Below are 251,628 nucleotides of genomic sequence, written 5' to 3'. Positions count from 1 at the left end.
CTTCTCCATCATAATTGGGGACCTCAAAAGATCCCAAGGATGCACGTTAGCATTTGTGCACCCAGTACTTTAAGCCAAGCCCAACCTCTCCCACACAAACACAAGCTTTGCTTTGAACAAAGGAGAGTATTCTATGGACAATTGCTCATTATTCTACAAAGCTGCTGTCTCCTTCCTCTGGGGCTGAAGGGTATGTAATCATGGCCACCATACCTCAGTCTTTTCTTGGCACAGAGAGTGTCTGGATTAACTACACAGGAACACTGGGCCAGGTCCTACAGGAGCCTCTGTAATCTCTTTTTTTAAGATGAGAAGTAAGGCTTATTCAATCCACACTCACAACAGGAGCAAATCAGTGCTTGCTGACTGAAGGATTATGCAAATTAGGCAGCTATAGCAGGCAGCACAAAGGACAGGATGCTGGCTTGGTGATGACCTGAGTCCAGATCCAAAGGACCTCAAAAGGATGAGGTCATAGTATCTCGGGATTGCTGATGTCATTCTAGCCTTCCTCATGATCTCAGTTTACCTGGGTGCCAAGAAAGGGTGGTTGGGTGACCTCTAATAAGATAGACAGACAGACAGTCTGATACACACGTACACAGACACACACACACACACACACACACACACACACACACACACACACACACACACACACACACACATATTCTCTCTGAACTGAAACAATTTAGGGAATTAAATTTTAACTTCTCATTAAAATTCCAGTCTGTTAAAAAAAAAGCAAATTGGCAGAAATGATATATATTTTTTTAAAAAAATCCAGAACAAAAATTAAATCATTTTGTAAAATTAGAGCCTGATTCTGAGTGACACGTTAGTGATGGAACAAGGGTACTGAATAAATTGCATTAGCTCTGTCATTTCATAACAATAGGACACCGGAGGGTGATGTGCAATTTATCTTCCTGACACAGTGATAACTGCATACCAAAGGCAGTATTATATTGTGAAGGAGAAAAAAAGAGCTATCTTCCCCTTTCCTGTTTTAAAATATTAGACAATGACTTCTGAGAAGGAATTAATAGATTCTGAAACGGGGACTTATGGAGAAGCACAAATAACTGAGTTTTTAAAGTTAGTGTTTAGTTCTACAAAGCAGTAAGTGTGCTTAACTTAAAAAGACAATCAAATGGAATGGAAAAGACACACAAAGCAGCCACTGCCTTGGACTCCTGTCTGTAGGGCCACTCCCACGGGCTGAAGAGATGTCTCCATAGTCAAGAGCATGCACTGCTCCTCCCAAGGACCTGGGTTTGATTCCCGGCACCCACATGGCAGCCCACATCTGTCTGTAACTCCTGTCTGTAAGGCCGTTCCGGAGGAATTTGTTTCTGTTCTTTCTTTCTTCTAGCACCCCTGCTTATATTTACAAGTGATTTGCTTGTGCTGTTACACATTGGTTCATCAGTATTAGATGCTATCCAGTGTGCTAGCTTTGAAAGAGATTTTTGTAATATTTTATCTCCTTCTTTCATTAGCATTGGTCTCCATCTTTATCCATTTGTAATTAATGTTTTTCATAGGTAGCATTCATTGCCACTCGTTAAAATAGCATACTGCTACTGAATGAAGGGTTATATCTTAATTAAGAATAAAGTAACTAGCTAGCATTAAGTCCAAGTGTCTATAATGTAGCAATGAGTTGTGTGGTCTGAAGAAACTTAAGAAAGGGACTGCATTACTGTTTCTTTTGTTGGACAGGTTCTTGGTTCTCCAAAGCTTTTTTCTTATTTATAAATAATAAAAATATATAAATAGTAGAATATTTATAAATAATAAAATAATATTTTTATTATCGTTTACATTTTCCTTTGAGACAGAATCTCATCGTGTGGCTTGAGCTATCCCAGAACTCACTGTGTAGCCCAGGCTGGTGCTGAGCTCTGTATTCTGTATCCTCCCGTCTTAAACTTGAGTGTTGAGATTGTAGGTGCATGTCACCATGTCTGGAATTTTAATTTGCCAATTTTAAAATCTCTTTGGGCAGGTAGGGGGCATAGATTAGGTCATGGTGCCTGCTGTCACCCTAGAACCAATGACAGCAAGTTGTAAGATTAAAAAGGATAAAGGGAAACGTACCCATGTGGTACGTTTCAACACGATGGAATCAATTGTGTGGCTCACATTTCAGCAGCCTCATTCAGATTTTCAGGACACAAGAAGATAGTAGCTAGACACTCTGGCAAAATGTTGCATGCATGGCTTCTCATCTGAAGTTCTCCTACAAAACGTTCTGAACCTGGCCACCACCATCTGCATTTCTTTTTGTATTCTGGTTCTTGCTGCAGCCAGAGGAGCCCAGGAAGCCCTGCTTATATAGTACTACAGATACTTTAGCCCATAGCTTTAAACTCTTGCTCATACTTCCCCCCAAATCAGTTCCAAGGGCTGATGACCCACCTGGCTCAATTTCTCAGAGCCACAGCGGTGAGCCGCCGCCACCACTTCAGTACTGACTTTCTATATTCGTTACTTTTCTGGTCAGTGTGACAGCATACATGACAGAACTAATTTGAGGGGAGAGTTGTTTGTCTGGGGTCACAGCCTTGAGGGAGCATTGGCGTGGGAATCATGGCAGGAGGGACATGGCAAAGGGCACTCTCCATGGTGATGAACACAAGTGGGGAGGGAGAAAGATTTATTTTGTCCCATAGATTGAGGGGAGACAGTCCATTATGACAGAAATCCATGGTGGCAGGTGGCTTCATGGTGATGGGAGCATGTAGCCGCTGCATGCTTGCATCTTAGCAGACCAAGTTACCAAGCAGTTAAGCTGGAACTGGGGTCCGTGCTACCCTATAGGCCCATGAACAGAAATCCCTTCCTTTGAAAGGATGTTGTGGTTTGCAGGTGAAATGTGCCCTGCCCCGCCCAGGCTTGTGCATTTGAACATGGGTGTCCAGATGTTAGTGCCGATTCAGGCCTCTGGATTCTTTTGGAGGTAGGAAGCCTGCTGTACCACACATTATTGCTGCCATGCTGTTCTGTCTAACCACAAGGCTTGATCGCAATGACTCCACCTGACCATAAACTGAGCCCTATGAAGAGACAAGTCGATATCCATCTCTCCCTAGAACTGAAGCTATCTGCGGGAGCAAAGGGAAGCTGAGAGGGGCAAGAGGTTGAAGAGAGAAAGAGGAGATGAGGGAACACGTTGAGCAACAACATACGTTTATATGAGAATGTCTTTATGGAACACAGTACCATGTACAGTGAATATTCACAATGGAATCTTCAAAATGCATAAGCTATAAAAGGAAAAAAACATGTTATTAGAATTCATAAAATAAAAAAAGAATCTTTCCTTCCCTTAAAAAGCAATTTAAAGGACTCTCAGGTATTTGTCACAACTGCAAACCCCTGAGGAGCACAGCCGGCTCGGGGTGCTTCCAACACGCCTAGCGAGCACCGTATTTCACCGTGAGAGATGGAAGGCTTTTCCCAAGCCTGGAAACAGAGAGAGCAGCTGCTGCTACGTCTCATTTACTACTAATCAGTGAAGTAAGACCAAGAAAAAGAGGCTTACAGATCGAAAAGGTGGGAAGGTGCCCTCATCCAAGGCCAGGGTGGTAATGTATGTGGGAAATGGTTTCTTTACGTCAATCCCAAAGCTCACCTTGCTGGAAGTAAGTGAATTCGACTCAGCAAGGTCACAAGATACAGTGTTAACATCCACAAAAATCAATTCTATTTCTATGTGATACCAATAGACAGTTTGACGTAATTTTTTGAAGCCATTTATAGCAGGGTTGTACTGGCTAGGGTTTTGTCATCTTGGCACAAGTCAGTGTCATCTGGGAAGAGGCAACCTCAATTAGGAAAATACCTCCGCCATCAGACTGGCCTATAAGCAAGTCTGTGGAGTATTGTCTTGAATGGTGATTGAGGGAGAGCCCAGCCCATCTTGGTGGTCCTGGGTTGTATAAGCTTGAATAAGACATTAGGGGAAAGCCAGTAAGCAGTGTTCCTCTGTGGCCTCTCCTGTCCTGACTTCCTTCTATGATGGACCGGGGCTGGGACACCTGTGATGGCTGCTCTTGGCTGTCAGCTTTATGTCTAGAAAAAAATGGAAGCAACTGGGTACACCTATGTTGGAGATTGGTTCTAATGCTTTGTCTTAATTCCACTCCCAAAATCACACTGGAATTTTCATGTCCCGATGCTGAAGGTCCCTGTCACCAACTGCTTTTTGATTAATCAATAAAGAGCCATTGGTCAATGGCTAGAAAGGGTGAAAGAGGCAGAACTTTTTGATTCAGGGAACCAGAATCGCCATGACTGGGAAGCAGAAAAATCAGAATTAAAGGCCCAATGGCATGTAAGAATTTGGGAAAGTGGCCCCAAGGGCCACTTCCCTGATTGGGTCTGGTTTAGAAGAGATAAAATATAGATTTAGCAAGTATTTATTTAAGAATACTGAAGGGGAGTGTGTGCTAGCTGCAGGGAGGTTTGGAAGTGCCCAGTCATTGAGCTAATCAAGGCATATCAAAATATAAAGTGTGTGTGTGTGTGTGTGTGTGTTTCAATCATAAATACAACTCTTGGGTGTGTGCAGCTCTCACTTAACCCGCTCGCTGGGAGCTCAGAGCAGATTAACTATTCACTGCTACATACCTGGAAGGGACTATTCCTTAATTATACCATTTGAGGTGGGACAATCTAATCTGCATTTTCTGAGGTGGGAAGATTCAGCTTTGATTTGGACCACACCTCCTGGCAGCCTATATAAAGGACATGGATGAAGGAAGGTTTTGCTTCTGCCTGCCTGCCTGCCTGTTCTTGCTCTCACTGGCAAGACCATCCCTTCACTGCAGAGCCTACTTCTTTGGGATTTGGCTAATACTGAAGACTAGCTGAGACATCCAGCTTTGTGGACTGAACAACTACATTGATAGATGGCCATTTTGTGTGTGTGTATATACACACACACACACACATAATGTACTTGTGTTCATTCTATATATATTTTATACAGACATGTAAGCGTTTATTGGCCCTTTTCCTCCTCAAAATGCTTTTGGCCGTGGCCTTTTATCACAACCACAGAGAGTAAACCAGGCAAGGGTGAAGAAAATTCCACTGGAATCAAGTTAGTGAATGGTGTGTAATGCCTCCACTTGGGAAATTCCAGAAGGCCTAAACACTGGACATGTACCATGAGAATCAGAAGGGACCGTTCCAGAGAGGCTCCCGCGACAGGACATGCTACATGTGGCTGCCAGCTACTTTTTCTAAATTAAGAACTGGTATGCAAATTACTACACAATAATAATATAACAATGATAACAGCTGTCGCTTGTTAGTGTTGTGACTTCGATTTTTTTTTTTTTTTTTTTGGTTTTTCGAGACAGGGTTTCTCTGTATAGCCCTGGCTGTCCTAGAACTCACTTTGTAGACCAGGCTGGCCTGGAACTCAGAAATCTGCCTGCCTCTGCCTCCCGAGTGCTGGGATTAAAAGTTCTGCTCTTTGCTCTCCTCTGTTCCAAATGGCTTCTTGTTCCCAGCTCAGGGACAGACCCTTCTCGCATTCGCCAGTGTCTTCCAGTAATTTCCACAGTGCGGTGTCCTTAACAAATGTCCTTTACGTATCCCCAAGTAGTTGCTGGGTAAATCTGAAGGGAGAAGTGCTTCAATGACACATATCTCCAAGGAGAGGGTAAATGGACACATCTGGCAGATGAGGGCAGAATGGATGTTTAACGCGTACAGGCTGGCTTCCTGTTTACAAGAGGAAAACAGATTGTTGGGATGAACTAAGGCCACCAAAGTGCAATTTTGAAGGATTCCAAGAAACTTAAGATTATTGAGCATTTATTTATGCCCCGAATTATTTACTAACACAACAGCAAACATTTGGTCTGTAATTGGTCCATGAAGCTTTGGGTTTATTTATTTATTTATTTATTTATTTATTGACTAAATTAATTTTGTGGTACTAGGACTTTACAGGCTAGGCAGGTAATCAAGCTCTGAACTCTGCTTCTAGTTCTGAGGTAGCTCCTGTGACAGCCAAAATAAAGCTTTAAAGAGAGACCCAGATACCCAGGCTACTAGTGGTTTAGTTTTGTGTCTCCCCTCCCCCCCACCTCCTCTGTGGAAAATCAAAGAGGCCCCTACATGATAAGCACATACTACACCACTGACCTACATTCCCAGAGTGAACCTGCCATTTTAAATAGGTCCAACAGAGGACACGGTTTTGCCATCTATCCAAGGCTGGCCCTGAGTGTCCAACCTGTGTAGTTGCTCAGAGCCTTGCTCAGAGATGGGATGGGTTTGGTCTCATGTTATAGTGTTAATGTGTTGAAATTATTGATAATTTTGAAGGTGGGAATCTATATTTTCATTTTGCCCTAAGCTGCACAGATCCCTACGGAATTCATGGTCCCCTCTTTTTTGGAACCTCTCCTGCCCTGAGTTAATTCTGTTGGCTGGGAACAGCTGGAAAGTCCCATGCAAGTCTGGGAATTGTGGTTTTTTATCTTTTCAGCGTGAGAATGCCTTCTGTGACTTACCATGATTCCGACTAGGAAAGTGTAGAAGTTTCTAAGACTGTCTGTTCCTAAATTATTTGTCATAGAAGAAAACCATGATTTAGTGAAGTATATTCCTCTAGTTGCTGCATCTGTAACTGTCTTAGTTAGGGTTTTACTGCTGTGAACAGACACCATGACCAAGGCAACCTCTTATAAGGACAACATTCAATTGGGGCTAGCTTACAGCTTCAGAGAGTCAGTCAATTATCATCAAGGCAGGAACATGGCAGCAACCAGGCAGGCATAGTACAGGAGGAGCTGAGAGTTCTACATCTTCACCTGAAGGTTGCTAGCAGAATACTGGCTCCCAGGCAGCTAGGAAAAGGATATTAAAGCCCACACCCACAAGGCTACAGCCACAAGGCCACACCTACTCCAATAAGGCCACGCCTCCAAACAGTGCCACTCCCTGGGCCAAGCATATACAAAACATCACAGTAACCCTTGTATTACTTTCCAATTTCTTTTTCTATTGTAGCAAATAAAATTCAGGCAGAGAATAGGGAAATGCATGAAACCTAGGAAGTAGCACCTGGATAGCAGCAGGTAGGCCACGCCTCCTAATAGTGCCACTCCCTGGGCCAAGCATACACAAACCATTACAGGAGGTATCCCAACACCTAATTTCAAATTATACTGCAAAGCCATAGTGACAAGAACAGAATGGCATTGGTGTAAAACATAGATCTATAGTCCAATGCAAGAGAGTAGAGGTCCCAGGACCCAGAAGTAACCCTGTGCTTCTAAGGCCATTGGATACTGGACAAAAGTAGAAAAATGTATACTCAACAACTAGATAGTCTTCACCAATAAAAGTTGGGAGAATTCTGATGCCCACATGTAGAGGAATGAAACCAGACCCCTGTTTCTCACTCTTTACAAAAATCAGTTAATACAGACCAAAGACACAGACATAAGACTTAAAACTACTAGAAAAAAAAAAAAAACAAGGTCAACATTTCAAAGTAGAAGTCTAGGAAAGGAATTTTTGAATAAGGCTCCAACAACCCAAGAGGTAATATCAAGGATTGAGTTTTAGGACACTACTAACACCTTCTGCAACACAAAAGGAACAGCAAAGTGAAGAGGCACTGTAGAGAATGTTAGACAAATCTTTATTTATCAGTTGGTCACTGAACAGGGGATTAATATCCAGAACATATACAGAGCTTTACAGAAAACCTCAAGCAACAATGGAACGGATGACATAACCAATAGATGGGAAATTTCCCAAACAGAAGTTTCCTACGGTAGTGTGAATGAGATACCTCATAGGCTCATATGCTTAAATGCTTGGTCCCCAGTTAGTGGAACTGTTTGGAAAGGATTAGGAGACCTGGTATTCTCAAAGTGGGTGTGGCCTGTTTGTAGGAGATGTGTCACTGGGGATGCGCTTGAGGTTTCAAACGCCCATGGCAGGCCCAGTGTCTTTGTCTTTCTGCCTGCAGATGAGGATATAAAGCTCTTAGCTCCTGCTCTAGCACCATGCCTGTCTGCTTCCAGCCATGATGATAATGGACTAAGTCTCTAAAACGGTAAGCAAGTCCCCACTTAAGTGCTTTTTTAATATAAGTATTAAATTAGTCATGGTGTCTCTTGAAACAGTATCTAAGACACTCCCTAAAAAGTGAAGTACAAGTGGCCAGTATATCCCTGAAAATATATTCAACACATTTAGCCACCAGGGAAGTGCAAATCAAAACTATGCTGAGATTCCATTTTAGCTTGGGCAGAGTATCCATCATAACAAAATAAGAAATATAAATGGAAATGGTATAGGAATATATATATATATTATGCATTAATAAAACCCTGGAAATAGAACACTCATGTGATTTAATTACACCAATGTTGTCTATTCAACAGTAACCAACAATTAAGAAGTCTGCCTTCCTGTATTTATTGTAGTTCTATTCATAACAGCCAAGTTGTAGAGTCAGCCTAGGTGCCTACCAATAAATGAGCAGACAAAAAAAAGTATATTATGTATATACAATGAAGTTTTATTCAGCCACAGAGAAGATTAAAATCACATCTTTTGCAGAAAACTGGGTATTAAGTAAAACGAGCCGGATTCATAGAGACAAATAATCAAGTATCTTCTCTATATGAAGACTCTAGATTTTTAAAAAAATGTATGCCTATAATGCTAACACTTGGAGGGCTGAGCATGGCTGTGATTAGGTTAGGTAGATGAGGTGGGACTTGCCCACTGTGGGTAGCACTATTCCCTGTGCTAGGGTCCTAGAATGAATAAAGAGGGAAAGTGAAGTCTGATCACAAACTCAAGGCTAGCCAGAGCTGTACAGGGAGAATCCATCTAAATAAGTAAGTTAACAAACACATAAGTTACATAAGAATGAAGATGGAACTTTTTGAAAAAGGAAAAGGAGCCAGTTGGGGTTGGAAAGTGGAAAAAATTTTGCTGTATGTGATTAGCACTACTCATATTGTCTGGTGGTGGTGGCACGAGTTCCTTGCTACCCTCCCCAATGTTCTAGATCCCCTAATGAAAGACACATATGCAGCCTTATATTTAATATGCATTAATCAGATCAGTGGCTGGGCCACTCCCAAACTTCCATGTTGCTAATACTTCCCCTCCAATACTCCTGAGTTATTACTTACTAAAATCTATATTCCACCTTTGCTACCTTAGACCCAATAGGGGTGCCCCCGGGGCTAATCTTCCTTGGCTCTTACATGATTGGTACTCTGTCTTCTGAAGCTCTCAAGCCTGCATCTTATTCCTTTTCAGTCATGGTGATTCTTCTCTTGGTTCCCCTTTCCTGAAAATCCTAAAGTCCTGCCTCTCTCTCTGCCAGCCTCGGCTGCAGCTACTTTATTTACCAAGAAGAACCCAACAGGGACCCTCAGCATCTTACATAAGGGTTCTTGTGCAATTTTGGGAGCCCAAAGTACCATAATGCAGGCCTTAGACCAAATCCACAACAGGAAAAGTTAATGGAGAAAAACATGATCAAATTAAGTTACAAATACACATGAAAATGTTGCAATGAATCCCACTATTCTGAACAGCAAATACGTGCTATAATAAAAAGATAACCTGTAAGATTTTTACATTCTTACTTCATTTTTGGTACATCTCAGCTGTCAGGAAATATTTCCTTTTGTAAAGAATAAAAAAATCTGCCTTGTAGCAGCACACTTGAAGCAGGAGAACCAATGCCCCTCCTGGTGGTAAGTAACAGCTGCATCTCTCCGTGTAGCTTTTCAGATAACTGCAAGTAACTTTCTACCCACTACCCTTTACCCTGGGATGCTCTAACTTGGCTTGTTTATATTTTCATAGTTTTGCTTAGTATTCCTTTTCTCATTAATAATATATCTAACACAAAGCAAGGCAGGAGGTTATTTTGTTGACTCACAGATAAAGGGTACAGTCCATGATGGTGAGGAAGTCATTGAGGCAGCTGGCCACATTGCATCCACAGACAGAGAGCAGTGAAGGATGCTCTTCAGGCCCCCTTTCCCTGTTTATTCAGCCCAGGACTCGAGCCTATGGCATGATGCTACCCACAGTGGACAGATCTTCTTGCCTCACTAATCTAATCTAGATAAACCCTCACAGCCAGAGAGTGATTTTAACTCCATATAGTTGAACCCCAGTTGTCTTCATATTCTGCATTGTTTCATTTTCTATGCTCTATTGTAAGTTTGTCTGTGTCTCCTGTAACCATTGGAGTGAGCTTAAAAAAAATCTGGCAGTTGTTGCTGTTGGTGATGGTGGTGGTGGCTGTGGCAGCAGCAGCAGCACTAATCATTGTTGTGATGGTTTAGATAAAATTTCATGCAGTCTAAGCTAGCCTCATGTTCAACAATCAATTTCCAAAATCAGAAACAAACAAACAAACAAAAAACCTGGACAGAATTACAGTGGTGGGGGCAAGGGTGGCACAGGCTAAATACGGAAACCAAAGCTTTGGGCCACAATTGAAAAAAGCCATCTGGGTCTTGCTTAAGTAAGAGAATGTTTTCACCAGAAAGCAAAGAACCCCATTCCCTCTCAGTTGTGTTGGAAAAGTACAGAAAAGGGCTCTGATTGGCCAATTGGATCATTGCCTGTCCCTGGGTAAGAAAAAGAAATGTGCCCTTGGAGTACACAGCCGCAGGAGAGGAGCATCTACCTCCCAGAAGGAAAGAATGCTCTACAGACACAAATAAAAATGCCCAGCAGAGGGGCAGGTCAAACTTTGGAGAAAAATGAAGGGGACTATTGTAGAAAAGGAAAGAAAAGTGGAGATAGGTACATGATAACAGAGCTGACTGGACAGCAGTAATTCCAGGAGAAGTATAACCGCCTAAGAGGACAGTTCCCCATGGTCCCCTTCATCCAAAGGCAGACTACCCAAGACCCCCAACAGACACCTGACACTGTAGATGCTACCCAACCTTACACATACTGTCCCCCGCACAAGCCTACAGTTAAAGCTTGATCCATAAACCAAGCACAATCAACAACAATAAGCGATAAACAGGAACATGTGGTGGTGAAGGTGATCCAGCAACACCTTATTGACAAAGGAAGGATGCCCACCTGGGAGAGTAGAACAGCGCAGTGCAAGATGTCAGCGTGCCACACACAACGGCGTGCAATTCATAACCTATGAATTTTTTATTTCCGGAATTTTCCATTTAGTATTTCAGACAGGAGCAGATAACAAGAAACCAAAGCAGAAGAACGGGGCAGTGCTGAGGATAAGCAAAGGCTGTTGGTTCGTTTGGAATGTTAAAAAATATTTATCGTCTCTTGTGTATGGCTTTCTGTAGGATACACACAGTGTATGTGTGTACACACAGTGTATGTGCACATGTGTGTGCATGCAGATTATGTGCATGTGCCCATGTGCACACCTGTATATAGACTCACAGAGAACAGAGAGTATGCAAGGTGTCCTACTGGGTCATCTTCCCTGGCATGCCCTGGAGATGGGAGCTCTCACTGAACCTTGAGTTAGGCTGGCAGCTGCCCTGGCAACTCTCCTGTCCCTACTGGCCCCCAGCACTGTGGGTACAGACTCCTGTGCAGCTGTATTTCCACGGGCCCCGCGATCAGATCTTTACACCTGTGCAGATCCACATGCTAGGCAGTCTCTTCAGCTTGTGTTTTCCTTTCTTCTGAGGAAGACAATTGAGCAACAAGGAAACGTTAAGATGTTGAGTATGTTTTTAAATTGATACCTCCTAAGATGCTTAATAGTTTGTGGATAATTATTTAAATCTTGTTTGTTTCTTTATAGAGAGGGCCCTGATTGGTAACCCTTACTGGTCTGGAATTCATCATGAAGACCAAGCTAATCCCAAGCTAATCTCAAATCCACTCTGCTCCTGCTGCCTCAGACTCCTGAGTCCTGCGATTGCAGCCATGTGCCACCACATTCCTTAGTTTAGTCTATAATACAGTTGAAAGTCAGAATTCCTGATAGATGAACATATGCACGAGAACATATGTTCTGAAAATTAAAATAGAAAGCACTTTGACCATGGTGATAGTGTTAACTGTCAACTTGATAGAATCTAGAATCATGTGGGCAACAGGCCCCTGTTGACATCTCTGTAGTATAATCTTGATTGATGTGGGGAGGTCCACTAACTGTGGGTGGTGTCATTGCCTGGCTAGGATCCTGGACTGAGCAGTATTGTACATTCTTCATTCTCTGATTTCTGATTGTGAATCTGATGTGATCTGCTGGTACAAGCATTTACAGCCTGGATTTTGCCACCATGGTTACCGTATCTTTAAACTGTGAGCCACAGAAAGTCCTCCCTCCCTTGGGTTCCCTTTGCCAATGGTGTATCATGGGAATAGGTAAATAAACTAAGGCTATCAATCATACAATAGTGGAGATGAGCTGGCTGAGGCTGTTGAGTTTTTGAGCCTGGCTGGAAGGTCCTGTGTGTGTCTGGCCTTGGCAGCCAGACAACAGAGCAGGTACTGCAGGCAGGCATGTAAGATGTCTGTCTAATCCACTGTCTTCTTGAGCCCTGGGAAAACTCAAAGGAAGATATTCATTTGTCCAATTAGAGGTGGGCTTTCATTGCAAGCCACCTTAGTGCCCACAGGCCACAGGCAAGGAAACAGCAGCATCCAGGACCCAATATGGTGGCTAACTTGTCCACAGAAAGGCCGCAGGGAGAGTTGAATTTCCTTGTGGTTGGAATCTGTGAGGTTAACAGCCCAAATGTAACCACACCAGCTTGGAACAGAGTGCAGAGAAGTGACTGAGATGAAGTTAGCCTGTGTTGGATGCAGGCCAATCTACCTTGTAGGAAAATGTCCCTGCAAGGCTCTGATGCTTTCTGAGAGAGACTTGCCTCCCCTGTGTGTGTGAAAGGTCTGATTTCAGTCCACCAAACAAGCACAAACACCCTCCCCAACCCAAGCCCTCAAGCAATTGCTACCACTGGGCCTTCTGAGCCAAGGAAGATCAATAAGCCTGCCCAGCAAGCAAGTGCAACTTGGGGCCCTCTCAGGCTAGTGTGTTGTGTTCTATCAGAGGCCTTAAATGTTTACACAAAAGGGAAAGCTACTGTTAAACATTGAATCTTTTGCTATCTTACTTTCCAAAAATGAACCTTGGTGGGCATTTTTAAGAATCAATCAATAAATGTTTATCAGGCAGTGAATGACCTGCAAGGTGTTATAGCAAATGGTTGTAGGTTCCAGGATGCTGTAATCAAACTGTACATGGGAGAGTCTCCATCTTGTAACCAGTCTGCCTAAGTGTATTCGTGTAGTGAGCTTTGTCTTCTTGCAACAAGTGTAACAGGAGACCATGCTCTTTGACTAATGGTGATATGTGAGTGGAAAGTCATTTTATAAAATATTTCCTTTGGGCTGCACCTCCAGGGTCTGTGGTCCATTATTTTGATATTGCCAAGACTTGGTAAAAAAAAAAAAAGTAAGAAAAGCTTGAGGGCTGTAATTCCCTGGTTTAAGAAAAGGAGAGGGAGGAGATGGAGAAATGGAGAAATGGCTTAGTGGTTAAGAGTGCATCCTCCTTTTGCAGAGGACCTGAGTTCTGTTCCTAGAACCCATCTCTGGTGGCCCAGAACCACCTATAACTCCAGTTTCCAAGTGAGCTGATGCCATCTTCTGGCCTCTGCGTGCACTGCCTTCATGTGAACATATCCATATATCCACAGTTGGTGGTGGTAATTGAAATAAAAATAAATCTTTTGACAAAAAAAAAAAAAGAAAGAAAGAAAGAAAAGAAAAGAAGAAGAAAAAGAAAGAGAAAGATATAGTCTATTCACTTACAAGAAAAGTTATGTGTGACCATCTGGAGTAACGATTACAGCTTTAGCCATAAAAGTCTCAACTTGGAACGTCCGCAGAACACATCAACTGACAAAGGAATACCAGCCTGTGCTACATCCACCTAGTAGACTATTACCGGACCATGTGAAGGAGCGATATGGTGATAATCATTTTCCCGTGGAGGAGTGTTCAAACTGTATGCTGAGTGAAAGACACGACAGTTGAGAGGCCATCTAACTGAAGATTTCATTTTCAAGGAATATCTGTAAGAGGCAGGGATGAAGTGAATGAGCAGTGTCCCCCACGCTGAGGGTGAAGACAAGGAATGGAAATGTTCTAAAATTGGCTCGGGGTGTTACAAAATGCCATTCATGCCTTGCTCAGAGTCACTGACTTGTATACTTAAAGTGGAAAATTTTTTTTAGTAGTTAATTATACTTCAGTTATACTTTTAAAAGAAAGAAAGATGAATATGGATAAAATGCTCGCTGAACAACTGTGAGGACCTGGAATCAAATTCCCATAACCAAGTCAGAACCGGTAGTGTGCACATCTGTAATCCCGGCACTCCTGCAGAGAGTTGGGAAGCAGAGACGGGCAAACCCCTGGAGGCTTGCAGGTCCCATAGCCTGACTTAGTCAGTGGAAAAAGCCAGGAGCCCTGTCACAAACAGGGTGGAAGGCAAGGACCAATACTTTCGACTGTCCTCTGACATTGCCATGTGTGGTGTGGCTTGTGTGTGCGCACTTGCATTAACATTCATGTGTGCATGAATACACATAGAGAGATTAAATTATACATAAGAAAGTGTGCTATTAAGTAACCAAATTTAACTTGGGGTGAGTTGTGAACCAGTTGTAAAGTAAATAGAGTAAACAGAGAAGTTTTTGGTTTTGGTTTTGGTTTTTAAACCTATCCCTAAAATCAGAGACATGGCGGCAGGACCTTGGGAACCAGCACATAATCTATGCAGTGACAGACAGCTATAATTTGCAGAGTCTGATGGTCAAGACTGAGAATTCTGACCCCATTCCAGGCCCTTCTCCATACTTAAATCCCACTGAGGAGGTAGGATATAGAAAGAAGTATTTATTTTCCTCAGTAAGTACAAGAAATTAATACCTACCAAGTTAAAGTGCTTTTTCTTTTCTCAAAGTCTAAGCTGGTAGAAAAGAGAAAAGAATTTCCCTTATTATTCACACGGGCTTTCAAAAACCCCTTCAGATAAGTGTAGTCCTGACCCTCATCAGGACACTTCTCTTTGCAACAGTCAGAGACTGTTCCAGAAAACCACATCCAATCAAAATGTAGAGATGCCAATCGAAATAGAAAAATCTAGAATGTAACTCCTGCATATAAGACTTGGGGTCCTTACAGAAGAGAGGCCGAAAGATCATAATAGCTGGAGGATCTGGGAATTTGCTGGAGTAGTGTCAGAGGCCACACCTCCCAAAGCTGAACAAGGACAACAACCATAGACGCGCTGATAGGGATAGGGAAGAGGGTAATGGGGTCTGAGCACAACGAGCTGCAGGAAACTGGGAAATGCTGGGGATGGGAAAGACAGTCTCCCCTGGCAGGGGCACACCAACTGGTTATTCCATACCAAGGGATCAGCCCTGAGAATATCCATGTAAGTATCTTTATGGAGACTGAACAGATTGTACCTACGTATTTAGGAATAAATGTTTAAATATATGCATATACATATGTGTGTATGTAACAACTAATGAGAAAAAGAGGCTGTGGGCTTGAAAGAGAGGAAGGAGAGGGGATGAGATACGGTATGTAAGGGTTTTGAGGGGGAGGAGAATGGGAGACTGATGTCATTATGTAATCTCAAAGAATAGAAGAAAAATTGAAAACCTTACATGCACAACTTTTGTTTTGATTTTGAGTTTTTAGTGAGTCCTGTGTGTGGCTGGTGAGTGTTAGGCTGAGTAGCAGCCACAACCCACAGATTTTTTTAAAAAGCAGTTAAGAGACAGAGAGAAAGCCTTTCATGTGGGAGCATGCTGCTGTCTCTCACCTCCCTCCCTCAAATCCTTTTGATCCCAAATTGAGGACAAATAACACAGTCTGATGCTGTGTTTTCAAGGTTGCAGATATAAGGTGCTGACTTCCACACCTGCCCGGGTGCATGCCCATGTTTTAGAGTTCTGCTGTACAGGGTTGAAAGCCTGCTCTCTTTCCTTCCGGTTCCTATTCCCCTCTACAGCTGATGATGACAGCCTGTGGTTTTTCTTTTAGTGGATGTACCAATGACACTCTCTCAACTCCTTCCTTTTCTGGCCTTGCAGCGTCACCTCTGAAATGGAGAATGATTTCCCCCTTGCACTCTGAAAGGAAAATTCACGCAGTGAGACAGACCTACACACCACTGAGCGCCAGCAGCTGTGCCAGTGGGGCTGGAGAGATGGCCCAGCCGTAAGCACTGGCTGTCCATCCAGGAGACTTGAGTTCAATTCCCAGCTTCCAAAGGTGGCTTACAACTGCTTAGAACTCCAGTTTCAGGAGATCTGACACTTCCCCAGGAACACCTATACAATTAATATAAACATGTATACATTTACAAATACATATACATCATATGCATATACATATATACATATACATTCTATTCCAGGGGCAAAAGCAGGATTTGGAATCTGTAGCTATTGCTTTAAATAAACTGAATTGGAGATGAGCAGGCCGAGAGAATCCAGGAGTTGCTCAGTTGCTCAGTCCATGAGGTGATCTGCTGGAGTCCCGAAGAAGTTGATTTTAATACTGGGGGATGGAATGCCTCAGTAACAGGATGCCTCATTAAGAGGATACATGAATTTGCCTGCAATATTGAAGACAAGCAGACAAAGGGCTTTGGCATAGCAGGGAACTAGGTTGGCTAATACTCTGAGAAATGCTAGTTGACCTAGAAAAGACAAGCCTGAATTGTTAAAATCCACACCCATGGGCAGTACAGAAAGATGGAGAGATTGACCGGTCAGTGATTGCTGCTCTGAGGGGTGGACGGAAAGACCAAAACCAGACTGCCTCTCTGCGCCACAGGAAGAGCTTCTTTGGGATATCTGAAGACTAGGAGTGGGCTCAGTGGATCTATGTTGTGAGAACATGTGCCTTCCCTGAGTACAGAATAAGCTGTCTAGAGCCTAATGTGGAACCCAAACCCCTGCCTATTAGTCCCTATGGGAGGACTTCAGAGTGAAACCCATTGGAAAAGACAATGAGAAGTCACCAGTGTTGTCTTGTTAGGAGGACCAGTGGCTTAAGGAGCACCTGGCCGTTCCAGCAGGTTGGTTCTCAGGAGAAGAAGACAGATGCTTAGTTTGAAAACATTAGTTGCGGGGAAATGTGAATCAATTACAACCGTGCTTGTATTTCACATATTGTATTTAGGTGCTCTTTAGCCTTTTTGACTTTTGGATGTAAATATTCAGAGGATACCTATTGCAAACACTTGAACTCCATTGCTGGTGACTGTCCTAGATTCTGTAAAGACACTTAAACAATATTAGAAGGGTTTATACAGGTCAGTGAGCTTGCCTAAAGCATTAGGGAAAACACCACCTCTTACTTCAATAAAATAAATTGTGCTAGCCAACAGAGCCTCCTAGATTTGTCATATAAGTTAGCACTTTAAAAAGTATAACTCATAACAAGTAAGCCAGACAGTGAAATTCCCATGTTGGTCATACCTATAAATTAGCAGTTTTAAAACTATAACTCATAACAAGTAAGCCAGACAATCAAATCCCCATATCTGTCACCCCCTTTCTAATTATCACTAAAGCCTGACTTAGGCGGATGAAGCATGGTTCAGGAAGGAACAGTAAGTCTCAGACACTAACTATGATAACTAGAATGGAACTGGATACAACAGAACTGGATCTCTGAGATGGGCCAATGGCCTGAGGCTATTCCAGGTTTTCATACAGGATTATTGGGCAGGGGGGTCAGGAGAATTGAAGCAGTGCTAAAGGCAAAGGGAGGGGCCTTCTGCTGGGTAGTGATCGTATCGCAGAGGAAGAAACCTTAAGTAGAGCCACCCACCATCCATCGTTAAGTCCCGAAGGCTCAGGAAAGCAGAGACCAATAGTGAGTAAACAGAGGGAGCCTATTTCAGATGTAAAGGAAAGAAGTGGGCGATAAACACCAGGAAAGGAGAAAACGTTTACTTCAGAGTAGGGGGAAAGGACAAGAGAGCATTCTAAGGTGTGTCTTCTCTGTCTGTATGTATGCATGTTACCTAGGATGTTGTCATGCTTGTAGTTTGGGGGCCAGAGGAATGACTCAGCAGTTAAGAACTCATACTGCTTCTATAGGACCCAAGGTCATTCCCTGGAACCCAGAGTGAGCAGCTCGAAAGCAGCTCCAGCTCCAGGAGATCTGGCCCTTTTTTGGTCTCTGCAGGTACCTGCTCTCATGTGCACACACACCCCCCACCAACACACACACACACATACACACACACACACACAGACACACACACACACACAAGCATGCACGTGCATGCACCCACTCCCACACACACACAGACATACACATACATTTGGTTTTTTGAGACAGGGTTTCTGTGTCCCCCTGGCTGTCCTGAAACTTGCTCTGTAGTCCAGACTGGCCTTGAACTCACAGATCTGCTAGCCTTTGCCCTCCTGAGGGCTAGGATTAAAAGCATGCACCACCACCGCCCAGCTTTTTTGTTTTTGTTGTAACTTTTTCTTTTTTTACAAATAACTTTTCAATTGAAATTAATCTTTTTAAGTTGATGACAGATGGAAAAAAGATATTCGGTGATTGGAATGCTTTGGAAGAATTGTAAGCTTTCCCTCATTTTCCTACAATTAAACACTCTCCCCATCCCCACAAGAACAGAAATTGCCAACTAAGATATCCTATCCTAGGCTGCTTTGGGTAACAGCATCTTGACTTGACTTGATTTGGGTAAGGTTGCTGGAGCTTTGAAACTCTTGAGGACCCATGAGTTCCTGCATTATTTTGTTCCTGATTTGCTTCCTATCCCCTGAATCACACAGTCTTGGAATTGCATCTTGATAGGAGATTCTCAGTTTGGGGAAGACAGGTACAAATAACAAGGGTTTTTATCGTGGTAAAATAGCCTCAACAAAACGTTCTACTGAAACACTTCCCAACATGCCGTGAGCAGCAAGTTCGTCTACACCGCTGTGCAACCCGTTTCCAGAACTTGCCCGACTTTTGAAACAAACCCTATCAGTTTGACAATCGCCTCCTCCCCCACCCCCAGCCTCTAGCAAGGCACCCACCGCCATTCGGCTTTCTGTCTCCATGAACTTGACAACCTTTTATGTGACGCACATTAGGTGAAATCACCAAATCCCGAGGTTTTGTGACTTCGGCTTATTGCATTTACCATAACAACCATAAGGTTAATCCACTTGGTAGCTTGCCAATATAGTCCCTCCTTTTTTAAAAGTCAAATACTCCACTGTTTGTTATTTATTTAATTATACATCAATAGATATTTGGTATTGTTTCTACCTCTGCCTACTAGGAGGGACAGTACTATGGCTATGGGTGGACACATATTTCTCCAAGGCCTTGCCTTCAATACTTTTGGAACACATATCTTGAAATACGCATCTAGATTATATTGTAGTTAAAAACCAAAGTTGCTTTCTTTTTAAAACCCCATAAGAGTCCTCCTGATGGCTGTGAGGTATTGATCTATTTATGCTTCACTGTAGACCAGTTAGAGCTAAAGATCTCCCCTCCTTTAGTAAGGACGAGGGGAGGAGGGTATAAATGGGACTCTTTAAATTGAGAGTCCTAAAGAAAGGCAGAGACAACCCAGTAGTTCCTAGGCTTACAGTCAGATCCAATTCCCTCCCACAGAGCCCTAAGAAATGTGGTCCCCAGTATGTCTCAAACATCATCCCCCCCTACACACACACACACACACACACACACACACACACTGTCTTTTCCATCATTATGATGATTAATGTTGATTGTGAGTTTGACAGAATCTGGGGCCATCTAGCAGGCAAGCCACACTTGTGAGTGATTATTTAGATTAGGTGCCTATGAGGGATTATCTTCATCGGGTAATTGAGGTGGGAGGACCCACCCGGAAGGAGGCAGCGCTGCTTGCTTGCATGGCTCTTGGACTTTGAGCAAAGGAGAAAGCTAGCCGAGGGTGGACTTTAGACGTCACGTGACCACCTTCCTCAAACTTCTGCTGTCTGCTTCAGCCTTGAAGTGTAAACATCTTCTCCCCTAAGTGGCTTCTGTCAGGGTTTTGTTTTGCTTCTCACAACTGCAGAAGAAGAAGAAGAAGAAGAAGAAGAAGAAGAAGAAGAAGAAGAAGAAGAAGAAGAAGAAGAAGAAGAAGAAGAAGAAGAAGAAGAAGAAGAAGAAGAAGAAGAAGAAAACAATCCCTAGATGATGGACACCGACCTGTGTACAGCTCCTGAGATACAACCGAGGGGAACTGCTCACTGTTCCTTTGGCTGGATTAGCCTGCAAATCCATGACTTGCTTTTTGTCTCAGACTTCCAGCCACATGATACCTTATCAAAGACAGTTTGTCTAAACTCCACATAAACTAAAGTAAGCCACTCTCTTCTCATACACACATATTTAAATTTTTACCCTGATATGCCTTTTTTTTTTTTTAAGACAAGGTCTTGCTATATGTCTTGCTGGCTTGGAACTCAGCTATGTAGACCAAGCTGGCCTTGAACTCACCAAGGCCTGCCTCTCGGCTTCTGGAGTCCAGGTGTGGTGAGCCTTTGCATGGATGTGCACATATACCCATCAAGTAGAAATAAGTTGCATGAAGGCAAGAATTTATACAATTTCAGAACACATAAGACTGTCTAGAATACATGTCCAACATCTATCTGTTGAAAGAATGGACACCCCAACTAAAATTACATTTTTTTCTTTTTCTTTTCTTCTGTTCAAGCTAAGACTTTTTAGTGGGTAAGAAAAACTGGCCACCGAAAGACACAGAGACCTGTTGTGCAAAAGGTTGTAACCTGTCTTAGTTAGGGTTTCTGTTGCTGTGAAGAGACACCATGACCACGGCAAAAATTTTATAGAGGAAAACATTTAATTGGGGCTGGCTTATAGTTTCAGAGTTTCCGTCCATTATCACCATGGTGGGGAGCATGGCAGCGTGCAGGTAGGCATGGCACTGGGGAAGGAGCTGAGAGTTCCACATCCAACTCAGCAGGCAGAAGGGAAAAAGTGGCACATTGGGGGCTGACTTGAACATCTGAGACCTCAAAGCCTGCCCTTAGTGGCACACTTCCTCTAGCATGGCCACACCTCTTCATAGTGCCCCCCTGTGACCTCATGGGGGCCATTTTCTTTCAAAGCATCATATAACCCAAGCCCAGTGTTTCTCCCGAGCACACAGCACCATTGTCCAGATGCCTATATACACTTGCTCATGCCTCTTTTTTAATCCACACCCTCGCTGTACTAGAAAGTCTCATCATGCCAACCTCTAAGACATATATCGCTGTCCTTGCCTAGGCCTACCACTGGCAGCCACTATTCTCTTTGACTCTTAACTGGTCTCCTCTCTCTGTTCTCCCTCCCTCCATCCTTACCCAGTTTGCATATACCAGCCAGAGAGGGATTGAACAAGCTAGCCAACAGAAAACTGCTATTCTTTCTAAAAGTCCTTCAAGGGCTACACATGATCTGTGTTTTAGGCTCCAGCACTCTGGTCAATCCCTCCCCAATCCCTTTCAACTCCTCCTTTGTCAGTCTTGCCTTGCCCCTGTATTCTAGCCCTATTAGTGTGTATATAACATTTTAGGAGTCTGAGTTCATTCTGGCCTGAAACTTTCCTACCTGCTTGCCTCTTCCTCTCTTTGTAGACCACTCTTGGATTCCTGCCCAAATGCCACCTTATTATAAAGGCAGCTGTGGTGGTGTAAATGAGAATGGCCCTCATAGGCTTATAAGTCTGAATGCTTGGGGCTTCCCAATTGGTGGAAATGATTGAGAAGGATTAGGAGAGGTGGCCTTCGTAATGAAGAGCTTTTCCACCCGAACCCTGTTTCTGAAATAGTGACTCTGGAACGTGTTATTTATGAATAAATACCTAGGCCATATGCTTAAGTATGTTCCCTGACTAGCTCATAACTTACTTAACCTGTTTATTGTATTCTATGAGTGCCACACGGCTGATTACCTCTTCTCAGTTTCAAGCATTTGTCTCCTCAGAGTTTGGGGAAAGTCTCTTCCCCTGCCTGATTCTGTCCCAGAGTTCCTCTCTCCCTACTAGAACTCTCACCTCCTATTTTCTGCCTTAGCTAGTCAGCCATCAGCTTTTGTTAACAGATGATGCCTCCATACAGTACACGAGAGATTCTTTCTATAGCCTTGCTGAAGTAGGTGTGTCCTTGTTGGAGGAGTTGTGTCACTGGCCCTGTATTGTGAGGTTCAAAAGCCCATACCAGGCTTAGTCCCTCTCCTCCCTCTCCCTCTCCCTCTCCCTCTCCCTCTCCCTCCCCTCCCCCTCCCCCTCTCTCCTCACCCCTCTTTCTTTCTCTGTCTTTGTTTGTCTGTCTAAATCTTATGGATCAGATGTGAGCTCTCAGTTACTGCTCCAGTGTCATGCCAGCCGTCCATCCTTCTTTCTATATTTTTCTTTCCTTTCCTTCCTTTATATGTTTTTTATCAAAATTTAATTAATAGTCTGTCATTGGGCATTTTTCTTTTTATTAATTTTAAATGATGTCTCAAACAGCATCTACTAAGTGCCTCTTACTCTAGTATAGATATTTTCCTACAGTAGTCCCAGAGAGAGAATTGCAAGTGGAGATAACACATTTTCATGGCCTTCGGGGGTTGTCCTTAAGTCACATCTGTTTTCTCTTGTTTCCATCCACACTGCTATGCGTCTGGGCTTTGGTGTTATTCAGCACAGGTGAAGAAGCCAGGGGTCCCCACTGAACCCCACTCACAGTCACTCCTGTGCCACCTAGAATTCAGAGGTTCTCCTGGCAGTCTGTAGCATTCACCTCTCAATGGATACTTTCATACGGAATCCAGATGGAACCAGTCCCTTGACTATTAGCTAAGAGTCTGTTCTGGTTCAAGGTCTATTTGATTTTTAAACTTCTGGAAAATTGGATTTTCCCCAGGTTCATGTTTTATCCTCCGTAAGTGTCTTTGCTTACCCTAATCTCAGAATCCCCCTCCTCTCCCCCCTCAGGTATCATCCTCTTGCCATTTCTAATACAGCTTCACATGCAGGAGAGAATGGAATGGTGTGGTCCACATTACCCCACTGTGCACAAGCCAGCCTATGTCCTGAGCCAGATGGCCTCTGATGCATCTTCCTAGATAATGTGCCGTGTGGTGTCTCTGCTCTGAACAGACTCAGACCGTAGAGACATAGGACCAGACTTAAACTGGGGATGTGTGGAATCTTGTTTCTGGGAGGAAAAGTAGCTTTTGTCTAATAAAAGGAGGCAGGAGGGGTCCTGCTGCAAGATTTGGGTGTAGCCTTGTGGTGAGCAGTTTCTACAAGGCAACAGGAAGCAGCCTGCTGCCTGGTCCACAGGCTGGGTCCTCGCAAACCACATCCCTGGGTAGTATGTATACTTTTACCTGGATATACTTGCTGCTCGACCACCTCTCTGGGAACTACCACTAATCCAGAGCCCCCTGCCCTGAGTTTCCACATTGCAAGGGCTAATCTGGGTGTGCTAGGACACCACCTAGATACCACCGTTCATGTCTATCCCCGTGTCATTTTCTAGCCTACCGCCCTGTTTGTTTCTCCAGAATCTTCACAGAAAGATTAGCACATTATTTCCCTCCTTGCCTACTATCTGTTCCCATAATTAATCTGCGGACCCCTAAAGTGGTATTTATATCTCATTGTTTGTTGCTGTAGCCTAGTGTCATAGATATCACACATATTTATATATTTATAGACAGTAAGAATTAAGACAGACAGATTGATTGATAGACCAATGAGTGGAGAATTATTTGTGTATATGTAGACAATTCTATGTTTATCTTGGTATGGGTTGAGTATTTCTTATTCAAAACACTTCAAAGCCAGGCAGTGGTGGCGCATGCCTTTAATCCCCCACTCGGGAGGCAGAGGCAGGTGGATTTCTGAGTTCAAGGCCAGCCTGGTCTACAGAGTGAGTTCCAGGACAGCCAGGGCTACACAGAGAAACCCTGTCTCAAAAAGCCAACAAACCAAACCAAAACCAAAACCAAAATAACCCACTTAGGACCATCATATTTGATATTTTAGATTTTTTTACATAATGCAATTATTTGGGACACAAATCTAAACATAAAATTCATATGTAACTTTTACATATAGCCGGCAGGTAATTTTACATAATATTTTTAGTAATTTTTTTTTTTGCATGAGACTGATTTTCATGATGTATAATTTTCCACACACACACACTCACAGTCATTTTGGATCTTTAAAACTTTCAGATTTCGGCATTTTAGATTTCAGATATTTAGATTTCAGGCATTTGGGGTCACTCAACCTGTGCCACCGGCTGTTGAACCTGATCAGAATTTGGTGACAACAAAGGCTGGATAAAACTATGGCTATCTAAAGCTGTATGCCATCTCTCCTCCCCCACGGAGCCCATGCATCCAGCATCTCCAGGAAAGCACAGACTCAGCAGGGGCTTCGAAAGCCTATCTGTAGCAGCTCAGTTTCTGTCTTCTGGTCAGAAGGGAAAATCAAGTCAGATCACAGGATGAGCACAACATTGACAGACACAGTTAATTTATAGGGAAGTCACAATTGTACCGTAAAGATTTCCCCTAACCAGTGGCATCCCTGGATGAATGTGACATGACATCATTGTGTTTAACAATAACTCCCTGGACAGCATTTTCTGTGTGGTAAGGGTAGAACCAAAACAACGAGGCTCACCGTTTTATTCTGTGTAATCCCCACACAGAGCAGGTTTGCACTCCACGTGCCCTGTGCCTGAGAAATTTTCATGCAGCCCTCAATATGCAGGTGTACAAAATAGGTATGCAAATTAAACATTTGCCGATCATCATGCTAATAAATCATAAGGAGGAGTATTTTAAAACAACTCTTTGATATGAGTTTGTCCTTAAAATCAAAATAATAATGAGATGTATATGCTTGTTTGTTTACACACACAAGAAATGAAATCTTTGCTGAAGATTTGATGTTGGGGAAGCAGGGTATCGTCAGCCGACAGAGCTGATCAATACTGTGATATAATTAGTTATTGTCCGTGATGAGAACACCACTTTGAAAAATCCCTAGTACAAGACAGCAGAAGTATGTTTAGGGTCACTTCAGAAATTGTTAGAAACTCCATCGCAATCTTAAACCAAAGTTCGTTTCATAATTTCTCTTGTGAGATTCATGTCACCAATTTTTTTTTAAATACCAACCAATCTAACACAAAACCACCCAGAGATGTACCAACTTGACACACCTGAGGAATGATGATAGGAAAATATTAAAAAAAAATCTTTGTTTTTGGTAGTTAAGCCATTAGGTTTCTATGACAACAGAAAACCTGGCTTGTACAGTAAAAAACAAAAAGATGCCGTTCATAACAGAAAATAATCTTGGATTTGAGCTTAGGTGTTGAGGCATCGTTCTCTGGCGTATGCCATGTGAGGGCTGGTACAGTGCAGAATGAACAGGTTGTGTGAGAAACCAAAGCCACAACAACATCATGAGCTGGAACACAGTCAGTGTAACACCTGGGAACATTATATATTTGATTTTGATTCTTTTTTTTTTTTTTTTTTTTTTTTTTTTGTGCCGGAGCAAATAGAAACTTTTTACTGTTGCCAAGTTTTTATGACCACCCCTCTCAGTTCGGTTCTCTCCTATGGGGTAAAGGACTGACAGCTTAAGAAGAGGGGGTCTGTTGGATCGGCTCGTAAGAAGGAAAGCTCTCAGGAATTCCCATTGGGTTCTTCTTGGGAAACCCGCTGTGGGTTCTCAACCCAGAAGGGGGAGGCTAAGTGGGAAAGGGGAGCACGATGCCAAGATGATAGCTAGGGTCTTGGAAGACAGCTCTGGCTTCTGTTTTCCTTTCAAAGTTAGGGGACGCTCAGATGTTGAGAGAGGCAGATGGACTTAACCAAGAAATGAAGACATCAAATTCCTGACTGGATGAGGAAGCATGCCCATGGGGCAGTCACTTCCCTTGGGACTGTGGGAGAATGAGTACCTCTGTTGTAATGGTGATATCTCAGGGAAATTTTAGGCTAGGAGGTTTGCATCTTTTCCTCCACAGCCAGCAGTAATTGCTTCTTGCTTCTTTCTCTTCCTCTAATCCTTCAGTCTTATACTTCAATCAAACCTTGTTCTTTGGAGGCAAAAAAGTCAATGTTAGTCTGGCTATGGTGATGGATGCCTATAATCCCAGCACTCAAGAGGTTGAGGTGGGGGATCATTGCGAGTTAAAGGCTAGCTTAGGCTATTATGTAGTAGGCATTAGGCCAGTCGGTGGTGGATATCAAGATCCTGTCTCATAAAACAAAACAAAACAAAACAAAACAAAACAAAACAAAACAAAACCCCACAAAAACAAAATAATGAAAATGAGGAAAGGAAGGAAGGAAGGAAGGAAGGAAGGAAGGAAGGAAGGAAGGAAGGAAGGAAGGAAGGAAACATCTGTCCCAGCACAGACAGAACAAAAAGGACTTTGTGTCACCTCTCATACCCCAATTAATTTTCATTGTGCCTAGAGCCCCATGTGGACAGTTCTGAGACACACCACAGACTGAGTGGGGATGACCAATTAACACTGTCAATCATGGAGAAGGGATACCTAGTTAGCACTGTCAATCATAGGTAATGGTGAGAGCCGAGACAAAATGCCGCACCAAATATCTACCCTGTGAGGCAGAGTGAATACATTGAACTCCTACAGTACTTGCTTCAGGGTCGTTTGTAGCTTCAGTTTTATTTCTAATGTAGAACAGCGGGCTCCATTTTCTGGGCAAACAATTTCAGATGTCAACAGAACGAGAAAGATATTTCTTGGACTCAGAAGCTTCTGGGATCGAGGCCACTCAACAAACCAATACACTTCAGAGGCTCGGCTGCTAGCCTTAAGAGATCTGAACACGTCTTCCTCTTCTTTCTATCTTTTCCTTTTGTTTTGTTCTTTGAGTGTTTTTTTAAAACAGTGTTTTGCCAGGCATGGTGGCCCACACCTTTCATCCCAGCACTTGGGAGACAAAGGCAGGTGGATCTTTGGGAATTCAAGGCCAGCCTGATCTATACAGCGACACCCAGGACAGCCAGGGCTATACAGAGAGGCCCTGTCTCAAAAACCAACCAACCAACCCAACAAACAAATAAGTCTTGTTATATCCACTAGCATGGTCTGGAGCTCAGGACTTCGTGCCTCCCCTTCTCCGTGCGGGGATAACCAGTGTGCATTAGCATGCCCAGGACAAATGCGTTGTTTTCCCTTTATTAACAGATCCCGTGTTATGTTAGAAAGGTGAGACTTTTAAATGTGATCCTGCCCCCAGACAGCTAGTAAATAGTGGCACTGGAATTATACCTCAGCAATGGGAAACTTCAGGAGCTCTCTTACACCAAGGACGCTGGGCTGCATCCTCGGTGCCTCTTCTCCTTTCTCTCATCTGTGGGGCTGACAGTCAAGGCCACAGTGTAGCACATGCCAGGCAAGTGCTCATCACTGAGAAACACTCCCCAACCCATCTCTTCTTCTTTCTTTTGAGACAGAAGAACCTTTGACACAGAAGTCAAGAATGCAGGCACATGTCCTAAGACTCAGACAACTTCAGTTGCTGTTGTTATCAGCCCCTGAATCCAGTTGGTTTGTGAATCCATGTCTAGGCAGTTTATAAACCTGATTGAAACTGTATCCACAGCTCTTGTTTATATCAAAATCAGATTTAGGGATGATTGGTCAAGAAAGAGCTCTGGAAAGGAATAATTCTATATTAGGTTCCTGAAAGATCCAACAGGAGTGGGGGCGGGGGGAAGGCTCTGAGACTAGGAGACTGGGACTTTCATTTATAAGTGCATTTATTCTAGCTTTTCAGATGAGCTGAGTATGTAAATGTCTTTGAACCGGAGAAGCCATATAATGAAATCACTTTTTATTTCTTGAGAAAATTCTATTATGTTCTGTTTAAATGACCAAAATTCCAGGGGGCTTGTAGAGATTATTAAAGAGAAATTGGTCATTAAATGGAGGCTATCTTGTAGATGAATTTTAAAAATCAAGCTGTCAAGCCCCTTGCTGGAAAATGAAGGGGTTGTCATCGGATTGTCACAGAGGAATTCTAAGCAGCACAGTGTGGCTTCTTTTTAGCCTGTCCTTGTGGTTTTACCCCAGAACAGATTGGGGAACTGAGAGTGTAAGCAAATGCATGCAGCAAAAGTTATGTTGTGACTTGTGGGGGAACATTTTGTCCCTCTCAGGTGTGTCTTTAGCCACTGACTGGGGAGGCAGAAAGGCAAGTTGGTGAAGTAGGGTGCGATTGAGTCACCCACTTGAGAAATAATTTTTCATTTATTCTCTGAAAAAAATAATAACATATTTTAATCACATGCAACCCCCCACTACTCTGTCTAGCTCTCACAGGGACTTCATGTCTATAATTATCACTGTTGCTATTAACTAGAGTCCAGCTAGTTTATTTAGACCACTTGTGCATGGGCATAGAACCTGCTAGCAGCCACACTCCCAAAGAACAATGATTCTCCCTCCCCCACAGCTATAAACCACCAAGAACTCTTCCCATAACAGTGAGACCTTGGGACCTCCTTCTCCATACATACTGGGATTTTGATTGACTTGATTTTGTGTAAGTCGTGTGATTAATACAGAAGATGCATCTGTGGCTGAGCACTCACGGTCACTTGCTCTTAGGGTTTGACCAGGTATGACTTATCTGCATGAACCATTACCCTCTGACCAAGTTTGAGATCAGACAAATCTTTGAGTATAAATATAAATATGGAGAATATAGTTTGTCAACATGACCATTAGTGAAACACCAGGAAGTTTCTATCTGGTACCTATGAGTCTCTGAGTCATGTTTTTGTTGTTGTTTGCTGTTTCATTTTGTTTTGTTTTTGTTTTTGTCATGGCTTTACAGTACCCATACTAAATCCTTCCCTTTGGAGCAGATCTCAAATCCAATCAGCAAGCCTGTGGTTACCCTGATAGCCTTTATCCCACTAATACTCCAGTAGGCACATCTTTCCTGGCAGGTTGGTAAGGCTAAGATCACTGATGGGTTTCCTCCCTCAGCAGGCTGCATAGCATCTTCCAGCACCATGAAAGCTAGACATCTGGATGAGAACTTCCTTGTCAGTTTGAGATTCCACCCTTACTCATTTAAATCCAGATTGCAACATCTAGGTGGATCACCATCAACTACCATGGAGGGCAGAGAGTTCTGAAAGGATGATCGCCAACCTGTCCATGATGTCCATGATGATGCCAAACTCCTTTCCCAAACAGAATCTATACCAGACTCCGTAGATGTGAAAACAATTGAGTTGAAGAGTTTAGAAAACTGTTCTAGTAAGAGAGCTGTTTGTCAGTCTTCCAGTTGAAAAATGGCTTCAGGCTATACTCCATAGCCTGAGCACATGTCTCCAATTGATCAACTGGACAGGTCATTCCCCTGGAACCAGAACGATGGACATGCAGCCCAGCAGAATCTTCTTCAGGATCTGGTAAGTAGAACAGTCGCTGAAGAAAGACAGTTCTCTGTTTCTCTATTTCTTTAGGAGTGTCACAACCTGGGGATAACCAGTGATCATCCATGATGTCAGATGGAAACAAAAAACAAAACAAAACCCTCTTGTCAAACAAATAAAATTGGGAGTTTATGCAACCCAGAGGGACAGTTTTCTGTTACACTTTGAACATCTGGATCTGGCCAAGCCCCAAGTCAGTTAACTTCTTAGGCTTCTTGATGACTTGAGCCAGAAAATTCCCTTTATCACTGAAGTTAGTCTTAGTTTTAGTTTTTGTATCTGGAGGACTAATACAGAAGGAAGGGAATGGGAGAAACCAAACATCGTGCCTGTTCAGGATCTTGTGTATCTGAGAACCAGCTAAACACGGTTGGTCTGAATGCTGAGGCGTTCAGAGGACATCACTCGTGGCCATGCACTCCCTTGTTTCTAGCCTCCTATCATTCACCTCGGCTTTGTTAGCCTTCCATTAAACCTGCTTTCCTCAGCTTCGTCATTCAATCTTTTTATCTCTTGGAATCCACCAACATCTTCAGACAAATTATCCAACTTCAGGCTTCCGTTTTTCTCCTATACGTTAAGTGTCTCATTGTCAGTCTTCACATGACGTCAGAGTGGTTGTTTGTATACCCAGAATGCTTCTCTGCAGCTCCCGCAAAGGCCCTAGTGTCAGGCAGGATCTCTTGACCCTGCAGGACAGGAAACATTTTTAAGTATCTCTTCTAAGGACAGGGAAGGGATGGTTAAGTGAGAAATGTCTCACTTTGTACCACAGAGGCCTTCTGTTCTGTAACCAGCTACAGGCCTCAAAATCAAAGATTAATTCAGTCATGAAAGCATTTATCTGATCTAAATAAGAAATTCATATTCTCCATTATCGTGAATTTGACACCAGAGAACAGTAATTCTGACTCATTTTTAAAAGAAAACATTTATGCCTTCGCTGTCCTGAGTTATGGTCCAATCAAATGGACATAAATCTCTAAATTAACAGAGAATCAAGAGCTCCAGGCTTGCTTCTGTTTTCTGTCACTGAGGTGGGGCTGAGGGAAGAGACTGGCTTAGGAAATACCACTTCAGCCAGCCTTCCACTGTGCTCCAAAGACAGGGATGCTCCCGTGTAAGATGTAAGAAATAAAATATTTAGGAAAAGTTACTAAAAATAGCTTTTGCCCATTCGCTGACCTGATGCTAAAAATCAGAAACTAAAGCAGGCATGGACACAGGAAGATTGTCCAGTAGAACCTTCAGGAGAAAGTCAGAATGTAGTTTGAGAAGTGGCTAAGAATCAGTTTTTAATTGGGTAGGAAGGGATCAAATTGTGTATTTATACTTAAATATTACTTGTATATTACCTGACACTCGTGTAGCTCTTAATCATGTGCCAACAACTGTCCTAAGTCCTTTAAAACATTAGACCATTAAATTCGGGTGTAATTCAGTGTGTACTGTTATTTTAACAGTGCTTTGCTAATAGTAGCATCATCAAGCATGAGACGCTGGACCAAAGGGTAGCTAGGGGCACATTATATGCAAATGACATATCTGATAAGTATGGTTGCCCAAACACTGCAAAGAATCCGCAGATTCAATGATAAGATGTGAAGAGCCCAACTAATAAATGGACAAAGGAGCTGAACAGACACCTCGCCATCACTAATAGGCAGATGGCAGATACGCTTGAAAAGGCACCCGTGTTACTAGGAGGCTGTAAATTAAAACTAACAGCAGCCATGGCAGGTAACGCTTTTCAAGTGCTTGCGGTATTCACGCCGTATGAATCTCATTTAGCCTCAACGACACACATAACAAGCAGGTGCTATTGATGAATCAGCTAAACAACCTGTGTCTCCGTTGTATTCAGCTCAAGAATTTGTTCCTGGATGTTTATACTAAAACCCAAAGTCAAGACATCCTGATTAGTTATTATACATGTGTGAAGCTGACAAGAAACAAACAAATATGGGGGAGGGAGTTGAGAGCCTTGTTTCCAAATCAATTGCACCAATAAACCCAGGCAAATGTGAGCTCAGCACATCTCACGGCCTCCCATTCTGATCTTGAAGTCTGTTTTACCTTTGTTTCAATAAGACTTGATGCTTGGGGAATTGCAAGCTAGGATCATCACAGTTAACACAAGCATGTTGTAAACTAAAAAGAGGAATGTTACCTGGCATTAGCTGGAAGGACAAACTGTTCATTGCAAAGAAGCCATCAAAGCATGGGCAGATAGAACGCTAACAATTTCTAAATGATCAATAGCTGTTTGATGGTTAGAATACATGATCCTATAACAACATGCTTCCCTCCTGGAAGAACAACATCAGTCATCCTTGGATTTGTAAGAATGCCCTGGACCACCATTCTGTATTCTGTGCAAAGCAGTGCTTGTGCAGCATATGATGGGAATTATAGATACCAATCACAGTAGGGCCTGAATCGCAGTGGCAATACTTATCGCTTCCCTGTGACTTCTGAAGTCTGTAAGAACAAAAGACAAAAGAATCAATAGCAGGGACAAACTGTTCAGTTGATCCCAGTTACATGACTATTTTATGAAAAAGAAAAACCAAGACTTGAGGAGATTAAGTAACTTCCCAGGGCACAGAGTTAAAAGATTTGTGTCTCCATGTGTCTGAGCTTAAAAGCCTGTGCTCTGAATTACTGCACTCAAAATCTATTAATATTTAGTTACTTTCAATAATTCACTATTTCAATACAGCTTTAGTTTTACATTCTTACACAATTGAGAGAAAAAGCAAGTGTATCTAATACCTATGCATATTTAACAAGGGTATTACCCAGCTTACCTTTGCCTTACTTTCTTCTATTTCTCTCTCGGCCTCTGTGTCTCTCTATCTCTGTGTCTCTCTGCCCCAGTCTCTCTGTTTTTGCCTGTCTGCCACTGTCTGTCTTTGTCTGTCTCTGTCTGTCTGCCTGTCTGATTCTGTCTCTCTGTTTCTCTCTCTCTCTCTGCCTGTCTCTGTCTCTGTCTCTCTCTGTCTCTCTCTGTCTCTCTCTGTCTCTCTCTCTCTGTCTCTCTCTGTCTCTCTCTGTCTCTCTCTGTCTCTCTCTCTGTCTCTCTCTCTCTCTCTCTCTCTCACACACACACACACACACACACACACACACTACCATATAATCCCTAGACCTCCATTCTGAGGTAGGCTCACCAAAGTGACATATGTAAGCAATGTTGGTGCCCAGCCATGCTTCCTGTTTCTGGGCTTTTGCAAGCTCAGGTGACTGTTGTGTAGGAGTCACGTGTTTATTCAGAGCATCAGGTGCGGAGCAGGAAGTGGCGAGCATAGTGACCCAGTTCACAGTTCTCTTTAATTACTTCTAGAGCCCTTGACACTTAAATTAGGCTCAGTGCCTCCCCCTGCATGGAGTCCCATGCATCTCATCTTGACTAAAGCACACTACTGCAATGCTTGACGCATTTCTGCTTTTTCGGAAAACAGCCCATGAACTGCTTCTTGACTCTATAAAACAAACTTCTCTCCATTTGTTCTTCTGTACTGCCTTATAGGACAATCACTACATTCAAAAGCAGAAACATGAAAACCCACAACACAAGGCCCTTCTTGCACAAGAGCCTGACCCTCATCTTCAGAAAAGAAAGAAAGGGGAAATGAGTTCCTAGCAAGTGCTCAATATACTAGATGTAGTTTTAGACTTTGTTAAAATCCAAAATGACCAAACGTTGAACAATATTCTGAAATTTCAGCATGGCATTGCTAATACTTCTAGCTCCTACTTCTCCTGTCTTTCTGATTTGTCCCTTGGGCTTTCCTTGGCTAGACCGCAGCTTCATGTAATAGTATGCCTTTTGGTCTACTGTGATGGCACCTTAATGAGTATAATGAACCATTGTTTCTTAGACTGTCCTACCCCCTCATTAGTATTCCTCCAGGCTACAGGCTAAAGAGACCTGACTGACCTTGGATGATCAGAAGATGCACTGGAATGTGTCCAATTTGTATGCAGCCACTCGTCATCCTCCTTCTGTCACTGAATTTGTTGGGTATCAAGGCTGATGCTCACCATACAAGAGTAAGCTGTGGGATTAGATATGAAGAATGTCCTTGCTGAAGATGTTAGAGACACTGGAAGGTTACCGCAAGGACTAAAGAAAGATGCATCTGAGTTTGGACTGCTTGACTAACCTGTAACCAAGTGATAGGACACAGTGTGCGCTAATTCCTTTCCAAGACCCAATATAGCCTAGTGATTAATTGTGTATAGTTTGGAGTTAAACACACCTGGAAATGGGACTCAGTTCTATCACTCACTAGCTAGGAAATATTGAGCATGCTAGTTAACTTCTCTCCAGAGTTCTGATATGGATTAAGTAAGATTAATGGATACAAAATATGTGGTGTATGATACGACATAAGAAGCCCTCAGTAAATGCATGCCTCTACAGTTAGGCCTGAGTTCTGTTCATTTGATTCTTTCAAGCCTCATGTCTGTGAAATCTACACAGCTCCATTCTCCGGCAATGACTGACTCAGTTCCTGCCCATCCAGCCCCTGCACGAGTCCAACTCTACACAAGTTTGATAGTCACAACTCTGTCCTATGTCTGCTGAAAATGAGACTTTCAGCCTTATTCTAAGTAATACAATTTCCACAGGAAAAGAATCCAAGTCAGACTCTGTCATTAGGTGCAACTTAAGTAAAAGTAGATGGTGGCTTGGATGTTCACCTACATTCTTCAAGCCCAAGATCACATGTTCAAAGAGCTAGCTAACATCTTTGGGCTTGAGGGTCTCTTAGCATCATTTAGCCTGGGATCAATGCTGTGACATAGGCCAACCTAGTGTGCTGGCTAATCTTCTGCCAACTTAACACAAAAACTAGAGTTATTTTAAAGAGAAGAAACCTCAATTGAGAGTATGCCTCCATAAGATCTAACAGTAGGGCATTTTCTTAATTAGTGATTGAAAAGCGACGGCCCAGTCCACTGTGGGTAGTGCCATCTCTGGGCTGGTGGTCTTGGAATTTATAAGAGAACAGGCTGAGCAAGTTGGGGGAAGCAAGCTAGTAAGCAGTACAAATCCAGCCTCTGCATCAGCTCTTGCCTCCAAGTTCTTGCCCTGTTTGAGGTCCTATCCTGACTTCCTTTGGTAGTGAACAGCAATGTGAAAGTGTAAGGTGAATAAACCCTTTCCTCCCCAACTTGCATTTTGGCCATGATGTTTCATCACAGCAACAGAAACCCTAATTAAGAAAGTTGGTACCAGGAGTGTATTGATGTAACAGACCTGACCATGTTTGGGGAGGATTGTGGGTGGATTTTAGAACTTTAGGCTAGAAAAGTCATTGAGTGTTGCGAGCCCAGTGAGGTGTTCTTGAGGAGCATGGAAGATAAGAATGTTGAGAGCAATGCAAAAGATGGAGGCCTGACTTGTGAAGTTGCAGAGGGAACTTTAAAGACATTATCAGAGACATTTGCTATTTGAATTGAGATTCTGTCATTCTGGTCAGCTGGGGGCTGAAGGGTCAGCTGTGATTAACAAAAGACCAAGAGGATTGAAGTGAAACCTTTGGGTAACCAGGACAATTGATACTGCTCAGCTGGAGCTAAGAAATTAATGGTGATTAAGAAGAGACCAGTATCACTGAAAAGAAATCTTCTGAGAAGTGTTTCCTGAGAGCACAGAGAAGCTGTGCTCCAAAGATGGCCATGGATGTACCTTGTGTTGGCAGCCAAACTTGGTAATATGTAAGAGTCACTCAGGTGGTACTGGTTTTGAAGGCGTGAAAGGCCCATGGAGAGCAGCTGATGATTGGGTCTGTGAGAGGCTAGGAAAGGCCACTGGTGAAGGTGCAGCCTCAGTGGCAGATGAAGACTCAGGATTGAAGGGGTCATGGAGAGAAGTTGAGGTTTGGAACCAAAAAGGGAGTCTATGAAGAGCTATTGGTGGAAGTGCAGCTTAGTTGCAGCAAGGGAAACTAGCAGTTTTGGAGATCCCAGTATCATGACAACATTAAGGATAGCTGCAGCAGTGGAGTGGAGCCAGCCAGAGCCTAGAAGACAAGCTGTGTGTGCTGCAGAGGGCAGAGCTGGAGAAGTGGCCCAAACTCCTTGAGGGAGCCTAGAAGATCATGAGTGAGTACAAGATAATTGGACATTGTGTTGTTTATACTGTTGAGATTTGCTTGGCTCAGATAGACTATGTCCTGGTTCTTCCCTTTTGAAGAAGGTATTTAATTTAATTTTGATTTTTTTTACAGGAGCCCACAGCTAAAAGACTTTGAACTTCAGAAAAGAGAGTTTGAATATTTATATTTTAAAGAGACTGAAAATTAAATGTGTTAGAAATTGTAAAGATTGTGAGACTCTTATAGTTATTTTTGTTTTTAATGTGAGATCTTGGGAATGAATAGGAAAGGTGTGGCTGGATAGTGATTGTGTGTCAAGTTGACAAAGTTATGCTGGCTGGTCTTATGCCAACTTGACACATAAGCTAGAGTTGTCTTAAAGGAAGGAACCTCAGTTGAGAATATGCTACCTTCAACTTCCTTTTTTGATTATGGTGTTTCAGTGCAGCAGTATAAACCTTGACTAAAACACGCAGCATGGGGTCGAACTCCTATCTAATCAGAGGAGTATATGGGAATCTTATAGGTGCTTCTGGCTTCTGCTTAGGACCTTCAGGGAGTGGGAGGAGTTGGTGGGATGTGAGAGGATGCTGACAAAGGAAATGTGTAAATACCACATGTTTTAAAGATACGGAAACACAGAAGGCTTGGTTTTCAAAAGAGGAAATAATGTAATTTTCAGTAAGAAAGCTTCAGATGGTGCCAGAGAGAAGGCTCCATGGTTAAGAGTATGCATTGTCCTCTCAATGAACCAGATTTTGGTTCCTGCCACCCACATCAGATGACTCACAGCCACCTGTATCTCTAACTCCAGAAGATCCATCCTCTCTGGCTCCATGAACTTCAGCATTTATCTCTACAACAGACACACATATTAGAAAATAGCAACAAACAAACAAACAAACAATCGAAAAAACACAAAAACCAACAAAAACAAAAAAAACAAAACCTGACCCCTCTATGAAAAAGAAAGCATCAGGAAAGAATTATATCTTAAATAGTTATGTGTGTGTATGTATATATGTGCATATGTGCTTTTGTATGAATGTGTTTTAGATGGGCACATACATGTCTGTGCATGTAATGGAAAGCGGTAACCTCTAGTGTCTCCCTCGTTCATCTCTTACTTCGTGTTTTGAGACAGGGTCTCTTGCTGCATGTCCCTGGTGCTATAGGATAAGCATGAACTACCACACCCAGCTTTTGACACGGACCCACGTTTAGGCTCTCCAAGTGCTCTGGCAAGCACTTTACCAACTGGGCCATCTCCCCAGCCCCAGTTTAAGGTTTGAGTAATGCAAAAGCTGAATTCTCAGACTCCGAAGAAGGCAGCTTTGCTTTGTTAGTTCGGGATCCTACATACTTAAAACCTGCAAGTTTAAAGTCCAAGCCTGGTTTGTTTGTTTTGGTTTGGTTTTAGTTACTTAATTTGAACCTTTGATCTAACCCTCTCAATAATATCTCTGAGAAGCCTTAATTTAGCCTAGAAACGTATCTGCTCAGGAACAGGATAATGGAGAGCCCATTCGTTTTATTCTTTTATTTATTTTAAATTAATTTCTAGCCAAAACATAATTGAACACAGGGGAATACACAGATCTGAGGTATATAGTCCAATAAGTCAAATGGATATACTTGCATGTCCAGGAATAATCAGAAAGTAGAAATCTGGGTTGGTGAAAAGGCTAGGTGGATAGAGGTGCTTGTCACCGAGCCTGAAGAACTGCTTGATCTCCAAAACCCATATGGTTGGAGAGGCAACTCTTACAATTTGTCTTTGAACTTTTACATGCTTACAGTTCTGCTCCCATATACACACTAGATAGCTAGATATCATAGATACATTCATAGATAGATAGATAGGTAGATAGATGGATGGATGGATCACAGATAGATGGATCATACAATGATAACATTCTCTAGTTGGAGTACCCCTCCCTCCCTCTGACAGGCAGCTCCTATTCCCACTTTTCATTTCCATAGATAGGCACTGCATGTTGGATTTCACACAAATGAAGTAATGGTTTCTCTTGTGTGTCTAGCTTTAAAAAAAAAAGTAAACACTTAACATAGTGTCTCTGAGATTCACCCACGTCACGTTTTTAAATGATCTGTTGCTTCTGTGGTTGGACACTGTCTCTCTGTATGAAAAGTACCTCAATTTGTTTTCCCATTCTCCTCTTGTGAATGGACATTTGTCTTGTTTCCAAAGCTGAACGTTGAGAAAGGAGACTGTGGACAGTCTCATACAGACTTTTGGATTGACTATGATTTTATTTATCTTATAAATCCTGGCTCATGAAGTAGACTAATAATATTTATGTGAAAAATGCCGGTTTGGGCCTGGGGATGGTGGAATGCTTGCTTAATGCATTCACATTCACAAGCCCTGGGTTTGATCCCCAGCAGTGTATAAATCAGGCATGGTGGCACATGCCTGCGATCCCAAGTCATCCTTGGCTACAAAAGACCCTGTCTCAAACAAACAAACAAACAAACAAACCGAGCCAAGCCAAACCAAAACAAAACAGAAAGAAAGAAAGAAAGAAAGAAAGAAAGAAAGAAAGAAAGAAAAGCAGAAAATTTGAATGTTCCAAATGGCTGAACAATTATGTATTTTTTCACCAACACCGTATGAAGTCTCAGCTGCTCCACAGGTAGTCCAGCATTTGGCACTGGGAGTTTCTAGGTTCTATTGTTATCAGTCCAGTGGGTGTGTGGCAATAGTCACTGTGCTCTTAATTTGAATTTCCCTGATAACTGGCAATGCTGAGCACCATTTTCATGCGTGGATTGGCTGTGTCTCCCTTCTTGCCTGTGAGCTGTCTACTTGTTCCTTTTTCCTATCTAAAAAGTGCTTTGTTGTTTATTCAAACATTCTGTTTGTGAATATGTTGGCACAGTGGAGAACATTTTCAGCTTGGAATCAAACATGTAGGTGTTTGCATATTGACTCTGAATGTCTTCTTCATATGTGTGCAGTGTGTGTGTGTGTGTGTGTGTGTGTGTGTGTGTGTGTTTGTGCAGGCCAGAAGTCAATGTAGGATATTTTCTTTAGTCATTCTTTTTTTTTTTTTTTTTTTTTTGAGACTGTTTTCCACTTAATCCAGAGCTCACTTATTGGTTAGGCTGGCAGGCTGCTGACTGTCAGAGATCCACCTGTCTCTGCCTCTCCAGTTTTAGGATGTCAACATATCTGCCTGGACTCTCATGCTGCGGGTGATGATGGAATTGATAGCCTCATGCTTGACTGGCAAGCACTTTACTAACTGAGGTCTTCCCAGACCTGTCTGTGTCTCTTTTACAACAGTCCAACGTCTCCAATCTTTAACAGCTTTGTATGCACAGTAAAAACAATTCCTATCTCACAGGCTTGCTTTGAGAGTATTACACAGTGGTTCTCAACCTGTGGGTCTCACCCCTGTGGAGTCCAATGACCCTTTTCCAAGGGTCACATAAGGCCATCCTGCATATCAAATATTTAAATTATGATTCCAAACAGTAGCAAAATTACAGTTATAAAGTAGCAACAAGGATAATTGTATGGTTGGGCAGGTCACCACAACATGAGGAACTGTATTAAAGGGCCACAGCATTAGGAAGGTCAAAAACCACTGTTGTAAGAGATCATATGTGAAGCACCGAGCCCAATTCAAGTCTCAGCACATTGTAGACATTTCAAAGAATGTGTTAAAAAAGCAATGCATATTGTGAATGTTTAAATGTACAGTGGAGTTGCTTCTACCACTTCTGCTCTGGGTTAAATGTATCCAGTTCTTCAAGAGGGCCATCCATTCCTATTTTTAGATATTGTTGCCATCTTCCAAGTAAAACATTTAAAAATTAAGTAAGTCAAAGGCACTGACAAATCAGTCCAAGGGGTACAAGCTGGGGGCTGGGTCAGAGTGAAAGAGATACTTGGTGAGCCAGGCATTAAACATCCAAACCATCCTAGAAGAGGGGTTGGGTAGCTGGGGCTTAAATAGTAGTGGTGTCGCTCAGGGGTTTGAGACATGACAATTTACCACTGAGTATAGCAGTGTTTATGTGTGTGTTTTTTTAAAGACTTATTTATTATTATATCTAAGTACACTGTAGCTGTCTTCAGACACACCAGAAGAGGGCGTCAGATCTCATTACAGATGGTTGTAAGCCACCATGTGGTTGCTGGGATTTGAACTCGGGACCTTCAGAAGAGCAGTCAGTCACCACTGAGCCATCTCTCCAGCCCAGCAGTGTTTTTAAATAACAATCATTGTGACTTGCCCTGCTCACTCTTACTTCTTGATGATTTCCGAAGCAATCAATCAGTGACTGCTTTTCTGTGTCGTTCCCTACTTCTCACAGAAGAGAAGCTCTCTCTGACTTGTAGGCAAGTACAGGGCTACTCAGAGTTAGCCTCTGTCTCCCAAAAATCCCTTGCAGGTAAGTAGATGAGGACTAGCTTCTGACCATCAGGATGCGAGAGGAAGTGATGCATACACATTGCTTTGTGCCGCACTCCCTGTCCCCCTTGCTTCTGGCCACTATGGACCACAAGACAGTGCAGACAACCAGCATGGCAGAGCACTGGGGTAGAAGGAACCTGATTGCAGAGAGAATGATGTGGGAGGGAAAGAAAGAAACATACTCTGCGTAGAAACATTAGCAATATGTGGCTGAAGCTTTCTCCCAGATTATACAATGATCCTGAAAATCCTTTCCCCGCTACCCTAACCTCACCCTAGTTTTCCAATAGGATCGCTCCATGACACACATTGAAGTTGACCTAGATTAAGTTCGTCATGCCTGTTCTTGACAGATAAGGAAGCAACTGAGTTAGTTAGAATAGCCAGGGTTAATTGCTGTCTGAGACCCTTACTGAAACATCTGAACAGTAGCCACCTCACACTGGACCCTGCCACCCATGTGAATGTTGGACCCTGCCACCCATGTGAATGTTAATTAAACAGTTAATAGCAACAGGGCATCTGAAGCCCCAGCTCTGTCTTAGATATTTTCATCACACCTTACTTGAATGTGTTTTATCTGATGCAGAAAGAACATTCTAGAGTTGGCATGCAGTTGCAATTACAGCTTGTAGCAGGCTGCCAGAATCCTTAGCCCCAAGGAAGCAGAGTAGGTTAGAAGATAAGATGTAGCCAACTCACCCCTTTCCTCTCTCTCATTCTCTCTCTCCCATCCCCTTTTGTGGGTGTGTAGAAATGTGTATGTGAACACTTGGACGGGAATGTGTGTGCATTGGGATGTGAAAGATAGCCCAGTGCAGGGCAGCAGCAGGAATCATTCCTTGACAAGGAGACTGATGGCCAGGGAGCACGAGGGACCTGCTTGTCTCTGCCTCCTCAGCACAATGATTACAGAGACATGCTACCAGGCCAAGCTCTTGTATGGGTTCTGGGGATCAAATGTAGATCCTTATGTTTATAAGGTAGACTCATTGTTACCTACTGAGCTATTTTTCCAGCCTGATTTTTCTTTCATTGTGACAAGGTCTTATTCTAGACGGGCTAAGAGCTAACTGTATAGTCCAGGCTGGTCTCAAACTCATTATAATCTTTCTGCCTCTGCCTCTCGAGTGCAGGGACTACAGGCAGAAGCCAGCATGTCCAGTTTAGTTCCTATCTCTGAGACTAGAGGACTTGTGCTTGTGTGTATGGCCCTGCAAAGGGACAGTGTGTCTTCACTGCCATTTTGTCAGGTAGAATGCCTTGGATACTTCCGAATTTACTGAGAGCAGCTTTCTAACGCTCACCCGGCCAATTAGCTAGCCACTAATGAAGACCATTCTCTATATTGTTATGCCAATTGTGAAAAAAATCACTTGTATTGATTGAGATTAGGATACCCAAAGCACTTGTTATAGCTACTCGGGAGTGTGGCCTGTCTTATCCAGCTGACCACTGTGGAGGCATGAATTCTTTTCTTTGAGTAAATGGCTCCTTTAGGGTAAGGTTTGAACTAACACAGTGTTATCTGGTTGGCTGTGTTAAAGCATGCTACATCTGAGCATTAGAGAACTGAAGGCACAAAATTCCATCCCAGGAATGCACACTTTCTCATCTCTATTCCAGTTTCAGTGATGGTGGAAGCCTTTCCTTGTTCACAGTTGCTCTGCTGTCTGTGATCGACTGGTACATGCTTTTCTAGAAACGCCACTGTGCAGAACCCACCCTGAGGGCACACAATTAACATGTAAAGGCCCTCATTAGGAGTGCGTGTTCTCAGGTGTGATTAGCACTGAAGCATCTTGGACTGGAATCCATGCTAGACAAGCGAACATCAGCTATCCCAAACTAAACCTGAATCGTGGTAAATTAATTAGTATAAAGGATAGTAGAAATATTTTCTCCCATTGGTGAGACGTATTTTGTTTAAGAAGTGTGCTGCTTAAGTGGATTTACATGCATGGCCCACAATAATCCAGTTAGTTAGGGGGGTCAGAGGAATGGCTCAACAGTTGAGAGCACTGGCCACTTTCCTAGAAGACCAAGATTTGATTCCCAACACCCACATGGCAACTCGCAAACATCTGTAACTCCTGTTATAGGGAATCTAAAGCCCTCTTCTGGCCTCTTGAAGATATCAGAAATGGATGTGTCACACATACATATAGGCAAAGATGCCCATACATGTAAAGTTAGATAGATAGATAGATAGATAGATAGATAGATAGATAGATAGATAGATGGATGGATGGATGGATGGATGGATGGATGGATGGATGGATGGATAGATAGATGGATGGATGGATGGATGGATGGATGGATGGATAGATAGATAGATAGATAGGCAGGCCTGGCAGGCTCAGTCCTCCAGAGCATACTCACAGAGTAGAATGCTTATGGGTTGTATCCCCATGCTTAATAGGAAAGAATCCTGTCCTTGGAACAGTATTACATCTGTGTGTAACCCAGGTAGAAACAGGAAAAAGAGAGCAAGACCTGAGAGTTGGATCTGTCTCACCCAGGTTATGTGATCTCCATGCTTCTGTCTGTTTGCTGGTGTGTGTGTGTGATTAAAGAAAATGCTGGGAATTGAGCTTGTATGGCTTGTACCATTGAATTATACATCTCTGCACCATTAGTTTTTGCTTTTGTTTTAAACAATAACCCATTGCCTGGTATCGAGATAGAAGAAAACACAAACAAACCTGAATAAAAACCTGCCAACTGCTGAATGGCCACATTGACGTAACAACTATATCTAAGCTGAACTTTACAAACAATGGGTATTATTTGATGAACAAATCTTCTATGCCAGGCTTAGATTTAAACCTCAAGACATCTAATCTCACATAATCTTTTAAACCTGCAGAGGTAGGTAATTCATTTTCCAGATGAAGGAAATTAGGGTGCTGGGACGAGGCAGCTGGCCCAGAAGGAATTGGGATAAAATCCAGGTAAGCCACCTCCTGATGCCAGAACTCTCATACCCTATAATACCTTTGCCCATGCAGACTGGGTCCCTCTCAACCTCTTGTTCTGTTTTCAGTGAGGAAATGATCCTGGGGAGATGAAATCATAAGGAGGAAGAGAAGAGGGTGTGTGGATTAGATCTGATTGACATTAGTGGGCAAGGAGGAAAAAAATGAGGACACAGTGGGTGTCCCCCTGCTGGGAGTCTCACAAGGCAGATGGGGAGCAGGAACCACACACCGTGCTTGGCAGACTGTGAAGTGTTCCATGGCGTCATTATCACAGAATAGCAGCCTTTTCGAATTAAGAATAGTCCTAATTTGCACTTCGTTGGGTTTTTCATTTACATAATGTTAGAATGCAAAGAAAATTCATACACAAAACCCACTGCTAATTTAGCACTGAAGTTCTTGTTTAAATACACACACTGAAAAGGGATGCAGTTTTCACTTGCCCATCAATGGAGGAGGTTGGGCAGTTTGCTAGTCCGGGCGTGGCAGTCAAATCCCAAATGAGATTATATGTGCCTCTAAGCAGCTCTGTTGGTACGATCCAAACCCTAATCGCTGTTTCAATAATTTATTTGGCATGGAGGACTTAATGTCATTTATTTAAGGGCTCTGAGGAAATGTATTCTTTTCTGCAGGTCCTCATTAAGGGTGCTTGCAGCTTTGAGTCTAGTGGGAATGGTGGCTTTTAACAGGTGTTAATTCAGCTGATGACATCGTGTAAAATTGCCAGGGTGATGGACGTAGACATGGCAGATGTCTGATCAGTCTGCTATACCCTCTGCATGGATTAGATGCCAGGCAAACCCTGTGTTCTACCTGGGGGTGAACCAAGGGGGTATCATAGGAGGGACGGTTATACCTCTCGCAGTGGGCACGACCCTAGCTAATTGCTTTCATATAATCCCTCACCTCTTAAAAATTTTTTTCTCTTTCAGACACCAAAAAATAACTTCCTGTTTTCTCTTGAAGTACTCCAGTGTTCCCCCCCACCTGACTCCCTCCTGTGATATCTATATCTGTATCTGTACCTGTATCTGTACCTATACCATATCTATATCTACATCTACACCTACACCTACATCTATATCTATATCTGAAATCCCCAGACCAAGGTCTGTCCCATCAATGGCAGGTGTTGAACTCTGGGCTTTGCGCACTCAGGACAAGCACCATTTACCAATGAGATTCCACCTCAGCCCCTTGAATATCTTTTATTTGGACTTGACACCTCACGAAGTTTCTCAGGATGACCTTGAATTTGTACTCTAAGCTCTTAGAGCTCTAGAGCCTGGGAACATAGCTCCATTAGCTGAGAGCACTTACCCAGCATGCACCAGGCCTAATATTCAACACCTCAAGACTCACAGTAGAGCTCTTCCTGGTTTCACATATTTCTGTTGGTGTCTCTCTTTCTTCAAGTCCCTTGCAGATGGTGGCTGTATATTTGTGGGCATTTGTACCTTATCCTCACGTGGCAAACAATGTGTAGGACATACGTGGAAGTATCTTGCAGCAAAATCTTGACCAGGCTGACTCACTGGACTCGGGAAAGAGTCAATGGCAACTCCTTCTAGAAGGTCAAGAGGTTTCATGGTAACATGGACATCCTTGGATGCGTAATTGGAAGGGCTGAGGCGGCAGGATCTCAAGTTCAAAGCCACACTGCAAGTCTTTATCTCAAGAGCACTTACCCAGCCACCATCTGCAAGGGACTTGAAGAAAGAGAGAGACCAACAGAAATATGTGAAACCAGGAAGAGCTCTACTGTGAGTCTTGAGGTGTTGAGTATTAGGCCTGGTGCATGCTGGGTAAGAGATGTATGAAAATGTCAGAACAATCCCTGTCAATTAATTGAAAAAGTCATGCAAAAACAAAACAAAACAAAAACAAAAACAAAACAAACAAAACAAAACAAAAACAAAAACAACCAACCAAAAGACAGGAAAAAAAGTTGACTTTCTACCTGAGCCACTGAGCCAGAGGAGGCTGTGCAGTAGGACCAGAACTCACAGGCAGCTTTAGAAACCCCGCACTCCTCCTCCACACAGCTTGAGGGCTAGGAAACAAATTCCTCCTTAGTCATGTCTTCTAGAAAATGATAGAAAACAGGATTGGATAGATGAATCTCTCAGGATTGAACATGGGAACACAGATGAATCTATCTCTCAGGCTTGAACACAGGCCGAGTGAATGACTGAACATCATCACATCAGAAGGTGCCTCAGTTATCACACTGGAGGTGCCTGGTGAGGGAGACAGAGGTGACTTGGAGGATGAAACAGGGCTGAGGGCTGGGGAGCTGTGAGCCACTTACTGTCTCTTCTTTCTGCCTGGGAGGCTTAGAACAGATAGGTTTCTGGCGGTGCCTTACATTACTAGTGTGTGTGTGTGTGTGTGTGTGTGTGGCAGGGGAATGGTGGGGGGTGTATTCTGTAAGATGGGAAAGGGGCAGGAAATCCTACCATGGTCAGAATTTTCCTGGAATAGTGTTCTGGTTTTATATGGGGCTTTTCTGGAGGTGTCATGGCTGTCACCTGCTTAATACCCACAGGCAATTTTGCAAGGCTAATGACATGGAAATACTATTATAATGAAGCCGAGTACAGTTAGCTGGTTTGACTTGGTCTTGTGTCTTTACTGTTGAATATTCACATGACTCCTGGCTACAGTACAGCCCCATGGTGGCCTCAGCCCTCAGGTACTGTCCTCCTAGCCTGCAGTTTTCTCAGGGCCTATGTAGTGCCCCCTCCTGTTTGTGTCCTCTTTTTCTAGGACGTGAAACCCCAGTGCTTCCCTCTGTAAGGGGGCTGTCAGCCATGGCTGCAGACCTCAGATAGCATGTGAGTTAATAGCCCCATGTAGTTTTGAATCAGGTGTTCTTGTCTGTCAGGTTCTTAGTTTCTCAAATGCTACTGGCTACAACGTAGGCCTTGGCTCTGTTCAGAGAGTCACCGTGAGTTAAGACCCTCTTAATGATATGCAAATGTGAACCACTGCTATGCAAAGGTAAGTTACTGCTATTTCCAGAAGCATCTTGTCTTTACCAACTTAATGTATTCAAAGGTGAGAATCTAAGCTGCTGGCTGCGTTCTAAATGCCTCCGTATCCCAAACTCTGTCTGTTTCCTGGGCTTTGCTTTGTGTGTGTTGGCTTGTTCATTTAATTTGCTTGCTTGTTTTGATACAGGGTCTTTCTATGTAGTTCAGGCTTGCCTGTGAAGCAAAGGTGCTGGGATTACAGGTGTGTGTCATCATGGTCAGCAACACTGGTCACATCACTCAGCATCACTCCATCACCTCTGCTCTCCATTCATCTGCGTGGGTCTGTTGGAGATCCGAAAAGGAACCACTCAATATGGCGACCGCATGCTGAGCCCTTTGGGCTGCAGCACTGAAAAGGGCTCAGAAGCAGCCTGAGAAACAAAGGCTGGCTGACTTCTGCCCCCCCTCCCCCACCTCACCCCCACAGAAGCCTGAGAGGAGCTTTCAGTGAAGTTCCCTTATCTGACCAACGGAAGTTACTCAAGAAGAACCCAAGCCATAGCCTTTAACATCCTTACTGGCGTCTCACCAAACAGACGAACTCACAAGCATGGTTCATCAGCCTATTGTGCACATTCTGGGAAACCCTAGCTAGGGCTCTATTGCTGTGGAATAAGAAGACTTTCCTTTGCAGTCTGCTTCCTCTTTTACAAAACCTTGCCATCACCTCTCAGATTCTACAGGCCCCTAAGCTCAGAGGCGTGGGCTGTATAAGCGTCAAACCTGCCCCTTCCTTGGGTCTTGTATATTGTGTGGCTCTCATGGAGAGTGCACAGAGTAAGTCTGTGTATCTCTTTTGATAATTTGACTATTACCAGCTTATTTCTTGGTGGGCCTCTAGAGGGAGAGACACTAGTCACTTAGATGCAGAGAGAGTCTAGCCAGGGTCCAAGGAGTGATGGGGAGTATTTCCAAAGGTCCCCAGGTAAGAAAGAAATCAGAGTATGTTTTCAGGATTCTGCCCTTGCCTGCCCACTTTGTCTTCAGCTGTCATTGTTATTTTAAAGTTCCTCCTTTCCTGTCATCCTTTCTCCTCCCCCCTTTCTCTCACAGGGAGAGCCTATGTCTGGGTCTTGGGTGTTTTAAGTAAACACTCCACCTGTGAGTTATATCCATGTGAACGTCAGAAGACAACTTGTAGTTTGGTTGTTTGCCCCCACCATCTGGGTCCTAGAGATCAAACTCAGCTCATCCAGCTTGGCCGCAATCGCCTTTTCTGGCTGAGCCAGCTCGTGAGTAATTGGACTTGCTAAGTTTCGTAGGCTTATCTCAAACTCATGATCCTCTTGCCTTCAACGTCCCAGAAATGGGATTATAGACATTAATCTCGCAAGTGCTGGAGTATGGGTGTCTTCCACCATACTCAGCTTTTGCTAGGTGTTTCCTTTATTCATGTATGTATGTGTGGTATGTGCTATCATACATATGTGTGTTTGTATGTTTGTTTATGTGCATGGACACACGAAAGACACATTCATATGTGTGTGTGTGTGTGTGTGTGTGTATACATTCGTGCACAAGTGTGAAAGTGTGGCCCCCATATGGAGATCAGAGGACAACTTGTTGTAGATGTTGGTTCTCTTTCTCCACTACGTGGGTCCTGGGAATTGAACTCTGCTTACTGGGTTTGGCAACAAGCACCGCACCTTTCCCTGCTAAGCTGTCCATGTATAGATCCATGCATATTGATTTTTGTAGTGATGTTGTCCAGCATCATAGCAAGGCCGTGGGTAGGGCAGAGAGGGCTAGAATACATCTTCCCCTTGTCTATGGCCCTGGGGAGATGGAGGAAGTACAAGCTTTTTTACAACCCAGATCTGGTTTTGAAGTTAGGAAAACTACCCCGCTTGGATTGCACAACTCAGCTCTGACTCCTGTTCGGGGTGAACTTGCCCTGTGGCTCTTCCGCTCTCACCTCTCACGCTCTTGTAGGAGTCCCAAAGGTAGAGAATAATCTTACCGACCAGGGAACCCTCCTAACCCCTGCCCCAAAAGCATAAACAAAAGAGAAAAGAAAAAACAAACCCACCAAACCCATGTAGAAACTTGCCACAAGACCAGAACCATCATGCAGACCTCCAACGCTGCCTGCACAGTCCTTTGCTGTGGGGAGTGTCACAGTTTTTTTTTTTTTTTTTTACATACACGAGCTCACTTGCTTGGTACTCTGACTGTTAGCAGAGGTGGGGTAAGAACTAAGTCCTCTATTTTATAGGTGAGAAAACGGAAGCTCCAGGGAGGGCATTCAGCCAAGTCCCCATAGCTAGAATTGGGCCTTTGCCTTAAAAAAATTCAGTGTGCTTTCTTTCTCCTGTGCCCCATGGTTCTGCAGCCCACGGTCTCCCCGAGAGCCGACTATCCACCTAAGAATGGCTTAGAATGTAGATAATGATTAGAGAGGAAGGCATTCGAGGAGTAAATTAACCGTGTTCAAGCATTCTTGCCAGTTTTATAGCATTGAAATTACAAATCCAAATCAAAATGAGCAAGTAGCTGGTCCTGCCCTACTAATCCTTCCACGCAAATTGCCACCTGAAGCTGAAGCCAGCAGTTCACAGGGGCAGACCGCTTTGTCTTCCACACAACAACTAGAAGCCGCTTGGGGTTGTTTTCTGCTGAGAGCCTAACTCATCGAAGATGGTTCTCATTAAAGATAGCCTGACAAACAACCGATGATCAAATCTCATGCAGGGTGTTCTGACTGTAGGCTGTTCCTTTAGTCTTCTCCTGGGAGTCAAAGATGGCAGAGGTGCTGATGGTTCAGTGGCTGTGAGTTAGGTGGCTCAACAATCATCTGAGTTGGGGAGGGAAAGGGTTGTGGGAGGGTGGGAGGCTGCAGAACCTCAGCTGGGGCGGGTTGAGGGAGATGAAGGGATGCTGGCATTCTTTCACAGGTGATAGTCATATTTTGAGCTCATAGTTACAGAGGCTGGGAGGGAAGTCTGTGAGCATGGCGTTGGCACCTTCTCAGCTTCCAGCAAGAGCCGGATGCTGCTTCAGCTCATAGGAGGTCTAGCTGTTTTAGAGATAAAACAAGGAGGGCTCCTTGCTTTATGAGAACTGCTTTAGGCGGAGCTAAAGTTCAACTGCTCTACCCACTGTTCTTGGGAGAACAAACTTACTCCACTGAGAAAGGCCCGGTTCCTCTCAATAGCATAATCAACCCTTAAAGGCACCCACCACAATGGCAATACACTTCAACCCAGGGACAAACCCAGTTCAGATCATGACAGGTTCTGGCGGGTTGCCCAAAGCGGTATAGATTGGAGGGAGGGAGGAACGAAGGAACTAGATTAGGCTAACTAGACTGAAGTTGAATGGCAAGTAAACAAGAGACAGAACCAAGCTCCGGGCTTGCTGAAGTGGCAGAAAGGTGTGTGTGTGTGTGTGTGTGTGTGTGTGTGTGTGTGTGTGTGTGTGTGTGTGTGTGTGTGTGTGTGTGTGTGAGAGAGAGAGAGAGAGAGAGAGAGAGAGAGAGAGAGAGAGAGAGAGAGAGAGAGATCGAGAGAGATCACCTTCCCTTCTCTAAACCAATGGACGGCTTTGAGTCATCCCAATAACCAGGACTGGAGTCTGGAGAGACCTAGGATGAAATACAGGTTAATACTTAACTGCTCCCACCAGCTGGGGGAAAAATGTATAAAAGCGGTTACAATCTGGCTCTTGGAGCTGATTTTAAGGTGCATTGAAAGTGCACCCCGTCTTTGGGCATCTGATTCCTCCAGTACATGAGCAGTCTTTACAGCCTTTACAACTAATGGTGTTTGGTTGAAACACACATCTTAGCTCTGAGAGTGGCTCAATGCTGGAACATCTTAAGGGACCAAAGCAGGAGGCTGGTAGGGCCCTGGGCCATGCCTAGTGTAGTTGTCCAGGTGGAGCAAGTATAGCCTAGGTTTTACTGCTTCTGGGCAGGGTGTTTGTCTGCTATACTCTGCTGGACGCAGGGGCAGTTAGTTCAGCTTGATCAAAGGTAGTTTGAGCTGTAGCCATTTCAAGCGCATTTCTGGTAGTTGAAACCACGTAAGTTTCACAAACCAGCAGGTTCATCTTGACTTACTTTGTTGGTGTGCTAAGGGCCAGTTCTGTGGTTTGCTTTCCATTGGAGGTGAACATGAGGCCAAGGCCCAGGAAGGTGGTTGAGTGGCTGCACAAGGTGCAGAGACTGATGGCAGTTTGGGGCGACCAGGGTACCCCAGGAGCCCATGGAGTAGCTAACTCAACCCGGGGAAATAGAGCACGGCGCCCACGCAACTCTTCACTGCGGTAGGGAGGGCGAGGTGTGCGCGAAGGGGACCACGGTGCCCTCAGGCGGGCGCTCCCTGCCTTGACTTCCCCATCCCAGGGGGCGGGGCCGCAGTCGCAGCGAGCGGAGAAAGTGCGCGAAGGGGGACGCGCTGCGAGCTCACACGTGACGGCACGGCGCCGAGCGAGCGGGACCCGGCGGCGGCGGTGGCCGTGGCTGCGGTGGCGGGCGCAGCGGAGCGGCCCGGGCGGCTTGGAGCCCCGGGAGCGGCGCGCGCGGCCCCGGCCCTGGCCCCGCGCTGTCCCGGCGCGCGCTGCACATTCTCTCCTGGCGGCGGCGCCACCTGCGGGAGCGTTCGCCCGAACATGGCGACACGGAGCAGCAGGAGGGAGTCGAGACTCCCTTTCCTATTCGCCCTGGTCGCGCTGCTACCCCGCGGGGCTCTCGGCGGGGGCTGGACGCAGAGATTGCACGGTGGCCCGGCGCCCTTGCCCCAGGACCGGGGCTTCTTCGTGGTGCAGGGCGACCCGCGCGATCTCCGGCTAGGAACGCACGGGGATGCCCCGGGGGCGAGCCCGGCGGCCAGGAAGCCACTCAGGACCCGGCGGAGCGCTGCTCTGCAGCCCCAGCCTATCCAGGTGTATGGACAGGTGAGCACTTCTGCAAGCCACCTCCTTCCAGCCCCTTTCTCTCCCACCACTTCCTCACCCCCGCACCCATCCTTTGCAGTCGCTTCCCAGGTGCTGGCTCCGCTTGGGGACTTCCCGGCTGGCATGTTTGTTTCATTTCTTTTTCTTCTCCTTTCCCCCTGTACATCACATGAGTACAGCCGTCAGCACTCTGGTCGCATAGATCTTTTTTCTTTTTCCTCCTTTCTGTCGATTTTAGCAGATGTGTTCCAGGTAACTGGAAGGGTGCAGAGCCTCTCTTCCCTAGCCTGTATGCAGACAGACTAGGGTAGTTTCTGGCAGGATTTTGAGGGGTACAGCATAAATTTTACATCTGGATAAAAACGGGCATAACCCCCCTCCCTTCCACCCCAACTCCCGTACCATCCTTTGGCAGCGGGAGCGAGAATCCTGCAGTTGTAAAGCACTTAAGCAGAATTGCAGAGGAGGGCATGCCATGTTTATTCTCATGAACCCCAGTAAAGGTGGGCAACTCTCAAAGCGCTACGAATGCCCCTTGTGTACCCAGTAGACATATGTGTGCGTGTGAGCTCGTGAATATCTGCGTGTAAGGCTGGATTCTCTTCGTTGGGAGTACAGCACATCAATCCGTCCCCTTTCCATCCCAGCCCTTCAAGGTGATGGCTTTATTTTAGATAGAAACTATCTCTTATGACACTTGGGATTTGAGACTACTGCAAGAAATTTGCTGGGCTTAATATTCATTAAAGGATTTATTTCTATCCAGGCAATGGGTTTATTAGGTCATAAGTAACACACATTTCACTCATGGCCCCCACTGACTGCTGGGTTGCCAAGTTGAATTTGTCCCCCTTCGTATCAGCGCTGGTGGAATCAATTTGCCCGTATTATTGTCTACTCAGAGACTCCCAGTCCTTCAGTTAAGATTGACATCAGCAAAACTAGAAGGTCGGTGGGAGAGAAATGGTGGGCCTGATGGAGCTGACCAACACAACCATGTCCCAGAGCGACTGTTGCTTTCTAAAGTACAAATTAAGTGATTAGCTGGGGGTTCTGCCTTTCTTCACTGATTTTGGCTATAGCAAAGTCTTCCTTCAGGCCATACATAGAGTTAAGCAATCAACTCCTGGAGCCAGAAAGCGTCTCATAAAACATGCCACCCTATTGTGTCACCCTATTGTGTCACGTTTTGAGTGAAGAAACCCAAACTGTGACAGGTGCGATGACTGGTCCAAGGTCACGCAGGAAAGGGCTGTGAGCACTGTAGTTCTCTTGCCTGCATGGTCTCACTGACCTTTGGGTGCTGGGAGGTGGGGGGTCACCTTGTCTCTGCTCAGTGCTTCCTAAACATCTCCTTTCTAAAATAAAATGTATATATCGTTATGAAGACAGAGGGGCGGTTGTGTGTGGGTGGGAGTAGCTGACATCTGCCCACCACCAGACCACTTGCCCCTGGGCAGGAATGTATACCAGATGACCTGTAACTGCTTGATGGTGTATGTATGTGCGTGTGCGTCTGTGTGTACGTGGTGTGTGCAGCGCTTAGACTCCTGAAGCCCACCTGCCCTGTTTTGGGCCCAGATCCTTGTGCCCCCCTTTTCATCCCCATCTGAAACTTCCTTTTTGTAATTTGGAAGTCAGCAAGATTGCTCTTGGCAGGCATGGCAGCTTGGAATTGCCGAGGGTGGGTCTCTCCAGCTTGCTGAGCTCTGCTGTGCTCCTGAGAGGGTGGGCTGGGTGTGGGAGGAGTGAGTGTTCAGGTCCCCTCCAGCCTAGCTTTGGTGGACAGAGGCACCTTCTAGTCTCCGTGGCATCCATGCAGGTGCTCTTTATTTCCTCCTTCCTTAGGGTTTGCCCTGTGAAAATCTCCCAGGGATTTATAGCAAGCTAGAGACGAACTCTGTCCTCTTTGGGAGCCTCTCCAAACACTTCCCCCCCACCCCCCGCCCCCTGCGCTTTGCTTTCATGTCTTCAGGCCAGCCAGACTGGTTCCATTGAAGGATGCAGATCCAGCCAACAGTTGGACTCAGAATGAGGCATTCCCACACAACAGTGAGGATCCCTCCTGTACCCGTCCTCACTAGGGCTGCCTTCCTAGGCCCCCATTCCCTATTGCTACAGGTTAAGGAAAAAAATAGCATTACCCTTCCTTGTGGAGGAGTGGACTCAGACAGAAGGAAGACCTAACTTTATGGTATGGGATTTCTGCCACAAGCTCTAACCTGGTGCAGGCCCTTCGGACTACAGGCTCAGGAAGCAGTGACTGAATGGCTTAGGGGCTCTTCTCTGGGTCTCTGGGGTGATGTATGTCTATTTGGAATCACCTCTGTAGCTGAGGTGGCCATATGTGTACCTCGGTTTTTCCTGGGACATACCCAGGTATGAATAGTGCCTCCACCCCCTACCCCCCCAAATGCGGCTGTGTTATTAATCTGTATGCTTGTTTGAACTCTTACCCTGCACCAAGTTATATAAATTCCCTTCAATTCTTAAACCCACATAATTACAGTGGACAGTTGTCTGAAGGGGATATGTTTCTCAAAACACACACACACAAACAAGCAGCAAACAAAGAAAACAATTGAACTCGAGGTCATTGTAAACAAACAGGTGATAACCAGCAGACCTGTCACACTCAACCGGCCCTTACCCTACCGTGGGCTTATGTGGCTGAGGGAGGCTCTGGACCTGGAGTGATGGCTGGGGACAGGGAGACTTAGGTGCTCTGCAGTTTCTTGTCCTTGGGCCTTGGTGAGGGTAAGGGAGTAAGGGGACACTTGTCAGAGCTGGAAGCAGAAGCCAGGGAGGTGGTGAGAAGGTCACTAGCCTCAGGGGGGACAGAAGGAAGGCTTTGCCAGGGAAATTTTGGCAGAGAAAGGAGCCTGTTAACAGCATGTCACACTGGAGTGACCCTTCTTTTACCTTCCTCACTTTATGGAGTAAAGATTTTGTTATTTTGACTATATTCCTTCTCAGGATCTTTTTCTTAGAAAGATTTCCTAATACGAGGAGAGTGGTTCTGACATGATCACCCAGAAACACATTTGCAATAGTAGAGACCAACAGACCAGATTCTAAGGCTTTTCTACATAAGTTCAAATTTTACAAGGAAGGCCTATCCTTTAAAAGAGGTCAAATTAAAGGAGGAGGAAGCAATAGCTTTTAAATATATAATATATGTAATTATTATTGACAATAATCTCTAGTACATTTCTTGATAACTGTGCATATTATTAATGATTTAATAATGTATAAATATATTTAATTAATTTATATATTAAATTGTTTTGGTGGTGGTGGGGTCTCATTTAGCCGAAGTTGGCCTGAAACTGACCATGAAGCTCAGGCTAGCCTCTTAACTGGCGTTCCTCCTCTCTCTGCCTCCAGAGTACTGGGGTTAGAGGCGTGGATTGGCACGCGCAGTTTGTCCATGGTTCTTGCCACACTGATTTCTTTCCTGTTCTTTGTAATCACTCTTGCTTTGTGTTCTTCCCCTAAGGTCTTCTTCACCTCTTCTCTTTGCTTAGAGAACCCCCTTTCTGTTCTCCAAGCCTCCCGGGCCCTTAGTATTCCCAGCTCTGTGGGAACCGTTGTGTGCCTGGTTCCAGCCCTTACTGCCCTGGATTATAAGGAATGCCTGATCTCCCTGTGTGCTTCTTGTGTGTGTGTGTGGTGGAGGGGCAGGATTTGCTCCTCTGTGTCTCACTGTATGGGAGACCCTTGATAACCATCTGTGGACCAGTTTTCTACCTGGAAGAAGCGGTGTAGAGAGTGGGCAGCACAGTAAGTTATATAAAGTTATCTACGAGCAGGAGCAAGGGAAGGCCCACCAACTGACAAAAGGCTTTGGCTCACTCCGTGGTGCTGAAGCTGATGGGATGGCCCTTGGGAGTGTAGCCCTGGGTTTCCTGTGCTATCTGGGAGTTAATTCCAATAAAGACGTAGAATTCTATTTTTGCAGTGTTCTCCCTTTTAGGGCTCTCATATTGGTTTTTGCTAATGGTATTTTTAATTTGTGTGGGGGGGGGGAGGGGAGAGAGAGTTGGGGATCGGGGATCCTTTGGAATGAGGCATAAGGCCTAACAGGATTTACAGGTTTATTTTGCTTGCAACAAGCTCTCTGTTCATAATTCTTGCATTTTAGAGGACGGAGAGGATACAGTGTCCTGGTTTGAGACTAGAAACAAAGTGTCCATTACAGCACAAGGGCCTTGGACAAAAGGCCTCCTTTGGGGAAAGAATACTGTTTGGCTTTAGATCACTCTGCTGTTGATTCTTACACGATATACTTGCCTGGGAAAGAATTGGCCGGTTGATTCTGAAGTTAGGATGTCTGACCTGTGGGCTTCCAGATGAAGCCGAGAAGGCTACACGCTGGCGGTGCCAAGCTGAGTTTTGCGTAGGTGAAGACCTGGTTGCCCTCTTGGGTTGGTGAGGGATGTGACCTTGAAATCCCTCTCCTGGTTGCGCCTGGATCCCTTCTCTTGAGTTCTGGGCTGTGTCTGGCACGGTTTGGTTCATCGGTAGATTAGAGCCTGGAACAGTAGAGGCTTTGTGGTTGAAGGGATGGAAAAAAGGGGGCCCACGGAGAGACACTGAGAATTCAAAGGATGGGAGGAGAACTTACCCACTGAGCTTCCATAGTCTTCAGCAGATAATGCCTGCTAACAAAGCCATTGTGCTCTGAGGAAATGTGTGGAGGCCGGTGAATCCTTTTGCGGTCTCCTGTATCCCCTTCTCAGTTGGTAACACTTGTTGCCAGGTTATTGTTACGATTTCCTTACAGAAATCTAACGCACAACATATAAGTATGAATGCACACAAAATCGAGTTATCAGCAGCCTTTTATTGCCCATAGCCCTTGGTGTCATGAATAATGAGGTTAATTTAAACTCTAAATATATTTGTGGGGTGGTGACCATGGGTAGTCAGGATGTCACCTAGAGAGTCACATATAAAATAGATGACTACTCCTTTTCCAGGCCAGGTGTAAGAGTGCCCTCCCCTTTCCTCCCATAGGCCAGAAGGGCACTGTTGCAGAGCCCCCTCGGAGCTGGCAGAGGGTCCAGCAGCCCCTAGAGGAGTGGAACCCCACTTTGTGAGGACATCAGAATACAGGGAGCGTGTTAGCTTTGTGTCCCTTTTGACACTCTTTCCATTGTATTCCTGTAAGATGAAGTTAGTGCCTTGCTTAGTAAATTGCTTTGAGACCTGGATCCATGAGGCAGATCCTAACCGCACTGCATACCCAAGGCAAAGAGCAGCTGTTGGAGGAGCCTCGCATTGTTGACTGGAGTCTTCTTCCTTAGAGATTGCAGACGTGTTTGTGGTGTCCTTCTTATTCCAGGGCAGCCATAAGCAAGCAAGCCCTGTCCGGTCCATTGTAGAGAGATGCAGGGGTAGTACAGTATTCCAAAAGGCATGAAATAGCCAAGCTAATTTTATTTGCTTTTGCATATTTATTTAGTGTCTCTTTTAGAGCATCAGTTTACCTTCTTAATTAACATTTGCTCAGGTGAATATTAAGTGAGTCTGCATTCGTCGTGTTGCAGATAGGGGAAATGGTCATATAAATGTATTCCAGGAAAGCCAGTGAGTGTAGAATTTACAATATTTGACAATTATGGATAATTGATGATTGATTACACAGAACTGTTTTAAACCTGGGGTGCTATGTGGACCTTTATTTCATCCCTCCCTCCCCCAGGGTTAAATTTATGTGCTGGGAAGGAGAGTTCAGTCTCTTTTGGCTTGAACATTTGGGGGTTGGTCTTTCTCTGGGAATTGTCTGGGATTCCAGGGAGGAGGTGTTTTCTTTGTTAATGAGAACATGGCCTTCCTGTGCATTCTCCAGGTAGGTCAGGATCTGCTGGCAGATGGCATATTCAGTCCAACCACGTACATGCACAAATCAATTTCCCCCAGTTTAAAATGAGTCACAGTTAATTTCGACCTAATTTATTGGTTTATCGACTTGCGAACCTTAGGCCTTCGAAGAAGTGGCCTGGGTGGCCCTTGAGCATCAGAGCAGCTGATGATGCCAGAAAGCAGGACAATTGGGGTGGGCTGCTGCTCAGGGTCAAGCTGTGGGGTTTATCCTAGTTACTGGGAGATGCTGGGAGTTGAAATGGGTAGACAGTGATGCTCTGTGCATAGTAGTGTGGGTTCTGTGAGCATGGAACTTGGTAACAGTCATAACTACAATTGTGAAATAAAGAGTAATTACAAAATTCAGGTGTTTACTGGGTAATTGCGTGTGCGTGCGTGCGTGCGTGTGTGTGTGTGTGTGTGTGTGTATGTGTGTGTGTGTGTGTGTGTGCGTGTGGGTGTCTGAGGATTGAACCCGATGCCTGGTGCATGCTAAGCACATAAGAGATAGGCCCTTAGCCCTGAGCAACTGTTGAATATTATGGTGACTCCAAGCCTCATTATTGCTGTCAGCAGAGAGCTATCGGATCCTGTGTTGTCCTTGTATCCAATCTTCCGATGGAACATTACTGAATAGGCATGTCTGCTAGGCATATGTAGCTCCTGAACACTTGAACTACAGGGAGTGTAACCGAAGAGCTGAATTTCTTTTCGTGTAGTATTAATGAATTTAAAGCTTAGTAGCCACGTGGTGGCCCTGGCTGCTGCTGTCCTGCCTGCCAGCAGATCTCTGGTAAGTAGAATGAGGCCTAGCATCTGAGCTGTAGGTATCTCCCGTTTCACTGAGAGAGGCTAATCATAGACAGGGGAAGTAGAAGCAAGAGTTGAGCGCTGTGAACAAACCCTAGGTCTTGGAGGCTGCTGATGACTAGGGCGGGCTTCATGGGCCACTGTGAAGGATGAGTGGACACTGTGTTCATTGGGGGAGGGTTGCCTCTGCACAGTTGCCTCCTTCCATCAGGCCCTTGGAAGGCTGACCCTTCAGACAAGCTCTTTAAACCTGAGTGCCTCTTCTCTTGTGCTGTGCTCATGCTAACAGCCCAGGGCCACCCCAGCTGTGCAGAGGTGTGCGGAGGTGTGCGGAGGTGTGCGGATCCTGAGAGTCTTAGCAGGGAGCTGTTAGCGGTGAGGCAGCCTCTTTGTCCCCGTCCTCCACTTCCTGTACTCTTACTGACTTACCCCAGTGGACCTGGCTCTGTCTTCCATCCCTTCCACCCTTCAGGCTGGCACCAAGACAAACAATAGAGGTGTGTGGTCTCCATCACTGTACTGAAGCCCCCCTCCTTGCTGGCTGGCCCTTTAACTTAGCATGCCATTGCTGTTGCTGCCGCGGCTGCAGGCTCTTGGCTTGGAAAATCGGGACCCTTCAGGATGATTTATCTCCAGGCCCCTGAATTAGATTAAAAACACAGCTAGGAATTCTCAGAAAGGCAGGCTGATGTGATTATATCCCCAATCTGAGTGGCAGACGAGGGCAATAAAAAGACGTAGGATATCAAATGCGTTTTGTGCCATGTAGAGACCAATGTATGAGGCTACCCCTCCCTTAAAAAAAAAAATGAAAACAAAACCAAAACAAAATACCCAAAGAGGACTATAAGGGCTTTGTTTATTTTGAAAGAAGACTTATCTGTGGTCTGGGGAGCTTGTCCCTCACTGCTGACTAAAGGGAGGCCTGGGGAAGGTGGCTAGAGTCATTGTTATGTGGAGTAAGTGGGTAAGAGCCAATGAGCGTCATAGGACTCTAAATGTGCTTCATCTTTCATCCCCCCTTGTAAGCTGAGGGATGGTGTCCTGCTAACACACACACACACACACACACACACACACACACACACACACACACACACACACAGGAGAGAAGCAATATGTGCACATGCACACACACATACTATACACACATAAACATAAAACACAAACACACACAAACATACAGACATGTATACATGCATACACAATCTCACACATACAACAGACACACGAGAAACACATACATGCACATGCACACATATGTATATGCACACACATATACATAAAAACACACACACACAAAGCACACAGACATGTACACATACACACACAATTTCACACAAACAACACATGCACACTATCAGAAGCCACTTGGGAAAGAAATTGGCTCAGACTCTGTCATCCTGGATGCTTGTTGGGCCTGGACCCCATGGAACCTTGTTTGTCTATTTACTGAGATGTCCGTGGTAGTTGAAGCATGATAATCCTGAGACCTAGGAAGGTCAAAACTGACCTCCTGGATCCAGGACAAGGATCTTAGAAGAAGGGGCCCTTGATTCTAGGTAGTGGGGACAGAGTGGAACTAGGTAAGCTATCTGGAGGCTGAGACTGAAGGAATTTAAATATTTGAGACCTGTGCCCAATTAATTGAGTAACATGACACCATACCTAAAATTTACCTCATCTGTACATATTTAGTTCCTTGGAAGTCCCACACTGAGTAGTTATAAAAATATATCTTGCAGTTAACTGTGCGCGGGGTTTGCTGGAGCTGGCGAGGCGTGCCAGGGTGGAAATGACAGGGTTACTGTAGAGACCAAGCAGGAGAAGAAGTATTAGGTGTGCCGGGCGAAAGTTGGGGAGAGGTGAATAGGCTGTTAAAACAGAGTTAGAGAGTTAGGCAAGCAGAAGAGAGGTGTGGCCAGCTCCTGTCACCAGGTTGAGCCTCTGGTCGATCCCAGGCCATTTCCTGTTACTGAGAATTTAGTCTTCCTTGGCTTTGGGGGGCTGAAATGCCTGTACCTTCTGGATTAGTTGTCTCATTTGTGTTTCTTTCTCAGTATGGAAAGGCAGCTGGCAATGAGGTCTCAGCGTCTTCTGCTCTGGGAGGACAGGTTTAAATGCTATGCCTTTGGGGTGTGGGCCTTGGTAGGGAGTAGTGTCACCTCGGTAGTGACAATTTGGGACTTGGACTTTGGGCCTCCCCAGCTTTCTGAGCCTTGTTTTCAAGCATGAGCCAGGTTTCCTGAAAGTGTTAATTGTCACTAGTTGAAAAAGTTAGTGTAGTATGTGTTGTCTTATTATTTGACATATGCCATGTCTTACTCTTAGGTTCCAGGCCTAGTGATGCCGATGTTAAATTTGTATGTGGAGCTGTGCTGTAAAGAACGGCTGATTGGGGCAGAAAGCCATTGTGATGAGAAAATAAGTGACACTTTTGGATGTCAAGGTTTACGAAACACATCCATGGTTTATATCTTGTTTGCTTCTTGCAACAGCCCTGTGAGCTTGGAAAGAGTTCCTGCTCCTCTCCATTCCCAGATGGATATCCTGTAGCTCAGACAGAGAAGCGACTTTCCCCAGGTTAGACAGCTAATGAATTGTGGAGATGAAGACCCAAGCTGAGCTTCTGATTTGTTTCAAATTTATGTGACACCACTGTCTCATGCATAAAACATAGAGGATCCTCTTGGGTAGAGAATCACAGCTTGCTTTTTAGTTCCCATCCTGTCCCTTGTTCCCTTCCTTTCCTCCCCCTCCCTCCCTCTCTCCCTCCTTCCCTCCCTCTCTCCCTCCTTCCCTCCCTCTCTCCCTCCTTTCTTCCCTCTTTCCCTCCTTCCTTTCCCTTCCTCTTTCTTTCTTTCTTTCTTTCTTTCTTTCTTTCTTTCTTTCTTTCTTTCTTTCTTTCTTTCTTTCTTTTTTTCTTTCTTTCTTTCTTTCTTTCTTTCTTTCTTTCTTTCTTTTTCTTTCTTTCCCCTCTCTCTTTTCCTTCCTTCCTTCCTTCCTTCCTTCCTTCCTTCCTTCCTTCCTTCCTTCCTTCCTTCCTTCCTTCCTTCCTTCCTTCCTTCCTTCCTTCCTTCCCTGTGTAATCCTTCCCCTAAGCCCCAGAGTTCTCATATAATCCCCTCTTCTCCTAGGCTATTCTGGCTCTGCTCCTGTTTTTAACTTTTTCAAAGATGGTAGATTTTAGGGCTCTTCCAATCTGAGTCTTATTCTTCCCTAGGTTTGTGTGCCTCTCCTTCTGTCACAGCCTTCCACCCCTAACTGCTCCCTCTCCATCTTTGGTTTTATTAGCTCATCCAGGAAGTGCTATTGTCCTCTCCACGTGAAGTCACAGCCTCTGTTTGACAACTGGAGTTTAACCACTCATTAAATTTGTTACTTGGTGTTTCTTCCTCTACTAATTTGAGAGAAGCGAGGCAAGACAGAGAAGTCTGGTGCTTTCCTAACACCTAGCATAGCATCTGGATTACAGTAAATGCTCAATAAACATTTATTGAATGAGCGAAGTAAGCAGCTATTTATAGCAAAGCTGTGGGAGCCAAATAAGAGAGTTTGGGGAAAGTGGGTGGCCTGGAACCCTGCTGCGGGTAGTAGAAGTACCTTTGGGGGAAGTGGAAGCAGGGGAATTGATAGTTCAAGGTCAGCCTGAACTTCTCGGTAAGTTCCGGTGCAGCTTGGGTTACACAGCTAGACTCTTGTCTCTAAAGGAGTTCGTGCATGGCTTTGGGTTTTCTTGGGAAATCCTCACAGGAGGCAGGTGAGCCATGGCTTCTCTTGTACACTTTGGAGATGTTTTACTGTGTTTGCATGCCTAGCCCTGGAGATCCCAGATCCCATCTCAAGGCAGTCGGGAATGTTCCCTGTAAGTCTCAGAGCAGAGCCTCTCTAGTCAGTAGTTGTTAGATGTTCTTTTGAGTGTCCTTCTGATTCTGATATTTCCTTTATTATCTTACCCACAAGTAAAGGAAGGGAAGGTTTTCCCCTCCCCCCACCCCCCCCACCCCCAGGTTCATTGTCTGGTGACAGTGTTCACCTGGAGGGTGTGGCATATGGCAGTGAATGACAGTTAGGGGTGATCATGCAAGCCAGTGAGAATGTGGTTCTTGTTCTCCTGGTGTGGTAGAAAGAAAAGCCTTCCCTTCCTCCCTCTTCTCTTCCCCCTCAATGCATCTCTTTGTCTGTGAGAACCTCATAGCTCCGGTGAAGATGGTAGTGAAATGCCAGGTTTTAGTTCAAGGTCATTCTTTCGCTTCCTCGTCTATACAATGCGCAGGATGACTTTGTCAGCTAAGTGGTTAGTGAGTTCTGTGAGTACAGGTCGCATCTTGAGCCGACTCCAAGGTCAAGTGAGTGAGTGTGCTGACCCCACAGACAGGCCTGTCTTCAGGGAGCACTCAGATGCTGGAGTTCAGTTCTCCTGAGGTAGGAAGTCCAGGGAGTGTAATGAGCTTTCTAAATATAGTAGAGACTTGGTCTGGAAAGGGGACACTGGGAGCTGATTTGCATGCCTCACATTTAGGTCACCTGGTTGGAAAAAAACCTTGTTGTTGGACATGGGCAGTCCATCTTGGATTTTGGAGGTCCCTGTGGTATCAGGTACTTGGGGGTGCTGACTCACTCCTCAGAGTTGAAGGATAAGGGTGTTTATTTTATATCTCTGTTGATTTAAAACAACAACAACAACAACAACTACTACTACTACTACTACTATAACTACAACCACCACTTCTTTGTATTTCATAGCCAGTGAGGCAGAGAACCGAACCAGGCTGCCTTGTTTGTAACACCTCGAGGTCTGTTCTAGAAACAAGCATGCAGGAGGCATGATGTTGTCTAGCTGGGGGTGTCTAGGGCATCTTCAGCTCTGTGTTTGGCCAATGTGAAGGAGGTAATAGTAGAAGAAATGAGTGAAGAGAGGTGGGACCCACTCCAGGAAGGGGGTTCCCGTCTTCTCGAGTAAGGATCCAAGACCATAATGAGTTTGGTGGCTTTCTTGACAATCCCTCAGCCTGTCTTCAGACCTGCAACCCTGATTTCTCCCAGAAGTCCTTGGTATGCTTACAGAGGTAAGACATGATTAAAGACCCGCAGGGTACCTGGCATCCAGCAGACCTCAGTGTGCACTTCATGGCGGTGCGCAGCTCTTCCTTCATACGCTTAGCAATTTATTTCCTCCCTTCTATTTATAACAGCTCAGAGCCCAAGGAATGGACAGCAGAAGATTCTCTTCTGCCCTGCCGCCCCCCCCCAGCCTCCCAATAATAAGAATCAGATCTGCGTACCTCTAGGATACTCCTTCACATCCCTTGGGTCCCTAGGGCATGCAGGGGGATTGAGAGATGGCCAGAGCGGGTGGTAATGTTTGGTAAAGACTTTGAGCTATGCCAAGGAGTGGGTGATTGCTGAGAGCCTGCAGTAGCTAATATTCAGGAGCTGAGCCTGTAAGCCTGTGACTGTCGCTCTAGCTGGGGACAACAAGGTTGATGTGCATGCCGTGACTATGTAGATGCTGTTTACAGCGCTTTGAAGTATTGCTTTGGCCAGAGACCCTGTCCCCAGCCAGCCTCCATTATGACTCCTTTGAGCTGCATATTTTGGTAGTATCGGGCTCACTGTGAGCTGAAAGGAAATAAGTACTTCTTACAAGTAGGAGCTCCTAGGTATTGGATCTGCACTTGAGAAGTGTAGTGTTCTACCCGGGTCATAGAAATGCTTTTAAAATGAGGCGGCATTTACATAACAGCCATTGAGAATCCAGTGGCATTTGGAATGTCCGTGCATTGTGCATTGTGTATCTATTTTCTCTGTCTGCGTCCATGATGTTCTCTACCTCCTAAAGAAACCCAGTTCTTCCCTCCTCTCCTCCTCCTCAGCCTCCTGGCTGCCCCTCATCTGCTTTCTGTCCTTGTGGATTTCTCTGCCCAGGATATTTTATATAAACTGAGTCATACAGTATGTGACCTTTTGTGCCTGGCACATTGTAGTAAAGCAATGAGTTAGCATCACATAGAGTCTTCATTAACAACCATGCCAGCTCCCCGGCAAAGACCATGCTGATTTCTCTTTAGCCCACCAACACAGTGTTTTCTTCGCTTCTCACTACCTGGAAGCAAGAGAACAGACCAGACTCATCATCTCCCAAATGAGCTAGAGACTTTTATGTGTTTTCTAAATGCTCATTCATGGGTTACCTTCCGAGGGCCTCCGAATGGAGGAGTTTGCAGGGCTTCTGATCTTAGGCAGCAGATCTCTTGATCTCTGTTTTTTAACCAGGTGAATTCTGGGATACTGATCCTGGGCCCCATGGCTTCCAGGGTTTTGCTTATGGACCAGGCAACCTCTGATTTTGAAGCCAGAGTGAGTAACCTCTAGAGGTCTGAGCCTAAAGGAGTTACCTCCAGCGCTTTCATCCTAGACCAGGTGGCTTCTTGGGGTTCTCTTAAACCCCTCGCCTGTGAGCCTACCAGAGGTCTGACAGGCCTTTAGATTTAGTTTGTCATCTAAGATGGAGTTTTATTCAGAGATCCCTATAGCATGCAATCACATCCCCGCCCCCCCCCAAGCAGAGGCACTCGGCTCCTCCCTGTTGCCGTTACAGGCCCCAATTAATTGCATCTCATTTATCAGGCTCCGGCTATGCCCTGTGCGCCAGAGACAAGAGAAGGAAGGTTGTTCACAGCCCGGGGTTATGGTTATGACTGACTACACATCAAGGTTATGTTCCTGGAAAAGTCACACTCCCACCTTCTCCCGCCCACTGGCAGACCGGTGTCTCCTAGATCAGCCTGTGGAACTAAGTGGGAGAGGCTGGTGGAACCAGTCTGCAAGCCTGCAGCTGCTGTAGAGGGCAGGTGATCCGGAGAGCTGGCAGTGGAGCCGGGCAAAGGACCCAAACACACTAGAAATCACCAAGGGGATCAAGCCACAGGAATCTGTGCGTTCTCCATGCTGTGGGCTGCCCTGGGGGCTGTTGGCTTCTCGGTCACAGTCCCCTGGGGACTGCATCCTGCCTTTTCCTGTAGTTCGGCTATGGACAGGAGGAAAATAGACTGCATGTCATGATCTTAATAAAATTTATGGTGTGCTGACCTTCCTCTCCTGGCTCCCTTGACTGTCCTTGGGGTGCATCGATTCCTGCTACTGATTTGGGTCCTGTGCTTTGGGCGTGGGGGGATGGGCACCTGGGCTGCCTTGAAGATTAGTGGTGACTCACCAGGGAGGTATTCTCATGACTGGATATGCTTGACATCTCTGCCAAGGCAAGGAACTGAACTGTTTGTGTGAGTGCCTGGTGACCCTTGGACAAGCCTTTGCTTGTCAGGGAGCCTTCTCTTTCACCTTGCTGGGCTGCCCTTTTCCAGTCTGCTCTTAGGGATAAAGGGGACATCAGATAGAAAAGGCTTTAAAAAAAAAAGTTCCACTGAGTTTGCTCTTCCCCTCAGAGGCTCTCTTTATAAGAATACCCTGGAATATTTTGATGCCTCTCTTTTGTGCCCATTTTATCCCTCACCCCTTAGGATCAGTTAACGAAACCTATGCTCTCTGCTACAAAGACCCCAGCAAGTGTTGTCAGACCTCCTCCCCACTCTGATCCTGTAACACTTTGTAGCCTGTTCAACGTGTCCTCTGATTGTTAACCTGCCAGAGGGAGGGCTTCGCCCACTTTTGAGGATGGCCAGGTTGAGTACAGGTGGGCCTTTTTATCTCTGACCTCTGGTGAACTTCCGGTGATTCCCCTAGGTTCCTAACCCCTTTCTGAGTGTCATTTACATAGGTGTCTTGTTTGTTCCTAGGGTGCAGATGGTTTTGTAGGCGAGAGAGGGTTTTAGCCCGAGTGTCTGAGGTGTCTGTGTTGGTGGGCTTCTGATCCAGCAGTATTCCCAGTTTCTTCCTGGAAGCCTAGGTTGGAAGGGAGGGGAAGGGAAAGAAAGTAACAGTAAAGTTTGACTCTTGGGGGCAGGAGGAGGTGGGGGAGTCCCTTAGCTGGTTTTATTATTATTTTTTTTGAGTTAAATAATTTATTTGTTTTTGATTTGCATGTTTCTGTTGATGCTTGCCTGGACTTATCTACTGGTAATGAGATGTATACATATATATATATATTATCATCTCTTTTTATTTGAAGCCGTCTCTCTTCAGGTAGTTTTTAGTGTTTGGTTCTTGGATCAAATTAGATGCAGGTGCCTCAAATCCAAAGCAGGGCCTTTGCAGGTTAGTTAGCTTCTTGGTGGGGCTGGCTGCCAAGTTTGTGGCCCAGGTGTTTTTCTTCTCCCTTGTGACATCTGAGAGCACCCCTACGGAGTGGGTGGGGAGATACAAGGGTGGAGGAAGAAGGGAAAGGAAGAGGGTGGAGCTGTGAAGAGGGGCAGGTTTTCTGCCAGAGCTCTGCAGAAAGAAGTGTGGGCCCACTCAACTTGAACTTTTCCTTAGTTCTAGAGTGGTGCTAGGGCCGGGCAGGTGAGCTCTCTGGCTTCAGAGGCAGGCTCTGAGTCCCTAAAGCTCCGCCTCCAAGCCTGTGGGTTTGAGATGACTCAGGAGGCTGGCAGCAGACAAGGCTTATTTCAGACAACTCTGCAGGAGCTCTGGGTTTGGGGAGGCCTTGTTCAGCTTCTCAGTGATGCACCAGAGCTTGTCGGTGTCCCCACAGGTTGAGTAGAGCTCAAGTGTTCTGGAAAGTGAGTCATCTTGGAGCTGATGTCTGTCAGTGCATGGCAACTAAGTCGAGAACACGTGTGCTCAGAGTGGTAGCCACAGCCACAATAGGGAAAGGAGAAAAGGCCACACAGCTAGGCCCATGAGGCAAGATCGAGCTGAAGGAACAAAGGGCTCTTTATTCCCCTTATAGCCTTCCTCAGTTTCTACAGACAGACGCTGAAAGCTTTCTAGCGTCAGGATAGCTCTCAATTCTAATCAGTTCAGAGGGAGTGTTCCTGGATCAGCGGCAGGCCTATCAATCAGGAACCCAGGATCTTTCTACCCTGTTTCTCTGCTTGCATCTGGGCCATTAGGATCCGGAGTTGCCACCTGTGGATGGGGGAAGAAAACAGAATTGTGCATGGTCCAGGGTAGAGTGGTCCTATGGATCATCTCTTAAAGTCTTCTGTCTAGAACTCTGTTCCTGGGATACACCTTTGCTGTCTCAGGCTGGAGAAGAAGAGTCTATGGTGACTTCAGAAAGTATATCAAGAGAGTAGGTGGTCAAGCTGCGACATGGTGGCTTAGCCACAGAAATGGCTACCTAGTCCTTGGTTGGTTGGCTTATATATTCTTTTTTTAATTTTGCTGGTTTACAAAATTGCAAGTCTGGGGACTTCTGTTAGCAGTAATCTAAAAGGCTACTTTTGTTCAGATCTGAGAAAGGTTTCCTCATTTGAGACATTAAAAGGGAAATAAATGTGACACATTGTTATCTCTCTTAGCACTGAGGCAGGAGGATCATGATCACTAAGGCTACCTAATGAGACCCTGTCTTAAACAAATAACAAGGAAAAGTAGAGAGACTGCATAAGGCAGCCTTCCTTTCGCCTCTCATGCTTAGCTGACGTGGAGCAGTGATGTCTCCCTGCCACGAAACACTGGTTTAGCATGAAGCTCAAAAAGCATGTGACCTTTTGGCCTGTGAAATTTTGAAAAATACTTTAAGTTGTTTTTTAATTGGCATACCACTGGCCCGTGTTCCCGAGGTACAGTGTGAAGATGTTTCAGGGGGTGTGCGATAGAGATAACTGGTACATTCAGGGAACGGTTGGGGAACTAAGAGACAGACACCCCAGTCAGAGTCAGCGGGGAGACTACTTAAAATCTCCTTCATTTTTGAATACAATTAGCCGGGCGTGGTGGCTTGTTGCCAATGATAGCCATCCTACCATGCTGCAGACCATCTGGTTTTTCCTGCTGATGGGTGAGATGGCTCAGGAGGTAAAGGTGCTTGTGGCCAAGACAGATAACCTAAATTCAATTCCAGGAACCATGTGGTTGAAGGGAGAGGCCTGACTCCAAGGAAGTTGTCCTGTTCTCTGAGCTCCACACATGCTCTGTAGTGCGTTCATGCGTGTGTGTGCGTGTGCGCGTGTGTGTGTGTGTGTGTGTGTGTGTGCACGTGCTTGCTAAATATGTGTAAATGTAAATTTTAAAAAAGACCAGCTATTCCTTCCATTCATTGCCCATCCTTAACTAGCTAGCCCTCTCCCATCCCACGATTTCAAGCCTATGGAGAATTTCGTTTTGAACAAACAGGACATTTCAGTGATTCGTTTACAGTTTTACAGGTGCACATCACACACACAGAGTAAAGATCAGCGTAGCTGGGGACTGACGTCAACAACGATAAAACAAAGCAAGTAGTCCCTTGGGTAGTGCTATCCTGGGAAGATTTTCTGCAGTCTGGTTAAATGCACAGGGTCACCGATTACAAAAGGGGTTGGTGTTTCTTCCTGAGGAAGGTGCTAATGGTAGAACTTGCAGGGCAGTGAGAAGCGTCTGCCCTGACCCCCACACTTCCCATCTCAGAGTCTGAGTGACAGAGGAGGACTAAGAGACCTGATTTGGAATGTGTGTGGCTGTCGGTCACTGTGGGTCTTGATTTCCTTTTGGTCTCTTTCAGGTCAGTCTGAATGACTCCCACAATCAGATGGTGGTGCACTGGGCCGGAGAGAAAAGCAACGTGATCGTGGCATTAGCCCGAGACAGCCTGGCGTTGGCAAGGCCCAAGAGCAGTGATGTAAGTATCTGTGTGGCTCTGGGTCCTCCTGGTGACATGCCCTTTCTGATCTAATAGGTTGTCATGTCAGAAAAAAAAATAGTGGGTAGTTAGGGATGGATGGTAAGGACTATACATCAGTGAAGAGATATGGAAAGTAATGCGTGCATCCCTCGTGTACTGCACACAGAGTGGAGGCATCCAAGGAGATGTGTGCAGTGTAGGGTGACTTTGTGACGTCATAGGTAGTCTGCCTTGATAGGTCTAAAGCTCACAGGTGGTCTGCACTCATAGCTCCACTAAGTGCCAAAGAGCACTCTAGTGCTGAGTTGACTTGGAGCTGGTCCAGATCAAGTTAAACTGTTTTTGTTTTGTTTTTTTTCCATATGCCAACAAGATTGATGAGCTATTGACAGATGATGTCTGTTTCTTCTTTACTCATCATATACTATCCCTTTATCTGCATGTATATCCATGCTCTCTATATATCTCCTATGGATCTGTCTGTCAGTCATCTATCTTGTATCATCTATCTCTCTATCTTCTATCATCCTATCTATCTATCTATCTATCTATCTATCTATCTATCATCTATCAAGTTTGTTTGTTTGTTTTGTTACAGGGTCTCACTCTCTAGCATACTCCATAGCTTCTTTGGCTGTCTTGTGGCTGGCCTTGAACTTTGCAGTCCTCCAGCCTCAGCCTTTCTAGTGCTGGGTTGCTGAGCCGGAGCCACCATGTCTGCCTGACACAAATTCTCTTAATTTCTAATTTCCACTGTTTCTGTTGATGATGATGATGTTTTGGTTAGATGATTTGAAGAAATAAAAACAAGTTTACAAGCTGAGAAGCCTGCGCACGAGCCCCAGATCCAGGATGGGGCCAGAAAGCTACCTCCAAGGGTGTTTGTTTGTTTGTTTTTGTTTTTTTCTGAGACAGGGCCTCACTATGCAGCCCTGGTTAGTCTGCAGCTTTCTATGCAGACCAGGCTTGCCTTGGATAGGCCATTTCTGCACCTTTAAAAGGAGACACAGGCTCAAGAAACATTGTCTGTCTCTTGATTTCAGTGTGGTGTCTGGTGCTTGGTGAGTGGTAGAGAGAGAGGCATTAAGAAGCAGCAGAAACACTTCTCAGGGCCGTGCTGAAACAGGTCTTAGGATGTGGGAGCCATGCAGGTTACTGGCCCAGTACAGCCAGATCTGATTTTTCAGCACAAGGCCATATAGGTCATTGGTTTTATTCTCTGGTATTGAGGATGGAATCTAGGGGCTAGCACATGCTAGGCAACCTCTCTGCCACTGAGCTTTCAACCCCAGTCCAGAAGTCTTTTTTTTTTTTTTTTTTTTTTTTTTTTTGTGAAAAACTGCTAAGTCTTACCAGTAGGCAGATAAAGTATATTACCTAGGCCAAGTAAAAACGTAGGGTCAGAGCTGGTCTTTGTCTCCCAAGTCTACGGTCCAGGCTTCTCCTTGTGGGCAAAGCAATTGCTCTGCTTTTGGGTGGCTGTCTACCTTCTTCACAAGGGTGACCTTGTACATAGAACATGCTGTAGACCTTCCATTGTATGCATTCTGGCCAGAGCTTTCTATACTCTTGCTTTAAAGGTGCTTTTGTGATTCGTGGGTGTGCGTTTGGGGTCTGAGAGCTCCCTGTCTGTGTACCTGCTGTCTGGGTTGGGTGTATTCAGAGTTAGTCTCAGGATGTTTTCTAGAGAAGTTGATTAGGGTGGCCACAGTCAGGGATGCTTACAGAAGGGCTGCCTATCAGCTGCAGGCTGCCTAGAGAGCATTCTGAGCCATGGAGTGTGAGATAATGCAGATAATGGCTAGTCTGGGTGTTTTGCTCTTGACAAGGCTGGGCTTGTTTCGGGCAACAACTTAGACCAATTTATAAATAAATATGTTCAAGGTTTGCAAGCAGTAGCTGTGGTCACACGTGGGTGGCTGTGTATGAATGCCTGCTGGCTGGGGATGCTCTGTAGTTACCTGTGTATACATTTAGTCTAGTACCTCTTAATAGGAGCCTCTTCTAGGCACCAAAGCCAGCTCTATGCTATTCTATGTTGAGAAACCTTCAGGGTGTTTTATGCATGAAAAATAATCTCTTTCCTATAAACTATTTGTCTTTGTTTACCTATTTTAGCTGAACATATTTAAGCATTTTTTAATATTTTTGTTGGACATGCAAAGGGATTTAGGGCACAAATGAATTCACAACGGGTCATTCAACATGTCATTGGGGGAGTGGGGTGGAACATCATGAAAATGGAGGTCCTACCGTGGTCTTAGAATCACCAGAAAGACCCATTTTTTTGTGTGTGTGTGTGTGTGTGTGTGTGCCAAGCACTGAAAGGTCACATCTTAGACCCTCTCAGTCTTGAGTGAACCGGGAGTGTTTGACCACCCACATATCACTAGTCTGTCCAACTCAGCTCTTATTTTGTGGAAATGTTTATGTGTTTTGAAGAACTTATTGTCATTATTCTACAGTGACATATGAGAGAAGATTAAATGGAAAGGAAACTTAATGTCCAGAGTTAATAAGTAGAGATGGCAGAATGTTCTTCTGTCCGTGTACAAACTGCATTAAAGAGTTGGCTGCCAAAGCCGAAATGTTCGGATGTGAAAAGTTAGTGCAAAAATAAACGGTGACTCAGAGGCCGAGTCGGTGGCACTGGCAAGGGAGCATCCAAATGTTCCTTAAAGAGGACTGGAAGCATGGGTCAGAAAGGCCCCATCTGAGGGGATAGAGCTTGTGTGCAGGTAAGGCCTGCCTGAAGGGCCGAGAATGGCTGAGGTCAGGAGTACTCTGTATGTAAACAAGGCTGGGCCTGGACACTGGGATCCCAGATGGCTTACTTATAAGCAAAAGCCAAACCAAACCAAACCAAACCACCTGTCATCAGTAATCATTAGCTGAGGGTGGTCTCCTGCAAAGGTGATCTGTTCCTGCAATGAGCAGAAGAACTACAACATAGGATGCGCTTCAGCCGGCCTCTGCCCAGTTCTTTACTTTTGCTTTCTGGTGATGTGTTTCAGAAAGTACTTGTGTACTGCTGTACACAAGGTAATGATACTAGCACTCAAGGGGCTGCGACAGGGGGATTGTGAGTTCAAGCCTAACCTGGGCTACAGAATGAGTTCCTATTCAAAAAACAAATACAGTACCTCCCATTCCCAATAACAAACAATCAACCAACTACCAGCAGGCATAAGGGAGTACTCAGGTGCAATGTCATTGATCAAAATGCTACCTAGGGACACTATCCACCAGAGGGTCAGAATCAACCAAGATGCTATGAATAGTCAGACTCATTCTTCTTGTCCGTGGACCAGTGTGATATGATGATTGGTTTCTTCCTGGACCAACTGGGTGGCAGAACTCCCATCCTTGCTAATGGAACATAGAGCATCTGAAATCAGAATGCTTGGGCTGGAGTCCTGGCTCTGCCATTTATGATCTGACTTTGAGCCAAGCAATTTACATTATCCTCGTCTTACAGTTTTTGTTGTTGTTACTATGACAAAATACTTGAGACAATCTGTTTATAAGGAGAAAAGTTTATTTTGACTGACAGCTTTAGGGGTTCTAGTTCATGATCGTTGATCCCACTGTATTCAGTTCTCTGTGTGTACAGCCTAGTGCTACAGCTCAGTGTACGTAAAACAATTGCTTGGGGTGTCCAAGGTTGTGGGGTTGCTTTTCAGTACTGCAAAAACAAACAGCTCCCCTACTCCCAAGGGTTGGTGCCCTTGCTGGTTAGCTTTTTTTTTTTTTTTTTTTTTTCCTAAACTTGACACAAGCTAGAGTCATTTGGCAAGAGGGAACCTCAATTGAGAAGAAAATACCATTGGATCGGCCTGTAGGTTCCTCTGTGGGGCATTTTCTTGTTGAATAATTGATGTGGAAGAGCCCAGAACACTGTGAGTAGAGCCACCCTGGGCTAGGGAATCTGGATTGTATGAAAGGCATGCTGAGGGAGCCACGGGGAGCAAGCTAGGAAGCAGCATCCTCCATGGCCTCTGCGTCAGCTCCTGCCTCCAGGTTCTTGCTTTGAATTCCCGCTTTGGCTTGTCCGGACGGTGAGCTGTAACCTCTAGGTCAACCAGGCCCATTTTTCCCTAAGAAGAGCCCTGAGAAGGCTCTGTGTCTGCCCAAGAGAAGGTAAGAAGTTACAAGGATAGGCTAAAAATAGCTTGTTTGAATTGTTCCACCCGGACAAGGCAAGGCAGGTTGATGAGTGGCCCGGGATTGGCTTCAGGGCTAGGGTTGGTTCTTGTCAACTTCCTCTTAACCTCTATTAAGTGTAAGACTCTGGAGACAGTCCAGTTTGTTTGCAGGTGTCTTGAGGCAGATGTTTTTCCTCCATATGCCCCATGGCAGCCCCGTTGTTGATAATCTCAGGAAGTCTATGTGTTCTGCCTGCCTAGGTCTCTTCTCCCTTCTAGCTAGACTTCCTGACATTAGTATGGAGAAGGGGACCATCACCATGAGGGTAACTTGCAGAGAGAAAAGACTAGCAAGCAGGCTCGGAACCTCTAGAGACTGGCAAAGCCATGCCAGTTACTGCCAGCGTGACCCTGGGCTAGTCCTTTGCAGCTGTGGTGCTTAGATTTTATTATCTCAAAATGAAACAGTAACAGCAGATCGTCTGTGTGTCCGTGAATCGTCTGTGTGTCTGTGAGCTCTACCTCCGTGATTCTGCCACTTGTGAGCAGAAAAATGTGAGGGCAGAAGGTTATATCCGTTCTGAATACAGAGAGAGTCCTCCCCCTCCCTTGTCACTGTTAAAACAATGCAGTACAAACAATAAGTATCCATTCATGTATTATAAGATATATATTATCTGAATTATGGTAAGCTGTTTAGCGATGGTTTCAAGTATGTGGGAGAATCTGCGTAGGTTCTATGCTATTTTGTGTCAGAGACTTGTGTGTCACCAGATTTTAGTATCCATGGGGACTCTGGAACCAATCCACGGCAGATACCGAGAGCCATCTTCTCCATGACTCACCAATTAATCCGGTTCACTCTCCTTGTTCATTGATTCTGCACATTCATTTACTCATTCTTTGGTTTATAGGCATATTTGTTCATTACCTAAGTCTTTGTTGACTAAGCTGTGTACACCAGCTACCCCGAAGCTACACGGAGGCAGAGGCCAAATGTGTGGGAGGGAATATTACACACTGAAAAAAACCCCTGCTTTGATGTAAACACAGGACCCCATTTGCGCCTCTCACAGTGAATTATCACCTCACAGGATATTGGAGTCTGAAGGGGTCTTGCTCAGTTTCCTATTTAAGAAGCCATAAGTTTGCGTGGTATAGCTTCCCAACCTTTCATGCTCATTTTTGGCAAGCAGAATGCAAGAAGGTCCCACCTGGTCTCTTGATGATAACTCAGGTTATCTGTGAACTATCATCTACCTGCTAGCTGGCCCTGTGCCAGCACCGTCCTGCGAACACCCACGTAGAGGCAGAGACACCCTGCCTCCTTTCACCTTGCCACGTATTTATTAAACGGTAATGACCCCTTGTTTCCTGCGTCCAGCCTCGGGTCCTTAAATATATGTTCATGGCTTCATTAACAAGCAAGCATTCACGTGTTTACAGGCCCATCCTTGTCTGATGACCCTGTCTTTTGTGTCTCCCTGTGTCTGGCACCCAGCACTGGACTTGGCTCCTGTTAAACTCTCAAGGCTCATTTGTAGTTGAATCAAATGGGTGGGGATGACACTATAGTTTCTGGCTTGAGTCCAGCCAGTCTCTCCTTGGAAATTGCCTGCTGTTTTCCTTTCATGCCTCCCTCAATTACCTTTCCCATAAGTAATTGAAAAAAAAAATAACACTGTGATATTCATCTGTCAGGTTTGTTTTTCATCCCTTGATTATATTAGTATTTCATAGCTCACAGACAGTAAAGTCTAGGTTACAGATACCCCACAGCAGCCTGGGTGAGGCTCTCTCTCTCCTGGTTCTTTTTTTATGTTTTTCTTTTAGATTTATTTTTATTATTTATTTATGTATATGCCTATGTACGTGCAGGTACTAGAGGAGGCCAGAAGAGGACGTTAGATCCCTGGAGTCAGAGTTGCAAGTGCTTGGTTGTGAGCTTTCTGATGTGGGTGCTGGGAACGGAACGCCATTCCTTTGGAAGAGCAGCAAGTGCTCTTGGCCACTGTGCCATCTCTTCAGCCCCCGCCCTGTTGACTTCCTCTGCTGTTACCTGGGCAAGTCCCCGATCTCACAAACCTTATGGTGTTCTCTGGGCCATGACTTTGCAATTGCGCTCTCCAGGTAGGGTTGCTGTGCCGCTGACCCAAGCTCATCCCTGTGATGGGATCAGCATTGTCTCTGTGCACAGTGTGTAAATGACAGTTGTTCTGATGCTGTGTCTCTGTGGTTACTGTATTATTAGAAGCCAGGAGGCAGTGGAAAAGCAAGTCATTGGCAGTGTCCAGGATCTTGCTGCTTCTGCTGCTATGGTCTCCCATGCTACAAAGTTACAAAACACTGATGGGTGCTGATACGGATGGTGCATATGTGTATACGCTTGTGCTAGGGGGTATGCATTCTAGACAACGCTGTATCTCTGTGCCTCCCCCTCCAGCCCGCTGGCATTGTAACCTCTGTGCATGTTTTATCACTCAGCACCTCCTCCCTCTCCACTCATGGAGGCCGTTGATGGGTTTCTGTCTTCAGGAATGCCAACTTCCTGGCTGAAGGAGGAAGAATTCAATTGTCCTGATTACCTGTTGGGGACATGTCAACAGATGCAAAAGCAAATTTCTGAGACAGAGTGCATTCTGTCTACATCTGGACTGGAACACGTCACCTGGCAGGAGGAGGATGTCCTATTGACAGTGTTTGCCAACTGATCCTGGGACCTCTGTAGTGAGAGAACTGCGTGGTCCAGGAGCAGGCGTGGCTGTAGTGTTCTCATGCTTTCTATTGCCCGGCCCATCCTATCTTTGAGGACAGTTACAGAAGTCACATGCTTCTCCTTTGTAGGTCATGTGATGCTCATCAGAAGTTCGTGATATCAGGGCCTCCCCAGGGGACCATGCTCTTTCAGGATCAGGAGTAGAAGTGAGCAAGCATGTGGACATCAGTTAGAGGCTGCTCTGTTTAGCACTTCTCTGACTCGTGTTTTTTCTCTCCTTCGGTGTGTTCCAGGTGTATGTGTCTTACGACTATGGAAAATCATTCAGTAAGATTTCAGAGAAGCTGAACTTTGGCGTGGGCAACAACAGCGAAGCTGTGATCTCCCAGTTCTACCACAGCCCTGCTGACAACAAGAGGGTAAGGAGGCTCTGTTTTCGGAGCTGTGCATTCTGGGAAGATGGCTGCACTGAAGGGGACTGGGCCACGGAGCCCTTTACTGTCTTTGCAGCACAGATGGGTCACCAGCTACTGGTTTTCAGTCTGCTCTTGGGAGTTGGTGACAGAATACATTTCTCAAGGTGGATCTTTGCATAATCCGAGTGAGTACTTGGTCAGGCAGGATTTCTGGACAAACAAGGGCAGGTTCAACCACAGAAAGTCTGCCAACCAATAAATTGCCTGACTCACTGGTGGCTGGAGCGTTTCCTAGGTACACAGGGCGAATATGGGGCCTCCAAGAGTGGATGCTGAACTGTTTCTTTTGTTGGCTTTATCAACATGTGTCTGTCTCTCTCTCTCTCTCTCTCTCTCTCTCTCTCTCTCTGTGTGTTTGTGTTTTTTCTTTTCCCTCCTTGGAAACTTATATAGATACAGAAAAGAAACTCTAAGAAACAGGTATGGCTGTGTCCACACCTCATACCTTCCCCATTTAGCACGCTCAGTTACCTTCCTATTTTGGTCAGTAGCCCCAGGCATGCACTGGGAGAAAGCATTGACCTTACTCTGGGCCACAGGCAGATGGAGCTGGCAGAGTGTGAAGGGAACCTGACAGCCTACTAGGCTTTCCTGCTACTTGGTAACTCTTTGCTCTGGGAGTTATATTAGACCCCAGGTTTCTAGAGGTAGAGATTTCATGGCTTCTAGGAAATGTCCCAGGGTAGAAAACAACCTCCGCAGTAAAAGCTTCCTGAGGTGAAGGGAGCGGCTAGCTTCTGCCTGTCCAGAAGGACCCGCTGGGCCAAGGCCACAGAGTCCTTCCAAGGCCTCCATGTTGGTTTCTCAGGTTGCCTTGGGTCTTTTAGCAAAGGCTGCATTAAAAAGATTTAACAAGTCATGTGGTTGGTTGTCTGACCAATCAGAACAGACCTTCTCAGGAGGGAGCTGGGTCTGGGAGGGTCCTTTTAGTTGCTGGATTTGTGAAGATGTCCTGTCATTCTCCCCCTCCCAGTCCTCCCCGCTTCCTCCTCCCCACTTCCTGGGGGCCTGGCCAGCCCTGCTTTAGGAGGAAGTGCTTAAGATGTTTCCAGGCAGTGACTCCTTACCGGCACCGGTGTTACTGGTACCTGCTGGATAAATCAACAGTCCTGCCTGGTGACCTCAGGGTAATGGGCAGTTAGCTGTACACTTCCCAAGGGGAAAGCAAGGAGAAATTGGAGGAACTGACTCTGGTCTTCACTTCACCTCCCGCCCCTACCTTATGATGAGTCAGGCTGGTCTTGAGGGCCCTAGAGGTGGGGAGTGGCCACCTTATTATGGGATTGTAAGAGGTGAGATGCTGTATCCGGGATGCTAAGGGCCTGGCTGCTGCTTCTGGATGGTTCTCTGATTGTTACCAGAGTGTGCTTTCGTAATGATGATTGTCACTGCTAGGTCTCCACCCCAGCTCACAGCTTGGGCTAAAGTCCTGGCCCTGAAGCCTCCTTCCCCACACCCTGGACTCTCCCCTGCTTTAGTACCAGTATACCCTCTCCAGTTTAGGGTCCAAATGTAGGCAAGGTGACCTTCCTCCCCGTTTCTAATTAGACCACAGCTTGTAGACCACAAAGCTGAAGACAGGAAGGATGCTTTGTGTGCCCGTGAACTTCCTTAGAGCAGACAGAAGACCTGAGCTTTTGGAGCATCTGGTCTGCAGAAGGTGTAGAGCATCTGACATGATGGGCTAAGAGGGGAGCAGGGATACCTGAATGGTCACCATAAAGAGACTTTGGCATTGCACAGAGAGGTGGGGACAGTGTGTTTATAGCTCAGGTGCATGGTGCGCACCTACTTCCCCAGACAAAGCCGTCACACTCCCCAGATATCTCCGGAAGGACGTGATGACATTTACTGTACTGGTGGGGCTTCTTTTACCTTTGTCCCCTGCAAGGCAGATACTGCCCCCACCAGACACTTAAACCACTTCCTGAGAAAAGCCACACAGGGCTGGGTGCCTTGGTGTTAAGAGTACAGTGCTGGGCCCAGGCTATGTAAGGATGTTTAGTGGGGCTGGCAGTGTCTCATGTGGCTGCCAGCAGTAGCTATGGAAGGCCTGGACAGCAAGAAGCAACAATATGGAGGCGCTGTGGATTGGGAAAGAGGATCATCTGTGCCTTTGCCTGTACACAAAACATATATTCTGTTGCTGGCTAATTGGTCCTGTATGCTGCTCCCTGATCCGATGTTTAGGTCTGGCCATCTGGAAGCCCTCCTAGCCTTAGAGGCACCCACAGCCATGCAGGCAGTCACTCTCCATGGAGACATGGTTGGCTTTTACAGTCTAACCTTAGCAGGAATGCAGATGAATCCAGTCCTTATCCAGGCTGAGGGTGGATGTGGGGACATAGGAAACGGTTTGTTTGTCTTCTTTCCCTGCTTGCCTCCTCTGTGCTTCCAACTCACCATCATAACTGGGTTCCTGCATCAAAGCTGGAGAAAGTCCACTGTGTGGATAAATCTGTAACCTACTGTCTTCAGTTAGGGTTTCTATGGCAGCCATGAGACTCCATGACCAAAGCAACTTGGGGGAGAAAGGGTTTATCTTAGACACAGTTCCAAATAACAGATCATCATCAAAAACGGTAAGGGCAGGAACTCAAGTGGACCAGAAACCCGAAGGGAGGAGCTGATGCAGAGGCCATGGAGAGTGCTGCTTACTGACTTACTCCCATGGCTTGCTCAGCCAGTCTGCTTTCTAATAGAGCCCTGGACCACCATTCCAGAGATGGAACCACCCACAGTAGTCTGGGCTCTCCTCCATCAATCACTAAATAAGAACTGCCCTTCAGGCTTACCTGTGGCCTCAATTGAGACTCCCTCCTCTCTGATGATCCCAATTTGTGACAAGTTGACATCGAACTATCCAGTACTCTCACTTTATCTTTGCAGAAGTAGCTCTGGGAAGCTAAGAGATTGCAAACAGGCTGCTGAGGTTAGAGTAGGCAGAGATGCTTCTGAGATCTCAATTTAGGAAACAGTAGGTCAGGTCCGTTGGACAGTCCGTGTGGTTGGCCACCACAGACCCCACCAGCCAGGTGTTTAGAGACTTAAGACTCTTAAGGCCTCCTAAGACTTAAGGTAGAATATTCGGTTTGTGCCATGTGACATAGCATCAAGGTATACGAGATGCTGTGGGTGGCGAGTGAAGCCTGTTTCTAAGTGGAACGGGGATGATTTGAGGTGATACGGCCCTCTGGGATGCTGTGGATTAAGAATGGGGCTTAGTGTAGACATCTGAGGTCAGTAGTGGGAGCAGAGTTGGTAGGGGCCTACACGTAGGAGGAAGGCGTTGGTGAAGAGACTCCGGGAAGCTGGCTCATGGCATCGGTGCAGGACGCTCAGTATTGCCACCCTGTCTGCCATTTGGAAGTAGAAGGGATTGACTTTGACCTTGAGGACAGTGGGGAGCACCGAGAGAATCTCTGAGTCTGGGAGTGGTGGGCAGGAACCTTTTGGGAAGTGTGGCTCCTTCTAATATGTGTGGTGAATTAGAGCAGAAAGAGCAGAGAAAAGTCTGAAAAAAAATGAAGCATTAGTTCTCAGTGATGGGATTGGAAGGAGGAACCATGACACCTGGCTTTTTGTGTGGCTGCTGAGGATCCAGACTCAGTTCAACTTGAACAAGTACTGTGTTGACTGAGTCATCTTCCCATTCCCAGTCCTGAGAGGCCACCTCTTTAATGGCACCACCACTTAACGTTGCCTCTCCAAGGGTCAAGCTTCTAATCTGTAGACCTGTATAGGACCAACCACATCGGAACGGTAGCAAGCACTCAGTATCGAGTGTTAAAGGCAGGGTTGAGGCTGTGTGGAAGAATACTGCATTGGTAAAGGACATCATAAGACTCTAAGCATCCAAGCAGGGAGGTAGGGATGAGGAATCTGCAGAGAATCGAAGTCCAAGGTTGTCATGGGAGGGGCATGGGGGCTGCAGAGGGGTGGAGCAGAAGGTATAGGGGGATGAGTCTCAGGGGAAAGCTGAGGAACATTCGAGGGGAAGAGGTGCACGCGTGCGTTAAAGCCCACAGTGAAATGCTTTGAGGTCAGGGGATGCTGCTTCTGGTTCGGAGAGCACTAAAGATTGATGGGCTGTTTAAAACTGGGCTCTGCACCAGCTGGCTCTGACTCCGCTCCTGCGTCATCTCGGGCATTTAGCTGCCACGAGCTTCGGTGTTCTCGTTATTAGAAGGGGGGGGGGGTGTGACAGAATGACCCAAAACACTGAGTCACTGTGAATGAGGAACAGTCTAAACAAGACATAGCCTGGGAAACTTCTAGTTCCCTGCCTATCATGGAGCAAGTGTTCTTCACCAACAACCAAACCCACCAACCAACCAACCAAAGAGAAACAAACAAAAATTAGCTTATCATAATCAGTATGGTATTTTACACTCACAAATTGATATTGTAGGAAGGCATGACACAGATTTCTCTGGAGCAATCCTTTCTGATTGAGAGCACCACCTTCCTTCTCAAGGAGCCAGGATGGTTTGGGAGCAGGGAGGCAGGCTATTTTTAGGGAAGACATCCATGGCCACATTATAATGCTCTTGCTGGGCTCATAATTGTTTCTATTGCATTGAGTTTGCTTAGAGTAGTTCTTGCTTTCAAAACATTTACTACCTTTTTTTTTCTCAGATTTAATGAGGCTGCTGCCGAGTGTGAGATTTACATTAGATGCTGGGGAGGAAGTACAGGAGAGAGAACGCAGGAGGGACAGGCCAAGAAGAAGGAAGGAGGGACCTGGGGCAGGGCAGCTTCTGTGCAGGCTGCTGAGAGGGATGTGAAGATGGAAGCTCATGTGTCATGGAGGGAGATGTCCTTGGACTGATTCCCTTGCCTTGGTTGCCTTGTAGAATGTGAAGAACTGGTTGTGGGTGGCGCTGGGTCCCTTCTGCTCTGTCTCTGATTCATTGTCTGGTCCTTGGGGCCCCCGTTCTTGTTCTTCTGGGAGCACGCCCGTCCTTGCCACGCCCAGGTTCCTGTCTCAACTGAGCTTCCCTGGCTTCTTTCTTTCTTTTTCTTAGGCCTCTGAGCCTGTCATCAAACCTATATCCTAGTACCTAACTCCCTACTTTGTACCCAAAGTCACATTAACCCAGACCTGCAGTGCTCTTTCCTTGTAGAATTATACCTTCTGTGCTGGTGAATTTTGGTCAACTTGACACAAAACTAGAGTTGTTTGGTTAGAGGGAACCTCACCTGAGAATTTGCCTCTGTCAGACTGGCCTATAGTCAAGTCTGTGGGGGCATTTTCTTGATTATTAAGTTGATATGGAAGGGGTCCAGCTGACTATGAGTGCTGCTACACCTAGGCAGGTGGTCTTGGGTTGTCTAAGAAAGCAAACTGAACAGGCCATGGGGAGCAAGCCAGATAGCAGCTTTCTTCCATGGTTCCTGCTTCTGCTCTTGCTTGAGTTTCTACCCTAACTCTCCTCAGCAATGAGCTATGATTGGGCCATATAAGCCAAATAAATCCTTCCCCCACTAAGTTGGTTTTGGTCATTTTTTTTTTCCCCATGGCAACAGAAAACACACTAATTCCCACCCACTCTTCAGTGACTACCTCTTCTACATTGTAGCCTCTGATACTTGGGGCTGGACAGGTTCTCACAGTGGTCCATCTGTGTCACCGCTCACTTACCCTCCATCTGTGGCGAGCCGTGGGCATGTCCACCTCTCATGTAGGCTCTGCCACCTAGGAAAGGATTCTGGACCGTGACATGACGGCGGCACACCTAGCATATAGCTGATGGAATCTGCAGTCTTCACGTGTTAAATTATACAACCTTAGTCTGGTCTTCATGAAGTCTGGAGGTGGCAGCTGCCGCCATTCAAGTAGAACTTGTTTAAAGTCACTGACGTATGAAGAAGTAAAACAAGGCCATGGCCCCTGCTTCCCACAGCCAGTTTCAGCAGCGCAGTTGGCTCCTGGGGGTCATACAGTCACCTGGCGTAAGAGCAAAGAGGAGAACCACGTCTTAGATGTAGAGACCTTAATGGTTTTCCTGGAAAGGCATGATCTATGGTTGCTCAGAAGATGCATGGGGTGATGGCAGCCCCTATCCAGGTTCAGCTAATCTGATGGGCATCTGTGTTCTGGCTGCCAGTAGCCACCTTCTGACTGTAACCAAGTGGCTTGCCAGTGAGCAAGAGTAGCCAAGTTGGCCAAGTCAATGGGAAGGAATAAAAAAAAAAAAAAGTTTGCCAGCCTCATGACCTGGTTAAACAGGCTTCCTTTGTAGTCTTACCTGGCCTGTCTCTGCAATCCTTTCTATATGGGTGTCACATGAGGGATAGAGGTCAACTTCTGGTACTGGTCCACAGGCACTGCCCACCTTTTTTTTTTTTCTTTCTTTCTTTCTTAAAGATAGGTCCTAATATATGCAAGGTAGGAACCTTCTTCATGAGTTATCTCCCTGCCCTGCCCCCATCCTAACCAAGCCTGGTTTGATGCATCCAGCATCTTTTGGTTGCCAGGAGCTGTAGAGGAAGAAGGTGAAGCCCTGTTAGTGCCATGCCCACTCACCCAGGGTTACTTGGACATGGTTTGGGGACCTGTCAGGCGGCTCTGGTGTGCCAGACACTGCTCTGAGATTGCCTGTTCTGTCTTGCAGTACATCTTTGTGGATGCTTACGCCCAATACCTCTGGATCACATTTGACTTCTGCAGCACTATCCATGGCTTCTCCATCCCATTCCGGGCGGCTGATCTCCTCCTCCATAGCAAGGCCTCCAACCTCCTCTTGGGCTTTGACAGGTCTCACCCCAACAAGCAGGTAAGAACCTTCTGGAACACAGACTGACATGTGTGTGTGTGTGTGTGTGTGTGTGTGTGTGTATGTGCATTGTGTGTGTATGTGTGTGTGTGCATGTATGTGTGTATGTGCATTGTGTGTGTGTGTATGTGTGTGTATGTGCATGTGTGTGTGTATGTGTGTGTATGTATGTGTGTATGTGTGTGTATGTATGTGTGTATGTGCATTGTGTGTGTATGTGTGTGTGTTTGCATGTGTGTGTATGTGTGTATGTATGTATGTATGTGTGTATGTGTGTGTATGTTCATTGTGTGTATATGTGCATGTGTGTATGTATGTGTGTATGTATGTGTGTGTGTGTATGTGTGTGTGTGTGCATGTGCGTGTGTGTGTTCACGCATGTACACATGTGTTTCTTTTGAAATCCTCTGCTCTGCTTGGGTGGATTACATGTCCTTTTCATGACCTCACCTCCTCCCTCCTCTTCACTCAGGCTTAGCCTTCGTAGCTTCTATTTCACTTACCACAGCTAAGGAAAAGTATACTCCTCTTGGCACTCTCTCTCTCTATGTCCCTGCCAGCACCCAGCGCCCAACACTTGGCAGGTCCTGTGACTTCAGCCCTAGGCAGGCCTTCCTTGCTGTATATGCATCTTTGCAAGCCTGTGGGTAAGTTGAGGCCCAGACATTTGGTTAGAGAGAGTCACATGAGAAGTTTGGAGCCTGAGCTCTTTTGTGGCTTCTGGGCATACTCCTGTTTGACTTTTCTGTTCTGTGCTGCCTTGATTTGGTTTGACTTTTGACAAACTGGGATTGGACTCAGGCCCTCATGCCTCTCGCTCATCTTTATCTTGGCCCCACCTTAAGCACACAGCACTTGCATTTGAGGTTATTATAAACGTTAATAGCATATTAAACGCTAATAGTCTTCCTCTGTATTTGTGCGTGCCCATGAGTTCTAAAGCGAATGATGTCTATTTCCCATTGTGAATCAAGTTTCAAGGAAACTAACAGGGGACAGAGAGCCTGTGGGGGTTTCTGTCTCAAGGCTCCAATGTGTCTTGTTGCATAAACCTGTGAACTCTTCAGGTTCTGTATAAGTTCTGGCTGGGAAGGCTTGAATGCTTTTGCTCAGAAGAGCCTTGAAACAGTTCTTTTGCTCTGAGGTTGTTTAACCAAAACACAGATCTGTTTACCGTTGCAAGCCTTAGGGAGTAACCTAAGCTTAGGGGCAGGGTCAGTTTACCAGTGGAGGTGGACAATTGTTAGGTTTGGTCTCAGGCTTCTTAATCTTTTCTGCCAGGGACCATGGAAGCCTCTGGTGTCTATAGGTTGTGGGGATTTGATAAAGATGAGCTGGCTAAAGTCACCGGCTAAGTTCAGACATTCAGTTGATCTTTGTGCTCTGGGCTTAGCTAGTGCCCTCTGCAGTCAGCAGAAACGACCGAGGCATATTTACTTATTTAATGCTAGGTATGAGACCCAGGGCATCTTACATGGCAGGTGAGAATTCTGCCACCACCAAGCCATTCCCATAGCCTACAGATTGTATTTCAGTTCTCTTTTTAGTCTATGTTTCTTTTTTAGAGCATTTTATCATCTTAACTTTTTGTGCGTTCAGTTGACGGATATGGGTTACATTTATACGGTGCAATATCACCACTACCAAGCTCCAGAACTCTGTCTTGTAGATCTGAACCCCGTCTATGTTAAATCCATACTCCCTGCTGCCTCTCCTTCCCCCAGCCCCTGCTGGCCACCATAGTGCTTTCAGTCTCTGATCTTGGCTCCCTGGATCCCTCATAGAAGTGAAGCCATCTGATTTGTCTTTTTGTGTCTGGCTTACTTCACTTAGCACAGTGTTTTCAATGTCCTGGACTCCAGGGTGTGCCAGGATCACATTTCGTTTGCAAGGAGGGTCATAAACTGTTGTATGGATAGCCTGCATATCACTCCATCTGTACCCCAGTGGATACTTGCATTGTTCCCCCATTTCTTGCTTTGGTTTTTTGCAGTGCTAGGTAAGGAACCCCGGGCCTTACACATGCTAGGCAAGTCTCCTATTCTGACACCTCCTCACTCAAGCAGTGACACAACCCGTAAGTGGCAGGCAAGTTGTCCTCATTTTTCCTCCCAGCCGTTCTAGAAAACAGATCTGTCCTTCCTTCTGCTCCTGCTTGCTGTACTGTGCCTGAGAGCAGGTCTTCACAGCGCCCCGTGGAGGGCTAGGCTCCAGTTCGTGCTGGGGGCTATCATATGGTGGGGATATGCATCTCTTCTCATGTCATGACTGCTTCTTGTCATTTTGGTCTCTGCAGCTATGGAAGTCAGATGATTTTGGCCAGACCTGGATCATGATTCAGGAACACGTGAAGTCCTTCTCTTGGTAAGTTGTGCCACGAAACAAACAAGCAAACAAACAAACAAAACCCTTGGCTCCATCAACTTAGATTAGTTCATTGGCATGACTGGGACCAAAATATCTGACAGTAACAAGAGGATTATTTCAGCTCCTGGTATCAAAGGGTGACGGTTTGAGATGCTGAGGAAGGATAGGGGGTGGGGGTGGGGGTGGGGGGAGTCTGTGGCAGTGGGAGGGGCTGCATGAGACTGTTCACATCACATCAGACCTGGAGACAGGGTGAGGAAGGAACTAGGGACAGGGTATGACCTTAAGTCCTGACCTGGTGTACTGGCTAGTTTTGTGTCAACTTGACACAGGCTGGAGTTATCACAGAGAAAGGAGCTTCAGTTGGGGAAATGCCTCCATGAGATCCAGCTGTAAGGCATTTTCTCAATTAGTGATCAAGGGGGAAAGGCCCCTTGTGGGTGGTGCCATCTCTGGGCTGGTAGTCTTGGTTCTATAAGAGAGCAGGCTGAGCAAGCCAGGGGAAGCAAGCCGGTAAAGAACATCCCTTCATGGCTTGTGCGTCAGCTCCTGCTTTCTGACCTGCTTGAGTTCCAGTCCTGACTTCCTTGGTGATGAACAGCAGTATGGAAGTGTAAGCCAAATAAACTCTTTCCTCCCCAACTTGCTTCTTGGTCATGATGTTTGTGCAGGAATAGAAACCTTGACTAAGACACCTGGTCACCTTCTGCTAGCCAGGCCTTACCTCCTATAGGTTTGACAACTTCCAGCTGAGAACAGTGTTCAGAATAAGCAGACTTTAACTGTGCCAGTGGACAGTGGATGGGCTCTTTGCTCTCCTGTGAAGTGAGGGGCATTTGGATCAAGCAATATGCTGTTCTGACCTGAGAAGTAGAACTTGGAGCAAACTTACCAGGTGGGGGTGGGGAAGGGGATGCTTTGCAGTTGGTTAGACAACCTGGGGTAACCTTGAGACTCTTGCATGTCTTAGAGCCCCTACACTTGCATGTTCAGGGCATTATTATCGCACCAGGGATTTTTTTTCCATGGTATAAAAATCCAGACTTTGTTACATCTATTACATGGGTTGGTTTTGTTTTTTGTTTTTGTAATGCCAGCTAAACAAAATCTTTGGATACAGTTGTGGAGGAGAGTGTAGTTTATGACGTCAGAAAAGGCATTTGGTATACACGCCACACATTTTGGTGGAAGCATGAAAGTACCAGGCAACCCTGGCTCCTCTGATCCAGGCTGTGAGTGGCAAGGGGGAAGCAGGAAATAGCATGCTGTAGATGGTTGTAGCGAACAGGACTTCATGATGGGAGCTAGCTGGCTGGAAGCAGCTGTGTGTTACTGTGGTACTCGGGTGGGGAATACTGAATTTTATGTTTGGACAATGTGTTGTTTCGTGTTTGTGAAGAGAAATTGTGTAAGAATCTTTAGTACTGAGGGACAGACATATGGCTCAAGAGGTAAAGGTGCTTGCTGCCAAGACTTTTGACCTGAGTTCAATTCCCAGAAGCCATAGGTAGAAGAAGACTAACTCCTATAAGCTGTTCTCTGAGCTCTGTACAGTGCTTGCACTGTGGTCTGCATACTCATTCGCGAGTGTGCGCGCACGCACACACGCACACACAAACACACACACACACACACAAACACACATACACACACATACACATAAAGCAAAATTAAAGAATCTGCAATGTTTGAGGAAGGTATTTTGACTGAATTCTGAGTGCACTAGGTAACCACTGAAGGTTTTGAAGAGAGTGAAGCAGACAGAGTGTCTGTCAATGATTCCTGTGCCTAAGTATTGCTACCGCTTGTCACCGTGTAATGTGACCACAGTGGAATGCAAGATCTTGACCACAGCTATTTGCACATGTGCAGTGAGTGGGAACAGATTCTTGGGACTTGGTTATAAGGCAAGTGGGTCTGTCTTCTTTTGGTCATTCTGTTCCCATGAATAATAGAGAGAAAGCACAAACGAATGTCTCTGGAATTGACTCTTTAGCGTCCTTTTGCAGGGGTCCTTGTCACTTTGTCCAGAGCATCTAGGATCAGTTTTCTAGACATTGTTGTTAGATGTGGTGGAGCATACTTTTGATCCCAACCCTCAGGCAGCAAAGGAAGGTGGATCTTGGTGTGTTTGAAGCCATTCTGTCTGATCACACAGCCAGTTCCAGGACAGCCAGGGCTACGTAATAAGACCTTGTCTTAAGAAAGAAAGAGAGGGAAAACAAAACAAAACAAAAAAGGCAGAAAAGAATGGAAGACATTGTGATCGTTGATTCTACGTTTGTTTTAAGCTCCACACTTTCTCCATCTGGATATCTTGTGGGTTCAGTGACCCGTGTATGTGTGTATGTGGTGTGTGTTTGTGTACGTGTGGATAGACATGTTTGTCTCATGTATGTACACGTAAAAGGCTTGGAGTTGTCACCCATGTCTTCCGACATTACTCTCCACCGTGTCTGTTGAGAGAGGGTCTCTCTGTGAATCCAGAGCTCACTGGTCTGACTCTCCTAGCCAGCAAAGGCAGTCTTGCTCCAGGAAACCTTCTCTGCCTCCAACGTGCTGGGATTACAGGGCTTCCACACCTGCCTGTGTTTTTCTTTAGTTTGAGGGACCTGAATGCCTGTCCTTGTGCTTGCATGGTTAAGTGCTTTACCCACTGAGCCACCTCCCCAGCCCCTAAATGACCTTACTTGCCTACCCAGAACTGCCTGCTCAATTACGGCTTTACCTGAACGAAGCCACTGCTCTTGCTCATGAGTCTTAGCTGTCTCTCTGGGGTCACTCTTGTCCTCTGGCAGTTCATCCTCAGAACACAGGCAGAACAATCTTTTTGAACCAGTTTGGATCATGTTCTTTTTTTCTGAGCCTTTGTGTTATGTATGGCGTATAATGTTCACATGTCTGTGTGCACATGTGTGCAGATATGTATATACTTTCCCCTGTATTTTTAAGACAGGGTCTATCAATGAACCTAGAGCTCATTAATTTGACAAGACTGGCTAGCCAGAGTTTCCCAGCCCCCACCCCCTTAGCAGAAGCCTCCACATCCATGTCTTACATGGGTCTCATATAGCAAGCACCTTACCTGCTGCACCATCTCCCCAGCCCTCCTGTGAGCCTTTGCATGCATCATCATATCCCTAAGATGGAGTGTGCATGGACCACAGGGCACATGGCCTTTGCTCTTGTTCTTAGCTCTGGCTAGAATGTTCTTTCCTAGCTTGTCCTTCCTGCCCTCCCTTTGGGTTTATCGTTTATCAGTCCCCGAGACTTTTCCATCAGAGCTTACTTATTTACTTACATTTTATTAGCGGATGTTCTATGTTGCTATGGGAGAGATGTAGTTAGTAAAGTGATGCCCACAGCCAAGCAGATTATATGTCTGGTCACACCTGGCTGTCCTTTTGCGTGTAGCAAGAGCAGCTGCGATCCGTTCATTTAGCAAAAATCCCAAACACCAGCTATGATTGTGAGGTCCAGTCCTCTGTGTATTGGCTCTCTTGACTTCTTTCTCCTCCATGGCTTCTACTTTTATTTCCTCCTACTTTCCTCTCCCGTCTCCACCCCCATGTGAGTTTTTACATTTTTAAAAGGAAGTGAGAGCATACTACGCTTTTTCGTGTGTCTGGCCTGTTTGACTTAACATAATATCTTCTAGGTCTCTCCGCATCGTCACGCAGCAGCTTCATTTAAAGATGGACTAATATCCCACTGTGTCTATATGCCACAGTCTCTTCTTGCATTTCTCTGTCTGTTAATCAACACTTTAGCTATCTCAGCTCGAGAATCGTGCCGCAGTACACATGGGGGTGCGGACCTCAGGGGCAGTGAGTTCATTTCCGGTGGGGTTTATATCCAGACTGCACAGTCATATGGCAGTGCTACTTTTAATTTCTGCAGGTCCTCCCCAGGCTTGGGGACGTGCTCACGATGCGAGCCTCACACAGGTTCTGCCTTTCTCCCCACTCTCCCAACACCCCGGTCTACTGTCTTTTAAGTGATAGCTGTTTTTCTGTAGGGAACTTTCTGAAGATTCTACTTAGAATTACAAGTATTGCTCTGCTGGTTCAGCTACATGGTACCCTTTTTGTGTGTAATCCTTTATTTTGCTCTAGCATACAGTTGTATGGCTTATTAACTGTTTGCCTTCAATAGGGCGAAAGTATCGCAGGGATGAGATTTTGGTAGTCTCGTGCACTGCTGAGTCCCCAGGGAAATTGTAACTTGGGTAGACATTGCCAAATGTTCCATGGACATTGTCAAATTTACTTTCATCTTAGTAGAATAGAATAGCGTCTTTATCTACAGCTAAGGGCACAGTGTCTCATTTAGCTTTAATTTGCATTTTTCTCATTATGAATGAGTTTGAATGTCTTTGCTTAAGAACACTACCTGCCTCCTATAAGATAGGCCTCATGTAATACTGGATAGCTTTGAACTCTTTATGTATTTGGTAAGAATCATGAACTCCTAATCAAGCATGAATTTAAAAAAAATGTTCTTCTTAGCAAGTTCCATGACAACTATGATGGCTACACAGAGAAGTCCCATATAAATCAATCAATCAATCAATCCATCCATCCATCAATCAAATAAAAAGAACAAAACAAAATGTTCTTCTTTTGGGGCATTTCTGCTAATGTCTCTTGCCCCTTCTCTGATTATTACTCTTCTTATTGATTTCTGAGAACTCTTTATATATTGAGATTAGGCTCTTTAGGTATCATATGAGAGAGGTTATATATGTGCTTTTGTTTGTCAGTTATTATTTGACTTCTGAGATTTATATTTAGTTTTAGTCTACATTGACTATAGTGGATAAAGAGGATGTAGTTTCTGCCCGTGTTTATTTTGGCTGCTTGTTTGAACTGAATGTTTTCGAGTCGATATTATTCCCTTAGTAACTAAGGATGGTGAAGAAAGATGATAGCTAAGCATCTTCCAAGTCACAAGGACTTTGCTCTCAGAGCAGGCAGCTTCCCTGATCCCTTGGTTATTTTCCTTGGGCAGAGGCTGTGGGTATTTTAGGAAAATTATAACGATGCTGTCAGGAAAGAACTGCCTCCATCCAGGAGTCCCGTAAATTTCTCTTGCCTTCTGGGGAGAAATTGATTGAAAACAATTTTAGGTTTATATGCATGAGTGTTTTACCTGCATGTATATGTATGGATCCCAAGTGTGCCTGGTGCGTACAGAGTCAGAAGAGAGCATTGGATCACTGGAGTTAGATGGTTGTGAGCCACCACGTGTGTTCTGGGAACTGGACCCTGGTCCTCTCTGAGAGCAGCCAGAACTCTTAACCACGGAGCCATCTCTACCATCCCCAAATTTATCATTTTAATGAGCAGCATATTGAGAGGTCGAGCCAGCAGTGTAACCAAATGCAGGAGTATTTAGCTTAGGCCTTTGCTCTCTAACTTCTGCAGGCTCACAGGTGTGTTAAAGGGTTTGGCTCACTTTATTTCAGATCCTTGGAAGTCTAGTATTGAGATTTATGGTGGCTGGGGGGATTTCTTCATAAATGTCTTTCAACATAAGAAACAGTGCAAGCCGATCTTTCAAAGAATTAACACAGGTTTCATTCACCATGCTTGTCAGCCTTGGAACAACAGGCAAGGAGGAAGGGGCCGGGGCCGAGAAAGCTAGTAAATGTATGTGCAGATAGGATAGGGGAAGACCTGTAACAGGGCAGCCCATGCAAGGGTGTCCTGTGCAGCTTCCCTATGGGGCTATGGGTGAGGCAGTGGGGCCTCGTGTGAAACTATGCTTAGAAATAGCCAATGGATGGGATTTCTTTATGGAAGACAGAATGAAAAGTATCTAAGATCCAGAGAGAAGCAGGAGGCAAGGAGATGCCAGAGTATAGGAATCTGTAGGTTGAACCAACCCCAGAATTAGGATGTCCAAATATGGACGAGAGGAGAGAGCTGGGATTAGAGGTATAAGGCTTCTGTCTCTAGACCTTGGCTTCCTCTTTTGGCTAGAGCAAGGGATAATAGAAATGAGTTCATCTCAAAATATGTCAAGAAGGGTTCCTTCCTCTCTGCTTTTTAAAAATACCCACCAGCCTCCTTGTCATTTGCATATCCTCCAGGCTAGAGGAAGTACTTTAATCAGTACTTCTAATTGTGGAGAAGAGAACATGTCACCAGCCGCCCCCACACTAGCATCTGATCGGGAAGAATGGATTTCTCCCACGCTGGGACCAGGCTGCTGGCTTCTCTATCACTCTGCTCAGAGTCCAGATTGTAGGGCCAACATCAAGTCTTCTGCTAGTGTGAAATGAGACTCTCTCCTTTTATCTCTTGTCATCTTCTTGTGTGCGTGTTCACATGTGTGTATGTGTTCACATTTGTGTGTTCACATGTGTGTGCGTGTAGGCCAGAGGTTGATGTGCATCTTCCTCTATCTAATGTGTATCAGTCTCTATCTTATGTTTCTGGGATAGGGTCTTTGATTGAACTTGGCACTCACTGGCTAGACTCCGTTCCCATCTCCCCGGTGCTAGGATTGGAGGACACCACACACTGCCTGTCACACGGTACAACAGCCACTTGCTTTAATGGCTGTACCACGTCCCCGGTTCTATTTCTTCCTTTTAAAAGAATCTGTTTTCTTTGACGAACATGGCCTTGATGGTCCATCTCAGGAGGAATTGGAAATGACCCTCACCTCCAATATGCTAAGTGCCCCCAGGGTATTGTGGAACTGTGTACAGGCAGCTGCAGAAATGCCACCCTCAGCTCAGTGCCCAAGTCGTCTCCGCATGGCTACTCTGGAGTTCTTTCCTTGACTTCCCAGTTAGTTTTCCATTTGCTGGCTCACCAGCTTTGGCAGGTTTTGTGAGTGTGAGGAATCCTGGGCACATCAGTGGCCTTCCCAGGTTCTGGTTGGTGCTTTACTTGAGGGCACTAGCTTAGAGCTTCTCCACTGGACTTTGACCTTACTCCTAAGTTACAGTTGGGGTTGGTATGTATAGTAGTGGGCCAGGCATCGAATACAGTGAGCATCTCTTTAGCCAGGGATCCTGTTATCTCATTGTCCCCAGGCCATGTGACATGCCCACGGAGCTTGCCCAAAACCATGTGACTCGGTGGGTAAGAGGCCCCACTATAGCACAATGAGACTGACTCCAGAATTCACCCAGCCTCAGTACTTTCATCCCTTATGTTGAGTTAAAAACTCCCCCACAAAAGCCTTGCTAGTGCATGTTCCGAGTGAGTGAGTGGCTAACACTGGGAGGAGAAAGAGGAGCACTGGGAAGGATGCTTGGAGGACGGTGATTTGAACTTGGTCTCAGAGGAGAGGATTTAGGTGGGAGGATTGAGTTTGTACAAAGGGTGCCTCTACACAGAGGTATCCACCGAAGCATGAGGAGGACGAGGGTGCCTGCCCTCTCTGAAGGATGCCTTGCGTGACAGCTGAGCAGGTGCCTCGAGAGAGACGAGATGTACTGGTAAGACGACTCCAGATGGCATGGATTAGTGATGTCTGCAAGGAACAGGCAAGGAAACACCTGAAAGACAGGCCACTGGGCTCTGAGGGTTCTCATGTGGCCCGTGTGCTACTGTACCATCGAGTCTGTGGCACCTGGCAAAAATGCCTCTCCGGGCAAGGTTCCGAGCTTGGCACTAGGAACTTGCTTCTTGCCTCCAGGAGCCCGATGATGCTTATTTCTTCAGAGCCTCCCTACCTTTTGCCTTTTGCTTTTTCCGTTCTTTTGCAACAGGGCCAGAGATGGCTGCGCACAAATCCCAGGATGTCTTGGAAACAGCCACAGCAGAGTAAAACGCTTGATAAGTGGCAGATCCCCAATTTCTGTCCCTCACTAAGGAACAACCAAAGGCACATGCTTGAGGCAGAGTGCCATTTGTAGCTGGCACTACGCCGATCCTGCACGGTTGTCCTCCCAGGGAAATGTCTGTGCTTTAGTGATTAACTAGGAAATGGTAACAGTTGCTTCTTCTTTCCAGGGGAATCGACCCCTATGATCAGCCAAACGCTATCTACATTGAGCGACATGAACCCTTTGGGTTCTCCACAGTGCTCCGCAGTACAGACTTCTTCCAGTCCCGGGAAAACCAGGAAGTGATCCTGGAGGAAGTGAGAGACTTTCAGCTTCGCGACAAGTATATGTTTGCTACAAAGGTGGTGGTAAGTTGAGGACGCTCAGCAGTGCGCGGCTCCCGCACCCACCTGGACGAGTTTGTATGACGTCAGCTGGATGATAGACTTGCCGTAGCTTGGCTGAAGGATCCTGGTTGTCAGTGAACATACCTGAAGAAGGTAGAAGGCCAGAGTGGAGAAATTTAGAGCAGGCAATCAAAGTATCGATCAGGAAAAAAAAAATCTAGAAAGCTGCTTGTCTCCCTGTAGCCAAGCATCCCAGACAAAGACAGATCTCACTTTAGGTGTGTGTGGTTGAGTGTGTATGTGTTAGCATGTGTGTGTGGGCATTTGTGTGGTGTCAACAAAGGTTGACCTCAAGTGGTTTTGTTGTTGTTTGTTTTTGTTTGTTGGTTTTTTTCTCTCTCTCTCTCTCCACTGCAGTTCAGTTAGAGGCTTGCTGGTCAGTCAGCTCCAGGGAACCTTCCATCCCAGCTTCCCCAGAACCACTGTGTCTGGTTCCTCACCCCCAATGGGGCCTGGGGATTGAACTCAGGACCTCATGCTTGCCCAGTAAATGTCTCACCAACTGAGCTAGCTCCTCAGCTCCTAAAAACAACCTTCTTTGTACTCTCAGTAAAAAGAATATGGACAGGAGCCATGGTGCTTGAAGGCTCATGTTCCTTTAAATCCCACTACCTGGTTTCCTTCCCATTTAGACTCATCTCTCTGAGATTTCTGGACGCTTTCATTTACATGGCTCATAGGATGTGTTGTCACTCCCGAGTGGAAGCTAATATTCAAAGAAAAGGAGTAATTAAGCGTCCAGCTGTCAGTAAGTCGCTTAATGCTCAGCCTTGAGGAGGTTTTGATGTGCAAGAGCCAGATGCTGACACTGGAGGCCTCAAACCAGAGCAGGTTACCGAGCAGGACTCTGTGACCTCGTTCCAAGGGACTGAGCCTGCTCTGCCAAGGGCACCTTGGATCCTTGCTCCTGCTTACTGACCGTGGAAAGCCTCTGGTACTCGGGAGGTTGTCAATGCTTTCTGTCACTGTTAACTGAGGGACTGAAGCCGGGAAGAGTGTTTCTCTTCAGATTCTCGTTCATTGATTCCTACAGTTGGTAGCAGGTGGGCAGAGGCAGATCAGCCTCATTGATAGAATCCTAGGGTCCTCACAACCAGGGGAAGCAACGAGCGAGGAGGGCTGGAGAAAGAGTAGAGATGGCCAAAAGCTACAGACAGTCCCCAGGATGTACCTTGCAAAAATGTGTTTTCTTAGTTTATTAAAAGTTGCATTATATTTGTTTCTTATTTAGCACGCGCACGCGCGTGCGTGCGTGTGTGTGTGTGTGTGTGTGTGTGTGTGTGTGTGTGTGTGTGTGTGTGAGACTATGTGGTTATGTGTTCTATGGGGGCATGTATGTGGAGGTCAAAGGGCGGCCTGTGGGAGTTGGTTTTCTCCTTCAACCATTTCATCCTGGGGATGGAACTCCATGCATCAGACTTGGCCAAAAGCACCTCCACTCCTGAGTTACCTCACTGGCCCGCAAAATGTTTTGTCTTTAAAAGTCATTTAAAATTTTTTATTTATGTGTGTCTGCGTGTGGGTATGCATATGAGTGCTCCCCTGGAGCTAGAGCTCTGGGTAGTGGTGAGCTGCTGCCTGACATGGGTGCTGGGAATTGAACCTCTGTTCTCTGCAAGAGCCGTGTACACTCTTAATCTCAAGGTCATCTTTCCAGCCCCCAGAAATGATTTTTAAAACCACTGATTTGTGGCCATTTTTTTCTGATTATATTAACTCCTAGGTCATCCCTTTCTTGCTTTGTCTGCCTTTCTCATATACACCCGTACGTATGTGTGTGTGTATGTGTAAGTGTATACACATAAAATATACATACCCATATATGTGTATATACACACATGTATATAGACCTATACATGTGCATACATACATGCATGCATACACGCGTACATACATGCTTTCAGAGTAGCTCAGGAACATACCCTCCATCAGTTACCTTGGAAATGAGTAGAGTAATTGAGAGCAGGCAGAAGTGGAAACCAGGCCTTAGCTCTGATGCTTTGTGACCCAAATCGGATAACCCTGAGTCCTTTTTCAGCCTGCAATCTTATCTCTGGCTCCCCAGTGGCTATGGGCCTTTTTTCTTTGAAGTTGTTGGCTTGGAATTAATGCGCGCCTTTAAGTTTTCAGTTCTCACACACTTTGGTGATGCCCTGGCTTGCTCTTGCCTTTGCCTGAGTGGGGCCAGAAGCGGGTGGCTGTTGTTCCTTTTCTCAGCTGGATCTCATGTCCAACAGTTGAAGGTACAATAGCGGGGGCTGTCTGTCTGTCTGTCTGTTTGTCCCTCTGTGGTCTAGCAAGAGGCACAAAGGAGAACCTGTGGAGTTTCTATTACTTCTGGGGTCGTGTCTGCTTTGATGGTCACTGATGTTAGACCCAGTGGCAGGTATGAAGCAGAGTTGAACATATGCTGCCTTGGAACCACACAATTAAAAAAAAAAATCCAAATAACAAAAAACCCAGATAAGTACATTTTTTAAATTCTGGAAGGGTGTATGTATAGTCCTGCCAGGTTGATCACATTGAGAAGTGTAGGAGGTAGTGAAGCATGCTCTGCGACATAACCATAAAGGGTTAAATGGGAGAGAAGGTATGGGGACCCCCATCCTACCCATAGGCTGGGGACCTACCTGAGACACAGTATTTTATCACAGCAACAGGCAAGTGACTCCTTCAGATGCACGAATGTAGTAGGCCCATATGGTAAAAATGGAACCCAGGGCTTTCTACAGGCCAGGCAAGTCATTTACCTAAGTCATGACCTGCCTTTAAAAAAATTCTTTTCTGAGACAAGATCTCTATACATAGCCCAGGCTCATGGCAAACTTGTAATCCTCCTACCTCACTCTCCAAGTGTTGGGTGATAGGTGGGTCTGCTATTTGTCATGTCTGCTGAGCCATTATTTAATATTCTTTTGTTCTTTAACCGTATTTGTGGTACCTGATTTTGGTTTGCTGATTCTAATACTTGTACTTACCCTTGGATAGTTTACGCTGAGACTTCTTCTTTCTTGCCTTTGATTTTTCTTTGTGTGTTAAGGGGACACGGGAAGGAGGGGGAAGACAAAGATGGAAGTCAAGGCTTCATGTATGTTTGGCCAGCACTGTCCTACTGAGCCACATCTCACCATGTAGCCCAGCCTAGGTTTAGCCTTCCTGCCTTGGCCTGTGTAGTGGTGGATTGCAGGTGTGTACCACCATCCCCGGCTCATCGTCTGTTCTAGATTGATTTCTGTTATTGTGATAAAACCCTCCAACTAAAATCATCTTAGAGGAGACAGAAATGTATATTTGGCGCACACGTCCTAGATACAGCCAGTCCATCATGGAGGGAAGTTAGGGCTGGAACACTACTTGCTGGCTCACTTTTCACAGGCTCAGGCTTAGCTAAGCTTTCTTATAGAGCCTAGGGAATGGTACTGCCCACAGTGGGCTGGCCCCTCCTACATTAATTAACAATAAAGACAATTCTCCATAGATAGACACATAAGCTAGTGTAATTGAGGTAAATTCCTCAACCACTCACTGAAGGCTTTCAGATGACTCTAGGCTATGTCAAGTTGACAGCTACAGCTCACCAGTAGTAGATTTTGTTGAAAATGATATCGTTACTGTGATACTGTGGCTCTTGATACCTACCCCTGGGTCTATGTTGTTGTTCTGTGATGTGCTCTTTATTGCACATCTACAGAATTGTCTGTAATTTAGTTCAGCAGGCAGTCAGTGTTTGTTAGAATTTCCTTGGGTACTTTGAAGCAGCACATCTCTGCCCTTCCTAATTGGCTCTGGTGCAGGGTAAAAATCTCCTACTCTCTGCCTGGTAAGTTACAGAGTTGCCCTCACCCCCTATTTCTGCCTTCTGTGGGGCCCTCCAGGTTAGCTGGAGGTGAGACAGACTCTGTTTTGTTCTTTCTGGGGCGTACTCACAGCTCTTATGAGCTCTGCCTCAAAGATTCTTAGAAATCTTTCAGAGCTTTTCAAATGGTGCCTCTTAGGGCTATTTTCTTTCTGGGTTTTTCATGTTAAGCTTTTGTTAGGCCCAGCTGTGGGTGCTGCCTCTGGCAATCTCCACGTTAAAGTGCCAGTTATCAGTTGCTGTCCCCCAGGCACATTCTGACTGGCTATTGGACTCTGTGTGTGTGTGCACACGCGTGTGCACACACACTTGCGCTTGCCCAAGCATGTTCTTGGTCTTGGTCAGGGAAGATGAGCCCAGAGCCTGTACCTTTCCGATGAGGTGGGTGAAGTACTGGCAATTTTCTGACTGGACTTTGGGGAGGGAGGACCTGTTCTGTCCAGTAGCCCCTCAGCCATTATGGCTATGAGGTTTCCGAGGCTACCTCAGAGTTTGAGAGAGAGGGATAGGAGGGGGGCGAGGGAAAGTGCAGTGAAGTTCACCACGCACGCTCGCCGAGACCCAGACACCGATCTTCAATAAATGCTGCTTGGAGTTTTGCCAAACGTTTATGTAGTTCTCAGAAACCCGAAAATGTTGATTTTTGAGAGTGTTTTTTTTTTTTTCTTTTAGGGATGGAGTTTTAGAGCTCTTTACCTTGTCATTCTGGAAATGTTTTTAATTAATAGTAACTTCGTAAACTTTATTGTGGTCCTTTTCCAATCTATACAGAAGAACAGTTTATATTGATGTAAAGTCTTCATCACCCTCGTCTGTCCTCAGCATTTCTTACAGATGCCAGCCCCACTAGCTGTCTGCCTTTCCATTATTTAACCTATTTTCCTTAGGATAGTTTTTCACTTCTTAAAAATTATATATTTGTATTAACTTCATACATATATACAATGTATTTTGATAATATTCTTTCCCTGCTCCTCCCTCTAACTTTTTCTGGATCTCCCCACACCTCCACATTCCTTATAACTTCATCTCCTTTGTTATTTGTTTTGTTTCAACTTATTCTCTGAGTCCAATTTGCACTGCCCTGGGTGCCGGACCATCTCCTGGAACATGGCTGACCTACCAGGGACCACATTCTAAGAGAAAATCGACTCTCTCTCCCAGAAGCCATCACACCAACAGCTCCTCTGCTGCAGGTAGAGGCTCATGAGTGCCTCGCCCCCGCTCTGGAATGTCCACTGGCTTGACACGGTGCTTGGCTGGTGTAGGCAGTCATAGCTATGCGAGTTCATGAATTCTTTGTTCTTGTCATGTCCAGAAGGCATTGTTTTGCCCAGGTCCTCTTGGCTACTGGCTCTTAGAATCTTTCTGCCTCCTTTCTGCAACGTTCCCTGAACGTCAGGGAGGATGGATGTGGTATAGACATCCTGTTTATGGCTGATGCTCCTCTGATGCTTATCCTCTGCATTTTGAGCAATTGTGAGCTTCTGTGTTAACCACTGTCCTTGGTGCAAAACCACTTCTCTGATAAAGACTGACGGCGGCACTAATCTATGGGTGCAGAAGTATCTATTTGGAAGATACTTTTAATATTATGTCCATTTAGCAACATAATAGTAATAGGTTTGCCCTTGTGCCTGTGAGCTTTCCAGCTATGAGTTCTTGGTCAGGTTTACAGTTTCAGGCAAGTGCTTCCTATATGGTGCAGGTCTCTTAAGTCTAAATGGAAAGCCATTGGTTACTGCTATAACATTCATTCCACTATTGCACCTGTAGGTGTTTCTTGCCATGTTGACCATTTTCTGGATCACAGAGATCAGAGCCAGATGGGACTGTTGGTGACTTTTTCTCCTTAGCAGCTTTCATCCTTCCTCTGGGACTATGGAAGCTAGTCGTAGTTTACCTATGCTTTATTTATTTATTTATTTATTTATTTATTTATTTATTTATTTATTTTTCCTTACGTGAGATCTTGCTATGTTACCTAGGCTGGTCTCTAACTCCTAGGCTCAAGTGATTTTCTTCCCCCAGCCTCCCGAGTACCTGGGATGTGCCAATCTGATTAGTGTTGTTACTGGGACGAAAGACTGTAGGGAAAGAATTTAAAAGAGAAAGGTTGGTTTTGACACAGGACTTCGGAGCTTTCGGTGTGTAACCGTGGGGAGGGTGGGGCGGGGCGGGGTAGCTCACTTCACTTCATGATGCTCTGGAAAAGAGAAGCCTACACTCATGGCTTGCTCCTCTCCCTCTTTTTATTCCATCTGGGTCCCTAGCCAGCCTGGGGACAGTGCCTCCGTGTGTGTTCAGAGTAGGTCATCTCCCTTTTGTTAATTGTCTTTGGAAATGCCCCAGAGACACAGCCAGAGAGGCGCTTTCTTGATCCCTTAGATGTTTCTTAGTGCAATCAAGTTGAAAGAGATGGGTCATTGGGTGGGAGGAGAGGCCTGGGCCACTGTGCTGGGTTTCTGTGTTTTATGTCTGATGTCCCCTGCTGGGAACATCTGTGGTGATTGGCTAGAAGCTTTGTCATTGATCCAGAGGAGACTGCACCACTGCCAGCTCTTAGCTACTGTCCAGGTCACCCCACACCCTGGGAGGGCTCCTGCTGTCCACCCCTTCTAGCTGAGCCACTATGAGACTTGAAATTGAAGAGCTTATCACTGCATTCTTGGCCTTTGTAATTAAGAATATACCAATTCTCACTTCCCCCTTGGTGACTCATGACTTTTTTTTTGCTTTACTATCATCTCAGATATACACTGAAATCTACATCATTTGCTTATCAGAACCGAAAATGCAAAACTTAAAAAAAATTAACCTGTCCATAAAGTATCAAATCCTGTAGCATCCACCCAGATGAACACATTTAAACACTGCACACGTTTGTAGGTCTAGTCATGGACTCAGCCTGTCAGGATTTCAATGCAGAATGAAAGTCTTGCAAGCTGAGTATGGTGACTTATACCTGGAACCCTAGCACTTAGGAGGTACAGCAGGAGGATCAGTGGTTCAAGGCTATCTACCCCCAACCGGACAGTGTGTTCAAGGCCAGCCTGGGCTATATGAGATTCTGTCTCAGAAGGAAGAAATAATTCCTTTTCTAAAAACCTTAATTCTCTTCTTAGAGTGTAGCCTAGAAATGGTATGGTGCATATGTGAAGGAGGAGGCAGTGTATTCCCGTGCGTTTTATGAGAAAGCGCTTCTGGAAATCACCAGTGTGAAGTGGAAAGATGTCTGCAATACATGATTCATGAAGAAAGGCTAAACTGCTTTGGCCAGGTTTGCACTCAGTATTCATGAAGGAGTTGCTTTGGCCAGGTTTGCATGCAGTATTCACGAAGGAGTTGCTAGGTAGTTCCTCTCTTCTGACCCAGTTTGATTGCACGCATAAAATTGTCTTAGGCCACCGAGAATGCCACTAGAAAGTGACAGCCAGAATGGGCATTGTGTCTCTTTCTTGCGCTGCCTCAGGTAGACAAGCAAGCTGTGGCTATGGTAATGTTTGCATCTTTCCATTCCTGGAAATATCCTGTGGAGTTATTCTTAACATGCCCTCACTGGCCTTTGAGTCTCCACTCAGATAGGAAGACTACGGAAACCCAGCATGGCCAAAATGATATCACCGCCAGCTGATCTGGTACGCCCAAGTAGCTTCCCCCCAGACCAACATGATATCTTTCTTGTCATCTCATTAACCAGTGCTTGACTGTATGACTATACATGCTGAAGAGAAGATAAAGAATGGAGATCTTTACTCTGGATGGTCAGGGCCCTGTTGTTTAGGGATGAAGGGAGGCTCAGTGTTAGGGGAAGGCTCAGTGTTGTTTGTCACTGTATTGGGATGTTTGTGTGTGACTGTGCAGGTGCATAGAGCCTCTGCCAGTGGACACTCTGGAAGGTGGAATGGGGACAGGGTAGGGCAGTGGGAGCAGAACTCTTTATTTTATCATACACTGATTTGTACTGTTAAGTCTGCTCCACAGGGCTTACTAATAACAGTTAAAAAGTAAAAAGGCCAACTAATAAAACCCCACTGTTTATTAGGAAAAGCGACAGAGCCTGACAGTGTCCTGCACAGTAACTGGTGTGTCATGATCTAAAATATTGCTAAAATATTTCTTGATGGCCATAAAACAATACAATAACACTCTCACAATACCTCAGGGTTAACCTGAATTATTTTAGGTAAGGAATAATTCTCTCAGAAGCAGGGAAAGTATGCCTTTTGAGACTTTGAAGAAAGATTGATATATAGTGGTCTATAAATTTGTATTTATGGGATAAGAGTGGCATGCATATATATGTATATGTATACACACACACACAGATGTGGTATTTCTCTTTCTGAGTGAGGCTTATCTCCAGTTGTATACATTCTCCTACAAATGTCATGATTTAATTGTTCTGTCGGACTGAATAAAATTTATTATTTAAATATATTGCATTTTCTTCATCTGATCCTTTGCCTATGGAAACCTGGACTGGTTCCCTTTCTTAGCTATTGTGGTATAGACTTGGATGTGCAAGGACCTCTGCTGGGTCAGAGCAGGTTTGATGTCTAGTTTCGAGGAACCTCCAAGCTGACAGCAGTAGTTGGCTGCTCCGTTCACACTTCTCCGTCAGGTGGGCTCTTTCTCCACCACTGGGCGTCATCTATTTTCTCTATGAGAGCCATTTTGACTAGTGTGAAATGAAATCTCAAAGCAGTTTTAATTCTCATGTCTCTGATGGCTAACGATACAGGAACGCTTTTCAATTTATTTACTGACTGTTGTATTTCTGTTGAAACTTCCAGCTGACGTTGGGCCTTTGGTGTTACTGGAAATTGTCTTGTTTTGGGGAACAGAGTTTAAAGTAGTGAAAAAAACATAACATGCAATATGTGTATTTCGTGGGCATGTGTATTCATTGGTAGTCATGAAGATCTTTGTATGCACAGGACACCTTAACATCTTTATGACCCAGTGATATCTTAAAATATCTAATGCAACGTTAGATACTTAGCATTGTTGATTGCTCTGTTCTATCAGACTCTCTCTCTACACACACACACATACACACATACACATACATATATCCTACTTGATGGGAAATGTTTAGAGATTGGATCATGGAATTACCAAGCATTTTGCAGAGTCTTGCAAATTGAAGCCTTTTTGGGCTTTGTATAGTGTATGGCTGAGCTCACCTGTGCAGACTTAAAGCTGCAGGCTCTGCTCTGTTTGAACTCCATGGCCTTCTCCCTCCCCACCGCTCTTTTTCACACTCTGGTGGCCTCCACCACCCTCCCTGTGTCCAAGTTCCTCTGTCATACCATTGTCTCTCTTCCTTTGATACCCTCAGACTGTCTGTAGGAATTGTAGATCGAGTGTCCTGTACTAAACAGCTCAGCTCTGAGCAGATATTGTAAAAAGAGAAGAGGGACCGAGTCACAGACTGCTTTGTGTTTTCAGCAGAATCAGAGGGTTTGACCTGTTTTCTTTTCCTCATGTTTTGAGGGACTGTCATCTGGCACAGTTAATTTTCCTCTTCTCTTCCTTGGCAGCATCTTCCGGGCAGCCAGCAGCAGTCATCTGTCCAGCTCTGGGTCTCCTTTGGCCGGAAGCCTATGAGAGCAGCCCAGTTTGTCACAAAGCATCCTATTAATGTGAGTGAGGTCTGCTGGAAGCCGGGAAGGGGAGGATGCTTGTCTCCAAGCCTCATGGGAATGTCCTGCTGGTGTGAGCATTTTACATTCTCCCTGTGGGCACCCTCTAGAGAGGCCTCTGAAGAGACCTGTTATACTCTGGGCCTGTTGGTCTGCTGCTGTGCACTTCACTGTTGGAAGGGGAGCTGAATGGGAATCGTTTTTCTGCTTTAAGTGCAGTAAGATTGGCAGAAGGGTCAGTGCCCGTCACTGGCCTCGTATGCCAGTCCTCGGGCAAGGGGAGATTTGTGCATGGCATTTGCTTATTAACCACATGCTGTATTCCTTGCAGATGACTAAGGTTCCAGAAGGGGATGTATTTGGGTTCTGTTTTTGTAGAAACAGACAGGTTAGAAAGACCAAGAACAGAGTGGAGAAAGCATAACATAGCCAGTATTCAAATGAATTCAATATTAGTACATACCTCAAATGAATTCAGCATTAGTACATACTGACTGCTAAGAAGGCACAGTTGTGGATCACCAGGGTAGAGCCTGCAGCCAGGAGGTTGCCTTGGAAGGCTTTGGCATCAGCCAGCGGGTATGTAACAGGAATGATGATCAGGTCTGTTTAGTTTCTATGGGTTCTTTCAGTCTCCCAAGGGAAAAGAAGAGAAAATGAAATGCGTGCTAATCTATATTGTGCCTTGTGCTATAAAAGGTCTGTTGGGGGAGAAGAGGAGACATCATTACCAAAAAGAGGTTTCTAGGTCATTTATGGAGGTCAGAGGCCCATTCTTCTCTGGTGCTGTACCAGCAAGCTCTATGGGTAGACCAGTCATGGATACTTGGAAGGGAAAATCATTTCAGCTATGTCAGTTTGCAGGGGGAGGGGGGGGCTATCTGTGACTTTATACCCACTTTTATCACTGGGACACGTGAGGTCATTGCCTGCATGTGTGTATAAAAACCCCCAGGGATAATTGGGTTTTTAACTGTTTGTTTTCTGACTTTGTCTTCTGAAGGAATATTACATCGCTGATGCCGCCGAGGACCAGGTGTTCGTGTGTGTTAGCCACAGTAACAACAGCACTAACTTATACATCTCAGAGGCAGAGGGGCTGAAGTTCTCCCTCTCCTTGGAGAATGTGCTGTATTACAGCCCAGGAGGGGCCGGCAGTGACACTCTGGTGAGGTAAGGAAAACCCCCAGCCTCCAGCCTTGAGCCAATCAGGCCACCAGACTCTTCTTACCTTAGTGCTTTTCAAGATTAGTTGTCCATGGGGCCTTGCTTGAGGTGCTTTCGAAGTGTGTACCCCCTCCACCCCTGGATTGGGTGTCCTCAGATTACAATTGAATTGGTCTAGGGTTATGGCTCAGGTTGTCCCCCTCAGGGATTTTGTGTGTGGCCAAGGCTGAGCACTGCTGTTCTAGGTGACACTTAGGACCTCAGCTACTTAGTTAACCATTCCTTTGGGTTTTGTGGTATCTGAGCCAATGGGAAAAAACAGTTGAAAGATACCATCACTTCAGGGGACACAGGGGCCCTGCTTCCAAGTGACTGACAGACAGCCTCTGGTGGTGTGTGATAACAAAGTCCCCAGGGTCATTGTCCCTTTAACTGGTGATCACAAATGTAGGGCTGTTTGATGCTCATAGGACAGGTGCTCTTTGAGTGCTACCTTCTCTGAGGGCTGGGGAGCGGTTGAGCACTCTGGATTTAGTTTTCTGCATGCTTGGCATACGTGGAATCATGGGATGGTATGCAGCCCTCTGGATCTGGCTTCTGGCATGTGTGCAAGGTCCAACCTCATCGGGTGAGTATTAGCATCTCACTTCTTTCTGTGGATGAATAATAGAGTTTGCATGTTTTAATAAGTAAGATTCATGAGCCATTGTCCCTCAGGTGTTTCAGTGACTTTAATTTTCATTCTCCCACCCCACCCCACCACCTCGGAGACTCCCATGTCTATGGAGTGACTGATGAGGCTCAATGATGACTTCATCATTTTACTCATTTGTCATATATTCAGATAAGTTTCTCATGGTAGGAAAGAGTGGGATCCCCCACCCCCTAGAGAGGACCTCTAAGGAAGGGGTCCTCTGTTATGTGACCATACAGCTTTGTCACACCTGGAAACTGCCCTTTACATGTGACAGGTTCCTTCCGTGGTGCCTGAGACTGCAGTGCGTCATCCGGTTGAGATATTGAAAAGAGATTCGTGTTGACAGTGGTAGGCCAGCATCCTGTCGAGCTTTCTTCATATAGCCAGGCTTTATCTCAGGGCGACAAGGGTTCAGATGTGTTCAGTCCAATGAGCTGTTATCATTCGTGGGTTTGTCTCAGCCAAATGAGATGGGGTAAGGGAGAATTCTCAGATGCATCAGCAGGCTGGTTTAGAATAGATGGCTCTGGACGGAGAAGGGCAGTGTGATGCTGACAAATTGGCTCTTGTTTCCTTAAAGAAGAGGAGTGAGAACTCTTAACAGGGACTCACTCTCACTTTTGTGGGTTGTGCTTGAAGGAATCTCATGGGACGCCATAGCGAGTTGTATGACTCATGTAGGAACTAATGTGCTAACTAGGTGGCAGACCCGTAGGGACAGCTTTGGAGGGAACACTTGGCTCAGTCAGTGGTGGGGATAATTGCCAGTGTGTAGATGCACAGGGTATGGCTGAAGGGGAAGCCAGGTGAACTTTCTGGCAAGTTTTAGCCCATAGCGCCTGGGAAAGGAGGGGAGAAATGCTTTGGAGTGGGCTGGTAGAGATGATGAGAGAAAACAAACTCTCAGGAGAGAGTGCAGGCGTGAAGTCTGTTGTTTTAGTACAAGCCAAAGAGGGAAATGAAGGTGTGGCTGGACATCAGAGCAGAGCCTGGCAAAAGCTGGCAGGCAGTAAATGCTAAAGCCCCCAGAAGATAACAGGGAAAAGAACCAGGTCTTGAGAGAAAGCCAGGCCTCCCACATGGGCATAATAAGCAGGGAGCCTCAGGATGGTAGCTTCCGAAGGGAAGAGAGCTGAGGTGAGCGTACAGAAGGCCAGAGCCCATTAACCCATTCTCCAACAGAGACCCAAGGAATTCCACCCACATCAGAGGGTTTAGTCTACGCACCTGGGTTTGCGAGGTGTGGGGGGAGGGGCTTTTCTCATCCTGCCAACCAAGAACAGCTTCATTGGTACTACGTATTTCTTCCCTTTCCTGCGGTAGAGGTTGTGTGTGTCTCCCTATCTGAGGTGGTCCAACCATCACCCAGTTCAGGGGATTCCTACAGCATATGATGGGGACTTGGGAGCTTTACTGTACAGCCCATGGCTCAGAAACCCCGACCTAAAGGGCACATGTCCAGCTTAAAAAGCCACACATGAACCATGGTGACCGTTCGTCATACATGTTGTATTTCTAATGAGCATGCGATGTGAATGAAAAATTTCTTTCCAGTGGGCTTTGAGGGTAGCAAGTAAGACCTGGGCGGTCTTTACTGTCCTGTTAGCCAGAGCTGCCTCAGGCTTTATAGAGCTGTCCTCTCGCTGCCCGCACTGCTTCACTGCAGACCAGCAAGAGATGCTGTGAGGATTCCTGACAGGGAGCCCCGTGCTCAGTGCTTATGAATTGTATTTCTAGAGATCAGATGAGACTGTGAGCCTCAGCACTGTTACCTGTGTCTTACATACCTGGCTCAAGGCTTCCCACTTGTCCAGGCTTCTTGAAGGATTTGGACCAATAGTCAAAGTGAGGAGATGGATCTCGCTCTGTCAACTTCTTTAAGATGTCTTTTACATTCTAAGTGTCCTCTGAGGAGTTGTTGGCTGACTGAGCATCCTGGCCCTTTAAAAACAATCTCTCTCTCTTTCTCTCTCTCTCTCTCTCTCTCTCTCTCTCTCTCTCTCTCTCTCTCTCTCTCTCTCTCTCTGCAAGTTATTTAACTCTAAAAAATGATGTATGGTGAACCTTGTAAACATATAAGCGAAAGTAACAAGATATAAAAGGGTATTGCATGATTCAGTTCATACAGAAGAGCCAGATCAGGCAAATCTGTAGAGACAGAAAGCAGATCTGTGGTTACCAAGGCTTGGGAACTGAAAGAAAAGCAGACAGAGACAGTGCCTGCCAATAATGAAAATGTCCTGGAACTCTCACATTGCATAACAATGTGAGTGTACTTAGTGCCGTGATATTGTGTGCTTTAAGATGGTTCAATATTATGCTGCACACAATGCAAAAATGCCAAGTAAATGCCGATCCCGGGCTTGCACGATTGTTATTCTTTGCCTGCAGGTATTTTGCAAATGAGCCGTTTGCCGACTTTCACCGCGTGGAAGGCTTACAAGGAGTCTATATTGCCACCCTGATTAATGGTTCTATGAATGAGGAGAACATGAGGTCGGTCATCACCTTTGACAAAGGGGGAACCTGGGAATTTCTTCAGGCCCCAGCCTTCACAGGATATGGAGAGAAAATCAATTGTGAGGTACAGCTGCTTTCATCTTGTTTGGCTTTTTTTTTTTTTTCTTTTTTTTTTATACAAAACAGAGAGCTGTGGTCTGGTGCAGTTTTCTATATTCAATATTTACAGGAAGCATGCAAGATGATAGAATGTGCTTTTAATGACACATGGAACAAAATTCCATATGCATATCTGCCCTTACAGGTCCCCAGCTCCACACCAAGGCATGGTGGGGGCTGGGATTATCTCAGAGGGGTACCATGGGATATTCAAGATGTATCTTTTAGTTATTGGAGATTGAACCACATACAGACCCTGCTTGTTTGACTCGTGAGCTAGACCTTTAGCCTAATAGCTCATGTTTGTTTTGTTATGAGATGGACTCTTGCTACGTAGGCCAGGCTGGCTTAGCATTTGTTAAGCTGGTCTCAAACTTGCAGTCTTTCTGCATTAGCCTCCTAAGTGGCCAGAGTGCCAGGATTATGTCCTCTACTGTCACACTCAGCTTAATTTAAAAGTTTTGAAGGAAGCCCCGTGATACACAACATCTGTTAGACATCATGTTTATTGCTTGACGAATGAGCTTGAGTTAGCTCACGACTCTGACATGAGGACATAACGCGTGTCTTTTGAGGACATCACGTCTTCGGGAAGCTGGAGTTTTGTGAGCCAATTTGATGAAAAGCCCAGCGGGAAAATCGGGGAGCGGGGACGACAGAAAATAAGGGTGGAAGTGTCACCTAGGGTTCCAAAACTTGAGAGGTTGTGTTTTGCGTAGCAGGTGCGTGTGTTCCATTTGCAGGACTTGGGATTATTCAAACATGAAATGGACAGGTTTTCCCACCAGTTTTATGTATACAGCTGTTTCAAATGGATACTCTTTTAGTGGACACCACACACACACACACACACACACACACACACACACACACACACACACACACACTGTTTACATGTAACTCTAAAATGATACATGACGGTATTCTATTTTTTTCTCGTCTGGAACTGCTATAAAAAAATGACACCACCAATTTTATCTTAAACCTACAGTGTTGACGAATGAGCATAGTGTTCCCCATTTATGTGCCTAAAAAGCAGAGCATTTTAAACTGTGTTGCTTGGTCCCGCTAAGTGTTCTCATGAGTTGATTGTTGTACTCCCTGGTTGTCTTGTGTTTCTATTTCACCTGAGTGGGCAGAAAGAAACCAGAAGAAATTAGTGCTAATTTGGGGTGCATCCATAATTAGTCAATCACCTAATCTTTTGGACTTTTGAATTGTTTGTCCATGGTAAGCTATGTTGTCTCCCCTGCATTTCATAGCTGTATTTCTCCTCTTGGGAAAATTCTATTGGAGAGTCTTGCCCTAGAGCACACTTCCCTATGTTCCTTTCCTTTCCTTTCCTTTCCTTTCCTTTCCTTTCCTTTCCTTTCCTTTCCTTTCCTTTCCTTTCCTTTCCTTTCCTTTCCTTTCCTTTCCTTTCCTTTCCTTTCCTTTCCTTTCCTTTTTTCTCTCTTCTCCTCTTCTCCTCTTCTCCTCTTCTCCTCTTCTCCTCTTCTCCTCTTCTCCTCTTCTCCTCTTCTCCTCTTCTCCTCTTCTCCTCTTCTCCTCTCCTCCTCTCCTCCTCTCCTCCTCTCCTCTTCTCTTCTCTTCTCTTCTCTTCTCTTCTCTTCTCTTCTCTTCTCTTCTCTTCTCTTCTCTTTCTTTTTTCTTGGCCCATAGGTCTTGATTTACCACATGAAATCTAACTTTGGAAAGAAGCAGGCTATAAACAGACATGCATAAACACCTAGACATTCCAATTCCTCAGTATGTAGGCCCTCAGAAGCTTGGCCCATCTTGATCTGGATGTGGCTAGGCAGTGTTGAGCATGCCATGGGGCAGGGGACAAACTTGGTGGAAGAGAGCCAGCAGCAGTGCTATTTCTCCCACTGATGAGCTTGTCATTGTTGTCACTGTAGGCTCCCAATCGGCTTTCAGTTTCTACCTCTTAGCTTAGGTGGTGCAATGGTTGGGTCCCTCTCCCTTTTGCTGGGACCAAATAGCTAATAAGAATCATCTTTAGGAAGAAAGGATTTATTCATTGGTTCCAGACTTTGAGGGTACAGTCTGTCACAGCAGGAGAGGCTCAAGGTGGATGCTTAGTCTTGTTTTCCCTTTCTCCTTTTCATTCAGGTAGGGATCCCAGACCTTAGGATGGTGCTGCCACAGTCAGGGTAGCTCTTCCTTCTCAGCTTAGCCCCTCCGGAAGCTCCCTCACAGACCTACCCTGAGGTGTATCTTCCAGGCGATTCTGGATCCAATCAAATTGACCGTGAACATTAACCATCATAGGTGGTATGTTAGCTTTCTGTCATCATTACAAAGTGCCCGAGAAAATCAGTTTGTGAGGTAGAAAGACTGAATTTGGTCCACTGTTTTAGAGGTATCAGTAGTTTTTGTCTGAGCTTGCTTGACTCTGTTGCTTTGGGCCAGTGGCAAGGCTGAACATCATAGTAGAACAAGCTTGATTGATCATGGCAGACAGAAAATAGATAAAAGGAATCCAGAGAGGAAGAGGCCAGGGTTTCCATGTCCCCTTCAAAGGCACACCTAATGACAACTTCCTTGTACCAACCTCCTTAAGATTCTGCCACTTCCCAGAGGTACCAAAATCTTGTGACTAAATCTTTAGAATAGGACCCTTGGGGAATATTTCAATCTAAATCATGAGGTGAAAAAGACTACATAGTAATATATATGGTTGAAACATGATGGCCTAAGAATGCAGAAACACTTGATAGTCTAAGGATCCAGAAACACTTCTAAGGATTGATTTCCTCGTAGGCGAAATAAAAGGAAAGAGGAAGTAGGGGAGGTTCCTTGAGCCAACCTGATTTCCTGTTGTTCTTAATTGATCAAACCCTGGATGCTAGCAAGATTGGTTTGTTAGAAGGATCTTGGATTTTTGTTGTTGTTTTTGTTTTGTTTCTTTTGGTGATAAAAAAGAAGTAGATTGGACAAACCTTGTCATCATTTTTTCCTGTGCCGTGAACACAGAGTCCCCTGTTTTGATTACTAATAGGCATGAAATACTTTAGACATCACTTTTCTGGCCAGGAGAATGAGGCAGAGGCATTTATGGTGGTCTACGGAATGGTAGGCATCTGAATTTAGAGAGGAAGCCAGTTTCAACACCACGAAAGCCTGCATCTTTGTACGAATGTGGGATAAGCCTTTAAGGCTTCCTCAAGACCCCTGTGACATTCAGAACATGCGTCTTACACATCTGGCCATTTTCCAAGGAGACTCTTGGACTTCTGATTCGTTTTCTTCTGACAGAACTTGTAGCATTGTATTTCAGACACATCTGCACTGACTTATAAAGTCAACAGGGCATTTCAGTTCTCTGTCTTTCTGGGTTCCTGGGTGGCACCGGCAATGGACTGCCTTTCTTCTCTGTTTGAGTTGACACTGGTTTGTAATTGTTATTTCTGGGAGTCTCCAGACTTTAAGTTATCTTTGTCTTTTCTTCGGTGGTAGAGATTTATGTTGGGTCAGAAGATATGCTCTGTCTAGGGAGATTTGGAGACCACTGGGTTCTAAGTCTGGATTCCTCTGGGCCAGACCCTCTTCTGGGTCTTGCTGTGGGGTCCTCAGACAGACTCTTGGGTTTGAGGGAGTCCCAGGCATGTGTTGTGTTATATGCTGATCCTATTTGGTAATTTCCTTCTGAAGCTTTCTCAGGGTTGTTCCCTCCACCTGGCCCAGCGCCTCAGTCAACTGCTCAACCTCCAACTTCGGAGGATGCCTATCCTATCCAAGGAGTCAGCCCCCGGTCTCATCATTGCTACCGGTAAGTGTGCCTTGCCTGCTATCCCAGGGACTTGGGTGGGCTGGTTAATGCAGCCAGAGAGATATACAGTGATCATCTACACCCCTAGCAGTTTCCCCTCCTCATGGCTTTACGACATTATCCTAGTGACTAGCTACTAGCTGGGATGTCTGTCTGGGCCAGATATCTTTCTAGCATATTCTTCCTTTTGTGTTTCAGGCTCTGTGGGAAAGAACTTGGCCAGCAAGACCAATGTGTACATCTCTAGCAGTGCTGGAGCCAGGTGGAGAGAGGTCAGTTCCTGGTCCCGGAGCTTTTGTTAGTGTGAGCACGTGAGCTGTGAGCCAACATTTCAGGGACCCAATGATCTCTGGTGGGGGTCTGTGATGCTCTGTATGATCCACATGTGTATACAGAAACCCAGGCCCCCCCAGGAGACTGACCCACACTCCTGTGTCTTCACACCCTATAACATACTTGTGATTTTTGCCAGAATATCACTTTAAATAAAAAGCAGACCGTTTCAGTTTTTATTAGAAACAACTGTGAATTTGACCACGTTTTTCAGGATAATACATTCCATGAGGGGAAGAATACAGTGTCTGTTTGGCTTACTTCTTTCAGCCCTGGACTGTAACAGTGTCTGGCATAGAGAAAATGCCCAGTAAAATTTGGCGTATGTGTCAGCGAATGACAATGCAGTTGTGGTGGGTCTGACACTGCTCATTTCCCCTGTTTTTTTTTTCCTGAGCCTTGCTGGCTGGTCCTTTTCATCTTCTCCATGCTATGGGAGGGGATTGTTTTAACATTGTTTAACCCACTGGCCACACCCATTCTCAAGGGTCAACTAGTGCTGCAGAATAAGTTGGGGTCTTATTCTGCAGAGACTCGGTCTGTGCTGACCCTGGGATGGGTCCTGACATCCCAGCAGACCACTGTTCCGGCCGACTTGAAAAGTCAGCATCTGTAGCTTCTATCCCCAAAGTGCTTCTTCTGGACAATATAGTGTGCACCTTGCCACATTTAATCTGCAATACGCATAGCAATCATGTCACCATTTGGCTCTGGGTAATTTGTAAACATTCCTCTTATATTTTATCTCATATGTGACCCAAGCTTCTTATCATCCTTCTACATGAGAGAAGACAGTGTGTGTGTGTGTGTGTATGTGTGTGTGTGTGTTTGTGTGCATATGTCCATGTCCATGTATTCAGATGAAAGAAGCGATCAGGACACCATGGCCAAACGGGAGTTGAAGGTTTAGAATTTTCAGGTCGCCCTCATCCTGTCCCGGGGGAAGGATGGAATAGCTGCATCTCCATCCGTAGAGCTGTTGCTTCCTTTGGAGTGCGGCATCCTCTCACCAGCGGAGAGGGAGGCCTGCGGGCTTTTAGTACCTTCTGCTGCTGGAGACAACAGGGACGGGAACATCCGCAAGTTATTTCCTTTGGGTAGAGAGCTGTGTCTTGCTCCTCCTCCACTGGAGCAGCGTTGCCTGGCTGTTGCCAGGGCAGCTGTTGGAGACTCTCTCCAGGCATACGTAATACCTGCCAGGAAGTGTTCAGCACCCAAGGGACCTTGTTTTGGGAACTAGCAGAGAAGTAGCTGGGGGTGAGAGTTGGAGACTCCCTGTGAGGGAGCTTCCCAGTCCCCGTAGGTTGTCTTCACCACAGAGGCCCCATGGAGGAAGGGCACCAGCCATTGCATGTGCTGGGGGATGAAGGATACAGGTGACAGATTACTGCAGGGAATAGTGGTGATTAAGATTCTGGTTGCCCTCCAACTAGCTAGTTATGTAAACTCTCTGATCCCCACCATTTCTTCTTGCTCTTTCTTCCATAACAACCTCACGGAGAGCTGTGAACTATGGCCAATCTATGCTGCAGTGTTCCATTTGATAAGAGCCACCCCTCCCTGGTTTCTACAGATTCAAAGTCTCAAGCATGCCCCCAAGGATCTCTGTACCTTCTTGTTGTATACATCCCCCCTCCACTGTCTGCATCCACCTCTACGTACAGTCAGCATGTCGAGAATTCTGTATAAGGACTGCTCGGCATGGATAGATTGTTTATTCCACTTTCCAAGATTCTGCCACTCGTGTGAGTTTGAAGCCCATCTCAGAGGCTTCGTTGCCTGAGGCTTTTCTGTTTTACTGCTGCTGTTCCCACCACAGGGACAATGGTGGCTTTGCTTATCCAATCAAATCTTAATTGTTCTACCTACTTGGAATAGTTGAGCTGTTTTAATGTCTGATACCTTATTTTTACATTTGTGTGTGTGTGTTTGTGCATGCTTGAGTATGTGTTCTATTGTTTTAAGTTGTGTTTACACGTGTGATTCATTTTGAGTTAATTTCTAAATGTGTCTGTCATAAGAGAATGATCACCACCCTACTGTTTTCATATTCTAATCTGCTCAGACCAATTTTTGATATCTATTTTTATCCATCTGTTGAGAAGACTTTTCTTTCCCCTGTTGAGTCGCCCTTGGCCCCTCTTTGGAGATCGGTCTGTCATGTGTATGTGGGTATGTTTAGAGGGGTTTCTGTTGTGTTCCATTGAGCTATGTGTCTGTCTTTTTCACCACTACCATATTGTCTTGATTACCAAAAACCTTATAGCCAGTGTTGGAATCAATTAGGGTGAGATCTTTGCTTATTTTCAAAATTGCTCCCATTATTCAAAGTCCTTTGTGTGTCTGCATACCCTGCCAGTTTTGCTAGGACTTTCACTGGGAACACATTAAATGCGTAAATCGATTTCAGGGTAAATTGACATCTTAATAACACCGAGTCTTTTGATCCACAGTTGTAGTCTATCCCTCCATGCCTTCTTTAATTTCTCTTGGTATCTTTACATTTCTAATGTAGAAGTCTTGTATGTCATTTCCTTCAGTTGTTCAGGCTGGAGCTCATGGTCTTACTGTCTCTGCCTTCTAAGTATGGGGATTACACGCATATGCCACCATGCCTGACTTCATTTTTTTTTTCCTTTTCTTTAATCTTAATGCTGGGGAATGAATCCAGGGTCTTAAACATACTAGGCAAGCACTCCACTGAGCTACAACCAGAAATACCAATGTTTATGTATATTATTCTTTAATATTTAAACTTGCTATTACTGCAAATGAAATTTTCTTTTAAGTTTATCCCTAACATTTTGTTGTTGGTAACTTTTTTGTTTTGTTTGTTTGTTTGTTTGTTTTTTTGTTTTTGTTTTTTGAGATAGGATCTGTTTGGGTAGCTCTGGTTTACCCGGAACTTGCTATACAGAACAAGCTGGCTTTGAACTCAGAGATCTACTTGTCTCCAACTCCTGAGTGCTGCGATTAAAGACATGTGCCCCCATGCCTGGATTTTTATGCTAATAAATAACAATGCTTTCTGCATTCTCCGACTTTGTCAAAGTCCTGGATTCTTTCTTAGTTACTGTGTATGTGCATTTATTATAAACAATCATACCAAACGCAAAAGGAGGCAGTTCCTTCCTGGTCTTTTATGAAACCATTTCTTCTTCTTCTTGCTGTTCCTCCCCCCTGCATTGCACTGCTCTCCTAGTCCTCTCCTTCCTCTTACTGTGGTGACTTTGATCTCCAGACACTGTTGAGTAGATGCAGGAGGAGTGAGCATTCCAATTTGTTCTTTGTCTGGAGGATAAACATTTTAGTCTCCTTATTTTATTTTATTTTTTTAAAGACAGAGTCTCTCTTTGTAATTTAGGAAAGCTAGTCGTGTTCTCAGCCTCATGAATTAAACAATATGCTTTTGGTTGTATGTGGTGTATATGCATACATATATGTATATGTATTCCATCAGCCTGGAGAAAAATCCCGTTGGTCTTAGGTTATTGATAACTCTTAAAAAATCACATCCAGGTATTGATTTTTGTTAAATGAAACTTCTATATCAATGTAATGATATAGATTTTCTTTATTCAGTTACTATGATGGGTTGTATTACTTGGCTCTTGAATATTAAGCTAACTTTCAGTTACAGAATAAGTCCCACTTGGTCATGGTATGCTGTTCTATTTATATATAACTAGGTTTGATGTGCTAAAAATGATAGGGTTCTCTTTGTGAGAAATACTAGTATATGATAGCCTATTTTCAATGTCTTTGGTAAGTTTCAGTATTGGGATCTGGGTAGTCTCAGAAAGTAAGACTAGACTGTTGTGCATCTCCCTTCCTTTGCTTCTGACTGTCTATGCTAAAGTTGGTGCTATGTCTACTGTAATTCACCACTGGGCTGGGAATTTTCTCCTTAGAATATTTTTTTTTTTGGCAAGAAATTCAATTTTTCCAGTTGGTGTATAATTAAGATTTTCAAATTTAGTGAATTTTTCTTGCTATCTTCTTAATATCTGTAGAAGCTTTAGAGATAATTTCATTCCTGGTAGGAATGACTTGATTGTTTTCTCTACTATATTATTAAAATTTTCCTTATTTGTGTGCTCTTTCTGTGTTTCGATAGCTATTTTATTTTAGATGCTTCCTAAGTCTATACATGTAAGGCTTTAAAATTTCTTTTGGATACATCTGTTACTGTCCATTTACTTACTATTTATCTGTGTCTTTGTTTAAAGGATTTTAGGTATGAGACATTTACATCCTTGCTCTTTTGTAAATTATTACTATTATTTTACTTTTGGGGGGAGCTGGGTAGGTGCATGTGGAGGTCAGAATACATGTGGGAACTGTCCCTCTCCTTCCACCATCTGAGTCCTGGGAGCAGACCCAGGTTGTTAGGCCTGGAGGCAAGCGGCCTGACCACTGGACCATCTCACTGACCCCGGGCTTTGCTTGGGCACTGTTATTTATTGGAATTAAGCCTTGTCTTAGTCAGGGTTTCTATTCCTGCACAAACATCATGACCAAGAAGCAGTTGGGGAGGAAAGGGTTTATTCAGATTACACTTCCACACTGCTGTTCATCACCAAGGAAGTCAGGACTGGAACTTAAGCAGGCCAGGAAGCAGGAGCTGATGCAGAGGCCATGGAGGGATGTTCTTTACTGGCTTGCTTCCCCTAGCTTGCTCAGCCTGCTCTCTTATAGAACCCAAGATTGCCAGCCCAGAGATGGTCCCACCCACAAGGGGCCTTTCCCCCTTGATCACTAATTGAGAAAATACCCCACAGCTGGATCTCATGGAGGCACTTCCCCAACTGAAACTCCTTTCTCTGTGATAACCCCAGCCTGTGTCAAGTTGACACATAAAACCAGCCAGTACAAGGCTTTAATGTAATACTTTTTAAAATTTATTTCCTCTGTGTCCATTCTTCTCTATCTCTTTTTGCATCTCCTTTTGCGTTATTTAGATTTTTGTTTTTTGACAGTACTGAGCGTTGAACCCAATGCCTTGTACATTCTTGTTGGGTGCTCTACCCTTAAGCTCCCTCCTTAGCCACCAGATATATTAGACTCTGTCTTTGTGTATTTCTCTCCTCTTTTCTTTTCTTTCATTGGGTTCTCTGAGGATTAGAGCATGCATATCTAGTCTTTCATAGTCTTCACTTGTATATAAAATACAGAACATTTGTATCATATGGGTCTGTGTTCTCTCCCTGACCTTTCTGCTCTTGTTGTATCTTGTCTACATACTTAGAAAACACTCATTTATTTTTGCTTAAATTCTAATACTGATTTTAAATAATAGTAAATAAACAGTTTTGAATCCCCCCCACCCCAGGTTTGCCATTTCTCCTGTTTGTCTCTGGTTCCTGATGATCCCTGGGTAGATGACCTTAAGCATTTCCTGCAGAGCCACTGCCTGTGAGGGCCCTCTGGCCACTTGGCTCCCTTGGCTTTCCTTTGTTTGAGAACCCTCCATTTCTCCTTGATTCCCAGGCATTGTGCTTCTTCTGTTGCTGAAATCTCGGTGTGTGGTCATCTGGGTTAAAAGGACTTTGGATAAGTTTTTTTGGGGCTCTGTTTCCCCAGGTTCACGTGAACAACCTGTGGTGGCTACTTCAGTTATGTCATCTGCACACGTAGTGGCCCATTTTTATAGAAGCAAATTTGTTCACGTGTGTGTATTACATCAATTCTCTTTAGGTTCTATCAAGATCCCTCATTCAAATGCAGCTTGGGGCTTAGGTAGAGAGGTACATTCCATTTAAGGGATTTAAGGGATACATGCTCTGGGATTCCTCCCATACTTCCCCAGCCTGCAAGGGCTCATTTGCCAGTTCCTTTTGTAGAAAGAGTTTCTGTGGAAGTTTGAGCTCCCTGGCTGGAGCTGAGGCGCTCCATCAAGGCCTTCCCTTGAGGCACCTCTGTATCAGAAAACTGTGTGGGTCGCTTCTCGAGGCACCAAGTCCCCTCGTACAGCCCTCAGAGAGCTGACTTTGTTGTAGTAGAACAGCAGCTCTGGTTGCTTGGTTTTTTATTTTGCGGCATGCGGATGAAGCCTAAGACTTCAGGCATGTTAGGCAAGTGAAGAGTGCTCTCCGGCTGAGGTAGCCTATACTCTGGAGTGTGAGAACTTAGCTTTCTCCAACTCCAGGATTGTGAAAGAGAGGATGGACAAGAACCTGTTCTGAGAACTGGAAGCTGTCCTTGGGGTGGTGTGTGTTGGGGGAGGGGGAGGGCACCATTCCTACGTTTATCTCTACAGCAGCTCATCACCTCTGGCTTGTTTTCCTTAATCAGGCTCTTCCCGGACCTCATTACTATACTTGGGGTGACCATGGAGGCATCATCATGGCGATTGCCCAGGGCATGGAGACCAACGAGCTGAAGTAAGTGCTTCTGGTTACCTCCCCTCTTCCTCCTCCTTCTCTTCTTCTTAAAAGAGATCTTTTCTACCCTTCTCTCTCTACTTCTTCCTTTAAAAAAACAAAAACAAAAACAAAAACCCAAGGTCTCTCACTGTGTAGCCCATGCTGTCTTGAAACTTAACAGTGTAGCTCCAATTGGTGTAGAATTTGCCAATCCCGCCGGGCAGTGTTGGCGCGTGCCTTTAATCCCAGCACTTGGGAGGCAGAGGCAGGCAGATTTCTGAGTTCGAGGCCAGCCTGGTCTATGGAGTGAGTTCCAGGACAGCCAGGGCTACACAGAGAAACCCTGTCTCGAAAAACAAAGAAAAAACAACAAAAGAATTTGCCAATCCCCCTGCCTCAGCCTCCCAAGTACTAAGATTACAGGCATCAGTTGCTGTGCCTGGCTTATTTCTCTTCTTTGGACATCAACCTGTCCTCTCACACTGGTGTCGTCTGTGGTGACCTTTGGATGCTTCTGGAGCGCTACGTTCAGGTCAGAGAGCTGAGACCTCTGGAAATCACTTAAGCTTGTTATGTCTGTGACATAACTATTTCCTTCTGTTTTAGAGGGCATTGGGAGAAACAAACAAGTGAACTAATATTTATTTCTTTGAATAAAAACTATCATCTTTCTTTTAATTACTCGTTCAAGGTTAACATATAAAGAAACTCATTATGGTAATTTTATTTACTTTTTAGCATATATGACATTATTATTATTATTATTACTCAGCTATCCACGTCCTACTGCCCTGCCTGCTGTCCCCTTCTCCATCCTTCCTGCTTCTCTTCCTTCCCCAAGACAATTCCTCCTGCTTCCTTATCACATGTAACTAGAGAGTTTTGAACATGTCTTTGCTTTTAAAAGTGTTGTTTCCAAAGGTTTGTGCATAAGACAACTAATAGTTAAAATGACAAAAATTAACGACAGGCAAATAGTGGTTGTAGAATGCACACCACTTGCCAGGTGACTTCTGCTGTGCTAAATTTAGTCTTAGGGGTTGTCCTAGATGGAACTGGAAGAGATGCTAGGGTTAAATGCTTCATCTTACAAACGGAGAAGCTGAGGCTCAGGAAGAAGTAACCATCAGCTTGTAGAGTCATTTTTGAGAGTTAGTCTTGGATTATGTCTAAGAAAAAACAAACAAACAAACAAACAAAACCAAAGTGTTGGGAGTTTGTAGATTTTCTCCCCTCGAGGTTTGATTTTATCCAGCATAATTTCTTGGCTTCCCTTCACGAAGCTATCGAACCAGAGTTACCGATGGAAAAGACAGACTGACCCTCATCTCTGTTCGTGTTAGGCTTGAACCCTTTAGCTGGGTGATCGCGGGAGGCAGAGAGGGCTTCTGTAATCACACTGTGTGGTGGGAAGAAGCAGGCTTCCCCTACTTTTGCTCCCATTAGAACTGGCCGGGGGCAAGACGTGGGTGCTTTGAAAAGGGGATTTTAACAGCTGGTTTCCCACTTTGCTTAACTGGGCATGTACTGAGCCTTGAAGAGGTAGAGAGGCAAAGGTCTGGTCTTGGCTTTCCACTTGGCTGCTCTTGGCCTTGGGTGGCATGGGGCAGCTGCTTCCCCAGAGCCTAGAGGCAGGGGAGGTTGTGTCTGTAGATGACACCCGCATCCCTGTTCAGATTAGCTTTTGCTCAGAGGATAATATTCACAGAGCCTGCTTCCCCCGGATCTGCTGGTGTTTGCTTGTCTAGTCATTTAACTTACACCACACACACTGAGCAAGTGGTACTTATGCCAGGTACTGTGGGTCTAAAGATGAATAGGATGCTCTGGTCGCCTCCTACCCCCACGAGAGCTTCACCCTCTGGCTGTAAGGTAGGTGAGGAGGTAATTGTGGTGGTTAGTAAACTGCTATGTGAGGAAAGCATATAGGATCCGGGGCTTGGTGTCCTGGGCATAGATTTCATTCTTTGGATAGTTTTAGTTTTCAGATTTGGGAGTCGGTTCTCAATTTTCCTTGTTTAACGTCTCCACAGATTACATTAGCATTCCAAGCTGGCTCCTCTGAAGGAGCGCGTGTGATTTTAGTCCTCTTACACCATCTGTCGGTGCATATGTGCCCAGGGAACTCAGCATCATTCTTCGCTAGCTGTAGCAAAACACGGCCAGGAAAATAAACCTGCTGACGGAAAACCATAATGCCTTCCCTGGGCATTTCATAATGGCTTTGGGGGGTCTGCGGTGGACCTCGTGGGCATGGTGGTGCTCTTCTATGGGCACGGGCTATTTGGAAGTGTCTGCAACACATAGTTCAAGTAAATACAGACTGGCCTCCTTTTGACAGGTACATGTGTCCTAGGAACCAGCTCAGACTTGGCAGGGTTCCATACAGCCACCTGGCGTTTACCAAGTGTGTTGTTCTCAGAGGTGTTTGCTCCTCCTTCCGCTGTTCTAAAAGGCAGAGGAGGAGAGTGGAGGTAGTCCACAGTCTCCAAAGACAAACAGCCATTCCCTGTGCCTTGTAGACTCCAGTGAGGCCATGTGCTAGGCTTTTTGATGGTTGTGAGAAATACACCAAAGAAACAGGGCAAAGCTGGGAGAGTCCGTTTTGAGTTCACAGTGTCGCAGGATTCAGTCCCGCTTGGCTGCTCCATGGCCTTCGGGAAGCTGGGCGGCATTAGCTTGTCAGGGAGCACGTGGCTGAGCAGAGCTACTCAGCAGGGTAGGCCTGCTGACTAGGTGTAGCCTTTCAGGGCGTGCCCTCTACAACCTCTTTCCTGTAACTAAGCCCTACCCACTACTCTCCAACACCTCCCCATAATGTCACCATGGTATGAGCCTATCAGGGGATTAAAGTCAGAGCCCTCATGATATGGCCACCTCTCAGAGACGGGCTCCACCATGAGAGCACAAAGCCTTTCCAGCCATGTTGACAAAACTGGCTTCAGGCTCTGGGCCTCTGACCTCCCTGACCATAGCAACCTCTCTGTCCTTTGAGCCTCAGAATTTTGGGGGGTATCCTATTCATTTAGATTGATTGTGTTCAGACTTCATGTTTTAACTCCATTTCATTCTATGCCTGGATTCTTCAACTCATTAGCAAGGCTTTTGTAGACCCGCATTCCTGTTCTATACAAGTTAGCAGGCACTTAGCAAATATTTGATCTATCAATAAATAGGTCACGCATACTTGGGCATCTGAGATTGCTTTTTTCTTTCTTTCATTTTTTTTTAAACATCCATTTAAAAAGGGGGAAGGGATCTGGGTAGGGTGCTATTTACACAGCTCCAAGGGAGACCGCTGCTGTTGTGTTCTGTGTAAATGACAACCCCTGAGCAGTGGGGGCTTCCTGAATGTGTGCAGCCAGGCAGCCAGAGAGAAGATCTGATCCACCCTCCGTATCTTCCATACGAGGACGTAATATAATTTGTGGGAGTTAGCGCCCACACTGGAACATGAGCAGATTTCTGCTAGGAATCATTTCAGGTCAATTGCACAAACATTTGTTGAACAACTACAGTGAACCAGATGTTGTGCTAGACACCAGTGATGGAGAGGCGAGTGGGGCCTGGTTCAGGATCTGCCTGTGCCCATGGGAACGCTAGGGCGTCGGAGCCAGTTGGAGAGAGAGTGGGAGAAGGAAGGACAGGAGGTTCTGCGTATCTGAAGATGAATAGAATGTGGTCCCTCACCTTTAAGCATTTTGCTTTTTATTTGTAATGTAGGCAAAGAGAGCCAAATAGAGCAGAGTCTTTTGTTTTAATCAGAGGCCTGAGGTTGGGGTATTTGTTTCCCCCACTCCTTGGCGGTTTATTTACTATTTCATGGCATTCATTCTCTGATTAGTACAGCAGCTAAGATCCCTCTGTTTGCCTTCTCCATTGAGACTTTATCATCGGTGTTAAGTAAAACAGAGCAGGAAGGGTAAAGCTTTGCTTTGCTTTGGTTTGCCTTTGCGTCCACTTGTCTGAAGTGTGCAAACAAGAGCCCAAGGGGCTAGGGATTTGCTTTTGCATCCATTCAGCATGCTTGACCAGGAACCTGCCTGGAGGATACCAAGGGGTGGTGTTCATTCTTACGGGTACACAGCGTGCTGCAGAGAAGGGGCCTGACCAGCAAGGAAGGATCCAAGCCGGTTTGTGAGCTGGATCCCGAGGGCCGAGATCAATTTCCGTCTCTTCTTGGCAGTTCGCCTGTCAGTGTGATGAAATGTTGATAGTTACTAACACTTTGGACTTGCCCCAAAGCATCATTTCTGTGAGGAGATCTCCAATTTCACAGGGCTTCCCTCTGGGAATCCCTCAAACTCCTTCAGAGGCCACACACCGCAGCATAGCTGTAGTTATCTTTTCTAGGCGCAGCCTCGTGGTTCCAGAGTATAGGAAACTGCAGTGGATCCTTCCATAGCTTCTACACTCGTGGCTACAGCATCACAGTGAGGCAGCTGCAGAGAGCCATCCCCAACCCAGTCTCACCCTGGGTGGCTTCCTCTGCTCCTGGAGGCAGAAGCAACAGATGTCCTTATCACCTTTTAACTGTTACAGAGACAGTGCAGGGTTTTTTCTTTTTCTTTCCTCCTCCTCCTCCTCCTCCTCCTTCTTTTTTTAAGAGAAACTCAGTGTGGGTTGTTTAATTTCCTGCAGCAAATGTTGATTATTCTGCTTTCAGGTGGTAGAAGAGGTGTGAGGTGCTGGGACAGGGAAATGGGTGGAGATTTTATTATGGATGAGCTGCAGTGTAGAAGACACTCATGGATCTGGTCTTGTAAATACAGCAGAGTAGGGTGTGAGGTCTAGTACAGGGCCTAGTCTGAGCTGGTCTAAGGCAGTGCCAACTGCAGGGTTGGGAAAGGCTTTTCAAAGGAGGTGAAACATGAGGTGAAATTAAAAAGTTGATGTACAGTGCCAGGGTTAGAAAGAGCTCATGGGGCTAGAGAGATGACTCTGTACAGTGCCAGGGTTAGGAAGAGCTCATGGGGCTAGAGAGATGACTCAGTACTTCAGAGAGCTTTTTGTGCTTCCGGAAGACCTGAGTTTAGTTAACAGCATTGCCACCAGGCGCTCACCACTGCCTGTAACCGCAGCTCCAGGGTATCCGATGCCTTCTTCTAGCTTTGGCTGGAGATATGGGGTTGGGGGGGTTGGAGGATAGAGGGGTGGGTGGAGGAGTGGTACCCTTGCATGCTTGGCATACACTCTCACATACACCTACAAAAAGAGACAGAGCTTGAGCTAAGGTGGCAGTGTGACTCTGTGGTCCCTGAGGCCTTCACACATGAATAAAATATGAATGGAATTGAGAGAAGCAGTGGTGAGAAATGAGGCTTGAGGTGGCATTAGACAAGCACCATGGGCCTTTTCCTGACTCTCACTGGAGAGATTTGGTTGTTGTTGTTTTGTTGTTGTTTGTGTTTAAATAAAGTTATTTTTTGTTCTTTGACAATTTCATATATGTGTGTCATGAAGTTTGGCCATTCTTACCACCCTTACACTCACACTCCACCTCCCATTCACATTAAGCTCTTCTTCAACAGATAGTTCTCCTATTGATAGCTAGTTTGCTTGCTTGCTTGCTTGCTTGCTTGCTTGCTTGCTTGCTTTTTTTCTTTCTTTCTTTCTTTCTTTCTTTCTTTCTTTCTTTCTTTCTTTCTTTCTTTCTTTCTTTCTTTCTTTCTTTCTTTCTTTCTTTCTTTCTTTCTTTCTTCCTTCCTTCCTTCCTTCCTTCCTTCCTTCCTTCCTTCCTTTCTTTCCTTTTTTTTTTTTCCTGAGTTCAATTAAGGTTGATATATGACCACGGTTGTGGGACTATTTCTTGCAGCATGGGCAACTTACTAGTGGTGCTATCACTGAAGACAAAATCAACACTCCCTTCTTCAAGCTACCAATTAGCTGCCAATAGCTATTTTCAGAGGGGCGGGGTCCCTCTAGTCCCACCCTCACTTGTGATTGAGACATTGACTGGCCCAGTCTTATGAATGTAACCACAGCAGCTGGGAGTTCATAAGAGAAATGGCCGTGTATATCCAGAAGATAGCATTGCACAGCAGTCACCGCCACCTCTAGCTCCTACCCTCTGTCACTCACTTCTTTGCTATTGTTCCCTGGGCCTTAGAGCAGTGATGTAGATCTTGGGGAGTTGGACACTCTCAGCACTTGGCAACTTGTTAGTCATTGTATTGATTGTTGCAAAGAGAAGTTTTCTGGCCAAGGCTGAGAGCAGCTCTCACTTATGGATATAGACATCGATATTTATAAAGCACGGTGACATCATGGCCATTTAGCAAGACAGCAGCAGGCTTCCCCCTATGGCCTTTGGTATTTGAGCAGGTTTGCCGTAGCAGGCAGGAATCACCTCCCGAGGTCAGGGCCTCAAATCTAATCAGAGAGCAATTGGTTACCTTCATAATAGTCCTGCCATTATTGCACCAGTGGGCGCTTCCTGCCCTGCAGGTTGGAACTGTAGCTTGAAGGGTTCATGGTTGGGTAAGACTGAAACTTTGCTTTTGAGGTCTTTAAGTAGAGGGATGACATGGCTTCCTTTGGAAGAATGAGGGGGATAGATGTATTCCAGAGAAGACTGGAAGTGAAGGCGTGTGGGTTCTTGCTAACTGGATGGTGATTCTACCACTCACAGAAAACAGAGGCATAGGATACATGGGGTGGAGCCAGTCCATGAAGGCAGATTCGGTTAAGGTGAACCAGGTGGCGGTTTCAGGTTCCAAGGTTGAGTACAACAGCAATGTTTGTGCTTCCACCTTCTGCCACCTATGATGGAGAACCTTCTTGTCTTTGAGTAACTATGCCAATGGGGAACTTGCCATTTTCTTCTGGGCAGTTTGATTTATTCTTTTGGTCATTCATGCATTTATTCATTCACTTGGTCATGTATTCATTTGTTCATTGGTGAGCATAGGTCTCTGGTAAGAGAGACTCCCAAGTTCTCTGCAGCCCAGGTTCCATTCCACAGCTTTGAGTTCTGCTCCCTGGATCACGCAGCAGATACTTCCTTCCATTGGAAAGCCATTCAGACATTGATGGCCCCATGCTTGTAATAGTGAGTATCTGTCATTCTGTGGGAAATACCCCAATTTCCTTTGCTTTTCTGCTGCTGAATCTTGACATAGATTTTTCTCTAGGTCTCCCTTGTAATATAATTGCACTAAGACGTGGGTCTCATATCTGACCTCCATAGTGTGAATTGGGCAGAAGGATTAAAACCTACTGATTCTGGACACTATTTCTACAAATAAAAATGTTAAGACCAAATTTCTACCTTTTTCCCCACCTGGATTCGGTTTCTTGATGTGTTACCCAGGCTACCCTCCAACGTGAGATTCTCCTGCCTCAGTGCTAAGATGACAGATGTGTACCACCATACCTGGCATTTTCAAAATGGTGACTCATTAATATTTTTATTTATTTAGAAACCATTTACATAGCTTGGGGTCTTTATATCTGAATCACTTTTAGGAAGTTGTACCAAGTTGCTTTTCCACCGCCACAAAAATGCCCCTGCAGGCAGCACCCCCCCAGGCACCCCCCCGCAGTACCTCGCCCCTGTCTTCTATTTTCTTCTTCTGTTTTTGGTTTATTTTTGTAGAATGTGTGTGTGTGTGTTCACATTTGTGGAGTGTGTTCAAGTGCACATGTGTGTGAGCCTGTGTGTCTGTGCATGTGGAGGCTCCAGGTCAGTAGTAGAAACATTCCTCCACTGTGTGTCTCTCTAGTTCTTTGAGGCAATGTCTCTCAGTTCAACCCAGAGCTTGGCAGTCAGTCCCTCTCCTTAGCCAGTTTGCTCCAGGGCTCCCATCTCTCTGCCTTCGGAGGTTGGGATTATGGGAAAGACACTGTACCAACATGGCATTTCCATGGATGCTGGGGATCCAAACTCTGGTTCTCTTGCTTTGATGGGTGAGCTTTAACTACTGCCTTATTCCCCTGGCCCAGCCTGTCAGGTTTCTTCACCATATACTTTTGTCAGTGGCTAAGTTCAGCTCACTATTTTATAGGTCTTATTAAAGGACACATGTCCAGCTATCTCCTATTCTAAATTCCAGCAGGTTAAGTCTTGGGAATATCATATGAATGTTAATATTCTCATTTTTGCTTAGTCTTTGGATGCATGAAAACATTTGAATTTAATTTTACCACATTTGTCTACATCTGCATATATTTACACCTGCATATGTGTGTATAAAACTGGCCTGGTGCCCTTTGCAAATGGGGTTGGGTTGTGTCACATTCAAGTTCATTGTCTCGATTGCTGACTGGAGTGCATAGCTCACTGAGAGACTGAAGTTTTATTTTGGTTCATAATATTTTGGTGATCAAATCAGCTCACTTCATATTATTTCACCAGCAATGAATGAATGATTATATATGTGTGGTCCAGGAGGATCTCTGTTTTTTTGGTTTTTTGTTTTTTCTTTTTTTAAATGCTCTCACATCATTATCCTTCTTATGGTTGATTTTGGTTATCAACTTGATGGGATTTGGAATCACCATGGAAACAAATCTCTGAGAGAGCATGTAAGAGGGATTAGCTCAATTAGGGTAATTGATGTGGGTAGGACCAGTTTTTGCCTGGAGTCTTGAGCTGAATCAAAAGGAGAAAGTGATTCGACATAAGCAAATATAGCTCCCTGTGGATGCAATGTGACCAGGAGCCCCAAAGTTCTACCAGCATGGCTTTCCTGACACCATGGGCTGTACCTTCAAAATTCGAGGCTAAACAACCCACCCACAGAAGTTGCTTCTGTGTTTTGTGTTTCTGTGCTTTGCCATAGCAACAAGATAAGTAAGTACTCCAAGTCTCTTGTTCAAATCAAGAATAATCAGGAGGAAAGGAAATGGGTCTCGGGTGGTGACAAGAGACGATTGGGTTCTCAGCTCTGGCTTCTGTTTGCCTGAGTGCTTATTATCCATTCTCAAAAGCACCTTTTCTCCTGAAGGCAAACGAAGTGACTGCTCCTCTTCTGTCTTTAGGATCTGTTCCACCCGACTCTTGGAGGAATTACCAAAAAGGACTCTGATAATTTTCTCTTCATCCCTTCTTGTTCCCTAGTAGGTGTACACACACACACACACAGAGGAAAAGAAAAGAGATCCATATTTGTTTTGCTCCTGCCTCTTGTCATTTTAATTTCACTAGTAAGTCCTCTTTTGGGCTTCAGAAGGTTGAAGTCAGACCAACACGGATGTTCCCTCCGCTGTTGCTATTGTTAGACGAGCACCTTTTCTTCAGTGTCCCTGCAAACCTCCATGTGCTAAATGAGCAGAGTGTACTCAGGCACGGGGCTGTGCTTGGCCGCACCCCTGCTGGTTTGTCTCATTAATGGCTTTACTGTCTGCACCTTCTGGGCATCTATAGAGAAATGATTCATTTCCTGGGGTTATCTTTGGTTGGATGATCTCTTAAATGAAATTAGCTTGCCCATGTAAAAATAGATGGACTTCCTGTATCATAATTGAACAGCTGGACCATTCCAAGCTTGTCTGATTAATGGACCGACTCTAAAGGTATCTTTAGGAGTGGTATTGAGCCTTCAGCTTCTTAACATTGGTAAAAAGCAAGGGACTGAATGGGTTAATCGTATTTGATTTAACCCCCCCTTAAACTCCAAGCATGAGAGCTGGTTGAGAATTTGCCCCCACAAATGACCTGTCCTGGGTAGGGTGTAGGTACTTTGTCATCCAGTGGTCTGGGTGGCTGTAGTATCCATCACTTGGTTTAGCTTCTGGGTATAGAGAAGTCACTTCACAAATCTCAGGGTGAGAACTGTTGAGATTGAATGTGGTCAAAAGATTCATGTCTAGTATCTTGTCTGTCTGTATGTATCTAGGTATGTGTGTGTGTGTGTGTGTGTGTGTGTGTATATACATACACACACACACACACACACACACACCCCTACACTGTTCCATATCCCACATTCTAGATTTGTTCAGTTGCATCAAATGGTACTGAGAGGCTGGGCTGAATCCAGACGCATGTTGTATCTATCAGTGGTGCTAAGTGTGGGTAAGGGTGTGTCTCGTCCTGCATGAAATTGCATTCCCCCAGCAATGAATGGTTGGTTTGTGGGTTCATATCCTTAGACCACATGGACATCCTAGTCCCTAGAATTTTACATGGTGATTTTAGCAGTCAATGCTGATCCTTGTCTGATTTGATTACTGCAGTGGGGATGATAGAGTGGTAACCCTTCACATTCTGTTATCACTTCTTAATGGTGCTTGGAGATGTACCAATATAAGAATAGATGACTTTCTTCTCCCTCTCTTCTTCCTTCTCTCCCTCTCATCGTTGGTAGCAGTCCATTTTTTATCCACTATGTAATATTACCATCATCTTTCTCTTCTGTGGCAATTGTTTTCTAAATTTGGCTGTTCAGAGTCCTATCAGCTAGTTCCTACCTGTTATTTTTCAGCAGGGAAGGTTGGAGATTGAACCTAACAATGAGTGACAACCCAGTTTTTGTATCCTTTTTACATGACACAATCATAAACTTACCTGTTGCGAGGTCACCATTTTCCAGAGCACTGGTCATGGCCGAGAGCAATGTATGTAGAAACTGAGGCTGCCTTCTAGGACTGTAACCTCAAGTCTCCTTTTGCTTGTATCGGGCAGGTACAGCACCAATGAAGGGGAGACCTGGAAGACGTTCGTCTTCTCGGAGAAGCCTGTGTTTGTGTATGGGCTTCTCACAGAACCTGGTGAGAAGAGCACCGTCTTCACCATCTTCGGCTCGAACAAGGAGAGTGTCCACAGCTGGCTCATCCTGCAGGTCAATGCCACTGATGCCTTGGGTAAGCCCCTGCCTCCCGGGCCCTGGCTACAGACAGAAGGACTCATTGTCTGGGGTGGGCAGAGTGGCAGCTTAGATAACAGTGTCCTGTTGTGACTCACTATGGCAGATGGCCCAAACGAGTATGTGAAAGACCCACGGCACAGGTGCTTAGGGGTTTATTTACTCAGTTCTTCTTGAGTGGACTACTTACGATTCTTTGCGTCTCCATTTTCTTGTGTAGTACCTGGTAGTAAGTCTAAATATATATATGCTGAAAGTGTGAGTGGATGGGTGGATAGATGGATGGAAGTGAGTTTTCCAAATTAGAGGTTTCTCGAGCGCCTATTCAAATGGGAATGTCTGTATTGGCTCTCCACTAGGGAAAAGGAGGAAAACTTTGCTCTGGCTCATGGTTTTGGTCCATTGTTCCTTGGCATCTTCACTATAGTTGTACTAGGAGATGTGATAGGAGAAGTGTGCTTATCACATACTGTCTAGGAATCAAAGCAGGAGAGGAGGAGGGGCTGGGACCCCAACACATTCCTTAAAGTCACGCTCCTGCTGACCTTACGTCTCTTCCAAAGCTCACTTTCTATAAGCTCCACCATTGACCCATAGTGCCATAGGCCAGGATCTAGCACCTGGGTCTTTGGGATCGTTAACTATTCAAAGACTAGCACAGCTTTAATGCGGGGTCCTTGGAAGGCTGTCTGGAGTCTAGTTACTATCTGTTGGTGGGTGCACATATGCATGGAGGACTGATGGACTCTGGAGTACTCTTTCAGACTGCCTCATTGACTTCTGCCCTTTCTCCTTCGCCGATATACTCCAGCTGCCCAGAAAGCTTCCTATGTCTTCTTACCTGAGCCATTCAACGTCAGCCTCAGGATCTAGCATCTCAGACTGTGCGCTTGGCATCTCAGTCAGAAGGTGTCTCGCCTCTGTCCATCATACCTTGAATTATATATCTGTGCCTGCAATTAGGTATCATGTCCCACCCCCTAATTATAAGGCTCTCACATTTCTTTATTGCACCCACTGAGTATCTTTATTGCCTCATAGACGGTAAGGTTTTAATAATTCTTTGCTCATTTGAGTGGCATTGTGTCGACAGGTGTAAGTCAGCTTTGGGTAGTATTTAATCTGACACACATATTAAAAAAAGGTACAAGGCACCAATTAGACGTAAGCATAGAATCCCCATAAGGCACACTGCTGACATCTTAAGTGGCTGTGGGCTGGTGGCAGAAGTGTGAAGTTATCTTGTCATTTCCAGTCTCTCTACATAAAGATCCTGTACCATCAAGTAGGGCAAACACTTCAGTGCTCTCAGCCTACACTACCAGATTTGCTTTTCTTCCTAAGGAAGCGGGATGGGTCAGCAGTACCCCTGCATCACCTACCAAAGTATCCCAGGAGAGACCCCAGTCCCAGCCCAGCCCTACCTACCTCCCCACCCCCTGTCACCTATCTGTGAAAGGAGCTACTGACTCTCCTAAGAATTTAGAGACTTAGCTGAGTTGTCTGGTATCTGGCAGAATTTCAGCACTAGGGACATTGAGGCAGGGGGATCAGGAGTTTAGGTTCACCTCAACTCCCTAGATATATCCTCTCATTTATAAAATATGCACGCTAGCCAGCCAGCCAGCCAGCAAGCCACCCCGAACTCTGGGCTGGTGGCGTGACGGTTCAGCAGGTAAATGTGCTTGATGTTCAAGCTGGAGACACATTGCAATCCTGGGAACCCGTATAAAGATGGGAGGAGAGAGCTAACTCTACAGAGCTGTCCTCTGACCTCCACGTGTTCACCAGTGCATGCATAGAGACACATAATAAATAAACACACACGCGCGCACACACACATACATACATACATATAAATAAGTAATCAAGTTTAAAATAATAGTCCTAAACCAAACAAATGATAAAAAGCACACACACCATACATACTTCACAACCCACACATATACATATAATAAATAAGTAAATAAATGAATAAATTTAAAATACACAGCCTCTGAAACCAAACAAATTATAAAAAGCACACACACACACACACACACACACACACACACATGCACACACAGTGCACAAATCAAAAATAAACAGTCCCCCTCCCACCCCCATCCCCCCAAATGGCTCAAATTTTATGATTCAGAAGTTGATGATGTGAAATGTGACTCGCACCTTCACAGCTTTCCCAGAGGTGCTGTGTTACAGGGCTGCTGCCTTCCTCCTTATGGCTGCTGCCCACCCTCGGGTTACTAGAGATGGGCAGTTTTGAGCTCTTGTTCTTGCTGGATGGCTACAGAGGCACCGGAAGTGGAGGGTTATGTTGAAGGTGGGGAGACAGGAACCCCTGCCCCGGCCTGGATCTGATACATTGCTCTGCCCTTTTCTGTTCACAGGGGTTCCTTGCACAGAAAACGACTACAAGCTGTGGTCCCCATCTGATGAGCGAGGAAATGAGTGTTTGCTAGGACACAAGACAGTTTTCAAAAGGAGGACCCCTCATGCCACGTGCTTTAATGGGGAAGACTTTGACCGGCCAGTGGTTGTGTCCAACTGCTCCTGCACCCGGGAGGACTACGAATGGTTTGTTCTTCTTTCATGCCCAGGACCTTGAACTACATCACATCTGCTCTGTAGTGTGAGGCTGAAAGATGGAGAACATGTTCTCTTTCTCCGAGGAAGGAAATAAGCATTCCTTGAGCATGCCACATGATCCAGGACTGCGTGAGGCGCTCTCTGCTCATGTCATCTTCTAGGTCTAGCCATGAAGTTCAGCAGACAGAGATGCAGCCGGTTCTATAGGAACCTCCTAGCTCAGGGTTTAGTTCTAGGAGGACCCTTAAAGGGATCACACCGAAAGCTCCATTTGGGGGAACTTGTTTTCTATAGTTGCACTCTCCCTTTGGGGAGACAGGAAACCCTGCATGGGCCTGGATCTGTGCCTCTCGTTCATGTGAGAGGACTTTTAAAAAAAAAAATCTGAAATGAGGTTATGCTCATATGTACAATATTTGTATCATTTATTATTCCATGAGAAAACTATCCAAGGTGTGTCTGGGAATTAAGTGGAAGTAACACCTGCACAGATCCCCGTGACAGGAGATGAGAAGTCACCTGAGAGGAAGATTGGCTGCCTTTAGTGTGGAGCTTGAAAGGATGGAGAAGGCTGCGATCAGCAGTAGGAAAATTAGGATTTCTGGAGATGTTTGCGATGGTTCTTGGGGAAGCATCCAGCTGTGTGGACAGGGCAACATCAGGCAGTGCAGCAGCGCCGTGCTGACGTCAGTGCAGGAGAGTGACGGACAACATGGCAGGCGCGGGAAGGAGGTGGAGGTCCTTCGGGAGCGGGATTTCATTCTGGAGGTGGAGGAGCCTCCTAGGCCTTTGGGGAGAGTTGAGCTGACCAGACCTTAGCTGTAGATGGTTCCTGTTGTTCAGCACACAGTATTATTAGGCTTTCCACAGTCCCGTCTGTTCGGTGCGGCGAAGAGCGTGGTCCTGCAGCCCACACCCAACATGTGTCTCAGTGGTTGCTGAGACACCAGCTACTCTTTATCTCAGTGTCATTATTCTTGGCCAGCTAAAGCCAGAGTCTTCTGATACATGCTAGACCAGAGGTTGGAAGAGGAGCCCGTGGTAAATGCTTTTAGGCTTTGTAAGTCATATGGTACCAGTGGTGCTGTTCAGCTATGCCCATGGTAGTGCCCTTGGGTAAAGGAAAGACATCCTGTGGATCTGGTTGCAGGTCAGGAAATCCTGGTTTTACAAAAGCAGTCAGCTAGATTTGGCCAAACAGTGCACGGGTCTTGTTAAAATACAAATGCTGCCCCAGGAGTTCTGCTGGACTCCAGGCACTAGACCCCCACCCCCTTCCTTTGCATTCACTCCTATTATGGGTCCCAACAGGGGTGCCACCTGCGTCTGGGTTCAGCAGGTGTCTTGGAGTTAGTCTTATCCAGACATGAAAGGTGTCTGTAATCAAGAAATAAAATGAAGACTAAATGAAAAGCTATGCGAGGGAATTAAATGAAGGTGTTGATTTCTTACCTGCTGATTGTTGTTTTGTCTTTTAAAAAAAGAAAAATAAAAGTCCTCCACCTCCAGCAACAAGCAAAAGCTCTATCTTCCAGGCACACTGGCTGGACTCTTACTGGTTTGCTAGAACTTGCTTGGTACTTATTTTTGCTAGATACTGAGTGTTTTTATTAGAGACCAGGGAAGCCCCCTCTGTGTGCAGGAGCTTTTACCAGCCATCGCCCTGACCCCCATTTTATTAATTAATTAACTAATGAATTGACTTATCTATTTATTTGAAATAGAGGTTTGTATCCCAGGTTGGCTTCAAAACTACTGTATAGTGGGGGGTGACTTTGGAGTTCTATTTTCTTGTCTCTATCTCCTAAGAGCTAGGATTACAGATTCGTACCACCACATCTAGTGCTGAGATTGAACCCAAGGCCTTGTGCATGCTGGCCAAGCATTCTACCAATGGAATTGCAGCCTCAGCCCCGCTCTCCCCTTTTATCCAAGAGTCTGGATAGGCAGCTGAATGGAGATGAGGTTTTGCTTTGGCATGATGGCTTACATCCCTTTCGTTTGCTTAGGGGAACGACTTAGCTTTCCACATGTGGCTCTGACACATGGCTTCTTTGTAAATGTAGCTTAGTATACCAAATAGCGGTCCTGTGGAGTAGCCCACAGGATGTAAACAGTAGGTGTGTGTGGAGGATTCTGGATTGGTTCTGAGGTGGAAGGTACATACTCTGTGCTCTAAATGGACTCCCATTGCCTTTTCAGTGACTTTGGCTTCAAGATGAGCGAAGATCTCTCCTTAGAGGTTTGTGTTCCAGACCCTGAGTTTTCTGGGAAGCCCTACAGCCCTCCTGTGCCTTGTCCTGTGGGTTCTTCATACAGGAGAACGAGAGGGTATGCATCTGCATCATACAGTTGTCTGGGTCAGGCTCACTAGGGCCTGTGTGGGGAAGGAGGGAACTGTGAGAACCACTCAACTCTGCCCACACCTTAAATTCTCAAACCCCAAGTTACAGAGGGCAGGTGGTTGGACAGCTTTTTAAGTTAATGGCATCTGCAATCTCCTAGTCCCCATGAGAGAACAGAGCCTACAAGCTTTTCTGCAAGGCTGAGGACATCTGAAGAAGCCTCGGCTGGGGAACATCTTCAGAGGAGTTTATAGGAGAGAGAGATTTTTAAGTGCTTCCCTGAGCAGTGCATTAAAACACCTGGGTCTGCCTGCTCTAAATAACCTCGTGCAAAACCGACTCAGAGCAACTAAACACCATCCTTCCAACTCTGTTGTCCGTGGCCAGGAATATGTGCTCAACTGGGGCTCCTCCATGACCCAGATATCCTCTCCTTGTTTCTGACGTCTTGCTTTGGTGGGGGGTTAACAGCTATCGGAAGATTTCTGGGGATACGTGCAGTGGAGGAGACGTTGAAGCGCGGCTGGAAGGGGAGCTGGTCCCCTGTCCCCTTGCAGGTAAGAGAGGTGGTCTCTTCCTTCTGCCTTCTTGAAACCTGGTTGGGTCATTCTGGTCTCATCCAGTTAAACACGTAGCTCTTCTTACTTAGTGGGGGTGAAGTCACCGAGGTTAGGTATCATGAAGGCTCCTCCTTCCCTAACAGGAGAAGCTTAACAAGCAGGTGAAGCCATTCTGAGGGAATGCAAATTTTTTGGTGGTAGGGCAGGCTTTGCAGGGCAGTCTGTTTGGTACCTATTGAGTGCTGAGCACTGGGGGTTGAAGAGCAGTCACAGACCTTGGTGTGTCTCTTGGTTTGACATAGTTGAATCTACACACATGCACATAAACATATACATATACAAACATATGCATATATCACACACATACACATGCACACACATACTCACCCACTTGCACACATGTGCACACGTACATGCACACATGTACACATACACCACACACATGCACACATGTACACATACACCACACACATGCACACATGTACACATACACCACACACATGCACACATGTACACATACACCACACACATGCACACATGTACACATACACCACACACATGCACACATGTATACATACATGCATATACCACACATAATACACACAAATATGCATACAAGTGCATATTCCCACAATACACCACACATACCCCACACCCCTACCACTACACACACACCACACCATACATACATACCACACCACACATATACTATACACATACATGTGCATAAATCTACACATACGTGCACATTCATGCACACATACACATACCACACATTACCACACATATACCGCACACACATACATATACATAAATATGCAAACACATGCACAATCATACACACACACACACACACACACACACACACTACAAAAAGTGGTTGCTTGGCCTTTTTTCTTCTTTCATGGTTTCCAGGACTTATCAGTCAGGTCAATATGTGGCCCTGGCATCCATCAGCAGTGCTGTTTTGGTGGAAGTGTCATGAGCTCCTAGAAAATCAGGACCCAGCCACACCAATCATGACCCAGGCATGCTGCCTTCATCTTCCACAGGCAGGCAGAGCAGAGCTTCCTGTCCCTCACTGCTCGCCAGCGTGCCCTGATGCTACTAAGCTCATTAGTCCCTTAATTTAATCTTCCATCATTACCAGAGTAATTACCATACCTCACAGTGGAGACGTAAAGAGAACCACTAATTCAGCAGATTCCTACAAATGAGCAGATAATATTCCAGTGCTCCCTTCACGAGGGCCGCTGACGAGGGCTTGGGCGAGGAGGGTTTGAGTGAGTGCTCTTGAGGGCCTGGAGTACGTGCTTTCTCATAAATACTTCAGGGATAATTCAGCAAGGGACATGATTGTTTGTTTAAAGCCACCAGGACAGACAAGAAAGCTATTTTCTCTTCTGACAGAAGAGGAGGGAGCAGGGGATGAAATAGAAAAGTCTCATTTAGGATAAGTCATCCCCTAAATGCAAGCAAGGAAGTACTCAGAGAAAGCGGCGTTTTCTAGGCCTAATGGGAACCATACCGTAATCTTTGCAGAGATGAGGTAATGTGGGCATCTGGAAGGAGTTTTAAAATGCAGCGATTTTTCTTCTTTATGATTACTGCAACAATGTATCTTCTTTATGATTACTGTAACAATGTATCTTCCTAGGCTGAGCTTTTGCAGGACTGCACCAGCCCAGCCTGCTGTTCCTTGTCTAGGGTAGAGCCCACACGTGAAAGCCTGCAATGCTATTCCACCTCCATCTCCTACCCTAGCTTCACTTGTACGATGCTGGAAGGGCACTCCCTAGCTTCTTAGAAGCAACAAAGGCGCAGGGAGGGTTCTGGGTGCTGCCAAGGGATGTGGGTCAGAAATCTCACCGCCCAGCATGTGGCTTGCATCCTGTGTGTGACCTACATCTTCCTGCCCTCTGCCTCGGAATTAGTGCCAGCACTAAGGCTGCATTTAGTTGCCATGTGGCGGTACCTTGAGTATTTTTGAAGCAAGGTGAAAAAACAAAGAAAAAGGAACAAACTTTTCCCTCTTTAAGATTTTTACAGATTTATTATTTAAAGCTTTCAAGGAGCCATGCTAGGGACGAGGTCCAGAACATCCCACACAGTAAATAAGTGTTTTGCCTACCCTGACTTAGAGGGTTTGTTTTCAATGTGTTGTCAGTATTGGAGACTTTTTAAAAAAAATCACATTTATTTGTGTGTATGTGTCAGAGTGGGGGAAGGGAACTGCATTTGTATAGCAGAGTGGAGATGGAGAAGTCAGAGGACAACTTCTGGGAGTTGATTCTCTTCTTCCACTGAGTAGGTTCCTAGAGATTGAACACAGTTCTGCAGACTTGGCAGCAAGTACCTTTACCTGCTGAGTCATCTTGCCAGCCCAGTATTGAGGTTCTTATAAAGCAGGTTATATGCATATGTGAATTAAGTGAATTAACAGGATGAGGGAAAGATAGGGGAAAACAAACATAACAAGCAAACAAACCAAAAAAAAAAAAATCAAAATCGCAGCAACCAATTCAAGCATGAAGCAAAGGATTTGTGTTTGCATCTTGATCCCACATGTAGCATAGCATCAGTAGATGCTTTACATTTTTATAAAGAGTTTTTCTTATGGTTAGTCTATTTGGAGAAATGACACAAGTCACAAACATCTGGACAGGCCCACACTCAAGAAGCAGCATCTGAAACCACTGTGGGTTTTGTTCTCCCCAGCATCTAGATTGGCTCCTTTTAAAACCTGCTGGCTACACAAGGTATCGCAAATGATGCAGACTAACAGCCAGTAGACGGTGATGCGTAAGTGATGCTGAAGGGCGTGCAGCTTGCACATCCTTCCGAGTCTCGCCACCCTCAGGCATCTCTGTGTGTTCCACTACCCAGAGGTTCCATGGGTGCTATAGCTAGAGATGCTCACTGCTCCTCTGCCCTCCTGAGGAAGAGCCGTGATGACTTCTGCGCTATTTTCTAAGTACAAAGAGAGGGTGTTAGGCCTTAAATCACTGGCTGTCCACCATTAGGTAAAATTCTAAAGCACTTTGATCCTCTATGTGCCTTGAAGAGTGGCATCGTGAGCATCCACACCGTTAAAGGCAGCGTGGTATAAAGGCTAAAGCCCGGGCTCTGCATCTGGGCTACTTGCTTCCTAGCTGTGTGTCCTTAAGCAAATTAATATTCATTCTTCTATCTCAGGGGTGTTTTGAGGATTAAACCATGCCTGGTGCATAGGAAGTAAACATTTGTTCAGCAGAAACGGAACAGTAATTGCTCTGTCGGACGTTCTGTAATCGCTCAACAACATATGTTGTTGCTTTGGAAACTTATCAGGCCGACCGAAAGCATCACAGGTCATTGGGGATAGTAATGTATGAGTGAGCATCCTGCGTGGGGAACTTGGTTGGAAGGCTTTAGTAGTCCCCAAGTAGTCACCAAGGTAATGGCGCGATGGAGCAGTCACATGATAGGATGTGGAGTGACTGGCCTGTCACTTACGTTGACAGGTGTGACTGAAGGCAGAACTCAGAAATATAGATGTTGAAATGTTGTTAGTTGCTGTTTTTACAGTGTAACAAAACATAAAGAAATACAATTGCTGGGTTAGACATGTGATTTTCTTCTGTGTCCTAAGTCTAGATTCCTAGTCTCTGACACTTGATCTACCCTTGTGACAATATGGGTTGGGGTTTGTGTGTGAGAAGGATGGAGGCCAGGCCTGCTTGGCCATCCTCAGCATCCCTGGCAATCCTGCTTGCTTTATGTCTGCAGAAGAGAATGAGTTCATCCTATACGCCATGCGCAAGTCCATCTACCGCTACGACTTGGCCTCGGGAGCCACAGAGCAGCTTCCTCTCTCGGGGCTGCGGGCGGCTGTGGCCCTGGACTTTGACTATGAACGCAACTGCTTGTATTGGTCTGACCTGGCGCTGGACACCATCCAGGTGAGTCCTTAAGCCCTTGGTTAAGTCTGGAGGCTGTGGTTTTTGACTGCCCAGTCCTGACAGGCTTCAAGCAAGGTGAGCAGGCAGAGGTTTGCACATGGTAACCCATCTCTGGGCTGTTACACGAAACTGCAGTTTTCTGTTGTTGCAGTTTTTTCCCTGCCTATCTCTGCTCCTTATGAGAAAGATAAAGAATGTCCCAAATCTGAATCTTTGACTGCATCTAAGGTCTTAGTTTCCTGCTAGAAAGATGCTGGGGATGGTAATGTGATTGTCAGTTGCCACCTTCCTTGTTAGCCTCTTCCCTTCCCTGTCAAAGTGTAGTGACATTCCAGTTATCTTCAGTCCACATAATTACCCACTCTAGCTCTCCTGGACTCTGAAAAGAACCATGAAGTGCCTGGGCATGGCGGGAGGCTAGGACGGGAGAATTTATTCAGCCCAGATACTCAGGGCAGATAAAGCTGTGTGGATCAACATTTGCCTAGTGTACATAAAGCCCCAGGCTCAATGATCAGGACACAAAAATAGAACAATCACACAACAATGACAGCCACACACACATATACATAATTGCATACACACAGCCGTACATAAACATACACATAACAGGTTAAGGCTATAGTTTTTAAAGACCTCTAGATAGGCTAGATACTAACTGTATAGTCCTGTGTTCAAATATATGCATTTTAAAGGTTTATTTTTTTTTATTTTACTTTATTATGATGGGTGCTTTGTCAGCATGTCTGTCTGTCTGTGTGCCATGTACATGCGTGGTGCCAGGGGAGGCCAAGAGAAGTGTCCTTTGGAACTGTGCGACACATGCTTGGCTGGCTGCCATGTGGGTGCTGAGAACTGAACTTTCTTCTGCAAGAGCAGGAAGTACTTTAAACTGCTGAGCCGTCTCTCCATCCCCAAGTGAACCTGGGAGTGCAGCTCGGTGGTAGATCATTTATCTAGTGAGCAGGCGTCCCTAGGGTCACAGAAAGCAAAAGAGCTCTATCACATTTACTCATTGTATCCTTAATTCCAAATCCATATGTAAGTTTTACATTGTGAGGGTTGGGCTTAGGGGAGACCACTGGGTGTAACTGCCCCAACAGTGACCCGATGGCCAAGAGCTGTGCAAGGGATAAAGACTATATGAGACAGAAGAAGTAAAAGGAGCTGCAACCTGTCTTCTCATTTATCATAAACACAGCAGACTCCCATGTCTTAGTAAAAAGAGCATTCTTTTGAGAGGGGCCGTAGTTTAGTAATCCATGTTTATAATAATAGCACACAGTCATAGAAAGGGATCAGGTTCTGTTTGTCATTCTGTTAACACATCTTCTTGTATCTGCACATTTACTCCTATGAAACCCTGTGACCTTGGCAAACCGGCTAGCTGAAGGACTACTAATGAAGAGCAGGGCTACTGCTGAGGGACGGACTAGCCTTGAGTCAGCTGCTGATTACATCTTTCTCTTCCTAGCGTCTCTGCTTGAACGGGAGCACAGGGCAGGAGGTGATCATCAATTCCGGCCTGGAGACCGTGGAGGCTTTGGCCTTCGAACCCCTCAGCCAATTACTTTACTGGGTGGATGCCGGCTTTAAAAAGATCGAGGTATGGTTATTCCTGTGCTCTTCATTAAGCAAGCAGGTGGAGCCACTGGGCTCTGAGCCAGCTTTGACACAAAAATAGGAAGCAGTGTGTCATATAACTCTGGAAATCTCCCCAGGGTTTTCAGGGCCTAAACTGGCCAAACCTCTGAAGGGGTGAAGGGGGGTCATCTCGGGATGTACGCAGTCTTGAGGAATCCATGTGAGGACCATTTAATGGAACCCGAGGTGCCATTTAAGATACATGAATGTTTGTACTTTGGCTAGCAGAAGCATCATATAGCAACAATAATGCTGATGATTTCACACCGTTGTAATCATCATAACAATAACAGTCCGTTATTATCGAAAACAACAATGTCTCTGTTATTATCCGTATTGATCTCTACCTATCTATTAGCTTCCCAGGAACCTGTTCCACCTATAGCCACGGTTACACGAGGGGGATGGATGAGGGGCCTGTAAACTGGCCAGAGTAGTGTACTGAAGAATCATCAGTGCCCCCTACCTCGCAGGCTACTGCCGAGGCCCTGCAATACTGAGCCCCGTAGTTCTTGCTACTGGCACTGCATGGGGATGTGACATGCAGGTTAATGGGAAAACACAAAGTCGGGAGACACAGGGAGCTGCGTGACATGTAGTGAGATGGAGACAGAGGCTCGGGAGGCTGCCCTGGATCCATGCATCATCCTGCTAGCTGAGACACATGCAGCAGGGGGCTTCCTGGAACTTCTTTTTCCTCAAGTGTGAGGACGAGTCTCATTTACTTAGTCATTAAACGAGTGCCATTTGGTGCAGGATACATGTCAGTCCTGGTCTTGTGTTTAATGACACAGTGAGCAAGGAAAGGACACACGCATTCTCTTTCTGATTAGCTTTTAGTTTAAAGGAGCCAGGTATGGTGGTGTATTCCTGCAATCCCAGCACTTAGCTGAGGCAGGAGGATCAAGATTTTGAGGGCAGCCTGGGCTACATAGTAAGTTAAAAGACCAGCTGGAGATACACAGAGATCTTGTCTTAAAGCAAACAGAAACCACACAAAGGAAGCAGCTCAGTGGAAAGGAGACAAAGAAACCTGTCCTTCTGCTAAGAACAGGAAGCAAGTCTCTCGATCGATCGTGTGCTTGGGGAGTGGATAACGTGGAGAGGGAAGAGAGTGGGGAAGCTTCTGGGGACTCCCGAGTTGAGCCTGATGCCGGAGGGGAATCCTCTCAGGACCCTGGCAGAAGTGGTTGGCATATAGAGTCGTTCTGTCAGCCCTCCAAATCTGTGGTTTCATATCCACGAATCGAAAATAGTAAAAAACAAAACAAAACAAAACCAAGACAGTACTGAGTGTGCAGACATCTTTTCCTGTTGTTCCATTCCTGAGCAACTCACCTACTACTTAGCACCAGCACTGTCGTGGGAATTACAGGTGATCTAGGGGTGGCTTAGAACAGGCAGGAAGCTGTGTGAGGGTTGTATGCAAGCACTGAAGCGTTCTTGGACTCCAAGGGACCACAACAGTCACCTTTGCGCAAGTTGTCATGCTCCGGGGTTGGCGTCAGAGAGCACACAGCTCTAGCTGCTCCTTCGGCCCACGTGGGAATTATCTCAGCCAGGGACACGATGAGTGCCTTCTGATTGGGAATCAAGGCGGGCTCCCCAGTGGTTCTAGAATGAGACCCGGGAGTAGAGGGCAGGTGTGGAGAGTGTGCCAGAGGCAGGGCCCCTGGAGGGCTTTGGTTTTGTGGGCTTTGTAAGGAATTTAGATCTCTCTCCTTCCCCCACCCCCTTTGTTTTGTCAGGTAGCTAATCCAGATGGTGACTTCCGACTGACAATCGTCAATTCCTCTGTGCTTGATCGACCCAGGGCTTTAGTCCTTGTACCCCAAGAAGGGTAAGTGTTCCTTACGGGGAGTCAGCGTCACGCCCACTGCTGTAAGAGATGCTCATGAAAGTGAAAATGTGAGGCCAGGTTTCTGCTTCTGGTGATCATGGGGGAGATAACCTGTTGACTGAGGCTCTTGAAGCCATAGCTTGCTTGTCGTGGTCCGATAACTCTGTGTGTTTCATTAGAAAGCATCCGACTCTCTTATGGTCTCCAGATGTCTCACATCTGTGGGGTGTTTCAATAGAAAAGGTAACATGAAAGAGAGTCTTTGTAAACCAGTCAGGCCACTGATAAATTGTAAGGATTTTTTTTTTTTTTAATCTCGAGTTCCGTGAATCTCACAAACATTTAATTCGACCAGTCACTCTCACACACAGAACTCCCAGCGTGTGCAAGTTTTCTTACTTAAAATTACTGTGCACTTGGGGTACGCACGACTGCTTTTCACTAACTCCTTCATCACAGCAAAAATTACTAAGAAGGAAATGCTGTGCTAGCTTTTCTTTCTGTGTGTATTTATGATTGAGAATTAACACTATTCTTAAAAGGACACTCTAAAAGAAATCTATGGGCTTGGTTGCAGATATTAAAAGAGAAGACCTTGAAAGGATGCTTAAGTCTGCCCTGTTCTCATTCGTCACCCTTCATCCTCCTACATCCTCGGGATGCAATCACATCACTGTTACGTAATAGTCAGCATTACTCATGCATAATAGCCACAATTAATTTTTTGCTTGCATTATTCAGAGTCTTTTTACTGGTGTTCAATCATGATCATTAAATACAGCGCCCCTTAGTGACACACACGACTTGTCAGATAGAATCAGTCTGTTTGTGATTTCCTGCCAGTCAGCGGACATGCACATTGAGTGACAGCGGCTTATCAGAGCACACACAGCGGTTTAGTTGCTTCGGTAAGAACATGGATGAAAACCGAGGTGGCAGGAAGGAGTTTATTTTGCTCGCAGGTTATACTCCCTCCCTGAGGCAGTCTGAGGTAAGAACTGAAACAGAGACCACACTTACTGGATTGCTCCCAGTGGCTTGCTCAGCCGGCTTCCTGCCCAGGGTGGTACTGCCCACAGAGGTTTGGACCCTCCTGTATCAATCATGAATCCAACAACAACAACAACAACAACAACAACAACAACAACAACAACAACAACTGGCCCACAGATTTTCTCCAGGCCAGTCTGATAAAGGCAGTTCCTTAATTGAAGTTTCTCCTTCTGAGGTGACTCTAGTTTGTGTCATTGTCAAAAACTAAGTAGCACATACAATAGATAGATTTCAAACTATTTTGGATACAATATTCTGGGGGCATTGCAGTAGGTATATTCTATTGTATAATACTACATATCACTTCCTCTGCCAATTAGCATTTAGATTAGCATGCATATATGTGGATCTCTTTGTATAGTATTGGAATAATGTGATTATAGGCAGACTTCAGTAGGTGAATTTTTGAGTCAAGTTCAACTACATTTCTGAATGAATCTCAAATATAGATGGTAGTAATAATGAGTGACTGCATGTCAAATATAGACAGGCAGTAGTGATAATGATGGCTTTGAGAGGTTACTTACCTCTGAGACGTAGAATCAAGGCTGGCCTGTGTCGTTCTGATGAGATTGTGTGGTCCCTGTATTGACCAGGGTGATGTTCTGGACTGACTGGGGGGACCTGAAGCCTGGGATTTACCGGAGCTACATGGACGGCTCTGCTGCCTACCGCCTTGTGTCAGAGGACGTGAAGTGGCCCAATGGCATCTCTGTGGACAGCCAGTGGATCTACTGGACGGATGCTTACCTGGACTGTATCGAGCGCATCACTTTCAGTGGCCAGCAGCGTTCAGTCATCCTTGACAGCCTCCCACACCCCTATGCCATCGCTGTCTTTAAGGCGAGTCCTCACGCGCAGTCTGCCAGAGACGGGGAAGCACGTGGCTAGGCGGAGAGCTGAGGCCTGTTGGGCTGTTGCAGTTGGCCAGAGGCCTTAAAAACGCCGTGCCTTCAAATCTGCACAGACTTGTTTGCATCCTTCATGGAGAGATGTAGGCTTCTACCACTGCTTACGTTTCAAAAGGTTGGAGGTTGAGGTCTCCTCCTCTGAGTGAATCTCTTTCCTTTTCAGGGCCTGTGGCCTTGTTTCAGTTTCGCATCTTCATCCCTTGCTTCTCTCCCTGCTGACTGATGCTGTGTGCCATCTATATAACCTTCCAGTCGTTCTCACCCTAGGGAGCAAATGCATCTACCTAGAATGGAGAAACATATTTCAAAACTAAGTCACCCTCCCTCTCCCCCCCATCCCCCACACACACCATGGTCCAACTAAATGAGTACTAGATAGCCTTTTCTAGGTCATTTCTTCCTGAGGGCCGTTGGTGAGGTTTCAATAAAACCACTGACATTTGCACTTAAGTGAAACTTTGACTCGGCCTGTTATTCAGTAATTATCTGTTGTCCCTGCGTAGTGGTGGGATGGAGTGCCCCTTGTCTTCATGAAGTGTCCCGAAAGCAGGACCATTGAACTAGATTAAACATTTCTCTTTAGAATGAGATCTACTGGGATGACTGGTCACAGCTCAGCATCTTCAGAGCTTCGAAGCACAGCAGATCCCAGGTGGAGATTCTAGCAAGCCAGCTCACGGGCCTCATGGACATGAAGGTTTTCTACAAGGGAAAGAATGCTGGTAAGGCCGTGTCCCCTTCTCTCTCTCTCTCCCCAGACTTGGTCTCTAGAAAGGGGCTGCAAATGGGCAATCCCCGCTCAGAGCAGGATCTGGCAGTGTGCCTCTCTGTTGTCACAACAACATGCACATTATTTAATTTCTTCCTAATGGCATCTTAATTTCTTTTCTAATGATACACAAACAGCTGGAAGACAGGGAGTCCTGCCTGCCTGGAGTGCGGGTGCTTAGTGAGTGATTACCAGTCTTCCTGCCCTTGGCTCCTCAGTGATGGGTGGGATGGGCTTTTGGGTCCAGCCGCAAAGAGAGGACCATAATGTGCTTAATCTTTGGCACGTTCACAAGGAATGGCGCATGCTGGGTTCTCAGATGCTTGCTTGCCCAGCTGCTTCGGTGTCCATTGAACATACCTACTTCTGTGGCCACACTGTGTGCAGGCTTTTTTCATTCATGATCCACGCTGAATGTGTGAACCTCAGGAAATGAATGTCTTGTTTTCTCTTCTCAATGTTTTACCAGTGCCTAGCACTTAGTAGGTGTCTAGTTTTTCTTCGTGGAAAGAAGGGATGAGCAGAGTTTATTTTTATGTAGAAAGGAATTCTCACCTTGCAGCTCAGACTAGCCTGAAACTCACTGTGGAGCCCAGGCCAGCCCCCCACCCCCCCTGCCTCAGCCTTCCAAGTGCTGGAATTACAGGTGTGAGCCATCATGTCTGATTGTTTCTGTCGTTTCTTTTTGAGACAGAGTTTCTGATTGTTTCTGTCGTTTCTTTTTGAGACAGAGTTTTGTGGTGTTACCTCGGTTGTCCTAGAACTCTCAGTCTTCCTGCCTCAGCTCACTTAGCACCAGGCCTTCAGGTGTGCACCATCACTCCTGCCTTAGTCTTCGTCTAAAACTATGAGCTCAGGATTCTGGGACCTACCACCAGCCTGTCCTGCAAGCTGAGATTGCGGTTCTGGGAGGCTTCCTTTTTTTCCTTGGCTGCTTGTTTGCTTCTCTTGAAGGAGACTCCCAGAGAAAGACAAGGCTTGGCTGGGAAGAATAGTCCCTTTAAGCCCACCTTCCTTATCTCTACGGGATGTAATAGCTTCCTGGGTCCGCTGACTTACCTCTGTTGACACACTGCTGGGTTGCCTGTTTTGAACTATAGGGTTGAGAGGCACCGTTCTTGGCTCACCACCTGAGGAGAAAACTGACAAGGAAAATAATACAGTTATAGATAACCACTGTTATCCCTTTGGAACGAAGGAAGATAGCATGAGAACTCCCTCAAAGGTCTCCTGAGTGGTGTGCAAAACTAAGTCAGCGTTGAGCATGAGAACTCCCTCAAAGGTCTCCTGAGTGGTGTGCAAACCTAAGTCAGCGTTGTTTGCATGGCTTCTCAGCCGGTAGGGAATTGGTATTAGGATCTGTGGTTTGCAGATCAAAGAATGAAATCCTAGATGTTAATTAGTGTTCCCAAAGGCTCTGCCAGTGTGGGAGTTGTCACTAAATGGAGAAGCCACTTTAAAAAAAAAAGGAAGAAGAGACACCCATTTTTTTTAATGGTTTTGTGGTTTTGGGTTATTTTTTGTTCTTTTGAGCTGTTTTTTGTATAGCTCTATTTAAAGTAGGACAGGATGATACGTCTCAGCCTCAGCACCATTCTGTCCAGGCCTGGGATGAAGGATGCCACCCCTGCTGCTCCTCTTCCCAGGCTGCAGAATGTTCTCTAAGGTGTTACCTTGTCCAGAAGAGCATGGCTCCATTTTTATGGGTGCACATAGCATGCTGGGTGTGTACCCAGCAGTCTCTATAGCACTGTTTCGGTGAGTCTGGTCTGGTCGTCTCAGGCTCCCCACTTCCTGTCTTGGCTGCCTCTTAGGCCAGCAGCTCAAGCACAGCTGAGAGGCAGTCACACCCAGTCCCTGGGGAGCAGTGAGGTACAGTTTGTGGCCGAACCCCTGTACTCTGTACACTTGGTAGATTCTCAGCATAGGGGTCATTTCCCCTTCACGCTCCAAAGAGTGATTGTCACTTAAACTAGCTAGAGAAGAGTAATTCAGGGGGTTGGGGTAGTGTCTGGACCTGAGGCAGGGCTGGCTTGAGGGGCAAGTGCTGGTGGAAGGAATGGTGGAAGGACAGGGGTGCTGGATCATCTGTGAATGTCACTTTGGCCTGGGGAGGGGGGCACTTAGTGTATCCCCCTGCCCCACATTTGGGATTCTCTTGCATCCTTCAGGACCAAGCAAGACTTTTCCATGGTTACAAAAGCAAGCTTCCAGTCTCTTAGACAGGCCTGTTTGAGCTAATGCTTTGGTGGTGAGGCTACCAGTGATGTTCAGGCCCCTTTATCCGTAAGCTTGTTGACTTTAACCTCCCTGGCTCCGTAGCACCCTGAGAGGGTACCCCAGTGCAGGATGCATACAGGGATCCCTGAGTGCCAGGGTGTCCACCTTTGTTATTTTTGTTATTCACTCCTAACACGCGTAGGACTTTCTATCAGCTAAGCATAAAACGATGGTAGGTGCATTTATCAGGGGATAGCTCTGTCATCCGCACCACAGTGAGTTTCACAGGCTTGTGTAGGCATCACTGGCCTTTCCCTAGTCCATGAGCCTTCCCATCCTGCCATTGTCTTCGCTGTCTACATGAGAGCTAGGTTCAATGGCTTGTCTGGCGATACACTTACTGCTAAGAAGTGCTTTGAGCTGCACTGAAGTTGCCTTTGAAACTTCAACTTCAGTATAGTCATCGGGCTTTGTCCCCTCTGCCATGCCTTCATGAAATGACAGCAATTCAGAGTTCTGCAATTTGATGGGTGCTGACCTGGGATAAAAAAATTGGTTTGTAGGGAACAGTCAAGGTGTTGGGATACTTGAAAGTGAAGGCTTTTCTGGTCTTGCTATCTGGCTGGTTTTATTTCTCCGGGCAGGAAGATTCTCTTTCGTCCGTTATAGAGGTTGTTTTGCAAGATTTATGAGTCTCTTCATTTGGTGCTGCCATGGCTTGAAACATTTGGTGCTGCCATGGCTTGAAACATTTTTGAGTTCTTTTAATTCTCCTTCAGACCCTACCATAATGACAGGTTTCCCAGCACCTGTGAACGTGGGTGTGGATATCTGTTACTTGAGGCAACATGAATTTGTTGATTGCCAAATATTTAGAAATTTAAGTGAGATGGTGGCAGTTTTCGGTTCCTAAACAGATTCTGGAAGAATTTTCCAAAGAGAAAAATCTGAACATGTCCTGAGGGTGCCTCGTGAGGATGTCCTAGGCTAAGTCTTCTAAAGGGGCATTTGTCTCTTCTTCACATGGGATAATGGTCACACTGTTGGCATACTGTTGGCGTCCTGTGTAAAGGGTCTGTGGTGGATTCTCCCTCCATCTCCATTGGGCTTTCTCACGTAGCACAGCCATCTTCTCTTCTGTGTCTTTGTGGCAGCTGGGATGCTCTGTCCTGCCCGGTTCTTCTCAGGCCTGGCGGCTTACTTGGTCTTACTCTGCCTGAGCTCTCGTAATCGCAGTGCCATACAGCTTTGCCTGGATCAGCTTCTTTAAATAGGACCCACACTTTCCCTTGTTTGCCTAGGGACATTCATTCTGCACGCGATAACGCCGATCCTGCCATTTTATGGACACAGTTCTTGTGCAAATCATCCAGTAACTGAGTGGGTTTAAGGGCCTTAGTCTGTCAGCCCTCCTTTCCTCGGAACATTGAGTGGTTTGAACACACAGCACAATTTGAGTTGCTTGTCATTAGGAGTGGCCCTGTGTCGATTCCTATAGGGAGTGAAGTGGGAATTCAAGGTAATAGAACACCTGATTCCCACAGGGGTTGGGGTAAACTGATGTCTAAAGTTTCTGCTCTGGCAGGCTGGCAGTGAGGCTCCTATGGTAGGCTGAGTCATTTGCTGGAGTCTTTTCAAATGTTTTATCATGTGAATTTCTCTCTGTGGGTGAGCACACATGTGTTTACGTGTGTGTGTGTGTGTGTATACATATATATGCATATTTGTATATGCATATATGTGATGCATATATACATGCACATATATGTATATATGTACAGTGCCTCTTGTTCTTTTTTTCTTAGCATCAAAATGATATCATCACCGAATCATTTTACTTTCATTTGCAATACCACCTTAAGCAATACCTCCAAAGCCCCCATCAATAGTAATGGTCATCTAGTGTGATGGTTAGTGTTCATTGTTAACCTGACAGAATGGGGGTCTGGGCATATCTGTCAGGAGTTATCTTGATCACATTAGTTGAGATGGGAGAACCTGCATATGATACCTGTCACCATGGACTGGCTGGGGTCCTGGACCATATAAACAAACAAATGGAAGTGCATATCAATACTGCCTCCATCCTTCTCTGCTCTTTGTGAACACAAAGGCCCAGCTCCCTGAAGTTCTCTTGTTCACCAGTTCCCTTCCCTGATAGACTACGTCCTGGAACTGTGGATGAGCACAAAGAGGCCCCTTCTCCTTTAAGATGCTTTTGTCAGCACCAGGAAAAGAAACTAAACTCTATGAATCTTGTTTCCCAGCCTAGCTTAAATCTTGGATACCTGGAAACACATTTCCTGGATTTCTGGGAGGTGTGGGAGGGGATGTGTCTATGAAATGGTCCAACCAAAGATATTGAGTTTTATAGAAATGTTTCCCCATATTATGATTAAGACCCATAAGCAAAAGAAAACAATGCATACACTTTACAATTTCAGTGCCTCATGCCTCTGCATAGCTGTGTCATGCTTCTAGTTAGAAAATAAGTGTGGTGGGCAGGAAAACAATTTGACCATGTTTTTCTATCTGTGAGAGCCCAAGAGTATATGTGTGGGGTGGTGTTTTAGACATGTCTGGCATTCCTTTTGCTAAGCTGACCCAAGGGAAAGATCAGCATAGTAGTTAGATCAGTATAGTACCTGGCCCTTCTGTGGATTTATTGCAGGATAGTGGCTAGTCAAATTTATATGTGGTTTCTCATTCAGCCTGTTAGCTGTGCTGTGGCACAAAGGACTTGAGAAGGGGAAACTATTATCTAGGTATATATCTCAATGGAAGGGCATTTGGGTTCTGAAGAGCAAAAACCCATTCAAGCTGGAGCAGGTAAAATATGTTATCAAAAGACAAGGAAGGTAGTAAGTGATGGAGAAGAGAAATAAAAGGAACGGAGCATGACTGCCCCTAGGTATGGTGGAGGAAAAGGCTACTGTAGCTATGTGGGAGAGCATAGCCAGAGGCAGGGAAATCTGGGCGAGTACAGAGTTGCCAAGACCAGATTGAACTGTTCCAGGAGAGGAGAGGAGGAGGGGAAAGAAGGGGAGGGACCGGATGTAGCAGCCAGGAGACCCAAACTTACAAAGAGGGCTGGTAACCAAAATGGTTGGATTATATAGGAAGAGTAGCCCAGCACCTGGGCTGCAGAGTTCAGGATTGGGAGCAGGGTGTGCCAGCCAGGAGGACCCTGTGACAGGAAGGGACAGGGGAGGGATGCAGGGAGAACCCGAGTCCAGTGTCCACTTTGATATGTAAAATAGGAGCCTCAGCAGTTTGTCCAAGTTTAGAACCTAACAGTAAGAATGTCTAAGTTGGGAGATCTGCCTAAACCCTCAGTTGACCACAGAGGGGTTTGCCAAGCCACTTTTCCTGAAGGGGAGGAATATCCATATCTCCCTGGGCATCCTGAGTCTGCAGACTGTAGGGGCAGATGCACCACAGCTGCAGTTTACACAAGCTAGGCTTCCGTGTACCACCATAGGTCACCATGCTCTGTCACTCCAATTGAACAGGTGATTGCTAAGCAGATGGTGACTTAGTTCTGCAGCTGCAGCCCCGTGTGTTTGTCTGTGTTTAAGAATGTGTGCCACAGCCGGGCGTGGTGGCGCACACCTTTAATCCCAGCACTCGGGAGGCAGAGGCAGGTGGATCTCTGAGTTCGAGGCCAGCCTGGTCTACAAAGTGAGTTCCAGGACAGCCAGGGCGACACAGAGAAACCCTGTCTTGAAAAACCAAAAAAACAAAAAAAAGAATGTGTGCCACATGCTTGCCGGGTACCCACAGAGGTCAGAAGAAGGTATCAAAACCGTAGAGCTGGAGTTACAGGTGGTTGTGAACCATGTGGGTGCTGGTAATGGAACCTGGGTCTTCTACAAGAACAAGAAATGCCCTTAATCATGAAGCCATCTTCTCCAGTCCCATAGGCCCACGCAGTCTTATAGACACGTCACTGAGAAGCCCTCACAGTGAGGACCTTACTTAGGCCTCCCAACAGAGGTTTATCAATGTGGCTGATGCTTCAGAGGTTTTCTAAGCTCCCCACTGCCTCATCTGTAAGACGACTTTCAGTGGCTCACGTCTCTCTGGCTGCCTCGCCGCATGCACGTATTAACCTAAGTGCGACTTCTGTGTTTTCTCCCCAGGAAGCAACGCTTGTGTCCCTCAGCCCTGCAGTCTACTGTGCCTCCCTAAGGCCAACAACAGCAAAAGCTGCAGGTGTCCAGAAGGTGTGGCCAGCAGTGTCCTCCCCTCTGGGGACCTGATGTGTGACTGCCCTCAGGGCTATCAAAGGAAGAACAACACCTGTGTCAAAGAAGGTGCGACCCTGGTTTTCCCTAGGCTCCTCCCCTCGCCCCTGCCCCTTCTGACCTCAGTGCTCCCTCAGTTTTGGATATTAGAAAATGTCCCAGGTGGAAATGATCCCTGTTAGGTACCGAGAGGTACTCTGGTCCCGGTTGTAAGGCCTCTGGCTCTGCACAGCAGACCTGAGCTCTTCATGCAAGGGTCCTAGTTGTGGCCCTCCCTTTGATGGCAAATGATACAGCTTCCCTCAGGTCCAGCTTCCTTTTGTTCTGTGTGTTCCTCTATACAACCAGGGAGCAGCTTGCCTTCCAGACGTAACTGACTAAATTCTGTCAGAGCAAACGGTTCTCTGTCTGCCACCACAGAGCTTGGAATGGCCCAGATGTTCTGAATCAGGGTTGGCAGAGGTCTAAAAAGTCTTGACTTCCAAGCTGTGACCAAGTCAATGACAGTAGGAGCCTTCTCTTTAGCCAGTTTGAATTTGAATAATTTTTTAAAAAGAGAACCTGACTTGACACCCCCTAGTTCCCCCACATCTCCCAACCTTCATCTTGTTGCCACCACCCCCCTCCAGTTTCTAGCTTCATATTCCTGTCAGCCAGCATCCAGGAAAGGCGGTCTGGCATGAAGTTAGTGGATTGATGGCTGAATTCCTGTGTTTTCCTTATTCTCTAGGTCATATTTACTTTGCACTCCTAACCACACTTGTCTGAGGCCAGGGCAGGCAGTGTACAATGGAAGCTTTATCAGCCAGCTTCCCTAAGAAGTACAAATGGAGAAAAGATGACTCTCTCTCCCTCAGAAACAGGAGGCTTCCTTTCATGCTCCGAATGGCGTCTTAAAGCTATTTGGAAAGAAAGTCAACAGTAAATTCTAAGAAGAGGGGGAAAGGGTTTCTCCAGTCACCATTGGAATGCTTTAAATTCTCTACACAGACCACTGGTGTCCTTGACCCAGTGTGCTGAACAATGCTTTTATGTCCCCTATAAGTCCTTGTTTCAAAGAAGCCATGGGACTAAATTAATTAATTAATTAATTAATTAATTAATAAACAAGCAGCTTACTAAGATTTTATGATTTTTTTATATTTATTTAATTAGTGTATACATGGATATATAATTATTGTCTAACTACATAAAGTCATCCCTTCCTAACCCCAGATCCATGACTTCTCTGGATAATAGATTCCATGGATCCTCAAGTCCTTCGTATAAGAGCATAGGATTTGCATATAACCTATATCCAACCTGCTGAATCTATCCAGTCACCTTCAGACTGCTGAGAACACCTTCTGCAGTTCAAGGAGCGGCATCAGGAGAACAGAGTTTATTCATGCGCAGTACAGATGCAGTTCCCACCCTCCCCATCCCCCGCCTATTTCTGGTGTTTGGTTAGCTGAACCTTGAACGTGGAATCCCTGAGTATTCAGAACCAACGAGGTGTCTATTAAAGCTGTGATGTATGGCCTGGATGTGTCTGAGACTCTGTGGACACAGCCTCTTGAGGGCTTGTTTGTGTGTAGTTTATATTTTATTTCGGCTAACAGTGAGATTTGTTTCCCAGTAGACCCAATTGGTGTCAGCCTTTTTTTCATAGTACTCACCTCCACACACTTGAAGCCTGCCTCACCTTCAGTTTTCATCTAAAGAGGGAAGAAAGAGGCTCTGCTCGTGAGGTGTGCATGCACGCGTGTGTGCATCCTGCCTCCTGTGCATGAGTGAGCACTTGGCCCTTCCCTTCCCCGCTCCATCCCATCTACAGCAGAATGTAGCTGGGGGAAGAGAAAAGGAAACTGAGAAGAGAAAGTTTTGTGGTCTGGTGGTAAGAATAACGCTGGCTCCCCTTCTTCCCCTACTTTAGAGAACACCTGTCTCCGAAACCAGTATCGCTGCAGCAACGGCAACTGTATCAACAGCATTTGGTGGTGTGATTTCGACAATGACTGTGGAGACATGAGTGACGAGAGAAATTGCCGTGAGTCTCCAGGCGTAGACGTGCACATTCATTGGTCAGAGGCCAGGGTGGTCCTTCTGGCTTGAGGCCTTGTAGTTTGTGGTTCTGGCTAGACACAACTGTGATGTTTATCTAAATGGATGGGATGTGGGCAAAACCCCACATATAAATATATGTTATGGTATCAGTGTATTACATGTGTAAATTTAAGCCACCTCTATACTTATATTTCCACATTCGAGGGTGAAACTGAGCTGACTGGACAGTGTGGCCCATGAGCTTGGTGTGTGCACTGTAATACTGGGTATCGTCACTGGAAGCGCAGGGGTGCATGACATCATTTGATTTGTTAATTCAACACCGGGACATTTCAAAGTCAGGCAACAGGTGTCACCTCCTGTGCCACTTCTGTTAGGTGATGCAGGTGCATGCCAAGCTGAAGAGAGATTGTTGTAACTGGTCAGTGGCACCCTCGGGCCTGACATGTGGAGGAATGTTGGTAGGTATGTCATGTCCAAGTGACTTCTGCATTGAGTAGGTTCTAGGGTCCAACTCCAGTTTGCAGGCATAGAGACAGACGTCTACTTAACCTCAGCCCTCCTTTCCCAGCTTTGGTTTTAATGGTTTTTGAATCTCTTTATAAAGACATACACTTACTGATATTTCTTTAGCCCCTCTATCTCAGGCTCTTTGCTGGGCTTCCGATAGGTAGGGAAGTTTGTGTCTGAGAAGCCAGTGGCCAGTACAGTAGAGTCAGCAGAGTACTGTGTAGCAGGATAAGTAACTATATTGTCTGGGGAAGGCACCCCAACCAGCTCCCATATGCACCGACGAGGGCGCCTGGGGAGCTCTGATCAGAGGTAGAGTGAGGAGCATGGGGAGCACTGAGCAGAGGTAGGGTGAGGAGCATGGGGAGCATTGAGCAGAGGTAGAGTGAGGAGCATCGGGAGCACTGAGCAGAGGTAGGGTGAGGAGCATGGGGAGCACTGAGCAGAGGTAGGGTGAGGAGCATGGGGAGCACTAAGCAGAGGTAGAGTGAGGAGCATGGGGAGCACTGAGCAGAGGTAGGGTGAGGAGCATGGGGAACATTGAGCAGAGGTAGAGTGAGGAGCATGGGGAGCACTGAGCAGAGGTAGAGTGAGGAGCATGGGGAGCACTGAGCAGAGGTTGAGTGATGACAATGGAGGTTCGTGCTCCCACTCCTGTGGACGATAGGGCAGGTAGGATACGATGTATAACCCAGATCAGCAGTTTTTGGATGTTACTGGAATAGCAGACAGGAACCACCCATGTGCCGTGGTAAGGACTTGCCTTTGGAAGGATAAACAGTGAGTGGAATTGAACTGGATGAGAGAGAGCCTGACTGCAAGCAGGGAACCCAGACATGGCAGATCTGTCTTTCATATCAATTACTCTGGGCTACCCAGAGACTCTCTCACCATTTGAACTATAGAACAGGTTGATGAGGGAAGCCTGTGGGCCCTGACAGATGTGTGTAGGCCTTCCATGGAGCACATGCTGAGGCCCTGCGTGCCTTAACATGGGTAATAGCTTTATCACAGGCTTATCTAGCTTGCATCTAACGTAACTCATCAGGTTCACATGGGCCTTGCAATGCCCTTCTCTGCCCTCCTTGGCTTGTTGGAAGTTTTGTATGAGCCCTTATACACTCCCATTCTTCCTTGAACTCAGTGCATGCTTTTCCCATCCAGGGAAATGACTGTATTAGTTCTTCTCTCCTATATTCCATCCCAGCACCACTTTCCTCTCCCTCCTGTCCTCTCAGTCCCTCCCACCACCCCTCTCCTCCAGATCCACTCCTCTATTTTCCTTCGGAAAAGAGCAGGTCTCCCAGGGATATCAACCGAACATGGCATAACAAGTTATAAAATGACCAGGCACACACCACATACCCTCATATCAAGGCTGACGGAGGCAACCTGGTAGGAGGAAAAGGTTTCCCAAAGCAGGAACAAGAGTCAGAGATAGCTCCTGCTCCCATTGTTAGGAGTCCCACAAAACACCCAGCTCTAAAACCACAACACATGTGCAGAGGACCCACACAGACTCCCTGATAGTCACCGTGGTCTCTGTGAGCCCTTATGAGCCCTGGCTAATTGATGCTGTGGGCCGTGTTGTCATGGTGCAAAGGGGTATCTTAAGTGGCAGATTGGGAAAGGCTTGTGCCTCTGGTTGTCTTTATTTTTTTTTAATATACCTTTTTCCATTTATCTATGTTGCAGGAAGGCGTGATGTTTGTGAGGGGATGGGCAAATCTCTTTTAAAACATTAATAAATATTATTAAGTAATAGAAGAGATAATGGAAGGGAAATATTCCATGTATGGCTATGGGAAATAGCTCAGGCATTAGGCATAGCAGAAATAAAGAAAACTTAGCTGTCTTTCCTGTGCCCTGGGCTCAGGGTCTCCTAAAAGCTCCGTTTGTGCACAGAAGCCATGACCTCTGTGTTTGTGCAGGTGGCTACTGGCCACAAGACTGGCCTCCCACAGCTGGAGCCCGTTGACTCAGATTTCTGAACAGTGTGAACCCCTGCAGTGGGTGAAATATGGGGCTGGCTCTGTCCTCCTGGTTTGGTGTCTGTCAGCTGAGGTTGAGAGCACCCCTCACTCCCATCTTGCCCTTAGACAAACTTTTCTCTCCTCTCTCTCACATATCTGAACCTACGTGGCTTAGGTCTTCACATGTGGGATGTGACAGGGGTGAGGTGATAAAGAATGGCGGGCATTTGAAAGCTCTCCCCTGGGAACCAAACTGAGGGGTCAGATCCGTCTCTCATGGCCTCTCCTTATCTAGGAGTGACATGCCTGTCTGCCTATCCAGATGGTGAGCAAAGCTCTGTCCTCAGGCCTGGTTGCAGGACAGAGTAGGTGTGGCAGGGTGCCGTGGCATGGGGTGACTGCTCAGCCACCCTGTCAGCTGCTGGAGAAGAGCAGAGGGGACTTGCAGGCGACTTGGGAGGGATGTTGTCAGTCATTTTCCTCCCTTAAACAGACTCCTGCAGCTGGATGGGTACCAGGCACTCAGGTTTTCACACGAATCCCCTGTAGTCTTGTCATTTTGTATTCATTCCCTGCCTCCTACCACGAGCTCAATTACAGAGAAGAAATGGAACCTCAAGTAAGAGCTGCCGGGGACATCTAGCAACAATGTTGCCATTTGGGGTTTTATTGTACTGGGAACCTCCACCCTCTGTTAGTGTGCTTTGTGTCAGCTCCTTAGTAGCTTGGAGAACAGCCTTCCTTTCCTCATTTCTCCTCAGGGTCTTTTCCCTGGGCCTCTGGGTTTCTGGATCGAGTGAATAGGGAACGAGTGAATCGGGTTTCAGACCGATCCTTATGATGTTGAGGCATGCTGAGGGAGAAGAGAGACACTGTTAGGAGTCCATTACCTCTACAGTCTGCTTGATAGCCTGTGGCCCTAGCCCTGGACTCTCCTGTATCCACAGTAATGCACCAGGTGGCAGTTATCTCTGTCAATCTCAGAGAGAAGTGGGGTGCAAAGGATAAGGACCCATAAACTGTAGATGGCAGAGCGAGTCCTGGCTGACCATGACACAGTTGCTTCACCTTCGCCTTACAGCAGAGGAAATGGTAGCTTAGGGAGAGTTAGTGCGAGGATTTAGTCCCCAGCCCTTACTGAGTGCAGATATAACATTCGCTTCTGCTGTAAGATTCTGGGTATGCGTTCCTTTCACCTGTTCGATGTGTGCCAGCTGCTGGTAGGGGATGGGACATCTCTCACAGACAACAGAGTTTATGTTGCTTGCTTGGAAAGAGCGCTTGACATGCTGGAAGGATTTTAGGGGCTACTTCAGCCCCGCACTTCCTCTCCCAGCCAGACAGCAGTGTCTCACGCTCTGGGCCCCATTTCTGTGTACATACAGCCCTGAGAAACACATGCCCTTACCTAGCTTGGGTGGGAGTTTCAGGTTCCTGTGCGTTTTTGTTTCTGCCGTGAGCTCGGGTGTAGTTCTTGTTATAATTGAAGTCTGCCTTCCTTTAGCTTTAACTGCTAGTCTGGTGGGGAGGTTTGTAGCAGGAAGGGATGAACTGGGCATAACAAATGTGTCAATATGTCGCTTCTTTCTCACCGTAGCCACGACGGTCTGTGATGCAGACACTCAGTTCCGGTGCCAGGAGTCGGGGACTTGCATTCCACTCTCCTATAAGTGTGACCTTGAAGATGACTGTGGAGATAACAGTGATGAGAGTCACTGTGGTAAGGGGGTATTCCTGGGAGGGTCCTCACACTGCTCACAGGGCTGTGCTCGTGGATGGGGTGGACTGGAGTCGGGAATTTCTGATGGACAGTTTGGAACTTATCATCTCCCACCTCCATGCCCACCTCTACCCTCATATCAGGGGCCTGTCATGTCTCTCCTCTGCCCAGTTTTTGTAGAGCCACTTCGATGTCTTTCATGTACATTCAATTACTCTGAAAACACTGATCTCTGGCTAGTGGTCATCTAGACCCCACCTCCATCACTTATTCTTGATCAGCCTTTGTTTTCCAATCTGAAAAATAGGTCCAGTTTTCTCTTTTAGACAATCTATACAAGACGTGAAAGCAAGGATGCATGTTTACTGAGTGAAGTCAATTAGCCCTTTTGTTTTTGTCATTTTATTTATTGTTATTATGTGTGGCCATGATGTATATGTGAGTGTGTGCGCCATGGTTTGTCTGGGGTGTGTGTGGTCGTCTGTGTGTGTGTGTGTGTGTGTGTGTGTGTGTGTGTAGGGGGAACAAATTTGGAACCAGTTCTCACCTTCCCACCTTTACAAGGGTTGTGGGGATCGAACTCATGCTGTTGGGCTTGCACTTTATCCACTGAGCCATCTTTATGCTTTCCCCCCACACCCATTGGATTCTTAATAACAATAGCTATCCCTCACCTCTGAGCCAGTGGGATGCTGGCCCCAGGATCTTCAACTGTGGCCTTTAATTTCCATTTTTCTTTTTTTTAGACAAGTTTTCTATATAGCCTAGGGTGGCTTGGCACTCCAGAGCTTCCTGTCTCAGTTTCCTGCATGCTGGCACTGCAGACACATGCCTCTGCGCCCAGCTGCACAGATTTATCGTTGTTCTCTTTAAACCAAGCTACTGTCATAACCTCTGTTAGGAGCTGGCGGATAGCACTGATGTAGCACCGGCTCTCTAAAAGGATGGTTTTGTAGATTTGGAGTTCTAATAGGTTGCCATCACCGGGACTAGCAGGGCCTCCTGTCTACTCTTCGACTGGGATCCTCCTTAATGATCTCCTTAGTGGGATTTTCCAATATGGCAGGATCTCTTCATGTCAGAGTGGGGAGCTGAGGCTCATGTCTCCTCTTCTGTATAGCCTTTCTCTGGCAGGCCACTGTCCTGCCAATGTTTTGAGCAGGCACTTCTCTGAAGCTGTTACTTACAGTAGAAGGAGATTTGATGCAGTGTGAGTAGTGCAGGAGCCCGGAGCACCTATCAGTCTAGAAGGAGAGTGAGAATGGAGGGCAGATGCCAACACAGACATGGTGATGAGTTGCTGAGGTGCTCTTGGTCCTCCCTTCTGTCCACAAGGCCAGGGCCAGGCAAGCTGGGCATGTGCACACGGATGGCCAGGGCCGGCTTTGTTTGCTACGAGCAGGTGGTTTGACTCACAGGGGCTAGACCTAGTGGAACAGGGGCTGTTCGCAAATCATTTTAGCACAAATTATTGAACATATTTAAGGCCACTTTTGTGTAAAGTGTTCCTTGTCCTGGCTAGAGAGGGGATGGGGATTTATGTTTTAATTTTTTTGTTTCATAATATCCTTTTATCAAATGCCATCCAAAAATGGCCTTGGGATGACAACTCTTTCCATCAGTCTTTCCTTCCTGCCCCAGAACTCAGAGGGTGAAATGTGTGGATACAGTAGAAGTGTACTTTCCCCTAGAAGAAATGTGACCCCACATGGTTCCAAGTCTCTGTGCTTGTCTAGCTCCCTGTCTGGGTACCAGTCAGGCACTCGATAGCTCAGCATCCCTGTGCTCCATCCCCATTCTGGGTTCATGGCTCATTCCTGCTCATTGGCCCTGAAACCTTCACAAGATCCTACTTGGTGCAGTTCTCCGATGCTGGTCTGCTGCATAAGCCTGACTCTTCATGACCTCATGACTTCATAACCTCATTCACCACCTTTGCTATCACCCGGTCTTTGAGAAAAGCAACTTGGACAGCTGTCCTGAGTCCCATGATTGGCTATTCTTATTTGCTTTCATCTTTCAAATTATTCTAATAGTTATTATATATCAGAGGTGTGTGTGTGTGTGTGTGTGTGTGTGTGTACACGTACATGCACTGTGCCACACATGTGGAGGTAAGAGGACAACTTTATGAGTTCTCTCCTTCCACATTTACATGGTGTCTTAGGATTTCTACTGCTGTTACCAATAAAAGCTCTTATAAAGGACAATGTTTAATTGGGGCTAGTTTACAGGATCAGAGCTTCAGACCATTATTATCTAGGTGGGAAGCATGGCATTGTGCAGGCAGACATGGGGCTGGAGGAGCCAGAAGTTCTACATCTTTATCCAAAGGCAGCTAGGATGAGGATCACAAAGCCCACACCCTCGTAACACACTTCCTTTAACACGGCCATATCTCCTAATAGTGCCACTCCCTGGGCCAAGCATAGTCAACCCATCACACGGGTTCTGAGGATAAAATGAAGGCTATCAGGCTAACATGGCAAGAACCTTCATCTGCTGCACTGAGCCAGTCACCTACTCCACTTCTCCTGGCTTTTTGAGGCTTAAGGCAATTCCACTTGGAAATTCTGTGTCTCCATCCTTTTAGGCTTCTGTGAAAAAATAAAATTTAGACCATATGACTTAAAAGCAGTAGAGATTAATTTTTCCTTGTCTTGGAGTCTGGGAGTTTCCAGATCAAGGTACCAGTAGATTCAGTCTTGTGAAGTGCTGGCCTATCATATGCTATGTTCTCTGTGTCCCTGGGAGGCAGAAGTGGTGAAGAGAGCCTGCCTTCTCCCTCAGAGAAGTCATAGATCCCACTCTTAATCACCTTTTAAAGGCCCTGTCTCTTGATCTGCTGCATCAATGATGAATTCCTTGTAGGGGGTTGGAGGTAGGGGTATGTTCAGGCCTCAGTGGGATTTTTGTGATTCCCCAGGACCTAAAAGAGATATGGGGAAACCTTGCTTCTTTGGGCCAAGTGCACTGCATCATTGGCTCCAGGAACCATTCCCTCTGGAGAGCAAAGCCATTGGCGCCCCAGAGGGGACCCCAGAGGGAAGACCTGAGTTCTATCCCCTTCCCCAGCAGTCTCAACACTAGAGCCACTTTCCTTGAGGCGAGCATCTTCCAGTGAGCAGCCCACAGCTCTCCCTCAACAACAAGCTGTGTCTCTAGCATCTCGGGCTCTCTGGCCTCCCTCATCAGTATATACTAACTTCGGTCTCATTGCCATAGCAGGTGCAGAAATGTTTGTGGAGTACATAGAGAATGTCATGATAAATGGGAGAGGCCGTTTGTTTTCTCAGACTCTCTGGGTGTCGGTATCGTAGCACATCTAGAAGCCATTTGCAACATGCATGGCTTCTGTCCACCATGTCTGCATGGTCCATCCGTGATGGACGGCTCCTGGTGAAGGTCTCTGTGTCTCTACTGTCTGAACAATTGGTGGCATGTGTCCGTTTCTGACTTCTTAGATGTCTAACCTTGGAGGCAGAGTTCGGAGCATGCCCCGCCTCCCATCTCCAACCCCTGCTGTGCTTTCTTCTCACAGAGATGCACCAGTGTCGTAGCGACGAGTTCAACTGCAGCTCTGGGATGTGCATCCGGTCCTCCTGGGTGTGCGATGGAGACAACGACTGTAGGGACTGGTCTGATGAAGCCAACTGTACTGGTTAGTACTTCCTAGATCCAGTTAATAAAGCTTATTTAGTTGTAGGCTAGTTAGCATTTAGGCCTCAAGTGAGCATAGAAATTAGATACCGAGAATTCGTGTCAGAAACATGTTAGCCTTCCTCGGAGCTTGTGTGTAATGAGGTGGGAGCTATGATCATAACTCCAGTGTTCTGGGGGAATCTATATTCTGGATTCATTTTCTTAGTCCCTAGTTAGTTAGGATTGCAAGTAAGAAACGATTTACATAGACTGATGTTGGTCTAAGAATGATGTCTTTTTTAATATTTATTTTTAATCCTATGTGTATTTGGTGTTTTGCCTGCATGTATGTATTTGTGCCATGTGCATGCAGCACCCTTAGAGAATGTCAGAGAAGGGCATCCCATCCTCTAGAACTGCTTGCAGATGGGTGAGAGCTGTCAAGTCCATGGTTTGAGCTGCACTAAACTATTAAGTGTTCTCTAAAAGGGTTAAAATGCAAACGGGGCTTGTATTTCTTTGAGGTAAGATTTTATCCTTGGCAACATCATCATGTGTGGGGAAGGAGTGTTGGGTGGTATAAGATAGGGGCTGTGTTCCACTTCCTCTCTTGGTTTCACGCATGCCTACGTTATTTTTGTGAATGACTGAATGGCAGTGTTTGTGGGAATGGTGAACCCTGGGGAGTTCATTGAGTTGGGAATTTTGTGAGAAACGAACACAAGTCCATCTTACTATCCTTCCTGGTGAGCCTATGTTTTTATATGACTATAACTTTTCAAGAACTAAAATTAGAATTAAAAAAATTCCCTAATTCCTGGATTCCTCTAGAAGCTGGAATTCAGTTTGGTTCTAAGCACTGTAAAACAATGGCCCTGTGTATTATTGGGATGCTAAATAATATCCCCCAATCTCAGCCCTGAGAAGGCCACATGTTTTTTTGGGTGTGGTCTCCCCTAGAAGGGTGAAGGACCATTCTTGTGTGCAGTGTGTGTGGCCTATTGAGGAGGGAAACCTAGACTGTCATGGGAACTACCATGAGCCCAGAAGCACGTGGATACTGTCTGCAGGCTTGATTTGGAAAGATAATTAGTTAACTTGTTAGAAGGGTGCATCCAGGCATTCGGTATGTAAATTGCAGCATGGTTGAATACCTTGTCAGTACTGCCATGTTAGACAAACCCAGCTTGCAGCAGCTTGTTCCAGATTTCTGGAATGAATTAACACTTCAGAAATATGGGTGGGCGTGTTATAAACAACAGGTCTTATCTGTGCTTTCCTGTAGACAGGGTTGCAACTTTGTTTTGCCATTTAGCTACAACCTTGAGCCAATGGTTCTTCAAACCCTTTTAAGATAGATTCTCCTTCTTGCCATTTCAGAATAGTTGGAGGGTGGATTTGAGCTCATTCTGCTGATGGGTGTGACACATCATTTCCTGATCTATGATTTAAGACAAAGAGAATGGCTCAAGGTGGGCTGTCCTGGTGGACGCAGCTCACTGTGCTCTGAGTTGACAGTGTTCTCATTCTAACCCACTACTTTGCTATCCAGGGTCCGTTTGAGGTCTTTATTTCTTTAAAAACATCCTAATTGTTTCGATGTTCACTCCAGGAAGAATTTCTTTGTACTTGTAACATCCTTCTTCTCTCATAGGTGTATCAGCACTTTAAATCCTTGCCCACCATTCCAAAATTAAAACGCTTAGTAAACTATTTAAAAGCACTGGACAGGTAATATTTTGGTTTTGTCTTTTAAAACCTTGAACATGAGGACTGGGAGTGTAGTCAGTGATACAATATTTGCCCAGCATGATTCAGACCCTAGGTTTGATTCCCATCACTTCTAAATAAATTAATTAATAAATAAAAAATAAATATCTAAAATTAGTCAGTTATTACTTGTTTCTATCTATCCACCTACCTATCATCTGTCTGTCTGTCTACCTACCATCTATCTATCATCTATTTGTCTATTATCTATCATCTATCTATCAATCACCTATCTGTCTATCTATCTATTATCTATTTATCTATCATCTATCAATCGTCTATCTATCTGTCTGTCTGTCTGTCTGCCTGTCTGCCTGTCTGTCTATCTGTCTATCTGTCTATCTAGTGTGTGTGCGGCATGGGTACACACACCTGTGAAGATGTATGGAAGTCACAGGACAGCTTTCAGGAGTCAGTCTTTTCTTCTACCACATAGATCCCAGGGACTTAACTCAGGTTGTCAGGACTGGCAGCAAGTGCCTCCCTCCAGCTGCTAAACCCGCTCCCATCTGCTAAGTCTCCCTGCTGCCATCTTACTACTTTTAGTGGCCGGACTTATTTGTCAGTGTGTCACTTTACCAGCTGTTGCCTTGTGCCCGTGTATGAACCTTCAATGGTTCTTACAACAGAAGACTGAGGTTGCTAAACCATCTCAGGGCTTTGTGAGTATTGATGTGTCGCTAGCCCCTAGTCTCAGGTTCAAATGAGTCTGGATTTCCTCATTTATCGTATTTTCCTGTAATTTTATGGATGGGGTTATTCCAGTTCTTATAGACTCCTGTGCTCATTTTAATTCTCTTCTCAGAGAAGCTGTAATAATGACATCCTTGTTTCTATACTTTTTATTGTGATAGAAGTTCACGTATTTTCTTTCGATACTTGTTTTCTTTTCAAGATCTGAGAATTTATGCTTTCTATCTGTTCTTGGATCTCGCAGTCAAGTAGTTCATGATGGTCCCTGGTCCTCAGCAGCTTCTCTCAGCCCTTCACTGGGCAGCACCATCCTGTTGCTCCTTCTTCCTGTGTTTATATTGATTCCTTTGGACTCTTAGCTGGATGCTGAGTTACTTCTTTAGAGCTGCCTTCCACTTCTTCAGTTCTCTTTTCAGCTAAATCTAATCCTTATTTCTATGGCTGTAGATATTTTTTTTAAAAAAAATATAAAACATCTATGTTTTTAAAATGAATACATTTTCAAATAAATAAATATTATGTCTAAAACATCTAGTTATTTTTCAGTGATAACCTGTAATTCTTCCTAGTTCTCTTTCTGCTTTTTTTTATATCACTAATTATTCAAGTTTAGCTCTATTCATACATCTTTCTCCGGGTGCACTCCGCAGCAATCCAGTGCTTTATAAGAAGTGAGACAGAGCTTTTCCTCCTTAGATTTTAGTATCCATCTGTTTAGGCCCGATTATGTGGTAATGACTTTAATCACGTGTTCCAACTGATGTTGATAAGTTGGGGAAAATCAAAGTCAGAGAGGAAGTGGTAGGATGCCTCTGATACTCACCCCACTGTACCCCCCCCCCGACACACACACACACACACACACACACACACACACACACACACACACACACACACAGTTACAGTGAATCTCATCATCCTGAGTCTCCAAATGGCACAGCCTGGACCTGTCATTCTCTCCATGTGGGTAACTGAAGTGTTATTTTTGAGCATATATTATTTCTCACACACTTAAAATCAGAGGACTAGTCAATTACTCAGAAGATTTTAGTGGTTAACCCAGAAAAGGAGAAGGCGATCCATTCCAGGCATGCCGGGTCAGTTGAGTAAACTTGAAAGCTGATTAATCCTTCTGATCTCTGCCTCTGGGCTACAATCTGGAGATCTCGGACACACCTCCTAGACTGTCATTTGGAAACCCGACTGGCACTCTGCAATTGTTATCAGTTAGAAACAAAGTGCACAAGCCGAATAACAAGAAGACCCTCCAGGTAAAAGCCTTAAGTGAGTTTATGCTCTGTGAAAACGAGCCAAGGCTGAGGTTGGTCAGAGGACGTCGACTCTCAGCATCGATAAATCAGAGTGTAGGTAATGGCTGTTGCTAGACAGATACTCATGTAACACGCACCGCTCATAGATTCCGCTTTTCAGCATGAGTGTATTTTAAAAGATGTTTAATGGATTCTAAGTGCCCTCGCTTGTAAACATTGAGAGGTCCCTGTGGACTTAAATACGTGCTTCTTTGGTCTTCAAAGAGATGAAAAGACAGATAATGGATTGTATGTGTTTCAAAATAGTTTGAAGAAATGGGTTCTGGGTATTTCTGAGTATTGTCAAAGAACAGCCTTCAATTCCGTAGAAATTCTGGTAGACACGACCCATTTTTCTAACCCTCCAACAGTCATCTGAACTGGATAAAACTGTAGCTTGCTCCCAACAGACCTCTCTGGTTGGATTTTCTCCTCCTTTTGGGAGGTCGTCTTACAGCAGGGGCCACAAGGAACTTGTCTAGGTTACAATATCTCCTTGCCCGTGTTCTCACTCTCTACTGTTTGGCTCACTATCAATGGCCTACCCCTATCCAAACATGTTAAATAGAAAATTCCAGAAATAAATAATCTTTACATTGTAAATGAGTTTTATTAGCCATGTTTTAATTGTCCTATTTTATTATTAACTTGTTTGGTTTTTTTAATTTTTATTTTTTATTTCAAATATTTTTATTTAATTTTAATTTTTAATTATTATTATTATTAACTAACTTATAGATTCTATTTCTTTGATTGAAACATCATAGGAATATATGTTAGAATATACATATGCAGTGTTCAGTAGTATCTAAAGTTCTAGATATCCATACAGTGTCTTGAAGTGTGCTCCCTGTAAATCAGGGGACAACTGTGTGCTTCCTTGTGTTACTTGTGAACAACACAAATTCTGGCTTTTCTTCAGCAGTGAATAGATAAAAACAGCTTCTTGTTTATTTTTCATGAGAGAACCATTATACTGTTGGTTTGGGTTGATGCAAAGCATTATATATTTGAGATTTGGAGATATGTTTAATGATATTTTATATACAAATGAAGCCGTTAGTTTATGACAGCACCTCTAGGGCTGGGTGTGGTGGTATAGCCTTTAATCCCAGCATTGGGAGGCAGAGAAAGGTTGATTTTTATAAGTTCAAAGCCAGCCTGGTCTACCGTGAGTTCCTCGAGCAGCCAAGGATACATAGAGAGAACCTAACTCAGAATAAACAAACAAATAAATAAATGAGGAAACCAAAATAAAGCGAAAACCTGCATCTCTTTGTTAAACTGATTTCTTGTTAACTCCGCAGTTCTCAACCCGTGGGCTGCTACCCCTTAGATGCCTGAATGACCCTTTTCGCAGGGGTCCCATGTCAGATATGCTGCATATTCAGTATCTACATTATAATTTATAACAGTAACAAGATTACAGTTATGAAGTAGCAATCAAAGAAGTTTATGGTTGTGGGGCCATCACATGACCTGTATTAAGAGGTCACAGTGTTAGGATGGTTGAGAATCACTGTTTTAGGTGATGGTACTGGACACTCGATGTGTCCGCTGTTGCTCTCGCCTTTATAGAAGATTTACGTCATTCCTGGTCCCCAGCTTGCTTTCTTTTAGAATCTGGACAAATCCCTTGTGTTCTGTGACCCTGGAAGTGTCATTTAGAATTGCATAGAATCATGTCACTTCATAACTTAGAAGAACTCTCAAGACGCTAGGCCTCCCTCCAGACCAGTTGCTGAAGAAGGTCTAGAAGCTTCTGTTAGAACACATGGCATCTCTCATCTTGTGGCATCTGTAGGGAGGAACCTTCCGTGAGAGCATTCAGTAGCAGCACACTGAAGAGGAAGGGCCCGCTGTAGAGCCACACTGCCTGCTGCTGTTACCCCACTGTCTGCTTCCTAGTCTTGCCAGCCAGCTCCTTTGTATAACATTCCATTGTTGTGAGAATCTTTCCTGTAGGTGCCTAGGCCTGTCCACTGACTCATGCCACACTGTGATGCCTGTTGAGACATTTCTGAATTAATTCTTGGTGACCTTGGCCCTTGTGCACAGGAGCCATTTATATCGCAGTGATGTTTTCTCTAGCGCTGCCTTCTCTTTTCTCTTTCTAAGTGATTGTGGTTGATATGAAGCTCTATCACTGGCTGGTGCATAGTAATGGAGAGTTAGTGCTCCCCAATCTCCGAGTGCTCCCCACTCTCCGAGTGCTCCCTACTCTTAGTGGCTCCCTGGTCTTCTGTCTCTCACCCTCATGTGTCTCTTTAGCAGCAAAGATATTACCAAGAGAAAAAGACTTGTACCTCCGCTGCTCCCAAAGTCTCCACCTTGATATCTAGCTTAGAACTTTCTCCGGGTGGGAAGAATGACTCTCGTCCTCTTTTTGTTGGCAGCCATCTATCATACCTGTGAGGCCTCCAACTTCCAGTGCCACAATGGCCACTGCATCCCCCAGCGATGGGCATGTGACGGTGATGCGGATTGCCAGGATGGCTCTGACGAAGATCCCGTCAGCTGTGGTAAAGGCAGATCCCCGGCCCTCTTCCCCAGGGTCCGTCATTAAGGGGAGGGGCAGCCAATGAGCAGGGAGGTGAAACATTGTTCTTTTGTGTTAACAGTCACACACACATACACACACACACACACACACACACACACACAGTAATAGAACCACATATACAGTACTTTTTCTACTAGATAGTTAACATTCCTTTGCCTGACATTCTAAATTTTCACAGTAGAGTCGCTGGGGTCAATATCCTTATGTAAGCCCTACACACTCTTCTCCTTTCAGAGTCCTTCTTCCATATTCCTGCATTCCCTGTAGCGAGCATTTTTATGAAAGAGGCATATTTCCTTTATATTAGTTGCGATCCCCTGGTTTATCCAGTTGATCTTTGCTGGGCCTTTGAGAGCATCCCCTCTCACTGTTAAAACAGCACAATGTTCCATGTCCTTAGAAGGCCTGTTCTGCCTTTGTGCTATTTCGGGGGACGATTTGCACAGCATGGACTCATGGTGGCAGAGGTTCCCATGCCTTCCCATGGTTCCCTTCTGGCTAGATTATCTTAAGTGCTATCTGCCCATCCTGAGCTGCACATTCCTCCTCACCTCCCCTGATGTGAGACTTCATCGTCCCACTAATTTTCAGGAATTTATGACTGTGCCTCTCTTCTGTTCTACCCTCTTTCCAAAATGTTTTTTTTTTTTTTTCAAAGCAGCATTAAGTATTTTCCCAAGTCATAGACTCGTGGGCCTTTTTTTTTTTTTTCTATCTGAATGATGCTCTTTGACTAATTTTCTAGGAATACCATTTGCAACGCATTTCCTTGCCTTAGAATCTAGTCTCTGTAGAGTGAACCGACCGCAGGGTATTAGGCTCTCAAAGACTGTGCCTGCCCTGGTAACTGCCTTCACTTCTAGCAGTGCCCCGCAGCTTAGGGCAGAGAGACTTAGGGTAACAGATCGGGCATCGGGATGCTTTAGTTCTGGTTTCAGTCTCATCAGAGATGTCTGTGAAACCCCAGGCTCTCAACATCGCTAAGCAAACACACTCCAAAAGGGCTTTGCCTTCCGATTCCTTAAGAATAAGAATTAAGGTGCTAAGTGTTTTGTAGAGCATACAAAATCCTGAATTTAATAACGTGGATCTCATGTCCTTTTCTGTCCCTACTTGCTGAAGCTTTTCCCTTTCTTATAAAAATAAATAGAAAGAACGTAAGAGGGTCTAGAGTCAAAGTTGTCCCCCCCAGCCCCCCACCCACACCTGCTCCCACTCTCCTGTCTGCATACTTTATGCCCCTCTTGTAGAAAACCATACTTTAATGGTTTTATATATTGGTCAGTGTTTTTAAATGTTTAAGAATATTTCTGTGCATATATAGCTATGTGCTGTATAAGGATGTCTCAGTCAATGATGGGCTCTGTTTACGGTGGTCCTCTAGATGACACTGGAGATGTAAAGTTTCTATCAGGTAGCGACTCCAAGCCTCCTACCATCACGGTGAGATGTGTTATTTGTGGGCATGTGGCAGTGTTGGGATAATTAAGCCTTTAATGCTGCCAGCCACATACACATGTGGCACACACAACTGCATGTTGTGTGTGGTGCCACAGTGATAAGGCTTATGTGCACTGCTGTTTATGTGTTAACTACGTGATCCTTCTTATCATTCTTGTGGGCCAGCTAGTAGGGCCAGCCACTTTACCTGGTCCACTGCCACACCTCTCCTGTTTACCTCATCTCTCGAGAGCATGTGAAGTGACTGACCCGCATCTTGGTCTGTCTAGCTGCAGTCTTGGGATGTTCACACAGCAGCAAAACTAAATGAAGTATGATTATAAATTTGAAAGCACATGTGTTCTTTATACCTCTCATATACACATAACATGCCACGAATGGTATTTTGTACCTTGTTTTTGTTTTTGTTTTTTACATAGTTGTATATCCTAGATGATTTTTTTAAAAAAGTCTCCTTCAGCCTCATGTCACCTTTTGTTGAGCAGCCCCTCCATACAACATGCTACAACATGTCACAATGTAGCATTTGTGCTTCCGCTAAGCTCCAGGTGCCATTTTGTTCCTGCATTATTTTTTGAGTTGTGTAAACAGAATGCACATCTCCTTTTGGAGCTGCAGGATCAAATATATACGTCAGTTTGTACCTTTGCTAGCCAGTAACAAACTACCCTGGAGGTGGTGTGGTGCCTTGCCCTCTGCCAACAAGTGTGAGTGCCTGCCTGATTCTTCACTCTTGTTCCTCTGTAATTGACTTAAATTTCAGAGAAAAAGTGCAATGGATTCCACTGCCCAAACGGCACGTGCATCCCGTCCAGCAAGCATTGTGATGGGCTGAGGGACTGCCCCGACGGCTCCGATGAGCAGCACTGTGGTAAGTCCAATCCTTGCCCTGGTGGTTGCACCAATCTCTTCTTTACTACCTGGCCTCAGAGTTCTTGACCTAGGGAATGGGTCAGACAAGGAGACAGGGCCCGGGGAGAAAGGATGCATTATGATGAACAGGGTGATTAGGGCGCTTGAGCACGCTTAGGTAAACATTGCCATTTGGTTGCCATGTGTACCATCAGCTGCATGGTTCTTTTTGCCTGGGCACTTTCCTCTTCCACTTGCCTGCTTTCGTTAAAGTTTGTCACTCAGTATTACTTGAGGAGTATCTTAGGCCCCATTTCCATCCTAAAAAGATTGTCAGTGGTCCACGTCTGTGGAGAATGCTGGAAATAGCTGGGGACTTTTAAAAGCCACTGTGTCTGGGAGCGACTCCAGATGTTCTGAATTACTGAGAGTATGGCTCGGGTGTTAAGGTCGAAAGAGGTGTTCTGGTTTTGTTTTTACAGTGTTCCACGTGATTCTAATGTGCGGTACAGGTTGAGAATAAATGTGTTAGTACAGGTGTCTGATCTGGCCTCTAGGCAGGATCCGACCCATCACTCAAAAGCATGTGTGTTAGTGTAGGCACGGCTGACTGGCCTGTGGCCAGATTCATCCCAGTTCTTCTGAATGAAGTCACATTGAACACACTGTGTGATTCATGTGGCTGCTCTTGTGCTGTCATGGTAAAACTAAGTTAACAAAAGTTACTATATTCTAGGCTTCTATAAAACAAAGGCCACTATCTCTCTCTAATGGTGTGGGGCTCTCATGAGAACAACCTCTTAGGTTAGACATGTTTGTGTACTCGCGTGCGCGCGCGCGCGCGCGCACACACACACACACACACACACACACAATTTTGGAGAGAAGGCATATAATAAAGAATTGGTACCCAAGCATATGAAAGCTTTTAAAAGGCAGTTATTTCTCACATCCAGACTCCTTCTTGCTATGGGTTCTCATGATCTCTTCTTCACATGCATTTCTTTTCTTGATTTATTTATTTAATGTATATGAGCATCCTGTCTTCAGACACACCAGAGGCATTGGATTCAATTATAGATTGCTGTGAGCCACCATGTGGTTGCTGGGAATTGAACTCAGGACCTCTGGAAGAGCAAGCAGTGCTCTTAACCACTGAGCCATCTCTCCAGCCCCCTCACATGCATTTCCAGTGTCTGTTCTCACAGGGACACCTATCCTATTGTGATTTCTCTCATCCTGGTGACCTTTTTAACATCAGTGGCTTTTGGCCTGCCTCCCAATAGAGTTACCTTGGTCTCAGGGTTTCCACAGAGGAGTTAGAGACAGGGGTGCGTGTGATTCAGCCTGTAATTCTGGCTTCTTGTAGAAAATGATCGCTGACCTCCATATCAGAGAATCGGTGTCCTATTAATCATAGTTAAGGTGTGGGCTTTGTGCCAGGCAGCTCTGGGGTGTGGTTTGGGCTTCTCTCTCATTAGCCTTGTGTCCTTGGCAGAAAGAGGACTTGGTGTTGATACCCTTATTTCCTTGTTCCGTGTCTATGCAGAGACAATAAAATCTCTTATACATTGTCTTGGAGGTTTAGCAGTGTAGATATAGCAAGTGCTTTCACTCAGCCTAGCCTTAGCCTGTCCTTGAGCATTTGTTCAGGTCTGCAGAGCACCCTGCCAGCCTTAGCTGCCCACGGCCCTTCCTCTCTTTCAGAGCCCTTCTGCACGCGCTTCATGGACTTCGTGTGTAAGAACCGTCAGCAGTGTCTGTTCCACTCCATGGTGTGTGACGGGATCGTCCAGTGCCGAGATGGCTCTGATGAGGATGCGGCCTTCGCTGGATGCTGTGAGTGGATGCATGCGTGAATGCATGCGGAAGCCGGCCACTCTGTGGGGCACCTAAGACTTGGATGCAGGTCATGTCTCAGTGCCTGGGCCTGCATTTGTTGTTCCTTTTCCCACAGAAGCACTGATGCGTTGTCTATTTTAGTTATAAATGGATGTGATGAGGCTGGGGAGTGACCAGGACCTTGTCACGTGTCACCTTCTGGGAGAGACTGGCTTTCCGATGATATTTACAGGCTAATCTCTCTGTAACACAGCTTTGCTCCAGCAGTCTTCCTGGCACGGATCCTCGCTTTGTATACTTTCTCTTACAGCCAACCTCTCCTGCTGCAGAATATCCTTAGGTGTCCCTTTTGTGACCGAATAGCCGGCAGAAACAGCTTAAAGAGGAAGGCTTTACTTTGGCTCATGGTGCCATAGGGTTTGGTCCCTGGTTGCTTGGCATCATATGCTTGGACAGAATATTGGGGTGGTGGCAGTGTGGACAGGGAGAGCATTTTACTGCATGACACATGGGAGGCAGAGTGAAAAGGTCCCTGAGGACCCAGTGCGACCTTCAAAGGCCCAGCCCCAGAGACTTACTTTCCCTACTGATATTCCACGTCCCAGCCAGAGTTCCCAGAGCCTCCCAAAATAGTGGCACTGAGTAGGGACCAAGTGTTCAAACATAAACCTGTTGGGTACATTTCATATTCAAAGCATAGCACTAGGGCTGTGCATGCCTTAAGCTATCATAGCAAAGCCCAGTAGACTGACTGTGTGCTTCAACCAACAGAAACTGTTGTCCACTCTTGAGGTGTTGGGAGCACTATCCGGGGCCTCCCTCCCCACCTAGTGGGTGCTGTCTTTACCTATGTCGTCACGTGATCGTTCTCCTGTATGCATCTGTGTCTCAATTTCCACTGTTGTATATTTTAATTTAAAGAAACAGGGTCCTGCCATGTTGCCCAGGTTGGCATCAAAAACCTGGGCTTCAGGGGCAATCTTTTCCTAAGGACACTAGTCAATACTAGACTAGAGCCCACCTTGATGACTCTATTTGAATGTAAATTTCCTCATTGAAAGTGTTATCTCTAAAGCAGGCACAGTATTGGAGCTCAGGGATTTGGCCCTGTCCATGCCCCATGTGAGTGTGCGGAATGGATTAGTTATTGTGTGCTCTGCTGAGACCCGGTCCCGCCTTGATTTCTCAGGGCTCCCTTAGCTCTCAGCGTAGGACCTTAGCTACCAAGGAGCCCTGCTGCTCTGAACTCTCCAGCGTGGAAGTAACCTGGGCTTGACCGACAGTTCTCGCCCTCTAGCGCAAGACCCCGAGTTCCACAAGGAGTGCGATGAGTTCGGCTTCCAGTGTCAGAACGGAGTGTGCATCAGCTTGATTTGGAAATGCGATGGGATGGATGACTGCGGGGACTACTCTGACGAGGCCAACTGTGGTAAGATGCCGGAAGTCCCGCCTCCCGCAGCCAGCCTTCCTGTTACAGGCGATGGAGGATGCTCAAGTGCCTTCTGCTGCCTCAGCAGCACAGGGTGCCGGCTTTCAAGTCCTCACGGAAGGAACAGACAGGGAAGCTGGCATCCAGTAGGTGCTAGGGGAAAGCTCATTCCACTCCCTTTTTTCACGGGGCCACAACCCATGTTCGGAAGATAGTGGGTAAGGGAGAATGGTATCTTGGTTCCTTTTCTTGTGGCAGGATGCACAAGAGAGCCACGTTTAGGAAGAAACGTTTATTTTGGCACACAGTGTAAGGGTGCAGTCTGGCACAGGCAAGGGGATTATGACAACAGTGACCCCAGACAACCACACGCAGAGTCAGGAAGCCGAGAGAAGTGAGTGCGGACCCTCGATTCAGTTTCTCCTTTGTACCCAGTCCATGGCTGCAGCCGGTGGAACACGCCACCCTGACTCAGCATGGGCCTTTCCTGCTCTGCTAAACATTTTTGGAAGGACCATAATCGGCACACCCAGGGGTGTGTTTCCATGACGATTCTGAGTCCAGCTGTATATTGACTGAGATCAGCCGTCATGATGTTCAGTGCTGAGGAGTGTACCTCCCTCTGCCAGTTACAGACCATACCATCATCCTTGGGCTGTCTTCACACTTAAACTATGTCTTTGGTGAAGTGTCATGGTTAGAACTCAGAGTGACCATTCTCAGGGTAGCAGAATAGGTCAGAGAAGTGGGACTTGGGGCCTAAGAAGATGGGGTGCTGTTGAGTTTTCATGTGTTCCTTACCCCTCCTTGGACCCACGAAGATGCCATATGTTCTTCCAGGGAGTCGGACAGGTGCCCTAGGACTTGGCCCTTGGGGAGATAAACATAGATGAATCCTCTAGTTCACACCGGTGCAGTGGAAATGACTGGTGTGTTTGATCTCTACAGAAAACCCCACGGAAGCCCCAAACTGTTCCCGTTACTTTCAGTTCCACTGTGAGAATGGCCACTGCATCCCCAACAGGTGGAAATGTGACAGAGAGAACGACTGTGGGGACTGGTCTGATGAGAAGGATTGTGGAGGTGAGAACCCCAGGTACTGGGGTCAGCCCGAGCCCCACCCAGCCTGGGCAGCAGGACAGCCCTGCCTGGCTGCAGACCCCCACTCTCTCTAGAGTGCCTGGCTTAATCCTTACTCTTTGGCTTTTTGTGATGCTGAGTTCTTCTGTGATCTTTCTTTCTCATTTTGCATGTCTGTACAGATGCTCATGGAGGCCACGGGTCAACCTCCGCTGTCGGCTTTCAGTCTCTTTTCACCTTGGTTTATGAGACAGTGTCTTACTGGGGACCCGGGGCTCACCAATTAGACTTAGCTGGCTGGCCAACAGACTCCAGAGATGCCTGTCTGCCTGTCTTACCCTCCCCCCCCACCCCCACTGTGGACACAAAAGCATGCTCCACTATGCTTAGCATTTTGTATAGGTTCTGGGGATTGAACTCAGGCCCTTGGCCCCGATCCCCACTCTCTGTTTTCCAATCTATGTGATCAGTTTTCACCGTCTCCAAGGCTACCCATTCCTGCTTCTGAAGGGCTGACTGAGGGAGCCCAGAGCCTTGATTCTAACGTTTGCTGTGCAGCCCCCGCCCCCACATTTCTCTGGACTATCTTTGAAATGTCAGAGGACCCCATACCAGTGCACTTCAATATAGTCAGGGGCCCCGGGTTAGAACATGTGCTGCTGTTGCCCTTTGCTTTCTCACCTTGGGCCATTGATGCTTTATCTACAGCCATGCTAGGCCTGGGTGAGAATGGTCCAGCCACCTGGGCCTTCCTTATTGCCTGTCCACCCGCTTCCTCTAGCAGCAGTCAGGAGCCCTTGCAAGAGCAAATGTATACGACTGTTACATTATTGCAAGTGTTGTAGCTTATTAACTCCCCTAAGCAGTGTGGAAAGGCTGCCATCTCTTCAGAAACCCCTTCCATACCCCATATAAATGCTATTTACATGAGCTGATGTTCAAGGCTGTGTCTGACACTGGTCTCCTTGGGCTGGTGCAACAGGGATGTCAACATAGGCTTGGGACACGTTTTTTAATTGGTGATCAATCTTCTACTAACACTTCTACTAACACTCCTTGCTTGTTCTTCCTCAGATTCACATGTTCTACCCTCCCCGACCCCCGGGCCCTCCACGTGTCTGCCCAATTACTTCCACTGCAGCAGCGGGGCCTGTGTGATGGGCACCTGGGTGTGCGACGGCTACAGGGACTGTGCAGATGGCTCTGATGAGGAGGCCTGCCCCTCTCTAGGTGAGTCCTGGCCTTGATGTGCCCAGTTGGCATTTTCTTTCCTGGAGGGGACTCTGGGAGTATTGTGTACCAAGACTGTGTGGCAACCCAAGAGAAGCATCCCAGCTTTTAAACTGCTCTGTGTGTTTCTGGCCAGAAAAGTCCCACTCCCCTGCCTGCCACCCCTGCTTCCCTTACAGTGGGGAATTACAGATGGGGTAATAAGGCAGTGTTTTGTGTGTGTACAAAACTTAGGGGAAAGAATCATTTTTATGCTTGTTGGCTGGCTGGCATTCCCTCTAAAAGAAGGGTGACCACTGCCATCTAGTGGCTGATCACAGAAACAGCGGAAAGGTCTGTACAACCTGATCTTTGAGGTCCACCTTTGAGAAGTCACCTGTCCTGTAGGCAGAACTGGGGTGAGGGGGCCGTGTCTTTCCCTGAACTGCAAGCAGTCCCAAGCTTGCTTTTTGAAAGGAGAATTGACACTTGGTTGGACTGCTTTGCACAGTCCTTTTCAGAGCCCAATCTTAGGTCTGCAGAGATCCTCTTCCTCTGTGCACACCCCAGCACTTCCCTTTTTAAAAGTCACCAGTGGCTTCTTGCTTGGAAAATCAGAGGAGGCCTTACGGTCTAGTGGTGGAAGATGCTGTGACTGCTAAACAAATATCTTAACTTAGGCAGTCATTTTTAACTGGTGGGTTGCTAATTCGTTTTTTAAATTTTGGTTTTTAAAAATCGTAAGTGTATATTCATTGTACAAGATAGTGGGTTTTATTATGATATTCCCATATATGTTTACCATGTGTCTTGGTCACAGCCACCTACATTATTTCTCAACTTGTCACCTTGCCCCTTCTCCCTGTGGTCTTGTAGAAGATCAATTTTTTTAAAAATCCCCCTTATGTGTATGTCAGCGTGTGTGTGTGTATGTGTGTGTGTGTGTGTGTGTGTGTGTGTGTGTGTGTGTGTGTGTGTGTACTCATACCTGTTCACATGTGTGGAGGTCAGAAGACCACCACATCTTTGGTCCTTGCATCCCATCTTGTTTGGGACAGCCAGGGTCTATTGCTGTGTATAGATGCATATGCCAATCTAGCCGACACTTGGGGACTGGGGACTCTCTGTCTTCATCTCATCCTAGGAACCCTGGGATTACTGCAAGGCAAGCACTTTATCCACTGAGCTATCCTCCCAGGCCAGGAGAGCAGTTCCCAACACCCAGCCTTTCCTCTTTCCTTCCTCTTCATTCTTCTTTTCTCCCCCTACCTCTCCCCAGCCCTCTCCTCTGCTCTCCACCGCCCCTTCTCTTCTCTTTGCTCTTCTGCCTCTCCCATTGCTCTGTTCCTATCACCTCTCTTCCTTAGTTACTTTTTAGAGTGAGGCTCTCACTGTGTATCCAGGCTAGCCTCGGAGCGTGTTGTAGCACAGCCTGCAGAGACCGTGTTGGGTGGCTCCTATGCTGCGGTGGCTGAGAACGCCGTAGGAGCATCTCGGCGTGCTTTGTTCAGGCCGTGTTCCTGTGCTTCTTACCCGTTGCTCCTGATGCTCCTGTACGGTTGTCTTTGTGAGGCTGACCACCACTATGTCTCCATGTTTCTCCTTTCTCTTCTTCTCTCTCGTGGTTAATATAGAAAGTTCCTGGGAGAGAATACGTGGAGAGAGATCTGGGGACTGACACGTTTGAAACTGTTTTTGCCCTGTCTTCAGGTTTGATTGATCTGAGCTGGATTTAGGAGACTAGCTTGTCAATTGCTTTGCTTTAGAATTGGAAGGCCTCTGCGGTTGTCCTTTGAGTAGCTTTTAGGAAAGCCATGGCCAACGTGAGCCATTTCATTTTAAGTTTTCTGCTCGCTTATCATATCTCCCGCTTGGCTCCTGTGTTCTGACTTTTTACTAGGCTGTGCTTCGATGTACATCCTTTTCCCATCTAGTGTGGAGATCCACGTGTCGGGGTTTGAGGGATCTTTCCTGGAACTGTTTAGTTAATGGAGCAAGCCTCTCTCTTCTCCTGGTGACCTTGTTGTCTGTCACTGTCTGTTGATTGGATCTCCTCATGCTCTTTTTGTTTTGTTTGTTTGTTTGTTTTGTTTTGTTTTGTTTTGTTTGAACAAAATCCCTCTGTGTAGCCCTGCAATTGGCTGTGTAGAGCAGACCGGGCTCACACTTGTGGTAATCCTCCTACCTCTGTCTCCTGAGTGTCTGGGATTTCAGGCACGAGTCACCACATCTGCATCTGCGATCCTTACTCTTGCCTTTTTGGTTTGTTTCTTTGTTTGTTTGTTTTTTGTGTTTTTTTAAAATCTTTTTTAGCTATAAAGATTTGTATCTTTTCTAACTGCTTTCTGTGACATTTGCCTCACGTCACCAGCTCTTCCTCCGAGTGTCTTCGTTTCTGTTATTCTGGATTCACTTGTTTTTCATGTTTATTATTGTTCCTTTCAGTACTGTCCCCATTTGCATGGAGAATATGTGTATGCCCACGAGCATACTAAAGACATTTGGCGTCGAAGTTTGCGTCTGTGTGTGTTTGGTGGCGAGGTGTGTATGTGTAGGATGCCTGCACAATTTGTGTGCCTGTGGGTGCGCACACAGGGGCCACAGCAGGACATTGGCATTGGGTGTCTTCTCTATCGCTTTCAGCTTCATGCTCTGAAACAGCCCTTCACTGAATCTGCTCTGCTTTGTGACAGGGGTGCTGGGTATTCAGAATCAAGTCCTCAGGGTAGTGGGTCTTAGTCACTGAGCCATCTCCTCAGCCTCCTGACATTTGTTTCCTATAAAGCTGTTTTTCCTCCAAACAATCTTTCTTAGAGCTATGTGTGTGTGTGTGTCTGTGTCTGTGTGTGTGTGTGTGTCTGTGTGTGTGTGTCTGTGTGTGTGTGTGTCTGTGTGTGTGTGTCTATGTGTGTGTGTCTGTGTGCATACTTGTATGTGTGTCTATGTGTCTGTGCATGAGTGTGCATCTGTGTGTAGGTGTGTATGCATACTTGTGTATGTATGAGTGTGTGTGTAAGTGTGTGTGTGCACACTTGTACGTGTGTATGAGTGTGTGTTCATGTATGTACACACTCCTGTGTCTGTGTATGAGTGTGTGTGCACACTTGTGTGTCTGTGTGCATGAGTGTGTATGCATGTGTGTGACTGTGTGTGCACACTTGTGTGTCTGTATATGCATGTGTGTGACTGTGTACGCACTCGTGTATGTGCACATTTGTGTGCGCGCACATGCACATGCATGCATACATGCACACGTTGCATTTTATTTTGTTTTTGAGGCTAAAGGCTTTCCTTAGATAACTCTTTATAGCTACATGTGTTTTAGAACAGGAACTAAAATGCTGAGCACTAATAGGTTCCAAGCACACTACTGAGCATGTCGGCTTTGTGCTTTGTGGCTAGCCTTTAGCTAGGAAACCCCAGGCCTTGGCAAGTTCCTTGTTTATCCATGAAGCTGTCAGTGTACTTAGGCCTCCTGCCTATACTGTAAGGTCTCATGTCAGAGCTCTCGGGAAGTGTCTTGGCTTCTCATTGACTGACTGTAAGTCAGTACCTCTGTTACCAGTAGCTTCTTCTTTCTCAGGTAAGGCTGCTCAGACAGCCCACTTTGATTCTTTACAAACCACAGTCAGCCGGGCTTCTGGCCTACTCAGATATGGGCAGTCGTCTCCTGGGGCTGGGTCCAGAGGGAGATGGTAGCAAGGAGGCTGCTCTGAAACTTCTGACCCTTTTCCGGTCGTCTCTCTCACATGATAGTTGTTGAGCCTCTGGGGGACCCTGTGATGTTGAGCTGGCTGGCTCAGAGCGTTCTCTTCCAATAGCTTCCGGTGGGATGCAGCCCCTCTTCCCTCCACACTCTCAGCACATTGAAAAGTTGAACAGTTGCTCTTATAGGCAAGCTTCCTCCTTACCAAAAAGTAATTTTAAAAATGGCATTTTCCTAGCAAACTCCACTGCCGCCTCCACTCCCACCCAGTTCGGGCAGTGCGACCGATTTGAGTTCGAGTGTCACCAACCAAAGAAATGTATCCCCAACTGGAAGCGCTGTGACGGCCACCAAGATTGCCAAGACGGCCAGGATGAAGCCAACTGCCGTGAGTATCCTCTCGTGGCCATTGAGTCCTGAGTCCCCTTCTTCAGCTTCGTCTTTGGGCAGCTGGTTCCTGTCTGCCTTGGGTAACTTTGTTTACTGAATTGTCTATGAGGGCCTTAGCGCATGGGCACACGTCACAGTATATGGTAGTGACACCAGATTTAACAGGCTGGCTAAATGTTAAATACCTGGAGCATGCGTCCCTAGCAGAAAGATTCTGAATGGAAGAAAAATATCTTGAATGAGGTTTTTTTGTGTGTGTTTTGTTTTATTGCGGAACATATTTAATTCCTAAAAGCCCCTGTTGGTAAAGCCATGGCCTTTTGGAAGTATTCAGTGAGCATCTTAGGCATTTAGAATATTCTATTGGACAGATCCCCACTGCACTGTTAGAACCTCACCCCTCACCCCTCACCCCTCACCCCTCACCCCTCATCCCACCCCTGGTCACTGGCACTGGGACTTTCCTCTGTGGCCTTGCTCTCATTCCACGTTGAATGTCCTTATCAAGGGAGAATACACCAAGCCCAACACAGAGAAATTAAATGCCGGTTAGTGGAAAATCCTACATTTGCATGGGAAGACTGAAGAAAGCGAACCCCTGGGGCAGTCCGATAGCAGGGCCGGTTTACCTCATGCTCACGCTCACCAAAGCCACGGTGGGAACAGCTTAGCCAAGAGCGAGCTGTGGCGTCAGGTGAATGTTAAAAAATAATTAACAGGAAAGAAAAGAAGCAGGCCTCCCTCCTGGCTGATCAGAACTCGCTAATTGGCATTCTTTTAAATAACTGTTTTCAACTTGTTCCAAATCTATCTCACTCACAGGGGTGTTGCTTAGTTAAGGCTCTTAAAAAAAAAATCAAATGTACTATTACCCATAATTCCCTTGTTTCACTCTTGTGATCGCCTTATCAAAGAGAAGACATGTTTCCAGCACCCCACGTTCTGTGCTCAGTGCTCTTCAGTCACGGGCCTGTTAATCAGTTTAAGAATTAATGGCGGTCTTACTTTTGGGTTTTAAAACTACTACTTGTTCCTAAGGTTTTAAGACACATTTCACAAAGCTGCCTCAGATCCCCCGTCGCACTGTTCACTGTCACTTCTGTGGCTGCTTCGAGTTGCCATCCAATGGGAGATTTCGGTGGCAGGAATCTTAGGTTTTCCAAGACAATTCCCTTCAGAACAGCTGGGCACCTTTCTGTGTCACAAGCCTACCATTCAGCATCCCACCCCCAAAAGAACTTTTAGGATGTCCTCTGCCTTGTCTCCTGCACTCCCCAGAGTGGCACGCGTTTGCAGTTCCTCTCATTGGAGCTCACACTGTGCGGGCAGGTCCTCTGCAGTCGTGTGGCACGTCACTGTCATAGACAGTTGTCCCTGTATCATGCCATGCTCACTGAATGGGTGCATGGGGTCCATCTGGGGCTGGTGAGGTGACGGCAGCCATGGTTCTCAAACCTCTTTTTAATACACCTTCATGGGACCCATAGCCCTTGCCCTTCTGCTGCCCAAGGCAAAAGGATTTCTGCCCAGCATATAATAAACAGCTGTAATATCGTGCTCTTCCTGTAGAAGGGGGGTTCTAGCTGTAAAAATCTTCATAAGGGTTTCAAGAGACATGGCTTCCTGGAGAAAGCACTTACCATGCAAGTGTGAGGATCATAATTTGGATCCTCCGCCCCCACATGAAAGCTGAGCAGGTGTGGAAGCCTCGCCTGGAATTTCAGCAGTTAGAAGGTAGCGACTGGGGTCTGGAGGCTCCCTGTCTAGCTAGTCTCCACCAAGCAGTGAGCTCTGGGTTCAACCGAGAGATCTCACTGTAATGAATAAAGTGAAGAATGATCGGGGAAGATACCCAAGGCCAACCTAGCAGCCCCACACCCATGCACACACACAGACACAAACACGTAGGCCCACACATATGCGAACATATATACACACCACACACATACACTACACACACACACACACACACACACACACACACACACACACACACACACACAATCTCATCATAAAGGGTTTTGGCCCTTCCTGTTCCCTTGTGTGGCTATGGATTCTGTACCTGTGCATTCCAGTGGGCCGGAAGCTTTCCAAACTGACCTTGAACTGCTCATGCAGGGACTCTTCGCTTGTATTATTTCCAACACAGAACAGTGCCACACCTATTTACACACATTATCCCCTGCTGGGGACTGTAAATCACCTAGAAATAACTTAAAGGATGTGCCAAGAGGCGCAGAGGCTATGCTTCTTTGCCTTCACTATTTAAGTTGACTGTTTTGTGTGAGAGAGCTTGGTACCTACAGGGAAACCGGAACCTGTCGAGAGAGAGAGAGAGAGAGAGAGAGAGAGAGAGAGAGAGAGAGAGAGAGAGAGAGAGAGAGAGAGAGAGAGAGAGAGAGAGAGAGACTGGAACCAGCCGTTCATGTTTTCTAAGTACCAAACAATTTTGCTCCTCTATCCTAGACACTCTTGTAAAGATGTCTAGAACCTTCCCTGTGAAAAGCCAGTCATTGAACAGAGTCCTTAGCCTCGCCCTTCCTCACTGGCCCATCCTGTATGCTTTACAATCTGGAAATATCTCCAGGAATTCTCCATGTCTTCCCTTTGAGCATCTTGAGTGCTCCTACGAACACCATCCACTTTCTTCCCGGGTCTCACACTATGTACAGTGTGAATCAGAGGGAAGCTGTAGAGGTCGGTGTTTCTCAACCTGTGGGTCGTGACCCCTTTAGGGTTGCATATCAGATATCTACCTTATGATTAATAGCAGCAGCTATGATGTAGCAAGGAGATAATCTTATAGTTGGGGTCACCACAACCTCAGGAGCCGTATTAAAGGACGGAAGCAATAGGAAGGTTGAGAACCACTGTTCTAGGTAGAAGACAGGATTACAGGGCTCATTCTAAGGTGGAGACGCTTGCCCTTCGATGTCACATGGAGACTGAAAACTGTGCACACCCCATTGCAGTACATTTGGAACAAGTCCTGGGAATCTAGTTTTTAAGACTGTCCTCAGATAACTGCGAGGAAACAAAGTTGTAAATGTTCTGTTTTTAGATTGTTCTCCTAGCTAATCTCTTTAGAGAGCCCTGGGGAAGCTGGGTCCTTACTTTCTCCAGCGTCTGGGCGGATGTCCCTTAGGAGCTCATGGATCCTCTGCCTTCTGATCCAGCAGCAGCTTTGCATCTGTCTGTCCTTCTGCCCTTGGTCATCTCTTTCTGGCAGCAGCAGGCAAGGTCTCTCTGCTTTGCAGGGCCCATGGAATTAGCTGGGGCACAGCTGCCTAACAGATGATATAGGTTGGACATTCTCTATCACGATCCTTCCAGTTGACACAGAACTAGCCAGGACGCCTCATATGCAAAAAGCCCCAGGCTTGATCCCAGCACCCAGGAGATGGAGATAGGAGGATCAGAAATTCAAAGACATTCTTCGGGACATAGAATTGGAAGCAAGGCTGAAATACTTGAGACTCTGTCTCAAAACCAAGCATAAGCAAAACCCTCATCTGGTCTATTTGACTCTGAAACTCTCAATCTTCCTGAAGGGAAATGCTAGTCAATTCATTACACTGCTACTACATGGCCAGTACCTTTCTGCTTCTCCTCCCAGAGAATCTTGGAGATCAGTTGTTCCAAGGAGCCAGCCTACTTTCCGTAAATGTGGTGACCCTGGGCCCAGCCAGCATATCCTTTCCCCCCGGGTTTAAGGAGACTCTCTGTATTTCAGCCACTCACAGCACCTTGACCTGTACGAGCAGGGAGTTCAAGTGTGAGGACGGCGAGGCATGCATCGTGCTCTCGGAGCGCTGTGATGGCTTCCTGGATTGCTCTGATGAGAGCGATGAGAAGGCCTGCAGCGGTAAGTCATGGACCCTGCTCTACACGTCCCGTGGGGGCTTCTAGCTGGGACCCTTGGAACTCTGGCTGCACTTGAAACTGTACTAAACCAGGGTGGGTGGGTGTGGGGTGTGGTTCGACTCTGATGGAACTCACAGCCAGCTCTTCCCTGGCAGCAAAGCCTTGGTGTGTGTTTCCCACGATCTGTACCCCTGCAGACATACACGCCGCCATTGCTCCCTCAGAGCCCCGTGCTGCAGGTGGGGTTAACTCAGACCTGTTATGTAGAATGCATGGCATCCCTCACCCTGCAGTGTCTTCTATTGAGAACAGAGCTTAAAACTGATCAGGCACAGGGGAGGTAAAATGCCTAAGGAAATACCGTGGGAAATTTAGGACAGCCCTGGAAAGGGACTATGGAGAGATAGATACTGTCACATTTTCTGGGGTATCTTTTCAGGTAATGATTGTGTCCTCTTAACAATTTAGTCTGTAGTGGTTCTACCTCAGAGGAGATCTTTGAACCTCAAGGATTTGTAACGTAAGCCTTTCTTGGACCCCCCCCCCTGTGTCTCTGTAGATGAGTTAACTGTATACAAAGTGCAGAATCTCCAGTGGACAGCTGATTTCTCCGGAGATGTGACTTTGACCTGGATGCGGCCAAAGAAAATGCCATCTGCTTCTTGTGTATACAATGTCTACTACAGGTGGGTCCCTTTAGCCTCGGACACGGACGCCCCGTGGGTTCTCCTGTGATGTGCCTGGAGAACTCTTCAGTGGGCTCATGCCTCTCTTGTCACCCCACATGGCCCCTCTGTGACAGCGTCCTACTTGTTTTGGTCAGGGTGGTTGGAGAGAGCATATGGAAGACCCTGGAAACCCACAGCAATAAAACAAGCACTGTGCTCAAGGTCCTGAAGCCAGACACCACGTACCAGGTTAAGGTCCAGGTGCACTGCCTCAACAAGGTGCACAACACCAATGACTTTGTGACCCTCAGGACTCCAGAAGGGTGTAAGTACTACAGCTGATCTGTTCTTAGGTATGAATGTGTGATCCTGGAAGTTGAGCCCAGGGCCCTGCACATTTCCGAAGGCACTCTACCACCGAGCTACACCCTGAGTCCTTTATAAATTTTATTTTGAGACAGGGTCTCACTAATTTGCACCTGGCCTGGAATTTGCACTCTTCCTGTCTTTCCATCCCAGGTAGCTAGGAGGAGAGCTGTGCACAGTCATACCCACTTACAATGCATTAAGTTCATGGTGTTTTGGGTGTGTGTGGAGGCATGGGTGTGCATGCTCACACGTGTACATATATACCGAATGTGCTTGTGCGGGGGTCCAGAGGCCAGCTCTGGGTCTCTCTGTCCTGCTCTCTCCCTCATAGTTTTTGAGATTGGATTGCTCACCAAGTGTGGAATGCACTGTTTGGGCTGGGCCAGCTGGCTATGGACACTCGCCACCCTGTCCAACCTCTCCATGGGTCCCAGGGATCTGAACGCGGGTCCCTCAGGCTTGTGCAGGGAGCACTTTACCCAGTGACCCATTTCCCCAGCCCCCAGGATATGATCATTAGAGCATGTAGCAGCCCTTTTCCTGAGGATGCTATCGACCGAGCATGTGCGTATCCGCACACCGCATGTGTGAGGATGCACACCCACTCCTTGCTTGGGTGGAAGTGCTACAGGGCCCAGAATGTTCTTACCCTTTAGACGTGAGTTTCAGATGCTTCCTTCCCACCCCCCACCCCCCACCTTTGGTATGTCTTGCCTAGTTTCTGCTTCCATTTTCCTTTTCTGGGTACTTCCTGGTACCCGATAGTTACGATGGCCTTGTCCCTTAAATATGAGGCATGTCAGCATTTTGTTGCCAAGTTTTTAAAAACTTAACAGGTTCTAAGAAGGTTTCCCACCTGCTCCTTCCTTCAGAGTAGACAGCGCTTTGTGCAAACTCCTCTCTGCTATCTCTTCTAATACTTGAGTATTAATTGAATAAGAGTTGTCCAGCTGTGCTGTTTCACACCAGGCCGTCTTCCATCTGTCCACCCACACCCATTTTCTCTCCAACCCTCTCGTCGTTCCACTCTCGCAGGCTTGGGGATCACTAGTCTCTGTACTGCTGTGAGATCGCTCTGCAGCCTCTCCACATAAGTGAGAAAGAGCAGCAGAGATTCACCTTCTGGGACTTGGCTTATTTCACTTGACATAATGTCCTCCAGGTTTATCCATGATGACCCAAATGGCAGGGTGTCCTTCTTTATGATCACATATTATTACACTGTATATACGTACCACATTTTCTCTTTGTCTACTGTGGGGTGTCTGTGTTGATTTTGCATCTTGGCTACTGTGAGTTACTGCAGAAATACGGAATATAGGTATACAGCTTTCTTTGGATGTATGAACCCAGTAGTGGGGATGCTGAGTCATAGCACAATACTAATACTAGAGTTTGAGAAACCAAGATGTAGTGAGTGATAATCTCACCAGTAGTAGGTTCCTCTATCTCTGCCACTGTGTAAGGTTCTGTTGGCTTCTTGTCCTTCCTGATCATTGCTAGCCACGATTATTGGGTTAAAAGGTATCTCATCATCTGGATTTGCATCTCTTCATGATTATTGATGTTAAACTATTCTTTTCATAACTTACCTGTTGATTCCTAAGCCATTTAATTTTTCCTAAATTCATGTATCAGTCCTAACTGCTTGCTGGTAGAGTCTCTCTCTCTCCCTCCCTCTCCCTCTCCCTCTCTCTCTCTCTCTCTCTCTCTCTCTCTCTCTCTCTCTCTCTCTCTCTCTCTCTCTCTCTCCACATGAGCAAGTAATTTGAACATGGCTTCTGGCTTGGCTGTCTTCTAGTGCCAGATGCCCCTCGGAATCTCCAGCTCTCCCTGAACAGTGAAGAGGAAGGTGTGATTCTCGGGCACTGGGCTCCTCCCGTCCACACCCATGGCCTCATCCGTGAGTACATTGTAAGTACTGTCTGGACATTGGTGTGGGTGTCAGAGAGCCTCAGGTCACTAGGGTGTGATTTGACGCTGTGGAGAATGACCCCATCTGCCAGGTTGCTGCCCATCGTTCTTGCCTCCTTTTCCTATCGCTGTGATGACATATCCTGACAAAGCAACTTAAGTGGCAAAGGTTTACTCACTGTTCAAGAATATAGTCCACAGTGGCAGGGAGTTCAGGGACCTAAGAGCTGAAATAGCTGGGCCCTCTGCATCTGTAGTTGGGAAGCAGCAGTGGGTGCCTGTGCTCAGTTCACTTTCTCCATATGTACAGTCCGGCATCCAGTCCAAGAAAAGGATGCGCTAGCTACACCCCACTTATTCTAATCAAGATAAACACCTGCAGGGATGTTCACAGTGTCCTCTCCCAGGGGAGTCTAGATCCTCTCAAGTTGCCAATTAACACTAGCAGCGCCCTACCTTCCCCTTCCCCGTGTGAGCCTTTACAAGGCATTAGCAGGCCGGATCTCTGATTACCTCTTCCCTATGCTGATACTTCTCCCTGTAGGTGGAATACAGCAGGAGTGGGTCCAAGATGTGGGCCTCCCAGAGAGCTGCTAGCAACTCTACAGAAATAAAGAACTTACTGCTCAATGCCCTCTACACTGTCAGAGTGAGTGTCCACGTTCCCTCCAGCCACTGGCCAGTCCCAAAGCACAGGGAGGTGGCTCCCTTTGTCAGGTCTCTGCTTACGGTCAAGAGATGAGTCTTGGTGTTCTTCACAATACCTAGTTCGTCCAGCTTCCCTCTGAGAGAACGAGGAGCTTGTGGTAATGTAGCCCTCCCTGCTTCTAACCAGACACTGTTGCCTCTGGGGTCTGTACTTTTGTATACACCCTGTTTTTCCTTATCATTAGCTATGGGCAATACGGTGCTGAGTGGCAGTTATAAACCAATTTTGTGAGGTTCCTATGACACCCAGTATAAGTATATTTAGCAGGAAGGAGATAGGTTTTATGTAAAGGGTATTTACTCAAGCCATTAAGACACCCTCCACGCCCTCTCCCGGAGATTCCTCGTACTGAGTCTCTCTAGGACTCCTTTCATATGGGTGTACATATGCCTTAAAGATCTCACTCACACATGCACATACACACAAACACACTCACACATACACACACACACATACAGACATACACACTCATACACATACACACACTCACATATACTCATACATACACACACACACTCACACACATATACACACTCACATACACACTCACATACACACACTCACACATACACACACTCACATACTCACACTCACACATACACACACTCACATACTCACACTCATACATACACACACTCACATACTCACACTCACACATACACACACTCACATACTCACACTCACACATACACACACGTACTCACACTTATACACACACACACTCACATACTCACACTCACATACTCACACATACACACACACTCACATATTCACACTCACATACTCACACTCACACATACACACACTCACATACTCACACACACACATACACACACACACATACCTGCCCTTTAGAAGAATCTGGATATCAATAGGATATATTACATATAAAATAGAAATTTTATATCCTTAGGACTACTATAATTCTTTTTGTCTTGTGGCCCTCTTATTTCATTTGCTAGGGCCTCTGTATATCCCAGGTCACACTGTCTATATTTTTATTTTCTGCCCCTCACTGCTAAAGTCTTAGCCATTTAGCTTGTTCAGAATTCTCGCTGTATGGTGTGTTACTTTTATTTCCTATTAACTCACTCTGATTTGAAAAGGTGGCTGCGGTGACTAGTCGTGGGATAGGAAACTGGAGCGATTCTAAGTCCATCACCACCATAAAAGGAAAAGGTAAGTGATTCCAGCGCCTGCAGGTTCATACAAGAGAGAAGGAAGCCTTGGTAAGGGACCTGCACTGAGGTGGAAAGGAGCCACATAGGTTAGAAAGCTCCTCAGAGCCTCCTCTTCCCCAGCACAGACATCCTTCGGGGCCACAAAAATGTGAAGTCTTCTTGGGCAGCCATTGGGTGTATTTTTCCACGCACTGATTGACAGAAGTCATTATGCCAGGTCCCTTGTGTGAGCTTGTGCAACTTCTAACATAGGAGTCCCTTTTCACTAAGGCTGGACACAGTTTGCACACTCATTTGTGAGTTGTTAAGGCACCTCACTGATGCTTGTTCCCCCTCCTTAGGTTACACTGACAAGCTATGTCAGGGCTAGGGGTGACACATAGCCTCGGGGCTGACCCTCACTGCTCGGCACCCATGAGTTTAATCTAACTGTTGTGTGTCACTGGCCCTGGGACATACTTAAATGGCAACGCTGGGGCTAGAGCTGTACATGCCTGACTCCAAAGCCTGTGTTCTGACCCTTCCTGCTGCACACCTCCCCAGGGCTGAGCTCCCCTGGGCCTGCTGGGCTGCTCCCCATCCTGTATGTGGACCTCCTGGGGCTGAGACTTTTGCCCTTCGCGTCACTCCATCCTTGGTACCTCGTGGGAAGCAGACACTCAGTTGGAGGGTGAGGGGGTTGAAGCATCTGGGTGAAGGGCCCCAGCCCCCTCTGAGCCCGGGAGGGGAGCCCATCCTCCCGAGTGGTTTTCTCAGCATAGCTGTGGCGCCGAGGACTTCTACCCCATGGCCTGGCGGATATTAAAACCAAATGATCTCTGTGGCATGGGATGCTTTTGGGTGATTCTGCTTTCTCCCGAGTCTGAGAAGTTCTGAGACTCCCTTTGGTTACTCTAAATCCCATGGGACTGTGATGATCAGGGTAGGAAGCAGCCAGAATTAATGATGCTGGCTAATCTGTAGGCAGAATGCTGGCAGGTTATAAAGAGGCCATGCCCAATCCACTGTGTTTGAGAGCCTATTGTCTCTGTGGAAATCTGGGCCAAGGTCTACAGACTATCCAAATCTAAAAGAAGGGAGTTTGGAAGACCACCCTATTCCTGAATTCAGTAAACACAATCAAATCTGCATCTGAAAATCATCCCGAGCTGTGGCTTCCTTTATTCTCTCCCCGTGGTTTGGCCAAGTCTCAGCTCCTCGTGTGCTCTGCTAGGCTGTGTGTAGAGAGGGTAGATCTGCACTGCACCAAAGAGCATCGCCATGAAATACCTGTGACCTGGGGTCTTATGACTTTGGAAGAAAGATGAAGGACAAAGAGCATTGATGTCAGCCAGGCTCATTCCCAATGGGTGCCACAGGTTACCATGGGCACCAGGGAGCAGGCTGCCATGTGTGGTGTGCTTCTGGAGAGTTGTGACCATGGTCACCATGATTATAGTCCAAGCCAACTTTTCCATAGCACCACACGCTGTCCTTCAGAAAGGACCCAAGGGGGCTGGAACATTGTTGTTCCACATAGAGGTATCACTCACAGGGATCCTGCCTCTTTAAGAGCCAGGCTGAAGCTGGACATTGGTACAGTGACATTTATCTGCTCACCCTAATTGCCAGGCCAGCTGACTGAGTCAAGTTTGTTGTGCGTTCACCAAGCAACAGTGGAGCCTGCCTCAGTCAGGGACGTGGTGGTAAAAGAGATGGATGGTTAAAGGCAGCTGGGGTGCCCTTTATTCCCCTCCTGAAAGGTCACTTTGTCTGTTGAGATGAAAGCTGTGAAGTCCCGCCTTCCACGGTGTGGTTTCTCTCTGACTCTTCTCTCTTTTCAGTGATCCAAGCACCAAATATCCACATTGACAGCTACGATGAAAATTCTCTGAGCTTTACCCTGACCATGGATGGTGACATCAAGGTAATTCAGAGTTCCCAGACTCTGGGTGGGTCGTTCCTTTGTGCAGGAACACATATGTCTTAGTTCAGGGAGATTAGGGAACATGAAGGACCTAATCTGGCGGTGCTGAAATACCAGACCACGGTTGTTTTCTTTCCCCCCTCGAAAAACAACTCGAGTCTCCACATGTAATTATTCTGCCTCAGCCTGGTGCCTTTCTTCTTTAACCATATAATTAAATGGTTCACGGCTCCAGTGCATAGAGAGACTTGGTGTTAAGAGAATATGTGTACCCTGTAATTTTCAGCTTTATTGGATTTCCGGGTCCTCGCTCTAATGCTGGAGTTCCCATTGTGGTAGGGCAAGCTTGTGGGGACAATGAGATGCCTTGGAAACCCATATGCTTTGTGTCTCTCATAACCATGCAGTCTCCCCTCCTCTGCCACCACTGGTCCCTTGCAGCACCCGTCTGCATAACCCGCTCCACCATGGTTTCCTGTCCCTGTGATCTTGCGAACTGAAACCCACTTCAATAATATCATTTCCCATCTGCTGTTCCTCTCTCCATCCCTCCCTATGATGTTGTGACAGGATGGTCTTCAGAGTCCCTGTGCCACTCACTTAAGTACATTTACAATCCTGTCTGTTCTTGGTTTTCAAAGAGGACTAATAGAACAGAAAGATGCCTTTGAATGGACCTTTGTCACTAGTGTTTGGTCATCAAGACTTGTCTTTTCTTGTTTTCCCACATGTAATGATTTTTAGTTCAGAATCGTCTCTAATGGAGAATTTGGGGAAGGTAGTCTTTCCTGATTTTGTGGGTCCTTATGTTGACCTCTTGACCTTGCCTAAGAGCACAACCTGAACTGAGATAGCCCATTAACGCCCACTTACTATAAATAACTGCAGCTTATTAAAAATCAGAAGAAACACCTGTCCACTGAAAGAGGCCAGGCATCTGAAGAGGCCAGCTGTGCCGGGTGTAGTCTGTGTCCTCTGACTGCGTTAGGAGATCATGTCTCACACTTTCTGGTTCTTGGCAGGTCAATGGCTACGTGGTGAACCTTTTCTGGTCATTTGATGCCCACAAACAAGAAAAGAAAACCCTGAGCTTCCGCGGAGGGAGTGCACTGTCACACAGAGGTAACAAACACCCCGAGCTACGGTGTGTGCCAGCAGGAAGGCGCAAGCTAGACCAGTGCTTTCCTGGGAGTGGAGCTTGGCAGGGTGGGGCCGGGTATGCGAGGGGGTTTTCTCTAGAGATGATGTCATATAGACAGTCCTTGCCCATTGAGGACACCATCTGCATCCTCCTCAGCCAGGTAGAGAGTCTTTACTTGCTGGCTCCTTGAACCTGTCTTCTAAACCTAATGGTCCTCAGTGGAAACTGGAACAAAAGAGGAAGCAGCTCTAAGGAGCCAGACTGACCCTTGCTGGGTGATTATACACTGTAAGAATCCATCCGGAGTCCATTGCCTGCTTCCTGTCTAGTTTGACAGCCCCTCAGCTAGTCAGAGGTAGCACAAGCCCTACTGAGTGATTGTCCTTCAGTAAAGACTTGTCAACTACACAGAAGAACAAACTTACCCTGTGCAAAGTGCAAGCTCTATTAAGATTCCTTAGCCTGGAGATGATCTCACTGGGAGATTCTAATGTATTTCTAAGAGAAAACCTTCAATACCAAAGGCTGCTTGTGGGTGCTGTGAGTGGCTTGGGAGCTTTCTCCTGTCCTCTTCTTCCAGACCGTTTGCAAGGACTGTCACTCACAGGTTTATCCCCTCCTCCTTATATGAAAGAGATCACAAGTGCTGCCAACATCACTGTCATCATCATCGTTATTTATTATTATTACATTTTGTCTGTCCTGGGGATTAAACCCAGGACCTTGTGCATGCTAGGCAAATCCTCGACCACCGAATTTGCTCACAGCCCTTGGTTTTTCATATACCATATTAGCTCAGGTTGGCCTGGCACTCACTTTGTAGCTCAGACTGACCTCATATTGACAGTTCTCCTGTCTTAACCAGTTGAGTGCTTGGGTTGCAGCTCTGACTTTAACTGGGACTGCACTCATGAACATGGCTTGGTTGATCATTTACTGGGGCAAGGGCAATTGCTCAGTGGCTAAACTGAAGAAAAGGACTCCCCACTCCCCTGCCAGGGCTTTACTGTAGCAGACCATGGATGTCCTTGTTCACAGATATTGAGACCTTCTCTGGTTTCCTGGGATAGTTGGGTTGATGGGTGTGAGTCTCAAGTCTCCTGCTCCGCAAGGCCAAATAACTGCAGGAGTATTATACCAATTGTATGCCCACAGTCAGCTTTAAACATTACCCAGTCTTTAGGACATACATTGCTAAATACTAATAAATAGTAAATGAATTTGCAAACTATTGAAAAATGGGGTGTGTGTAAACCCAACCAAATCCTTGACTGTCACCCCATGTCAGCCCTCCAGCCATGGCATCCCCCTTCCTTCTTTTCACAGTTAGCAACCTGACAGCTCATACATCCTATGAGATTTCTGCCTGGGCCAAGACAGACTTGGGAGATAGCCCACTGGCCTTTGAGCACATCTTGACCAGAGGCAGCAGTCCACCAGCTCCTAGTCTCAAAGCCAAGGCCATCAATCAGACTGCAGTGGAGTGCATCTGGACTGGCCCCAAGAATGTGGTAAGTGGACAAGAATGACCATCCCCAGGTAGTCTGAATCCTCCCCGAGCCTAAGCCCCCAGACAGCCATGGGGCCCTCTTCCCTGCTGCTCTTGCTTCTTTTCCTTACCTGGCACAAGTCACTGGCCAGGCCAGCACGGGATTGCCCCCTGGAGGGACCTGACATCCCAGCTCTTCCCCCCATATCCCTGGCCTCACTCTGCTGTCCTCAGATGCTCTCGGATATTTGTCACTGGCTAGGCCACATGTGATGGAGTGCTGCATTTATGCCCTAAGGAGCCCATCCTGAGCGGTGGGCTTGGTCACATCTTTTAGTTTACTAGCCTCTGCTCTTTTATACGGCCCACCATGTGATGCTGAGCAGAAGACGGTGACAAAGATCCCCATCCCCGCTCTGCACACCACCCCTGCCTGCAGCATGAGGAGAGTCTACCCACAGGCAGTCACTATTCTCTATTAAGAGGCTCAGCGTGGTGCTGGCCCACGTGTCCCACTGAGCAGCCCTCCAGAAGGAACAAGGTGTAGCCTTCAAAACAGTGGAGCAGCCCACAGGGCTAGGGCCTCTCTTTATGTGCCCTATGTGCTGCCATAGCCTGGCTTGTGCATTCACTGGTCACACACAGCCACCTTTCATAGGGGAGGAATGAAATGAGGCCTGCTGTGGGCAGCCATATCCTGCTCCCTCCCGTCTCATCACTGAGCATTCTGGCAGCGCTCGCGGTTGTCTTCTTTACCATCTGTGAGGGACTTTTCTTGTCTCCCAACTCCTCCCACGCTCTGGGGACTCATCCTAGCCACCCCACCTCCTGCTCCATGGGTCTGATTATAATGAGAGCATCCTCCTTCTGAGCACCGGGCCCCCCACGTAAGCCCCGAGCCTCACTTCTCCCTTTTTCCGCTATCCTGTGTGCATCTGCTTTCCGTCCTCCGGATACCCTCAGTTCTTCTCTTCCCGGCTCCTTTCAGTTAACCAATCCCTGGGAGGCCACCTTTCCTCTCTCATTACCTAAGATCCCCCTTCTCCAAACTTCCAGCTGCTGAGCAGAGTTACAGGAAGTGGACGCCCCCTGTCAGTCCCCTCTCTGTGCCCAGGACAGCTGCAGACACGCATTCTCTTTCTTCAGGCACCTGGCCTCCTGCGCATATACTCAGGGGAGGAAGTATTCTGATCCTACTTTCTCTCCTTCCCGTGTAAACACACTCCGCTGTCATTCCTTGCCTGTACACTTAGCCCAGTTCCAACTTCCCCAGTTTAAGATTCCCTCATTCTACGTGGACCCGTAGAATGTGCTTTAAGCCTGCCCTTCCTTGGTCAAGTGAAGTTCAAAGCCTCTATTGAAGCAAGACACGTTCACCCTGGAAGGGACATAGGCCTGGCCATCTCCAGCCAATGGTGTGCATCTTCAAGGTCTTCTCAAGGGTAGACAGCCTGCTATGCATCTTCAAGGGCAGACAGACTGCTGGGGCTGCAGTTCATTTTCTACATTCCAGGCAGCAGGAGTGGGAAGGGGGCAGGGGGGGGGAGATAGGCAGTCCTGCTATTAAAAGAGCCTTTTGGACCACCCTACAGGGCACTTCTACTTACATCTCATTGGTTGAGACCTTATTATCCGCTCTTCCAGCTTTCCGGGTGGTAGAGAAAGCAGGGCTCTTCTAAAGGGAAATGGGGGTGCTGGGAAGGCTGGCTGTGTCTGTCCTCCTGTGTCCTGTCCTCATGCTGCTGAGATTCCCATGCTGAGCTGACAACTTCCACAGCTTCCCACCCCACAGTGTAGCCACTCAGCTCCCCTGTCTCTGCTGTGTGATTGTATGATGTCACTGCCCCTTGACGAGCCCCTCTCTGCCCTGACACCTCATACAGGCCTCGGGACAACACCCAGCGCTCCTCATTTGCTCTTGTAGAGGAACAGGTGATTTTTGCCTTGTCTGCCCCTCCCTCCTCAAGCAGAGGCTCTCTGTGAGCAGGGGCTGCCCCAGGGTCACTTTTGCAGGTGCGCACTGGGCGTGCCCATTCCTAAGTATGCTCAGCATTCTAAAGGCAGAGGGAGTATTTCTCTGGGTACTTTACAAGCACTTCCAAGGTTTTAAGGCAGCAATTTCAAACCATGGGGACACAGACCCATCAGCTGATGGCCTTTCCCCTTCTCTGCCTTTTTCTAGGTGTATGGTATTTTCTATGCCACATCCTTCCTTGACCTCTACCGAAACCCTAAGAGCGTAACTACTTCGCTCCACAATAAGACAGTCATCGTCAGCAAGGATGAGCAGTATCTGTTTCTGGTAAGCTTTCTCCACCAGAGGAACAGGAGTTCCAGTATTTTAAGGGGATTTATTAAGCCTCAGGGCTCTTGAGCTCAACCCTAGAATGAGAGGGACCTGGGGACCTGGATTCGTCTTCTGTGTAAGTTCCCACAGCCAGTTTCCTAAGTGCAGCTTAGTGGTGGAGCATTGGTCACTAGGCAAATGAATCACAAGTTCAGATAAATAAAATGCCTGTGTCAAATCCACCCCTAGTGTCTAACGTCTATAGTGTTACACGTATGTTTGCCAAAATGTGGAGAAAGGTGTGTGGGCTGTCCTGCTTTGCTTTCTACTGCTGAGACGAAGAACGCCATGACCAAAAGCATCTTACAGGTTAGAGTCCATCACTGAGGGCACTCGGGGCTGGAAGCCAGAGGCAGGAGCTGATGCAGAGGCCACAGAGGAGGGCTGCTTCAATGGCTTGCCTCCTGAGACTTGCTGAGTCTGCTTTCATATAGAATCCAGGACCACCTGCCCAGGGTGGCACTGCCCCACAGTGGACTGGTCACATCAATTCTCAATCAAGAAAACGCCCTACAGACTGTCACAGGCTAAATGATGGAGATAATTTCTCACCTGACGTTCCCTCTTTCCAGATGACTCTAACATGTGCAAGGTTAACTAAACAAATGAAGCTAGCGCATTGGCCAGTATTACTTATTGAGTACAAAAGATCCGATACAACCTAAATCTTTCAAGGAAAGATTGTTAAAATAAATTATGGCTTAATCCATGGAGTAGAATATAGATCAACTGTCCAAAAGAAGGCAGTGATGAATGTACCCATATGGGAAAAAAAATCAGAATCCATAGTATTAACTTTTAGGAGGGAAAGCATGGTTGTGTGAAAAAGATTTTTACAGATAGGCTGCACACACACATCTCTGTGTGTGTGTGTGTGTGTGTATGTGTGTGTGTGTGTGTGTGTGTGTGTGTGTGTGTGTGTGTGTGCTTACATACGTTTAGGGCATTTCTGGTCAGAGAACTATTTTATATTGTGCTAACCAAATTTTAATTGTGATCATGTGTCTTTAGCGTATTGAAAAGCAGTTGAAGAGAGGTTGTATGAGCCTGTGTGTTATTGTTTTCCTGTGTGTGCTCGGGCCCTAGGTCCGGGTGTTGATCCCTTACCAAGGGCCGTCTTCTGACTACGTTGTAGTGAAGATGATCCCAGACAGCAGGCTCCCGCCTCGGCATCTGCACGCGGTCCACATAGGCAAAACCTCAGCACTCATCAAATGGGAATCGCCCTATGACTCTCCTGACCAGGACTTGGTGAGTCAGTGAGGCATGCGTGCGCGCGCGCGCGTGTGTGTGTGTGTGTGTGTGTGTGTGTGTGTGTGTGTGTGTGTGTATGTGTGTGCGTGCATCCGCGAGGGCTACTGTGCCCATTCTTGGCTTGTTTCAGGGACAGGGAAAGGGTCTGCTACTATAACAGGTAACAGAGGCATAGTAGCTCAGCTCAACAGGCCTTGTCCCCATGTCTGTGTGGTCAAAGACAGACCTTCACAGGGACCCCTTCTGAGTTGGCCCTCCTCCATCATTTCCTGCCACCATATTTCTTGGTCCTCTCTCACCTACCCATGTCCCCTTCATTAGCTGGAGCTCAGCATATGAAGACCTGCAGGCCAAATCCAACCTATGGATGATTTTTTTTTAATTAATGTTTAATTGGAACTAGGCCACATCCATCTGCCTACGTAAGACCTGTGTCTGTTTTTATGTCACTAGCAATAGGATTATTTGTGGTTGAAGTCCTAAGATCTTCAACACCTAAAATACCTACCATCTAGATTTTTCCAGAGAGCTTGCTAACCCTTGCTAAAAATAAAAGTTCAAGGCACCGATCAACACCTGCACTGTTCCTTACTCTGGACTGCCGTGACCTCTGTGCCTCACCCACTACAGTACCCAAGCAGTGTGGTTCCCTCTTGGCTGCTGAGTCTCATATACTTCCTAGTGATCGAGTTTCCTGGCCATACTATGTCCTTCCCTCTGCACTCCCTGTATGAGGAGTGGCCTGGGAAAGAGCAGCACTTTGTGCTTTAGTGCTGGGGTTGAACATCTATCTCATCCAGCGCTTCCGGCTTCCCTCTGACAGTGTCCAGAAGCTGTTGACAGGATGAAGAGACAGAAGCCTAGCTCCTGACGCCAGGATAAATGTGGCTTTCACTACAGTATTTTGCTTTCCTCCCAGCTTTTCACTCCCTCCTCTTCCTTTTGCACAATCCTGCTTCTCTGCCTCTCTCTTCTTTCCTTTTTTTCTTATCTCCCTTTCTCCTTTCTTTTTCTTTCTCATTTTTTTCCCTTTCCCTTCTCACCCCTCATCTAGTTGATACTTATGCGTACTTGTTATAAGACAGATCCTGGCTGTCCCAAGGGGCGTTAAGTTTTTCCAAAAGGCATTAAAACTTTGAGGTTCAGAATAGTCAACCCCATGCCTGAGTTCCATATCCAACTAAGTGTTGGAAGGATATGAACAAAAAAAGTGTCTGTATGGAACACACACAGACATTGTCTCTTATTATTTCCCGAACAAGGTGGTAAGTTAGCTGTCCCATGGCTGTGGTGGTTTGAATAAGAATGGCTCCCATAGGGTCGTATTTGAATATTCAGTCACCTGGGAGTGGAACTGTTTGAAAGGATTAGAAGGTTTAGGGGGTGTGGCCTCGTTGGAAGAAGTGTGTCCCTACAAGTGAGCTTTGAGGATTCAGGAGGTTTGGGGATCAGGAAGTAAAGCTCTCAGCTATGGCCTCAGCACCAGTTGTACAGCCATGCTCCCCACCATGGCGATCATGGGCTAACCTCTGAAACTGGAAATGCTTTCTTTTATAAGAGTGGCCTTGGCCATGATGTTGCTCTACAGCGATACAACCGTGACTAAAACAATGGTATTTACCTCGTGTTAAGTAGTGTTAACAATCAGTAGCTGATTTAAAGTAAAAGGGCCTTACTTCTGGCTGCTACTTAGAGCCTCCCTCTGCCTGTCTTTAGTTCTACGCCATTGCAGTGAAAGATCTGATCAGGAAGACGGACAGAAGCTACAAAGTCAGATCCCGCAACAGTACTGTGGAGTACAGCCTAAGCAAGCTGGAACCTGGAGGGAAATACCACATCATTGTCCAGCTGGGAAACATGAGCAAGGATTCCAGCATAAAAATCACCACAGGTAAGCGCTGCTACACGGTAAGCGACCGCATCGCTGCAGCCTGGGCATAGAGGAGGGTCATGGCATCTTAAGACACGCAAGCGCTCTCCTTCTCTGCCCGTGCTACAGCAGACCCAGGCAGGGATGTAGGTTTTCCTGGGCTGTGGGACTATGGCTCAGTGGGCAGAGAAAGACTCTGTATATAAATATATGTATTTATATACAATATAACATATATGATAAATATATAATATATCTTTACAAAAGACTTCGAGAAAACAGAAAATAAGAGAACACATACATCATAAGTTCATGTGTGCGTGTGTGCGCATGCAATTTGAGGACTTAAACTCAAGAGTGTCTAGAGTACTAACTGGGCAAGCACTCTCCCACTGAGCTGCATCCAACCTCTGAGTCTTTTTCACACTACCCTCCCTTAGTGTGTCTTACGAGAGGCATGCTCAAGAGAGTTAAGGAACCTGACAGCATTTCCCAGCTGACAGTGGTCCTCTTGTTGATCAGGCAGCTAGGATGGAGGGTAACAAAGCTATGGGCTAGACGGTCAGTTAGGGTCCCGTCTGATGAGTGAGTCATGAACTCAGTTGCCCCCATAGCGGCAAACAGTATCAGCGGTTGTCTCGTGGGTCCAGGCCTGGTGATGGTGTGGTGGACTGGGACCAATCTCCTTGTCCACCTCAGGGTCCTGTGTCCAGACATAACTCGTTCTCCTTGTTCCTTGCTGCCTCTGCCTGTCATCTGTTTCTGTCTGGCCTCCATTCCCAGGGGCTATAATTTTAGATACTGTCCAAGATCTCATGGTTAAAGGACTAATAACAGTGACAGCTGAGGCCACACAGAGCAGCATCCATGTTTTATCTTTGTTCTCCCAGCCCTTGGATGCTGGGAGCGATTTTAGCCATTTTTCTAGACGAGGAGACAAAGGATCTGGTACCTGCCTACTAACGGCAACTTGCTTAATCTTGCACTCTCAGTTTCGTTATCAGCACCTGATGCCTTAAAAATCATAACGGAAAACGACCACGTTCTCCTCTTTTGGAAAAGCCTAGCACTGAAGGAAAAGCAGTTCAATGAAACCAGGGTAAGTTCCTCACGCGGCCTCGGTCACTCGGAGCCCTGGCTACCGTCACTCTGCTTTAGAGATGGGTTCATGGCAGGCAGCGTGAAGAAGGAAGGAAGGAACCAGGCAGAGCAGGCGTGAGAATGTAAGGACCACATGCTGATGAGTGAGATGTTTATATTAAGCTCAAGAATGCCTGCGCTCAGCACTCACCAGCCACACACTTGTCCTCAGAAGAGAGCAGTGAGTGGGGGACCCTTGGTGCTTCCTGAAGCCGGACTGTCCTCAGCGTTAGAACCGAGTGCGCCTCCCTTTCCCGGCCCTTTGACAGCTGGGCTAAGGTTCCAGCACCAGGAAACTGAGCCACACTCTCAACCTAGCACCTACCTTGTCACGGTCTCCCCGGAGTAATTAGAAGGAACAAGAAGTACAAGAAGTACGTGAAGATACTTTGTTGGCTTGTGGGAAAAAACAAAAAACAAAAACACTTTGTTTTGCTATTGGCAGGCCAGTACTCTGTCCACCATGGGAAGGAAGGAGTTGTGAGACCCAAGTGATTTACCCAGGAGAGTAGACTCATTATTAGTGAGTCCCCTTGAAAGAAAAGTATGAGCACAGTAGGGCTGTGAGCGCAGTAAGGCTGTGAGGATCAGCTACCATCACCTGGAGGAACAGTGTGGGTGAAGAGCCCAAGGGTTTAATGCAGTGTAACGTGAGAGCCAGGCTCTCACCCTGGAAGTCCTCCCCATCTGTGAGAGTCCTCACAGCTCCCATATCTGGGATATCTACGTGGTAAATTTCCATAAGAGTAACAAATCCACCCAGAAATACTCCAGTATTGAAAAGTGTAATGAACAGTAAGGTATTCCGGCAACCATGAGCAGGAAACAAAAAAAACAGCCCCGAGCAAGCCAGTGACAGAGACATGGAGCCCTAGTGTGAGGGGCAGCTGGGGAGTACAAGTTAGTTCAAAGTTCTGGAAGGCTCTTTGGTCCTACTTATCAGAAACATTGAAACATTCACATTCCTTGACCTCGTTATTCTAAGATTTTACTCTTGAGAAAAGCAATGCATTAAAATGTGATAGAGTCTACTTCATGATAAGAGGAAGAAACATAAATGCCTAACAGGAAGTAGAGATGGCTTGTATACATTGTATCATTTTTCATTGCTTCCTTGTAACATATTTTACAAATGTTCCACACTGGATTCACACCAGATAGTAAATACTGACGACTAGCTTGTAAGAAGAGGTACAGGTGTGGGATGCCAGGCAGGTGTTGGGAAGCCCATCTTGGCATCCGGTTGCCATTACGGGAGCCTATCTGGGCAGCAGAAGCCCAGCTTTGAGTTGACAGTGCAGGTCAGGGTTCCATCTCTAATGGAGGGTGCTGGCACAGGCATAGTGAGCTCACCTCTCCTCCTCCTGGCTTAACATTAGAGACAGGTCCATGGAGTAGGAACAGAGACTGACAATGTGGTGGGCTCCAATGGGGACAGAGTTTGGCACTGGACGGTTTGGAGGGCAGCAGGGAACCTGGCCACCAGCCTGAGCCCAGCTGGCATCTGGGGCCTGGCCTGTCACTTTCCTAGCGCAACGGTCAGGGATTTCCTGAGGTGACAAGGGGAGAGATTACTTCATCCTATCCTCCTTAGAAGCATTTAAGCAGGTTGAAATGTGTTTGAGAAAGATCATCAGAAAAAAGCTTAGTGCTTCTAAGCCCGCAACCTGCTTAAGTGCTTCTGTGTCTTAAGTGCATCAGGCTGTCTGGCTCTGGGATCAGGCTAGAAAGAGCTAGAAAGCAAGGAGACAAGAAGTGAATGACAGCAGTCTTCCAACACTCTGTCGTAGGGAGGCGCCTGCCTCCCTTTCTGATTGCATGTTCCCTGGGCTTGCCTGCACCCACTGCCACCACGGGGTGTCGCTAGTCAGATCCCTTACTGCACAGCATCACTGAGATGCCCAGGCTCTTTGAGGCACAGGACACAGCAGCTGCCGCCCGAACTTTGAGTGTGTGATGGTTGAGATGGCTCTCCAGCTGCCGTACCTTGCACTTCCTCTTATGCACGTTATAAGTAGGGTAAGTCCTGTTTTCTGAGTTTAATATCACAATCACATCATCGAAAGAACTAGCAAGAAAACTGAAGTATATTAGCATTACATAAAAGCCTGCAGAAAGGTACCGCCTCTAGCTGGAGCTAGTGGCAGAAGCCATCAGGTCCCTCATTCAGTGTGTGCTTGTTTACAGGGCTATGAGATCCACATGTCTGACAGCGCTGTGAATCTCACCGCTTACCTCGGGAATACTACGGACAATTTCTTTAAAGTGTCCAACCTGAAGATGGGTCATAACTACACTTTCACGGTCCAAGCGCGGTGTCTCTTTGGTAGCCAGATCTGTGGGGAGCCCGCCGTGCTGCTGTACGATGAACTGAGCTCAGGTGAGTCTCCCTGTGACCGTCCTCTCTGGGTCCTGGTCTGAGGATGGAGAGGCATGGGATGGTTTTCCTGATAATCTTTCTAAAACACGTTTCAAGTACTGCCTGTGTGCCAGAGAAAGTCACTTAGGCGTCAATTTAGTTGGGTACTGATATGCGTCTTGAGCACCCGTGGTACTGGGATCGCAAGGTACCCCATTGAGCGGTGTTTTAGTTACTTTCTTTACTTGTTACTGTGACAAGATATGATACGAGAAGTAAGTTGAGAGTGGAAGGATTTGGCTGGCAGTTTGGGGAGATAGAGTCCATCACAGAGAAGAAAGCATGGCAGCCGGAGCCTGAGGCAGGGCCCAGGGCTCATTAGCTTTTAGGAGGCAGAAGTGGACAGTTGGTGCTTAGCTTAGCTCCTCCCTTTTCCTCCTCCATTGCATTCAAGGCCCAAGCCCATGGGGACAGTGCCACCCACATTAAAGGTGGCTCTTTCCCCTCACTTACTTCCTCTGAAAGACCCTCGCAGAAACACCCAGAAACATGTCTCAAGTCTTTCGTAGGATGGAGTTAATCCAGTCGGGATGACAAGGAAGACTGGCATCAGACCAGATGAGCAGGAGTTTTGTTGGTGGCTTTCGTCTCCGAGCCTTCAGGATGCTAACAGACCTGTAGTTCTCCATGCCCTCAGCTCACCCCGTCTTGTACTGTTAGCACTTCCTGAGAGTGGATACTTCCTTCCTCTGCCTCCCTCTGGAGAGTCATGGCAGAGTCAAGGCCCTGGGAAAGTCCTACAGAAAACAAATGGCAAAACTCCTGATGATAGACTTTCTCCTTTTTTAAAAAAAAAAATTTTAATTAGGTATTTATTTCATTTACATTTCCAATGCTATCCCAAAAGTCCCCCACCCGCTTCCCCACCCACCCACTCCCACTTCTTGGCCCTGGCGTTCCCCTGTACTGAGGCAGATAAAGTTTGCATGACCAATGGGCCTCTCTTTCCACTGATGGCTGACTAGGCTATCTTCTGATACATATGCAGCTAGAGACACGAGCTCTGGGGGAGTACTGGGTAGTTCATATTGTTGTTCCATCTATAGGGTTGCAGATCCTTTTAGCTCCTTGGTTACTTTCTCTACCTCCTCCATTTTGGGCCCTGTGATCCATCCAATAGCTGACTGTGAGCATCCACTTCTGTGTTTGCTAGGCTCCGGCATAGTCTCACAAGAGACAGCTATATCTGGGTCCTTTCAGCAGAATCTTGCTAGTGTATGCAATGGTGTCAGCGTTTGGAGGCTGATTATGAGATGGATCCCCGAATATGGCAGTCTCTAGATGGTCCATCCTTTCGTCTCAGCTCCAAACTGTGTCTCTGTAACTCCTTCCATGGGAGTTTTGTTCCCAATTCTAAGAAGGGGCAAAGTGTCCACACTTTGGTCTTCGTTCTTCTTGAGTTTCATGTGTTTAGCAAATTGTATCTTATATCTTGGGTATTCTAAGTTTCTGGGCTAATATCCACTTATCAGTGAGTACATATTGTGTGAGTTCTTTTGTGATTGGGTTACCTCACTCAGGATGATGCCCTCCAGGTCCATCCATTTGCCTAGGAATTTCATAAATTCATTCTTTTTAATAGCTGAGTAGTACTCCATTGTGTAAATGTACCACATTTTCTGTATTAATTCCTCTGTTGAGGGGCATCTGGGTTCTTTCCAGCTTCTGGCTATTATAAATAAGGCTGCTAAGAACATAGTGGAGTATGTGTCCTTCTTACCGGTTGGAACATCTTCTGGATATATGCCCAGGAGAAGTATTGTGGGATCCTCCGGTAGTACTATGTCCAATTTTCTAAGGAACCGCCAGACTGATTTCCAGAGTGGTTGTACAAGCTTGCAATCCCACCAACAATGGAGGAATGTTCCTCTTTCTCCACATCCTCTCCAGCATCTGCTGTCACCTGAATTTTTTTATCTTAGCCATTCTAACTAGTGTGAGGTGGAATCTCAGGGTTGTTTTGATTTGCATTTCCCTGATGATTAAGGATGTTGAACATTTTTTCAGGTGCTTCTCAGCCATTCGGTATTCCTCAGGTGAGAATTCTTTGTTTAGCTCTGAGCCCCATTTTTAATGGGGTTATTTGATTTTCTGGAGTCCACCTTCTTGAGTTCTTTATATATATTGGATATTAGTCCCCTATCTGATTTAGGATAGGTAAAGATCCTTTCCCAATCTGTTGGTGGCCTTTTTGTCTTATTGACGGTGTCTTTTGCCTTGCAGAAGCTTTGCAGTTTCATGAGGTCCCATTTGTCAATTCTCGATCTTAAAGCACAAGCCATTGCTATTCTATTCAGGAATTTTTCCCCTGTACCCATATCTTCAAGGCTTTTCCCTACTTTCTCCTCTATAAGTTTCAGTGTCTCTGGTTTTATGTGGAGTTCCTTAATCCACTCTAACTAAGGAAGTGAAAGATCTGTATGATAAGAACTTCAAGTCTCTGAAGAAAGAAATTAAAGAAGATCTCAGAAGGTGGAAAGATCTCCTATGTTCATGGATTGGCAGGATCAATATAGTAAAAATGGCTATGTTGCCAAAAGCAACCTACAGATTCAATGCAATCCCCATCAAAATTCCAACTCAATTCTTCAACGAATTAGAAAGGGCAATCGGCAGATTCATCTGGAATAATAAAAACCCTAGGATAGCAAAAACTCTTCTCAAGGATAAAAGAACCTCTGGTGGAATCACCATGCCTGACCTAAAGCTGTACTACAGAGCAATTGTGATAAAAACTGCATGGTACTGGTGTAGTGACAGACAAGTAGACTTTCTCCTTAATCAGCCCTGGTTCTAAACAAAACTACTTTTTATTAGTCTGTGCAATACACATTGGAAAAATGACCATGAGTTCCGTGACAGCTGGGCCAGCCACTCCTCCAAGCTCTACCCGGGGCGGATTCCTTTAATTTACCACCTTACCATCTGGGATAGGCTGGACAATATTAATATTAATTTCCTGGTTAGAAAAGGAGAGAAATTTAGAGAGCATACATACTGAATTGCTAGATTAAGCCCACAAGAAATGGCTATTCTCTGGTCCATTTTAATGGGCATTCTATCTGCCAGAATCCCTGCCTTCTCTGGGATCTCCCCCCAAACAGGAAACAACCCCAAGGTCTATAGAGACTATGCCCAAGGAAAGTCTGCCTCCTTTGCTAAAACTGATTCCAGACCTCCATATCTCTGCCCCAAGTTTAGACTAGCTCCAAGATCTGTAATGAGCGGTGTTTACTCACTCTTAAGACCATGGCCCTTACTACGACAGGTATGGAGCTGAAGAATGGGGACTGGCCTTTCTTCAGAGCCCCAGTGGGAATCGGATCTGTCAGCGAGCCATCTAAAGCCAAAGCCAGCATTTGTGTAAGACCTTGAGAAGGCAGCATCGTTGTCGGGTTATAGACAGCTGAGCCGCTTAGGAGTGATGTCAGCTGTATACAGAAACATTGTTTCTCTTTTCGTACTTAAGAGAAAGAGGGGCGGGGGAGAACCATAAAACTTCATGAGCTGTTGAGGCACTGCCGCAGTAGAGGAATCTCGTTTATATCACTTAACGGAGCTTCAGGTAATTGCAATGTAGAGTGACTTTGGTGCCAAGTAGGGGAAATAATTGCAATCTCGTTAATTAGTGGTCTGATTTCACATCCTCTTATGTAAGGCAAGCAAGCGGCCTTAAGTAATAATGCTAATGAAATCAGCGTTGATGCCCCAACAAAGGTCTCCCTTCCAAGAGATTATCTAAATAACCAACAAGGCAGTGATTAGGAGTCTAATGTAATTACTGTATTTGCATGTGCAAGGCCCACGGTCTACGGGCTCATGCTAAGTACTTGGGAAACATCAGCCTTCACGCATGTGCTGGAACATGCCACATAGGAAAAGCAAGCTGGTTTGTTGGAATGCTTGTAAACACTGGGCTTTTTTTTTTTTTTTTTTTCTATTTTGGTGGGTGGGCGGAGCATGGGGAAGTTGCCTGGTCCATCCTTCTCTGGGTGGCCCTCGGGTAGGAGGCTCACTGAGTGGGATTGGTTGCCTCCACAGGTGCAGATGCGGCAGTGATCCAGGCTGCCCGGTCTACTGATGTTGCAGCTGTGGTGGTTCCCATCCTGTTCCTGATCCTGCTGAGCCTGGGTGTCGGCTTCGCCATCCTCTACACGAAGCACCGTCGCTTACAAAGCAGCTTCAGCGCTTTCGCCAACAGCCACTACAGCTCCAGGCTGGGCTCGGCCATCTTCTCCTCAGGGGATGACCTAGGTAAGTAAGCAGGGGTACCGGGGGCAAATGAGCACCACGAAGTGAGGAAGACTCAGTACATCCTTTCAGGACAGGTGTCTCTCCAGTGCTCCCGCTCCTGAGATCTTTGCCTTTTCTTGTTCCTTAATCAGAACGCCACATTCTCTGTAGTTGTATAGTCCTGGCCCCAAACAGAGGAGAAGCCCTTCAGTCAGCCACACCTGTCTCCTTGGCCCAACCTACCCAGGCTTCTTACTCTGTGGGGTTATGCACAGTAAGGGGAAGGGAAATCGTTGGCTCCCTATGAGATGGCCTTGCATGCTACCAGCCCTAAACTGACAGAGCTAGGAGCCAGGTCATGTAATGTAGAGGATGTGGGAAAGACTTCCCGTAACATCAAGGCACTGGGTGTGAGTTTGTGGGTTGACTTCTCCTATAGACCAGTTGTAGCTGATTTTTTGTTTATCAAGCAGTATGCTTTCCACTCTCGGGATCCTATGAGATCACCTGTATCCCCTTTCTCGGGGCCAGCGAGCACCGGGAGCCCTGAATGACTAGGGTGGCTCCTTTTGGTGGCTCTATTAGGATGACATTTAATAGTCACTAAAGGCTAAGACCAGGAGTCTCAAAGGGACAGCCAGGAAGCCTGGGAAGCTGCCCTCGGGACTCTTAAACCACCCCCGCCGCCCCCAGTCTCCATTTGCTCAGAGCGGTTCAGATGCAGAAGTGCAGACAGAGATCACTCAAGTAAGAGAAACCAACACACCCACTTAGCTGCAGGAGGTGAGAGTCACCTTTCTACAGGTTTTACTCGAAATGACTATTTAGTAAATTAGTGCGGTCACCTAGGGATGGGGAGAGGGTAACCAGTAACTTGAACATGGCTAGTTAGTGTTGGTTTAGCTGGGGTTCGGCAGGCACGGGCAGGGTGGAGGCATGTGGGCCATTTAGAACTCTACCGGAACTCACCAAGGCCTGACTGTTTTATCTTCAGGAGAGGACGATGAAGATGCTCCCATGATTACTGGATTCTCAGACGATGTCCCCATGGTGATAGCGTGAAGAGCTTTTCTCATTAGAAACCAAATGGTGTAAATATTTTATTTGATAAAGATAGTTGATGGTTTATTTTAAAAGATGCACTTTGAGTTGCAATATGTTATTTTTATATGGGCCAAAACTACAAAAAAAAAAAAGAGGAAAAGAAGGAATGAATAAACTTTGTAGTATCAACTGTGAACTGAAACCAGGTTGATTTTAGTAACCACATTCTTTGATTTGACATTGATGTCATCTTACAGGGCTGCGCTTGCTGGGCATGCTTTTAAGTCTGTGAGATCATTTTGCTTCATTAAGTTGACCATTCTTTTTGTTTTTCTAAGACACAGAAATGTATTTAATAAAACCTTCAAGAGAGAGTAATGGACGGAGTGCATTCTCCTTGAAAACTGTTCAGAGTTTACGTCTCGTTTGGGTTCAGTTTACATAAGTGTGTGGGTGTCTTGTGGGGGAAGGTTCTGTGCTCTTGTTTTTGTTAATTTATTGGAACTCTGTATAAGGCCATATTTTAGTGGCTGTCTGAAACCCCATGTGTGAAGGGCCCCTTGCCCAACAGGGTTGAGGTGGGGAGCAAGAGCAATCTGTTTTTATTTGCTCGTATGTCAGGGACAGGTGTTTGGCAGAAGAGACTTCTAGGTTACTGCTAGATTCCAATTCAACTGCCTTGTAGCCTGGGAAGCCCAGCAAGTCATAACCTCCTGTCTTCTAGGAACCCGTGGGCTTTTACTGTGCATGTCTCTGTACAAAGTGTACCTCTGGAAGCTGCCAAGTGATAACACTGCTTTCTTATACACTGGGATCATTGTCACTTGAAAAAAAAAACATTATTGTGGTTGTGGGAGAAAGCTCTAGATCTGTGCCATAATAGATATGCATTGCAATTGTATGCCATGTCTCCATTTTAAATTTGAGTTTCCCTTTCGTTTTTACTCACCACCAAAGAATCTCAAATGTAAAATTTTATATTGGGTTTGAACCACTGACGTGTCCATTCTGATATATGCAGTCATTTTGAATTTGGTCTGTGCCTTCTCTGGATCCCTCCCTAGCCTGTGCCCCGAGCCGTCCATAGAGAGTTTGTAGGTATTTCCAGGGATGGAGAAGATCTAAGCATTTGACTTCCCCATCAGTACATTTGTTCATTTGCTTTCTCTGTGAAACGCCATGATTGTCTAAACAAGTCTCCCCTCTGCCCTGATCCCTTTGTACCAAGTCAATGGCCACTTGAAAGTTCTGTGGACTCCCTTGTGGCCTCAACCCGTTCGTCCTTCAGCCTGTCATCCTTCAGGCACCGACGCCCAACCTGCCGTGACCTGTGCTGTATGAACAACCTCACTGAGGATTTCCTCCCGGCAGAAAAGCAGCAAGCTCTGCAAATATCCCAAAGTTATGCCTCTGAACACATGTCTTCTATATGCAAGTTTTGTGAAACCTGCCTCCTTCCCGTGCAATGTGTCCCTCCTCACAAGTGCTTAGTTTCTGTTAACTAGAAGTATCATTCTTGGGTGGAAATAGGTCTCCGTTTACCTGAGCTGAGGGTTGTTTGGAAAATAAGAGCCAATTTTTCTTAGAATATATATGTATATTAAATGAGCATTTGACCTGTAGATACATAGTGTGCCGTTTGGCCAGAGCTCCTGGTGTCAAATGCTGGGAACAGGAGTCTTCTTACAAATTATTTTTCTCCTCTTTCCTCTCGCCCTCTCTTTCACTATTTTCCCCCCAGACTGGAATTTCCTCAGCTTTATCTTGTCTTGCTTTGAAGTTTTGCTCAATGTTCCTCCCTTCCGACCACTTCCACTTAAATAAAGTCTTTAAGTAGCTGAAGGATTAACAGTCTGGTGGGAGGCAAGCCATTGAACTGAACCACGAGGAAAGTATATTTTCTTCTTTTCTTTTCCTGCCAAGTTTTCGGTGGCATTTGTAGAAGCTGGTGTGAAAGGCTAGGAGGCATTGTTTTCTATTATTCCTCGGTGAAGCCTTTTCCCAGAGCATATGTCTCCGGCAGGCAGTGTGGGTTCTTGCCAAGCATCAGAACCAGTCTCCAGGGCCTCCCGACGCCGATCCATAGTACTGTACAGACCCACCGCCACCCTTCTCCTCGGAAGATGCACTGTGCTGTTTGAAAACATGTAGCCGTTTAAGGCTAGAGTATTTTATATAAATAGAAGAGCTTAGGTCCTGAAGACCAAGGCAGATAGATGCAGCTATGTGTACATTGTATATTTTTGTGAACTTCTCAAGCACGCACTCCCGTTTCCCTCTGCTTTGCAGAGGTTTTGATGTATCCCTGCCGTCTGCAAGAGTCCAGAGGCTGGACTGACAGTAGGAAGTAGAAATAAGCTATGTGTAGTCTTGGAAAGTTCCCACCTCACAGGGAATGAAACCTAGGGAACACCAGGTACTCGGCGCCCTGTGGACTGTGTGGAAACTGATTTTTCTTTTTTCTATACTGAATACCCTTTGAGATTTGTGTGGGACATGGGTCCATGTGGGTTTAGTGACAGAGAAGAGTTCCTCCAAGGACTCTTGGAGAGGGGCCACATCTGAGGAGACAGGTGAGAAGTCTCCATCACTGCTTGGTGCCTGGCAAGCTGGAGAGGTCAGCCTGCTGCCAGGCAACTGGCTGTCTTTGGGAGGGGTGGCTCTTAAGACTCTACCTCTGATTGCATCACTAGGACTAACTACAAGCTGGCTGGGGATACTCCCTTGTGTGTTCTGTCCTATCCAGATGGCCTGCTAGATTGAATTATACTCACCAACACATAGAACAGGCCCTTTAGAAGGCACTAGGTGTTTGGAGGTGAGCTAGGAAGACCAGTGGTATGTTGAGCCCCTTACAGATAAGCACCGGTGTCTCTTTGGTGCACCTTGCCTTCAGATGCTCCTGGTGGTCAGCTCAACTAGCAAGACCCTAGTCCCCTGTTCCAAAGCCATCTCATATGTTAGTTCTCTGTCCCATGAAGAGGGCCGTGGTGAGTTCCCGAGAATTGTCTCTCTTTCAGCAGAGAGGTGAGGGACTCAGACATATATCTAAGTTGAATAGCATCCCCATCGCAGCTGTAAGAATTGAGCTGCAGAAGGTACCCTCTGTCGGGATTGTATCTCGACATCCCTGTCGCGTTTTTCTTAGCTGGAGTGTGTGCTGCCTTTCAGGTACAACTTTTATGTAATAAAAGCCAGAGCATTAAGCTTACACAGACTACTTTCTATGCAAGACAGAGATATGGACTAGGTTACAGGAAACGTGCACCGTTGGCTCCACAGACAAGAAGTGCATTGCCAGAAGAGCATCACTGAACGGAGCGGAGGGAGGACCAGTTGCATGTGTTTCTGCCCACTCATTTTGAGCAGCCATATTATAAAATGGATCATCAGAGCTGAGTGACAACACGAGAGTGGTACTGGTTTCATGTGCGAGGACTTCCATGGACTGAACATGGATGCCGGAGCAGAGCATCAATTCCTTCATAGATTCCAAGTCACTCCTCGATGAAGACTCTTGTTGAGACTTACTAAACACTTTAGGCGCAGTCGGGAGGATCTGCAGCAAAATAAAGGCCTGTTCTGCTCTTATTTAACATGAAGCACTGTGTACTTGTTTCTTCTCTCCAAAGTAAAATTAGATTATTTATAACTTCGATCGCCTCGGCTAGGTTTCCAAGTCACTGATTTCTGCTGAAGATTTTACTACGTTGTTGCACAATTTTAAGATAATTTTTTTTTTTGGTCTTGGTGTCAACCTTTTTCACTGAATAAAAATTTAACTGGGTTAAAAAAGAAAAACAATGAAAAAAAATAAAGACACCGCCATCACCTATTTAAATATCCACTGTGTGTGTCACAAAGTTGTTCTTTTGAGTGCAATAAAGATAGCTTAACACAGTCTCCAGAGCAGCAGCCGATTTGTCTCTTTGAAGGGGGTATTTATGTCATAGAGGAGAGAACATTAAGACCTGGGATAATTTTGTTATTAAGGAGCTAGTCTCGGATGGCGGATCCTGGAAGAACACAAAGTCTTACGCTGGCTGGTGAGTGGGAAGGGGTGGTAGTGGCTGCTTGGAAGTAAATAGAATTATTCCGTAGGGGGTGTTGGCTCAAGTGCCTCACTGAGAACTGTACTTGTGTATGGGACAATCTGTTAAAGAGGTGAATTTTGTATCTGTGAGAAGAAAGTACAGCAGTGAAGGTGAGCTGGGTGCCTAAGAACACGTCTTACACACAGTGAGCCCGAGAGGGAAACTCTGCATTTATCTCCTAAGGACCACCGAGCAGCAGCGGCCATCTCATAACTCTGGGTCAGGAGATGGTCAGAGCAAGTTGTTTCCCTGCTGTCTTAGTTTGGGTTCCATTGCTGTGAGAGACACCATGACCAGAGCAACTCTGATAAAGAAAAAAACATTTCATTGGGGCTGGCTTACAGTTTCATAGGTTCACTCCATTATCATCACGGTGGGATGCATGGTAGCATGCGGGTAGCCATGGTGCTAGAGGAACCAAGAGGTCTACATCTTAATCCGAAGAAAGCAGAGAGAAACTGTGTACCACACTAGCATAAGCATATATGAGACCTCAAAGCCCACCTCCACAGTAACACACTCCTTCAAACAAGGCCACACCTATTCTGATAAGGCCACACACATCCTAATAGGATCACTCCCTATAATCCAAGCTTTCAAACACATGAGTCTGGGAGCCATCCCTATTCAAACCACACATGCTATCTGGGTGAATTTACCTGATTAGGACCTAAACTTGAGTTTTCAAGCCTGTGCAATGTGCTTGTATATTCTTTTCTCAGGGCCAAACACACCCTAAGCAATCTCATGGAACTGGCATGTAACATCACACCATCTAGCTAAAGAGTACCCATGGAAAACTCCTGTCACCCGAGGAGGTCATAGGCCAATGTTATCTTCCCACAGTGGAAAGAGCTGCCTAGGAAGCCACTCATAGACAAGTCATAACTTAGTGGGCAGGCATGAAGGACAAAGGAAGGAGAAAGAAGCTGAGCTAAATTTGTGGTTGCTCAATAAATAGTGAACAAGTTATGGATACTATACCAGGAAACCCTCGCTCCACTTGGACCCTTAAAGTTGTCACCCCATGCAGCCCTTTCTATTGGGAAGGTCTTGCCAGCGGGCTCTAAAGCTGATAGGACTGGGATGCTATCAACGGCTGCCACTTTAATTCGTCTGCTTTGTTCTGGAACCAGTTCCTCCCATATAACACTGTAGGTGGCATTAACACATCCAGACTGCATTAAAATAGAAAGGTGTGAGAGTCATTTTATGTCTAGGTTACCTTGCCTACTATGCATTGATTTCAAATTTTAACTCTGAGGGACATTTTTCTGACTCTTAGGGACACATCTCTACTCGTGCCCCGTTCTGACTTCATCTGTCAGCTGTGGTCATGTGATGACAGCCCTCATCCCTGCTGAGCCTACAGCAAATTGAAACCAGGAAGAAATGCTAAGGAAATGCAAGAACCCTGACATGAACAGAATGGCAAAAGCCTTGGAATTACAGCACTTTCTTAGAAGGCAATTCCAGCCAACACAGCTTATCAGAGCCATTTAGCATTAGACAGTCTCACACAGTAAGTAGCCCATCTACTTAAATAATAATTAAAGTTTAGTTAAGATGTAATATGTATGTCTGTGCATCACATGCATACCAGAAGAGCAAATCAGATCCCCTGGAACTGGAGTTACAGATCATTGTGAGCTGTGATATGGGTGCTGGGGATTGAACCCAAGTCCTCTAGAAGAGCAGCCAGTGCTGTAACAACTGAGCCGTCTCCCCAGCCTGATTCTCTTCTTTTGAATCTATATTTGTTAGTTACTATACTAAACCATTTATGAAAAGGTCTTTAATTCTGAAAATGATTCTTTGGTTCAGGTATGAATCTTTCCTTTAAAGAAGACAGTCTTAGCTGTCACATATAGTAACATGACAGTTCGGATGAGCTAATTAAACTCCCTCCATTCTTAAGCTGTGCTGTTAATGGCCATGCTGTTTTGTCCCATCCGTAAGGGTGATGTCATCTATATAGATCCTCTTTTTTGTTGTTGCTTTGTTTTGGTTGAGTTTTTTCTTTCAAGATAGAGTCTCTCTGTGTAGCCCTGGCTGTCCTGGAACTCACTTTATAGACCAGGCTGGCCTCGAACTCGGAGATCCATATGCCTCTGACTCTGAGTGCTGGGTTTAAAGGCGTGCGCTGGCACGCCTGACTTTATTTAGGTACTCTTAACAATCACAGGTCATGCATTTTTTAGAAACATTTCAACTAGAAAAATTTAAAATTCAGAGGGATAAATAAACAAGTACCCCCGGGCTTCTTTGCAAGCTATTTATATAACACATAATCTTCCTTATTGATGGTAGAGCAATGAAACCTTTAAAAAAAATAGGTAGTTATGTAGATATTTTCATGAATAGAAAAATAGAAGATTCTTTTGGTTTGCAGCAAGTCAGTACAATTTTATCAAAACCCTTTGTGCACTGTGGGAGATTTTCAGTGTCTGTTTTGTTCACTATGGTGGGCTCATTGCTACCCAGAGCTGCTGCATCTCCCATTAAGGCAGTGACAGTGTGAGCCTGAGACGATCACCATCCCCGATGAAGGAGGTGACTACCCTTCTCATAATTTAGCCCACTGGCTTTGATACTAGCACCCATTGATTTTTTTTTAAGATTATGTGTAAGGTAATATGAGCTGCCTGCAACAATTTACAAAAGAACAATAGTGATAGACTTTTGAAAATGCTAATGTTGCCATTGTAATATCATAACCCTATTGAATGCCAAAATGACAACTGGCAATGCTTGGCAACATCTGTATGAAAACAATGCCATTTCATATTTAAAACTTGGCATCAGCAAACTTTGAGTGGGGGAGGTGAAGACTCAGATTTCAATGTAAATCAGACTTTTCTGTAATTTGCCCTTTGGTTGTAGCCAGTTCCTTAAGCCTTCAGGGCTGATCAAAGGGAGAGGATTTGTAATTAAGACTTAGTTTTCGATCTCTTTCTGGTAGAGGCCAAGCCAATTAATTACCCAAGGATGGATTGGTCCTGGTTGCAGCTGAGCCGTCTTGGATGTGTGTGAACATGTGTGGTTTTCATGGAGTGTAAGGAAACACAAAAACGGCATGCTCTTGGCTTCGGAGGCATACCGAAGGCCCTAAACTGCTTGACTGCTCCCAAGAACTAGCACAATAGAGAAAACTGTTCGTGGAGAGTGCCAAGGAATGTGTTTAAGACTGAAGAGAATACGCCAACGTGGGCCAGGAATCTTTTGATCGATGGCGATGCTGCTACACTGATGAACAGCATTAAATAATTGCCAAGGGCCAGGCATTCTTCTGAGGCTCGCTCACTTAAAGTCATTTAATCCTCAAAACTTTGTAACCAGGGTATTGATACTGTCACGCAGCAAGGAATCGAAAGGACATTTGCCTGTGGTCGCATCAAGTAACAGGCAGAATTGAGATGGGAGTCCGGGAAACCTGGTTCCTGACTCCATGTCATTCCTTACTATAGAGCAGTTCTACATGACCCCTTTTGATAGCAAATTTGAGTGTATACATCAGGAAAATATTTAACCAGCTGGTTTACCATTTTAAGTAATGCTCCTTTGTAAGAAGGGGATTAGACAAGGAATTTGTATCCATTATAGAAATTTGGGGGGAATAAAAGCACCAAGAAGAAAATGAGATTTCCTAGTAATCCCAGAGATAACCGCTGGCAACATCTGGTGTGTGTCTTTTTGACGATTTATTCAGTCACAGTGACTGCGTGCACTTACAGTTCTGTTCAGCTTAAGTCCACACAGGGGAGAAGACCGCATTGCAGCTACCTACGTCTCTTATTCTTGGTTCAACTTAAAGGCAAGTCTGAGCTCAGAGGTCCAAGGCAGGGCCACAGCTTCTCCCCCGTAGTTTCTATAAGCAGATTTGATACAGACTTACTTTGAAGACAGGAGGAGGCAGGGGACTGTCGGTCACCAGGCAGGCAGTCTATGGTCACATCGCCCTTCTTCTGTTAGAATAGTCAAGGACTTAGCGTCATCGTCCACACCGAGGAGCTCACAGGAGGAACTTTTTGAGTCTTTTTCCTTTCTAGCTTCACAAACTTTCATTTTATTTTTCAGAAGATAGGAGGGCCAGTGATGAATGCCTCCCATCAAAGGGAAATAGGGAACCCTGGCAGGCATGCAAGAGTAAGGAAGATGTGAACACACACATAGGATGGGTCACAAGCATGGTGCTCATGGTCACTATTTAGTACAAAGGGAACTTGACTCTCCAGCCATAGTTGTATCACAGTTCTACAGAAAAGACAGGAACTACCTAAAAGATGCTAGCAGCTGGGTGAGAGCCCTTCTCCATGGGTCTATGTAACGGGTTAAGAGGAGGAGTTGGGCGTTGCTCAGTACTTAGTGCTGGCTGGTGAATACACTCTCTATTTCAACTGCACAGAGACTATGTCAAATGGTTTTCCTGAGCATTACAGTGTGGTTCTAAGCTTCTCCTGGCAGAGCTGGAAGGAATAGAGTGTGGAACCCACTTGAATAGATACTGAATCTCCTGTTGGAATCTCTTCTAGGTCTACAGATTCTACAACAGTGAGGTGTTAAAGGGGAGAGAAAATCCAAAGATTCAGGTAGCCACTAGGGAAAGGAAAGATGAAGAAGGTCCCATCTCAAGCTCTAATTGGTAAGATATGAAGCTTCTTGGGTGGTCAATGGCCCTGGATCCCATGGCAGCATCTCTCATGAGCATTCTTCTCTATCCAGTACCCTCTACACCACTAAGACTATAACGTGAACAGGACAAACATGGTTCCTGCCCATGGGACAGGTTAAAACAAATCATTGGGGCTGAAAGGCCATTGTAAATTCCATGTGATTTTGTAAAAGAGGAAACAGTGATTGAAGGTTTTCTGTGACTTGTCTAAGAGCTTAGCTAGTCAGCAAACTTGTTTTCTGTATCCTAAAGTCCTGATGCTAAGGCTCTGCTTGTGGTTCTTGATTCTGTGGTGTGAGGGCACTGACACCAGTGTGATGAACTCTACCTTGAGGTAGAAGAGTGTGCTGTCAGCGGCTTATGCAGCTCTTGATGCCCACTTCATTGTATTACCAGCTATTTTAGTGTACAAAGTCTTTCTCAATAGTAGAGGGGAGGTAAAAAAAATAATAATACAATCCCTTTGCCTAGTACTATTCTGTTTTGTGCTCAGGAATTAAAAGCAGATTGGACAACCTCAGTAAAATGTATAGAGCTAGCCACCCTTCTTGCTTTATAAAACACACAAATAGTAGTGGGCCTTTTATTGCCCCCATAGGATTGCTCATCCCTTCCCCACCTTAAGGTCCTAGGGATTGAACCCAGGACCATGGACATGCTAAGGAAGTACTCTACTACTAGATTATACCCTCAGACCTCTGACTGCCTTTCAAAGCATCCGTGGTATGTTTCCCTTAGTCTTCAATTCAACTTGGAAGTCTGTAATTCCCAAGCAATACAAGTTCTAAAACACAAATTAACAAATTGCTATTTTCTTCTTGCGCTGAACTCTATTATAGGATTCCCCCAACCCTTTGCATTATCTTTGACATAGTCATGGGAATATTGGTACAAGCAGCTGTATCCTATGTTCACATGGCTTGACTCAGAGCTGGTAGACTCTGGGGGCTTCCTCTTCCTTCAGAGGAATCCCAGGCGCTTATGGGATAGTTCTTTGCACATGAGCTAGAAGTGGCTCTAGTGTTGATTAGTTTTATGTTATTATGACAAAATACCCGAGATAAACCAACTTAAAATAAAGATTTGAGTTCTAGTTTCAGATGGTTCAGTCCATGGTCACTTGGCCCTGATACTTTAGCCATGTAGCAGCTGATGTGTTAGAATAGCGGCTCTCGTCTAAACATAGCATACCGGGTCAAAACAGTTCCACGTGTCAGAGGTTTCTTGGGAGAGAGGGGGACAAGGTGGTGGCAGCCTTCGACAGTTCATAAAGTGGTTGACTGAATGAAGGGAAGGCATAACCTGATTTTTCTATACTTGTAAAAGATATTTGAGATTACGATTACATCTCTCACTTCCCTTTCCTACTTCCGAATTCTCCCGTATGCCCCTCCCCTCCTTCACACTCATCACTTCAGTTTTCATGACTGTTACTGCTTTAAGGATGTATGATCTGCTTTTAAGGAATAAACCCAGGCACTGAAGATTCAGGACTCCCCGTCCTTCTGCTCCACTAACCCTAGCACTGTTCTCTTTCTAGTCCACAGTCTGCGTGGAGCTCACATTCCAACTGTCAAGTCTGAGGGGCCAGTATCAAAAAGGAGAAGGTTGGGTACCACATCTAGTATAGCTTGGTCCCGAAAACCTGGCTGGGTGATGATGGAATGAAGAGAGGGCAGTTACACAGACACACAGACAGGTATACAAAAAAGCTAGCATCAGGTAAGCTGTGCTCTTTCTGCAGGGACACACCTAGTACATAACAACAAGCCAGAACCACAACTTGTATTATGTCAGGAGAGGTTATTTTGTCTCAGTTGGAGGTCTTAGGAGGCCAGCATCCTCAGGTTGTAGTCATCTGGGAGAAGGATGCTGTGGTTGCTAGTTTTTGCACACACTGTTCAATGGCTCAAAAAAAAAAAAAAAAAAAAAGATGTGCACACACTGTCAACATTCACACTTGGACCTGAGGGAGCTGAAGGAGGCTTTGCCATCCCTCTGAGCCTCACTTGGGGAAGGCTTTGCCCTTCCCATGGGTCTGAGGCATTGTGTCCATGACACTGCTGTGCCGGTGTCAAACACTACACACTCACACCTTCTCAAGACTTTACCTATTGTTCTTAGAACTTCCTCTGCTCTTACCATACTCACACGGGGTTTACTGGGCGCCCCAATGAACTGTACCACTGTGCAGCTCCATTTTAAAGAGTTCTCCCAAACCCTCCATCCAATAACTTCCTCCCAAGTACTGGCTACCTCTTTGTAAAAGAACCTGGTGAATGTAGTTCATTTGGCCTGTTTTTTCCTCATCCCTGTTAGACAGGATATGCATCACATATCAGTCAAGCAACTAGTGACATACGTTTCCCAGAGTCCCTGATAGACAAAAAGAAAAGACAAGTAAGGAAACAAAGCGAGCCAACTTATGTAGCATCACACGGCATGCTAACTGGACAGACCGACCCCACTCTGAAAGAGGAAGGGGAGAGATGATAGGCAAAGGCTTATGTTTATGGTAGGTGACAATTTGCCAAGCCTCCTGTGTGTTAATCCTCTTGTCTCTGAAGTGGGATAATTACCCTAGAGGGTGGTGGAAAGGTTCCATAGAGACAGATCTGCAGGAGTTGTAACCTGTGAAGATGTTCCATGGCTTTCAAGAGTGCCCGACAGCCATCGTGATAGTCCACACCCCTGTCTCTGGATAGACTTCACTGCACGGCTCTACCTCCTGGTCCAAGCACTGCTTTAATTCTGCAATCTTCAATTGTCTCATCTACGAAGAGTCTCCCCATAGGGTGAGAGATGGGCAGAGATTGCCTTTGGAGAATCCTAAGGACAATGACATCCAAAAAGCTCAAGTAGTCATCGTGGCCCAGGGTGGGGGGGTCATCCCCAAATTGTGAAACAGAGGGCTAGAGAGATGACTTGATAAACTTCTTTCCGGGTAAGCATGGGGACCTGAGTGTGATACCCAGAACCCATTTTTAAAAGCCTGTTATCCCTGCTTTGGAGGTTAGGGGTAGAGAGGGGGGGATCCCTAGAACTCACCGGCCAGCCAGTCCAACCAATCAGAATGTTCCAGGTTCAACGAAAGAAACTGTCTCAAAAGAATAAGGTTGGGAAGATACCAAGGAAGACTTTTGGCATGGAACTACCCTCACATGTAGTACATACATGTGCACACTGTGCACATTTGCACACACTTCAACATGTACATCTAGGACACATACTTATGTACATACATCACATACAGATACACAAAAATGCACACACACTCATACACACACATACACACACACACACACACACACACACACACACATGAATGAATAAATGAAATGATACAGGGCTAGACTAATTCCAATATCCCCACCCCAGCCTGTAAGACAAAGTGGGTGGCTGATATTATTTACCTAGGTATGAAGGGAGGGAGAAAGACAGGTGTGGAAAGGGTAGTGAATTCTCTTTAGGAAATGTTAAAGGGCTGGCGGTACGATATGGTGGAGCAGGTGGGATATGGTGAGAGTTGGCTTCTTTCACTTTAACAAACTTTGACTGAGTACTATCCAGGTTTTGAAGTTGCGATAGTAAACCAAACCCTGACATCAGCAAGCAGAGCCTCAGGCTGACAGGACAAGTTAATAAACATAACTAATGAGCTAACTATGTGGATTGAAACGTTGCAGGTATGGAGATGTGTACTGTCTGTCCAGAGTTACAAGGAGAGCCAGGCACTACCCCTCTCTCGAAAGAGAGATTTCAGAATACTAGACATCTCAAAGTAATATCTGCTTGGTGAATCTTCTAAAGTTAAAAGGCCGTCAGCACAAGAGAAGTCAGAGTGGCGAGTGGGAATCTGGAGTGTGCAGATGCCCAGAGAACGGAGAAAAGAGTATTCCAATTGGTTAGTGACCAGAGCAAGTTCAATTGCAAAAGCTGTGAGCTCAGTTTTGTCTCATGGAGGCATGCTCCGTAGTCACCTTGGAGAGTCACATGTGGTTTGGAGTCTGGGACAGAATCCTGGCTGAGAAACTTTGATGCTATGCATCTTAGCCTTTGACCCACGCTTGTTTCTTCCCTGTCAATACAGTTAACCTGTCAATACAGATAACCATCGAACTCACTGCCCATTGTGAGGACACTAGCAGATCAAGAAATGCACTAGACAGTGCATCTCATTGTTAGCATTATAGGTGTCACCCACAAGTGTCTTCCTGCAGCTCTCTGTGGCCTTGGGTGAGGCATGCTTTATTTATGGAGGAGAAAGTTATAGGTGTCCCTGATTTTCAGGATGCAATCTGCATGGAGACTGGATTGACACAAGATGAACAGAAAATGGGAAAGGAGAAGTGATTTCAGGTTCCTCCACCCCGCCCTACCCCTGCTTTGGGAAGCAGCTCCAGTGTACTTGGTAGCAGTGGACAAAGGAGAGTGGGTGTGCTTAGAGAGCAGGTTGGTGGCCTTGCTGCCATCTCTGGTCCTTTACTGTTTGGACGTTTGTGGTCCTGCTACTACAAACTCATGTGACAAAGAGCACTTCATCTTCCCATATGTCCTTTCTCCGGGGCTTGATGGACTCAGAAGATGATCCAGACAGGTACTGGATCCTTGCTTCAGCTAAGAATACAAAACAATTAAAACCCAGCTGGGGAAGTCCATTGGTGTGGCTGTAACATAATGCTACAAGGTAGGTGACTTATAAACCACATTGTTCCTCACCAACTTAAAGGTGGGAAGTTCAAAATCCAGGCTCTGGAGATTGCATCTGCAAGGGCCTCTCCTTCTTTCATAGACTTCTTGCTTTTTCCTTGAATGGAGAAAAACAAACAAACAAACAAACAACCCCAGCAGGTCCCTGGTACATCTTTTTTTAATGAGAGAACTAATCCTATTCATTAGCTCCAATCTCATGACCCAAAAGGCTCTATCTCCCAATGCTATCGTTTTGTGGGGGCATGATCTCAGTCTACACATGTGTGGAGAACACAGACATCAGGTCTTGAGCATAGACCATGATGGCACAAAGGAGATTTGACAGCAGTATCTGATGGAGCAGGGAGTGGGAAAGGTAAGCGCTCCACGCTCCACCCCTGCCTCGCCTTGGCTTTTCCCAGCATCCAGCAAACCACTGTTTGTGTGTGTATGTGTGTGTGTGTGTTTGAGCGTGTGCTCATGCGCAGGAGTGTGAATGTGTGAGTGCATGCGTGTGTGCATATGTGTGTGTACGTTGATTGGTGGCAGTGTGGAGGTTGGATTTGGCAGCTACCCACTCACACATGTGAATGAGGAAAGGTGAGGGATTCGGGATGAGTCAGAGGGATTAAGGGACTTGGTGGGAAGAATGCTCCCTCGCTTCTCCTTCTACCATGCTTCCAGAGAGCAAAGGTTGTTACAATGACTAGGGATCTGAACTCCCTAGAAATGGTGGCTGGTTTGTGTTGTCTTCTCTCTGTGTGGTGTGTGATATCAGAAGAAACCCAGGCGTGCCTGGGTGACATGGTGTGCCAACTTGTAACAGAGCTAGAACCCTTTCTGGAAAAGTGTAAGTCTGTCAGGTCCAACAGAGCTGGCTGCCTTTTCACAGTCCCCTAGAAAGGCTTCCCGGGCTCAGAAGATCTCAACCCTGCTCCTCCTTTTCTTATCTCCAAGGGCCCGGACCTCCATTGGCTTCATGTCTCAAGGTCACAGTACTTAGGAGATTTTCACAGGTAGAAAGCAATGTCATCTGTGGGTCAAGTAGAGCAAGCTCAAGTGCACCCTGCTAGATCCCATAGATATGTTCTAGAGATTTGCACATCAGACCCCTCCCCCAGTTCAGCAGAACCCTTAAAAATAGGGGGGGGGCTATCATTTAAAGAAATTCAAACCTGCCCCTCTTTTATCTAATGAAGGGTCCTTTTGTCATGCAAATAATGTCATCCTTCTTCCAGTTGAGAGTCTGTCCTGGCTTCCCTTAAGTGAGACACACCTCCACGGAGCGAAGTGTGGGGATGGTACTCTGTGGGATTTTCCACACAGGCTAGTGACCACCCTTCTGTCTTTGTTGCAGTGTTGGCTCTGGAGCCCTTTGTTTATGACAGGTATTATTTTGGCCACTGGAGGGCCCTCTAGATAGCTGGAGAATTCTAGTTCTCGCCTGCAGCTCACGCCCAGATTTTTGAGCAAGCAGCAAGCATTTCAGTGAAAATCGGATTTAACTGGAGAAACTAGCAGTAGCGGTCGACATTCCTTTTATTTAGGAATTTAAGCATACGAGAAGCCTCTATTTAAAAGAGTGGCTTTTGGATTAGGGTCTGTTTGGAGCTGGAGGGGAGGGGCTGAGCTTGTGGTGTGTGGAGAGTGATCTTGCAGAACTCAGCCCAGCTTAGGAGAGCAGAGCTTTGAACAAAGGTTATTTTTTTTTTCCTGTGTGGGAAGGATCACACCAAGATGGATGGAGACAAGCGGGGACCAAATTATTTTTATGCTAGGAAAAGAGAGTCTTGGCCAGGACTAAAGCAACTGTTTGGGTCTATGACCCTTAACCGGGAAGGGAACACTGCTCCCAGGTTTTGTTTTGTTTTTTTTTTTTTGTTTTTTTTGTTTTTGTTTTTGTTTTTGTTTTTACTGTTTCATTTTTGAAGTCTACTTTAGAGATTTTTGGTTTTCTGATGTTGATAAGAACATTGTAAATCTGAGTTCTGAGATGATAACATAGTATAATAAGTTTTACATCCCTCCCTCTCTGCTCCCAAACACAGACCTGTTGAAGAACCAGGTAGGGAAAAAGAAAAGGGGATGGGAGGGCCTAGAGAGCAGAAAGGAAATTTGAGACAGTGAGCGTACGGTTTCCTCTTTGGAACACAAAGACAATCCATCAAAACTCTCCATACTAGACTGATATTAAGCCAGGCTAAAAGGAAGTTTCATGTTCTGACATTTTTACGGCCTGGAACAAGAAATGAATTGGAAAGAGGCCCCTGACAATGGGGGTGGGGGGAGATGGGGTGGTCGTAGAGAACCGGAGCCAAGCGCTGCTGGGGACAGGTGAGTCTGTAGGGACTCAGAAGGTTAGCTTGGGCCCTAGTAATCTAAGAACTCACTCGGTACCATGGAAACAGATATGGTCAGTGGGGACATAGCTCCTGTCAGGCTCTGTGGAGGACAGACAGGCTTGCTTCTTAGAAAATGTGTTTAGCTGTAAAAAAAATGAAGAGTCTTTTTCTGAAATCCCTTAGATCATAGACAGGTTCCTGACCCATATAAAGGACAAGCTTTCTATATTTATTTGAAGACGGATAGGAAAGGATGCAGCTCCGATAGACAGAGCCTCAGTTTCCTTTTTAACCCTGTCGGTTTGTAGGTTAGAGGACACAGTCAGACTGTACAGACAGACAGACAGACTTTGGGGAATGTTGCCCCAGAGCTGAGGATGTGCCCACCAGCCCAGCCCGGTCAAGGGACACAGGAGCCCCTGGCAAGCCTGCATCTTTTGACCAGTGTTTTGCTCTTTCTATTAACCCCTTGTCACCTGTGGAAAGCAGGTACGTAGGAGCACATACAGTTACCCAGTAACACCTAAGAACCTCCATCTGGTAAGGAAAAGACAACTGAGACTGGAGCCTGGGTCTTGGATCACGGCTGACCTGGAGTGACAGGAGGCAAATGATGGTCCCTTGACACCATGTTCCCAGAAAGGCTGAGAATGGCTTATCTGTAAGGGCTGGAGGCTAGGGCAGAAGCAGGCTGGGGGAAGGAATTCCTCACTGAGACCAAAGGTGGATTCTACATCCCTCCCTAGTCTGTACTCTTCTCCCTGCCTCTGAGGTCCTAGCTGTCATTGTGTGTAACGCTGACACGCACACGTTTTCCTCTGACGTATTTGTACACATATATACTTCTTGCAAACACTTGTGCGGAGTGTTAGGCACTTGGCAGGCAAGCAATGAATAACTTGGGGAAGACTGAACAAAACGCTAAGGTTGTATGTCATGGCTGTCAGTGAGGTCCCTGTTCAGAGCTGGGATCCACCACTGGCTTTTTGAGGGTGGACGAGTTACACAGAAAGGGATGGACAAGCTCTGCCTGACGACAGTAGTATCTCTGAACTCTGGAGCATTCTCAGACCTACTGCACAACCATAGCAGGAAAGAGAGCTGGTTGGTGGGAGTGCAGGGCGGGAGCTGGGAAGTGGTTTCTTTGTTCTGGGAGATTTCAGCCGGCACGAACCGCAAATTTTACTGTCTGCACACCAAGAGCCCCTCCCCTCCCCCTTACCGCCTTCCTTTCCAACCTGAGAATTCATTCGCTGCCACCCTCGGTCTCTTCCTCTGCCCCAGAGCAGTCACCAGGGAAAGATCTCTTTGTTGAGAACACCCCGAGACAACTCAGAGTTGCAGAGTTCCCAGGGCACTGCCAGGGTTGCCCTCCGAGGAGAGTGGTCTCCCGGGCACAGACCCCCACCTGTTGATCTCTCCTTTCCCCGGGGGTGAGCGGCAACTTGCATTGTGCCGGGATCTCACGCGTTTCCCCGGCAGGCTCGGCAGATGGCGCTCATGAGCAAAGCCACCACGGTCCCTTCCCTGCCCCTCCCCACCGTCGGGGCCTCGCTGGGCTAAAGCAAAAACAGATGTTTTCATCATTTTTGGATCTGGCACGTGACTTGCAGTTCAGCAATGTGCCGACAGAACCCAGAGTTGTGTGTTTCCTTCATCTCCCGCAAAATAAAACAATCTTCCTTAAATGAGCGTTCCTCTAAGTGAGCCTGCGACACACGATCTCTTTAGCACAAGGGGTTGTTTGCTTAATGGAACTCCAACTGCGAGTGCCCTGCTAGCCAGTCTTGGGTCTATAATTGGGAAGAGGTCCTTTTTCAGAGAAGACAGTGAGCGGCCAGACTGGCTATCTTTACCTTAAGGGCTGGGGACAGGCGCTAGCGTTTTAAAAATAGCCCTGGTCTGGCTGGCGAGGAACCTGCCTTGCGTGGGTGCATAGGGGTCGCGAACAAAACAGGAAGGCCGAGGCGGCGCGCCCTGTTCCCCGCGCCCACGGCAGGTGGCAGCATTGGCCCGAGCTGGCCTCTGCCACTGGCCAAGCCCAAAGAGGGCCCTTTTACTTTCGGTGGCCTCAAAATTATTAGTTCCAGATGAATTCTTGCGATTGTAATATTTGGTTTAACCCAATCGGCCCGATTGCGTCAGCGTACGCTCACACTCAGCCGTCTGAAGTCTAACCAGACATCAGAGGCTTGTTTCAGGAGTGTCAACATTCCTCATCCTTTGAAAGAATTAAAACAAAAAAACGCAAACGCTGATTTATCCCCAAAGGAAAGGGGGGCTGAACAGACGTGCAGCTAGGGTGACCAGAGGGAGTGAACGTGGAGATTCAGGCGGGAGTCAACAGTTGAACCTTGACGAAGCCTGCTTGGGGAGAATTGGAGTTCTTTGTCGATCTAGGACGGACCTCTGGGTTTTATGAAGGTTGGGGCGAATAAGCTGAACTGGTTTGTGAGACAAGAGGCCTGGAGTCATGTAGACTGCTATTGCCAGGCACAGAACACGCTGAGCCTCTGTTTAACCCTTGGCCTGGCTGCTCCTTCCAGGGCCAGACACAGCCTCCTAACAGCTGTGGGGGATTTCTGAATCTCCCTTAAGGATGCAAGCTGTGTTTCCTGAGGATAGCAGCCCACACCCCAGAGGACCTCTTGAAAAGATGAGGCCTCCAGCAGACCTTGCTGAGTGGACCCGCTGGAATGATCATATGTCTTGTAAACAGCCCTTTGCGTGTCACACACCAGGCAGGGATGCTTGGGGACCCATTCTAGTAGTCTCGGGTTTTACAGGTGTTATCCTATGAGATTAAAAGACTGCACGCTGAGTGCAGGGGCACTGATAGTTAAATCTGGCCACAAGACACACAGTTCCACCCACGAGAGCAGAAAGGGTGCCCTGCCTCCCTTGGCTGAGCTGGAATGACTTGTCCTCGGAAAAGAAGGTCTGGTCTTTACTGTGCGGTCCCCATCCATGCATTTTTTTTTCCAATCTGTCTTCAAACTCTTCAAGTAATGTGGTCAAGGAAGCTAGGGAGATTTCTGCTAGCTAATTTCAGGGAGCTTGCCGGCTTTCAAGCAGGTCTCTGGCTCAACTCGGTGCTGATCAAAAGCCAGCACCCATCTGGCAGATGCCTCAGGTCCTGCCCTTGGAGAGCTAGCTGGTGGTGGCTGACTGGGGTCGGAGTCTGCCAGGCAGGCTGGCTGTGCGGCCATCTTGTCCTTCCCTTTTCTCTGCCCAGTGGTGGTTGAGCTCAGTGAATCAAGCATGGAAATAAAAATGGTGGGTGAACACCTCCAGACTGTTTTGAGGTCTTGGTGTCCTGGATATTCCTTTCTCTCTGAAAAATACATGCCTCTGCATGGTAAGACTGTATGGTGCTCCACCTGGGCTGAGCCGGGGGCAGGGGAGTGAACTAAGCTGGAGAAGCAGGCGTATTGACAACAGGACTCCTTGGGATGGTGGAAGAATTCCAGTGTTCTTGGGACTCACTGACTTGATTTTCTTCTGAGAATCAGCTTTTGAACATCTGACTGTGCAGAGGTTTTCAGTTCTGACTGCTTACGATCAGTTTGAACCATTGAGCCCTCCATTTCTGAGCATCAGAAGTTCAGTTGGAGGTCAGCTTGGGCTCCAATGGACCCTATCAATGTGGGAAGGAAGGATTCTCACACAAAGCTGCTTGCATCACAGTGAAAAGGGAATGGGTTAAAAACCCACAGCTGTATCGCTACTAGGTGGTTGGAATATACAGCCAGATTATCTGTCTGTCTGTCTGTCTGTCTATCTATCTATCTATCTATCTATCTATCTATCTATCTATCTACCTACCTACCTACCTACCTACCTCTCTCTATGTCTGTCTGTCTGTCTATCTATCTCTGTCTATCTATCTATCTATCTATCTATCTATCTATCTATCTATCTATCTATCTATCTATCTATCTACCTCTCTATCTGTCTGTCTGTCTGTCTGTCTATCTACCTACCTACCTCTCTCTATGTCTCTCTCTCTCTCTCTCTCTCTCTCTCTATTTATCTGAGGAAACCTTTGACCAACATACTGTCTTAACAAAATGGTTCAACCAACAGGATGTATGAGTTTGATTGGATCTTCAATCTAAAGAGGGAAAGTTATGACAGACATCCTCTGACCTAACTGGGAACTTGGTGGATCCCGGGAGATTAGTGATAATTAGGTTTGAATAGATCACTGTGGTTTTATAGGAAGAAGTCTATATGGCGAGTCCTGAAGTATTTAGGGCCGAGTGTCAGGACATTTGCTTGCAACTCAGTTTCAAAAGATTCATTTTTTAAAAAACAACTTAGTAAATATTCTAGAAGGTTAGAACCTGTGACTGGTGGTGACTCATGAATGTGTGTATCAAAGTTCACCAGAGACTAATTCAGGACATTTCTAGTTAAAAAAAAATGCTATGCAAACAGAATATGGCCCCTCCGTAAACATCTTACCATATTCCTCACGTATCAAACAAGTATGTGAAGCACTGTGTTTAAGCCAAAGTAGAAGGCAAGCATAGACAGCGGGACCTTGAAGAAATCTTAGGGAATGATTCCTTTATCCTAGGGCATTAGGAGAGAAAATCTTCCAAGATGGGCTAGTATCTGGGCTGGAGATTTTTTTTTTTTAAATGTACAATTTTAATCAGAAGACATTTGGAGAGAAGGGACAATAAAAGAAAAAAAAGCTAAAGAATTGAAGACTGTTTCAGGGAACAAAGATCACTCCATGTAAATGCAGTGGAGGATGTGCTGGTATGAAAACCAGCATGTGGGGACGGGTGGCTTTGAACACCACACCCGCAGTGTTGGGAAGAGGCATGTGGGACTAGCAACAGCAGCTGCACGGAACTTTCTCTATAGAAACTCCTGCCCAAGCTTGAAAACCAGCACATGTGATTTCCCTCCAGAGGTTCCCCAGTGTGAACAGGATCATTCAACCGAGTCTGGTGATGGACTCAGATGTCCCTGATCTCATCCACACTCACTGCTGATGTCACACAGGCCGTACATGAGTCCCATCATGATGACGGTCGGCTCTGAGCGTTGTTCTTAGAATCAGCCAACACATCCGTGCTTCTGATCCTTTTCACACTTCCATTCCTGACACTCACACACAGACACAGACACAGACACAGACACAGACACAGACACAGACACACACACACACACACACACACACACACACACACACACACATACTCGACAACTCAGCTTCCCACACTTACGACAGGCTCAGCTTTTGGATCAACTGGTGGTCACAGGGATTTTTGTAGTCATGGTGGTTTGCTTTGATGGTCCTTTGGCTCATAGTAGGACTTCACTAGTATAGAGATAGCCTTCCCCTCTGTTCCTGAGAACTATGTGCCCATATTTTTGCCGCATCACTTACCATCTTCTGTCATGATCGTTTGCCTGTCTATTTTATCTACTTGCTTATGTCACTACAGGAAAAGTCCCGTACCCTAGTCGGCTCTAAATCTCCAGTGTTTAGCAAGTTACCTGGTCCTCAGTGTGTGCTTAATTCTTCTGGGAAGACTGAGAGGACCAATGAAGGAACAGAAATAGGGGCTGATATCTATATAGGTGTCTACACTATTAGTTCCCTACCTGTGTGCATAAATGAGAATTTGCTATAAGTGGGTCTCAGAGTTTTTGTGATGGAGGCTTCATCTCTGCATTTTTCTTCTTCTCTCTGTCTTTGTCTCTCTGTCTGTCTCTCTCTATCTCTTTTTCATGTGTGTGTGTTCATATCTGTGTCCAAGTGTATGAACATCCACACAGAAGCCAGGGTTTTCTGTTGACATTGGTACTGTGAGAGACCAGGATAGGCCAATGAAGAAGGTTCTGCCTTAGTGCCAGTGGAATCTCCAGGATCTACTCCCCAGGGATCATTGGGAGAAGTTGAGACTTGGTGCGATGAAGAGGGCCCAAGAGAAGCTATTGGTGAAAGTACAATCCAGTTGTAGCAGAAGAGTCCGGCATTTTGGAAATGTCAGTACCATGGGATGATCACCAAGAACAGCAGCAGTAGTGAACTGGAGCATGCCAGAGCCTGGAAGACAATCTGTGTGCCAAGGAGGGCAGAGCCGAGAAGTGATGGAAGCCCCTTAAAGGAGCCCAGAAGATCATGAATGAATCCCAGCTATTAGACACTGAGTTATTTACAGAGTTGCAGTTTGGTTTTGCTTTGTTCGGATTGTGAGTGTGCTCTGGTTCTTCCCTTCTGAAGTAACAGAATATTCTGCTTAATTTTGATCTTTACAGGAACCCACACTGAGAGATTTTAAACTTTTAAAAGAGGTTTGGGAGGTTTAAAGAGACTGGATATTGTAAAGATACTGCATTCCTCTTTTAAAAATGTGTTTGAATTTGTAATGACTCTAGGGCCTCTTAAAGCTATGTATGTTTTATGTTGTGATATTAATATTAATCTTGGGGATAAATGAGACAGGAAAGGTTCTAACTGAAAAGTGATGTGTTTGGTTGTCAGGCTGACAAGGGGGTCAGTTGGAATGGCTAACTTTATGTAAGTGAGATAAACCCTCCCCTTCCCAAGCCGTTTTGGGTCATGGGGTTCTATCACAGCAATAGCAACCATAAATAAGGCACATGTAGATATGGCCCTTTTGACTAGAGATCGCACCAAATATAAACCAAACACTCATTAAGTCAAAAGATAATCAGAGTCCCACTCCTGTGTGAGCTGAAGAGAAAATGCCACATGGTCACAGGGCCATGGCCACTGCATCTCTGAGTCATGATAAGAGGCAAAAGAGCTAACTCCAGAGCTGGAAGTTGGTGCAGGCCAGGAACCACAAGGGTCTGTTGTGATCACTAAACAACCACCTCTCACCCACACAACAGACACTGTGTCAGGTTGGCTCTGTGCTCTGTTCTGACATTGCTTTCTTGACTACTCATTTCAAACATGGTCTCTGTCCCTGATCCCCTTATTCATATATGAAGAATAAGGAATCTGTGGCTGCTCTGATGGTTCAGGGTCAGACTAGCCATCTCTGTAAGTTGCTTGTAAAAGTTCCAGAGAGACTCAAATCATAGTTTAAATCTCACTCAGGGTAACTTGAAGGTACTTGGTGACTGATTCTTCTATCCAAGAATGGACATCTGTTAAGCTGACGGAGTTAAGCTTACTGAGTATAGGGACTTTATCCAATGTGAGGGAGGACTAGTCATCTCTTTAATCCAGATCCTTAAACCAGAAGCACCAAGATCCTACCCCTACAGGTGACCAAGCCAGTGATCAGGAACTCACATAGCACTTTTGAATTACTACCCACGTGGCCATTTTGGTTCAGCTCAACTTGTAAAATCCAGTGATTGTTTGTTGAGCCAAGTCTTAAGTGGGGCTTTCCTGGGAGCTATAGGCCATTATGAAAACTGTGTGTGCTCAAAGCTGTCTTCCTCTACACCTTCTATGCTCCCAGTTTCACTGGGGGAAGGTTAGAGAAACCAGTAGAATAATGCATAGCAAAATGCTTTACTGCAGACTGGGAAGTGTAGCTTAGTCAGTGGTAGACTCTTGAGAAAAAGCAAATATGCTCTGTGTTCATGGCCTGGCCCTATGGAAATGCTGTGCAGCAACAATGATAGCCATAGCTATGAGTCACTCTGAAGGGAGTTGTATCATGTTAGGAAGCACGGCATGTGCCGGGGGAGCACTTGTTCATACACAGAGCGTGACTAAGCACCCACCCGGATGCTCCCCATCTTCTGTTAGCATCCTGATGCCTCAGTGCCTGAAAAGGGGCTCGATACAACCCGTTTCCTACTTGTGACATGAGAACAACAGTAAACGAGAGTTCCTAGAACCTTTCAGTGGTCCATAGATTCTGAATGGTGTTGAATTATCTTTCCTGCCGGCCTCTGAGGTGCGTATGGCTTGAATGATAATTCCGTTACTATTAACCTTCAAGCCCTGGTAACACCAGGCCTTCCTACGACCCCTCAGGACCTCTTCCTCTCAGGAAGACCTTACATCTCAACAAACTCATCTTTACCTCATCCATCTCCCCAACCCCTGCTGGACTCTGAAGCCAGGGCGCCAGCATCCCTTCCTCTCTGTCACTCTGTATGATCAGCTAACTTCCCCTTTCTGTTCTACCCAAGTCTTTGTATCTCCCATGAAAACCAGCACAGGATACTGCACATGGTATGTGTTCAATAAATATTTATTGGATGAATGGTTCATTTTCTTCTCCATATGATATTCAAAAAGACTTAATTAAGGGATTAACTATATGAGGCACCGCGCCAGGTGCCCTACAGAGATAATTACATGGAGGAGCCCTGTCCCTAAGTAGCTTAACATCTAAAACTATTAAACAGATATAAACACTCATTTATAGCAGCCAATGACCTGGGTTGTTAATCTAGACTCTATTGACATGCCCCTCCCCCAATGGTTGACTCTATGAAACCTCAGAATTCATATGGAATCTGTTGCATGCAAAATAGGATCTGTAACCACTGAGACAAGTCAAACTAAAAAAATGTGGTAAGAAGCAGGGGATGTTGATTTTCCTCCAGATATGCTGGTTGGTTAAAGGCTACGAGAGAAAGGGTAGGTTCATGGGTAGTGCTTGGAATTACTACATGCGCCATTGGGGGAATCCTCTGCCATGTAGGGGGAGGGAGGTAGCTTGGTGGTAAGGTGGCAGAAGACGGGAAGGAGAGAAGAGTCAGAGGCGGGCCCTAAGTAAACTTGAGATGTCTACCAGGCATATATTTCAGGAGGAGCTGGGGAATGAATGAGAGCTAAGGAGAGAAGTAGGCTGGGAATGTAAAATTGGGAAACTGATGTGCATTTTGATACTTAAAGCCAGTGGCTGGCTAGCATGGCATCCTCACATGCAGAGTTGACCATGGTAAGAAGAACGCACTGAGCAGTTCTGCATAGTTTAGTCCTAGGAACTGTATCATTTTTGTGTGCTGGTTCAATGTTTCACTGGCTAAACTGAACTGGAATGTGGAAACTGTTCCTTATTGGGCTTAGAATTTCTAGGGTGCATTATTGTGGACACAATGAGTGACATTCACTCTTATAAATGAAAAGGAAGGGAGGGAGGGAGGGAGAGAGAGAGAGAGAGAGAGAGAGAGAGAGAGAGAGAGAGAGAGAGAATCTCAAAGGTTGAGCAGAATTAAAGTGCAACAAGGAGGTTTCTGAGGCTGAGATCAGCACTGTCTCTAGCAACCTTTGGGTGAAGGATAGGAGTGGGTGTGGCATTTTATGTGCCCACAGGACAGGGAGCAGGAGAGCTGCACTGCTGTGTCAAAGATCTGGAGTCCTTGGTAGGACACACACCCAACAATGACATCTGTGTACAAGGGCACTTGGCTAGGGAACAACTGCACTTCCACCTTCGCCATCTGCTCAGTGAATTCCCAGCCCACTGGCTACAGTGTTGCTTACCTCTTAATTACCGGCCTTGGCTCCCACCTGGCTCCAGAGAGCAGCGCTCTGCTTCCCTTCTGCATTTTAAACAGTGACCTGACAAAGACTGTGTCTCTCGGCTGAGTTTGCCTTTGGTCAACTGGAGCCAGCCCTTTCCCCCTTGGATATCCTGACCTTGCCCATTTAGTGCTTCTGAGCAGCCTGATATCCTGGTGGCCCTGGCAGCTCTGAGCTGATTCTGCTACTCAGAGGCAATGCCCCACAGGGCAAACTGGCATTTAGAGCCCCTGACAGTAGCTGGCACAGAGAAAACCAATTAAGAGGGCAGTTGAGAGGTGCCTGGACCTATGGCACAGTCACCATTGGTAGACTGTCCAAGTGGCAGTGATGGTAATTATCTGAATTTCTCATGCTCTGTTAAAGACTCTGGCATCTTGGGAGAGAACCCAATTTGGGTTTACCTTACTCCAGATGAGGTGTAAGTTTGCACCATCCTTCTTCTATAAATGTTTAGCCATTTTTTAATTCAGTTTTTGAGAATAGGGTCCTGGAGTAAGGCGTTCTAGTTCAGAGCATATATATCACAGGTGGAGAGTTTTTCCAGCTTTCACACAAACGGCCTCCTTTTAACCCCCTTCAGCGCCTTCTTAAATCCCAATTCATAGAGAATGTTCCCAAGCTCGGGCTAGCCCTTCTGCACTGAGTTGCATTTACTCTGTGGGTGTGTTAGTCTTTCCATCTCCAGTCAGGTTTCCTAATCACGACAGGGATGGAGCACAATGCCTACATTTCTGAGAATTCTTTCCTCACCAGTAGTTAAGACAACATAGTCTAGGTGTTTGTGAAAGTCCAAAAGGCAGATTTTCATAAGCGTTCTTGGGACCCAGCTATTATTAAGAGAGCAGAAGGATAATGTTTGTGAATTTTGTTTCAAAGTGTGTCTCCCCCCACCCCCCATTGGATCCTAATTAGTGTTTGCTACAACAAACCAAGAAGGAAGAAAGGAGAGAAACAGCTCCCATCTCTGCAGATGGCAAACCGCACAGAAGGGTCTAGTTCCTCACCTGGAGGGGCTGGACTTGAATTTTAAGGTTTTAAGGTTCTGACTATTGAAAGAGCTTCTCTGATGGTAGAAGGTGTGTGTAGCATGCATCACCTGGTTCATCTATCTGGGATGAAGATGGCAGAAAACTGCTCTGAGAACAGGCCTTCAACTCCATCACTACCTATTTGGTGTCTGTTGGGATCTTTAGAGTCGGTAGGGGAGGGGAACGTTAAAACTCAAGTTTAGAAATATGTTCATTATGCTTTCTTCTTTATAAGAGAGGTGTTACTGTACAACAAAAGCTCTGATACAAACTGAATACAGAGTGAACCGTTGAACCAAGCATGACTCTTTACTAACCAACAGGTCTGACTAAATCCATGCTCAGAGCTGCTGGAGATGGCTCTGTGAACAACTGAGAAAGCCCTTGAAGGGTTTGCACTATAGTTAAATAGTCAAAATCAAATGCTTGGAATTAGATTGGGCAAAACAGATAATCATACACGTTAATAAAAGAGTCTGTTATTCAAAGGCAGAGGTGGGTAGACCTATAGGTCTTACTGGCTAGCAAGCCTAGCCTATTTGTCTATTTTGGTGAGGCCAGTCAGAGACTCTGCTTTTTTATTTTATTTTTTTTTAAAGTATACATCTCTTGAGGTTTTTTTTTTATATCACCTATTCAGGGTTTGAATATTTGATACGTCCTGTGGTCCTCTTTTTGTTTGTTCGTTTTGCTTTTTGTTTGTTTTTATTGTAAAGTTGGCTATTACATCAGTATAAACAAGGTTATACTAAAGTAACAGCTCTACATGTAAAGCATTAGTACAACAAAATGCTTCTTTCTTGCTCAGGTAACACACATAGCAAGGGTTGTTGGGACTTCTTTGTTCCATGTGTCACTTGGAACCCTTACAAAGGACGGCGTGGATGCCATCTTAGATCTGAACTTTCCAATGTGAGTTCCCTGGTTGTCAAAGACGGGAAGAGAAGGCCGGATGAAGGACATTGTCTCTCAGCTGTCACCACTGTTCACAGTCCATCCATTTCAACTAGTCACGTGACTCCAAGGTCGTGCAGTGGAAGTTGGATAATATCGGACACTAACGGTTTCTGCTATGAACGTGAGGTGGATACAAAGAGAGATGTGGCCGCTACCCTCCATCTCTTTTCAAAACTTCAGTGCAAAACACAGGGCTCTAGGAGTCAATGAGCAGGGCTGAGTCTGGGAAAGAGTTTTGTAGACCATGTTGTTTCAGCGAAGGCAAGGATTGGTAGGTTTTGATAGGCTCTTGAACAATGGCATATTGGTGAAGAGGCGTCAACAAAACAGTGGGAAGTTTGCTTGAGGCACAGAGCACATGATTAAAAAACAGAAAATGAAATGAAACAGAAAAACAACCATCCTAAGGTAGTGATATCTGAAGGAGCATGCAGATACTAGGCCCAGGCACCCTTCATGTGTACTAGCTCATAGTCTTTTGTCCAGACCTTTTCTAAGCCAAGTTTAGTGACCCAAAGCCATGATAATGTGTGACAGAATTGGTGTTTTCTCTAGTGGGTGCATTAAACACCCATTGGAGGATTCAGCGAGGGCCGATGCCAGAAGGTCACGAAGACCATTTGCTCTGAAGGCAGAAGAGGAGGTGGAAGGTTTCAGAGCAGGGGAGCCATAGCTGGTGCCGGGCCAAGGGTGAACTCTGGGAGAGCGAAGCAGACGAGTTGGAACTCAGTTCTCTGCACAGCAGAAGAAGAGGCCACGGGCCATTAAGTAATCAAGTGTGCTCCAGGCAGGGTTAAGCCAAGTGAGAACTTGACTTGGAAGCAGATAGCTATGTCTGAAAGGCGTAGGTTTCAGAGAGAGGGTTAGATGGGGCCCTGCGATATGGCTAGGGTTTCTAAATCAGGCATCAGTCAGCTTCATTTAGCAAAGACAACTGAGGAATGTTTTGAGCAATGCCTCTTTGTCCTTCCCTGTCCCCAGCCTGAGTCTAGTCCTGTGCCCGACACACCTGTCCTTTCAAAGCCTGAGGACATTTTCAAAACAAACCCCACAGACTCCTTGCCTTTCTTTCAAAAGCTCTCCTTTTCTCTGTGAGTGATGAAATAATTGAAGTCAGGATGTTGTTTCTCTTTCTTTTCCTCTCTTTTCTTTTCTTTTTTTTTTTATATAAGAGCCATTACAAAGGTGTGAAATATTAGACACTTACGCATCTGTGAATAAGATTGTAGGCTAAAACGTGTGAGTTCCCGTCTTAGCTAATGAACCAGAATATGGTTTTAATTTTTGAACAGCAAAAATGGTCTGGCGCTTTTTTTTTTTTGGTCATCCTGCAGAAGACTTCATATTTTAATAATTCAGTGGAGCCTAATTACTTTAATTAATCACCTTCTTTTGAGAGATGTCAGTGGGCTTCATTATATTATTGTTGTTGTAGGTACTGTGGGGAATTTTAAGAATACACACACACACACACACACACACAAACTCTTCCTTGGTCACTCACAGACACTATCTGTCCTGTTCATACCTCCTGCTTCTCTTGACACACTTTTGCCCAATGACTGCTTAACAGAGCCATCTTTGGTCATTCCATGCCTTAAAAATTGCTGTCTATAGGGAGAAAAGTAAAATGCTATTTAGAGCCAGTCAATATTTTTGCATCTTTCAGAGTCATGATGGGACCGACAATAGCTTTTATTGTACAATCAGTATAATTTGCTTCCCTTACAACAAAGCATAATTAGCTTGTAGTTCACACAGTGGCAATGCAAATGTGGCCATTTCTGAAGACTGTTGGTGAAGGCTCCCTTCCTCGCTTAAATGCAGTGTCCCAGTTTGGTCCTGGCCCAGGCTCTCTAGGCATCACTAAGCAGACCTCTTCATCTGTGTGGGATTCTGTAAGTTTTTTTTTTTTTTTTTTTTGCATGAAGGAAGGACAATGCTTTTATACAGCAGCGTTAATGACACACACATTGGATGTTTAGAGGCTGGGCGTTGGCGCTGGCTTGGAATGAACCTGTGTGGCTTAACTGCTTGTTCGACTGGCTTCAGGGCTCTTCTCCTTACTGACTGACCCTTTAGAGACTGACTGCTTCATGTCGTTCAGTCTGACCTCGGACTTGCTGGGTAGCTGAGGATGGCCTTGAACTTCAGAATCTTTCCCTCCCACCTTCCCATTGCTAGACTTCCCGGCTGGTGCACTACATCCAGTTTGTGAGGTGGTTTGAGATGGAACCCAGGCTTCACCCCTGCTTGGCAAGCACTCTACCAAGCAAGCCATATCCTTCTCTTCATGTTTAAATTCACTAAAGAGAGTTTAGGTCTTAGGATTGTCAGCCAGTTCCTCCATTAAATATAAAATAATACCCAATTCATCTACACATTGAAACATAGAGGGACTCCCTTCTTTCCTTTAAGACTCCCCTTCCTCTCCTTGGCAGCTGCATGGCTTTGAACTTCCCCTTGCAGCCTGTGGCATCTTTTCTTTGCATGTTACACCCCTGGCCCCGGTCCTGGGGGCTCTGCTCAGTTAGGACAGGACCGCTAACTCTGCCAGGGAGTTGGGTTTTATGAGAACTGAGAACAATGGTGTGTGCAGCCTGCCCCGTGCTGCACTCTATCAGACTCCTGGAGACTGCAGGAAGACTTCCATTTGAGGCTCAGGCTGCAAACTTTTATTTTGAAATGCCGGCTGTCTGAAATCAGGTTTATTCAGCTTTGACTTTGGCTTTGAACTGAGGCTCACATGGTACCTGTCACCTGAAGGGTGACAATTAGGGTCCGCACATGGAGCTACGTGAACAGAGCCTCCGCTTTGTTAGGTTGACAGAAAAAGAAGGCCTGTTTAGAAATCTTTCTTGTCTCACCTCTTCCTGTTTTCTATCCGTGCACCACCCTCTATCCTCCTAAATCTGCAGCAACAGGGGAGGACCCAGGAACAGACAAGGAGGAAAAAAAATCAATATCAAATCAATTCCTGCTATGGATCCAGAAAGACTTGTGGTCAAAAACAGTCCTGGTCCTTTTGAGTCCCTTAAAATTTTTGTATTGCATCCAGAGATGGTAATTGATTGAAACTGCCTGTGGTTTTAGGAAGTGCTCCGGTTACAAGGAAAAATCCTTTTATGTTGCTGGACGGCAGCCACAAAATCTCTGAAGTCAGGAATCTGGCAGAGGTTGAGCCTCCTCCAGGGTGTAAATAAACCAGCCTGGTCTATAACCCAATAGAAGTCAATTTATTGTGTGTGTTTCAAATCACTCAGCTCAAAGCCCTGCCCAGTTATTAAAGAAAAAGGTGTGGGATACAGCTGCAGCTCAGACAATAGGTGATGGTAAGCAGCAGTGTTTGTTAGGCCCTGTAGAACTCCCGGAGGAAAAGACGGGGCCTTGCAGGCTCAGTACACCTCTTCCTCCCTACTTGCAAAGAACTGCTCAAAATCAAGCAACCAGGCATGATTGGCACCCAGAGTCACTTACTGTGCTAGCCAGGAGCCTGGGGCTCAAAATGCTTAAGTGGGTGACCATTTTATACCGCTGGTCAGGAAACCCAGTGACATTCTTTGCTGCAGTGTTCGGCCATGTGGAAGGCATTGGAACTGGGGGTTTGGCTGGGCCAGATCTTGTTACCCACTGAGATGCCCATGGCAATGTGTGATGGGAGCCTGTTCCAATGCCTTGGGCAGATAACATGTTGAGTCCCAGTTCACACCAAGAGCCGGTTCACTTACACAGCAGAAGGTTATTTGGGGTTCACTTAGTCAAGACTAGAGGAAAAATCCCAGCGCCTGTGCACCAGCATTCCTGCCTCCAGCTTTAGCATCATTGCAGACCCCAGACGGTGTGTGGCAGCGGGTTAAGGGTGTTAAACATAGGAGGCCTTGCTTGCATCTTGCTCCAGACTGGCAATGACAATGAATTATTAGAAAAACCCAGGGTAGTCGACACAAAGCTGCCTCTTAAATGCTTATTTTTTCAGCCTTGGTCCATTGGGCACCACTGACCATCCACACCCTAAGATACTCTAAAATACCCCACCTTCACAGTATTCCACTTCATTTTAACATAGCAAAGCATTAATAGTCTGGCCGAAGTGTTCTCTCTCTCTCTCTCTCTCTCTCTCTCTCTCTCTCTCTCTCTCTCTCTCTCTCTCTCTCTCTCCTCTCTCTCTCTCTCTCTCTCTCTCTCTCTCTCTCTCCCTCCCTCCCTCCCTCCCTCCCTCTCTCTCTCTCTCTCTCTCTCCCTCCCTCCCTCCCTCCCTCCCTCCCTCCCTCTCTCTCTCTCTCTCTCTCTCTCTCTCTCTCTCTCTCTCTCCCTCCCTCCCTCCCTCCCTCCCTCCCTCCCTCCCTCCCTCCCTCCCTCCCTCCCTCCCTCCCTCCCTCTCTCTCTCTCTCTCTCTCTCTCTCTCTCTCTCTCTCTCTCTCTCTCTCTCTGTTTTTTTTTCCTGGTGGCCTCCCTCCCAACTCCATCCCCTTCCATCTCATTGGCTCCAGACAAGTACTGGGGAACCAATGAGATTCCTCTTCTTCATTCATGTCCTAGCAACAAGCCCAGTTCCAATCTTTCTCTGCCAAACTAACACCTGAAAAATTACATCATGAATAATGGCAAAAAGCAGCAAGGGCCAGAGAAGGGCTTTTTTTTTTCCCCCTTCAACTGTCTGCTGCAGAGTTCATTTAAGGTGTTTTCGTCTAGATTCTTAAAGCAACAATGTCCTAGGTTTTTGCTGATCTTTTTCAGCATACATACATACATATATATATATATATATATATATATATATATATATATATATATGCTGTTATCGAATGAAGTAACAGCTTTTGAAGCTAAATAAAAGGAAAACATTTTAATGGGGTTCACTGTATAGCCGTCCACACACACCCCTCCCAAGTCTGCGTTTAGAGGAGCGGAGGGGAATTAGACTGCTCTCCTATATTCTTAAGGAAAGGACGAAATTGGCCCAAGCCTCACAAGGCAGCACATCCACCCACTGTTCAACACAAAAAAAACGTAGTCCCCTTCCTGGCGGTGCCCCCTGCTCTTGTTAAATATCCCCTAGGCCCCTTTCATTACTCTTTGGGGATAAAGAAGCCATTCTTTATGAGGATCATGGAGCCAGGGAATGAGGTACCTGGAGAGTCTTCCCCGGAAGTGAAGTTGTATAGGGTATGCAGAGTGGGGGTGCTTTAGTGCGTTTAGTTCCGTACACGTGGGGGCAGCGAATGCAAACTCGTAGCTGGGGAACCACCACAGGGACAATGACATCCAGATGACCTGGGCGGGGGCGGGGGGTGGGGGAGAGGAAACTGAGAAAGAGAGGTGAGGTGATGTGGTGTGGGCTTGCAGGAGGATGATGGGGGAGGGGGATGGAGGCCCTGGAGGGGGTCGGGGCTGTGAATGGAAAGGTCCACCCTTCTAGGCATTTTTCAAGTCCCAGACGCCGCTTCCGGCTTCCCCCACCCCACCCAGTCTAGAGCAGACGCGCGCGAGGAGACTCAGACACAAAGGACCACAGCCCTGCGCAGGAATCGAAGGGGGAGGGGAGGGACACCTGCCCGCGTGCACGTGCAGGGGCGCAGCCAGGGAAGACCCTGTGCTCAGTCTCTTGCTCTCCCCTGCAGGATCTATGCGTGGCAGGATCTGGCAAGGGCCCCAGGAGTCGGCTACAGGGGGTGCTTGGCTGAAGGAGCAGAAAATAGGTCCACTGGGTGCCTGGCTCCCTGATAGTGTTTGCTGATCTCCTCAGCCATAGCCTTGGCAGCAGGTGGTGCCTCCAGACAGCCTGCCTGGGTGCTTGTGAAAGCGAGTAACTGCATAAATTCTGCGTAGGAAAGAGAACCATGCCAGCGAAGGGACTAGGTGGAGGAGGGAAAAGGGTTTGTGGGAGCTTGCTCTTCGGAAGGAGGTAGAGTCGGTAAGCTCATAGTCACTCCCCCACACAGGTTACACTAATGTTCTTGCTCAACTGCTGCCATGGCGGGTGCGGGAGGAATCACCGAGTGGCCTGAGGGGCTCTAGGCAATCCGTGTCTTTTTATCTACCTACCAGGGTTTCAGCCTGTTTTCCTGGGATCCAAGAAAGAGACCCAGGCTCGAAAGCATCCCAGCGCACAGTGCAGAGAATTTGGATGATGCTCTGATATTTGGGAGAAACAGGTGGTCGTTCAGCTCAGTGAAAAAGTCACCAGGGGAAGGAGCCCCACAGCGGGGTCTTCTGTTGCATCTTTCTTGGGCAGGGAGGTCTAAAGCTGTGGGATCCTGTCTCCTCCCCAATGTCATTGTTAGTGACAGAGGGAGGTGTTGCAGGTATGCAGGGGTGGGGTGGGGTATGGCTTCCACAGAACTCAGTCATGCCAGTGCCAGCATGATACCCTCCTTGGTACTGGGCAGCAACCCTGGGTTGGGGTGATATTCCTACCTCGAAGGTTTATGTCCCCACACCACCCGGGGCCTCTGTAGTATAACTTGTTTCTGAATCCCCCCTCCCCCCTCCCCCCCAGCCTGGTTCCTTGTCCTTATTGTCCTTCCTGGGACAGGATTCTTCTGGCTAGGCTTTAAGAGTTGGTTTTCTGAGCAGGAGTGATGGCTCAGTGGGTATGTGTCTGACCTCAGTGCCCCCACTGCAAGATGAGGATCTGAGATAGAAGAATTCCCGGGAAAGCTCATGAGCCCTGTCACACAGAGCATCGAGCAAATGACCCTGTCCCAAACAAACTAACAACGCAAGGTTTTCCTTTAACTCCACAAGTGTGCCTGCATTCTAACACATGAACACACACACCAAAATGACATTATGCACACACATACACACACACACACACACACACACACACACACACACACACACACACACACACGGAGAGACAGAGAGAGGCAGAATCAGACAGAGACAGAGAAATTGAGATTTTAAAAGTTGGTTTCCCCCTGGGCTCTGTTCTGGGCCCCGCTTCCTCCTCATGTTTTTGCTTTTGACTTCTCATCCTCTTGTAGGTTTTGATGAGCCCCACTATTATTGCCTACAGCCCCCCAGTAAGGTGGAGTCATAGATCCCTCATCTTCTCCGTCCTTCTGTTTCACTTCTTGGCGGTATTACTACTCTTTAAATAAAGAATGCTTTTGTCAGAAGAGTTGTCCAGGCCAGAAGTTTGACTGCCATTTTGGACACATGGTGGATGCCCTATCCTTCACCCCCGATCAGTCATGAAGAACTTTGGCTGTTGCCACGTATGTTTCAGAGGTCCCCCTCTCCCTTCCCCACTGCCAGCAGCCGAGGACAAGATGCCAGTTTTCTCAAGCAGCCTCAGATCAGTACGTGCAGCTCCTGCTTAGGGCTCCTCGGTGGCCTGGACCTGGCTTCCTGCCTTTCATACTCTGTCTCATTTTTCTTAGGGCTTCAGCACACTAAATTTCCTTCATTTCCTTGAAAAAAATGTTTCCCTCTTCTACAGCGGCTTTGTAATGTGATACACACCCTTCCGCTGGGTACATCCATCCCAAAGTTCCCTTCTTTCTCATTTGGACTCAGCCAAGCTCCCTTTCAGAGGATCTCGGGGCTGCTCAGACCCTTTCCCCATAAGAGCGCAGACTGTACTGCTCAATAACAAACACCGGCTCCCTTAAAGCACTGCGCCCTAAGAACAGGACGTGGTGCTTTCTTTGTCATGGTCACAAATGCCTAGGGCATGGTAGATACTGAAACATTTGTCAGCATCAGAATGTCTTCCAACCGTGTGCCACCAAATGTTTTGATGACCAAGATTTATTGCTACAGAAAAATGTGGAATAAGGCAAAGTCAGTGTTTAAATCCAATTTACACCGTCTCCTTTGATTATCTAAAGTCAGTGTTACTGAGATATGAGTCACATATCCGTGATGTGCACGAAATGAACTCACGCAAGTCTGGGAGGACGGCTCATTTGGTAAAGCGTTTGCCACAGTAGCGTGAGCTCCTGAGTTTGATTCCTTAAAGCCAACAAGGACAAGAGCTGGGGACAGCGGTGCATGTCCGAAATCACAGCTCTTAGGGTGGGAATCAGGGGTGGGGAGACAGGAGAATCCTGGAGCTCGCTGCTCTTTCAGTCTCACTAAATGGGTGAGTTCCAGGGCTAGGGAGAGAGCACATCTCAAGAAAATAAGGCAGAAGCTAGGTATGGTGGTGCACACCTCCAATCCCAGCACTCAGGAGTCAGAGGCCAATGGATCTCTGTGAGTTCGAGGCCAGCCTGCTCTACATAGTGAGTTCCAGGATAGCCAGGGCTTCATAGAGAAAGCCTGTCTCAGGAAAAGAAATAGGCAAAACACTTGAAGAAGACATGGGAGTTTGATCTGTGACTTCTACATGTACATACACACACACACACACACACACACACACACATACACACTTGCACACACATGCACACACACAGTTCATTTAGATGTATATTTTGATGAACTTTGATTAGTGTGTGTACTCTTACAAAGCACTACCAAAATAAAGAAAGACATGACCATTCCTGTCATCTGCTGTGTCCCTTTGCAAGTCCCCAGCACCCCTTGGTCTGTCCTCTGTCCCTTCATGAGTACAATCATTGCTATGGTGCTGGCTGCTGTAGAATTTCACATAAACAGAATCATGAGGTCAGTACCATTTGTTTGGGGAATATTTCTATTTGGCATAAGGTTTTTGAGATTTTTCAGCATCGAGAAGTACTCATTTGTCCAGAATGCCCATGCCATGCTGTCATCTAACTATAGAGAGGCATTTGGTTTATCTCCAGTTTGGGGCTGTTAAGTCAACATCAAACATTTCTGTATGAGACTCTGTGTAAGGGTGGAGTAAGATTGGAAGTGTGGCATCATTAGGTCTTCGTGTACATCAGTGTGTCTCTAACACATTTTCCCGAAGTCCCATTTTATTCTCCTATGGAATCAAATAAGCATTCCCGTGATTCTGCCTACTCGCCAAGACTCAGCCCGTATGTAGTGATGATTCATTGTGCATTTAACTTTCATTTCCACATTTACTAATGAGGTGATCTTTTCCTGTGCACACTGGTCATACCTCCATCTGCTGGGTGTCTATGTTGGCTGCTACTTTGTTCCTCTTCCTGTTTCTCTTCCTGCTCCTCTTCATCCTTCATTGCCAAGATGTAAAAGCTTTTCACTTTGGATACAAATCTCAATAAAACAACACTTTGCCCTCCTCCATCCTGATTTATAGCTTTCCTTTTTTTATTTCCTTAACAGTATCTTTCAAGGAGCAGAACAGACGATTTTAATTTGTATGGAATTTTTATCCTTTGGATACGTTTTCTTCTTCCACTTCCTTCCAGGGGCTTTATAGCTATAAACTTTGGGTTGAAAATAACGACCCATCTTGAGTTGCCTTCTATGTTCAACGTGGAGTGAAAGTGGAGACTTATAGTTCTTTTTACTAGGGAACCAGTCATTTTTTTTTTGTTTTTGTTTTTGTTTTTTAGCATCATTGTTTAAAATTATTTTTCCCGCTTTTATCCTTGGCAGTTCAACTGTGTGTTAACTTTCTAAAATGCTGAAAACTCAACTGACTACATGTGGATGAATCCCAACACCACTCCCACCCCCAAACTGGATCACTGTCTGCTCGCCAACACCACACCCTGATGTTTAGTAAGCTTTCTAGTGATCCTAAGATCAGACAGCATAGTCCTCTAACTTGTGCTTTATCCAGAACGATGTTACTGCATCGCCAATCCTTTGTATTTCCACGTAAATAGTTAAATTTGATGGTCAAGGGTCTGGAGAGATGGCTCTGCGTTTAATACCACTTGCTGTTTTTCTCAGAGAACTCAGGTTCAGTTCCCAACACCCACATCAGGCTGCTAACACCCTGCTGTAATTCCAGTTCCAGGTGATCTGACATCTTCTTCTGGCCTCTTCATACACCATGCAAGCACCTGGTACACATACATACATACATACATACATACATACATACATACATACATACATACTACTACTCACACATAGAATAAAAGTACAACATTAATTAATTTATCAAACCCATCAATAATTAATATTTTCAATTAAATTATTTTGATAATAGAGATTCATTTGAGAGAGACTTTTATATTAACATTCCAGTTTCATCCATGAGCAAGGCACATGTTGGCATTTGAGCTTTCTCTAGTTTCTCTCAACAATGCTTTTGCACAGTAGTTGTTAGTATACAGGTCTCAAAAGTATTTCTATACTTATCCTCAATTACTTGAAAATGCAGATGCAATTGCGGTCACGTTGTGTTTAACGTTCTCACATCTTCATTTTTTCTGCATGTGCACATCACCCTAGCATGCCATGCTAAGCCAAATTCATTTCTCTTATGTACAGTACACTAAGGCTGTCATCTGTTTTTCTCCTGTGTCTGGTGAGTGCCACCAGTCCTTTCAGTGTTAAACTAATTGTCCCCTTCTTGCTGTAAACTATGTTTGAGCATGCTCTGTTACCTTTTTTATGAACTTAACTTGCTAATATGCATTCAAAGCTCTTGTATCCATATTTACAAAGGGCGCTGATTTGAAGTTTTGCCATTTGGTGTTGCTAGTATAGTATTGTTGTCCTAGGAAACAGAGTGCCAAATACTTAGGTTTCTTTAAAACACTTTCATGAGAATGGTATTATTTCTCCCTCTAAGTTTTGATAGGACTCAGAATTCCCAGAAATTTCTAAAAGCAGTCATATAATATTAGTATTATATGACTGGACATTTTCAAAATGATAATTTAAGTATAAAATCAAAATATCCATCAACTCTGAAAAACACCAAGGATGCTCCATCCTGCATCATCAAGTACGCCACTGAGATTTAATTTGCTGTGTAAAATTTTAAAAAAGCAGCACAATCATTTCATTAGTATGCAAATTTACTTTCATATTTAATAAGCAAAATTATATGTATATCAAGGAATTTTTGAGATAAAATTCTTTATAATTTGTTACCAGCAAATATTTAATCTGCATTTTATAATAGCTATGATGTATAATATATCTTTGGGGTTGTATAAAAATTTCCTAGGTGAAACAAGGTTGCAGGTGGAAAGAGTTTAGGGAGTCTTGTTCCACTCTACGCATCTGGTTGCCTGGGCCTGCTCACACAGTGACCTCTGCCCCACTGTGTCAGGACTACAGTGCATTCTTTGAGCCTGCTCGCCATGGGCTTCCAGACAGAACACCCACTATGCTGCAGGAAGCACCTAACGTGCGTGTTCTTTCTCTGTCAACACAGCTCAGTCCCGTTTGTTCTGTACTGATGGCAATATTTTTGTTTCCTTTCTCTAACTTTTTGACAGTAGTTTATTTATTATTAATTATAGGAAGTCAAATCTGCTATCAGAGCTATTGGTGTGTTGTTCCATAATAAGGCACGTATACACAAGCACAAATGTAATAAAATATGTAAATATAAATATTACACATTATTTACCAACTTTAACATGCAAAATTCTTACTTTGTCTACATTTTAATAGAGGAACCACCAAGAGTAAAAGAAAAAAATCTAATAAAAATTGAAGACCTCAATGTATTTTATATGTGACTTTATTACATTTATCTGCCTGTCTAATAATCCCTTTTAAACAAGCAACAAGATTGGAGTCTCTGACTTGGTGATAATGAAGCTATGCTAGCTAAAGGGATGCTCTATTATCTTCCATGAATCAGCCATTTAGGGGCATTATTTAGGATTCTGCCTCTGCAAAGATAACGTTTGCCATTAAGTATTTTTCAAAATTTGATTTTTTTTAAAAAACTATATGAATACAGTGGTCTGTTTCTGGTCTTCTGATACAGTGCTCACTAATGGCATTTACTGACTTACATGCATAGGTCACACACTAATACTGCATGCAGTATGACAGTTATTTTATAGGCCATCTTTCCTGAGCCTTTAGGATACTGTGACTTAGGACCCTCTGTTATCACAAGGTAGCTGCAGAAAGTAAGAATTATAGACAGAGAATAATGTACCCAAGGCCACTCAGCCAGAAAGACAAGGAGCTGACATTTGAGTTAAGTCGAGTTGATTAGAGATTTCCGTTTGACCATTTGACTTTCCACAGTCTCTCCTTCCTCAGTCACCATAGCTCTTTAAAAAATATTCCAAACACCAGTTGAAGTATGGTAGTAAGAATTTTTTGTTTCTTTGGAAAAACACAGAAATATTATGGGGATATGTTTCTGTCTTAATCCTAGGTTGGGATATAGAACTGCTGGTTTTGATTCGTCTCATGCTCTAGGAAGGGTGTGATTTTTCCAGGTGGTGATAGTTTCCATGAGTGTGTGACGTTTGGAATTCTGAGGAGTCTTTAGAGGGTATATAAATGCTAGAACCCGGAGAGTGGGCTGCTGGCCGTTGGTCACTCTTGGTTGCTGTTTGTTAAGTAGTCATGGGTGGAAAGAAGAAACAAGAAAAGTTAGATATCCTGATGGGAAGATCAAACTTGTCCCAAGGAACTTAATGCCCCTAACCAACAGGAAGTAGCTTAACTATAATGTGACTCCTCTTCCCCTCTGTCCTTTGTTCCTCTCCTATCTAGTGTTAGGGGTTGAAAGTGTAGAAAAAGGGGTGGAGAAGGGTAGAAGAAAAACAACAACAACAACAACAACAACAACAACAACAACAACAACAACAAACCCACAAAGTAGCCAAAGTCTGGCTACAAAGTATCCAAAGCATGGTGGATGCCGACTAAATACCATGAGACTAGTATTAACTTAAGCGTAAAACAACAGCCTGTTATTTCATCTACAATGAGGAAAATTTCATAGAAACCTCACATTGATGCTGTAACAGTAGAAAGGAAGGGCACACATGCTAGATACTTGAGGTCTAGAAATAAAAATATGCCATGAAAGTTCAGGCTTATATTTGCTGTAGCAATGGCCACAGCCCCTGTGTGGAGCTACTCAATGCTTTCCTAGTGCAGAACAGAAAGTATTTAAATATACCACAGAGTATGACTGTCAACAGTCTTGCGGGGGTGTCAATTGTTCAGCAAATAATACATGTAAGAAGCCCAATAAGATTAAGAGCTGGACACACACAAGCTGAGGATAGAGAAGATTCTAAGGAAAGACTACTGTTGGCTAGCAGATAGAAGCAACAGGAGTTCAGTGAGGGTATTCTAGGCAAATAGAACAATGTGTACAACTACATAGAGGCATGAAGCAGCTCATAGTCTCTTTGATCAGCCATTTGACGTGCATGTGCCAGGTCTATGGATCATTCAAATATATTCAAAATCCTGGTTTCCTCTTCCAATGAGTTTATAGTATAATTCAGCAGAGAAGGCATAATTATGAGATATAAATGGTGATGTATTATGGATACCTGGTATGTTATGTGTTAAATGGAGCAATGTCAGGTAGTGTGCATATATGAGTCAGGTCTGCAGGAAGGCAGAGAAGAGCATGAGCCCCTTTGCATGCTATGACTTACAGAGTCCTCAAAGGAAAAGTGGGCCTGGCACGCTGGTATAAGTTGAATCCATGAATTGGAGGTAGATGTTCCAAGGGTGTGAAGAATGGCCATCAATTTGACTAACTAGGAGACAGACTTATTCTTCTTTTTGCAGGGCTGAGCAACGGAACCCAGGGCTTTGACCGTTCTTGACTCATGCCCTACCATTGAGCTGTATCCCTAAGAGGCATCCCCAAGGCAGGAGAAGAAAAACAGGAGGGATGAAAGGGCAGGCATCAATACTTCATGCTGGACTGTCAATACCTGAACTTTAACCTTTGTGTCTGAGTCTACTTAGAAGTTAGTAGGAGAAATTTTTGTTTGTTTATTTCAAGAGAGAATTTCTCTGTGTAACCCTGGCTGTCCTGGAAATTTCTCTGTAGATCAGGGTGACCTTGAACTCAGAGATACACCTGGCTCTGCCTTTTGGGTGCTGGCATTTAAGGTGTGCCCAACCACTGCCTGGCATCTTTTTGTGGAGGAATTCTTAAAGGATGATGAGCATGGAACTGACGGGATTAAAGTAACATCCCACTTTTGTAAACTTGGATGAGTTATACAGAACTAAACATGTTACAACAACAGCAACAGCACTTTCCCTTAAGCACCCACTAAGTACGGTCCACAGGATGAGTACTGTGCACAGGGTGAGTGTCATACATAGGGCTTGGTATATGAATAAAACCTACATGCAGCACCATTCCATGAGCTGGGATCCTAGACTGAACAAAAAAGCCAGCTGAGTACCAGTATCCATCATTTGTTGCTTCCTACCAGTGCATGCCTAAGACCATTTGCCCCAAGCTCCTGTTGCCATGCCATCCCCGCAATGACCCACTATACCCTCAAACCATGAGTCAAAACCGTTCTCAAGCTGCTACGTCAAGCATTTTGTTCCAATGAGAAAAGTAGCTTGAGGGGCAGGCAGGGATAGGGAGAAGAGTTGATGAAGCGACTGAGTTAGTCTAGGCACTCAGATCTGAGGATGTGGGGTTCGCCGAGGGAGAAGGCACAGAAAATGAAGGGTACAGGTGGCAGTTCTTATGCGCAAAGGATGGCAGGTTTTGGGACAATGTGAACACTAAGCTTCACTAGAATGGAGGTTTGACTCATGGCAAAGACGAGTGCTCACATTCTTGAGTGCACTAGACACTGTTTTATTATGGGGGTGAGGAGGCATTTGCTGGACAGAGTCAGTCTTTGTGTGCATGGTGCTTATTTTCTGGTAGAAGACAGCCTGACACTGTTCACCCTAACCTCACATTATTGATCTTCCCGTTGGTTGCAACTGATAGGCTATTAGGAAGAAAACTGGCTGCTCCCATTTTCACAGGAGGGGAAACTGATGCTCAGATGGGGAAGAACAGTGTCCAGTTTTCTGAAAGGAATCAGAGTGGAGCCGTGAGAGCAAGGCGGAAGTCAGCCTCTCCAGCATGGTTCTCATAGATTATAATACTAGTGCAATGCTCAGTGGGAATCTCTCTTTCCGTCTTCCATATTGATGGGAGATAGGCACGAGGTGATGTCACAAAATGGCTTTGCCTCCGTTTTCTTGCTTGTTTAGCTGCCTTCTCTCACGATATCTTAGCCTCACGGAGCAAGGGGAATTTACAAAAACACGGAATGACTGTGGCGCCCAGTCATATCCATTGTCGAAAGACATCTGGCACCTTTCTAATCGCGGTGGCTCAGGGAGACCATAAACAGCTAGGGCAGTTCAAATTTGAGATTTTTAAATTCCTTCTAAAGGCTGTTAAACCAGTCAAAAAAAACCTGGACCCTTTAAGAAACCTCACAGACTAGAGACACAGAGGCCTGTAGGAAGCCTGTTGGTGTTGCCTGGGACCCAGGGGCAGATGGAAGCAGGAGAGGTGTAGGCCCCAAATTCTTGGGCTCCTCGGCCTTTGACTCAGCCTTTCTGCCTCCTTCTGGCCGGTGAGTCTTTAGAATCTTGGCAGTTTTGGCAGGAGCCAAGGGAAAAATGAGCCAGAGACATTTTGCTGCCCTGTGTGGGAATTCACTGGTTTGTCACTTAGCGAGGTTTAAGAACCTGTGGCAGACACAGAACGTGTAGAGGGGTCAGAAATAGCTCCCAGGGCAGCAGAAAGCATCTATACCTCTTTTGTAAGCACATGGCAGGCTTATAACACTGCTGGGTGAACAGGTCCAGGGATATTTGAATAGCCCAGGCACTCTATTTTGATGGTCTGCTTTTTTTTCCTACCCTTGTTCTTATTTTCAGTTGGCTGTTTTTGACCACCCAGAAGGACCCAGGCTTTCAGTCTACAAAGGCCATAGAGGTGTGGACAATTTCAGCCACGGAGGCTGTTTCCTTCCTACTTAGGTTTTCCCTCTACAGCTTCCATTTCCACCCAGGATCTCTTCCCTGGTTCCTAGTCTTTTATAGCCCGACTTTCTGGGCTACATCTCTCTGGCCTTCTGGTCAGGTATCAAATGTTTGAACTCATTTTTTTAGAATTGGCTCCTGAATTCTTATGACCATTCTCTGATACAAATCTACAGTCACTAGAGAGGAAAAACAAAGGTATCAGACACTTAGCAAGATCAAGTTGATTGCCTGTAGGGCTTGCCTCCAGGTACTTGCCCCAGAAAGGATGTGACAGTAACCTAGAACTCTGATGTTGTGGTTTGGGTAGTCCAGAACACCCACGCATGGTCTCTTTATGAACCGCCTATTTAAAAAGAAAGAAAGAAAGAAAGAAAGAAAGAAAGAAAGAAAGAAAGAAAGAAAGAAAGAAAGGAAGGAAGGAAGGAAGGAAGGAAGGAAGGAAGGAAGGAAGGAAGGAAGGAAGAAAGAAAGAAAGAAAGAAAGAAAGGAAGAAAGGAAGGGAGAAGAAAGGAAGGGAGAAGGAAGGAAAGAAAGAAAGAAAGAAAGGAAGAAAGAAAGAAAGGAAGGAAGGAAGGAAGAAAGGAAGGAAGGAAGAAAGAGAAAAAAGGAAGAAAGGAAGAAAAAGGGAGACAGAAAGAAGAAAGAAAGGAAGGAAGGAAGAAAGAAAGAAAGAAAGAAAGAAAGAAAGGAAAAGAAAGAAGGAAAGAAAGAAAAAAGAAAGAAAGAGAAGGAAGAAAGAAAGAAAGGAATGGAGAAGAAAAGAAAGAAAGAGAAAAAGGAAGAAAGGAAGAAAGGGAGAAAGAAAAGAAGAAAGAAAGGAAGGAAGAAAGAAAGACAGAAAGAAAAGAAAAGAAAGAAAGGAAAGAGGAAGAAAGAAAGAAGGAAAGAAAGAGAAAAAAGGAAGAAAGAGAAGGGAGAAAGAAAGAAAGAAAGAGAGAGAGAGAGAGAGAGAAAGAAAGAAAGAAAGAAAGAAAGAAAGAAAGAAAGAAAGAAAGAAAGAAAGAAAGAAAGCAAGCAAGCAAGCTTTCTCCAGAAGCAGCTTCCAAACAGCTCAAGTTTCAGGTTTCACTGGGGGATGAAGTGGGGGCCTGCTGTCCTGGCTGCAGCTTAATGAGCCTGGTTTACTGGGACAGCTTCCTGTGGGCTCTCTGTGGTTGGGAATGAGAATTCTTATTGACAGAGGAATTCTAAGCCATTCAGACGTCTCCTCATACCTCCTTTTGGACCCTCTGGCAGCTTTGCTGCTGTTAACTGACAGCTGGATGCTGGTTCCTGGCCCACTAGGCTCCACTCTGTTGGAACCTCAAGATCTGTCTTCAGGGGTTCAACGCAAGGGTCTGCATGTGCATCTGCTGCAGTGAGACACATCTGTAACTATTTTTTCCCCTGGAGATCCCTCTTTGTGGATGTATGCTACAACATTACTCTTCTCTCTCTGTATGCCTACAGCTGCCCTACACTAACAGTTCCCACCAGCCTTTTGTGGCTACTCTTTGAAATGGGGCTAGTCCTGGTTCAGATTTCCTCTCTGAATCAATGTGTGAAGTACACATCCAATTTTGTAGAGGGTAAAATTGCATATTTAATTTTTTTTGTCTGAATGGTTTGATGAGATGATTTTATTTGAATATATTGCAAGCAAAAGACAAGAGTGTGAAGTTATAAGAACACCTCTTCTAGCTAGGGAATAGTGACGCCCACGGTGGGCAGGTAATCAAGATAATGCCCCATAGAAATGCCCGAAACCTGGTCCATCAGTGGATTCAGGATTCTGTCAGTTTGACAGCACTATCACAAGCCTACTTGGGAACATGTCCTCAAAGGATAAACCTTGTACTTACACACACGCACCATTCTTCCTAGTTGCCAGGAGGAGACCAACTTTGGCCAATACATACTCCTAAGACCATAGTATTCTTTATTGCTTTCACAGGCTCAAAGCAATGAAGCAGGCTGACTTAACTCCCCTGAAACCATGAACCCAAATAAGCATTCCCCCCCCCCCCCGTAAGATGCATTTCTCTTGAGTGTTTGTCCTAAATGCCAAAGACTAACACTTCGATAATCTTTGACAATTTATTTTCTTTAAAATGCTGATCATCAGCAGGTTGCTGTGCCGTGCTTCCGGCCTCCAATGGTGTGCTCTTTATCTTTCCTTGAAATTCATAGGTGGAAGGAGGCGTTTTGAGCTGTGTGGCACTGGATGCAGGGAACGGTGAGTGGATGTTAGTGACTGCCAGGCAACATCGAATCCAGG

General features: G+C 45.8%; 1 protein-coding gene and 2 long non-coding RNA genes across 4 annotated transcripts, besides 1 other annotated feature; 1 reads left to right on the top strand and 2 right to left on the bottom strand.

The window, feature by feature from the left end:
- Window positions 1-28,938: 28,938 nt before the first annotated feature.
- Gm39321 (predicted gene, 39321) lies at window positions 28,939-32,808 on the bottom strand. Its single transcript, NR_166681.1, has 3 exons — window positions 32,395-32,808; window positions 31,755-32,065; window positions 28,939-30,273 (listed from the first exon to the last, which is right to left on the bottom strand). It is a non-coding gene; the product is annotated as a predicted gene, 39321 (long non-coding RNA).
- A 17,783-nt stretch (window positions 32,809-50,591) lies between these two features.
- Sorl1 (sortilin-related receptor, LDLR class A repeats-containing) lies at window positions 50,592-210,180 on the top strand. Of its 2 annotated transcripts, NM_011436.4 has the most exons (48): window positions 50,592-51,060; window positions 68,345-68,461; window positions 75,619-75,744; window positions 82,419-82,580; window positions 84,877-84,944; window positions 92,921-93,101; window positions 102,543-102,644; window positions 103,648-103,817; window positions 106,900-107,092; window positions 110,785-110,902; window positions 111,101-111,174; window positions 117,530-117,618; window positions 128,228-128,406; window positions 130,796-130,982; window positions 133,197-133,325; window positions 133,811-133,896; window positions 137,668-137,840; window positions 139,315-139,446; window positions 141,233-141,324; window positions 142,974-143,220; window positions 143,872-144,010; window positions 150,420-150,593; window positions 152,440-152,553; window positions 156,651-156,773; window positions 160,315-160,434; window positions 166,585-166,710; window positions 168,976-169,083; window positions 170,772-170,903; window positions 172,204-172,335; window positions 173,284-173,418; window positions 174,490-174,645; window positions 178,569-178,718; window positions 182,454-182,585; window positions 183,144-183,270; window positions 183,408-183,577; window positions 185,423-185,535; window positions 186,080-186,184; window positions 187,351-187,423; window positions 189,249-189,331; window positions 190,354-190,453; window positions 191,799-191,983; window positions 194,144-194,263; window positions 195,395-195,559; window positions 197,279-197,453; window positions 198,425-198,531; window positions 200,760-200,952; window positions 205,033-205,245; window positions 206,219-210,180. In NM_011436.4, the coding sequence occupies exons 1-48, from the start codon at window positions 50,776-50,778 to the stop codon at window positions 206,284-206,286; spliced, it is 6,648 nt and encodes a 2,215-aa protein (NP_035566.2). In that variant the 5' UTR covers window positions 50,592-50,775; the 3' UTR covers window positions 206,287-210,180. The 2 variants fall into 2 exon arrangements, with proteins under 2 accessions (NP_035566.2, NP_001344190.1); NM_001357261.1 differs by lacking the exons at window positions 50,592-51,060; window positions 68,345-68,461; window positions 75,619-75,744; ... (1 more) ...; window positions 84,877-84,944; window positions 92,921-93,101 and adding an exon at window positions 97,676-98,192.
- Window positions 135,933-152,274, bottom strand: Gm16214 (predicted gene 16214). The gene is made up of 5 exons (NR_165259.1): window positions 152,183-152,274; window positions 145,117-145,199; window positions 143,128-143,572; window positions 140,823-141,543; window positions 135,933-138,813 (listed from the first exon to the last, which is right to left on the bottom strand). It is a non-coding gene; the product is annotated as a predicted gene 16214 (long non-coding RNA).
- Window positions 220,364-225,749: an enhancer, noted in NCBI's record as "VISTA enhancer mm1493". NCBI's record gives its function as "enhancer in: limb[4/7] | eye[5/7]" and the evidence as "EXISTENCE:transgenic organism evidence [ECO:0001131][PMID:17130149]".

This window comes from Mus musculus, chromosome 9 (genome assembly GCF_000001635.26).
Source record: "Mus musculus strain C57BL/6J chromosome 9, GRCm38.p6 C57BL/6J".
NCBI lineage: Eukaryota > Metazoa > Chordata > Mammalia > Rodentia > Muridae > Mus > Mus musculus.
Note: the sequence above shows the minus strand (reverse complement) of the source record. Positions and strands in the feature narration are given on the sequence as shown.

What these genes read in the sequence shown, in the direction of transcription:
- Sorl1 (NM_011436.4), top strand. Translation starts at nt 50,776, where the DNA reads ATGGCGACACGGAGCAGCAGGAGGGAGTCGAGACTCCCTTTCCTATTC. An exon ending in TGATGAGAAGGATTGTGGAG is followed by an intron (nt 173,419 to 174,489) that starts GTGAGAACCCCA and finishes GTTCTTCCTCAG; the next exon opens with ATTCACATGTTCTACCCTCC. An exon ending in CTCCTCAGGGGATGACCTAG is followed by an intron (nt 205,246 to 206,218) that starts GTAAGTAAGCAG and finishes TTTTATCTTCAG; the next exon opens with GAGAGGACGATGAAGATGCT.